Raw genomic sequence first — 252,147 nt, 5'->3', positions numbered from 1 at the left:
CTAGGCTGCTCTTGAATGCAGCTGAGTGTACACACCACACACACACACACACACACACATACACACACCACACACACGCACACACACACACACCACACACACGCGCGCACACACATGCACATACAAGACACATGGGAGGACCAGAGTTTCAACTGTGAGAATCCATGAAAAAGTCAATATGGCAGTAGAAGTCTATAACCTCATCCCTCAGGCGTGGGTGATGGGCAGCCTGGTGGAGGCCCAGCTAGTCTATCTAGCCAAATCAGTGAACTCCAGGTTAATGAGAGATCCTGTTTCAAAAAATAAAGGAGAAAGCTAAAGAAGCCAACACTCAATATCCCCTTCTGGCTTCCATACACATGTATAGATAAACATGCACATATGCATATATATGAATGAACATATACCACACATACACGTACACACACAAATACAAAATAAAACAACCAAAACTCTGCTCATCATCTCTAAAGTTATTTTCTCTGTAAGACAATAAAAGATGGGGCTGGAGAGATGGCTCAGAGGTTGAGAACACTGACTGTTCTTTCAGAGGTCCTGAGTTCAATTCCCAGCAATCACATTGTGGCTCACAACCATCTGTAATGAGATCTGGTGCCTTCTTCTGGCCTGTAAACATACATGCAGATAGACACTGTGTACATAATAAATAAATCTTCAAAAAAAATTTTAAAAAGACAATAAAAGCCAAGTGGTGGTGGAGGCAGCAGCGCATGCCCACCTTTAATCCCAGCACTCGGGAGGAAGAGGCAGGCAGATCTCTGTGAGTTCAAGGTCAGCCTGATCTACAGAGTGAGTTCCAGGACAGGCTCCAAAGCTACAGAGAAACTCTGTCTCGAAAAACCAAGAAAGAAAGAAAGAAAGAAAGAAAGAAAGAAAGAAAGAAAGAAAGAAAGAAAGAAAGAAAGAAAGATGGAATAAAATAATTGGTAAGATAATAATATCAAATTATCTCAAATTATTTCTTTTATGTAAGGATAAATCAGAGGCCAGAGGATGTGATTCAGCAGTACGACACCAGCCTAACACAAGGCTCTGGGGATGTTTGATTCCTTGCACTGGTAATCACCAACCCCCCCCTTCCCCCACAAAAAAAGCTAAAAAGATTAAAGCAGAGGCAATCCCTGAATGCACACATTGAAACTAGCCACTTGGACAATGTGACCGCTTCCTCACCTATGATAAGTTCTGAGTAGCAGGTCAGTTTGGGTCTATATTCGTTATGAGTTTTAGTCCTTGACCAACTGGATTTATGTAAGGTCAGATACATTAGTCTAGGCTTGGAGACTGACTCAGTGATTCCATTTTAATATTGAACCTCTCCATCTCTGTCCCCAACCCCTCTCATTTGAGGTAATCTTGTGATGTAGCCCAGGTTGCACTCATGGCAGTCCACCTGCCTCAGACTCTCACTCAAGTGCTTAGATTCCAAGTGTGCACAACCACACCTAGCATGATACTTAGTCTCTTGTCCACTGGAACATGTAGGGCTGAGTGCAAAAGCAACCTTCTGTAGCTTTGTTCTTTCACAGCAGAGGGAATAGAAATTTGTTAAAGAACTCAGAGTGGGAGGGTCTTCAAGCGAGGAACCCACCCTGTGATTCTAACAGTCCTGTTCTGTTGGGTCTCCTGAACTCAGCTAGTGTGAACTTGCTTCCGGAGATAGCCAGGCCTCTGCAGGGACTTTCAGCATGCAGCCGTGCCTTACCTCAGACAGGGCAGAACACACAGTGCTGCTAACTGGCAGGCAAGGCACACTGGGCTAACAGCCGCTCTCTGCTGGCTTTGTTTCTTTCCTTCTCTGGCTTATCTAACTATACAAGAATACAATTTTACTAGAAAACCTTTCCTCAAGACAGTGTTGTAAAATATAATTGATATTTGGATCATATAGTATTTTTTACAGAAACGTGATGGGAATTGGGTAAGAGCACATGTTTAGCAGGCAGGAGGCCCTGTGAAGGCCCCCGTCTTCAGCCTGAGAAAGAAAACAGAACTACAGGAGACCCTGCTGTGGGCTGTGTTTCTGTTTTAGACCCCAACAGGCCAGACTGAAAATCAAAGTAGAGCCTCCTGTAGCAAAACTCCACTCGGTGGCCCCTCAGAAACTCATGTGACCAGTGAGGAGGGAAAGACCATGGTCCCAAACCTGCCACCTTTCGTAGGTGTGATCAGGAAGCCTTCACGTAGTCTCTGCAAAGGAAGGGAGTGGAAGTAACCTGTTTCCTTGTTTTGTCTCCCTGTTCTCACCTTTCAAGGAAAATCATCCTGATTGACCCACCTGCTCTTGTTTCTGGCCCTCCTGGATTCTCTCCACAAACCAGCCCTCTGCTTTCAGAGCGAAGTGTTGCAGGACTCTACAGTCACAAATAGTCACAACCTATGACCTAGGGGCATAGGAACTCTTAGCACTAAAAAGGCTGAGACAGGGGGATCACCCCTCAAACTCACAACTCACAGAGATCCACCTGCCTCTGCCTCCCAAAAGCTGAAATTTTTGTTTAAAGATTTATTATGTATACAGTGTTCTGCCTGCATGTGTACCTGCATGCCAGATGAGGGCACCAGATCTCATTACAGATGGTTGTGAGCCACCATGTGGTTGCTGGGACTTGAACTCAGAACCTCTGGAAGAGGAGCCAGTGTTCTTAACCATTGAGCCACCTCTCCAGTCCTGTTTGTTTTTGCTGTTGTTCCTTTATTCACTTTTTCTTGAGACAGTCTCACTATGTAGCCCAGGCTGGCCTGTAATTCTACATCTTTTTGCCCATCAGACCCAGGGCTGGTATGTAATATAACACTACACTCCAGCTGATCTAATATCAAACAACAAATAGTATAAGGAAAAAATATGGTTTTGTGTATCTATAAATGATTAAAAATTGTCTATATAGTATCCCAAAACCAATCATTCAGAATGAAATACTACATTTAAAATAATACAAACTTTATAATGGACTTATATAATAGACTTAATATGGAAAGTCTATTCTATTGATTCCTCAATAGTATCCTGGAAACCCCCAGGAGCTTACAACAGCAAGAAGAGTTCAGGACAGCAACGTCAAAGTCCAAGTCCTGTGCTAAAACCAAGAATTAGAATAACCACCCCATTCCCTGTGTTTAGTTCTGTGCTTTGAAACAGGATCTCCCTGTGTAGCTCTGGCTGACCTGGAGCTCGGCATGTAGGGCAGGCTGGCAACAAACACACAGAGCCCAGTTGTCTCTGCCCCCCAGTGCTGGGATCAGAGGCAGTGAAACAGGCCATTCTCCCTTTGGAGATGATCGCTCAGGCACTGCCTCTCCAGAGATCTCCAGCAATTGCTCTTCACAGAGACAGAGCACTAACAGTGACTCCTGTACCAGCTGTCGCTAGTCACGAGATTTCAGTGATGTCCCTTGAATTATATTCCGAATCTTCTCCGCATCGTTCTGTACAACTGTGTTGGATGGGTCGATCTTAAGTGCAGCTTCATAATCTTGCAAGCCTGTATAGACATGTCAGTGAGAATCAATAAAGCAAGTATTTCATAAGTATCTGTGTTATCTAGGCACCTTTTTGTTTTTTTAAAACAGGGTCTCCTGTATGTCGCTCAGCCGACTTTGAACTTGATAGGTAACTGAAGACAACTGTGAACTTCTGATCTCCTGCCTCCACCTCCCAAGTGCTGGCATTACAGTGTGTGCCACCACACACAGTTTATATGATACCAAGGCCTTATGAATGCGAAGCTACTCTACCCCATCAATACCATCCCCCATCAATCTCTTACCTTCAACATACAATTCCAGTTGACAGAAGGCTGTACCTCGTCGGACATGTGCCTTCACTCTTGCATTGGCATTATCGGAAACAGGTGGTGTCAACAATTCTAGTGCCTTCAAACAATATATATATAAAATTAGCAGTTAGGAAGATGCTCCAGGGATAAAGTACTTGCTCTGTAAGCATGAAGACCTGTATTCTAACCCCAACATCCACAGAAAACTCCAGGCACGGTGGAGCATGCTAGTGCCAGTGCTGGGGGAAGCCGACATAGAGGATCCCTGGCGCTGGTTGGCAGGCTAGACAGCCTAACTTAATCAGCAAGGCCCTGATCCCAGGGAGAGACTGCTTCAAAAGAAAAAAAAAGTAAAAAGTAGTAATTAAAGAAAAAGAGACCATGAATATGGTGGTGGGTGGACATGGGAGGAATTGAGGGAGGAGTGGGGAAATGATCTAATTATATTTTAACTAAATTTTTTAAAAAGTCACACACACAAATGCAAGTGTGAGGCTAGGAAGATGGGTTAGAGGCTAAGAGCACTTGCTGCTCTTCCAGAGGACCTGAGTTGAGCTCCCAGCACTCATGGTAGGCACCCACTACTGTCTATAACGTCAGTTCCAGGGAATCCAGCGTTGTCCTCTAGATCCCAAGGCAACTGCATTGTGTGCTGTGAGGCCCTGTACTCCCTGTTCCTTGAGGCCAAAATACAGGATGCAAGTAATGTTTACGCTAACCAGCTAAGCTTCCTGCTAAGTTCCGTGCTTGCTTCTGCTACAGCCTGGTGCAATAGCCTGAGGGATCTATTTTACTTTAAAATGGTAATTTCTCAACCTGCCTGAAAGAAGCTCAGGCTTCAAGGTCCATCTAACCTGTCTGACATTGCCTTGCACCCTCGACCACCTGACCACCTGCCTGCGGAGAAGCTCCCACAGATGTCAGTTTCCCCAGCCCCCTCTGGGTGGGAGGAGTTTTCCTTTACTGGGGCCGAAGGTATTTAACCCTGGATCAAGTTGAATAAATTGGGCATTCTCTTCTTGAGGATGACTGGAACTCTGTATCTGTGTGTGTGCGTCTTGTGTTTTAACCCCTAGGACAATATGGAACTCGTGGGAGGTGGGTGGTGCGGAACGGCGACCCCCACAGTGTGCATACCCACATACACACACCATACACACACCATACACATGATCAAAAATAAATCCTTAATAAATAAGGTGAGCCTGAAGAACACCAAGACTGCCTCTTGCCATCACACATTCCTGCACACGCTCATCCACACACATCTATGCACCTACTGTGTATATTAGACAAAGGGAAGAGCTGGGGCAGAGGTGGCACATGCCTTTAATCCCAGCACTCCGGAGGCAGAGGCAGGTGGATCTCTGTGAGCCCAGAGACCAGCCTGGGCTACAAGAGCTAGTTTCAGGACAGGCATCAGAGCTACAGAGAAACCCTGTCTTGAAAAAACAATAAATAAATAAATAAAATAAAAGGAGGCTGAGGCTGTAAGTTCTAGGCCAGCCTGGTCTACAGAGCTCCAGGACAGGCTCCAAAGCTAGATAGAGAAACCCTGTCTCAAAAAAAAAACAAAAAACAAAAAACAAAAAAAAAAACAAAAATCCACCACCACAACAAAGGGTAGACTTAAAATTAAGTCTGTGCAAAAACAGTGAAAATTCCAAATTCTAACTTGAAAGCAGATATGAGAACGGCTTAATGGTTTGCACCTGTAATTCCTGTACCCGGAGCATTACAGAATTGGGCATGGTCACAGGCCTGTAGTCCCAGCACGTGGGAGGATCAGGAATGCAAGGCATTCTTCTCTACTGCTGTGCTCTCAGCCAGTCTAGGCTGCACGAGACTCTGACTCAAAAATAAATAAAAAAGTAAAAATACAAACAAATCAAACTGCTGGGCCTGGTGGCACAGGCTTATAATTCTAGCTATTGGGCAGGCACAGAACAGCAAATTCAAGGCCTATTCAATTTTAGCTTAGGCCTGAAATATAAGTTATACTGGTAAAGTCAATACTATTTGTGCTTATTGAGAGCTGACTCAAGCATGGTCATTTCAGGATCTTCCAAAATCCCATGTCCTTGGTTAGGTTGCCCTCTGGCTTCCTATAACAGGTAGAAAGGAAAACAGTTAAGAGCAAAGGGTGTTATTAAAAACAGGGCACCCCTGAGAAACGCTGGAAGGGGAACCATTCCCAGCAGAGGTTACTATTGCTTATCATACAGTATAAAAATGCCTGCTGTGGGAAGGAGAGGTTATTATTGCCTATCATACAGTATAAAAATGCCTGCAGTGGGAAGGAGAGGTTATTATTGCCTATCATACAGTATAAAAATGCCTGCAGTGGGAAGGAGGATCTGGAATCCCATTCGTGAAGCAAACTCTACACTGCCTGGAAACCTCTCCACAGGACCCCCCACTGTGACTACCCCAGGAGGACTTCCCCAGTCGCTGCTGCTGGATATATTGTCAGCACTGACATGGTGATGGTTCATTCACTTTCTGCTGTCCTGCTTCCTGTTTGCTACTTACTGGTTGTTTTTTCGATTTTGCTCACTATGAACTTAATCTCACTCTTGGGAAGCAGAAAGCATGGCTATTGCAGATCATCCTCCGTGGAGAACAAACACAAAGGAAAGGAATACTAGGTGCAGAACCCAACGGTAGAGCAGACTAAGGGACTTAGCATTTAACTTCTGGGAGAGGGGCTGAGTACAGAACCCAGCACCTCACACTAGCTAAGCAGATGCTCTCCTCCTACTAAACCAAGTGCTAAGTCCTAGACCAGTGGTTCTCAGCCTTCCTAACGCTGCAACCCTTTAGTACAGTTCCTCATGTTGTAGTAACCCCAACCATAAAATTAATTTGTTGCTACTTCTTAACTGTAATTTTGCTTCTGTTATGAATCATATTGTAAATATCTGATAGAAAGGATTTCTGATATGCGACCCCTGTGAGGGTCTCAACTCACGGGTTGAGGATGGCTGTCCTCGAGCATCATTTAAGTCAATAAAGAAGGGAAGGCCTAGCAGATGTCTGCAGTGCCTTCCTTACCCTCACGCCTGAATATTAAGGTCTGACCTTGAGTATGCTAGGCTCCATTTAAGGCAACAATTTTGTTTTTGCAGGCATCCATAGCTTACTGATTTAGTAGTCCAAAAGCACTCAAATGGAAACTCAAAAAGAAAAATTATAAAATACTTCATAAATTTGCAAGTCATCCTTGTACAGAGGCCATGATAATCTTCTCTGTATCGATCCAATTTTAGCATATGTGCTGCTGAATCGAGCACCGATTTGTTTAGTTTGTTTATTTTGATCTTTTAACACAGAGTCTCATTTTGTAACCTTACCTAACCTGGAACACTGGCCTCAAACTCAGTGATAGTCTTCCTTCAACCTCTTGAGGAGCCAGCACCCCTCACTCTCCAGGATAATTTTAAAGCATCATATTTTTAAATTAAGTAAGAAATATAAACACATACACACACCACACCCATCAGAAGAATATACATACCTTAGAAGAGTCCTCAATGGCCTTGTGTAAGTTTCTTAGTTTGAGATGGCAAGCAGCCCGATTCAAATACAATAATGGAATCTTACTGTTTAATCGTATAGCTAAATTATATGCATCAACCGCTGCCAAATAGTTTTCTGTTGCAAACAATTTGCTAATGAGACAAAAAGAAAAGGCCAATTTAACATCGAAGCAAACATGCCTACTTGGCAGCCAGAGAGAGGGCTTCCCACCCCCCTTATTTATTCCCAGCCTGCTGCACAAACTCCATCTCTTTACATACACCAAGTACGCACCTTGCCTAGGATGGACTCCCCCCCCCCCACCCCGCCAAAAGCAGCCATCAGTGGTTTAATGCAGCGAGTGCATGTCTATCTTTCTTGATTCAGTGATTTATTTAGGGATGGGAAAGGGGCTTAAACTGGCCTGACTGAAGCTGGTAGTTTGGGTCTCAAGTTGGAAAGTGATAGTTGATAAAACTTCTCCCCCTGCTGGATATGAATAAGGAAAGCCCCCAGAGCAAACGCTGCTCTTTATTTTTAACCACAGGAGAAACGAGTTATATCAAAGTTAGTGTGGTGAGACTAAGAAAGGAACAAGAAACAGAGGAACAGCACTTCATGACACAACGAAGCTGCCGAGCCTCACACAAGTGTCAACATATCTTCATCAAAGAGCCAGGATCAACAAGCCTGGCGGTGCAGACCTGTAATCCCAGCTCTTGACTGACTGAGGTACGGGGACTGCAAGATCAAGCTTTACTTGGCCTATGCAACAAGTTGAAGGCCAACTTGGAAACTGTCTCAAAATAAAAAGTAAAATCTGCAACCCCAACACTTGAGAGGAAGAAAGGAGGATCTGGATTTTAACGCTCTATCGAGCTACACAGCAAGTTCCCCAGACTGCATATGAGCCCCATGTCAGAACAAACCCAAAATAAATGAAATAATAAATGGAAGTGGAAAAATGAGCCGGGTGGTGGTGGTGCACGCCTTTAGTACCAGCACTCAGGAGGCAGAAGCAGGTGGATCTCTGTGAGTTCGAGGCCAGCATGGTCTACAAGCGCTAGTTCCAGGACAGTCTCTAAAACTACAGGGAAACCCTGCCTTGAAAAACAAAACAAAACAAAAAAAAGTGGAAAAATGGCTGGGGATAGGCTATAGCTCAGTATTTTAGCATTTGTCTAGACGAGTGAGGCACTTGATTCTATCCCCAATACCACAAAAATATACTGGACAGACAGAGTGCGCAAGCCAGCCAGCCAGCATCCATACATCTTAGTAAAGGGGCACAGGTTCCTTCAATTTAGCATTCAGAATGAAGAGGGGAGAAATTAGCATTCTGCATATGATGAAAAATACCATGGACATGGTGCTAAAGACCCGTAATCCCAGAAGTTGGGAGGCAGAAGCCAGGTGTATCACCACAAGTTCAAGGCCAGTTTACCCCATATAACAAGTCACATGTCAACAAGGGCAACATTAGGACTATCTTTCTCTTATAGGATCCTTTGGAGAACAAGGAACCCGTGAGGCATACAGTAAGACACATGACATTTTAGCCAATAAAGGAATGCATATGGATCCTCAAAGAGTCTATCACCCAATGATAGCATAGCACACTAAAGAATCTCGGGCTTTCAGAAACAAAAGTCTCCTAGTGCCATTGTTCTCAGACCAAGCTGGACACAGTGGTACAGATGGGTAGAAAGATGTGTACTGTGAGCAACTGGGTCAAGCAACTACGGAGGCCAAGGCGTGCTGAGCTCCATCTGCCCACAAGATACCACATATAGTTAGTTCTAGCTCAAGCCCCAAAGCCCGGGAACCGGGGGGCAGTGGGGCAATGGTTTCAGCGCGTGACAAGTGTGAAGGCTGGAGTGCCTGGAGTGCTGACTGCCAGCTGAGGAATAACAGTAAAACAAATTCCCCACAGGTATGACAGTGCATACCAGTAATTCCAGCACTTGGGATGCTGAGGCAGGAGAATCATTGTGAGTTCAAGACCAGCCTAGCCTACATGAGGAGTTCCAGGCCAGCTAGCCAGGGCTACATAGTGAGACCTTGTCAAAAAAAAAAAAAAAAAAAAAAAAAAAAAGAGGAGGAGGAGGAAGAGGAGAAGGAGGAGGAAAGAAAAGAAAAGAAACAAACAAAAAAGCAGGCGGCAGCTCTAGTTGCTGCCCAAGACTACCACTCTCAATTGATTTTCCTTTTTTCCAAGTCCTAAAAAGGGAGACTGGATTTCCTCTCCTCTGCCTTTTGTTAACACACGCCCAGTACTGCAATAGAACAGGATAAACTGTAAAACACGATCCACAGAAAGCAATTACACCTGCATCTGAGATGCCATCTTGTAATGCCAATTCCATCATCCTTCCATTGGGAGAAGCAGCATGAGGAAACTGCCTGTCTCCAGAAAACAAATTTATTTAAATGCAATATCAATTTAACAATCCTGGCCCTGTTCTGAAAGCATATAAGTACATGGATTAAAAGGCAGTTCTCAAACTAGGAGGGGTGGCTCATAACCTATGCAGAGGCCATGGAGGATCCATACTTACTGGCTTGCTTCTCATGGCTTGCTCAGACTTTCTTATCATACCCAGAACCACTCACCCAGGGGTGGTAGTGCCTACCTAGAGCTGAGCATTCCCGCATCAATCACTAAGCAAGAAAATGCACCATAAACTTGTCCATAGACAAATCTGGTGGGGGCATTTTTTCAACTGAGGTCCTCTCTTCCCAAATGACTCAAGCTTATGTCAAGTAGACCAGGAATGACCTATCACTCCCTAACAGTTTACACACACACACACACACACACACACACACACACACACACACACACACACAAATAAGGTCAATCTACGCCTAGAATGTGGTGAGAGCCTAGTGTAGAATGTAGAACTCTGACAACTCACTTCCCCTTCTCTTTCAACCAGTCTGGATTCTTCTCTTCTTCTTTCAAGTCAGAGAATTCAGGAAGATCAGTGCTCAGGGCTCTCCGGGCCTCTGCTTGTTTATGCAGCCACTACAATGAGAATGCAGTTTGGTGATGGACATCATCTACTCTGGCTTGTGCAGTCAACTTGACAGTATCAGCAATCACCTGGGTGAAGGGCCTCTAGCATGGCCGGGGTTGGGGGGATTGTCCTGATTACATGATCTGATGTGAAGAGACTCATTTTAACTGTGGGTGAGTCCACTCCTGGACTGTGTCCATGGGGAGAGCAGCAGGACAGCATTCACGTTCTCACTGAGCAGCTGCTTCAAGCGTCTACTGCCTTCCCCACCATGGTGGACTGTCCTTGCACCGTGGGTTGACGTAAACCCTTTCTCCTTTAAGTTGCCTTTGTCAGAGTGTTTTAGAACACCAAGAGGAAAAGAAACCAGCCGTGGAGATAGAACAAGGTAGATCTTCAAGTTCAAGGCTAGCCTGCTTTATCCAGCAAGCTCTAGGCTACACATGAGACCTTGTCTCAAAAGTAAATGCATAAAATAAGATGAAAAATAAACGGAAAAGAAACTGAGACACTATCTTCGTCCATTTTATATTGCTATTCAAAATATCCAAGGCTGACATTTCAGAAGGAAGGGGGGTTGCTCAGAAGGAAATGTTGCTCACTGTTTGAAGGTTGGAAATCCAAAGTTCTAGATAGCACTATCTGGGAGTTCTACTGCCCGCCTTTTGGCTGTGGGACAGCATGGCAGACAGCGTCGTGTGGCTGCAGCACATGTGAGGGTGGATGTGAGAGATGGAGAGGGTTTCTTATCAAGACAGGGTTTCTCTGTGTAACACTCCTGGCTGTGTTGGAACTCACTCTGTAGACCAGGCTAGCCTTTAACTCACAGAGATCCACCTGCCGCTGCCTCCCAAGTGCTCGAATTAAGGGCGTGCACTGCCACCACCACCATGGGACAAGATGGGAGAGATTTTATATGGTGAAGGAGAAAGTAAGAAACTGGGGGAGGGTTAGACTTGCACCTCTTCAACAGCCTGCTCTAGGGGAAAACAGCTTCTCCTCAGAACCGTACCAACACCTCCCAAGGACAGTGTCACCATGCCCCAATCAACTTCCACTAAGTTCACCCCTTGAGTTTTACTGCCTTTGAGCTAGGCCTCGTGGCACAAGGCTAAACTCCGAGCCACTTGCTGAGGCAGGACGGCACAAGTTCAAGGCCTGCCCGGGCTACAGGGAAGGAGCTACCATCTCTAAATTCCTTTACTTTTCTACACTGTGAAGCTTTGGGAGACGTTATGTCCAACTCTTCACTGCTCCCCCAGGCCATGTGTCAAGGTCCCCATCCTGTGGCACTACTATGAGATTGTGAACCCTTCAGAGGATGGAACCTGGTGAAAGAAAATCAGGTCACCAAAGGACGAGCCTGAAGAGAACATCAGGACCCTGGTCCCCTCTCTTAACCTCTTGGCCACCATGAGGTGAGTGGGTTTGCTTCTCTGGGATGCCAAGCCTAACCGCTGGTCCCAAAGCAATGGTGCTGACCAACCACAGACTAATGCCTCCAAGAGCACAAGATAAATTAAGTATCCCTCCTTGTAAGCGCCTTTCTGAGGCACTTCATCACAGCGCTGCGACACTGGCTAAAACGGGGCAAAGCAGATCCCAGCCACAGAAGATACAAAAGGCTCATGAAAAACTTTAGTTATGGGCCAGGCATGGCGGCGAATGTCTTTAATCCCAGCTCTTAGAAGCTGAGGCAAGTGAATCTCTGTGAGTTCTAAGCCAGCCTGGGCTACATCTATCTCAAACAAAACAGGACAAAACAAAATTTATTAGCATGTGTGTGTATGAGTGGGGAATATGTTCATATCACATCATACAGGCAGAGGCCAGAGGACAACATGGCAGAGTCGGTACTCCCCTTCTAAAAGGCCTTGTTTTTATTCACAGTTTTAGATTTCCCACCTTTGCCCAGAAGGCAAAAATGTCATTTGGATCAATGGGCTGAACAGTCTGTCAAATGGCAAATGTGCATGTTAAAGGCCTAACCATTGTTGTGACAGTGTCAGAGATGGGGAAGTCAGGAATGCCATGGAGTTTAGATAATGCCGTGATGACCTTAGTCTCTTCATAAAAGAAAGAAATCAAGGGGCTGAAGAGATAGTATAATGGTTAAGAGCACTGGCTGCTCTTCCAGAGGACCAGGGTTCAATTCCTAGAACCCACATGCTGGCTCACAACTGTCTTTAAGTCCATTCAACCCAACACCCTCACACAGATATACACGAAGGTAAACACTAATGTACATGAAATAAAAAATAAAAATTATTTTAAAAAATAAAGAAAGAGATCAAAGCCTGCTTTCATCACCACCATGAGGAGACAGGATGAGGGCCTCACCAAGAGCCCTTGGTAAGCCCCTGATAAGAAAACTGAGAAATGAATGTCTGTTCATTAAGCCACCTAATTTTATGTATTTTGTTTCAATGGCTGCTGTGGGACAATAGTCTTGTATCCTGTCACTTGTATTCTTTTAAGAAAACCCTGATTGGCCAGTAGCCAGGAAGGAAGTAGAGGCAGGGCAACCAGGCAGGAAGTAGAGGCAGGGTGATGAAAACAGGAGAATTCTGGGAAGAGGAAAGAGTCAATCTGCAGTTGTTATCCAGACACAGAGGAAGCAAAATGAGAATGACTTGCTGATAAAAGGTACAAAGCCAAGAGGCTAACACAGATGAGAATTATGGGCTAATATAAGTTATAATAGTTAATACAAAGCCTAAGCTAATAGGTCAACCAGTTTATAATTAATGTAGACCTCTGTGTGTTTCTTTGGGATTGAACGGCTGTGGAACTGGGCAGGACAAAAACCTCTGTCAACAGATGGCTTGATCTGATAAACCCACTACCTAATGGTTATTTTAAACTTTCAGTATTTACAAACTTTTAAACGCCTTTTTAAAGACTCCCTAGCTATTTGAGATTAAATATATAAGTGTTTCTAGTCCAAAGCTAGAGAGATCCTCAGTGGCTAAGGAGTGAGTAACCTTATTGGTCTTCTAAGGACCCAAGTTCAGACAACAGCACACACATCAGGTGGTTCACAACCACCTGGGACACCAGGTCCATATGACCTAACACCTCTAGTCTGAAACACCCACATTTGTGCCCATACCCACACACAGGTACACACATATACACACAATTTAGAAAATAATAACGTCTTTTTGAAAAACATCTAGTTCAAATTGGGAATTCAATTTGAATTGAACCATTATTGGTTGTTTTTTTGTTACTTTGTTTTGTTATTTTTAGACAGTCTTTTTTCATACTTTTTTTGTTTTTAAATTTTTCATACTTTTTTTGTTTTTAAATTTGTTTGTTATTTGTTTAATGATTTATATATTTTTATTTTATGTGCTTTGCTGTTTGCCTGTGTGACGATATCAAATCTTCTGAAGCTGGAGTTACAAACAATTGTGAGCTGTCACATGAGTGCTGAAAATTGAACCTGGGTCCTCTAGAAGGGCAGACAAGTACTTTTCCTGAGACATCTTTCCAGTCCCTATTCATTTGTTTGTTTGTTTGTTTTTGTTTTTTGAGACAGGGTTTCTCTGTGTAACAGTCTTGGCTGTCCTGGCACTCATTCCATAGACCAAACTGGCCTTAAACTAACAGAGATCCATCTATCTCTGTTCCTGCATGCTGGTATTAAAGGCATGCACCACCAGTGCCCGGCTATTTATTTTTTAAACAAATTCTCTCTATGTAGCTCTGGCTAGCCTAGAACTTTCTTTGTAGAACAGGTTGGTCTCTGAACATAAGATTAAACAAATATTACAATATATGCTTAGGTAATATTACACTTTAGACCTGGTGGCATGTGCCATGGGTTCAGTCACCAGCACAACTTAAAGCCACACAACATGTTAGTACAGACTGAAGTGAGAGATTCACAAGTTTAAGACCAACTTGGGTTAACTGTGAGTCTCAGGCCAGTCTAAACTATATAGTGAGACACTGTCTCAAACAAACAAACCACTAAAACAAAACATACAACACAAAACAAAGAAATCCAAAACCTATTTCTTTTCTTTTTTCTTTCTTTCTTTCTTTCTTTCTTTCTTTCTTTCTTCCTTCCTTCCTTCCTTCCTTCCTTCCTTCCTTCCTTCCTTCTTTCCTTCCTTCCTTCCTTCCTTCTTTCCTTCCTTCCTTCCTTCCTTCTTTCCTTCCTTCCTTCCTTCCTTTCTATTTTCTTTTTTTCCTTTCTTTTTTTGAGACAGGATATCTCAACATATCCCTGGCTATCCTGGAACTCATTATATAGACCAAGCTATAATGAATGCACAGACATCCACCTGTCTCTGCCTCCTAGTGCTGGGATTAAAGGTGTGTGCCACCACACCCAGCCCAGTGCCAATTTTAGTAGACGAAATAAAGCATTTCACCAGGGTGACACAGACTGAAGTGGTGATGGCTTAACTGAGGCTGGTTGTGCCTACCTCCTCCTCTTCTGCCACTTGGGATTCACGAAGAGCAGTTGGGAATGCTCGAGGGGTAAAGCTGATTTGAATACTGCCAGCAGATCGTGGTGCGGGAATGCTGTCTTCCTTTAACTTCTCAGAAAATATGTTTTCCCAATTTCTCCCTTCAAAAGCAATGATAGCAAATAATTTTTTTTATTTTCCATTTCATTGTTGTTATTGTTGTTTGTTTGTTTGTTTGAGACAGGGTTTCTTGGTAGCTTTGGTGCCTGTCCTGGAACTAACTCTTGTAGACCAGGTTGTCCTCGAACTCATAGAGATCTGTAATGCCCAGTCTTCCCTGTTCCTCAAGGCCTAAGCACAGGATGCAAGAAATGTTTATGCTAACCAGTTTAGCTTCCCCTGCTCGATTCTGCCAGTCAGAGGGGATTAGTTCAAAACCTTGTTTCCATCTTGATATGGTAATTTCACTTGCTAAGAAGGGTTCTCACAGGCGCCCTGAATCTCCTCTTATCTGTCTGTCAGGGTTCCCAGCTCGATACCCCCTGCCTGGCAGCTCCTGTCACTGGCGCCAGGCGCTCAACACCTTGATCTCACTCCTAGCTGGGAGGGGGCTCTCCACTTCTGGGGCAAAAGTATTTAACCCTGGATTAAGTTAAATAAAATTGGGCATTCTCCCTGAGAATGACTCGAACTCTCTGTATGTGTCGTGTGCGTCTTGTGTTCAACCCCTAGGACACTATGGAGCTCATGAAAAGTATGGGATCGCGGTCCATACCGGGTGGGTGGTGATGCAGGACCCCGTGGCGTGGAACGACTGCCACAGAGATCCACCTGCCTCTGCCTTCCGAGTGCTAGGCTTAATGGTGTTCGCTACCACCGCCTAGCTTATTTCCCATTTCTAACTAACAAACTAACTTTCAAGATAACTATACACCAAAACTAATTCTAAAATTAAAAACAGCTGGGTGGTGGTGGGGAAAGGATTTCCAGACAAGAAGACCCAGATTAATATAGATGAGAGAAAAAGAGTAAATATAAGGAAAGGTGGGGCTGGAGAGGTGGTTCAGCAGTTAAGAGCACTGGCTGTGTTTCCAAAGAACTCACGGCAGCTAACAACTGTCTGTAACTCCAGTTCCAGGGCGTCCACCATCCTGATACAGACATACATGTAGGTAAAACACCAATACTAAACTAAAAATACATAAATTGGGGCTGGAGAGATGGCTCTGCGGTTAAGAGCACTGACTGACTGCTTTTCCAGAAGTCCTGAATTCAGTTCCCAGCAACCACATGGTGGCTCACAACCATCTGTAATGGGGTCTGATGCCATCTTCTGGTCTGTAGGCATACATGCTACATATATAACAAATAAAATAAATCTTTAAAAAAAATACATAAATCATTTTTCAAAAAGGCTGTTACACAGAGAAACCCTGTCTTGAAAAACCAAACCAAAACAAACCAGAAAGAAAGAAAGAAAAGATAGGGACCTTTATAGCTATGTAAGGGATAGCTTGGACTACATAAAATGCTATCTCAATAAAAAAAAAAGTGTGTGGTGTGTATGTGTGTATGTGTGTGTGTGTGTTGGATTTAGCTCAGTGTCTAGCAGCTTGCCTAGAAAAGCACAAGGCCCTGGACTTAGTCCCCAACAGTGAGGGGAAAAATAGGTGGGCATGACCAAAATCCCAGCAATAGAGAAGTAGATGTAGGAGGGTCAGAAGTTCAAGGCCATTCTTAGCTGTGTAGCAAATTTGAGTCAAGCCTGAGCTACAGAAGATTCTGCCTCAAAACAAATAAAAGCAAAGAAGGTAAATTAGTTGTTTGTTTTCCTTGTTCTCTGATTCCATCCTTATCCTGGTCCTGAGGCTCCTTCCCTCTAACCTGTCCTTCCACATAACAAGTTCCCAGAGTCCGCTCTTAGGTTCTGTTGTTTTCAGTGTCTCTCTACACTAGGTATTTACGGAATGTAATAAATGACTACCATGTGGCCAATGATGGTGAGTGCCTACAGTCCAAACATTTGTGGTTGAGGTCAGAGTATCACACATTCCAGGATGCCCAGACCACACTGCAAAACCCCTCCGAAAAGGTCTTTCATCTTCATATTGTATTGCTTATTCTCAGTAGACCAGAGCATGACCTATGCATGCAAAAAGGTTTTTTTTTTTTTTTTGAGAGAGAGAGAGAGAGAGAGAGAGAGAGAGAGGAGGCACCTTACCTCTTTGGGGGAGGCGAGCAGCAGATGGGGCCTTCCTGGGCAAACTCGGGGTCTTCGGTGCTCCCCTCTCTTCAGCTTGTTTTCCCCTTTGGCAGTTCTCTTTCCTCGGGATGCTCTTTTGCTTTCCAGCTTGTCTTTGACTTTCTTTCCAGGCTTCCAATTCTCTAGTTGCTTTCTTCCGTTCATTTTCTTTCATATCTTCTATTTTTTTCCTCTCTTCTTCTTCAATCTGTAAACATTGTAATTAGCAAGTCCTTTAGACCGTTCAGAAAGCAACAGCTGTGCACGTGACATGTATGTGTCGCGTGTGCTTGTGCTCATGTGAGTGTCTGCACCCTGGGATAGGAGCCGAGTGCCCCCACACAGGTTTAATTGGCACAGAAAATCATGCTGTGGCTTCTGCACACCTGTGTGAGCGGCATCCTCTACTGATGAACTCAAGGGCACCAAACGGGCAGCCCCCATCTTCCCCCTCTGCTTCACTTCTCAAGAGTGTGCATGTAGGATGTCCTAGGCGGATGACACGTGCAATGGTGGGACAGTTTACAGGTCAGTAGGCAAGAAGCTGGTGACACAGCTCAGTAGCGGAGTATTCACTAGCACTTGGGACAACCTGGCTTTGGTTCACCAGCACTGAAACAGAAGATGAGTGACCAAGTGAGGTAGTTATCCTGCCTGAGTCGGTTCTAGCAGATACCTTGAGTCCGTCCTTTTTGGGGGATGGGGCAAGAATAGTGATTGACCTCAAAATCAAGATCCTTTTGCCTTAGCCTCCAGAGGCCCAGCCTCCAGAGCCTCCACCATGCCTGTTTGTCTGTTTTCTTTTCTTTCTTTCTTTATTTTTTTTTCTTTCTGTTTTTGGGCACGGTCTCAGTAGGTAGCTATGACTGGCCTGGAACTCACCATGTAGACCAGGCTGATCTTGAACTCCGAGGTCTGCCTGCCTCTGCCTCCTAGGTGCTGAGATTAAAGGTGTGGGCTATCATGTCCGGCCCTTTCATTTCAGTTGTATGTGTGTGAATGTGCTCTTGAATGTGGGCATGGGCACGGGCATGCCACTGTGCATGTGTGAAAACCAGAGGACAATTCACAGAGTTGACTTCCTCCTTCCCCCTTGTGTGTCCTAAGGACTGAACTCAGGCCATCGGGCTCGGCAGAAAACACTTTTACACCCTGAGCCCTGAGTTAGTTTTTGAGAAAGTCGGCTGTTGTAAAGCCCTAAGAGCCCCAGATCTCCCTGGCTCTGTCTTGCTCTGTGATCTGTCTTACACACTGCACCTTCATGACGGGCTGCCTCTTCTTGTACTCCCAGCCTCCAAAGCTGTAAGTTGTAAATACCTTTTCTTTAAAAAGTCGCTCAGCTTCACATATTTTTCTTGTTTCATCATTGCTGAGGACTAAATTCCTGCCTCGAGCATGCTAAGTGGGTACTCTACCACTGAACTACTCCCAGGAATGCTGCTACAGTAATGAGAAACAGACCAGTGCCTCTGCCCAAGGCTTATACACTAGGCACTAAGACAGTACTCACTGCTTGCTGAGGGCTCAGAGAGTTGTCAACTGGAGAAACCAGGCAAACTGCACAGGACAAAAAGAAAACCCTGTGTAATGGTCTGCTCTGTCCCTTTAAGAGACAAACCACGTCCTACCCGCTCCCCTTTACCCCTGTCCGAGGCAAGCTGATCTTCAGCTTCCAGCCTGAGTCCTTTCCTTTTCCATCTCCCTCTCAAAAAGGCAACTTTTGTCTCTCCCTTCTCCCACAACTCCCCTTCTCCCTTCTGTTTCTATTTCTCTCTCTTTCTCTCTCTGCTCTTCTCCCTTTCTCCACTTTTCCCTCCATAACCCACACCACTAAATAAATATACAACCTCACTTTGCATGGTTTGCCTATCCATGTCTCTGTCTCTTGCCCGCCATATGGCTCCCTGCCCAGGACCAACCACTTCCTGCGGTGTGGTCTCGTGGTGTGCCCATCTGTCTGTCTCTCCTCATGAGACTGGCTGCCCCATTGAGGTCTCTAACCCACCCTGCAGCTCCCTGCCTGGGACTCACTGCCCCCTCGTGGCCCACTGCAGCCATTTGGGGAACTACGCGCTGTCCCTGCCTGGGACTGGCTGCTCTCAGGACCTGCTGCCACTTTGGGGACCTGTGGCATGGCTTCGGGACATGCTGCCCGCTGCAGTCACTTGGAGATCCACAGCATTATACTTAAACCATAACACCCTGCACTTATGTGCCTCACAAAAGGGCACGATGAAGTCAGAGAGGACACCACAATCTGAAAGATAAGAATTTGCTCCATCTAATAACAAGTATGTGTTGCAGAATATTTGTGTACACTGTAAAGATGGGTCTCTGACTAAGGCACCTTCTGATTGGTTTATTAAAGAACTGAATGGCCAATAACTAGGCAGGAGAGGATAGGAGGAATCTAGGCACTTGGATTTCACCAGAGATTCTGAAGAAACAGGACAAACAGTACAAAACAGAGGTAACCAAGCCACATGGCAGAATGGAGATTAAAAGATGCAGGTTAATTTAAGTTAGAGAAGCGAGTTAGAAAAAGTCTAAGACTAAATCCCCAAAATTAGTAAGTCTCAGTATCATCATTTGTGAGCTGGTGGCCAAAAGGAAGTACGATCACAGGTAGCCTTCATTTCCTCTGCACACAGCGCAGAGGAGAAACGTGTGAGGAGTGGGCCAGCCTCGTCCCCAGCTGTGCCGTCGGCCCTCTCGCCACACACTCCCCGTCACAGCACTGTGTTCTTCATGGAACAGTGCTTATTTATAAAATACTTATTGGCATTTCTGGGTGTCAAAATGAGAATTACAGACAGGAAAGTATTTCCAAATTGGAAAGACTTGCTTAAACAGAGGCAGAAGATTAGCATTTACCTAGAACCAGAAGTTGGGGAGACAAGGTCTATATAGCTCCGGTTGTTTTGAAACTCACTGGCTCTGTAGACCAGGCTGGCCTTAAAGCCACAGAGATCCTCCTGCCTCTACCTCCTGAGTGCTGGAATTAAAGAGGTATGCCGCCTCAACCAGCCTCTTAACCTTCCCGCCTGTGGGTTCCAGGAATCAAACCCTGAGGCTAGGCTGGGTGGCCTGCGCCTTTGTCTTCTGAGCTATCTCACAGGCTCTATCGTCGCCAAGTTTTTTCCACTCTCTACACGTAAGTGAGTGATTCCATATGGGGTCTTAACCCGCAGTCTAAGAAGCTATGCTGTGGGGGCAGGGAACAAAAGAATCAGTGGCCCATCTAACAAAATGAGCCCTGGTGTGACCCACATGGTGACCACTGCTGCTTGACAAAGTTCCAACGTTTCAATATTGCAGACCAGCGCCTTTTTGCTTTCATTTTTAATGATTCTCAATATCAATGCTTTCCCTTTGGGAAATTTCATATGGGCTTTGATAAAGGATTAAAATGTGTACAATGGCAGCTTCACTAAACAAAATAATTCTTTGGAAAAAAAATCCCCACCACTGTAGAACCAGGAATTCCATTGTGCCCTCCTAATGACACCAAGAACAGAACGTTACAGATTTACTAGACAGACCTGACCCCAAGGATGGAATGCCTACAATTCAGATCCAGAGCCTGATTTAGGGCAAGAGTTCAGTTAATAAATACAGAAAAATCAGAATGGTGCGGTATAATGGGAAAAGAGTAAGACATCAGAACTTCCCTTTTGGGAGCATTGTGAGAGGAACAGGCCCATATAGTAAGACTAAGAAATTGTAGTGTACTGTCTGCTCCCCAGAAGAAGTCCTTTTCTCAAGGTCAGGCATTTGGATAAGGGTCTCCATTCCCTTGGGGACCTGAGGAAAGTTTATGCTTGATAAAGTAGTCATTCACATCTCTAGCAGGGGGATCCTGTGACCCTTCATTAACATTTGACTGGGGGCTGGAGAGATGGCTCAACAGTTAAGAGCACTGGCTGCTCTTCCAGAGGTCCTGAGTTCAATTCCCAGCAACCACATTGTGTCTCAAAGCCACCTGTAATGAGATATGGTGCTGTCTTCTGACCTGCGGACATACATGCATACAAAATATTGTATACATAATAAATAGGTAAATCTTAAAAAAAATAATATATGACTGGTGCTTAGTGTCAAAGTCAAGGCTAGATTCCTCCACTCCTGATCTCAAACCACACCCTAGCTCACATGCTCCTTGTCTCCAGTTTAATCCAAGACGCAACTATACAGTATAAAAGATATAATCTTTTCTCAATAAGAAACTGCTGGCAGTCATCCTGATTCACCCTCAGATTGTGTGCCCCACCCCAACCCTGCCCCCAGAGTCCATGCATCCTCTTTGGGACCTGAAACCCCAGTTGAAGCAGGTCTCCAGCAAAGTCCTACAACCAAACACCAAGAAAGGACTGAGATTGCAATTAATGTGTGTTGTGTTTGTGTGTATGTGTGTGTGGGGGATTACTGTGGATTGAGCCCAGGGCCTCAAGCCTGCTAGCCAATCCCTTTACCATTGAACTATACACCCTTTTCTTTTTCTTTCTTTTTCTTTTCTTTTCTTTCCCTTTCCTTTCCTTTCTTCCTTCCTTCCTTCTTTTGGTTTTTCGAGACAGGGTTTCTCTGAAGCTCTCTTTCTTTCTTTCCTGCCTTCCTTTTTTGTTTTGTTTTGTTTTGTTTTTTTCTCAAGACTCAATTTCTCTGTGTCTTTGGCTGTCCTGGAACTCACCCTGTAGATCAGGATTGCCTTGAACTCAGAGATCTGCTTGCCTCTGCCTCCCGATTGCTGGAATTAAAGCTGTTAAAGGCTTGAACTTCTGATCCTCCTGGTTCACCATCTGAGTAACTGGGTGGCCTGCACCCCCACACCTGGCTGAACTGATCACCTTTCCCCAGCGCATCATCATCTCCTGCAGTGAGCCCCTGGAGGTCTGCAGCTCACCTTCATCATCACGCCTAGTGCGTATCTCTGATCTTCCCGCTTGGCAGTAGCTTTTGCTTCTGTAGCCTCTTTTGCTTTCTCCTGTGCTTGAAGAATAGATTTTTCTCTTATTCTCTGCATTGTCTCTTTGTCAACTGCAACACAAGGAAAAGTATGTGTAATGGCCTGTCCTGTGCCTTTAAGAGATAAGCCATGCCCACTCCCTCCCCAGTCCAACTGAGTCCCTTCTTTCTGTTTCTCTCTCAAAGTGGCAGCTTCTGTCTCTCCCTTCTCCCCACTTCTTCCCTTCCTCCCTCTGTCTCTCTCTCTGCTCTTCCCCTTCCATAACCCACTTCTCCCCTTCCCTTCCACAACTCACTAAATAAATATCTAACTTCATTCTGCATGGCATGCCTATCCATCTTGGTCTCTCACCTGCCACACGGCTTCCTGCCTGGGACCTGGCTACCTTTGTGGCCAGCCGAGTTCTTGGGACCCGCTGCCCACTGCCTGCTGCCACTCAGGGACCTGTGGCATGGTCTCATGGCCCGCTGCCCACTGCTGCCACTTGGGGACCTGCAACATTTTACTTAAACCATTACATTGGTTCCATCGGCCTTGGTAGGCCCTTCTGTCCCTCTTCCAGGGTCGTGATCTGGAACCAGGTGTTTTTTCCCACAACAACCACCTGTTCCAGCTGCCTGAGTGCTGACCTCTATGCACACCAGCAGCTTCGGTGGTGAGTTTTCCCCTTCCAGCCCCCAACCACATCCTTCACGGCTACAGTTGAGTCCTTCACTGCTTTCCATAGCTAAAAACGTGACTGGACGATCCAGGGTCAGTCCTCCCATGTTCACACTGCACACGCTGTGTGGTAAAGTCGACTGGGGGCCTAGGGCCCCTCAGATTTTTCTTTCGTCTTTTTTCTTTTCTTTTGGACCAATAGTCAGTGGTCCCCGCTGTGAGAGATCACTCATAGCTGCTTCTAACCTCTTTGGCTTCTGAGTTGCTCGGACCAGAGCCAGTCAGCTTTAACACCCCGCCTGTAGATAGACGATGCTCATCTACAAGCCCTGTGGTGTTTGTACATCTACACACCCCGCCGATAGAGGGGAGACATCCCCCTAAAGCCTTGTGATATTGCTGTTTTCGCGGGTTCTCACGTTTTCAGCTATGGTATAAACCCTCACTCCGCCAGTCTCCGGCTCCACTGGCTCCACTTTCCCTCAAACTGTCCCTGCCATGCTACTGCTGTCAACAAGATTGGTCGGATCCACAAGGCAGCTGTTTTTAATTCCAGCCTTTGCTCCCCGCCACAGCTTGTGGCATGGTGGCTCGGGAACAGAGCGGATCACACCTCTAGGTCTCTCTTCCACACAACATCTGAGTGCTGCCATTTTGACTGAGGTCAGGTGACCTTACCACCATCTTTACTGAAGTATTATCTGCCTGGTTCCAGTTTACTTATGTTTTTGTCTCTAAATTACTATGCTGATTCTGTTGCATGTGTGTTTTGCACAGTGGCATGCCTTTGGTAGGGCCCACCAAGAGCATCCACTTCACCCAATTCCTGTTCACTCTGTGTGTGTGTGTGTGTTCATACATGTAACTTAAATGAACCCAGGTTTACTGTTAAATGTTATAATGTCTGTTCATTGTATCTCATTCCAGACTACAAAGCAGTAAGTCTCATGTTTTAAACTGGTATATACTTTTAAGTATCTTACAGAAATACTTTATATTTAATCCAACCCTGCTTTACCTGTTGAGAGCCGGTACAGCCAGGCTCGGACCCAGCTCTCCAGGCAGATTCTATAACTCATCTATACACAGGAAACAGCCCTCAACTGCTCAGAGATCTGGGGAATACGGCATCAAATATTTAATTATTAAAAACTTTTCATAACAATAAGAGACAGGTTAGCTTCTAGCAGGAGCACTCTGTTTCCTCTAAAGAAGACAGAAGACAGGGGGCTGGAGAGATGGCTCAGTGGTTAGGAGTACTGACTGTTCTTCCAGAGGACCCGGGTTCAATTCCCAGCACCCACATGGCAGCTCACAACTGCCTGAAGATCCAGTTGCAGGAGATCTGACACCTTCACACCAATGCACATAAAACAAAGTTAAATAAACCATAAAAAATATTTTTTAAAAATATTTATTTATTTATTATGTATACAATAGTCTGTCTGTGTGTATGCTGCAGGCCAGAAGAGGGCACCAGACCCCGTTACAGATGGTTGTGAGCCACCATGTGGTTGCTGGGAATTGAACTCAGGACCTTTGGAAGAGCAGGCAATGCTCTTAACCTCTGAGCCATCTCTCCAGGCCCCCCATAAAAAATATTTAAAAAAAAAGAAGACAGAAGACAAATGGGCACAAAACAATGTCCATCCGCACTTCATTTCAACTGCCAAGTGCTGACCACTGGGCAAGCTGCCTTTCATCTAAACTGAAGATCTCCAGATGTGGACAGAATCGCTGGAATCGACAGCCTAGCTGCTCAGGTCAAGGGAGGCTTGTCTTCCTACAGATTTCCTAGCCCAAAGGATCTCCTGGAGCCTGGCAGGTCCTGCGCTAAACAGCAAAAGGCAAATATGACCCTTAGTGACCATGGAGGACCCTGAGGAGTGCTCTAGGAACCAGCCAACTAAGTTCTCTGTTGTTTTTTAATCAATAACTCAAGTAAAATTTTATCCTTCTCAAATATCTTTAATGCACTTTGACAGCTGAGAGGTTTTGTTGTTTAAAAGGGCAACCTCACCAAACAAATTTCAACAAAATTTAAATACAAGTTATTAAGGTGTGTTCCTGCAAGTTATAAAGGAGTGAGGACAAATACACACTATGAAATTTCTCTCTCACACAGCATTTCATAGTCTTAAAAATACTTTTCATTATGCAAAAACATCTGTCACGATCATTCTGCTGCTGACTAAAACTTCTGTTTTCACAAACCAAAATAATTCCTGTGAGTTGCAAGGAGCAGAATTGAAGGAGTCACCTTAAACAGGTCAGATACACCCCTCTCAATTCCCTGGTCCTAAAAAATTTTTTCCTAAGCTTAACTTTGTCCAATGTTCTGCCAATACCTTAAATAGTTTTAAGAGACACCAGACATTTCCATACCACAAACACCGGACAGGAACAAAGAGACCAGCTACCCCAGGATGTGACCAGCTCCCAGCTTTCTCAGGTTCACACCCAAGACGATGCCTACAAATAAGCAGGAAGCAGTCTTGAGAATCCACTGCCCCAGTTCCTTTAACCTGTTGTGCTTGACCTCCCGCCTTTTCATTATAAAGAAGAGATGGGAATGTAATGGTCTGTTCTGTCCCTTTAAGAGACAAGCCAGGTCCACTCCCTCCCATCCACTGAGGCAAGCTGATCTTCAGCTTCCAGCCTGAATTCCTTTCTCTCTCTCTCTCTCTCTCTCTCTCTCTCTGAAGCAGCTTCTGTCTCTTCCTTCTCCCCACTTCTCCCCTCCCCCCTCTGTTTCTCTCTCTTTCTCTCTCTGCTCTTCCCCCTTCTCCCCTTCCCTTCCATAACCCACTAAATAAATATGCAACTTCACTCTGCATGGCATGCCTATCCATCTCAGTCTCTCACCCGCCATGTGGCTTCCTGCCTGGGACCCAGCTGCCTTCAAGGCCTGCTGTGGTCTTGGGACCTGCTGCCTGCCCCTGCTGGGGGACCTGCAGCATGGTCTCATGGCCCACTGCCCACTGCCACCGTTGGGGGACCTGCAGCATTTTACTTAAACCATTACAGTACGAAATCAGGATTATGATTAATTTGTTTTATTAAGGTGAAAAGCACTCATCATACTGATCCAGGATAAGATTTCTTTAGATCCAATTTATTAAGAAGGGAATGATTTTGAGACAGCATCCTTTACATGGTCCAGGGTGGTTTTAGAGTTGTGATCAACCTTGTAAGAGCTGAGAACGCAGCCGGGTGGGGCTGGCACACACCTTTAAACCCAGCACTGGGGGGTGGGGGCGTAGGCAGGTGGATCTCTGTGACTTTGAGACCAGCCTGGTCTACAGATTGAGTTCCAGGACAGGGTCCAAAGATACACAGAGAAACCTTTTCTTGAAAACAAACAAACAAGCAAACAAGAGCTAAGAGTTCAAGCATTCACCGCCCTGGCTTACCACAACGCCTAGAGTAGAAACTTTCTTTTATTTTTGAGTTAGGGTTTCATGTTGTCTAGCTTCCCCAGTGCTTGGATTACAGGGACGTACTGAGCTCTCATGAAAGACACAAGTGAACAACTTTCACTAAAAAACTTACCATCTGGCATAGAAAGGGTCTCCCACATAACTGGCTCCTTTTTATACAATGTAAAGAGAATCGTGTCATTCCCAATCTTGGCTTTGCTATTCCCATCATCTATGGGAGCAAAGAGAAACACCTCAAATAAAAACGGAGGGAAGTTGACCTGTTCAGAAGAGAGAAAGCAGGCATTAAGTTAACTACACAAACTAAAGACACTGCCATTAAAATAGGTCTGAGTTGGAGAGATGGTTCAGTGGTTAAAAGTACTTGTTCTTGAGAAAACCTGGGTTGTTTGCAGCACCCACGTGGGGACTCACATTCATCTGTAACTCCAGTTCCAGGAGATCTGACACTCTCTTCTGAATCCCAAGGGCATCAGACAAGCATATCTCTCTCTCTCTCTCTCTCTCACACACACACACACACAAAAATTTACATTTATTTATTCTGGAAAAAAATGTTAAAGTGGGGGATACAGTTCCCAGCATGGTGTCGGATGCCTGTAATCTGGATACTCAGGAGGTAGAGGCAGGAAGCTCAGACTTTCCAGGTCATCCTCAGCTACAAAGTGAGTCTGAGGCCATCCTGGGCTACGTCAGACCCTACGTAAATGTGGGTGTGGTTTTCTGAAAACCCCACTGAATTATTCCAGGGAGCACATGTTAGCAAAGCGCATGTGGGTATATGATGAAGCCATGGATGAAAGTAATCTCTGACCTGAACGTGCCTATAGATGATGCCACAAAGATTTGTCTTTCTTGTTGCTTTAATGACATTTTTGTGTGCATTGTATGTGGGTATATGAGTACCGTGGCATGCACATGGCATCAGAGAATTGTGAGGAGTTGGTTCTCCCTTTCCTGGGGACTGAAAAGAGGTTGTCATCTTCGTGGCAGTGCATTAACTCATTGACCCATCTCACGAGCCCGAGAATTATTATCTAGTTACTTATTGGTTGTTTGTTGTTGTTGCTATTGTGGGCTTGTTTTGCTTGTTTTTTTTGAAAAAGAATCTCTGTATAGCCTTGGCTGGAACTCGGTGTGAAGACCAGGCTGGCCTCAAACTCAAAAAGACCCACCTGCCTCTGCTTCCCTAGAGCTGGGATTAAAGGCGTGCATCAGCACCGGACAGCTTCTACAGAAAAAGACAGTTTTTTTGTTTTGTTTTTTCAAGACAGGGTTTCTCTGTAGCTTTGGAGCCTGTCCTGGAAACTGCTCTTGTAGACCAGGCTGGCCTTGAACTCAGAGAGATTCGCCTGCCCCTGCCTCCCAAGTGCTGGAATTAAAGGCGTGCACCACCACTGTCTAGCCAGCTTAGAGTTTTTTTAAAAAGTGAAACCCTGTCTCAACCACCCCCCCCCCCAAAAAAAGAGGACATTAAATTGAGATCTAGTCAGGGAGGTGGAGTATCCTACCAGTCCCAGCAATTGGACATCTGAGAGAGGACTGCCTAAAATCTGAGGTCAGTGTGGGCTACAGAATAAGACATGCCCCCCCCATAAGCCATTGGGGTGGGAGAGATAGCTCAGTGGTTAACAACATGCGCTGCTCTTGCATAAGAGTGGGGTTTGGTTTCCACACCCACATCGTGGCTCATAACCGGCTGTAACTCCAATTCCAAGAGATCTAACGCCCTCTTCTGGCCTTCGCGGGCACTGCACACACCTGGTGCACACATATGGATGCAAACATTCATACACATACATATATACACACAACAGCTGGAAATGTAGCTCGGTGGTGCAGCATACATGGGCGTCTGAGTTTGATCCTTCGCATCACAAAAAAAGGAGTTAAAAGTAAAAATGTAAATTAAAATTTAATAAAACATGAAAATATAGCCGGGCGGTGGCAGCACACACCTCTAATCCCAGCACTAGGGAGGCAGAGACAGAGCGCAGTGAGTTCGAGGCCAGCCTGGGCTACAGAGCGAGTTCCAGGACAGTCAGGGCTACACAGAGAGATCCTGTCTCGAAAAACAACAGCAACAAAAAAAAGTAAACTCAAAGGGCACATGCAGTGCTTCCTCAAGGCAGCCCCTGCTCCCGAGGCGCGGGGCAACCACAGCCTCCGCCCCGCCCACCTTCAGGTAACTTTCCCCGCAGAACACATCGGCGTCGCGCACGCACACGCCGCGCAGAGGCAGCGACAGGAAGACCGCGGCGGGCGTCTGCTGCCAGCTGAACTCGCTCACTCGCACCGGCATGGCGGGGCCAGGGACGCGAGAGCTACCTTGCGTCGCTAAGAAGCCGACTTGGTTGCTAGGAAAGCAGGGATCGCAGGGCTGCCATCACTTCCGGCCCTTCGGCCCTTCCACGTACTTCCGGGTCATGGGTCCAGTGGGGGCTCTCGAGGCTTCCCAGAGCTCCTCGTGCGCTCTGATCATTCCTGGGTCTGGAGCATCTGGACCCTAGCTGCCTCTTAGCCTGAGAGAATGAGGAAGAAGTAGAGCAGGACGCGTCCTTAAGACGGAGATGAGGGGCTGGAGAGGTGGCTCAGCGGTGTTCCCAGCAACTACATGATGGATCACAGCCATCTGTAAAGAGATCTGGTGCCCTCTTCTGGCCTGCAGGCACATGTGCAGACAGAATACTGAACTACACTGAACTACATAATCAATCAATCAATCAATCAATCTTTAAAAAAAAGACGGAGATGAGATGGCTCGGAGATTAAGAGAGGGTCCGAGTTCGATTCCTGGCTCAAAAAGCACCTTTAGCTTCAGTCGGATGCCCTCTTCTGGCTTGCGAGGGCACTGCACTCACACTCAAAACATTTTAATTAAAGAAGAATAATTTCGAAGTGAATTTTTGTTAAAGGAGAAAAGAAGCTGTGGTGTGGCTCCCTGGGAGAGACTGGGCTTGCCTTGGGATTCCTGGCACTGGAAAGGAAAACGCTTGGGGCTTTAGAATGCAGAGGGATTTGGGTCAACAGAGCTGGGATGTGTACATTGTGACACTCATGCACTTTTAGACTCAGGACCTTTGGTTTGACTTCATCATTTGCTGGGCATTATTAGTGCGGTGGCCCGTAATCTCAGCTCTTAGGAAGGCCGAGGCAGGAGACTCCACGCTGGCCTTGAACTCAGACATTCACCTGCCTCTGCTGAGGCAGAGAGTGCTGGTGTTAAAGGTGTGCGCCACCACACCCCAACCTGGCTTAAACTGATGTTATCTAAGAAAGACTCTAACTCTCTGCAGCCCAGGCTTCTCTGAGACAAAGCATAAGATCCTTATGTGAAAAATGTTTTCATGAAGGGCTGGAGAGACCGTTAGGAGCACTTTCTGCTCTGCAGACCCATGCTCAGTTCTCAGCATCCACAAGGCAGCTCACGACTGTCTGTAACTCCAGTTCCTGGAGCGCTGACGCCCTCTTCTGGCCTCTAAGGGCACTGCATGCAAATGCACAGACATACACACATAAAATAGACAAATCTAAAATTTTAAACCTGGAAAGCATCCAAATGTTTCTCAAGTATATATACACCACAGAATATTATATAGCGATAGAAAAAAGTAAACTATCGCTATACACTAAATGGATGATTGAAAAAAGAAAGTCAAAAAATTCTTAGGGGCCCAGGTAAAGGAGCTCGCTGCCAAGTCTGACAACCTGAGTTCAAGACCCAGGGCCCATGGTAGAAGGAAAGAACTAACTTTGGCAAATTGTTCTCTGTCCTCTACACATATAACAGATAAAATATATAAAAGAAAGATTCTTTTTTAAAAAAATATTTATTTACCTATTATGTATACAATATTCTGTCTGCAGACCAGAAGAGGGCACCAGATCTCATTACAGATGGTTTTGAGCCACCATGTGGTTGCCGGGAATTGAACTCAGGACCTTTGGAAGAGCAGGCAATGCTCTTAACCACTGAGCCATCTCTCCAGCCCTAAAAGAAAGATTCTTAAAGAAAAATACTATTTATTCATTCATTTTGAAGACAAGGTATCACCACGTAGCTCAGGCTGACCTAGAATGTGCTATATAGCACAGGCTACTGATCTGTTGAGATGCCTCTCTTTCCCTACCCCCTTCTCTCATTATGTAGCTCAGGCTGGCCTTCAACTCAGTCCTCCAGTCTCAACTTCTCACCCTTCCTAGTGCTGGGATTATACTTATGTGACCCCACATCCTACTCACCAATGCCAAATTTTAAAATTTTTTAAATGAAAGATATGACATCTGTTTGTAGCCCTGGACCAGGATGGCCTTGAACTCACAGAGATCTGCTTTCAAGTTCTAGGATTAAAAGTGTATGTCACCATGCCCACCAAGTAGTTTCTTTTAAAACGTATGTATTTTATGTGTTTGGGTGTTTTGCCTGTATGTCTATATACCATGTTCCCGCAGTGCCCAGAGAGGCCAGAAAAGGGCATCAGATCCTCTGGAACTGGAGAAGGTGGTATGTTGCTTTATGGGTGCTGGGACTTGAACTCCAACCTTTGGAAGAGCAGTCAGTGCCCCCCTCTCACTCTCTAGCTCCTCCCCAACCCACCACCATACCCCCACCCCAAACCATTTTCTTTCTTTTCTTTTTTTTTTTTTTTTTTTTGACAGGCTTTCTCTGTAGCTTTGGAGCCTGGAACCAGCTCTTGTAGACCAGACTGGCTTTGAACTCACAGAGATCTGTCTGCCTCTGCCTCCCAAGTGCTGAAATTAAAGGTGTGCGCTACCATTGCCCAGCCCAAACCATTTTCTCGATCATGGTGCCTTTCCCTACAAGGTGAGTATTTAGTTGTATCTTTATGCACTGCTTACGATGTTAAAGTTACACAAATTTTGTTTGTTTGTTTATTTGTTTCTGTTTTTTTGAGACAGTGTCTTTCTGTGTCCTGGAACTCGCTCTCTAGACCAGGTTGGTCTCGAACTCACAGAGATCTGCCTGCCTCTGCCTCTCGAGTGCTGGGATTAAAAGTGTGCACTACCACCACTCCGCATAAAGTTGCACAGATTTATTAACCTTCGACCCCACATCTGTTCTTTGGGGATGTGTGTGTGTGTATACGGACCTGACCAGAAGGATTTGTTCCATCAGCATAAACACTCCTGGCTAATTCCAGGCCAGAGTTTCGCTTAACCTTCTGTTGGCTCTGTTTCACCCAAAGCCAATGCAATCACATCTACCCCTCCGAATGAGAGATCAAGTTCAAACACTTAAAATAATCAGGCCTTCTCCTTAAAAACTAGCTTTATTTAAAAGAATCTGAAGTAGAATGACATCATAGGAGACAAACTTACAAGTTATTCAAGAAAGCCTGCGTACATCATTTTCACGAATGGAATCTCCAGACTGACAGTCCTTACACAGCGCACGGACAACACACTGAGCATGGTGGTGACAGGAATATGGACAGACAGGGAAATAGAATCTCTGCTTGTCGTACGACCTCAGCATAAAACACTAATGTGTGGAAGACATGCTCAATGCTCAATGCCAGCACAGTGTGTGGAGCAGAAGGGAGGAAACGGACAGGCTTATTATCTCTGCGGAGGGATGTTTATAACTGAGAATGGAATAGACTTAACACTTGGAAGCCTTTTAAAAACTATCCACATTTGACCAAACTCAACCGGCTACCATGCTAGTTTCAATTTCTTTGAAAAGTGTAACCTGTGTGTAAACCACGCAGAGATAATAATTTGGGATGATCTACTAGTTACTTTGTTATTTTGTTGTTATTACTATTATATTGTTATTTTGAGTCTGGGTCTCACCTTGCATCCTTGGCTGGCCTCTAACTCACTGTGAAGACCAGGCTGGCCTCAGATTTGCTGAGATCTGCCTGCCTGTTCCCCATTGCCAAGAGAAAAGGTGTGTGCCACCACACCTGGCCCTGCACACTTTATTAATTCATAGTACTGCCTTAAAACTCTATGATTTAAACAGAAATATACTGAACTCTAAAAAATTTAGACTATTTGTCAAATATTAGACAAAAATATACTCTTAAGATGTGGTACTAAACTTTTTAACACACACACACACACACACACACACACACACAGGCCTATGAAGGTATGGCCATTCACATCAAACAGAATGGACTCATGACACCATGTGGAGTCTTTAAGACTGGATGAGAGTTCTTGCTCTACCATCCTATAAGCAGTAAAGCACACGATATGCCGTGATCTGCATACTGAGCTCCGCTGCAGCCTCAGAAACATGAGCATCCATACCCACTCACTTGGAAAAATAGTCACTGGGTCAGGAAATCCTTTCAACTCAAGCAGTGCTGACAGATAAAGTCTAAACTGGAATATTTTAGAAAGATATACAACTTAAGAACACATCAGCATTTGTTTTTACTTTACGCATATCATTTCAAAAATGCAACTTTGCAATGCCCAAATATTTTTTATTTACTACAACCTCTTTGGGTACTAATTTTAATGATAAAGACTTACTTAAAAATATGGATTTGTTTACATTATGTGCCTTTGTATGTGTGTGCAGATGTCTGCAGAGGCCAGAAGAGGGTTTCGGATCCCCTGGAACTGGAGCCACAGGAGGTTAAGAGCTTCCTGACTTCAGTCCTTGGAACTGACCTGGAGTCCCCTGGAAGAGCAGCATTCTCAAGACAAGTCATCTCTCCAGTCCCAACAAAGAATGTTTCTAAACTAGTGTTCTTAAATGAGTACTTTGAAAGTAAAAAATGGAAATGTGCTTCCATGCCTCAGTATTGAAGACATGATTATGACTTTCATTATTAAATCAGATAGTTACAACTAAATAACACCCATGTTCTGTTCATGGTCACAAAAGTCAAGCAAATTAGAGGGTTTGGTTTTGTTTTTTTCAGTTTTTCGAGGCAGGGTTTCTCTGTGAAACAGTCCTGGCTGTCCTGGAACTCACTCTGTAGACCAGACTGGCCTCGAACTCATAGAGATCTGTTCATCCTCTGTGCCCACCGGGTACTGGGATTAAAGGTATGTGCCACCACCGCCTGGCTGAGAGTTTTATTATTTTAATAATTGTCTTGATTACCACAGTAAATTGGTTTTTTTTAAGATTTTTTAATTTATTATCTATACAGGGTTCTTCCTGCATGTATCCTGCAGTACAGAAGAGGACACCAGATCTTATTACAGATGGTTGTGAGCCACCATGTGGTTGCTGGGAATTGAACTCAGGACCTCTTTACCTCTGAGCCATCTCTCTAGCCCCCTACAGTAAATTCTTAATAAAGATTGGTGACTGGTACCATATTTCGGTTATGGTGCAGTGAATATTGCTGTTAGCTGTGAGCCATCAGCGGATGTCCGCCAAGAGAATGCCTCAGAAATCATCCCTGCAGGCAGATGAACTCTCTCCTCTCCAGACAGTCTTGCTACATAGCCAAGGGTAGTATCCAACTCCAGAGTCTCCAGTCTCAGGTTCTGAACACTAGGATTAGAAATTTACGCTACCACGCTGAACAGGTTAATACTTTGAGATGTATTTATTGTATTATGGATGCCACAGGCTGCTAACACATTTTACTCCTCCCACGCCTCAAAGGCTTCAGAGCCTTTACTAACTAACCCATAAACACTGATGCTTCTTTTACTTCATAGAGTAGATTAAAACATACCAGCATATGAAATAATTAGAATTACATAGTAATTTCCTTTGCCATAGGAATAAAGGTTGGACAAAGTCTGGAAACCTTTTATTTTTCCAATTTGAATTACAGTCATGTTGCCACAGACCACAGCACTGGTGTATGTATGACTTACGACACACACTAAGAACAAAAGGACAACCTACTGCAAAATACATGTCACCAATGTGGAACACACTTGAGTATGTATAAAGGTACTGAGCTGATATCCCAAAAAGAGGCATATGTCAACAGTACACAGGGAAGATAGTTTTAATATGAAACAGTTGTTCAAGTCGCATACATCATGATAAGAAGCAGGACTCTTTTATAAAAGATAACATGTAACTAACAAGCAATACCACTTACCACAGAACAAGAGGTACATACATGTACTTAGAGACATGTTGATAATAACTGCAAGTCACGTGTTAGTGGGAAAACAGGACACAGGCGAGGTCTCCCACAGTTTTTACTCACAGGCAAGTGTCCCATGTCTTGAGGCTTTGGCTTAAACATGGCCACCTTCTTCTGTCTCCCTTTGACCATCTGCCCTGGGATATGTGAGGGCTCTCTCTGGCCTCAGTGCTCCAGCGCCTCTGAACTCCCATCCAAGAATTTTCCAAGAATCGGTAAACACGGTTAGGTTTTTACACTGTTCTCCTGAGGAAGTGGAGAAAGCAGGAAGAGGAAGTTGTTGAAATCTGGGGATGAGAAGGGAACCTCTGGGCTCAGGAAAGCTGTGAAGGTCCAGACTTTTCTGGAGGAAGTAGTCCAAACACAGGGGCAGCTGATTTGTGAAAAATATGCCCGGGACTGGGCCAGTCTGAAATGTTAGATGTTATGTTCTGAAGACTCTTCGCAAAAGGAAATGTAACGTCACATTTTCCACATCTCAGGAGGAAATGCTCTTCTCTTAAAATCTAGCCACCCAACACCACACGATGAAGTAATTTCTTTCGAGATAGTCTTATATACCCCAGGCTAGCCTCAAACTGGCTATACGTAGCTGAGGGTGACTTTGAGTTTCTACTCCTCCTGCCTCCACCTCCCAAGTGCTGGGATTTCAGGTGGGTACCACCGCGTCCTGTTTTTGTGTGGTTCTGGGGATGGGACCTGGATTTCATGAATGCTAGGCAGGTGCTCTACTAATGGAGCCACATCCCCAACTCACAAAGCAACTTCTGATCAGAGCAAAGGCGGAGAAGTTGGAACATCATAGAGGGAAAAAGACAAACCTGCTTCTACAGCAGATGCTAAGAGGGCAACTCAGAATCAGCCACGCCAGTAAACACAGCCTTCCCTAACCACAGAGGAAGAACGGAAGATCACAGTTTCTCTCACACAGACGTGAATATGAGCCTTCATGAGGTCCCTAGGAATCTATCTCATATCGACTTTCCAACTATTATTTACAAATGAGCTGTGAGTCTGGTTGATTTTCAACTTTTTGAATTAGAAAAGCCTAAGACAGCACAAATGTACATGCACACAAAATCTCTCTACGTTACAAAAAAGAAGTTCTACACACTTTAGAAGACCCCTTTAAAACTGCCGCTTGCTCATCGGCTTCATGTTCTACCTGCCTGAGGACGGGAGAAATACTGGCGTGCTAATTTGTTCAAGTACGTTTGAAAGACTATTAGACAAGGATGCTTGGTACTTTTTTTTTAGGATGATGTCAATCAGATTGCATGGTGACCAGTATTGCTAAGAGTTCTTCCTATCATTAGACAGAGTTGGATGTCTGAAAAACAAAAGAAAGCAAAACTCAAAACCTGACTGTCATCTAAAGTATATGCTGATTACTTACAAAGAATAAACACCAGAGAAGGAAAACCTCATTTCCTGTATGTATGCAACCTTCCAATTGGGGTAACAAGGACCACAGAAGCGGTATTGTTTAACCCCAGAGGAAGACACTGATCACAAATTTATTCTGAGCACTCTATTTGAAGACAGGTTTATTCTCTTTGATAAGCTAAGTTGCTTCAGTATTTGCATATTCTGGGATCTCTGGTGTATGTGGACCAGAAATCCTCTAGTGAACAAGCAAGCCAACCTCCCCGAAAAACAGCAAATGCTTTTTTTTAAAGGTTTATCATTATTATTTCTATGTATGTGCTCCATGTTTCAAAATTCACACACAGGGCTGGAGTGGTGGCTCAGGGGTTAAGACTACTGGCTGGTTTTCCAGAGGACCCAGTTTCAAACCCCAGAATCCATATAGAGGCTCAAAAGTCACACACATGCACTACCCTCGGTGGTCAGAAGGGGGTGTCAGATCCCCTGTGCCTGGCTGGAGTAACAGAGGCTTGAGAGCTAAGGAGGGTGCTGGGAGCAGAAGTGGGGTCCTCTAGAGCAGCAAATGCTCTTAAGCACTGAGCCATCCAGCCCCAGAACTGATGGTTTAAAGACTCATCAGTAACCTGGCCTTGTTGCGTGAGCCATGGTGTTAACGGTGAGCTTAAAGAAGTAGAGTAAGGGGTGGGGGCAGGATAAGGAGGCCTTTCAGGGAAGCAAAGGGTTATACCAGAAAACACACCTCCACCCTCACTTCTTCATCTCTGGCATAGCTTTAAAGTTGGGAGCTCTTCATCCTAAGAAAATCCATGTAAATTTGTGTAGCAGGTATCTCTGGGTAAATGAGACAAAATCTCTGAGCCATGCTCATAATTCATCACTTTTTTCTCTCTTTCTTTTTTCCTTTCTTTTGTTGGCTTTTCGAGACAGGGTTTCTCTGTGTAGCACTGACTTCCTGGAACTCGCGCTCTAGACCAGAGTGGCCTTGAATTCTCAGAGATCTGCCTGCATCTGCCTCTTGAGTGCTGGTTAAAGGTGTGTGCCACCACTGCTGGGCCAAATACATCACCAAAAGCATCTATATACATTTTATAAATTTTGACTTAGAATTTTGTAGAGACAGATATGGAACTAGTATGAAAATTAATTCAAACCTGTGAAGATATTCATCAGCTATGATTACAGCTTGTCCATGACTCACGGCTGAAACAAATGTGGGGTTTTTCTTTCCTTTCCTTTTTCTCCTTTCTTTTTTATTTATTTATTTCTTAAGATAGGATCTCACTACATAGGTCTGGTTGTCCTGGAACTCACAGAGATCCTCCTGTCTCTGTCTCCAGTGGTTTTTCTTTTCTTTCTTGTTTTTATCTTTGTCTTTTTGTTTTTCTGACAGGTTTCTCTGTGTAGCCTTGGCTATCCTGGAACTCACTGTTTAGACCAGGCTGGCCTCAAACTTAGAGATCCTCCTGCCTGTGCCTCCCGAGTGTTGGAAGTAAAGGTATGCACCAACTGGTTTTTCTCATATTCTTACTGTGGTGTTTGGTAAATGTAAAACACTTGAAATTCATCTGTATTTCTTAAAACAACAGCTTAAAAATAAAGTGAAATAATCACCTTATACATCACATCCCTAGACTTCATTTAGAGAGGTCATTTCATCTCCACAAAGACAGCTAACCATTAAAACCATCAGCAATGAAGGGCTTACAGAGCCGCATAATCCATTTTAAACAATAACCAAATCAATAACTACCACAATGAAGTGTAAGTCCTGAGGGCACTGGCCATCGTGCCCCATTCAGTCATAGTCAGGACCTAATGCCAGGGATGAACACATAACATGAAGTATATAATTTCTCAAAAGTCAGGACTCAAGGGGCCAGAGACGGCTCAGAGATTACGCATGCGTACTGCTCTTGCAGGGACCAGAGTTTGGCTTCCAGTAGCCACCACAGGCTGCCCACAACTGCCTGTCACTCCAGAAGGGGAACTGATGCCCTCCTCTGGCCTCCATGGGTGCTACATGTATGTGCACATACCCATACACAGATAGAATTAAAAACAAAATAAATCTTCAAAAAGTCAGCACTCAAAAGAATTTCAAGAAAAACAAAACCAGATCTTTAAACACTGAGAAACTTAACTCTAATAAAAATAACAGCCTGAGAATACGGGGCACATTGTCCTGGACACCAGCACATGGTGGGCAGCCCCCACCCTGTACCTAGCCTTCCACAACTGCTCAAGAGACATTAGTTACGGGGGCTGGAGAGATGGCTCAGCGGTTAAGAGCATTGCCTGCCCTTCCAAAGGTCTTGAGTTCAAGTCCCAGCAACCACATGGTGGCTTACAACCATCTGTAATGAGGTCTGGTGCCCTCTTCTGGTCTGCAGACAGAGTATTGTATACATAATAAGTAAATAAATAAATATTTTTTTAAAAAGAGACATTAGTTACAAAACTCAATGTCATTTCATTTCCTAAAACTGTGAATGTATGTATTATAGAATCGCCCAAGGGTAGATGGAGAAAACCTTGCATTATCTTGTACAAAATTGTCTTGTATGTCAAAATTCAGAACATTGGATGTTTTTATATATCTTTTTTATTTTCCCCTCACCCCAAAGCACTATATTTTTTTTAAAAAAAGTTTAAGTCAGTGATAATCTACACCAGAACCACTGTTTTCTACAACAGGATATTAAATATCTAATATTCACAAAATCCATAATTTTGTCATCTACATAAATTATTCAAATTCTATAGTTACTACTACTTAACTGGGGAATTGTTTCTTAGAAAACGGGCCAGACGATGAAAAGCTAGCCTTCCATTCAATAATGGTCTAGGGATCTGGACAGGCGACGAAGTTCACAGGGAAGCCAGTTAACTGTGCCTCGGTGCTTCGAGACACGTGAGGTACAGTCCACCTGCGTCAAAGTATGGTTTCTATTCATTAACAAAAAGACTTTTTTTAAGTCAAAATATCTTTTGAATTTATTTACTCTTCTATGTGTGGGTGTTTTGCCTGCATGTGTGTCTGTGTTATCACATGCGTGCCTGGCGTGGAGGTCAGAAAAGGGTATGGGATCCTCTGGAACTAACTGGAATTATAGATGGTTGGGAGCTGCCACATGGGTGCTGGGATCAACTGAGGTCCTTCAGAAAATCAGCTAAGAGTTAAGAGAACTCTCTCAACTGCTGAGCCATCTCTTCAGCCCTACATCAAAAATCTCTGCACACTTTTAAGTTTCTCGATGATGTATAGCTGCTGCCATTGTTTTCCCTCCCGTGGAGCTGACTGTAGTAATTGTCTCCTTAGATTATTGCCATGGCATTCAGAGTTTTGCATTTTTAAATGTTTTCATTGTGTTTTCAAGGTGCTTTTATTTTACATGTATTTGTGCATGCCTGAGTTATGTATGGGCACCTTGTGTGTGCAGTGCCCACAAGGGCCAGAAGAGGGCATCAGATCCCCTGGAACTGGAGATACATGCAGTTGTGAGCTGACCAATCTGGGTTCTGGGAATTGAGCCTAGGTCCTCTGCAAGAACAGCAAGAGTTCTTGTCTACATAGCCAGGCTACCGGTCCCACATTCAGAACTTTTTATGGTCACGCTGATAATGAATGAATGGCAAAGCATTATTGGAGATGGTTATCAATAACCCACCACTGTCCAAGTTGCTACCTACTGTCATATAGACCATTTGTTTATTCTGGTCACAGGTTATGATCTGCTTCTAAAATACATGTGTGTCCTTTTGGATCTTAGAGCATCCCTCCAGAGGGAAAGTCCTCTCTGGTGCATTCTCTCACTGTCCCCAGTTACAGCAGAAACTACTAAGCCTGAAGCACAGCCCAAGTAACTCTGACTTTGACTCTACCCTGGCCTTCACTTAAAATGGACTTTGAACTTCACTTAGGCTCCTTTTGCAAGCTCAGATCTCCAGAACACCCCCCAAACCACCACTGCTTGGTTCTCAAAACAGCAGAGCACAGAGCACGCTAAAATCACACTGATGCTTCTGTTTTTCTCTGTGCAATCATGTTCCAGTTAAAAAGCATGTAGAAGAAAGAGCTCACAATTCTAAAGCTACTACATTATCATATGGGAGACATTAACAACAACAGCAACAATAAAAAAAAACCCAATAAGTTAAAAACTGAGAGTGTAATGCTAGCCTAATTCTAACCGTTACACTTGGAAGCATACCCTATGCTAACGTTACTAAAACCAGTGAGCTGAGATTAGCAATTTCATGAGGCACAGCCCACCAGTTAATTAGCAACTCCTACTGGTAATAGACTCTATGCCATGACCCATGTCTGTCTGTCCTACACAGATATCCTGCAAAGACTGATTCGAATAATGAAACTTGCAGATTTCAAAGACCCTCACAGAGGAAGGATCGGGTGTCAAATTCTAATATTAAAATAAAAAAATTAAAACCCATTAAACATACACCTCTCCATATTATCACGACACAGATTGTATTCAGATAACACGTTAAATCAGTCTACTCTTGAACTAAATGTGTACTGTCATATGGTCAAAATTTAGCAGTGAAATAGACATTTTTAATGACTAACTTGTGAAAGTTAAAACGTGCCTACCTTTGTCATATACTAATTTGAAGCTTTAAGAGGCTTTTATGTTTATGATAAATAACAATGAACATTTATTTATAGGTGTCTCTAGAGCACCCCCACACACATTAATCTCATTTAAGACAACAAACAACAATAAAATAAAGCACAACGTTAGTAAGAACTAAGATGTAGTATTTTTGTGTGTGCCATTTCAAAAAATGTCAAACATTAAAATCCCATGTCACCAAATCTCCGATCTACACAGAAAAAGGAACCCACGGTAGGCAGCAGCCGTGGTTAGGCATCGCCACCCACAGCAGGCGGACCAAAGGTTTCTCTAGTGCGCATGAGCTGGACATCCTTGTCGGCCATGCACGTATCGCAGCCCCACACTGCCGAGGCCTCAGCCGTCAGGAGCCCGTAGGCTGTCTCCGTCATTCCAGTGCAGATGCGATGAAACCATTTCTGACAAGAGGCTTCACACAGGATGGCGTCCTGATCGTCATTCACTTCATTCGTACAAATTCCACATGGGTACACCGGGTCGGAAGACGAATGGCCATGACGACTGGGGTGCAGGGAGAACTTGCGGCTTTTGTCGGTGGTGCACAGATCGGCTGAGCCCCTGGGCTGCCGAGGCTTGTTCTGGGTCCCATTGGCGTGACTGTTGGTGGCCTCTGCACTACCCGAACGGCTGTTCTCTTGGACAGCATTGTTTCTGTTGACATTTTTTAATTCAGTGTTACTCTGATTGACTGTATCCTCCATATTTAAGTGAGGTGGGTGAGCGGAGGAATTTTGATTCGTGGATTTGTTTGCTCCTTGGGGAAAGTCTTGTTTGGGAGGTGGTGCTTTCGCTTGACCAAACGCGTTTGGAGGTGGAATGAAAGAATGATTAGGTTCTAACGGAGAGGTAAAATTTGAATTATTTCCAGGGACAAAATTAGATGCCAGGTCAGGGTTAGATACTTGGCCAGGATTCTGTGGGGGAATCTGACTGAAGTTCTCGGCAGGGCTCTGTCTAAAATGCTGACCCGGCATGTTCATGTCCTGAGTCAGCACATTATTGTAAGGTGGGTTTCCGAAACTCGGATTATCATGTGGCCCGAAGTTAAAAGCATGCGGCCGGTTAAAGCCCATGCCCAAGGGATTCTGAGGAAATGGATGTGGTTGATTCCTGAGTGAGTAAGGACCACAGTAGGGGGAAGACATTCTTGGGGGTACGTGGGGTGGCATTCTGAATGTGCTGTAGCCTCCAAAGCCAGGATAACCGGGGTTAAGGTAGGGATTGGACGAAGGCAGTGGTTTATAGGAAATGGTGTTATAGTTGTCATCGAAGGGGTTGGCAGCCACTAGATGGTCGGAGTTTGGATTGGGTGGTGGTGCATACTCAGACAATGGAGGAAAGGAAGGTCCCTGGAAAGAGAATACAAAGGAAAAATAGTCTTGATGCAAGAGGTCAGGTTAACAGTTGCTCTCAGCACTCAGAACCTGGCTTTCTCTTACAGCACTAAGAAAATTTAGTATTTTCAACTGCCCTTCCCAATGTTTATACTTAATTACATGTGATTAAAAAAAATATATGGGACTGGAGAGATGACTGAGTAGTTAAGAGCACTTGCTGCTCTTCTAGAGGACCCAAATTTGTTGTCCAGCATGTGGCTCACAACTATCTATAAGCCCAGCTTCAGGGGATCTGACACCCTCTTCAGGCCTCTACCAGCATGCACACCCACAATATCACACACAGATACAAAGAATCGAAAATCAAGTTAAATCAGTTTAAAAATACATGTTTAGGAATGGAAATGAGGCATGATTTTCTAGCTCAAACCCATTCTATTTCAAATTCCATTTAACTCTCAAAAAAGCCTATCATTGGCTGGAGAGATGGCTTATCTGTTAAGAGCACTGGCTGCTCTTCCAGAAGACCCCAGTTTCATTCCCAGCACTCAGGTGGTGGCTCACAACTACCTATAACTCCAGATCCAGGGGAGCTGATGTCTCTCCTGGTCTCGGAGGCACCAGACATGCATGTGGTACACAGACATATATGTAAACCATCACTCATACACATGAAATAAAAACATTTTTTTAAAATTTTTATTTTATGTGCATCGATGTAAAGGTGTCAGATCCTGAGTTACAGAGCGTTGTGAGCTGCCATGTGGGTGCTGGGAATTGAACCTGTGTCCAAAAACATCATTTTAAAAAAGCCTACCACAGCTTTCATGTATCGCTTGTCTAAAGCTAAATTGTCTCTTAAAAAAAAATCAAGGGAGCCATAATTAAAGCATTCTCAAAGCTCTAATCTCTATCTCTCTTAATAGAAAAATAATTGTTACGGCTTTAGAAATAACAGACAGTGATCAAAAAGGAAACAAAATAGAACAGATTCAAAGTAACTCCTATTCATTATCACCAGACCAGTACTTCAGTTGATAGCAACTGAAACCATAAAGTCCAGACCAGTACTTCAGTTGATAGCAACTGAAACCATAAAGTAGAGCCGGAGAGAGGGCTCTGGCTCCATGCTGCCTGGGCAGAGGACTGGGATTTAGCTCCAAACACCCACATGGCACTCACAACCATGTGTAAATCAGTTCCAGGTCATTCAGTGCCCTCTGTTGGCTTTCCAAGGGCACTGCACACACACGGTACACAGACATACATGCAAATACTCATACGCATATAAATAAAACCATGAACAAGCAAATAAATTGAAAAGCATAAAGGGCTACATGTATAATTTTTTATTACAACCACAAGTTACAACAAAGGAGACTTTCTCTATGATTAATTACTTCATGATAGCCACACAATATTGATTACTACAATAACAGAGCAATTACTTTAAGTTAAAATTATTTAAAAATCTTTACATAGAAGTACAGGATAGGCTGACAAGCAGCACACGGAGTGCAGAACCCTTCACTAGGCTCTGAAACAGACAGGAAGCAAAGGACCTGGTCAAATGCAAAAATTCACTTATCCGTCTGACCAGACCAACAAGTGAGAACTTGGATCCGGAGAGATGACTCGGTGGTTAAGAGCATTCATTGCTCTTCCAGAGGACCCAAGTTCAGTTTCCAGCACACATTTCAGCTGGCTCGGAACTGCCTGTGACTTAGATAGGACGCCCTCTTCTGGTCTCCCTGGGTACCGCCCTCACATGCACAAAGACACACAATTACAAACAAACAAAAAAACAGGCTTAAAAAAAAAGAAATAAGCAAATAATCTTAAGAAAAAAATGTCAATTTACCTGCGCACTGCCCTTGCGTTTTTTCTTATCTGGGCTTCCTAGTTGTATATTTGGTCCTCCTAACCCATCCAGTCCACTGTCACCACCTACAAAAAAAAAAAAAAAAATCTTGATAATATTCCCACTTGGAAGTGAAACTGTTTCATATATCTCATGGCAATTTTTTTTTCAAGATAGGGTTTCTCTGTGTCACAGCCCTGACTCTCCCGGAATTTGCTTTGTAGATCAGGCTAGCTTCAAACTCACAGATATCTGCCTGCCTCTGCCTCCCAAGTGGTGGGATTATAGGCATGTTCCACCGCTGCCCAGCACGTCTCAGTAATATTATTAAGGCTGGATACAAAGATAGAAAATTATGGGACAGGGAAGGAGCCCTGCCCAGTCATCAGCTGCTGCAGGCAGGTCTTCCTTCCAAGCTCTCAACCGTTTGCTGCTCTATTGGCTCCTGGTTTCCCGTCATCAGAGTATAATTTCACAAACGACATCTCTGGAACAGCCTATAATTTCACTCACAAAAGATAAAGAAGAAAGGATGAACAAAAGGATTGTAGTCAACCTTCTGAGATATAACGAGAGCCACTAAAATGCTTTATGTAACTAAGGCAAAGATAATTGATTGTACTCTCCCTTGAGGAGCCCATGCCTACCCTTGGGAGAGTCAGCAGTTTTTTATGAGCTCCTCTTTTCTCCTAACTTTCACACTTCACATCTACATTAAAATAGCTTTAATAAAAATCTCCAACTTTAGCCAGCCATGGTAGTGCACGCCTTTAGTCCCAGACTCCTGAAGACAGAGGCAGGTGGATCTCTGTGAGTTTGAGGCCAGCCTGGTCTACAGAACAAGTTCCAAGACAGTCATGTCTACACAGAGAAACCCTGTTTCAAGAATCAACAACAACAAAAAGTTCCACTCTACTTCATGCTGGCTAACCCTGAATTTCTTTTTAGCACCAAAGCCACCAAACCCAGTTTGGCCGAAGCTGAGATCCCTAAGAGATTAAAGAAAAAGAATAATCCCTAGACTATTTTACTTATTTATCTATTTTATTTATCACTTTTGTTTTGTTCTTATTACTGATGGGAAACCTTGTTAGTCAATCATCTTTTAGAGGTAGGTTTTAGTTAAGGTGTGGCCTCTCTGGGACCCAGGTAAAACATGTGCACCTCCAGGTGTGCTTTCTCTCTGCGCCTTTTCCAGCGGAACATTGCTGTGCTTGGGTTTCTTGTTTCCTGTTCCGTGAGTTTTCCCCTTATAATAAATAAAATATAATTGTTTTATCCTTAGCTAACCTGGTTATTTCAACACTTGGCGCCCAACGATTGGATAGAATTCCTGGCCCTGAGTGCCTGTGCATCTTCCATCACATTCGGCCCACACTGCCTCTCTCAGCCCACCTTAGTCACGGCTTGTGCACACAGTCAGTAGTTTATCTGGGCATAGAATTCTCATGCAAACGCCTCAGAGGAGGCCAGGGTGCCTGAGGACTTGGAGCCGTTCTGACTCCCGTTTTTCTGCGCCATGGAAACTCAGGTGAGTCGCAGGCTTCCCCGGTCTGAGCCAGCTGTTTCGCAGCTTCTAACAATTTGTCTGCATTTGCTATTCTACTGCTCGGCCGACTGCTGACCAATCAGGGACCACTGCGGAGCACACAGTCTGTGATTTACACTAAATAACTGTTTTTAATCTGAGCATATCTTTCAGCATTTAACTGTAAAATCAGATTCAGGCCAGTCACACGGCTCCAACTGCACCGCGACACCTACTGGCAGGTAACGGTTAGTGCATCTACTCCAGCTAACTAAACCTAAGGTAAGATTTAATATCAAAAATATGAATTGCAAATTTATAATTTAAAAGGGCAATATTGCAGATAATCTAACCATCCAGGGTTTCAATAACCTTTTCACTCATACCATGTACAAGGTCATACGAGACTTATATGATTTCCCTCCTACATCATATTTGATTCTGGGGATTAGTTTTGTCCTCCATATTTTCTCCTTAAAAACATGGTTTGATAATAGGGCCAAGAATGAGGCACTTTTAGAAATAATTCAGTCTTTACACACTGACACTACTCAATTAAAAGGAAAATTCAACACTCTGGAGAAGGATACAAATGATTTGACTAACAAGACCCAGTCAAATGAGGAACTTTTAGAAATGGTATAATCTAATAGTAATTTATTAAAAGGAAAATTCAACATGCTGGAGAAGGGTACAGCCAATTTGTCAAACAAAGCTCAGTCTATGACGGAGAGTGCTGAGACATTGTCTGAGAGAATTTGTACTGTTGAATGTTGAATGTATTAATTGGACTCTGTCGAAAAGTTATGATAGATTGACTGATAGAATGTCTCTCCAGGAAGGTAATATACATACTATGAATATTATATCCAAGGATGAGACATTATCTCTACTGGACAAACTTCACACCTTGCAATTCTCAATGAGGGCATTAGAACAGAACACTGGACAGGTGATCTAGACTTTAGAAAAGGCAGTGGTTTAAAAAATTGAAAAAAAAATTTAAAAATTTATCAAATTTGATGACCAAGGACAAAGAGTACAAAGACAAAATTTAGCCTCATCAGTAAGTACCAAACTCCGGGATCGTTTACCCAGAGTTCTACCTGCCTTTCTGGTGGTATCATCAGAAAGACCTTCTGGAACAAAATACCCTAAGGCAGTTATATATATGGGAGCCCATACGTATGACTGATCTAAAAGAAATTAAACAAGCAATTGTATCTTATGGAATATATTCATCCTTTGTCAGGGAAATGGTCAAAAATAAGTGGGCTTCCAGTAACAAAGCAATGCCACAAGACTGGACCCAGTTAATCTCAGCGGTCCCAGAAAGTGGACTGAAGCTGCTTTGGCGCTGCTATTTTAGGGAAGAGGCTAAAATTTTAGAGCAACAGGGAAAAACAAAAGAACTTGAGATTTCCCTAGATCAAATTCTGGGCGAGAGTCTTTACTCTGATCACCAGGATCAAGCTCTTTACGATGAACACACCTGTCCCTATGTAGCACAGCAGATTTAAATGCTTGGGACAGGATTCAGAGACAGGAAAGAGAGTTGAACCATATCTTACGGTTAAACAGGGTCAGAGAGAACCTTTTAGTGACTTTTTATAAAGATTAACTAAATCTGTACAAATAGGGGTAACTGCCCCAGAAGCTAGACATATAATAATAGAATCTTTAGCTTATGAGAATGCCAACTTAAAATGCAAAAGGATGCTTGGGTCTTTAAAGATCAGATCAGCACTCATGGATAAATGGGTCTTGCATACACAATAAATGTTGAGACACTTGACTATGGTACTGAAGCTTGGGTAGGAGAAGCAATTTCCAACGGTAAGAGGAGACATCAAAATACCAAATGTTTTAATTGTGGTAGAATGGGACCTCTGAGAAGGGATTGTAGACAATGAATTCCTAGGAATAATGTCTTCTCTGGGAATAGCAAGAGTATGAGGACTGAGCCTTCAGTTATATGTAGAAGGTGTGGCAAGGGCCAACACTGGACTAATGAATGTAGGTCAACTAAAGATAGACAAGGCAACCCAATACCATCATGGAGGGCTTTTTGCAGGCCCCCATAACAAACATGGTCCAGTCATTCCCAGTTACTGTGGAGAATGTGTCTCACCAAAAAAACATTAAAAAAATCCACTGCCTACTGTAAAAAACAATACTGGTCTGAATGACGAAATAAATGTGGAGGATGAGTCAAAAACTCAAGGAGGACATAGTAAACATATATTCTGGCAGACTTCGATAAATGATCGAAGATCAAAGCTAAGAGTATGTATAAATGGCATTTTTATTGAAGCCTACTAGACATGGGTGAGGATGTAAGTATCATTACTCCAGAATCTTGGCATCCAAATTGGCCTCTTCAACCTTTAAGGTAGATGTTCAGTTCCTAGGAACTGGAGCCCTATCTTAAAGCATGAGATGGGTAGACTGCATTTTGTGGACTCTTGATGACTTTCAAAGATTATTGGGAAACATTTCCAGTCTTCGATCAGCTGTTGGGATAACAGCTGACCTGATAGTTCATTTAAATAAAACCTTAGATAGTGATAAAGACTTAAATAGTCCCAGAAAATTAACAGCTGAAGCAGAAAAGGAATTGACAATTGTTGAGGAGAAATTACAGGAGGCACATGTGGATAGGGTGAATCCAAATCTTAATTGTATTCTAGACATATTGCCTTCTAGAATTTCTCCTTCAGGAATTCTAAAGCAGAGGGATGATATTATCTTAGAATGGATCTTTTTACCACACAAACCAAGTAAAAAACTAAAAAGTTATGTGGAAAAAGTCTCTGAATTAATTATAAAATGTAAATTAAGACTTCATCAATTAGCAGGTATAGACCCAGCAGGGATTATAGTGCCTTTCACTACTGATGAAATAAAAAAAAAAAGTTATGGGAAGACAATGAACCATGGCAAAGAGCTTGTGTTAATTTTTTGGGAGAAATTAATAGCAATTATCCCAAAAGTGATAGACTTAACCTCATAAAGAGAACTTCCTGGATTCTTTCCTGGATTGTACATGATGCACCAATAACTGGAGCCCATACATTCTACACTGATGCAAATCAATCAGGGAAGGCAGGTTACAAATCAGAAGAATTAAGTGATGGTATGTCTATTTGTTGTTTTTATTGGTTATTGAATAAAGAACTGGCATAGCCTATAGCATGGGAGAAGGAAGGCAGAGTCAGAGAGAAGCCATGGTGCTGCCAGGGACAGACACTGGGAACTTAACTCGGTCAGCCACAGCCACGTGGCAATACACAGATTAATAAAAATGGGTTAAATTAATATGTAAGAGTTAGCCAATAAGAAGCTAGAGATAATGGGCCAAGCAGTTTCTTTGTGGTTATTTCAGGTCTAAGATAGCCAGGCGGCTGAAAACCTACAAGCAGTTCTCCTCCAACAAAGTAAGGTAGAACAAAGACCTTATAATTCTGTCTAGAAGGCAGAATTATATGCTTTTCTTACGATACTCAGGGATTTTAAAGAGCCTCTCAATATTGTTACTGATTCACAATATGCACATATTGAAACTGCTAGATTTAGACCAGATGATACAGAATTGACTTCATTATTCATTCAGGTGCAAAACATAATCAGGACTAGGCTTTGCCCTATATACATAACACACAACCGATTCCATACCGGTCTACCAGGTCCTCTAGCACAAGGTAATACAGAAATTGATCAATTATTGATTTAAATGATATTGCAGGCCTCAGAATTTCATAAAAAACATCATGTCAATAGCAAAGGTTTAAGGAAAGAGTTTCCTATTACATGCCAACAAGCTAAGGAGATTGTAAAGAAATGCCCTACTTGCTCTTTCTATAACCACACACCATTGCCTACAGGGAGTAAACCCAAAGGGTACTCAAAGGAATGAAATCTGGCAGATGGATGTGTTTCACTTTGCAGAATTTGGTAAATTAAAATATGTGCACCACACCATAGACACGTATTCAGGTTTTCAATGGGCAACTGCCCTGAGCTCAGAAAAGCCTGATTTAGTAATCATGCATTTATTAGAAATTATGGACATCATGGGCATTTCTTCACAAATAAAGACAGACAATGGTCCAGCTTGTGTATCTAAAAAAATGAAATTTTTTTTGCCTATTATAATATAAAGTACATTACAGGTATACCAAATAATCCTAAAGATCAGGCAATTATAGTAAGATCAATCAAACTATAAGGGATATGCTAAACAAACAGAAAGATGGAATATATCCCCAAAATAGATTGCATAATGCTTTATTAACCTTGAATTTTCTTAATGCTAATGAGAAAGTAACAACAGCAGCAGAGAGGCATTGGATAATGGAAAAACTTATAAATTGAATCAACCAGTGTATTTCAAGGATATGTTGACCTCACAATGTGGTTTCCTCACAATGGAAACCAGGAGATATGCTACATTGTGGAAGGGGTTTCGCTCATATATATATATATATATATATGCTCAATATATATATTGAGATGGTTCTGGAGTTGAATAATGGCTCTGTACTTCTCTAAATCCAAGCATGTTGTTAAAAGGAACATTCAGAGTTTCTGTCTCATATCGGGAGCCATCTGATATGGGACAGAAGGAAGACTTTAGAAAAAATTTCACTTTCTCCATGTCTATTTTGTCTATATCATATTCTTTATTGAATGTATGTATCTATGAATAATGTTTAAGTTTTCCACGATAAACAAGAGCTTTTCCTACAGATCCTTTTCCTGCAGTAATCTCTGAAGTTTCCAGGAAGAAGATGGGGCCCCACAGCAACAACTCCACCTGGCTGAGATGACATCGTGATGCTGATAGCGCTACTATAAGACCAGTTTTGGGTACCAGATGCTGAAATGGTGCACCTTCTCATGACGTCTGGCCAGAACTCCAATTAAGAACTTTGGAAAAAACCACACCAACTGCTTGGAAATTGTTTGCAACCATACTAGACAGTAATCTTGAAACTTAACCATCACTTTACTTTTGTAGGATCCCATAAAGAAAACATCGCCCCCATGACAGTGGGAAGCAATTCTAGAGGACAATGCTCCCTCTCCCAAAATAGTTTGTCCTGGGCTGGAAACACCATTTAGGGGTTTTTGATTGTTACAGGTAGAGGGTTGAGGTGGAAACTCTGTTTATTCAGGAAAAAAGAGATAATTATAGTGGGTAATAGAGTAAATACTTGTGAACTATTATTTATGGATTATTTACATTGGTATAGTTTTTATATATTGATACAAGTTCAAATTATATTTATTATTTCTGTTTACAATATTTGTACACCTATGCAAAGCTATTCTGTCAGATTGTATACAAGCCTCTGTTTAGGACATTTTGTATATTGATACAACTTCTAGGATATAGTTTTGTATTGCATTATATATTATTCTTACCTCTGAATAAGATACTTATACATTATTTACATTTTGAGGTCATTGTTCTCATTTGCTGCACATTTGTTTACAGATTATTTAAGATTCTGACATGAAGTCTTAGCCTTTAAGTTATACAGGTCTTAAATATTATAGGTCAATAGTTGTTCATGTTTGTTATACATATGTCAGATTAATTAGGATCTTTAGATACATAGAGATTGTATTCTGCCTAGATAGGTAATCTTCAACCACTTCAAATAAAATAATTTAAATAACCTAGGGTTCTGCTGACATGAGACATGATTGCTCCTGATAGCACCAATCTATTCCTGAGAGAATGTTGAGCACCAAAGACACTCCACTTGGAGTTTGTTTTCTTCTTGGCACAATTGGCCTTTGGGCAAGTAACTGCCCATGCCTCAATCACTGACAAAGTACATGGTATCTGAAAATGGATACACAGGACACAAGGAAAAAGAGTGTCAAATCTTGCCAAGACAGGGTAAGACAGTTCTGAAAAATTTCCTGCCTCTGAAAATAGTCTGTCGGTTACTCTAGGCCTTAGCCAAAGTTGGTTGCTTCAATGTTGCAAATGAGATTTTGGGTGATTGCTCAGGTAGCTAATTGTCTCTGTCATATTCTGCTCATTTTGGAAGCTGCTTGATTGCACTTCCTGTCTACTCAAGTAATATTATTTCCTTTCTCAGACTTTCGAGAGGGTTGAAGATTAGATAGTCATAGTTACCGTCCTCTTATGATTTATCCAAGCTTATTTCTGCTGCAAGATTTAGACTCCTTAAAATAAAATGTTTATTAAAACATTTGTCATGTGTTCCTTGCTTAATATTGCTTATGTTGTTTGTAATTTCATACTTGATATCTGTTCCTATTGTATATAGTTTGATATTGGGTTTGGATCACTCTTGTTCAGACAAAAGAGGGAGATGATGGGGAACCTTGTCAGCCAACCATCTTTAAGAGGTGGGTCTTAGTTATGCATGGCTTCGATGGGACCAGCGTAAAATGTGTGCACCTCCAGGTTCTCTCTCTCTCTCTCTCTCTCTCTCTCTCTCTCTCTCTCTCTCTCTCTGTGCCTTTTCCCATGGGACTGCTATGCTTGGATTTCTCGTTTCCTGTTTCATGAGTTTTCCCCTTATAATAAATAAAATACAATTGTTTTATCCTTTGCCAGCCTGGTTATTTCAACATATTACTATTTTATGTGTGTACACGATATATTTATATTTGGAGAGGTCTGAAGGCATACCACAGGGAGTGTGTGGAGGTCAAAGGGCAACTTGGGAGCTGTTCTCTCCACTGCGGAATCAGGGGCTCAAACTCAGGTTGCGAGACTATGGGGAGTGCCTTTGCACCACAGCCAGGATCTATACCTTTAACCTGCTGTGTCATTCCCTCTGTGAGAAAGGGCTAGCTAGAACAGAGAGGCGAGGCTGACTATTCAGCTCGGTTTCAGAGGCTCAGTCACAGCTGCTTGGCCCAGGTACTCTGTCACCATGGTGGCGGGATGAAGAAAATGCTATACCTCCAGTTAAACGTGATGCCGAGAGCAATTAAGAAACAGAGGCTGGGATACTGCTTTCAAAGGTGCGGTCCCTCTAGACCCCACCCCAAGCAGCACTCCCCCCTGGAACCAAGAGTTCAACTCATGAGCCTAGCCATGTAGCTCTAAACCTCAGGGTCTCTGAGGGTTCAACTCTACAAGGGTGGCTCCAGCAACCCGCTAGATTCCAGTGGCCTTGGCTTCGCTCGTTTTGTTCACTAAATCCTAAGTGTGAAAGTGTTTGCTGCAGGTGTCTCTATCGTCTCCAGGGTTTCCTTTTTGGTTAGCACCTCTTTCTGTCTGCCTTTTTTAATTTTTGTTTTTAATGTCTCAGACCACCCTTGAACTTACAATCCTAAACCTTCCATGTGCCATCACACCTGCAGCTTCAGATGAACATTCCTTTAGTAAATTCCTTACACAAAATTATACTGTAAGTTAAACTATAGTTCAGGAAGATGGTTCAACAGGTAAAGGATTCCCGGGACCTACATTAGGAAAACATTATGAAACAAGAGAATCAGCTCTCTTGTAAGTTGTCCCCTGATCTCTACATAGGTGCCATTATTCACACACACCCAATACACCACACACACCACACACATCACACACACACACACACACACACACACACACACACACACACAAATGCAATGAACTGAATTATATGTCTGATGAATGTTTCCCTGCCTGGAAGGTGTGAGGTACCCAGATTTCACAGTCTGCTTTTGTTTCCTGTAAACTGGAAGACAAGGTGCTTCTTCATATTAAATTCCTGCTTTTACAAGTTTGTCAAACACATTGTGACTTATTCTTCCACCAGTAGGGCAAGGTATTTCTTTTTTTTTTTTTTGGCAAGGTATTTCTATTGGCTTTTTTAAACATGTGTGAGCACAAGTACACACATGTCACAGCTCATGTGTGGTGGTCAGATGACAACCCTCAAGTTGGTTCCCTACTGCTGCCTTAGGGGAGCTTGGGACCAAACTTGGGTCCTTAGCCCTGTTCATAAGCACCTGAATCTGCTGGGCCACTTCACTGGCCTTGGATGTTTTCCTTTATGTTCCCTATAATTTTATACAGTGCAAATGATCATGTTTGACTATTTAAAACAATGACCACTTAGCACATGCAACACATTGACTTAGATCATGATGAATCCCTTTTAAATGGGGAGAATACGTCCTGACTCATTCCATTAGGCTGAGATTGCCTTGATACCAAAACCAGAAAAAAGTAACAAGAAAAAAGCAAAGCAAACAAAAATCTACATACCCAAGCTAGCTAACAATAAGCCTGAGCCATTGATAAAGCATTTATAAGTAATATTAAGCCTCTGCGTGGCTATTCAGGAACTGGCAAGTGGGATAAAAACCCATGACTCAATTTTATTTTATTGTGTATGAGTGTTTTGCTTGTATAAATGTCTATCAAACATATGTGTTGCCCACATGGCCAGAAGAGAGAGCTGGATCTCCTAAAACTCAGTTACAGACGGTTGTTAGTCATGTGGGTTTTAGGAATCGAACCCAGGTCTCCTGGAAGAGCAGCTCTTAACTCTTGACCCATCTCTCTAGCCCTGCTGTTTTAAAAACGGGGTCTCACTCCATAGCCCTGGCATATCTCCAACTCATGGCAACCATGAGCGGCTTTAGCCTCCGGAATGTTCTAAGGGCTGCACCGCCACACAGGCTCTTATTACCAGTCTCTGAGCTGTTCACCACTATTTCCCCTTCCTTGAAATGTGTGAGTTTGATGGCAATGGCCCCTGTAGGCTCACAGGGAGTGGCACTAAGAGGTGTGGCCTTGGAGTGGGTGTGGCGTTGGAGGAAGTAGTCACTGAGGCGAGCTTTGAGGTTTCAGATGCTCAGGGCAAACCCAGCATTAATCTCTCTTACTGTTGCCTGTGGGTCCAGATGTAGAAGTCTCTGCTTCCTCTCCAGCACCTTGTCTGCCTGCCTGCCTGTTGCCAAGCTTCCAGCCATGCTAATAGACCAAACCTCTGAACCTGTAACCCAGCCCCAGTTACATATTTTCTTTCGTAAGAGTTGCTGTGGTACCGGGCGGTGGTGGCACGTGCCTTTAATCCCAACACTTGGGAGGCAGAGGTTGGCGGGTCTCTGTAAATTCAAGGCCAGCCTAGCCTGGTCTTAGTGTTTCCAGGACTGGCTTCACAGCTACTGGAAAACCCTGTCTCTTGTGTGGGGGAAGGATTGCTCTGGCCGCGGTATCTCTTCACAACGATAAGATAAAAACAGGGTTGCTGTGGTCATGGTATCTCTTCACCGCCGATAAGATAAATGCTTTCCTGTTTTATGACTCATTTAGTTCTATCTTCTGTCACATTAATTTTAGCAACATGATCTAATATTAAGAATTATTGGGGAGTGCTAGAGGGATGACTCAGTAATTAAGAGTGTTTGTTACTCTTGTAGAGGACCTAAGTTTAGTTCCCAACACCCACACTGGGAAACTCACAGCCATATATAACTCAGTTCCGGAGATCCGAGGCCCTCTACTGGTCTCGTCAGACTCCTGTACATACACAGAAATAAAATAAAATAAAATAAATAAAATAAAAATAAAAATCTGCAAAAAAAAAATAATAATTATAGGGGCCAGAAAGATGGCTCAATGGGCAAAGGTGCTCACTTTCAAACCTGGATATCTGAGCTCCATCTCCCAAACCTACATAGTAGACGAGGAGAACCAAATCCCAAAAGTTGTCCTCTGCCCTCCACACGTGTCCTGGCAACCTTCCCCTCTGCCCCAGTAAAAAAACATTTTTAAAAAAATCTCAGAGAGTTAGGGCTGCAGTGCTCAGCACCCAGGGCCTTGCACCTGGATTTAACCCTCAGAACGTCAACCCTCTCCTCCAAGCAGAGACATAAGTATTCCCTATGCAGTAACCCCTTTCTCAGAAATCTGTTACACTCCACATGCTTCCTGCTTGGAGTGCACACAGTTTAGCAAGTCCAGCTTCTTTTGTTTTGAAAGCCTCAGGGACTTTTTCCTATAGTTGCCACCTCCAAGAAAACTTTAATATCCTACTGCGGTCACTTCCATTTGCCACTTGCTAATGACTTGGTTTAATCATGTGGTTTCTGTCTCCAGATCAGATACCGACTGAAAAGCCTCTCAAGTCCCACCAGGCAGATACAGCCTTGAAGTTTACTCACTTGAGATGTCTGGCTTGCTGTCAGAGGATCTCCTTCCCCCCTGGTAACAGATGAACACACAGTGGCACTTATACAATCGAGACACTATTATTTAACCTTTCTTTATTCTTTGGTTTTTTAGGGTTTTTTTATTTTTTGTTTTTGTTTTTGTTTTTTGTTTTTTTTGAGACAGGATTTCTCTGTGTAGCTTTGTAGCCTGTCCTGGCACTCACTCTGTAGACCAGGCTGGCCTCAAACTCACAGAGATCCTCCTGCCTCTGCTTCCCAAGGGCTGGGATTAAAGGCATGCGACACCACGGCCCGGCCCAATGTACATAAAAAACATGTTTTCTTGTGTATAGGTCTTTTGCTCACATGTATGTCTGCACCGCATGCATGCACTGCACACAGAGGACAGAAGAGGCATCAGATCCTCCGCAACTGGAGTCACAGGCAGTTGGAAGCCCTCATGTGGGTGCTGGGAATCCAACCTGGTCCTGTGGAAGAGCAGCCAGTGCTCTGAACTCCTGAGCCATCTCCCCAGCCTCACAGGCACTGTATTTGAAGTAACAGCATTAACATTGGAAATTCACTAGCATGTCACAGAACTCAAAGCAAACTGAAGAGTACTATTTTCTTCATTAAGGGGAATTTTTTCTTTTTCCCCTTTATGTTTTGCTTTCCTGTTCTTTCTTTTTGGAACATGGTTTTGTGTAGCACAGGTTGGCTATAAACTCACCATCTAAATGAGGATGACCTTGAACTTCTGATCTTCCAGCCTTCACCTCTCAGTGCTGGGATTATGGGCACGTATCACTACTCTGAAACATACAACCCTGGGAATAGAATGCAGGACCTCCCCATGCTGAGCAAACACTCTGTTAACTGAGCCAGAGTACAGCACAAGATTGTTTCTAAAAGGTCCTCTAGGGCTTGAGAAAAGACACTTTGAAAACATTAAGTTGGAAAAGTTATATTTTGTTCTTATATTTTACTTATTTCTATTTATTTAAGTGGTGCTGGGATTGAACTCAGGGCCTTTCACAGGTGAGGCAAATCCTCTACTTCTGGGTTATTCCCAGAGTTTTCTTTCATTTTTAGATACATTCAGTGACTCTCTGCTTTGGAAGGTGAGGATATGATTTCATAGCTCCTCCTACTTTTGTCTGTCTTTTTTGTTTTCATTACATTTATTTATGTACTGTGTGTGTGTGTGTGTGTGAAAGAGAGAGAGAGAGAGAGAAAGAGAGAGAGAGAGAGAGAGAGAGAGAGAGAGAGAGAAAGTGCACTCACACAAGTGCATATACTTGTGCTCTATGGTGGAGGCAGGCAGACCGCTGTGAGTTCGAGATCAGCCTGGTCTACACAGTGAGTTCCAGGCTAATCAGGACTACGCAGTGAGAACCTGACTTAAAAGAGGGTGTGGGGTGGGGCTGGAGAGACGGCTCAGTGGTTAAAAGCATTGCCTGTTCTTTCAAAGGTCCTGAGTTCAATTCCTGGCAACCACATGGTGGCTCACAACCATCTGTAATGAGGTGCCTTCTTCTGGCCTGCAGAATATTGTATACATAATAAATAAATATTTTTTTTAAAAAAGAGGGTGTGGGCTGCAGAGCTGGCTATGGTTTCGAACACTTGTTTTTCCAGCAAACACAGATTCAATTACTAGCACCCACACTCTGGGTCACACGCATTTGTAATCCAAGGGATTCGATGCTGCCTTATGTTTCTGTGGACACTGGACATCCATGTAGCATACATACACCCAGGAAAAACATTCACGCACATAAAATTCTTTAAAAATCCCAATCAGCAATCTGCCTACTTTGTCCTGAGTATATTAAGAGACACTCGAGCCAGGTGCCATGCCAGGCACACAGGAGAAGCCCAAACAGTATTCCGTGAGACTAAATTACACCAGAAGCTCATCCCATTTTAGATTGTATCTATAACCTCAACCAAGAAGTAAAACACAAAACATTCAACGTGTTAAGGACGCAGTTGTGGGCTGGAGAGATGGCTCCACAGTTGGAAGCAGTAGCTACTATCAGCACAGGAGGTTTGCCCAGTTTTCACAATAGGGGCTAGAAATGCCGGTAACTCAACCTCCAAGGAGCCCCTGTGGGCTCCTGCGTGCATACACACGCCACACACAGGGTGGGGGTGGGTAAGGGTAGAGGGGTGGGGATACACACACAGAGAGACAGAAAGAAATAAAATAAATCTTTTTAAAAAATACTCCAGCTGGGCAAGATGGCACACACCTTGAATCGCAACACTCCAGAAGGTGGGAGGCAGATCTCTGTGAGTTCCAAGGCAGTCTGATCTACATAGTGGATTCCAGGCTAGTCAAGGTTATATGGTAAAACTCTACTAGCTGGGGTTCACGGCGCTCACCTTTATCCTAGCACTCGGAAGGGAGAGACAGGAGGATCTGTGGGGTTCAAGGCTAGCCTGGTGTACAGAGCTAGTTTCAGGACAGCCAGGACTACACAATGAAACCCTGTCTTGAAAAACCAACAATAACAAAACCACACAGGGGGCTGGAAAGATGGCTCAGTAGTTAAGAGCACTGGCTACACTGTGTGGCAGTGGTGCATGCTTTTAATCTCAGCACTCAGGAGGCAGAGGCAGAAGGATCTCTGTGAGTTCGAGGTCAGCCTGGTCTACAGAGTGAGTTCCAGGACAGCCAGGACTTCAAAGAGAAACCCTGTCTCAAAAAACAAAACAAAACAAAACCAAGAACACTGGCTGCTCTTCCAGAGCGCTGGGTTTCAGTTCTCAGCACCCACATGGTGCCTCACAGCTGCCTGTAACCCCAGTGCCAGGGGACCAATGCCTTCTTCTTGCCTCTGCAGCTTTCTACATGCATTTGGTGCACATACATTCATTCAGGTATGCACACTTGCACATAATAATGAATCAAATTAAAGCACCCAAATACCCCCACATATCCCTCATAAATCCACCCTTCTTTTTACGCATGTGACATGCTCTCCTTCTCTGGCAGCCCTCTCCCTCTGCCTTTCTGAGCCTTCTCCATCTGTCTCCCAAATGTTAGTGTTTTCCACATTCGTGACCTCAAGGCTCTTCTCACTGTTTGTTCTCCCGGGGAAGCCTGTGTGTTCCCAAGACATTAATTAGTAGTCACCTGTTTACCTCCAACTTCCAGAATTCTATTTCTGGCTTCAGTCACAAACCATGACAGGCACATTCAGAGCACACGCTGGAATACCCTGGGGGTGGGGGGAGTGAGGTGGGGTTGGGGACGGAGTCGACAGACTTAGAGCCAAGCTCAGATCCCCGATGATTTACTGTGCTGTACACAGTCCAACGTTCTACACGGAAACCTTTACCTCCCCTGTTCTTCCACTGGCGCTTCTGGCACTTCTGCCCCACTTCTCTACCCTCAACCCTAACCCTCCATGCCCATCCTAGTGGGGCATTTCCTAGACACTGTCTATTAGTGATGTCAGCGGTTAGTATATTTATGGCATTTCTCTTTATTTTATTATCTCTTTAACATCACCCTTGTCCCTCATGTTACTTCTAAATGTGAAAGCTCACAATTTCTTCTTCACTTCTGATTTCCTGTTTCTTTTCTTATATTCTTTCAGGGATATCCCCCCAGATGAATCCTCCATAGGAATTGGGTTTTTTTTTTTTTTAATGTTCTTGTCTCTGTAGAGACAGTGTCTCGGGTACTACAGGCGGATACCTAACTCACTATGTAGCCATGAATGACTTTGAACTTGGCCCCACCATGTTTTTTTGCTGTTGTTTCGTTCTTTTATTTCTAGTTTGCTTTGTTTTGTTGAGACAGGCTCTCTCTATTAATAGCCCTGGCTCCTGGAACTCACTTTGTAGACCAGGCTGTCCTCAAACTCACAGAGATCCACCTGCCTCTGCCTCCCAAGTGCTGAAGTTAAAGACATGTGCCTTCTCATCCAGTTTATCTGGACCTGGGATCAAATACAGGGCTTCCGAAATGCTAGACAAACATTTGCATCTCTGACTTCTCCATAAGCATTTTGTTGTTGTTGTTATTGTTTTAGGTAGAGTTGGTTTTGCTATATATACTAACATACATATTTTTGTATGTATGTATATATATTTAAATCTTCCTTCTACCTACTTGTGGGTTCCATGAACCCAGCTCAGGTCACCAGGCTTTACATAGCAAATGTCTTCACCTGATGAGTCATCTTGAGTTTTTGTAAGATTTACTTTTATTTTAAATTACGTCTATATGTGTATGTGTGTGATTAGGTGTGAGGACAGGTGCCCTTGGGAAGAAAAAAGCATTGGTTCCCCTGGAACTTAAATTTCAGGCCCTTGTAAGCTATCCTTGTAAGCGCCTGTGCACTGGGAATTCAGCTTGGGTCCTCTTCAAGAGCAGTGAGCACTTGTAACTACCGAGTCACCTCTCCAGTCCCTATATTCCAGTCTCTACATTCCCATATTCTATATTGCTTTCTTTTTTGGGACAGACTCATTTACAGATGAAGTTAATCTTTGTAATAAAATAAAATAAAAATAAAAAGGAACAGAGAAGGCTTCTTTCAAAACCAAGGGTCTTTCTGCAGAACCCTGGCTGTTCTGGAACTCACTATGTAGTCCAGGCTGGCCTCAAACTCACAGAGATCCACCTACTCCGCCTCCTGAGTGATGGGATTAAAGGTGTGCTCCACAATATCCAGTTTTATATTACTTTCTTAACAATTCATTTAAGGTTCTGGAGCAATAGTTCAGCGGTTAGAGTACATGCTGCTCTCGCAGAGGACAAGAGTTCGGTTCCTGTCACCCATATAAGGGTGCTCACGAGTGTAACTCCAGCTCCAGGGCATCACATGCCCTCTGCTTTCAAGATCACTGGTACTCATGTGCACACATACCACCATCATACATAAACTGAAATAAATCTCTTTAAAAAACAATTTGTTTCCATTGAAATATATGTACATATATATATATGACAGCTATATACATATATGTATGTAAATCTTTTCCTAAACCAGGAATTTAATGAAATTTTTGTAACATACATGAAGTAAACACATAACCATTACGAGGGTCTGCCAGTAAAGAACAAGTAGTTGGGACACTCTGAAAAGCTCTACTCAAGGGTCTATGCCCTATAAAAGCCATAGCTTGCAGTCTCAAAAAACTATATAGTTACAACAACAACCCAGAGCAGCTAATTTCAATAGAACTGTGCTTCACACAAGCTCAGATAGTAGCTGCATGTGCTCATGCGTGCCTGCAGTCCTCACACTCAGGAGACTGAGGCAGGGGGACTGCCTGAAGTTTGAACCAGCTTGGACCACATAACACGAACCTTTTTTAAAAAACAAACAAACAAACAAAAAACAAGAACAGCAAAGGAACACAAACCTTTATGGACTACAAACCAGTCCCAAGATGTCTGTTAAAACTGATGTATTTGAAAATAAGTTATTATAAAAATACTAACTACGAAGTAAAAATATTGATTGTGTGTTTTTAAAAGTGATTCTTGTAGTTTGGGATTCAACTCTTAGACTCTTCTTGAGCTGAGAATTGAGCCCGTTCCCAAACGCTGATGTGGGACTTAATGCTGCTGCAAGAGCAACAAGTAGATACTGCAACAATGCAAAGGATCACCTGTGTTCTTGCCCACACGATGGGATACTGACGGATTCTGCTTAGCCTTACATTTGGTTGGGACTGACAGCTAAGATCACAGGCATAAACCTGAGAGCTCGTTCCTTTCCTTTAATCCCAAGGCAATTTATAGTAATAGACAAAATTGTATTGCAAAAATCTCAGGGGGAAAGTGCATCTCAGAAAAGCCAAAGCCTTAAAGGCTGCGGCGCCTCATAAACACAAACAAAACAGGGCTATGGTATTTCTCCAATCGGGGCAATAGGGCACACACCTTTAATCCCAGAGCTCCCTGAAAAGGCAGGTGGATGTCTGTGAGTTCCAATCACCCTGACCTACACAGATAGTCAGTTCCAGGAGAGCCAGGGCTACATAGTAAGACACTGTCTCAAAAACAAAACAAAACACAAACAAACAAAAACCCCACCACCACCACCACAAAACTGACCAAATGGAAGGCTGTCTGGACATCAAGCCTTTAAAAGCAATGCTCTGCTATAAGTTAAAACTACTGCTCAAACAACCGAAAAGTCCATTTCTCTTTTTCTGCATGTCTCTGTGCACGTGGAGGTCAGGGGCTGATCCCTCCACCCCACCGGTTTTTTGAGACAGGGTTTTTCTGGGTAACAGCCCTGGCTGTCTTGGGACTGTTTCGTAGACCAGGCTGGCCTCGAACTCACTGAGATCTGCCTGCCTCTGCCTCCCAAGTGCTGGAATCAAGTGTGTGCCACCACTGCCTGGCCAAGAACTGATTCTTGATTGTTTACCAACTTATGTATCTTGGCAGGGTTTCTCACCTGAAACCCAAAGCTCCCTGAGTCAGCTTGTCTAGCCTGCTCTGGGGATCTCCTGTTTCCCCTTCCACCTGCCTGAATGACAGGAAAGTTGCCATACTCGCCTGGCTTCTACCTAGGTGCTGGGGACCTCACACCTGTTAGGCAAGTGCTTTGTCCCCAAGCTGCAGAAAGGGGAATTCTACCTAAAATGCAGAGAAAACATCTTTTGGATCCCACAGCGCTGGCATCGTGAGGCGGTTCAGTTATGTGGCCTCCAACCACACTAACCAAAAAACATCAATGGATGCCTACGTCAGTTAAGTCAAGTGGGAATTTATCTTACTAGTTACTGATGTGTGGGCACCTTCCCTTTGTTTGGGTGGAAGGACTGCTGCAGTAGGCTCCCTGCTTCAGCCCCTTCTCCCCAGTCTTACTTTCTATAGAACACTCAGATAAACCCTATTAGAAACTCGGTCACTGCTGTGTTCGCAAAACTGTTCAGTCCTTTCTCAGACACTCAGAGAAAAAGCATCTTTCTCTTGGACAGGGTCTCAGTCTGCAGCCCTAGTTGGCCTGGAACTCACTTCTGTAGACCAGGCTAGCCTCAAATTCACAGTGATCCACATGCCTCTGCCTCTGGAGTGTTGGAACTAAAGGCCTACCAACCACACCTGGCAAAAGCCAAAGTCTTAATGACTCTCAAGACACACTCCCCTAACCTTAGCCCACCAGACCTGGAAGTTCTGGCTGTCCTAGCTCACCTTGCCACAGTTACCACAGCTTCCTTTCCAGTGTTTGGACACACAGGCTAACCAGGCTTTGGTTCCTTTTGCCTGGAGTGCCCTTCCTTCCCCCAGGTATGACTGGGATTGTGCGATCTTCCTCTCAGCCATCTTCCAGGTGAACCTTTCATCACCCTGCCTCCCCTCCCACTGGTCTTTTCTACCCCCATTTCATGGTTTCATAGTTCGCACAGTACCTGACCATGTATGTTGTTTACTGAGTGTGTGCACTCCTGCGTGAAGAACATCTATCTACATTCTTTATTCAGTGTTTTACCCTGTGCCAAGAGCAGTACCTAGCACATAGTACATGTTCAACAAATATTTGCACAATGAACAAACTTGGAGACTCTCAGAAACCCATCCGGAGCCGGGAATAAGAGCTGGCGGGTAGCCACACATTCCCAGATGGTATTTGGTGGTGGTATGTGTGTTTTAAACTTACATGCAGTACCTTTTGTTCAGTACATCCTTCTCTCTGATTTTTTTTTTGAGACAGCATGAGACATTCAAATTCCTTACTAGTTTGCAAGGAAGAAAACCAATGATGCAGAAAGCTGATTTCTGGATGATTCGATTCTTAATCTTATTGGTTAATAAAGAAAACACCTTCTGAATGTATCTAGTTTCTCTCTCTAAACTAAAGAAAAATATAGCGAATATGTGTTGCCTTTTGGAGGGAGGTGCTTCCTCAAAGCGCCTCAACTCTCTAGCAGTACAACTTAGTTTTCTGGGGGGTGGGGGTGGGTATTGTTCGCGGGTGTCTCTTTTTCGCCCCGAGGTGTCTATTGTGCTGTGTGGTGGGAAGCAGGAGAGGAGTCTGGTAGGAAGGGATGCTGAGCGCCGCACGTCTGCACACAAAGTGGGGACCCCGCGCGCCTAGGGCCGCGCACTTAGGCCCGGGCCGCCCCGGTGGCCTCCCCGTGGGCCCGCACTCCCCCGGTCCTCCCGACCCTGCTAGGTTACCTCGAACTCTCTTTAGCGCGATGGGCTCCTTGTCCTGTTCCGCTGACATTACCGACCGCCGCGCATGGCTCGCCCCCGGGCCGCGGGAAGCCGGCGTCTTTGATGCGGTGGCCCCTCCTCCTCCGGGTCCTCCTTCTGGTCCTCCGGGTCCTCCTCCTGGTCCCCGGGGTCCTCCCGGCCGAGCTCGGAGCCCAGGTCGGCGGGGCCGCGGACCGACTTTGAAAAGTTTGGGAGGCGGCCGAGGCCTCGGGGCTCCGCACACACGCGGGGCTCAGCCGGGCTCAGGGCCGCGGCCTGGGGGCGGCGCCCGCGCCCGGCCCGCAGAATACGCGCGCCCTGGGCCGCGTTGCGCTGCGCTCCGCCCGCGCGCGGGGGAGACGCGGCCTCCGCGGACACAAAAGCCCCCGGCCTGCAGTGGCCGCTCGGGGGACGTGGCGCGGTCCCGCGGCCTCCCCGCCCCGCCTGTGCTCCACAACCCAGCACGGGGCCGGGCCTCGGGGGCGGGGACCCAGGGCGCGCAGAGCCCCGCACCCTCACCCGCACGGAGCTCCGGGGCCGCGGCCTCGCTTGCGGGCGGCGCTGCGCTCCGGGGCCGTGCGCGCCAGGCCCTGTGTTAACCCCGCACCCCTATGCGCCGGGGTCCCTGCGCCCTCCAAGGCCCAGTACCCCCAGCTCTGCGTCTCCCGTCCGCGCCCCGCAGCTCGGGCTCCACGCTCTCCACTGCCCTCCAAGGCCCAAGACTCCCTGGTTCCGCGCACCCCGTGCAGGGCGCAAGGGCGCAACGTCCTGCTCTGCGCTCCCCGTCGCCCTCCAAGGCCCCAAACCCTCCAATTCTGCGTTCAGCTCCTCTGCGTCCCGGGCTGCTCTCTGCCCTCCAGTCCCCAAGATCCCCGGCTCCACGCCTCTCTGCACGCCCAACTGCAGCCTCCCCAAGGAAACTGCAACTCCCAACTTCATCCCAGCCCCAGCAGGCATCTTGGCCTCGCAGTCGGATATCAAGAAAACTTTGTCAGAGAAAGCATAGTTCTTAGGTGGGTGTGTGGACGCCCCACATTCCCCGTGCCCGTGGTTCGAACTCGTGTTTCTGCAACGCCCCCTGCCTTGGAGATGTAATAACTGGGCTCTTCAAAACAAGGCGCGCGCGCGCGCGCGCGCGCGCGCGTGTGTGTGTGTGTGTGTGTGTGTAATTAACAGTAGAAAAGCACTGGGAAAGGGGACCTTACATGGGCAAGTTGTAGGGAGAGTTCCCCCACGCCAACCCAAGGAGACCGTAAATTAGACTGGTAGTCCACATCTTTCCCTTGGGCTATGTGACCTGGGACAAATGAGGGACGCACTATTGATGTTCAGTTTCTGATTTATCAAGTGAGTGGTGCTTCATCTCTAAGGTGTCTTCTAACTGTGACATTCTTTGATGAACTTTTATGAGGTTTCCTGGTTTGTTGTTAGGTGGTTTTTCTAGTTACTGTACTAAGAGAAACTAGGTTCAGACTACTCTTCCGTCAGGTAAAACACGGTTTGTTTCTACATCTAACCATAGACAAGTACTCCTTAAGCACAGGGGGACCTATAGCCAAATGGGAGTTTCAGCTTTCTATAGACAAGACTTACAGAACTTACAGACAAGGCATTCAAGTGACCAGGCAATGCCCAAGGTAAAACCCTACATTAGTGGAAGCTGCTTTAGAAAAAGAATAGCCTAGCCCTAGCCGGTGGTGGTGCACTCTGGAGGCAGAGGCAGATAGATATCTGTGCTCCAAGCCAGCCAAAGCTCCATACTGAAACCTTGTTCAAAGAGCAGAATACTGAAGAGTGCCTGCCAGAGAAGCACGAGGACCTGAGTTAGGATCCTCGGCACTCACATAAAATCCGGGTATTGGTTTGTGTCTATAATCCCAGGACTGGGAAGATGGAGAAGGATGGGTCCCTGGAGGTTACTGGTTAGACAGTCTACCCAAAGCAATAACAAGGCTCACTTAGGGACCCTGTCAAAAAACAAGGCATGGACTGGAGAGAGGGATCGTCCGTTAAGAGCTTGCTAGCTGAGCAGTTGTGCACACCTCAGGAGGCTGAGGTAGGTGGATCTATGAGTTCGAAGCCAGTCTGGTCTACAGAGTGAGTTCCAGGACAGCCAGCGCTACACAGAGAAACCCTGTTTCAAAAAACAACAACAAAAGGAGCCTGTTCCCAGGACTCACATGTGGCTCACAATCGTCCATTACTCCAGTTCCAGGGGTTCCAATGTTCTCTTCTGGCACCTGGTGCCTGAGATGGTTTACATACATACATACATACATGCAAACATTCATACATCTAAAAATAAGTAAAAACCTGGGCATGGTAGCCCAAGTCTTTATTCCCACCACTCAGTAGGAAATCTCTGTGAATTCAAGACCAGCCTGACCTACATAGTGAGTTAGTTCCAGGCCAGCCTGAATCATACTGCAAGACCCTGTTTCAAAAAAAAAAAAAAAAAAAAAAAAAAAAAAAACTAAACTAAAATGGAAAAAGAGCTAAGCACTAGGAAGCATCCATGACTGTCTCCTGATCGTGACTAGGATGTGACCGGCTGCTTCAGGCTCCTGCTGCTCCGAGCTCCCCACCGTGGTGGGCTGTGCCTTGACCTGTGAGCCGGAGCTAACCTTCCTTTCCTAAGTCGCCTTTGCCGGGGCACCCGATCACAGCAGCTAAGACAGCACCTTGTTGGGGTTGTGCAGGAGGCATCCTTACGGTCTGATGACCTCTTAAAGGTCTCCTAAGGCTATCATGACAGCACCTGAATCATGAAGGAGACACGTTCTAAACAATACCCATTCTGAAATGATATCCAAGGGAGGGAGTGAGGGCCGCATCCAATGAGATGGGATGAAGGAGTTCGAGGAATTGGACAGACTGACAACTACACCAGTCATGAGCTTGTGCTGGCCTTGTCTTTGGGAGACTGCACACGGGCAGAGAACACTGTGAAGGTGACAGGGGCTGAAGGTGAGCTCAGTTTGGGATGGCCTGCGTCTGAGGTTGGATGACAGCGAGATAAACTTACTGAATTCACGTTACCTCAGGTCATATGTGTACCAGGATTTAGCAGTCACATCTACATTGACGGCATTTGTAAGTTAATTGTGTATCAGCGCTGTGGAGCCCAAACTCGGTGGTTTAAATTATCATTTAGTTCTTTTTTCCTCCTCCCCCCTTTTATTTTTTGAGACAGGGTTTCTCTGTAGCTTTGGAGCCTGTTCTGGAACTTACTCTGTAGACCGGTTGGCCTCAAACTCACAGAGCTCTACCAGCCTCTGTCTCCCGAGTACTGGGATTAAAGGTGTCCACCCAGCATCCTTTAATTCTTTATAATTCTGTGGACAGGCCATCTGTGGTGGACACCGATAGAATGGGCTTTGGTAGTACCACAAAGTGATTCAGGAATTTGTGGTCAGTTGGTGGCCAGAGCCCTTCCTTCCTGGTAAGTCGATGTCTTTGTGCAGGAGCGATGAGCAAGCATCCTAACTGGGTGCGGGGTAGCCCAGCCTGCCAGTCTGCCCTCCTCTTGATGATAATGCTTACATGATTTGCAAGAGTACCAAGGGAAGGTAAACCCTAGTATGTGAGCATTTTCCAAGTCTTGGCTTGTGTCTCAGTGGTTAAAGAGATTTATTTGGTCAATCCTAGAACCACTACAGGAGTGGATTACTACACGGACACCAAAGGGCAGAGCAAACTGGGACTCTCACTTAGGGCATACCTGTGTCCTTATCCTTGAGGCTCGTGGGGACAGGAAAGGGAGTGGGAAGACAGATATACACATACTCTTCACACTCTCTTGTCTGTCATGGTCTTCTACTCCTGTCGCCCCTGGGAGATGCCAGATGCTTATGAAGAGTCGTTACTTGGCCTCAACACACTGATCAAGCATCGTGAAGCATTTGCTTGAAGTGGCAAAGGAGAAAGCTGACCTAGCACCATATTGACACAATCATGCAGACATGGAGAAAACTGTCAGTTTGTCATGATCTAGGATCAGGTAGGCGACCAGCGTCAGGGCACGCTTGTGAGCCATGTGTTAGATTATGTTAACTAAGGCAGAAGACCTTAGTCATGGGCGGCACCATCCTACTTTCCCGGGTCTTGGATTGAATAAAGAGAAAGGGAGCTGATCTTTCTGCTTCCTGACTGGGGATGTGATGTGATTAGGCACTTCATGCTTCAGCCTTGTGACACCCATCTCTATAGATCTCTGTGACCCACAAGCCCCACCTTTCTTATGCCGCTTTGGTTAGGAATTTTGCTACAGCATAGACAAGTCACTAATACACACTTTTCCCACCCAACTCTCCTCATATCCCCAGTACGATATAATTCCTCTCAAAAACGTCCCTTCGCCTTGCTGTAGTCAAATCCATGAGACTTGGCTATGAGTTTGAGTTGATCTTCACTGTACCTCTCATTCAGAGATGTGCCAAAAGCAACCAGGCTCCGCTGTTCAGAGTGACGGTCTCAGTGCTTGGACAGACCCAGGCTTCAGATACAAAAGAAGAGTCACCCAGAACCAATGGGGACAGTCAAGAATAGAATTGAGGCCAACATGCATCTCCAAGGTTAGATGGAGCTAGAGGATGGAAGTGAAGGGAAAATGGAAGATTGCAAAGCAGATGGTTCAGGGCATCCAGTAAAGGAGACGTCTTTCCTCGTATGACCACACTCCAGGACAGGCCCATGCTCGGGGTCACTGACAACATGGATGTCACGGTTTTTTGTGTGCTTTCTGTTGTTGCTGCTGTCGTTATAGTTTAATGCTTTGTCTTCCTTCCTTTCTCTAGTTCATTCTTTTGGAAAGAGAGAGAGGGGGGAAAAACATGAAGTTGGGTGGCTGGGGAGATTTGCGAGGTCCTGGGAGGACTTGGGGGAGGAGAAAGAATATAATCAAAATATAATACATGAAACAATGTAAAAAATTAAAAAGAAAGAGAAAACACACCCTGTATGTGACCACTGATGACATCAATGTGGCAGTCAAGTAGGGTTCTTGCATTGTTCTGCTCTGAGTTTTACAGCAATAGGAAAAGGCAGTGTTTTTGTTTGTTTGTTTGTTTTCAGGGCACAAATACTGCCAGCATTGAAGCTTGAGACAATGTTTTAAGAACAAGTCAGCAAGATGTATGTGTATTTGTGAATGAAGCACAGCAAGGTGGAACTAGGTAAGAAACTTGGTAAGGTCAAGCCTTAATGTAAAAAGGAAATACTCTAAATATGGAGTGGTAGGCATTTTATGAAATCTTTTTGTTTGAGAAAGGGTTTCTTCGTGTAGCCCTGGTTGTCCTGGAACTGGCTTTGCAGACCAGGCTGGCCTCAAATTCATAAGATCCTCTTGCCTCTGCCTCCCAAGTGCTGGGATTAAAGGTGTACGCCACCATCACCAGCTTATGAGATCTCTTATAAAAAAAAAAAGATTTATTTATTAATCATGTGTACAGTGCTCTGCATGTATCCCTGCAGGCCAGAAGAGGGCACCATATCTCATTACAGATGGTTGTGAGCCACCATGTGGTTGCTGGGAATTGAACACAGGTCCTCTGGGAGAGCAGCCAGAGCCCTTAACCGCCAAGCCACCTCTCCAGCCCATGAAATTTCTTTTAAGAGACAGGAAATATGCCAAGTTTAAGCCTTGAAAAGCCTGTTTTCATGATTCATCAATGTTGTATTCTTTTTTTAAAAATTTATTTATTTATTTATTTATTATGTATACAATATTCTTTCTGCATGTGTGCCTGCAGGCCAGAAGAGGGCACCAGACCTCATCACAGATGGTTGTGAGCCGCCATGTGGTTGCCGGGAATTGAACTCAGGACCTTTGGAAGAGCAGGCAATGCTCTTAACCACTGAGCCATCTCTCCAGCCCCCCAATGTTGTATTCTTATGCAGCCCTCTTGGAGCCAACACAATTCATACACCAAGTCAATGCAGAAAAGAAAAATGTATTGAAATCAAGCCACTCCTGATGATCAGGGCCACAGAACAGACCTGGGAGCTCACCTGTGACCTGGGCCAGAATGTCACGGAGCTTTTTTTTTTTTTAATTGATATTTATTGAGCTCTACATTTTCTCTGCTCCCCTCTCTGCCTCTCCCCTCTCCTCTTCAGCCCTTCCCTAAGGTCCCCATGCTCCCAATTTACTCAGGAGCTCTTGTCTTTTTCTACTTTCTACTTCCCATGTAGATTAGATCTATGTAAGTCTCTCTTAGTGTTCTCATTGTTGTCTAAGTTCTCTGGGTTGTGGTTTGTAGGCTGGCTTTCTTTGCTTTATGTTTAAAAACCACTGTCACAGAGCTTTTAAGCTTGAAAATCACAAACATCTGTGTCAAGTGACAGTTCCACTTTTCACCAATCAGTTTTCAAAGATTAGGGACTTTTCGAGGAACGTCTCTTGTTCTTATTGGTTGGGTTACTCAAGTGTGGAGAGTTCTTGTCTCATCTCGCCAACCAGGATGTCAGTGATATCAGTTACCTGGGGACATCTTAGGAACTTTATTTGACCCTTATTCAAAATGGAAGTTGTATCCAAAATGGCTATTTTGTTCCTTCTTACGTACATGTATCAACATTTCATTTCTTTGGAGGCTGAGTAATATCCCATTGGATATACAGACCAATACATTTGACTTTATTTATTTAGAGACAGATTTTCATGTAGTCCAAGCTGTCCTTGAACTTGCTATGTAGCCCAGGATGACCCTGAACTCCTGAATCTCCACCTCCCTAGTGCTGGGATTACAGGTGTCAGAGTGCCAATTGGTACTCCAACCTTTTTTCTTTGATGCTTACTTCATTGATTTTCTAGCTTCTTTCTAAAACATTTTTGTATATTTATTTTGTGTATGTGTGGGCAATGCACACATATGGGGAAGCCAGAGGACAAATTTCAGAAGTCAGTTCTCTCCTTCCACTGTGTGGTTCTGGAGATTGAACTCAGGTCATTAGGATGGCAGCAATTACCTTTCCCATCAAGCCATCTCTCCAGGCCCTGTATGGCTTCCTAATATAAGTGTTTAAGTTGTATGCCCAGGTACTATTGTGCTGTACCAATGAGTTCTTGTTCCTTCTTTTTTTTTTTTTTGTCCATTCTCAGTCACTGCTCTGCCAATGTAGCCCCTGGTGCTTCAGTTCCATTCAATTCTATTTTACTCTCATCGTGATGTTTAGGTTCATACATTATTTAGAAGTGCTTTAAAAATTTCAAAATGTCTAGCATTTTTCTTTTCATAATGAACTTTTCATCTCATTACCTTGGGGTTAAAAAACATGGCCTGTAGGATTTATACTCAATAATTGTTCAGACTTCTAGGAAGGGCAATCCTGTGTACTCAAAAGTATTCATGCTGGAGAGATGACTCCATGGTTGAGGGTGTATACTATCCTTACAGAGGACCGCTTTCGTTCCCAGCACCTACACTGTGCAGCCCACAACGACTTAAAACTTTAACTCTAGGGGATCCAACATCTCTGACCTACATTGACATCTGCACATAAGAGCATGTACATGTACACACACACTCACTTAAAAATAATAAAAACCGTTTGTCATAGCCAGAACCTGGAAACAACCTAAATGCCCCTCAATCAAAGAATGGATAAGAAAAATGTGGTACATTTACACAATGGAGTACTACACAGCAGAAAAAAATTAACGACAGCTTGAATTTTGCAGGAAAAATGGATGGAACTAGAAAACATTATTTTGAGTGAGGTAACCCAGACACAGAAAGACAATTATCACATGTACTCACTCATAGGTGGTTTTTAAACATAAAGCAAAGAAAACCAGCCTACAAACTACAATCCCAGAGAACTTAGACAACAATGCGGACACTAAGAGAGACTTACATAGTACATGGGAAGTAGAAAGTAGAAAAAGACAAGATTTCCTGAGTAAATGGGGACCTTGGGAGAAGGTTGAAGAGGGGAGGGGAGAGACAGGGAGGGGAGCAGAGAAAAATGTAGAGCTCAATAAATATCAATAAAATTTTAAAAAATAATAAAACCGGGGCTGGAGTGATTGCTCAGTAGTTAAGAGCACTTGCTGCTCTTGCAGGGGACCAAGCACCCACATGGTAGCTAACAACTAACTGTAACTCGTTACAGTGGATCCGACTCCCTCTTCTGATCTCAGTGAATACTAGGCACATACATGCAGCAAAATACTCATACATATAAAATAAAATATGTATTCTTAAAAATAAAAATAATAAAGGGTATACTTTCCCTTTTCTCAGGGCTTTATGTTTATTAATTCAAGCTTGTTAGAATTTCTATATACTTAAATTTTAAAAAAAAATCAAAATTTTGGTTGGTAGTTGGTGGTACACACCTTTAAATCCCAGTGCTTGGGAGGCAAAGGCAGGGTGGATCTCTGAGTTCAAGGCCAGCCTGGTCTACAGAGTGAGTTCCAAGACAGCCAGGACTACAAAGAGAAACCCTGTCTTGAAATACAAAAAACAAAAAATTATTGCTACTACTGAGTGTTTAAGATGTGTGTGAGTACAGTGCCAGCACACACGTGGCGGCCAGAGCACAATCTCATCCAGTCACCATTCCTCTTTCACCTTAACACGGGTCCCAGCATTAAACTCCGGTCATCTGACTTGACCCCTTTTAACCAGAGGCACCTCTCCAGCTCCAACTCTAGCTGCTGTTAAAGAGAAGGTTTCCAGGCTCCTCTTGTCATCCCAAACCCTCATTCTAGCATCTTCTTCATGGAGTCAATGCCTTGTGGACCTGAACGTGCCCACAGCCTCTGGGTCACCTCATGTTTGCTTCCTGAACGTGCGTCAATCCGCAGGAATGGGAAAGGTGTACATTCTTGCCAGTATGCAGTACACACCACATGGCTACAATTCTTAAAGGGAGCCGGCCGCAGGAGCACCCAGCGAATAAGTCATCCCCTCCCACTGTTCTGAGGTCCACTCTCTAGTCTCCGAAGAAGGAAAACGAGTGCCATTTGCTTTTCAACTAAGGAAAAGTTTTATTTAAACTGTGCAATCAATCAGTATGTAGACAGCAGTTTTCATAAACATTTTGGCATTTAAACTTTGATTCACTTTTTGGCATGACCTGTAGGGTAGAATACGAACCACCCGGGGTAGTGTCCGGATACTAGGAAATACTTGCTATCATGTTAGGAACAGAAAACAAACCCACATCATTAAACAACATATGCTTTAAGAAGACATTTTAAAAAATACATTCAAAAATCAAGAGAAACAGTCACCCTCTTCATGCAATGGAGTCTGCGGAGCTGGTCCCCTGAGTCAAGTAGAAATCGAATGTAGCTCAGCTCCACAGTCCACGCTGAAGCTGGCAAATGTTGCCCTTACAAGGAAGCAGAGTGTGGCAGGACCCAGAACACCCACCACAGAAAATAACTTAACTGGCTCCCACACTTCATTAAATTCACATCTTTGAAATAGAAAAAAAAATCCTACACGTACAGACATCAACTTTTGTTCAGTGACAGTAACAGACAGATTTTCTTAACACCTGCCCTACACTCTCCCGAGCGGCTAAGGCAATGTCTGTGTTCAGGCTTACCACCAGGAAAGGGTTTTAGTTCAGGAACGGAACAAGATAACACAGAATGTGGCAAATAAGAAACTCTATGACAGCAGGAAGAGTAGCTTTGTTTTTGTTTTGTTTTTAAGAGAGTTCAATAGGAAAAGTAACATTCTTTCTAAAGGTTTAAGTCAAGAATGTATCAGAAACTTGAGGAAATCTGTAAAACTTTGCAGGTCATCCAAGAAGGGAAGCTGGCTGATGCAAACAAGGAAAGAGTGCATTTGTTAAAAAATGAAAGATGAGGTTGTGGGGTGGTACACCTTTAATCTCGGCGCTCAGAGTCTGTGCTCAAGACCGTTAGCTTTTCTGCATTGAGCATCTCCTCCTGGCTAGCATCCTGTGAATGGAAACAGCTTTGTCTCTCTGCTAAAGAAATAATGAATATCAGTCAGGGTAGAATTCAAAGTCATCCTTCAAAACTGAAAGGAGGCCAGCTTGAGATAATCAGAAGTTAGAACGAACTAGAGCTTTGGGGGTCTAAAACATCCAGGAAAAGAACAACTAGAAGATGGAGCAGGTGGAAAAGTTCAGCACATCCTAGCAGCTACATGTGCTTACGGAGTGAGGACATGTGCTGACGGCGTGAGGAGGGGCAAGGACCACGGGAAGCTTCAGAGCTGACCGATTAGAAGGTGGAACATCCGTCACTATTTAAGTGAGGGCAGAAATTAGGCTGCAAGGCTGTACATACCAGTGTGTTTTGGAAAGAAAGCAAAGGATGACTCTGCCCTGTCTTGCTCTTCTATCCAGGATCCCTTATGTGTTGAATCCTTTCCTCACTCAGCCCTGCTCACTCAGCCCTGCTCCAGCAACATGACCATTTGAAGAGAGAAAAAGGGTTTCCAAAACTTTCTGACGAATCCAACATAGTTGGAGGCAAATATTTAAGAGATTTTTTCCTTCTATGAAACCATAGATAAGACTGGAGTGGAGTTAGGAGCCAGGCAATGGTGGTGTACGCCTTTTATCCCAGCATTTGGGAGGTAGAGGCAGGTGGAACTCTGAGTTCAGGCCAGCCTGGTCTACAGAGTGAGTACCAGGGCAACCAGGGCTACACAGAGAAACCCTGTCTCAAATCCTCCACTTAAAAAAAAAAAAAAAAAAAAAAAAAAAAGGAAAGAAAAAAGTTGAAGGTCTTAGAACAAACTACAGGGCCTATTTTTACCGGTCTTCGACATTTTAAAGGTCTTCCAGGGGCAAGGGAACAGATTTGCTATATCTTGAAAACCTAGTACCATGCTACTGAGAGGAATTCCACAAAATTGACGGATCTGTAGTAGGAAAACAATGACCACTCAGAGAAGTGTACAGAGGACCCTCAGAACCTGTGAGAATCCTACAATACACGACAGAGGAAACTAAGGACATCATCTCGGACGATGAAGGCCAGAATAATCTAACCAAATGAATACTCAGAACCGAAGAACCTTTTTTTCTTGGGGTCAGAAAAAGAGGAGGAGAGGGGCTATGTTGCTGGTTTTGAAGAAAAATGAGTTCACAGCCTTTAAAAGTTGAAGAAGACAAGGGACCGGCTTCTTCTCTCAGCTCTCAGGGGGAATGCAGCCATATAGCTGGGGTGCTGGCCCACACCCATCATCTCGGGAGTATGAGGCAGGAGGAGCGTCACCAGTTCAAAGCCAGTTTGGTTTCCATAGCAAGTTCCAGGATGGCAAAATTTCAAAGCAAAAAAAAAAAAAAAAAAAAAAAAAATTCCTCAGAAAGAAAAAGAGTTCTGACCTGCAGAGTTGTAAGATAATTTAGGTGCTGCTGCTTACAGACACTAAATTAGTGATGGTTTGCCAGAAAAGCGGCACAGAACCCACCTGGTAGAAAAGCACGTAACACACACATTGCATTAGTCTGAGAACTCACATCCTGAGCATAAGCAACCCGGCACAGAACCTACGGTTGCCTTCTAAACATCAATAAATCCACAATTAGATGAACGGCTGTGCATGGCAGTCTCCAGAACCCGCCGCTCCGTGCTCACAGATCGCAGGGGTGATTTTTGACTTCAACCAAAGCAATTTTATCAGAGACACACGTAGTAAATGTTCAGGCAGAAAATATGCAAAACGCATGGTTGGCCTCGGAAAAAATGACAGCTTTTGACAATACAGTTCAAACGTTCGTCCCCTCACATCTGGTATCCGAAACGGACACCTGCTATGCAAGTGTGCAGAAGCGGATCGGTCACAACAGTCACCGATCGACCCATGGGTGGTCACGTTTCCTGGAACGGCACCCCTCGCCTTGTTTCGCTATGCACGGCAGGTAGGGCTGGACCTCAGCTATCTGCCCACTGTGATTGGTCAAAGGAGGGCACCATGCTACCACGCTCGCTTTTGAGGACACAGAGATTCCAATGTATCTTCCTAAGGACTTCAATGGTGCTCCTGAGTCGTCGGCCATGAGCCATTTCAAAAATTATTGTTTTTTAATTTTTTTTTTCTTTTCAGAAGCCCTCCGGAAAGCATAGACATGAAGCACACACAATCACTGCCGCATTGCTGGTGTGGCTTGTGTATGCGGTAACGGCAAGAAAGCTTGTAACATGTCATCAGCCTCTAAACTCTTGGTACTTAAAAACATCATTTAACAGATAAACATCATTTATGTCTTTCATAAATCTCTAGATTCTACATTAAAAAAAAAGTCACCCTCTTCACCCAGGTTTCCATTTGAGATTAAAGCTCAGCTCCTTTGATGCAATGAAAACCTTACAATTTAGGAACCCCATTTTAACTCAAAGCACCGCCCACCCAAACAGTGGCTCATTTCATTTGCCTTCCTCCAGCTGCCTGAATGACCAGAGAATGACTTTATGTTGGAATGCAGATTATATAGGCGGATTTAGGGGCTCCCACAGTACCCAGGGACAGAGGAGCCTGAGTTCTCTCTGGTGACCGTCACACTCACGGGGCCTTACAGAAGAAGTACAGCACCATTTAGCAAAAATATCCCCGTGGCTGAACCAGTGGATTTCACTGAAAATCTGGACACAGAGGAGAGGTTCTGGAGAGATGATTCATTAACATAAAAAACAACAAATAACAGTTCAATGTACAGCTAAATTTCCCTATATTCGGAGGTAACCTTAAATATCTTTGGTTTTAATTTCTTTTTAATTTGCTGATATAAAGTACTCGAATAAAAACACTGATAAATACCAATATAACTGTATTGCCTTTAACTATGTAAACTTAGTTTTTCATCTTTTTTTTTTTTGCCACTAAAGCTAGATTCCCTATCTGCTTCTAAATAAATTTATTTTAAATCTGCTCATCTTTACTTACAGGCTAAATTATATATTTTAATGGTCTTTGGTATGAAAATACTGATGAGCAGTATATTGTAATATCTGACATTAAAAATGACAGGCAGGTTATCAGTACTTCTAGCAAATGTCTTTAGAAAATGAAAAGTTACCAATTTGCATGCCAGCTTATCTGGAGTTGAAATATGATGAAGTAATGGTATCATAAGAAAGAAATGATAACCTTAATATTTTAGTTAGAATTTTGTACTTCAGACTTCAAAGAAGCTTGCTTTTGCCAAGCCAAAAGCCTCTGTTGAACATTAAATACCTTATTCCATGAGACAAAAATATTTATTTTTAGTGATAAGATTTGTTTTTTTCCTCTCCAACAAGCAATTTCAAAAATTTGAAAATACATTAATACTATAGAGTTAAAGATTTCTTCACTTGCTGAAGGGAAAAAAAAGCTACAGTTGAAATACTTTGTAACCATCTGTTGGCAAGGAAATTACAAATTATTTTAAACACTCTGGAGACAGTAAGGTAGTTAATATCACTAGTCTAATTATATGTAACTATCAATATAAACCCTACAGTTTAGGATTAGAAATTACTTGAAATTATTTATAGCTGTTTCTAGTGAATTTGATTTAGGGTAATTATAATAGAAATTTCATTTTTCTACTGGAAATTCTTTGGTAACAGGACTGTGACAGAAAAGTCTGCATAACAATAGAATGAAAAGGCTAAAAGATGAACTAGCAAACAGCTATAAGCTAAAAGTCTACTGTAACTAAGGGCCGATTCATCAAAACAGAGGGCACGTTCTTCTGGGACAGCATCCCCTCGGACCCTTTCAGAGGACCCAGGCAGGGAACACAGTTCAAATGCACATGGCCCTAAACCTGAGGTGTCACCATTACATTCTGTTTTGCTTTTGAAGACTGAAAACAACCGATCCCATTATACCTCTTCATTTTAGATACTGTTAGAAGTTGGCCCACACACTTAACTACGAACCAAACAACACCATACCCTGTCAGTGCGCCCGCCCATGCGTCATGAGCTCAAGAGGAACAAAAACAAAACAAAACAAAAACAATTCCCTGAGTACAGGAAAGAACAATAACACTCGAACAACTTTAAAGAGAGGTAGTATAAACAGGAGTGCGAAGGCAGGGAGGCCCTTTTCCAGCCTCCCATCATTTCCCTAGAGCTCTGCTTTTTCTTTTCTTTCTCTTTTTTTCTTTCCCCCCCATTTTGCCGAAAAGCCCACAGTGACAGGGACAGAACTGCGTTCAGAAGTGGCAGCCGTGGGTCAGGTTCTAAGCATGTCCAATTTGGCCCAAACCTTAAAATCACACGGTAGGGTCGTCAAGGGAGACGAGAGCATGGTGATTACCCAGCAGTTCCCTTGACTCTAGGGCTCCCTTTGGCAGGACCTGTCCACCTGTGCAGGGAGGCTTTCAAGGGGGAAAACCCACAGAGGGGCCTTCTTTTAAAATGCAACTCAAAATCCATTCCCAAAAACTTGAGGGAGGGTAAACCCCATGATTCTAAAAGGCTAAGGACACGCCTCTCTTTCAGGGATCTCTCTCTTTTTTTTTTTTGTCCCTCCCATGTGGCTCAGCACAGGAGTTATTGCCTCGTGGCTGAGAAGGCCTGCTCTAAGGGCTTGCTGACTTCAAACCAGGCAGAGGATGAACTCACTCCTGGAGTTAGTGGGACAATAAGCCAAGAGGTCAGCCTCTGGGTTGGTGGGGTACAACATCCCCAGGGTCAACCTGCGCTTCCAAAGGAGAACAACGCTAACAAGGTGCCAGATAACGTTAGAGCTATCAGTGAGAGCCAAGCTTTGTTAAGGCAAATTTTTGGTACCCTTTTTCCTAAACATCTTCATGAATATTAAAAAGGTATAAGGCAAAATTTTTCATAAAATATCCTGGAAGGCACTGCTATTACAAAAACCTCAAGTTCATCTTATTTTCTACTGCTTCATGATTCTTCATTCTCAATACTTCATGACATTTTTTTGCCCCATTTGAAGCCAGACTGGGACTTTGTTGTTGTTGTTGGTATTTTTTTTTTTTTGAGACAGGGTTTCTCTGTAGCTTTTGGAGCCTAACCTGGAACTAGCTCTTGTAGACCAGGTTGGCCTCGAACTCACAGAGATCCGCCTACCTCTGCCTCCCGAGTGCTGGGATTAAAGGCGTGCGCCACCACCGCCCGGCTGAACCATTCCAAAAAAAAAAAAAAAAAAAAAATCCACTTTTCTACATTGTGTTTTGCAGCTAGCTCGGAAACTCTTCAGTTGTCCTGCAAAACAGACAGCGCAGCCCTTGACCGACTGTGGAGCCAAAGAGAAGATGGCTGAAGGCAGGCTGGTGTGGGCTGGAGCGAAAGGTTCCTGCTCTGGCGCTCCAACACCAACAGCCTGGCAAGGATATGATCCCTATGTGCTACGGAATAGTTTGCTTCTCCAAAGAGAAATCTTTGTTTCATTCATTCAAATAAATATGGTCCCGTATTTTCTCCTCACAGCCAGAGGTCACAACATTATCCAAATCATGAAGGCGTTACAGCTCTAAAGAAAAAAAAAGAAAATAAAAACAAAAAACAGAGCTTCAAGATCAACATTCTTCCTCGTCTTGCCATCGGACTCCTCAGTCACACACATCACACACACAACGGACACACGGCGGCGTCACCAGGAAGTCCTGCTGGCTACGCCGCTGAGAGAAGCCAGCACCGGAGGAGGCAGCACAGTCCTTCAGAGTCCGCCAAAGCAAACTGAGGTAGCTATTCAGCAGAGGGCTCGGGCAGTCTTCCCTCCGCTCCAGTGATACATCTTAGGACCCAGTCAAGCATCCTGACTGCCCTTTTTCACATTGTTGACAACTGAAACATTCAAAATTCGTGCGCTTAAAAATAATTAGAAAAATATTTTTAAAAGAGGAAAAAAAACCCCCAATAAACAGTAAGACATCAAGATTTTCACAAAAGGCTTTGGCTCCCTGTTCATTGTCCTTCGAACAGATGCTTGTTGTGAATCCCTGAGCATGGCTGTCTAGATGGGAAACCCCTCGGCTGCAAAGCACGGCCCCGTGGACTCTGGTGGCTGTGGGGCCAAGGAGGAGGTCTGCTCCGCTGGCAAGGGCTCTGCAGGGTCTCCGTGCTTCTTCACTGCACCATCTCCATCAGAATCGCCACCGGCGAGAGAATTCGAGGTGGGGGGTGTGCCACTGATGACCGAGGACAGGTGGATCTCATCATTGGACTCGTGGGAGAACCTTCCAGAATCCCCCGTCTCGTGGCTGCCTTCACTGTTCGCCGAATGCTCAACATCAAGGGCAGCCCCAAAGGGTCTTGGGAAGCTGGCGGTCTGGCCTGGGGAGCTGGGGGAGTCTTCCTCGCTGATCAGCACAGTGGTGCCTGGCTGGTAAAAGCACACGGGCTGGGTGAATCTTCTTGGAGTCTAGGCAAAAACAGATGAGGGAGCAATGAGGCCGCAGCTAGTTCACGTGTACGGATAAAGACGTTGCCATTGTGAACGACTGTTTGCGTCCTGGTTCCCACTGACAGCTGGGAGCATTTCTGAACTACAATATCAACTGAAATGCTACAACCTTTCTTGGTGGAGCTGGAGAAATGGCTCAGTGGTTAAGCCCACGTCCTGCTCTGGCAGAAGACCCGAGTGTAGTGCCTGGCACCCAACATCAGGTGATTGACATGCCTGTAGCTCCAACTCCAGGTGATCCAACACCCTCTTCTGGCCTATGAACGCATGTGCACATCTCTACTTAGCTATACACACACACAATTAAAAATAAAAAATAAAAATTTAAAACAAACAATCCAAAACCCTGGTAATTTTGATATAAGCTCATGTCCCTCTCTTTTCTTATGGTCCTCACACCCCGCTGAATACCACATCTCTGATTACAATCTCAACTGTCCTTTTGGCTGGCACTCAACACAGCTCTTCACTGTCAGAACTGAACCACGTCGGTCAAAGATTATTGACTTTCACGTTCCCATTTCCCTCTTACTTCTAATTATCATTTTTATGTCATGGACACTAAATGATTCTCACATGGGTGAGTTACCTGCTCAACTTTCATTTTCTTAGTGTCTTGGAAAAAAAGCCACTTTTTCTTGGTGTTATTTTTAACTATAGGACCATAGCTATTGATGATCAGGTCAGTTCCTCCCTGAGGAAACACAAAGAGAAAATACCTCAGAATTAGAGATTTGATTTCATTGCAGGAAGCACACAGAGATTTTAAATGTTGAAAGGAAACAAAGGTCACATATGGCACCTCTTGTACACAAAAGCAAACATATTCAGGACATTTGTTTGCCATCAAAATCACATCAAGACTGGAGAGATGGTTCAGGGGCTAAGAGAACTGGCTGTTCTTCAGAGGACCCAGGTTTAATTCCTAGCAACCACATGGTGGCTCACAACCATCCGTAACTCCAGCTTCAGGGGGTCCTATGCCCTCTTTTGGCTTACATACACACACACACACACACACACACACACACACACACACACACACACACCAGGTACCTTTTAACCCTTTCTCTGACATGTTTTTGTTATAGCAAGCAAAAGTATGGAATTATGACAAGATACCAATGATCATTTGTGCATTTGTTCATTATATTCTCCATTCAACATTTTTTGCATGACTGACATAGTTTAAAAGCAGTCAAGAGGAACAATATCCTGGATTCAATATTCACCCAAAAGTAAGGTGTCATCTGCAGGCCAACCAAGGGGACTGGCCAGGCCTCCAGCTGCTCTTCGCTTCTTTGACTTTAGGTTCTGCCTCTCTTTCTCCCCATTTTCTCCTTCATTTTGTTTCTCCCCTAATCTGCTGCCAAGCTGATAATAACAGAACCACAGTATATACTAGTAGTTTCCGATCTTAGACTCTATAGCTGAGGACAAAGTCCAGTTGTACAGTGCGTGGCTGGTGTGAGGGAAGCCCTGGCTTTGATCCCCAAGAGATAGAAGCTGAGGAATCAGTTCAAGGCTAGCTTTGTCTACATAGTAAGTTGCAGTCAGTATGGGTTACATGCCTTGAGAAAACACATGCATGTGCGTCCACACACACACAGAACCTTTTAGATTTTATGGCCTATAATAATTTGAAATAAGTTGAATAGGGCTTGATTTTTTACTTATAAAGTAAGAGCTAAAAGAGGCTGCAAACAACACAAATGCAACAGCAAAAATCAAATACCTTTTAAATGACTATGTAAAATTAACAGAAACGTGTGGGCAGGAGAAATGACTCAGCAGGAGAAAGGCACCCGCCACAGGTCTGATGACCTGAATTCAAGTCCCAAATGCCACCCAGTAGGAAAGAACTGACTCCCACAATCCTCTGACCTCCACGTGAGCACCATGACATACAAATGCCCACATACATCAGAAACACAAAATAAAGAAATGCAAGAATTAATATCCATGCTCCTAAAATTTGAAAGTGTTTTCATCATTGTAGACTTCAGGAAAGGGTCTGTGAAGGAAGGCTGATCACAGGGAGAAACCTCTTCCACATGGGGTTGGCTCTGCAGGACACGGGTGTGTGTGTGTGTGTGTGTGTGTGTGTGTGTGTGTCTGCAGTTAATGGTGACCGACACATGTCACCTTAGTTATGGAGCAGCTATGCGAAGAATGTGACGAGGTGACACAGAGCCACGGTGTGGCGTACACCTTTTACCTTAGCACTGAGGAGACAGAGGCAGGGATCTCTATGAGTTTGAGGCAATTTGGTCTACAGGGAGAGTTCCAGGACAGCTGGAGCTAGAAATTCTGTCTCCAGAAAAAACAAAACAAACAACAAACAAACAAAAAACCAAAGCGAAAGTTCTAGCTGGTGTCCATAGTGCTTTAACAAGCCTTGATAAGGATCAACAACACATCCAACATATGCTCCTGTTAAGATAACTTCACACAAGCAGAGAAGCATTATGCAGTGTACCTTCGCATCAATGAAGCTGCTCGGCATCATGGGTACCAGGGACTCTTCATTCTCTGAAGCTCTCTCCATGTTCTTCCCCATATCACTCCCCGCAGCTACAGAAGCGCTGGCTCGGGATAAGGGTTGGGTTCCACTCTGTGTTGTCTTGGAGGCAGATGACTTCCTGAAATATTAGTAAGGAAAGAGAGCCTTCTCATCTAATGGAAGATATGGGCAAGTGTACCAAATGTGGCATTTAATAACAACCTTACTTTATCTTCTTTTATTTGAGACAGTGACTTGTGTATCCCAGACCGGCCTCAAACTTGTAGAAGAGAATGACTTTGAATTTAATGTTTTTGTTTTTAAAGATTTTTACATTTATTGCCAGGCGGTAGTGGTGCATGCCTTTAATCCCAGCATTTGGGAGGCAGAGGCAGATGGACTTCTGTGGGCTCAAGGCCAGCCTTGAACAAAGACAGGTTCCAAAGCTACACAGAAAAACCCTGTCTTGGAAAAAAATTTTACATTTATTTATTTACTGTGTGTGTGCGTGCGCGCGCATATACAAGCATAGGAACATGTGAAGGTAAGGGAACAACTTTCAAGACTCAGTTCACTCCTACCATGTGGGACTGAACTCCGGTAGTTTGTGAGCAAGCACCTGTATCCACTGAGCCATCCTGAACCTTCCTGAAAGCCTCTTGACCTTAATCTTTCTGCTTCTGCCTCCTGCACACTACCACAAGAGCTACCACTGACTTTCTTCAGTGCTGGGAAAGAGCCCAGAACTGCACGATTCGAGCTGAGCCCTTTGCTAACTGAGCTGGCTCCTCAGCCTACAGGTTTGGAAAAAAGGGGCTTCTTCAATGCCTACGTCTCAGATATCCTTGGAATCTACATTCTAGATCTTTAGCAATACTTCTGTCGTGTTTGTGATTCGCAGGATAGCTGATGGCTAACATACCTCTATTTACTGCATTAGCCTGCGATTCCGGTCGCTTGTTCTGTGCCTCCTTAGTAACTAACGCATGTCTGTGGCCACTTGAACATGAGATCATGAGGAATCCTCTGGGGAAGGCATGTGTCGGAACAAGTGTGCCATTAAAATAGACACAAAAGCAAAAACCCACGGCTTAAGGAGACTTCTCATTTTCTCAAAATGATTCAGAAATGCAGAAACCAAGCACTCATTTAGGGATTTTTATTGGCACAGCAGTTTTTTGTCCAAATGGCAGGAAAATGATCTCAGTGTAAATTCAGCACATTCCGAGCTATAAAAACCCCATAACATTACACTCCTTTTAAGGAGGAAAATAACCCAGTTGATTCTACAAGGCCTTGATTTCAATGCATTTCCTGCAGCTGCTGACATTTAAATGTCTTTAACCATTATAGCATCTCTTTCTTTGCATACACGTGTGGTGTGTGTGTGGCATGCACGCGTATTCACATATGTATGCATGTGGAGAGCTGAGGTTGACCCAGCTGTAAATCACTTCCCCACCTTACATTTGTGGCTGAACCTGGAGCTCACCATTTCCACCAGACTGGCTGTTGAGCCGCAACCATTTTCCTGCCTTTGCCTCTTGAAAGCTGAGATGATAGGAAGGCACCACTCCCGGCTGGCATTTGTGGGTTCTGGGATCTTTGGCTCTCACAACTTGGCATTTTACCTGTGAGCCTACATCAGCAGGGTTTCTCTGTGTTGCTTTGGAGCCTGTCCTGGAACTAGGTCTTGTAGACCAGGCTGGCCTTGAACTCACAGACATTAGCCTGCCTCTGCCTCCCGAGTGCTGGGAGGCCTGCGCCATCACTGCCTGGCTTACATCAGCATTTTTACAAGGGAAACACACCTGGCTTTGCTTCGGCATATCAAGATGAGAACGCAGATGAGGATGCAGGTCAAGGCTATGCCAACGCCTACTGCGATACCCGTCATTGACTTCTGGTCCAGATGGTAATAACCTGCATAAACTGGAAACACGGCATGTTTACTCAATCAGAAGATGTTGTGGGAGGCCACTTGTTTGCTCCTGGCTGCTCAGCCCCAAAATAACCACACAGAAACTGTATTAATTAGACCACTGCTTGGTCTATTAGCTCTAGTTTCTTATTGGCTAGCTCTTACATCTTAATTTAACCCATTTCTATTAATCTGTGTATTGCCATGTGGCTGTGGCTTACTGGCAAGGTTCTGTCCAGTGTCTGTCCCTGGCAGGGCTGCAGGGCTTCACCCTGACTCTGCCTTCTTTCTCCCAGCATTCAGTTTAGTTTTCCCTGCCTAGCTTTGTTCTGTCCTGCTATAGGCTCAAAGTACTTTCTTTATTCATTAACCAATAAAAACAACACCTATACAGAAGAACTTTCCACATCAAGAAGAAACAACCACATTTCACATATATGGTTGCTTTTCTATAATTTGTCTTTATCTCACAGGGAAAGTTTGGCACTTCAACTAAACAGAAAAGTCATGAACTGATTTTTGCCAGTGATTACAGAAGTCAATTTATTTTCTAGTACTGAAGATCAAGACCATATTTAGACAGCATACTATTATATCAAACAATGAACACCAATCTAGAATTTTATTTATTTATTTATTTGGTTTTTCTCGAGATAGGGTTTCTCTGTGTAGCAGCCCTGGCTGTTCAGGAACTAGATTCATAGACCAGGCTGGCCTCAAACTCAGAGAGATCTGCCCTGCCTCTGCCTTCTGAGTGCTGGGATTAAAGGTGTGTATCACCACTGCACAGCAAATTTATTTATTTTTAAATATTCTTTATATTTTTTAATTTACGTATGTGTCTGTGTGTATGTACACACATGTTCAGTGCTCACAGAGAGCAGAATGCAATCTCAGATCTTCCAGAAGCTGGGACCCAAACTCTGATTTGGTTCAACCAAAATAGCTACCTCCTTCCTGTTCTTTTTTTAATTTTTGTTTTGTATTGTTTCTTGAGACAGGGTTTCTCTGTGTAGACCTGGCTGTCCTAGAACTCACTGTGTAGACCAGCTTACATAGATCCGCCTGCCTCTGCTTCTGGAGTGCTGGGACTAAAGGTGTGTCACCACACCTGACCCCTTTTTCTTCTTAATTCTGACTGTCTGCTCTTCCTGCTTTCTTCCACACCAGCCACTGAGTGAGTGCTCTGTGGGTCCAGAGTCCCTAACCTGTGTTCAGCTGGCAGCCTCTCTCCTTAAAGCTGCCCTCTATTTCTCCATAGGAAAGTATCCAGTCTGGACCCCAGGGGGCACTGGCTCCCTTTAGACTGAGTACACATTAAGAGTCCTGAGTGAGGGTGGCTGCTTAGTCATATTTCCCTCTTCCCAACTGTTTTTCTGGGTTAAAAACAACCTTCTGTCTGGGAGAGTTGTTTTTCTTAATAAAAGCCAGGTTCCTCCCAGCCTTGGAACCACAACCACCTCTGCTGTTGGTTTCCTCAGAACCTCCCAGGATGCTCACGCCTACCACTGTGCGGCTCATCCAGTCCTGTGGCTACACAGCTGGGAGCACAGAAGTCTGGAAGCACAGTGGTCTGGGAGCACAGTGGTCTGGGAGCACAGTGGTCTGGGAGCACAGAAATCTGGGAGCACAGAGGTCTGGGAGCACAGTGATCTGGGAGCATAGTGATCTGGGAGCACAGTGGTTTGGGAGCACAGTGCTCTGGGAGCACAATGGTCTGGGAGCACAGTGGTCTGGGAGCTCAGTGGTCTGGGAGCACAGAGGTCTGGGAGCACAGTGATCTGGGAGCACAGAGGTCTGGGAGCTCAGTGATCTGGGACCTGAAAGTTCATTCGGAGGTGATTTCCCCTCTGCCTTCCAGGACCACAGAAAAAAGCCATCCAACCCAGAAACCCCAGAACCCTACCAGCAACAATTCAGCCAACCAAGTGCAGGCTAAGGGGTGCAGCCGCTGTGGGAGCTGAAGTCAAGGGTTAGGGAATGAAAATAAAGCGACAGTGGCAGCATCCAGACCTTTGGCATCAGAAGAATCCAAACGCTTGGGCCTCTGGTTCGATGCTGAAGTGTCCTTGGGAAGGACAACCAGCTCCACGGAATTCGAGAAGGGCCCTTCTCCCACCTCATTGGATGCAGATATCTTGACAATGTACACGTTCCCTGCCACCAGGTTTTCCAGGAGAGCCATGGTTATTGCTCCTACAAACATACAAATTAAGTAAACTTTTAAAGTCACACAAACATGGACCAACATTTAAGAAGTATTTTTCTGAGGACACATTTTAAAAATATATATGTTTTTTCTCTTGGGGGTCTGGAGAGATGATGGCTCAGCCATTAAGAGTCTTCACTGACCTTTCAGAAGACCCGAGTTCAATTCCCAGCACCCACATCGTACAGCTGGCAAACCACCTGTAACTCCAGCTCCAAGGGCTGTAATGCCCTCTTCTGGATTCCACAGGCACCCACACGCATGTGGCATGCACACAAACATAAATAAAAATAGAAATAAATCTTTTGTAAAAAGTCTTTTTCTGAACTGGAGAGATGACTCAGCAGTTAAGAGCACTGACTGTTCTTCCGGAGGTCCTGAGTTCAATTCCCAGCAACCATGTAGTGGCTCACAACCACCTATAAGGAGATCTAGTGCCCTCTTCTGGCCTACAGGCAGGATACTGTATAAATAAATAAATAAATAAATCTTTTTTTTAAAAAAATCTTTTTCCTATGGAACAGTGGTGACACATGCCTTTAATCCCAGCTCTCAAGAGGCAGAGGCAGGCGGATCTCTGTAAGTATGAGATCAACCTGGTCTACAAAGAGCTAGTTCCAGGACAGGCTCCAAAGCTACAGAGAAACCCAGTCTCGAAAAACAAACAAAAACCAAAAAACAAAGAAAAAAAAATTTTTCCTGATTATAAGAGTGACTTTCTATTATGGGTCATTTGGAAAACACATTTAAATACAGAAACACTGATAATTCCATTTGCTGACATTTTAATTATTTGCATGTGTGTACAAATGTATGAACACAGATTTTTCTGTCTGTTTGCTTTTTCATAAACAATTTGTTTGGTTTGGTAAGGGGCTAGGATTGAACCCAGGTACTTGTGCATGCTATGCACGCACTCCACTATGGAGCTACATCCACACCATATTCACCTTGAGCACTTTCTTAATGTCTTCACTTAACACTGTGCTGTGCATATATAGACATGCCATAAAGACCTCTAAACGGTATTTTAGGTGAAGGTTTTTGTTTGGTTGTTTTTTTAAAGATTTGTTTTAGTTTTAATGATTGTATAAGTGTATGGGGGTGGAGTAAGCACATGTGAGTGCAGTGCCCACAGATGCCACAAGGGGCATCAGAATACGCCCCCCCCCCCCCCCCCCCCCCAGAGTTGGAGTTATAGGCAGGTTACGAGCAGCCCTGATTCAGGTTCAGGACACTGAACTTGGGTCGTCTGAAGAGCAGTTTATTTTCATAGCCACTGAGCCATCTCTCTAATCCCTTAGAAGGAATTCTTTAAACACCACATATAGTTTGGTTTCACTTTAATGAGTACTTAAAATGTAAGTTTATTTTATACTGTTTGTTTATATTGTGTATGCCTATATAATGCTTTACTCCTTATATACACATGACATGTAGAACATTTAATTATGGCCATTTCAACACATAAAGAAAGAAAAGCACATGTAATGAGCCTGGATCAACAGTTATAATTAGACTTGAAAAACCCAGTGTAAGAAAAATGTTCCAGTGTAAGACCCATCTTTCTTTCCTAATTATAATTGTTTAAACTACTTAGGGACACATCTGTTTTAGATGATCCTATTCTTCCTTCTTAAACAAGAGCAGGGGCTGGAGAAAGGGTTCAGCAGTTAAGAGTAGGTATTGTTCAAGCATAACACTTAAATCGCCAGCACCCACGGGAAGCGGCTCATGACTGCTTACAACACCAGTTCCAGGGGATCAGGGCCTCTGGTCTCTGCAGGCACCTGCACTCACAAGTGCATATCCCCACAAAGGCACACATACATGTACATAAATAAAAATAATTTTAGCCGGGAATAGTGGCGCAGGTCTTTAGTTCCAGAACTCTGGAGGCAGAGGCAGAGGCAGGCAGATCTATGTGAGTTTGGGGCCAGCCTGGTCTATATAATGCCAGTTTCAAGACAGTCAGGGGGGGGCTGGAGAGATGGCTCAGTGGTTAAGATCATTGCCTGCTCTTCCAAAGGTCCTGAGTTCAATTCCCAGCAACCACATTGTGGCTCATAACCTTCTGTAATGAGGTCTGGTGCCCTCTTCTGGCCTGCAGACATACACACTGACAGAATATTGTATACATAATAAATAAAGAAATATTAAAAAAAAAAGAAAAGAAACCTTGCTTAAAAAAAAAAAAAGACAGTCAGGGGTACACAGAGAAACCCTGTCTCAAAATGAACAAACAAACAAATAAACAAACAATTTTAAAAATGTGGCTGGAGATATAGCTCAGTGGTTAAGAGCACTGGCTGCTCTGCCAGAGGATTTGGGCTCAATTCCCAGCACCCACACGGCGGCTCACAACTCTCTGTAAGTCCAGTTCCAGGGGCTCCAATGACCTCCTTGGCTTCCGCAGACAGGCACCAGGCATACAAATGATATACAGATATATGTGCAGGCAAAACATCCAAACACATAAAAATAAAAGTAAAAAAAATTAACTAATAAAAAATAAATATTTAAGTGCAAAAGAACACAAATGTTTTCCAAATGTTGAAGGACCATGTTTCTAAAACAAAACACAGGTTTCCATGGGAACCACAGAGGCTGACGACCCCTCACAGGTTAACCCTTCTTAAAACATTTTGTCACATTTCTGTTGCCTATGTGGCTGTGTGTGCAATGGCATATATGTGGAGTTCAGCGGGGAGCATGCAACTGTCAGTTCTCCCACCAGGTGGGTCCCAGGGACTGAACTCGGGGCTTTGAATTGCTGACAAGGGCTTTACCCACTGAGCGATGCTGATCTGCCTGAGAGGGCTTCTCTCCAAAGGTCTTCATCGTCGGAATTCCCAGAGGGTTCACTAAGGGTTCCTGTGTGAACCTTGTTATTTATTTCTGCATTTAAAGTATTTCTCTTTAAGAAAGCCAACCACAAAGCTGTCCCGACACTGCCCAGTACAGGGACACCTGGCTTTGCTGGAGTGGGGTGGGAGCGTTCTCCTCTTCCCCTGATGCACAGGGACCTACAACAGCTTCAGGAGACTTACAAGGGCTCACTTCAGTCAACCGTAAAGCCAGGGCTGGCTTTTCTGGAACGCTTACAAGGGTGTACCTCATAAGCAAGGGAAGTGTGGGCAATCTTATAGCTGAAGCCCTGATACCCAGGTCACACACAGTGAAGAGCCCGGCCACTGGTGGCAGTGCCAGGAGCCCAGTGGGGCTTGTTTTTATGGTCTCAGGTTTCAACTTGGCCTGAAGAGAGTGTGAGTTACCTGAATAACCCAACTGCGAAATAAACACACGAAGCCCTATTTAGAAGCAGGAAGACACTGTACTGTGTACCTTGGTTGCAGGCAGAGGCGTTACAAAACAAAGATGGACCATGACAAGTTAAAACTTGCCGGAGGACCCAAGTAGAAATGAAAATCATGCTCCCATTCTATCATTAAATACACTTAATTTTTCAAAATGCTTGGCAAAAACTTAACACTATCAAAAGCAAAGTTTTCATTTAACTTCTAAAAAAAAGTTTGCTCGGGCGGTGGTGGCACACGCCTTTAATCCCAGCACCTAGTAGGCAGAGACAGATGAATTTCTGTGAGTTCTAGGCCAGCCTGTGTCTACAGAGCTAGTTTTAGGACAGCCAGGGATACACACAGAGAAATCCTGTCTCAGGAAAAAAGATTTTTTTGTTGTTTTATAATAAGAACTCTCATGTACCCCAGGTTAGTCTCAAACTACCTATGTAGGCAAGGATGACCCTGAGTTCCTGATTCCCCGTGCCTCCACATCCCAAGTACTGTGTTACAGGCATGTACTACCATGACCAGTTTTAGCCAGTGCTGGGGAATAAATCTAGGACTTCATGCAAGCTAGGCAAGCATCCTACCAGCTGAGCTACAACCCCAGCCCAAGTAATTTAAATTTTGTAAGGGAATCAGCAGTATATGTAAAAAGATTCTTTCCACCCATCGAAAACAATTTCAGTTACTACACACACACACACACACACACACACACACACACACATAATGCTGTAAAGTTCTGTTTCCCCATGAGCACATGAGGCTTGTATGTGGAGGTCAGAGGTCAATTTATAGGCGTCTGCTTTCTCCTTCCACCATGTGGGTTCCAGACATCAAACCCAGGAGATCATTCTTAAAGGCAAGCATCTTCATCTGATGGTCCATCTTGCCAGCCCATTACCACAATTATTTTGATTCGGGAAAAAAATTAAATTTTTGATCTATTTGGTATATGAACATACATTATGTATAAATCTACACGTATGAAAGATTGTCAGCCAGGCAGCAGTGACGGATGCCAATCTCAACATTGGGGTTGAGGGGGTGGGGAGGGGCAGAGACAGGCAACTCTGCAATTTCAAGGCCTGTTTTGTCTACAGAGTGACTTCCAGGACAGTCAGGGCTACACAGAGAAACCCTGTTTCAAAAAATGGAAAAAAAAATCAGATATGACAAAATCCTTATTTCCCCATTGTTTCCTATGCTCTTATCTTTCTAAGACTGCTGTGTTCAGACACAAAAGACAGTTTTTCCATTTCAAGGCTTTCTTTATTCCAAGCTGTGTCCCTTGCTTTTTAAGTAATAGTAGGTTGACTCCTTTGTATTTTCTCTTTCAAAACCAGGCCTCAATTGCTTTTCTTATATTATTTACTTGTTCTTTCTGAGTCACAGCATTAACGCTAAAGAAAGCTCTCTACATGTAATGAACAACAAAAGCTTTTCACAAGAACGTTCCTGGAAATCTCACCAAGCGGCCAGTGGATCATGTTTTCCTGCACACAATTATGTAGTTAGGAAGGTTTGCAGAGATGCAAAAGCCTGCAATTACTGTCCGCGTCTCCATGGAGCCAGAAATGAGGTAGGATATTCATTTCTGAGCTCTTTCTCAAACTCCCGAATGGGTCAATTTGAAAACAGGCAGTGGAAAATATTGTCTCCTTTTAAAAAGGCAAGAACGAAGAATTCAAAGCTACGTGCTCAAGCGGCTCCTTATTAATATTTATGTCACCTCATTAAATCAGGTCTGTCATTTGGTCAAGTGTTTTGTCAATAAACCATCTTGCAAACGACAGACTGAAACTGAACTGCCATAGGGGGCGGAGTAATGGCGTTGTAGGGGGTGGAGCAAAGGCGCACTGGGGGGCGGAGTGATAGCATTGTAGGGGGTGGAGGAAGGCGCACTGGGGAGGCGGAGCAATGGCGTAGTAGGGGGTGGAGCGAGGGCTCATAGGTTGAAAATGTTGCTCTTCTAGAGGACCCAAGTTTGATTCCCAAGGCTCCACATAGTGGAGAGAAGCAACCCCTCCATGCTGTCCTCTGACCTCTCTACCCCTGCTGCCACCACCCCGTGTTTATTTTCATTTTTAAAGAACATAAGCTTGACTGATATTAAAGGGCCCTCAGTGGGTTTCCACCCATTCACACCCCTGAGCAGCCCGTGTAATTTACCGTACCTAACGGGACAGCAACCAGTAAATGTGACACTGCCAAGGTTGGTGACACTTTGTTTCCAAAGGTTCATCTTTCCTTACAGACTCCAACCCCCCTCCCCCACTGTTCCTAGACTCCTTACCCCTATCAGAATCTAGTAATCGAGATTCATGGAATCAATAAGACAATGTAACGGCTGCTTGAAGCTCTAGAGGGGTCTGTGAAATCGCAAGAGACACTGATAACATAAAGACACCTAACTGTCCCATCTTTAGTACCTTCAAGTCTCCTCAGAAACCAGTTACTACTTAGTGGGGCCTGTGAGAACAGAAAATACGGACCTGCAAGCACTGAGACTTCAGCGTACAGGGCTGGAGAGAAGGTCCCGCGGTTAAGGACACTAGCTGCCTTCACAAGGGACCCACATGGTAGCTCCAAGTGCCTAGTCTAAGAAATCTGATGCCCTCTTGTGACCTATGTGAGGAACTGCATTCATATGAACAAACCCGCAGTCACACCTAATTAAAAATAAATTTTAAATGTTTTTAAAAAAGAAAATTTGCCAGCTGGTGGTGGTGCGCACCTTTAACCCCAAGACTCAGGAGGCAGAGGCAGGTGGATCTCTGTTTTTTCTTTGTTTGCTTGCTTGATTGTTTTTGTTTTCTTGGTTTTTGGAGACAGGGTTTCTCTTTGTAGCTTTGGAGCCTGTCCTGGAACTCACACTTATAGACCAGGCTGGCCTCGAACTCACAGAGATCCACCTGCCTCTGTCTCCCAAGTGCTGGGATTAAAGGCGTGCACCACCACTGCCTGGCTGATCTCTGGGAATTCGAAGCCAGTCTGGTTTACAGAGCGAGTTCCAGTTCAGCAGGACTATCTTGAAAAAAATTAATATTTTTTTGTTTGTTTTTCTTCCATGAGATAGGCTTGGGCTGGCCTAAGATTAGAATTTCTTTTTTCATCTCAAAAGTACCAGGATTACAGATCACCACTTCTTCCTTCTTAAACTTTTAATTGCTTGGCAAACCCTCCTTTCCTCTGCACGTGTGAGTGGAGGGCATGCCAGAATAACACTTAGATTCCTTACTAAACTCTGCCATACGGAACATGTCCAAATGGGAGATTTTAAAAAGAACGTAATGTTAAAAGCATGCCGTGAGAATATTAAGGATTTGGCAATTTATCCTCAGCTAAAAACAGACTAATGTTTAAAAAAAAATCTTAAGCAGTGTTCTTAAGTCCTAATCAGGTTTTCTCTGTACTTAAAAAAAACTGGGGCCAGCAAGATGGCTCAGAAGGCAAAGGGCTTGCCGAGCAACCCCGCCAAGCCAAACTTGATTCCTGGAGCCTATGCCAAAGGCTGGATATTGCTGTGTGTCTGTAATCCCAGCACTCCTACGGGGAGGTGGGAGTGTAAGATTTTAGACAATTCTGAAGCCATTTCTGACAATTCCAAACCCTCTCAGCTTCTGTGCCTCAGTGCTTCCCCTCCTCCCCTGGGAGCCAAGGACCTAACAGCTACACATGCACGTACTCAGTTCCTGAACAATTACCCGTACACGTATGTTTTGACTCAGTCCCCTGGGAAACGGGGTCAAAATGACCTCTTACCTCATCTGATCTGACAATAGTTCTCCAGTCAATTATTGGTATTAGCCCTTTTCGAATAAGCCAATCATAATGGTCAAGGAACAACCCCTCTTGTCTCTATGGGGCCTTCTCCTTTAAAAGTAGACTGTACCAGCTATTCGAGGTCTCTCGGCTTCCCAAATGCTGAGGGACCCTGTCATGACAGAATTAATAAAATCCTCATGTTTTTGCATCGGCTGTGGTATGTGAGGTGGTCTCTGGGGGCGATTCCTTCTCGGTTTGGACACTAGAGTCCAACAGGAGGTGGAAAGAGAACCGACCTGTCCTGAAGCGAACGAGATCCTGTCTGGTCCTCCGACCACCATATGTGCACTGAGACACACGCGTGCCTGCTCTCACGCACAATTCATTGATTGACTGTTTGATTGATTAACAGCATTGACAGGTGGCTTGCCAATGCTCTTTGAACAAAACCAAAACCTTTAGTAATTTGTTACTTTCTACAGAAGAATGTAAATCCAACGCGGGCTCTGTATCACCTCCCTTGGTCTCCCCGTGATGTTGATAACTTGCTGTCATTGTCCTTGATAATCTGGTCACACTCACCTTCTCGGTGCAGGACCTGCCACTCGCCCGCAATCCAGGCCTTCCTGGAAGCATACAAGATGGTGTAGCGTGTCACAACTGTCTCGGGGCCGTCTGGGGGTTTCCAGGAAACAAGGGCCGTGTCATCTTCTATTAGTGTCACTTTCACCCCCACTGGGGGGCCCGTGGGTGCTGTGGGGACATGAGAAAGGGTTACAGTCACCCCAATGCTGGCTGACAAACAGAACCATGGATGAGCCTGCACAACCGGAAACTATTGTAAACCAGGCGGTGGTGGTGCACACCTTTAATCCCAGCACTGGGTAAAACCGCGGGCTTCTCGCACCCTAGGCAATCACCCAGCACTCTAGCTACTGAGTTATGTCCCCAGTATTAATTTTACTTTCAGGTTGAAACATTTTTTAAAAACCATAAAGAAGAGGGTAGGGCTGGAGAGATGGCTCAGCAGTTAAGAGCACCAGCTGCTCTTCCAGAGGTCCTGAGTTCAATTCCCGGCAACCACACGGTGGCTCACAGTCATCTATAATGAGATCTGGTGCCCTCTTCTGGTGTGCAGGCAGAACACTGTATACATAGTAAATAAATAAATCTTGTATAGAAAGCTCCCACTGGTACCGACGCTACGTTGTAGTTCTTACTAAAATGTTTAGAATAGCCTGATCCAAAAAGCTTGAGGCAAATGCTCCTGAGACTAAAGCATTTAGCTATTTCCCAAGTCACAGGGAATCAATGTGTTTACAGAACAGACTCAAATAATGACTTCTGTGTGAACACCAGTGAAGCCCTGAAGCATCAACTGACTCCATGTGTTAATGACAGCTCCCAGTGTGAAGAGAGGGGCTTTGGTGTTGTGTTCTTACGGGACATCATCAAAACCACAGCAGTGTTGGGGGTATGAAACACTATATATAACCTGAACCACAGACACCAGCCAGGTATTCACCCAGCACTGGGCGCAGCACCAGGCTGCCACTCACAGGAGAATGGGGTCTGAGCTGGGCTCCCAAGAGCATTAATTAGCTGTTTTTAGTGAGCTGAGAACTAAGGTCTGAACATCATGACTGACTGGGAAAAAAGATTAAAAAGGGACAGAAATTAAAGCTCCTTGGCCTGGAATTTTTTCCCAGAAGAAAAAAAAAAAGCCTTAACTATAACAGAGAAAAAATTCAAAAGGTAAGGCGATGAAGAAGCACATATCAGCTGGTACGTGTCGGGGCAGGGCTCTCTCAAAGTGGCATAGAAACTTCCATTTTTCTTCTTCTGATCTCAGCTTGCCCTTGAACCCACGACGTACATGAGAATACCCATCAATGTCTAAGCCGTCTGACCACCTCCACAAGTGGCGGTGCTTGTCTTTAATCCCAGCACATAAACCCCAGGAGAAGCAGAAGCAGGTAGACCTCTGGAACTTTGAGGCCAGCCTGTTCTACAGAGTGAGTCCCAGGCCAGCCAAGACTACACAGAGAAGTCCTATCTAAAAATAAAATTTTAAAAAAAGGTCCTTAAAATTTTTTTTTTGGTTTTGTTTTTTTTTTAAATAAAGAGAGGTGTGGTGGCACACACCTTTAATCCTAGCACTCAGGAGGCAGAGGCAGGTGGATCTCTGTGAGTGTGAGGTCATTCTGGTCTACCAACTGAGTTCTATGATAGCCAGGGCTAGACAGTGAGACCCTGTCTCAAAATAAACAAACAAACAACAAAAACCAGCTTAAAAAATTTGTCAGAAGCAGGCAGATTTCTGTGAGTTCGAGGCCAGCCTGGCCTACACAGCAAATTTCAGGACAGTCAGGATTGTTACACAGAGAAACCTTGTCTTGAAAAACAAAAAACAAACTACGTAAAGTCCATAATGGAACTGGGGAGATGGCTCAGTGGGTTAGCAAGCCAGCCGCTATTCTAGGGAACCAGAGTTCAAGTCCCAGCACATTTATGGTAGCTAACAGCCATCTGTAACTCCATCTTTGCCCTCTTCTAGCTTTTGTAGACACTAAGCATGTGCTACACAGACATAATGTAGCCAAAACACCCATTCACATAACGAATAAAAGAATGAACACCTGCATAAATAAAGTTTAAGAGACGAACTCCACTGGAAAGCTGCAGCTCCTACCTTCTGGGAGTGTGGAATGGTAGACCACGGGGCTCCAGGGGCTAGAGCGCTGATCCACATGCAGCCGGACAGCAAACTCATACTTGGTGTTTGGTTCCAGTCCCTGAACCAGCATGTGGGTCTCTGATCTGTGTTAAAGAGTTAAGGGGGTCGTTAGCGCCAGTGACAGTTTCTGAGAGTCAGCGTATCAATTCATGTCAAGGAAGCATAGTTTCCAGAACTAAATGAACAATGGGAACCGAAACTTCCAGACGTTTGAGATCATCGGCTCTGAAATGAGTGCTCCCAGATGAAGCCCAAGCTGAGCCCGAGTCAGTAAGAAACGTGAGCAGCCAGGCATGTCAAGGAGAAAACTGCGAAGACAAGCTACATACGTTTGCAGGTAGAGAACCAGAGAGGCGTTCTGCAGGCCAACAGGGTTGCAGCGGATGGTGTAGTTAATGACTTGGGCCGTGGTGAAGGCAGGCCTTCTCCAGTGCAGGAAGATGGAAGAAGAGGTGTTAGCCTTCGCATAGAGATGGTGGGGTGGCGGCGGAGGAGGGACCATGCGGTCGCGAACAGCTATTGAGAAAGGCAACACGGATTTACTGCAAGGGCTGGCGTTGTACAAGGGGAAATGAGAAGACCCCCGTGTCGGTGGATCTGAGGCCTTTCTCCCACCAATCTCGTAGTGGTCTATCCCTGACTTGCTCAAGCTAATAGACTCTTCTGTGAGTTCGACACGCAGTCAATTGCTTAGCTGACGGAAAAACAATAGCTCCAGACACTCTTAGTGTGCATGTCTTTAACCCCAGCATTCAGAGGACTGCAGATCTGAGATTGAGGCCAGTCTGGTCTACATAGTGGAGGGAAAAAAAAAAAGTCAGAGCTACATAGTGAGATCCTGTCTTGGAAAGAAACAAACAAACAAACAATGCCCCCCTCAAAAAAAAAAAAAAAAAAAAAAAAAAAGGAAAGAAAAAAAAAACCTCCAGTGTGGTAGCAGATGTCTTTAATCTTAGGAGACAGAGACAGATCTCTGAGTTCAAGCCAGCCTGGTCTATATAGCAAGTTCCAAGACAGTTAGGGCTATACAGTGTGACCCTGTCTCAAAAAAGCCCCCACAAACAAAAATCCCCAATAACAACAAAAAACTAGATGGAAAAGTGAGGTACTGGTCAAAGGCAGAGAAAGTCAGAGCTAGAAGAACACACAGAAGCAATCAGAGAAATAACTGGCCTCCAGGAAAAAGCAGACAGAAAGGAATTTAGTTTGCAGGGAACCAATGCCCTTTCCCCAGTTAATTCCTAGCAGTCTTCTGCTTGCAAAATTAAAACAGGGGCACTTAGAATTTAAACACCCCACTTTTGATGAGTACCCACTCATTCAAGATGTGCCCAGCAACGGGAAGATGTAAAGAAATTACCCCCCACCCTCACCCAGTCCACAAGTAGTAGCGGAAACTGAATTTCCAACAAGGGTAGGGCCAGGGGAGTGTCTGAGACACAACGTCTGGCTGTGTGGCTGTCACTCACACACGCATCCGGGAGTGCTGACGGTCTGGTCAGCCTGGTAGCCATCTTCCATGTTGTTGTAAGCCAGCAGCCTCACGTGGTATTTTCTTCTGGGATCTAGAAAGGAAATGAGCGGCACCCATTCAGACCAACCCTCCGACTTTGGCCAGAAGCCCCGACAGAGGCGCAGGTTTGGCGTGAGCACTTTCCAAACAGGGCAGTTCTATCTAAGACAATAACCCTTCCCCCCTTCCCCCATCCAGACTCTGTCACAATCAGCTGTGACACCACCACGGGACTGGTTATTCTTAAAGTTAATGTGTTTAACCCAATTTCAAACCACACAAACACTCCTCTTCACATGGACAAATTTTCACTGAAACTTTTTATCTTTATTTTTATTATAAATTATATTTTATTCCTTTATTTTGCGCGTCCGTGTGTGCATGACACCATACACAGGCGGAGGTAAGAGGACAACTTTGAGTCAGTTTTTCTCTTTCCCTTCTGGAAATCACCTTCACCTGCCTTAGTTATTCATGCTTTTAAGGATAGGGTCTTACCCAGGCTGTCTTCAGATTCACTATGTACCCCAGGCTAGGCTTACATCTCCCACATAGTCCAGGCTGGCTTGGAATTCTATCCCCTCCCGTCTCAGTCTCCACTCCATGATAGGTCCCCAAAATTTATTTTATACAGATGTGTTTTGCTGTGGCAATTACATTCAAGAGTAGTGTTTTCTCCCTCAGAGTTAAGGAGAATTAGGACAAGCACCCTTCAGTAGAACCTCTGAAAGTGGGTCTCTTTCAAGAAACCGCCATTTTCAAGCTCATACATAATTCAAGACAGGTGCGCTGGAGCGCCCTCTACTGAACAGGCGCAATGGAGCGCCCGCTACTGGAAAGGTGCTGGAGCGCCCTCTACTGGTGCCTGTTAACTATCACAACACTAAATGGAATCCATTCCATACAGTTTTTTCAATGTACATGAATATTTATTTAAACCATTTTTCCTTAAGCAAATAAAACACATTGTTATTCACAACACAGTTGAGGAATTCATAGTTGTCTTAAGGGTACAACACATACACATAAAAAAACCTCTTAAAAATAACTCCACAGTGAATTTAAATATATAAAGCTTGAAAAATAAACACATTTGTGAAATTCTCCAAAGTAATTTTTAAGATTTTACATATACTTTAGAAATTGATATTGGTACTTTATTTAATATTTATTTATTTATTTAATAATCATCAAATATATTATTAAAATATATTTAAGAAGATGTCCTGGGTAGGCAAGAAGGCCTAGTGGGTAAAAGTGCCCACTGCAAAACCTGACCACCTGACTTCAGTCCCCAGGATCCACATAGTAGGACAGAAAACACTGTCTCAAAATAACAAAACACCTCTGTGAGTTCGAGGCCAGCCTGGTCCACATAGGGAGTTCCAGGGCAGCCAGAATTACATTGGCCGTGTCTCAAGAAAGGAGAAAACAAACAGAACCACAAACAGAAAAATACTCAACCAACCAACCAAAAGATGCAGAAAGATTTTCCCCACCTAAAGAAACCCCTTTTATAAGCTATGCACAAGGTGGTAAGAGAGAGGCTCAGGGCCACGTAGAGCTGAACCGAGAACTGGGAACTTATGAATAGATACTTATGTTCTCCTCTGTCCCCGGTGGAGGCGGCCACATTAAGAAGCTCAGGCTGGCCTTGAACTCACAATTCTCCTGCCTCAGCCCCCACGTGCAGTGTTTAAAGGCAGGCACTACCGCTCTCAGTGTGGACTGTGACTCTATGACAAAGCACAGGGCCTCTAAGTTTGCACAAATACACGTTTCTACATCAGAAAAGTGATGTCTGGGGCTGGAGAGATGGCTCAGAGGTTAAGAGCACTGTTTGTTCTTCCAGAGGCCCCGAGTTCAATTCCCAGCAACCACATGGTGGCTCACAACCATCTAAAATGAGATCTGGTGCCATCTGCTGGCCTGCAGACATACATGCAGACAGAACACTGTATACATAATTAATAAATAAATAGATCTTTAAAAAGTAATGTCTGTTATAGACAATTTCAAAATAGAACACACAGAGAACTGAGAGCTATCAGACAAATGTTTTTAATAATTTATTTATTTTTATTTCATGTGTATTCATGTTTTGCATGCTTGCATGTCTGTGTGAATGTGTTAAATCCCCTGAAACTGGAATTACAGGTAGTTAATGAGCTGTCACGTGGGTTCTGGGAATTGAACCTGGGTCCTTTAGGGAGAGTAGCCAGTGTTCTCTCAACCACTGAGCCATCTTTCCAGCACCAGGCAAAACAAAGAACACCTGGATTTCACAACCCAAATAATTTCCAGCATTCAGCACCAAAATTCCAAAGGTTTTCCTTCAGATTAACGACAATTCAAATCCGAATCTATTTTCTTTTGTCTTTCTTTGCAACCCATCTACTGAATCTGTCAATCGACTGAAACCCAGGTTCTACCCTGCAGATATTCTGTGTGTTACTAGAGGAATGCCGTGCTAGATCCCCATGAATTCAGAGTGCAGCGTTGGCAAATCTTTCTGTACTCAGAAAGAGGTCAGGTCTTTGGGAACGTCTGCTGATGGAAGAATGCCACACCAGGGATGGGTAGACCCAGAAAAGGGAAGATGAGACCAGCTTGCCTCAGAGCCCAACATGGTACAGCCATTCTCACAGAACACTCGCGGAAGGAAGAGGGCTGTTTGAATGAGTGGGGAGCTCGTTTCTGTGCTCTCTGGGATGGTTTCTGTGTGTGTGTGTGTGTGTGTGTGTGTGTGTGTGTATACATGCATTCAAGTGTGCAGGCGATGTGCTCAAATATGTGTCCTCATGTGGCCAGAGGTTGACACTGGGTGTCTGTCTTCCTGAGTTACTTCTCCATGTTATTTTTTGAGGCAGGGTCTCTCACAGAACCTAGAGCTTACTGATTCAGCTAGAATAGCTGGTCAGTGAGCTCCAGGGATCCACTTGAATTGGTCCACTCCTGGCTTCTACGTGGGTGCTGGGGTGCTAACTCAGGTCATCATGTTGGCATGGTAAACATTTTACCAACTGAGCCTAGCCGCACATTCCTGCAATCCCAGCACTGGGAAGGCAGAGACAGGATTCCTGAGCTCACTGGGCAGCCAGTCTATCCATTCAGTGAATTCCAGGTTCAGCAAGAGACCTTGTTTCAAAAGACAAAGTGGAAAGCAATCAAGGAAGACAGCCTTTGGCTCCACATACATATGCATGTGTATGGGCAAACACACACACACACACACACACACACCCCTGAGAGTTACCAGGCAATGAGATTTATCAGCTAAAGAAGAAAACAGAAAGCTACCTCATTAATGGAAGGAAGGGTACAGACTAATAAATTAAGCATGGGGGAACTAACATTCAAAACAAGAGGCAAAAACAGAGACTTAAAATGGACAAAACAGTGCAAGTTCTAAACCCGAGTTCTGCAGACTTCCCCCTTGAGGGACAAAACAGAGAACAGAGTCCACGCTAGGATGCTGCTTGGAAACAGGTCCTCAGGTTGCCACAGCCCTGCTGCATTTACGTATTGCCATACACACAGCGCTTGGTCTCACGACACTGGGCAAGCTGAGGTGGAGTGAGGAGGGCAGCCACAAAGGATACCGTAGGCTTTCTAAGGAAGGGAAGAAGGGAGGAAGCAGGACAGAAAGAAATAATGCCAATTCCTGGGACTCAATACAAGGGGCAGAAACTCACCACTCAGGTCTATTGCTTTAACTTTATGTTGAGATGGGGTCTCCCTATGTGGCTCAGGCTGGCCTTGAACTCGCCATCTTTATTCAGTCTCCTAAGCAGTCGGAATCACAGCCATGAGTCACCGTAATGGTGCAAAGAGGTAGCATTTGATCTCTGGCTTAAATTTGCTTTAAAGGGGTCTGGAGAGAGGGCTCAATGGTTAAGCATGCTTCCTGCTCTTGCAGAGAAGTTCAGTTCCTAATACCCACACTAGGTGGCTCACACCGACCTTTCTATAACTTCAGTTCTACTGGGCACGATGGTGCCCACCTTTAATCCCAGCACTCAGGAAGCAGAAGCAGGTGGATCTCTGAGTTCGAGGACAGTTTGGTCTACAGAGCGAGTTCCAGGACAGGCTCCAAAGCTACACAGAGAAACCCTGTCTCGAAAAAACCAAAGCCAAACCAAACCAAAACAAAAAAGGATCTGACACCCTCTTCTGGCCTCTATTGGTAATTGCACACATTCACATAATGTTGTGCCCAGACTCTTGCCCCCCAAAGAGAGACCACCAGGAAACGGGGACTTGAATGCAAAAAGCAAGGTTTATTCCAAAGTGCAGTGTGAGCCTAAGCAAGGAACTCATCCATCCAGCACCCTCAACGCAGTGAGGGCAGGAGGAGCTCCCTTCCAGAGATTACAGGACTTTTTATAGACAATCTTGCAGAACCACCAATTCTCACCTAATTTGCATACCTGGACCCAATTGAGGGCAGCAAATGATTACAAAAGGGAGGGAAGTTCAATAAGCATGATATCATTATGCAAATTAAGTATGGACATAAGTATGTTCTCAGTTGGCCCGTTCCTACCTGTCCTTGGGTATGTAGATGAAGCATACTATGGACATATTTTTAATTGGTCAGTTCTTGGCTGTCCTTGAGGCAATGTTCTCCCAGGTGTTACCAGCTCCTGGCCCTTGTCACGTATGAAATGTTTTAGCCTAGCCTAAACAGCATGGTTCAGGTGGAAAGCAATTAGGTCACTCTGACGGGTTTTTCATTTCTTTTGTTAGCATACACTCAGACACATACAAATAAAAATAAAATCAAATACTCTTTAAAAATGCTTTAAAAGTTGGAAATGTATAAAAATATTGGATCAAAGGAGAAAAGCTCAAATCATTCAATTTAATCCTAAATGTTTTTAATTAAAAAAAAATAGTGTGTGTGCCCCAGCATTCTCACGTATGCACATGCACATGTGTGCCACAAAACGCGTGCGGAGGCCAGAGGGCAGTTTTGTGGGATTAGTGCAATCCACTTCTGCAGGGATTCTGGAGTTCAAACTCTGATCTCCAGATTAGGACGGTGGGCACCTTTATGCTTTGAGCCAGGTTACTGGCCCCCTAAATGTTTCAGTTAATAACAATTTCTCACGGGGGCACAGCTTGTATGAAGGTCTCCAGTCAAACGGATGTGCCTCATCTTCTCCACGGAGTCAACTTCTAGTCAGAAAGGGTCCTGGCACGCTGCTGAGGTAGAGCCGGTGTCTTTCCTCCGCTGGCTCGGGGCTCGCCTTCCTTCCTGACTCACTGTCTCCCACCAGCTCATCTACAAGGACTACTCGTAGCATGAGGTGCTGAGGACCAGAAGCCCGGCTGGCTGATCGAGAAAAGGCTCCTGGTGGCAGGTGAACATTTACCGAGTGTCTACCCAAAGTCAGGGGTTGTCTGAGACTCGAGGACTAAAAAAGACACAACTCTTGCTTTTACTTTGATTTTTTAAGATTTTTTTTTTATCGTGTGTACATGTGCATCTCTCTGTGTGTATGCCAGGTGCCCTTGGAGGCCCAAAGGGGGCATCAGTTCCCCCAGAACTGGAGTTACAGGCATTTGTGAGCCTCCTGATGTGGGTGTTGGGAATCAAACTTGAGTTCTCTGGAAGAACAGTGAGCACTTCTTAACCCCTAGGTCATGTTTCCAGCCCTTGCTTTTCCTTAGAACATTTGCATTACATTTTACTTTTTATTTTGTGTGCATGTGATGGGGAACCTCCTTCAGCCAATGACCTTTGAGAGGCTGGACCAGGTGGTGTCGCGTTCCCCTCCATCTGACTCGTGTGTACCTGTGCGGGGGGCACACGTGCCATGGTGAGCGTGTGGAGATCAGGGAACAGAGAGCACCTAGTCTCCTCTCCCACGTGTGTTCCAGGGACCTAACACAGACATCAGTTTTCACATCTTTAACCACTGAGCCATCTTGCCAGCCTCTGCTTTTACTCTGATACACCACAGGAGACACGAATAAAAACACTCTGCTGGGTGTGGTGGCGCACACCTTCAATGCCAGCAGAGGTGGGCAGATCCCTGTGAGCTCGAGAGCCTGGTCTACACAGCACATTCCAGGCCAGCCAGGGCCATATAGTGAGAACTTGTCTCAAAACAAAACAAAATATCCACAAAGAAACATCCTATATGTGTGTGTCACTTCCTAACTATCTAGATCCAAGCAAGTTCCTCTTCTTCGCAGCCTTGGCTGCACTTGGAAGGCGGAGACATAAGGGGACCTTGTCGGTAGAGATTTTGAGTGGTAAGTGAAATTAGCTAATTAAGCACTCTGTACTGTCCCAGGATTGGCAAAAACACAAAAGCCTGCCGTTGCTGCCAGCTGGGTGAAGCTGCCTGAATGAGAAAAGGCGGTCCCTGAACTCTTAAACTGGACAGAGAGGGCAAAAACCTTGACTGGGTTTAATAAAGTCACAAATCATCTTGTGGGATGTTTGTCAACGAAAGGCATCTCTACTTACACAAAGCAGGTCTAGCGACCAGGATGCCAGGAAATTAGTAACCAGCAAATACCCAAGCTGGGCTCAATTCACTGTCCTCATTAATATGTCCTGGCAAGCAAGGCAGGTGAGGGTTCCCAGGCCGATGTCTGACATGCATATAAGACTGAAGGCTCAACAGGGAAGCTGCTCGCCTTCCCAACTGTGGCTGGCATTTAATCCTTTCAGGAGCAAATCCACCATCACCCATGCCTCCCATATAAATCTTGAAAGCTCTCATCTAACAGCCCTAAACACAATAAGTTTTGAAAAACAAGTCAATAACTGTCTAAGACTAAAAAGCAGCAAAGTGTTTATTGAACGAAATATGGAAGCGTTTGAGGGCTAGCACTAGGAACAGCAAGCAGACAGACCCCAAGATTAATCCAATCTGCTAGCGGTATCCGGTTTTGAGAATTAGTTACAACCCTCAATAGCTTCAAGCCAGAACAAGAAAAGCAGGGGCCAAGAAAGTGAGTCTGCAATGCCAAAAATCTGCATAAAACAAACTCAGCGGAAATCATCCCAATTCCACCGTCACGGTACATGGCTTAACAATAACGGAGTGCCAACAACATCTCTTTTTCTTTAATTTTATTTTATTTTTATTTATGTGTCTAAATATAAATAAAACAAATATAACTAAAATCCTGGCCTAGCCCCAGTTTTATGAGAAAAACCTGCGTTTTCTCTTTTCACCACTAGGTGGCATCTGTGTGTGAGTCAGCTAGGAGCGTGATGCTCCCATACTGGGACGGGAGAGACTCAGACACCAGCTGATGAAGGAAGAAAAGGAAGGTCCAAATGGAACTCAGCTACTGAGTAAGGTCCATCAAACCACAGTCAGGATTAACTCTCAAGCAGTTAAATAAAAAAGAGGGCCAGAGAGATGGCTCAGGGATTAAGAGTGCTTGCTGCTCTTTCAGAGAACCTGAGTTTTGTACCCAACACCCACATTGATGCTCACAATCACCTGTAATTCCAGCTCCAGGGGATTCAATCCTTTGTTGTCGTTGTTTCTGTATGCAACTGTGCATTCCCGTGCGCGCACACACACACACACACACACGAGTACAGTAAACTCACAGATACGTCTATTTAAGTTTGTATTATGGCTCCTCACCTATAAGTAAGGTAAGGATTAAAGGAGTTTCTATTTGTAAACATTTACTGCTGAACAACAAACACACAGTTTGGACACTGGGGGATTCAGGTTCCAGGCTTAACGGCTTTGTGGCTGTGAAAGTCAGAGTTTCCTCATCCGAACTGTCTGTGAGATTAGAAAGCTGAATGGTTATTGGTCTCAAATTGGTTTAGACACCAGATATTAAGGCACTGTGAGGACAGTATAAAGAGGTACACAAGATAGGAGTAACTCATGTAAAGTAATTCGTGAAAGCCCTAACAGTATTCACAAGTGGGAACAATTAGCTCTAACTCAGCATGCAGCGGCATCAGTGAGGCAGCATTTGAGAAGCTGCCCCTTCGGAAGCCAGGGGAAGCTGAGATGCAGGCCAGGAGATGAGTGCAGGCAGGAGAACCAGAGGTGCAGGAGCCCAGGTTTGCAGCAGTGAAGTTACATAGGGTGGTCACAGGCAACAGTCGGGCTGGGGACAGATTTGGGAGAGCGGAGAGCAGCCAGCCTCCGCTCCGCAAACCGTACTGGAAATACAGTAAAGCGGCTGGCTAAATGGGGTTGAGAAGAGGCATCGAGAAGCAGCAAGGACAAACGGAAGAGGACCCATGTGGCAAAGGGCTGCTGACCTTCAACTTTTATACTTTGACATAAAACCCAGTGACGAATGGCGCTGCTCGTGTCTGAAAAGTCGGACAGTGACATGATTGACAGTGCGCGGGAAGGAGAGCACAGGAGTCCCGGGAACGCTTTCTTACATCCCGAGTGGCTGCAGGGTGGAACTTTTCTCCTTCCTCATTTCAGATGAGGTTCTCTCTAAAAAGCGTCACGGGCCCTGCATAAGTGAGATTAGTGTGCTCCTTTAGGACAATCAAAAATGTATCAGAAAAGCAACAGAAGTCAGAAACTGAAATAAAGTCCTAGCCTGCTTTCTGCTGTGACGAAACAGCTTGGGAAGGAAAGGCTTTATTCCAGCTAACAGTTTATAGTCTGTCCTGAAGGGAAGTCAAAGCAGAGACCACGGATGGGTGCTGCTTACCGGCTTGCTCCCCATGACTTGCTGGGTTTGCTTCTTTATACCATCTAGGACCACCTGCCCAGGGGAAGCATTGCCCACAGTGGGTTGTGCCCTCCCATATCTGAAAAGCTTTTGCACCCCGTAAGAGTCTCCACCAATGCAATAATCCAAATCAGACCAAATCAAACCAAATTAGAAAAAGGCCAATGCTCCCAGATGGCTTTCCAGCCCCCCAGAGAGGAACCGGGAAAGGAAGACTGGAAAACCAAGTGTGTGTTCTCTAGGGTGCTGTTTAAATACCCTGTGGGAGTGGTCTTGAGCATCTCTGGGGAGAGGTCATCATTTGGTGGGCTTTCTTGAGGGTGGAGTCTGGACTGAGGCAACTCCCAGGGGAGGGGCTTGGGATGGAACGTCCACCCAAACATTCCATACTTTGTGGGTATATGGATGCCAGGGGCTGTGTTGTGGCCTTAACCCAAACATTCCAGACTCTTTGGGTATATGGATGTCAGGGGTTGGGGTGACACTTCCAACCAAACAATATCAATCATCAATTAAAAAAAAAAAGTGCCCCATAGCCTTGCCTACACACAGGCCAATCTGATGGGGGCACCTTCTCAATTGAGGTTTTCTTTTCCTAGATGAGTCTAGTTAAAAAACAAACAAACCAACCCCCAAAAAAACTAACTAGCACAAATAGTAAGGCATAAATTACTTTAAAGAGAAAACATTTGAGCCAGGCATGCATGAGCCTCTATTTCCAGCACTTAGGAGGTAGAGGCAAGAGATGGTGGTTCCAGCCCACTCTGGATATACAACTGATTGATACCTTATTTCAAGAGTCAAAAAACAAACAAACAAATAAAAAACAAAAACAAAATCAAATAAACAGTTTTTTTTAAATTCCAGCTCTACAGCATTCTGATCATTATTCTATTTTTACACTTTATTTAAACCTACAAAACACAACATGTAAAAGATTCACTTAGTAGGAAGTTTCGTACTTTACTCACAAATACCATCAAATGCTCCTTAGGGATGAACTACGGCCGGAACACGGATGGGCCTGAGTTCAAACCACATGAACAGTGTATGACAGCATTCCTTTGGCTCGAGTCCTGGCAATCCCACACCAGAAAACAATTATTTACAAAGCATGGGCTGTGGACCAAAGGTCCAGATAAGGCAGGGTTATGAAGACCAGCCTTTGTTTCCCACTGTTGCTGCTTGTTCATGGGGCCCCGGCATCCCGCAGAAGAGCCGGGCCAGAGCCAGAGGTCAGGATTTGATAAAATTAGGAGAAAACCTCAGGTCAAGACCATGAGAAAACTTCACAGGAACAGAGTAATCCACCCTTCCAGCCATTTCTCAAATTCAAACCTAAGGTGCAGAGAGCTTTAATTGCCTATTTTTCTATGGAAAGCTCCCAGGTGGTGGGGAAAGTAATCCTCTCGCATCAAAGGAACAGGAAGTAATCTACTGGACGGCAGCCTCTGCCTCCACTCCAACTGCCGAACCGGAGCACGCCGGAGTGGCCTGGTGAAACACCCTCAAGAAAACACCGTTGAGCGGTATTTTTAAAAAAATCACTAGGTACTACTGCTGTAAGTTACTTAGCTCTACCTCTGTCGTGGAGTTTTTGTTTCTGGTGGTGGACAAGTGTACACAAATGTATTTGATAGTGAACGTGTAAAATCCAATGTGAAGCTCCACAGTTTTAGAATGGTTATTTTAACCAAACAGAAGTCCACTGAAATATATATAGTTTTGGGGTCTGATCAATTCAATGTGTGGCTTTTCTTTTTTTTTTTTTAAAAAAAAAAAAGGGTTGATTTTTTTTTTTACTTTAAATAGTGTGTGTGTGTGTGTGTGTGTGTGTGTAAGGGCTTTTAAAAAGAAAATAGTGTTGTCCTAAAAATCACTATGTATTGCTTTACATTATTTACTCAAAGGGCGGCCAGAAAAAGCTTTGCTGATAGCAGCCACAATATGCCTCAATTAAGACAGCTTCAAAGTCTAAAAGAAACAAGCCGGAATATGTTTTCAAAGGTAAAGGGCACTCTCTAACTTTGCTGGCCTGAGGTCAGCGCATGTGAAGATACTTAAGGAGGACACGGGAATGAGTCAGGAAGGTGAGAGGCGCCGCGGGGTGAGCCCAGCACCCCACCGAATGTCCACTTTTAATTTAATCTTTTGTGTGGTCAGGTTTTGTGCGAGCCTGCTCAGGCCCATTGTTCCCCAGGAACCCCAACCAGAGCTCTCCGTGGTCTGCCTAGCCAGGGTGACTGCACTGCCCTGGAGCCTGTCCGTTCCGAACAATACCACCCATATAATTATTCAGAGAGAAGGCCGGCAGTAGGGGCTGCTGTGACACCTGGGTCGTGGCCTCTGACACCGAATCTGGGGCCAGCCCAAGTCTGGTCCAGCCGGCAGAGACAGGAAAACTGGTAAGGGGGATGGGTGGGAAAGGCAGGCAGAGCAGCTCTGGGCTGTAAGGCACCACACTTCAGTACAGCGCAGAGAGCCCAAATCGCATTGCAACTGTGGGTTGGCGTCAAGTTTCCCAAATGACTACAGTTTCTCCACTATTGAGACATTATTGGAGGAGTGGGTCCCCCCCTTTTTTTTAAAAAAAAATAAATCTTTCTAGTGGGCATGCAAATATAATGGGTTTCATTATTTTTACACACACCTGTGTCCCGGTTCTAAGTTTCCACCCACATCAGCACATAACAGCTCTTTTCAGGACCCATTCTTATACGGTCAACACACTTACTATAGAACGGGGTAGAGAAAACTCGATCTCAAATGTTTTCCTCAAACGTGTTAGTTAGTGTGCAGAATTAAACTCAAGTTTTAGCTAAGAATGTCAATTTTGCTTTAAGCTGAGATTAGAAATTCATCCCGTCTTATTTACAAGTTGACCTTCTGCATGCCTGTTTCTCACGAATGTTTCTCACGGCTTATGTTACAAACTAACTTCACATGTACTCCAACAACTGTGCCCAAAGGTTACAAAACTGTTCTGTAAGTGAAGCGCGTAAGTTGCCCCCGCAGCTTTCCTGAAAGCCAAAGGGAGGGTATGCGTCCAAACCTGAAAAGGTTGGAGTTCTTCCCTTCCCCGCCAGTGACAGCATCCCCTTTCCACGTGACATTTTAGAATCAATTTCCTATCAAAATAAGGATACACTACTGGCAGTCTCTGTCAGAAAAACCTCTCTATTACAGTTGGAACTGTTCGAGACCCAGACAGAGGCAAAAGGCTTTCCCCAACTGTGCTGGGTATGCAATAGTTTGATCATGTTCTTTCTTTTAGGATCATGTATTTTTAGTTTTATAGGGCAGATGCCAAGACATCTTCTTTTTTAAATAGTTATTTTCAGAAGACATGGTTTCCCGCAGCATGATTACGCAAACACTGCCAGAGGAGAACCCCACTACCAGCACACTGAACACCTAACCTCAGAGTGACATAACCCTGCCTCCACTGCTGCCACCGCAGGGGTCAGGTCTTACTCTCTTGTCTAGGGAGATGCTTTTCTCTGTGAGCCGGCACGGAAGGAAAGCGGCCCAGCAGCCCTGTTTTCTAAGTTTAGTCTCCCACCACACTGCCGTCAAACGGAGAGACCCCATGGACAGTTATTTCCTGTGGGCAAGGAGGGAAAAAAGAAGATTCCAAAAGGACAGCAGTTGAGGAGCTGGTGAGATGGCTCAGCAACTAAGAGACCTGGCTGTTCTTCCAGAGGACCTGGGTTTGATTCCCAGCACAAACGTGGCAGCTCAACTCCACTGTCTGGCCTCCAGGTACCAGGCACACACATGGTCACAGACATACATGCAGGCAAAGCACTCATACACAGAAGATAAAATAAAATGACAGAACAGTTTAGCTGTCCCCAAATTCACGACAGTGGCACAGGAGTAGTGTTACGGAGGCTGTGTTCATGTACAAGCTCCCACATAACTTAAGAGGGAAATGGGACAGTCCTTCAATCACAGCTAGGCAGATCTCCCTGAGTCTGAGGTCAGCCTGTTTTCCACAGTGGGTTCTAGAGAAGTCAGCATTGCATAGTGAGACCCTGCCTAAAAACCAAACAAGTAAAATGAATGGATGGCTTATTATAAATAAGTTTCAGTTCTAACAAGATAAAGAGCATTGGCATATCTCATAGGACAATTAGAGGCTATCAAATTTACAAGTGAGGCTTACTTAAAATTGTTACATGAGAAATAAAGTCTTTTCTTTAGTCGTGTTGGTATTTTCACCACGAGCAGAGCTTGCCTGGAAGCCCCCAGAGGAGGCCGGGAGCCGCACACACTACTGTACCTACCTCACATTTGTTTAAGTAGCTCCTCTGTCCGCCCCACATACATCAGTGCCTCACAAACAATATTTTTATAGACTGGCAAGGGAAGCCTATTCATGACAGCCCAACTTCCCCTGAAGCCATGAAATAAATTTCCTTCCAGGACCAACACTTCTCCACCTCCCAGTCACGGACTCGCCATGGCATTTTGACCCTTTTGTGAGGCAATGTGAAAATATCATCCATCATTCTCGGAGCCACAGGGACTTGGGCAGAGGGGCACAGATGCATTGCGAAAACATCTGTAGTTTGGTAACCATCCTGGAACATGCAACCCTTGGTAGTTCAAAGCATGCTTACAGGATGGGAGAGACGTCGGAAGACGGTCTGAGACCACTCTTGAATTGCTTCCCAAGCGGGAAGCCCACTGGAGAAATAGCAGCCTCATCAATCACGGTATAAACCCCTCACTGCTTATTTATGCCCCTCAGAAGTTACGAGGCTCACCGTTACAACTTACTTAACCGCGCTGAGCACATCATTGGGAAGTCTATTTTAATGTTAGCGCCTAACAGGAGAATTCTTGAGGCAAGCAAACATTTTAATTGGTTACTAAGTAGCATATGCAAATCCTTATCAAATCATCAATCTGTCAGATACCTAATGACAACAAAGCCCTTTGGGATAGTGGAAAGTTTTCTCTGTGTGTGTGTGTGCGTGTACTTTAATTTTCAAATTTATTTCTTCATTTTTGTGAGTACGTGTATCGGGGGAACATGCCATCATGGGTGTGGAGGACAGAGAACAGCTCTTAGGAGTCAGTTCTTTTACCACATGGGTCCCAGGGATCACACTCAGGCCTTCAGGCTGGGATGGCAAGGACCTTTACGTACTAAGCCATCTCCGCTGTCTTGGGTCATTTTTTATTTAAGATGAAAATGCAGGGGCCTAAGAAATGGCTTAGTGTGTGTGAGGGCACTTGTCTGAGGACCTGCATGTGGATCCCACATAAAAAGCATGGCCATGTGCTCCTGTGAACCCAGAGCTGTGGGAAGTGGAAACAAGAGGTCACTGCGGTGCTAACTCCAGGTTCAGAGAGAGATCCTGTCTCAGGTCTCAAAGGAGTGTGGTGGAGAATGGCAGAAGCGGATGACTGACCTCCTCTGACACGTGTGTTCACATGCACATATACTCCACATACCCCGTGTGAACTACAGTCACCTGACATCTTGACATGTGTGTGGACATGCACGCATACCCCACGTGAACTATACTCACCTTGACATCCTCTGGCACATGTGTATACACGCACACATAAACTACATTCACCTGACATCCTGACACGTGTGTACAGATGCACACATACCCCACATGAACTATCCTCACCTGACATCCTGTCACATGTGTACACATGCACACACCCCCCACATGAATTACACTCACACAGGCTCACACATCCACACACATTTGCACTATACACATCTCATTCACACACACTAATTCTTATTGAGTCTCAATGAAGACCAGTGTGTTAAATGCAGACAGACAGCAACACAGGAACCAAGTGCCGAGCCAAACAGGTGAGTGACAGGGTCAATCCATGGCAGAGCGAACGAGGCGAAAGCAAGCTCCACAATGTGCAGAGTCTCTCTTCTTCCTAGCAGTTCTCAAGTCTGAATGCAATCTCTGCAGTTGTCTCAGGTCAGTCTGGAAGCCCACATGCCATGATTTGTCTTCTTAGACCAAAGGGCACTTTCTGAAGCAGGAGGACATAACTATTGGACAGAAGGAGGCAAGCTAAAGACCACCCTGCCTGCCCATGGAGAATGTGAACATCAAAAACAATTTATTTGAGAACTGGAGAGGTGGCTCAGCAGGTGCGCACTGACTGCTCTTCCAGGGGACCTGGGTTTTGTTGCACCCACATGGAGGCTCACAATCGTCTGTAACTTCAGCCCTGCGGGATCTGATGCTCTCTTCTGGCCTCTGGAGGCACCAGGCACACACATGCTGCACATACATACATGCAGGCAAAGCATCCACACACATAAAATAATCTTTATAAAAAGAAAAGTGGTTTTGATCATTTCATGTGATTATCTCTGGGTCACCCAAATTCTTGCACCCAGTTGGATAACCCTGGAGACCTGTCATTATCAAGTATCGGGTAGAGAGGCCACAGATGTGAGAGATCTCCAGAAATCTCCCAGACATTGTATTTTAATAATTTAATCTACCATGGCCTTTTCCTAATAATTAGAATATCCCATATCTCCTGGCTAGCATGCTTGTAGATCCGGCTACAGAGAACTCTGAAACTCACTTTCTGACCCCTGCACAGTGCCTTTCAGTAACAACAAAAGCGCCAGATCCAGGTTTCAGTAGCTTCCCACCCTCCGTTTATCTTTGCCTCAATTTCTTCATCTAGACACAGTCAATTAAAAAGTAATTTATAGGCTAGTGAGATGTCCCAGTGGGTAAAGACACTTCCGCCAAGGCTGATGACCTACCTGGGTCTGACCCCTGGAATCCACCTGGTAGAAAAGGAGACCCAGCCTACTAAAGTTGTTAAAGTTGTACACACACACACACACACACACACACACACACACACACACACACTGTAGCCCATCTCCCCCCCATACAAACACTCTCACACACATACACACACAAATAGATTTCATAAATTAGAAATGTAACTGAAAGATTTGTTTTCATGTTTATTTATGTGTAAGAGTGTATCCATGCGTGTGCATGTACACAGGTGCCCTCGGAGGTCAGAATGGAGGGTTGGATCCCCTGGAGCTGGAGTTACAGGTGGATATGAGATGCCTGATATGGGTGCTAGGAACCGAGCCCAGGCCTCTAGAAGATTAGAGAGCACTCTTAACCATCTCCTCTGGCCCCGATATTTATGTTTAAAAACTTGAAACATTTTAATTATTATTTTCTTTTAGTTTTTATGGGTGTGAGCTTGTGTGTTTATGCGCACCACATGTGGACATACGGAGACAAGAAGCAGGCGTTGGATCCCCTGCAACTGAAGTTACAGACAGTAGTGAACAGCCATGTAGGTGCTGGGCATGGAACCCGGGCCCTCTGCATGAGCAAATGCTCTTAACGCCTGGGCCATCTCTCCAACTCCTTAAAACCAGATTTTGTGGGCCTGGTAGTGCAGTTCTGGGGAGAGCACTTGCCCAGAGGACACAAGGCCCTGAGTTTGTCCCTAGGACCTCCCACTTCCCAACAAATTAGGTATTTTTTTCCTTATGATCAAATGAAAGTTTATTATATAATTTCTATAAAATTTGTATAAACAAAGAAAAGATAATTTTGATACCAGCATCTAAAGCCAAAGCAGCTATTTCATTCCATTTATTAGCCACGTGTACTCTATTTAGGGGTTTTTTATATAATTTATTTAACTTTATGTGGGTTGTTGTGAAGGTGTCAGATCCCCTGGAACTGGAGTTAGAGATATGGGTGCTGGGAATTGAACCCAGGTCCTCTGGAAAAGCAGCTGTTGCTCTTAACCACTGAGCCATCTCTCCAGCCCCTATATTCAGGTTTTTAAAAATTACGTTTTATAATCTTCTTTTGGTACTCACTAAATACTGTCAATTAGCAGGGCTATTAAATCTTATTGTTTTATTTTTAAAGATTTTAAAAAATTTTTATGTGTAGGGGAGGTGGGGGGAGGGAGTGGAGTGAGAGGAGGGAGGGGAGGTTGAGGTTGGGATATAAAATTAATTAATTAATAGATTTTCAAATAATTTTTCTATATGTATGCGTGTTTTGTCTACAGATCTGTTTGTGCACCACTCAGCGTCCACAGACAGAAGAGGGCATGGGATCCCCAGGAACTGGACTCGCAGGCAGTTGTGGAGCCTGTGAGCTGCCATGTGGGTGCTGGGAACTGAACCCAGGACCTCTGGAAGAGCAGCCAGTGCTCTGTACACATACATACCCATTAGATAATTTTCTAAAACATTCCTCTCGGTGTCCATACTTTCTCAAGTTGTCTGATATACTATAGTTTACCTTTTGACGCCGTTTTGATCACATCTGCTTATCCACAAGTGTGTATATACACCATGATCAGATGACAACCCGAGAGAGTTGGTTCTCTTCTTCAGCCATCTGAGTCCCAGGCTTGGCCGCGAGTGCCTTCACCCACTGAGCCGGGCCACTAGCCTGACTAATTGATTTGGGGGTCGACTTCAGCTTTGCACAATTATAAACACCCCTGAACAACACAGTGGATATTTGCACATAGTTCCAGTTTCCAATAATGGTCCCTACTAACGGAAGGTCTGTGCAAAACTAAGCAAATAATGCGCCCCTCCCTTTTGTGTCACCCAACTGGTCCCTAAAAAAAAAAGCTGTGCATGGGGCTGGAGAGATGGCTCAGCGGTTAAGAGCACTGGCTACTCATCCACAGGTCCTGAGTTCAATTCCCAGCAACCACATGGTGGCTCACAACCATCTATGAGATCTGGTGCCCTCTTCTGGCAGGCAGGCATACATGCAGACAGAACATTGTATACACAATAAATAAATTTTTTAAAAAAAGCTGTGCATTCATTTTCTACCCCCATCTTTACTATTGAGTGTCTACAATGTTTACCAATTCCTGGGCCTCATCTCACCTATTTGCCTTTTATTTTATTGTATTTTGTATTTCTACGGTGAGCCATTTCAATTTTTCTTTTTTCTTTTTTCTTTTTTCTTTTTTTTACAGGAAAGAAGAACGAGGGACTGGGAAGATGCCCCCCAAGTCAGCCTGAGGGCCTGAGCTTGGATACTCAACACCCAGGTGCAAGGTGGTGGTGTCTGGAACCAGTGGGAGGCAGAGGCAGGAGCAGAGGCAAGAGGACCCCTGAAGCTTGTTGGCCAGTCAGCCCAGACTAACCCAGGAGCTCCAAATTTTGGGGGAGACCTTGTCTTAAAAAATAAGGTGGAAAGTGAGAGAGAAAGGGACCTATGTCAACTTCTGGGCCGCGTGTACACACACACACACATGCACACGCACACTCTGACACAGGTTGAGGGTGGCAGTGTGACTGATAGAAAACTGTGAAATAATGAACATGGTAAGACGCATCTGCACACCCTGCCTACGCGGCTGGACAGCCCATGATAACTGTGAAATGATGAACATGGTAAGACGCATTTGCACACCCTGCCTACGCGGCTGGACAGCCCGTGATAACTGGGTGGGATATGCTGCCTACGTTTTGCATAGCTACAAATGTTTTCACCATCCAAGCTTGCTGAGAAAGCAACCTGCCACCACCAAGTTCAGCCAAGGGACCTCCCTACCCCCACAGCACAGGAACCAAAAGGCTCCAGCCAAGCACCTCCTGGGCCCTCGGTCTCTGCAAAGTCTTTGAAGACACTACACCTCTGAAATGAAATTGAAAAACGTATTTCAACAAGCCACGACGGAAGGACAGTGGAGAATTCTGAAAAGTATAGGTGTTTATTCACGTCAACTGAGAGGTTAAGCTGCCCAGGCAAGGTGGCACAGGCCAGTGATCCCAGCACTCAGGAGGTTGAAGGAGGAGGATGGGAAGGTGGAATTGGGCCTGGGCTCCACAGTGAGATCTCATCTCAAACCGACCTTCTCCCCACCCTCAAATCTCATATGTTTTAGACAGGAGCCTGCACTGGGGTTAGCAGACTGTCCATTGCCCATTATTACACAAGTCCTCGCCTCTTTGCTCCCTCCCAATACAATACTCACTACAGTTACAGCTTATGGGGCAGTAGTTTGAATTAGTGTGTGTGTGCAGGTACGTGTGCATATACATGCATGCATGCCCATTGGTCCTCAGGTGTCATCCACCTTGTTATTTGAGACAGGGTTTCTTGTTGGCCTCAGGCTCACACATCAGACTAAACTAGATGATCCTCGAGCCCCAGAGATCCTTAGGCCTTGGCTTCCAGCATGGGGGGCCCAAGTGCACACCAGCACGGGGCGCACGGGGAGCCCGAGGGTACACCAACACATGCAGCCTTTTACATGGGCCCTGGACACAGAACTCAGGTCTTCGTGTTTCCACAGCAAGCATTTTACAAATGAACTATCTTCCCAGTTGCAGTAATTTTATTTTTATTTTTTCCCAACAGTTTTTTTCCTTCTGTAGTACTGAGGAGAGAACCAGACCCTCGCACTAAGTGTCTACCACTTGGCTGCACCCTAGCCCCAGCAATAGTTTTACTACCATTTGTGCTTATTACATAGGCTTTCGTTTACGTAGATGTGTGACACATTTTATTTCATTAAAAAAATAAACACACATAACTCTCTTTAAAGGCTAAGACAAAAACATTCACCTACTAAGGGACTCACAGTGTTTCCCCTAATTCACAACATCCCCCTCATGGTGTCCCTCCTCACAATGTCTCCTCACCACAGTGCTCCCCCTCCTCACTCAGTGTTTCCCCCCTCACTTATAGAAAGGATAATTAGAACAAAGCTTAAAATTAATTTGCATTAAGTTTTTTTTTTTTGGAGTGTGGAGTTTGAGATAAAGGGAATGGAAAGGGAAGAGAATGGGAGGGAGGGAGGGAAGGAGGGAGGGAGGGAGGGAGGGAGGGAGGGAGGAAGAGAGAGAGGGAGGGAGAAGAAGAAGAAGCAGGAAAAGTCCTGCCTATCCCTTCAGTGGAACAGTGGGAAAGAGAGGACATTTTAAAGTTTTAAAGGATGAAGTTCAAGACAAAACCAAAATAAAATCCACAAGGGTAATTACTGCTCTACAGCAAACTTCTTCTTTCCTGTCCACTCAGAAGTTTCTTTCATGTGTCAATGGTGACATTAAAAAAAAAATCTCCTCTTCTTTAACTTAGCTCTTTAAGGACCTCACATATCTAAGAATTCACCAGAACCTTCCAGAGTGGTCTGCAGGTCAACACTGGGACAGCATTAATTTAATTTCCTACAAGGCCTCTTTCTTCTTTAAGAGATGGCAAGCACTTGCTGTGATTACAGACTTAAAACATGGGAGACAGCGAAGTTTAGCAAAGACCTTCACTCCTAAGAATAATGACTGGAAACTGGGGCCCATGAATCAGTGAGGAGCCTTCAGTCCCACCCAGCAGCCTGTGGAAGGAGCCTTTCATTTCGATACACGGAAAAGGGGAGCAGGAAGTAAAATTATAAATTCAGCTTTAATGCACTTCAAAACACAAGCACTGTGGACAATTGTGGGGTATTTGAGAAGAGGGATTAAGAAATTAAAGAGTCTATGAAGTTATTCGTTAAGTAATATTAAACAGATCGAATATCATCAGATGGAAAACATGGCAGTTTTTAAAAAGTATCTTGACTTGAAGCTTCCCACGCAATAAAACTGGGAAGAAGCAGGGGAAACCATGTATTTTGTTTTTTATGTGACTTCTAGTCTCCTTTATCTTTCTTTCAATTATGTCCATTTTCTGAAAATGTTTCCTGTTGCTTTATTTTCTCTTAAACAAATAAGCAAAGAAAACAAAAACCGAGCGAACTAAGGATGTATTTCGGTGGCAGGTTTTTGCCAAGCATGGGCAAGGGCCTGGCTGAGACAGACAATGAAACTATCCAGGTATTGCAAACAGGAATTTAACTTGGTGACGCTGGCAAGGTGAGGGGGATGTGTTGGGAGCCAGGCAGTAGATGATGTAACCATGGCCCCCACCCCATGATATCAGACCCTAAAGTTAATTGGCACTAGAGTCGATTTAGAAGCCCATCGCAATTGGTAGCCACTCTGCAGACAGGAGGAAAACCAAACAAAACATCACAGTTATTTAAAAGAATGGGACTTCCTTAGCCAGCTTATGTTCTCCACAGGGGCCTGGCTTTCCTCAGGGGTTCCTTTCAGACCAGTGTGTGAGGTGACTACTGTAAATCTTTGCCCAGCACCAAAGGTCAAAGGGCTATCTCTCTGCAGTTACCTGTGCTGTGGGCTGTTCAGGGCGCGCACTGGGTTCTTCATTTTTCCCTTCCTTTTCTTCCCTAAGCGCCAAGGCAAGCTTGTGAATCGCACCAAGCTAATTTAGATCCTAAAAAGAGCTTCGAGACTACGGGCAGACAGACTGCTTTTCTGAGAAAAAGGAAGAAACATCAACTTCTCAGTCCTCCACAAAGGGCCCAGATCCAGCCGGGCACCTCCCACCACACAGCTGCTAAAACAGTAAAACTTCAAAACCACAAAAGGTCGGGCCACTTAGGCAAACGCACCAATTTCAGCCCAGGGAGGAGGGGGCCTTTGCTCTACTGTTTTTTGTTTTTTTTGTTTTAAGTAGCTTCTGCTTACACGGGGGCAGCTCATTTAATTAACTAGACAGATGTTTTTCAGAGAGCTCTGCGCCTACTCCAGAATTTCAAAGGGCGGGGACTGTTCAAGACAGGACTTCAAAGTTGGGGGAGGGGTGGACAACAGCAAAGTCTAGTCTCAAAGATTTTTGTTGAGTTTGACAATTTTGGGAAAATTAACTTTATTTTTAAATCTGGGGTAACAACTCACTCTAAGAAACATCGGGAGTGCGCTATTTCTTTTCTCTCTCCAAAATATTTTTTTTAAAGATGAAATAAAGCCATGTACGCCACCCCACTGCCATGAACTCGTTCTCATACCCCATGATGTACAGCACCATGGGACACTTCCTCCCACGGTGCTGCGGTTGCTCACCTTGGCAACCCCCTGCCTGAAAGAGGAGCATAGCCAAGAACCCACGCTGCATTGCAAGAGAAGCTACAGGAACCGCTTCCCAACTTGCAGTCATCTTCGGCGACTAGCTAGGAAATCGAACTTCAGACAGTCTGGCATTTCTGCTGGCATAGGGCTGAGTCCAAACACCTTTATTCTTACTTTTTCCTTCCCAATAAGTTAAAAATGTTCATAGATGTATACAATATGTCTCAATCATATTCACCCTTCACTCTTACCTCCAACCCCCTCCAGGACCCTCTCCCTCCAACTTCATGTCCTCCCTATGTACATACGTATATGTATGTACCTATGTAAGTATGCATGTATCTTTAACTCGAGTCCAATTAGAGCTGCCCACAGGTGCTTAGAAAGAGTCATCCACTGGGGTGTGGGGAATCTACCAGTAATCATAACCTCAGAGAAAAGTGCTTTGCCCTCCCCCAGCAGCCACAAATGGACACCCTGGACTTCCTATATAAAGTTCCTATATCTTTAGTGGCAATAGAGATTCAGCGTTTAGGATCACATCACACTGCCTCATCTACACAGAATTTCCCGTTCACAGGGACTCCACTGGAAGGTGCTTAAGTCAGGAAAGGACAACATCTGAAGGGTCACCTACCAATCACACAGGAAGGGAAACTTCAGTGAGGCTGGTCCAAAGTGTCCTCCCACCCCATGACTAAACTTTCTTTTTTAAAAAGCCTACTGATGGGTCTCTTCTCTGCAAGCCTTTGCTATTTTCTCTCAAGACAGTCCGGCCAGAAATACTGGGTCCCAGGTGTGCGACTTTAATCCCAGCACTCAGGAAGCAGAAGTAAGTGGATTTCTGAGTTCAAGGCCAACCTGGTCCATAGAGTGAGTTCCAGGACAGCCAGGGCTACACAGAGAAATGGTGCAAGCCAGAATAAATCCTTCTTCCAGTAAATGTCTTCTGGTCGGGTATTTGTAGCAATCAGAGAAATAACTAATCTAGCCACAGAATACTAAACCCATGGGGATACTTCCACTGAGGTGTCACAGTTATAAACAAACTCAATATTTTTTTCCTCTGGAACCTGGCTGTTCTGGAAGACCTCCTCAAAACACAACGGTACCACTCAGCTCGTGTGAGCATTGCTCTGCTATCTTTCTGGAGCCCCAAAATGTGGTGCACTCCCTTTTCCTCCCCACATTTAAGCTCTGTCCCATTTTTTCAGTCCTTGTCAGTCCAGTCTCAAACACAATAAGCAAAGAGATAACCATCAGACAGCAAATAAAAACCACAGGAAGGAAAGAAACAGTGAGGCCTCAGAAATTCAGTTAGAGGTCCCACCTATAACCCTAGCACTCAGGAGGCAGAGGCAGGCTCATCTGTGAGTTCGAGGCCAGTCTGGTCTACAGAGCAAGTTCCAAGACAGCCAGGACTGTTACACAGAGAAACCCTGTCTAGAAAAACAAAACAAAACAAAACAAAACAAAATTTAGGTATTCCAATAGATATGCAGTTGCCTTTTGTTTAAAAATTTAAAAATAATTTTACTGATTCAGCATTGTATGTGCACACACTGCGGGGGGGTCAGCTCTCTCTTTCAACATTGACATAGGTTCCTGGGATTGAATGTAGGCTATTAGATTGTATTGTTGGGCAGCCTCTACCCACTGAGCCATTTCACCAGCCCCTGTTTATGTTTTTTAAGCTGTATTACCATAGACCCTTCAGCTATAAGCTGGTCTCCCAAGGCCTCTCCTGGGTTGTGCCTTTGGGCTTCTTATGGGTTAAGCCCTAGAACTCATCCGCCATCTTCCCAATGAGCTACTGTCTCAGCTCGCATGCTGCGTCAGTTTTAATTATTATACCAAGACCTTATTATGGTCCATCTCCAGTAGCCCTATTCTCACTCATCCTAAAGCTGCACCATTATCGGTTATCTCTTCAGAATAAGACCACGGCAGCAGAATGGTGATGCTTGCGGACACAGAATCCATGTAATGTGGGTCCAGGTTGATGCTAAAGTCTTTACCCTCGGCAGTTTGTTCCCACGCAACCACATTTCAGCCACAGCATACCAAAGGGGCTGCCTGTTGAGTCTTGATTTTCTCTCTGATCAGAGTGAATTTCCTCCATACCACTGCAAAAGAGTCTGTTTTATGGGGTAAAAATTAGTCATTTGTTCTCTGAGCTTCTAGAACACTTGGCCTATGTGGCAATTTTATCTACTGGCAGCACATCTTCTGGGAAACACTGCTAGGTCCCCCACGCCCAACTGGAAATTCTTGGAATTTGGCAAGCCATCTTATGTCCATACGCAGTGTGCCAACGAACACATGCCTGATACACAGTACCCATGTTCAATAAATATGCGAGATTGAAAACCAAAAAAATTAAGAAACTGCAAACAAATGATAGTTAAAATGCATGATTTGGGATAATAAAAAAACTTGACTAGAATTTTATAAAAGGAAATGATAAATTTGCATAGAAAGCAATCATAAATACACCTAAGTGCTCAGAAAAAAAAATATGCTTTACATCCATCTTAAAATTAGAAATTTTGCTTTTTTGGAATCCAGAGATGGTTCCAGGATTGAGCGTCCTGACCTCGCAGAGAATTGGAGTCTGGCTCCCAGCGCTCTCATTAGAGGGCCTGCAACCTGCCTGTGCCTCCAGGTTCTTCAGACACCAGTACTCACACATGCACATACATACATATACATACACCTACATACACACGCACATACACACACATACACACATACACACACATGCATACACATGCACACACATACATACATACACATACCGTTTTTAAAAATCCTTTAAAAATGAAAAGAAATTTTGGTTGTCTAGTGATCTCTGTCTCCGAGGCAGTGTCTTCACAAAGGGGCCAAGCAAAGAACCACAGGGGCCAAAATTTCACTTTGTGGGGTCAGTTTTGGTTCTAGGGTTCACTGTCAGCGGTTACTGAAGGTCATTATCAGAAATTTTTAGATTTAGGTCACATTTTCTGATTTGCAAGACCAAGAAGGCCAGCAGCAGCCAACTGAGAGCCACTGGCCCCTGCCCTCCAGGCCTACTGCGCTTCACTGAACGCTGTGCCCACGGTGCTCCACAGAGCTATGGAGGGCTTAGAAACAGGACCGTAGTGCCAAGAGCCCATCACATGGCTCAGTGGGCTGAAAAATACTCTCTTTTTGAAGGACTACTAAAGGCTCCTGGGGTTCACCTAGAAGTTAAAAAACACATTGTTTACGTCGTGAATTAATTAAATCCGTAGCGATTTATTTATTCCCTTGTTCATATTCTACAACATAAAATCAAACTACTCTGACAGTGTCCTAACTTCCCAATATGAGTCGCACCAAGCCTAGAGTAACTAAATCTTCCTCAGGGGACAGAATGTGCTTTTAGACTCGGCATTGGGAACCTCTTGGAGCAAACTCAAGGGAGTGATAAATTAAAATGCTGGGACACAGTCATAGACTTGACTGAAAAGCTGATACACCAAAGTGTCAATGCTTTACCCTCACACATGAAAGTCACAGGTTTGGAGGAGCCCGAAGCTTAGCGTTCCAGTAAACTTCCAGGCATACTGTTGGTCTTGGGAGGGAACTTTGAAAAGAAACTATATATAAAGCCTGCCCTTGAAACTGACGAAGTATAACAACACGGCCAGATGCCTGTGGCCCTGCCTAAGAACTAATATGGTTCATCAGGTAGGCCCATCTTTCAACATTGTGATGTGAGGTTTTCCTTTGCAAATGGTCAGGTTTCACTCAGAGCTGTGCAGGGGCACATCTGGCCTTTGAGTCACGCCTTGGACATGTCTGGATACAGTTGGTTGGAAAATAATTTTAGAAAGAACACTATCTGGGGCTGGGTGTGGTTGTGCACACCTATAATCTTAGCATTTGGGAGACTAAGCCAGGAAGATCATAAGTTCAAGTCCAGTCTGGGCTACACAGTGAGGTCATAACCAGCCTGAGCTACAAAATAAGAGATTATAAAATAATAATAATAGGAAGTGGGGACCTGGGGGTGCAGCTCGGTGGCAGAGCACTTACCTGGCATGTGCAAAACCCCAGACTCGATTCTTAGGACAAAAAAACAAAACCAAAAGTGGCATGTCAAAATTACATCATTCTTCACTCGGTATCCACAAATGAAGTGGTATTGGAAGACAATCACAAATGAATCTGTGGGGTTTGGTTCTTGGTTTTGTTTTCCGAGGCACCGTCTTGTACTGTGCCTCCATCCAGGCTCAACCCAGTGATGTTCCCACTCAGTCTCCTGAGTGCTGGGAAGACAGATTTGTCTTTTTTCTTTTCCTTTCCTTTCCTTTCCTTTCCTTTCCTTCCTCCCTCCCTCCCTCCCTTCTTTCTTCCTTCCTTCTCTCTCTCTTTCTTTTTTCTTGCTTTTTGTTTTCGAGACATGGTTTCTCTGTGTTAGAGAAGCCAGGATAGCCCTGGCTATCCTGGAGCTCACTCTGTAGACCAAGTTGGCCTCAGACTCGCTGAGATCCAACTGCCTCTGCCTTCCGAGAGCTGGGATTAAAGGCGTGCGCCAGAGGATCTGAGTTCAGTTCCTCAGCACCCACTCTGGACAGCTGCTAACCACCTACACCTCTTCTAGGGAATCTAACACCTCTGGCTTCTGCCAACGCTTGCACTCAACGCGTATCCCCTCCCCATCTACACACACGCAACGAAAATAAAATCTTTAAACAAATGAAAAACCTAGATGGCTTCCACAGTGGGCTCTGCAGCCCAGACTGGGCTCAAATTCTCCACTACCCTGCCTTCACCCCACGGGGCTCAGATTACAGGTGTGTGCCAGCTCTGTCAGAAAGTCCTGTTAATTGATTGTTTTTCTTTCTCCATGTCAGATTTTCTTTTGGGCACCCAGCTCACAAAGAACAACACAGAGACTTACCAATTATGAAAGTTTAGGCTTATCTTCAACTAGGTCTTATATTTTAAATTAAACCATTTCTATTAATCTGTGTTCTGTCACGCATCTCCCACCCTGCTTCCTTCGCATCTGAGTCTCTCTCAAACGCCTAGATACCTCTTCCTACTTCCCCTCTCGGCCTGCAAGTCCCACCCATACCCCCTGCCTAGCTATTGGCTGTTTGACTTTACACCATCATAGCAGCATATCCTTCACACAATGTACACACATCCCACAATATCTTTCCTTAAGATTTAAATTGTTTTTGGGAGGCAGAGGCAGGTGGATCTCTGTGAGTTTGAGGCCAGCCTGATCTACAAGAGCTAGTTCTAGGACAGGCTCCAAAGCTATAGAAAAACCCTGCCTTGAAAAAACAAAACAAAAACAAACAAACAAAAAATATAAAAAAAGATTTTAATTGTTTTTATTTTATGTGTATGGGTGTTTTGTCTGCCTGACATGCATGTCTGGTGTCCAAGGGGTCCAAAAGAAAGTATCAGATCCTCTGGATTTAAAAGTTACATACAGTTTTGAGTTGCTATTTGGGTGCTAGTAACTGATACCAGGTCTTCAGAAAGAACATCCAGTGCTCACAACCACTGAGCAATTTCTCCAGCCCCAAGACAATTTCTTGATGAGTTCCATGCCAAGTATAACACTGTTGTTTGAATGCCAAGTCTATTTCATTGTAATTTTTGAAAAGAACAAAGCCAACTGTGTAATAAGTCAGGTCTATAACCAGGAAAGGGAATATGGGAATCCAAGAGACGCAGAAACTCTTATATAGCTGCAAGAAATGTAAGTCAAAATGTAACTCTGTTCACTGAGAGAAACCAAAGACTATGAGAAATCTGGAATTTATGGGGGGGGGGCAGGGAAGGGAGAATGGGAAATTCCCAGTCTGTCTGTCCTCCCCATCCCCCACCCCCACTCCTCTTTTGAGAGCTGCATGAGACTAAACCACCTTAGGCTCTGGTGGCTGCATATCTGGGCTCTTTATTTCATGATTGAATCTTTTCTTTCTAGATACTTAACGAGCCTTCCTATTTTCTAATTATTTTGTAATACATGCCTTCCCTTCTTTCTTTGGGAAAATAAAAAGCAGATTAGGACCCCATCCTCAGGACCTCACTGAACCCTCACCGGGCTCTCATAGGTCCTGTTTCTAAACACAGCACATTAGGGCTTAGGGCTTCAACACAGGGGTTCTGTGAAGACAAAAGACTTCAGACCATAACACACACAAAAGCAAGAGCATTTGCTTTCCACCTTATTAGGAGAAATTTTCTCTGACCCTCAGCTTAGACTGTCTATTCTCAAAAGAAGGAAGAAATGAAAGAACTTTAGGCTGCAACTAAACTCACCAAATAAAATCTGTGGCTTAACAAGATCTATGGTTAATTTACACACACACTTACACACACACACACACACACACACACACACACACACCACATCCGCACATGTATGCAAACACATTATGTCCCAAGAAAGATTTGTGCCCAAATTTAATAATCACGATATAATTTGACTTGAGGAAAGCTGGTTTGAGGTGGCACATACCTGTAACTCTAGCACATGTGAGGCGGAAGCAGGAGGACCAGGAGTTTAAGGCCAGCCTTGGACAAATTCCAGATCAACTATGTCTCAGAAAACCCAAGTATACATCATCACTACCAACAACAAAACTCGGGAAAAACTTTTTAAAATACAGGCTCCACCCTGGGAAATTGATTCTTTTTCTCAGGGCTGGAATCCATCCCAGGGCTTGATTTGTGCTATGCAAGCGCTCTGCCGCCGCTAAGCTGCGCTCTGGGGGAAGAGTTTTACAAACAGGAACAGCTGGCATCTCTTGTGGGGTTTGGACGCCGTTTGCAGGGTGCGGCACCAACCTCCGTCTGCATCATTTCACCCCATTCTCCTGTGTCCTTAAACAGACACTGTTCATACTGTCTCCAGCTAAAGGATTAAGCAAAGAGTCAGGGTTGGCCATCAAGCTGCAGAATTTGAAGTCAATCCTACGCAAGTGAGGCAATGCTTACAGCTGGTACTTTTGTCTGATCTGCAAGAATGCTGGAAATGACAGACTGTGGGGGAGGGAGTGGTGACGGGCACGTTGGGATTCCCAAGCCAACCACAGGAAGACCTGACAGGGCAGGATTGTTTCCAAACTGAAAGAGTAAAGATAGACCTCTCGCTGCAATTGACTTGTGGAAACAGCTCTACTGTGGTCAGACACACTATTGTCAGAATTTTTTTTTTTTTTTGAGACAGGCTATCTCTGTGTAACTGCCCTGGCTGCTCTGGAACTCACTTTGTAGATCAGGCTGGACTCAAACTCACAGCAATCCAACTGTCTCTGCCTCCTGAGTGCTGGGATTAAACACCACCTAGGCACTAGAGTCAGGATTTAAAGTCTCTCTCCTCTCTCTTGGCTGATGAGATGGCTTAGCAGGTAAAGGCATTTGCTGCCAAGACTGACAAGCTAAGTTTGATTCCCAGAGCCCACATGGCGCAAGAAAAAAACTGACTTTGTCCTCTGGTTTCCACATCCACTGTGACACACGCATACCCACACACATATTCAAAATAAGAACAAATAACAGTAAATTTTATTTTTTTAAATAAATAAGAGGAATGTTTTTTTCAATTTACTATATCAGGACACATAGATGTCTTATTATTTTTTGTCTATTGTGTGATAAATGCTGCAAACATTTATCTTGTCACTCAGATGAACACACAAAGAGGCAAGGAAACATTTATGAGTAAATCCTGAAGGGTCGTGAGCACAACACTCAGAACAGGTCCCAAAAGTGACCCAGTCACAAGTCCGATGCTTCCTTCTGTCTCCCCTGACAAAGCAAGCCAGATCCCAGGAAAGCAAACTGCATTTCAGAGTCAAACCAGAACAAACCAGAAACACTCAAATATTTCCTCTGCTCTATGAAAATTCATATCACACTTTATTACTAAATGCTGGGGACTGGACACCAGGTCTTGTACATATAAAGCTATTACATATTATATTAAACTATCATATAGTATGTCATTATACATTATGTTTTACATATTATATTACTATAACATATATGTACTATTATATAATTGACTATGAAATTATATAAGAATTTAAGACATGACATTTCTTCAACCCACAAAGGAGTCCACATCTAAAGGACCCCAGCTTTGAAGCATTAGAGTAAAATGATGTAAAATGCCTCCCACTAATAACACCAATTAAATTTAGTTAACCGGGTACGTGGAGGAACACTGGGCAAGCCAGCCAATTAAATATCATTTGGCTTCGTCCTTCCTGTTTTAAGCGGAAACTGGACCCCCTTGCAGCTTTTCATCATTTTTTTTTTAATTTTAAACACTTAAATTAGCTTAAAGATATAAATGCATTCATTTTCCTGTCTTCTAGAACAAAGAATTGTGCATATTTCCAGGGAGATCATGCCCTAATAACATACTTTCTAAAGAGAAAACTTAATTACCAGAAATGAAAGCAGCAATGAAGTGAGGGGGGAGCTCAGAGGGGGTTGGTGTGAAAATGTAATTCTGAGAAAGCAGTTTGTTATACAAAACTGACACTCGATCAGTAAGCAGAAGCGTGTGAATCCATTTCCAAGCCCACTTAGGAGAGCCGGCTCCACTCTGAGCATCCTTCCCTAGCAAGGGTTCTGTGAAAGCCTGCATTCACCAGGCAAGGCACAAACAGGGTTCCCTTAACCTACTGCCCTCTGGACACATCACTCTCTGTTAAACAGGCAGCCACTGCCAGATGCTCTGGCTAAAAATGGTCCCAGATGGTCAGCTGTCCCCCTTCACGGAGCACCCTGCCCTTCCCACATCTTAACACTTGCCTGCCAAAACTCAGCCAGGCTTTGATGGGAACTTAATCAAACAGACTAGAATCAGGGCTCTCAGGTTAGAAGGCATCTTGAAGAAAGTCTCTGCTCTACAGTTGAACAGTACTTGAGCCCCCACAGCCGCATCCCTGCCATCCACTCGGGGAGCTACTAGCAGATGCAGGGGTCCCGAACCTGCTGCCTGGTTAGGAAGCACCTCCAACCACAGAGGCCTTGTTACCTTGAACTCAAGCAATCCAGTCACTCAGACTAATTCTACAGTCAGGAAACATGCAGCTTCTTAAATTGACACAGCATGTCCGCTCTCCCAAAATAATGTTCTAGTTGACACATTTAAAGTGACTTCACAGGCCTGGAGAGATGGCGAGAAACATACTTGCCTCCCAAGCATGACGGTCTCTGTTTAGATCCTACAGCACATACATAAAAACACAACCTATGGAATCCCAGCACAGGGAAGGCAGAGACAGGAGGCCCCTGGGGCTTGCTGCTCAGTTTATCTAACCAACTGGTGAGCTCCACGTTCAGTGAGGGGGAACTTGTCTCCAAAATGTAAGGTGGAGAGCGGAAGAGAGACAACGGACTTCAACCTCCGGCTTCCATACGTGTTGTGTGTGTGTGTGTGTGTGTGTGTGTGTGTGTGTGTGTTTATACACATACATAAGTACATGAGTAAATACGTGCACTTCCCCACACAAAAGTGATTTTAGATGGAGCTACTTCAAATGGCACACATGGCAGATGTTACAGCAAAGCCAGTACATATGTATGATCAGCATTTTAAACCCGTGCCTGTGTCTGTGTACTCACACATCCATGTGTGTGGATGCAGATGCACACACGCCATGGCGTATGTGTGAGGGTCAGAGGATAGCCTCGGGTGTCAGTACTCCCTACTCCCGCCTTGTCTGGGACAGAATCTATTATCCCACCTTCCTATCCCCTACCCCCACGGCCTGGCACACCAGGCTAGCTGTCCCTGAGCTTCCGAGAGTCTCCTGTCTCCCATCTCCTCCCCGTGTCCTCATAGGCACACTAGGATTACAGTCACGTGACACCACGCCCAGCTTTACACGAGTTCTGGGCATCCAAATTCAGGTCCTCAAGTGATTTAACGTCAAACCATTTTCCCAGCCCCATAAAACTGATTTTTAAAACGTAAGAGGAAACAAGAGTTTATAGTTTTGAAAGCTATTATTTGGAACGCATAAGAGTTTAAAAAAAAAAAACAACAAAAAACAGTGGGCCTATCTCCCTTCCTCTACCTCTCTCCAAATGAATGAATTAAGGAACACTTCTGGATATATGTATCTTTTCTTATTTACTCCATTCACAGAGGCATGTATGTACATGCAGCTCCAGAAAACTTTCAAATGTTAACTAATCGGGGCTGGAGACGTGACTCTGCAGCTAAGAGCACACATTGCTTTTCTAGAGGATCTGAGCTCTTGCTACCCACTTCCAGGAGGTAAGACACTCCCTTCAAGCCTCTGACGGCACCTGCAGTCCCGTGCACACACCCCACACAAATACACATGGTAGAAAATAATAATAAAAATGAATCTTAACGAGACGTTAAAAGAATAGATTTTGATTACTGGTGATTTTTGTTTGTTTTAATTTCTGAGACAGGCTGCCCTTGACTTTGATACACAGCTGAAGATGACCTCCAAGTCCACACCCCCACCACCACCCTCTCCAGAGTGCTGGGATTACAACTGTGCACCACCCCGCTCGCTGGCAAAGTCTCGAGGCAACATTTCTGAGTTTCTTGCAAGAGCAGAGCTTATTTTATTTTCTAACCAATCGTCCGACTTTTTAAGATAAACTAGCTGGGAATGCACGCCCAAGAATCATGGTGAAGAATATGTTTCTGTGTCTCCTACATTTTCACCTTCCTGAACAGTGAGAAAAATTGAAGTACTGAGTTTGAGCTATAATTTTTTTCTTGTATATTTTTTGAGCATGTATTCATTTTATACATAGGAGTGTTTTGCCTGCATACGTATCTGCATGTGTGCTTATGTGTGTACCTGATGTCCTTGGAGGCCAGAGGGGGTTGTCAGATCCCCTGGGACTGGAGTTACAGGTGGCTATGAGCTGCCACGTGAATGCTTGTGTCCGCTGGAACAGCAGCAAGTGCTCTAATCGCTGAGCCATCCCTCCAGCCCCTAAAAGTTAATCTGATTCATGTGTCTGCAGGAGCATCCACCTGCGAGTGCAGATGGTCTCCTGGGAGTGACAGGTGGGTGTGCGCTGCCATCCAGATGCAGGGAACCAGACTCTGGTCCTCTGCAATGGTAGTATATGCTCCTAACCACTGGACCGTCCCCAGCCTTGATCTACAGCGCTTCACCAACTGTCTCACAGCCTGTTTTCCTACTGGATACAACCAACAAGTCCCCTCTCAGCAACCACGTGCTCATGGAATGAGAGGGCACTGAGAAGCCACAGGGAGACACAAGCATGGAAGGCTCGGGCCCTAGAGGCTGGGCTAACATCATCGTAAGCAGTGGATTAAGGAGGAAGCTCGACCTGGACCATATGTCACAGCTCATCATTTATAAGCTTCATGACAGAGATCGACAGTAAATTTATTTAACTGAATGCAGATTAAATTAAAAACCAAATAATAAGATTACAAGCAAAACACCATCTGGAAAACCATGGCAAGGAACCATGGGGTGGATTTCTGTGCTCCTGCATCCGGGGACAGGTTCACAGTGTGTCCTATTGACCCAGGGATGGAAATGGTGATGCCCCACACTAGGGCCTCTCCCCTGACATCATCTCCAAAGGGCAATCTGAAAGGAAAAGCCACAGGGGATCATAAACTCCCACTGTGTGCTTTAGACGCCACAACAGTCCAGGGGGTCTCTTTGGTCTCCCGCTGTGTCTGTCTCTGTCTCAGTGCTCCTGTTCCCCTCCTTCCCTCTCTTTCCCTCTCACTGCAGAGCTGGGGATTAAACCTGGGGATTAAACCTTCATGCGTGTTAGGCAAGCTCCCCACCACTGAGTCATCTCCCCAGCCCCAACCTCATAATTTGTTAAACATGATTACATCATGGAGTTCTTTTTCCCCTATAAAGAAAATAAAATAAGGACAAGCCAGCGTCTCTGAGAACACAGACGACGCCAACACGAGGGGTGTGTGTTTTATCTCCAGTGTGTCTGAGACCATGGAGTAAATATTTACAGCCATGCGGGGCCAAGGTAAGGGTATTATTACACACTGTTTATGTAAATTGTTTTATACCAATATAGCAATCAAGCAAATTCTAAGTTAAACGTACTTACTTTGCAAAATCTTCACTCTACAATTTTATTCTTTGTTTTATGTGTGTGTGTGAACAGACATGCACTACATGAGCACAGGCATCCACAAGTCAGCATGCATGTGGAGGACAAAGGGTAATTCTCAGGGGTCAGTTCCCCCTTCCACACTGACATGGAGGGACTGAGCTCAGGTCACCAGGCTCACACAGTAAGTGTTTTGCCCACGGCGCCATCTCGCCTACAATCCTCTTCTACCTCCATCGGATACCCATAATAACGGATCAAGATCTCGCTGTATCAAAAGTGATCATTCAAAAAAGAAACAGACTCCCAGAGTGGGAAGAAGGGAGACCTGTGTAAGGTCACAGAGACATGGGTTCTTCGTATTCAGCCAGTCTCTTCTATCCAATAACCCTTCCCCCATGGGTCGCAGCAGGAGGATAAAGGATCCGCACCATGCAGGCACACTTACCCAAGCCGCTGAGCGTATAGTGCAGGTCACTGGCGTCCAGGAAAATAGGTCCGTTCTCCTGCTGCCCTTCTTCTTTATAAAAGAGCTTGTAGCCCTGAATGGCGGCTGGGTCCTCGGTGTCTCGCAGCCACCTCACGGAGATGGTAGTGCAGTTCAGGGGTTCCAAATGCAGCTCAGGAGACTTAGGGGCTAGAAGAGACAGCGCCGTGTCAACCACCCAGTGCACAGGAAGCCAGAGCGCAGCACACAACTCTCAGCTTCGAGCCAGCGCCACAGAGTTCAACCATCACACGCTGACCTAACGTTCAAAATTTCACAGGGACGCCCAGCAGGATGGCTCAGTGGGGAAAGAAGCTTGTTGCCAAATCTGATGAACTGAGTTTGATTACCAGGTCCAACAAACTGGGAAAAGAGACCAACTCCCACAAGTTCTCTGCTTTCCACTCATGTGACTTCACATCACACACGCACACACACACACATGATGTTTACCAATTTCACAATGATGTTTAGTTTAGAACTAGGACTTAAAATATACTTACCTAAAAGACTAAAACACATAAGTAACAAGTTAGTATCTATATATTTGTATATGCAATTTTTTTTTAAAAGAGTGAACTGTGTATTTTTTTTTTCTGAAGAGTATTTCCAGTCAGTTGACAACAGCCCAGTCATGTCAGACTCCACATGAGTAGCCTACGTTTCGACCTGTATTTGAACTCACGACTTAGGAGCAAACAGCACCATTCAGTAGGGCTCAGTTACTACACTCCCTCTGGTATGCAGTCTGACTGGGACTCATCAGCTCTACCCTCAAATGGACAAACGGAAAAGTTTAATCAAAGCCTTAGTTTATTTTTGAACCCAGGACCTCGTACGCACAAGTGCCCTCCTAACCACACGGCAGCCCACTCCTCTTTCTGTTCTCGGATAGGTTTTCCTATCCCACGCTGGCTTCAAACTCAGTAACCACAGTCAGCGATGACCTTCCCATCCCTCGCCTCTACTTCTCTCTAGAGCTGGCATGATGGGACAGCAGGTTTGAAGCTCTAGACCTGGTTAAGGCGATCCTAGGTGCTGAACTCAGGGCTTTGAGCATATTAGGAAAAGACCCTGCCAAATGAGCTATGGCGCCAGTCCCAAGGAAAGGTTTAAGTTTTTCAATTACGTTCATAATTTGTGTAATATTTGCAAACATGAAACAAAAACTTAAAATATGGGATGGAAGAAAAATGGGAAGGAGAGGTGACTCAACAGTTAAGAGCACGGGCTGTCCTTCCAGAGGACCCCGGTTTAATTTCCAGCATCCACATGGCAGCTCACAACCACCTGCTACTCAGTCCCAGGGACTTGACGCCTTCTTTTGGCCTCTGCACACAAGTGGTGGGCAGATATGCAAGCAGGCAAGACACCTATACACACAAAATAGAAAATAAGACTTTAAAAAATAAGATACAGATATGTTACATGTAACTAAGAGTAGAAAATTCTAATTCCAAAGTAAAACACTTCTCTTCCTGAAAGGTCCTTGGGAGGTGTTACCTTTTACACTCGTGGCTTTGGGCGTCCTGTGTGAGGTCCACACGGATGACTCTCCCAGCCCTACGCGGGTGGCAGCAGTGATCCGGACCAGATAGACACTGTCAGGCTTCAGGCCTTCCAGGGGGTACTCGTGCACAGTCCCCGGGAGTTCCACAACTTGGATGGCACTCTCGGAGCTCAGGCGGAAGGACAGCCGATACAGCACCACTTGGCCACGCCGGTACTTGGCAGGGATTGGCAGCCAGGAGACGAGAATGTCGGTGGGACTTCGGCTCGTCAAACTAATTTCGGGAGGTCTTAGGGGCACTGGTGAAATGAGAAAATACATTGTTCATAAAGATTTACAATCAAGCTGCTACTCAGCACAGTCATATTTATGGGATCCTCTCAATGGCAACGCATAACATGGTTACTATGGAGATGCTCCAGGCTGGAGGAGAGGTTATCAGTGAAGCTGACTTCCAGTCAGAAAAAAAGGAAACACAATGAGGGGGGCATCTAAGTATGGCCGTCAGTTTGCTGTGATTGTTAGGGTTACCTGAGATGAATATGGGCTAATTATATAATATGAGACAAATTCACACATAAGTCTACCAAAATACCTTCGAAGCAAGGGAGAGTGTGTCACGCAAGAGGACGGAAGCCCAGGAGCCAGAATTGCAACTGAGAAATTTTTGATGGGTAAGAGACTCATAAACACTTTCAGTAATGTAGCAGGATACAAGATTAACTCAAAAAAATCAGTAGCCCTCCTGTACACAGATGATAAATGGGCTGAGAAAGAAACCAGAGAAACATCACCCTTCACAACAGCTACACATAGCATAAAATATCTCGGAGTAACTCCAAACAAGTAGAAGACCTGTATGACATGAACATTAAATCTTTGAAGAAAGAAATTGAAGAGGACACCAGAAAATTGAATGATCTCCCACGTTCTTGGGTAGGTAGAATTAACATAGTAAACACGGCAATCTTACCAAAATCAATCTACAGATTCAATGCAATGCTCATCAAAATTCCAGCAAAATTCTTCACAGACCTCAAAAGAACAGTACTCAACCTCAAATGGAAAAGCAAATATCCAGGATAGCCAAAACAGTCCTGTACAATAAAGAAACTTCTGGAGGCTTCACAATCCCTGACTTCAAACTCTACTACAGAGCTACAGTATTGAAAATAGCCTGGCATTAGCATAAAAACAGACAGGAGGAAAAATGGAACCAAATCAAAAACCCAGATATTAATCCACACACCTACGAACACCTGATTTTTGACAAAGAAGCAAAAAATATAAAATAGAAAAAAGAAAGCACATTCAACAAATGGTGCTGGCATAACCGTATATCAACATATAAAGAATGAAAATAGACCTATATCTATCACTATGCACAGAACTCAAGTCTAAATAGATCAAAGACCTCAACATAAAGCCAGCCACACTGAACCTCATAGGAGAGAAAATGGGAAGCATACTTGAACGCATTCGCAAAGGAGACCACTTCCTAAATACAACCCCAGTAGCACAGACACTGAGAGAAACAATAAATGGGACCTCCTGAAACTGAAAAGCTTCTGTAAAGCAAAGGACATGGTCAACAAGACAAAACAGCAGCCTACAGAATGGGAAAAGATCTTCACCAACCCCACATCAGACTGAGGGCTGATCTCCAATATATACAAAGAACTAAAGAAATTGGTCATCAAAAGAACAAATAATCCAATAAAAAAAATGGGGGTACAAACCTAAACAGAAAACTCTCAACAGAGGAATCTAAAATGGCTGAAAGACACTTAAGGAAATGTTCAACATCCTTAGCTATCAGAGAAATGCAAATCAAAACAACTCTGAGGTACCATCTTACACCTGTCAGAATGGCCAAGATCAAAACCACTGATGACAACTTATGCTGGAGAGGCTGTGGGAGAAAGGGAACACTTCTGCATTGCTGGTGGGAATGCAAACAGCCCCTTTGGATGTCAGTGTGGCGATTTCTCAGAAAATTAGGAAACAACCTTCCTCAAGACCCAGCAATACCACTTTTGGGTATATACCAAAGGATGTTCAATCGTACCACAAGGACATGTGCTCAGCTATGATCATAGCAGCTTTGTTTGTCATAGCCAGATTCTGGACACAACCTAAATGCCCCTTGACTGAAGAATGAATAAGGAAAAAGTGGTACATTTACACAATGGAGTACTACACAGCAGAAAAAAATGACATCTTGAGATTTGCAGCAAATGGATGGATCTAGAAAATATCATTTTGAGTGAGATAACCCAGACTCAGAAAGACGATAATCATATGCACTCACTCATAAGTGGCTTTTAGACAAAAAGCAAAGAAAAACAGCCTACAATTCATGATCCCAGAGAACCTAGACAACAATGAGGACCCTAAGAGAGACAGACATAGATCTAATCTACATGGGAAGTAGAAAAAGACAAGATCTGAGTAAATTAGGAGCATGGGGACCATGGGAGAGGGTAGGAGGGGCGGGAAAAGAAGGAGGGAAGGCAGAGAAAAACGTAGAGCTCGATAAAACAAAAAAAGTCTCATATTAAAAATGAACGTGAATTTTATTATTTTCTAATTATCATATTTATTTACGTGTTTGTGTGTGAGCCTGAGCATGCCCTGATGTTGAATGGCATAGTCCTCTGAACTGAAGTGAGACTCATGAGACTCACGGGGTCTGCCAAGTGCCAAGTGTAGAAAACCTAAGCTTGGAAGATTCTTGAAGGCCCCTTTACAAAAGAAGCAAACTGCCGGGGAAGGAGACACTGGCCAGCCTGCGCAGAGGAGGATTTTTGACTATAATTACTCATCTCATTTTTAAAAAAAACATCTACTACCTTCTTAAATGCGTTATTATATGAATGTTTGCCGGTGCGTAAATTTGTGTACTATACGCATGCAGTGCCCAGAGTCAGAAGAGGGCTTCAGATCCCCTGGAACTGAAGTTACAGACAATTTTGAAAAATAAAATCTTTTTTTTTTAAGTGTCCTTTATCATGTTATGACCAAAAGCAAGGGTGAGATACGAGATAGCACCTGGCCGGTGGCTTTAACGTTTCCATTTAACCAAACAGACTTCCTCACCGCGAGTGACCAAATCTACAAACGTTCACGCTTGATAACCCGGAGCTGTGTTTTCTTACCATCTTCTAGAGTGTTCTGGGTCACGTGGTCCGACATCTGGCTGGCTCCCATTGGCATGTACGCCACAATGTAGAAAGTGTAGTTGCTGGCAGGTTCTAAGTCATCGATGATGTAATGAGTTGTGTCATTCCCAAGGACCACCTGATACTCCTCGTTATTTAACCCTAGACCAAAGGAGCCATGTTTAAAATGACAAATATTCAGCCAGGCATGGTGGCACAGACCTTTAGTCCCAACACTTGGGAGGCAGAGGCAGGCGGATCTCTGTGAGTAAGAGAGCAGGCTGGTCTGTAAAGTAAGTTTCAGCACAGCCAGAGCCACAGAAAATCCCTGTTTCAAAAAAACCAAACTAACCAAACAAACAAAAAAGACAAATATTGAAAATAAATCGAGATTGGCGATTTCCCCTCATGGTTACCTACCTTTGTTACTTTCTATGAGCCTGCACACCAAACCCTTCAGGACACAGAAAGGTCTTTACTGCCTAAAAGTAACCAAGTTCTTTGTCTAAAGATTACTGGTTGGAACATTTGCCGAAAAGAATCCACCTTCTCTAAGGTCGTTTACCATCTAGTCAAAGCAGGAGGACTGTAGGGAGGAGGGAGGAAGGAGAGCACAGCACAACAGAATACTGGACCACAGCAAGCAAATGGCCTGGCTTCAAGTCAGGCTTTCTGTGGAGTAAAAACAGAGGGAGGGTGGGGAACGCACAGAGTCTGCCTTTTACAAAAACAAACCCAATGCAAGGCTGGCCTGCAAGAATCTCACTCTACCCTGAGAACATACTACATGGGTCAACACAGAGAACGTACTACATCGGTCAACGCAGGTCTTTCTTTTTTTAACACTAAAAGTGAAAAGGAAGAGTGTCCCATGGTGAGCGTCTGGTTTTTTAAAAAGGGAAACATATTCTCAGGGATTCTTAGTAAGATAGGCAAGGTGAGGGACAGAAGGGCTCTGTCTGTGTGGGCTCAATTCCTGCGGCGCAGACCCAGAGAAGGGAGGCGCAGCGCCGCCAGCCACCGTGCGCACAACAGTCCACAGGCAGCGCTTGTCAACTCGATCAAACCGTTCCCAGCACCGGCCCCTTCTCCCTGCCCTGGATTTATAAACAAAACAGAAGGCACATTCCAGCACCGAGTTTTCCCACATTTCTGAATTAACTTCATAGCATTTTAATTAGACAAGATTAGAGGCGTTTCACAACACACTGGCTAATGGCTGGTTAATTAGGAGCCGCACAGTACAATTTCTGACCTACTAAACAAGGTCCTTGAGTTCAGATTAAAAAGCCTTGTTCTGCCCCTGAATAGAACACTGGGCTGCACGCAGGGGCTCTAATGAAGCCCGCACAATGGTGCGCTAGAGTGGGCCCTGCCAAAGCCAGCATTCCTTTCACCTTCCCAAGTCAGCGGAGAGAATGAACACACTCCAGCATGCTCGTACCAGAACATTCTTCTTGCTGCCAGGGCCCTTGATTTACATTCAAAATATCCCTTTTCAAAACACTGCTTCGAAGTGTAAAACCCAAACAGCAAACCACCTGTCTCCACAGACAGCGTTAGCCCAGCACCATTCTTTCAGTGCTCCCGCTGGTCCACAGGGCTCGCTGCTTAAAAGTCAGACTGCTCCTGTATACAGCCAGCAGGTATAAGCCTGCGTCAATGGATTTGTAAACAGCCTTTCTGCTTCTGCAACTATTTTGTCTAAGAGTAAGATAAAAAGGATTTTATTCTTAACACCCCCACAATCACTAATTCTAAAACAAGAATTATAAGAGATTTGCTATTTAACTTTTTCAGACTTAAGTGTACACAAGTGTGTATGTGTATTTGTGTATATGACTGCCTACATTTTTGTATGTGCACTACATATGTGCCCATGCCAAAGGATGCCAGAAGACAGAGTTGGATCCCCAAGAGCTAGAGTTACAGTCAATAGGAAACACGTGATGTGGGTTCTGAGAGGAAAGAGGGAAGAGGAAGAGGAAGAGGAAGAGGAAGAAGAGGAGGAGGAGGAGGAGTCATCTTTTTTGCATGGCTGCTTTGGGGATTATTCATGCTTCTGTCGGTAACTCTCTAAGTCATCCCAATAACCTCACTGGTGGGACAGATCTTTGATTTGCCATCAGGACCTTAGAAGGAGACAGGAGTTGATGTTATATAGTTCCCTTGGTGAAAATTCTCTCGACAATTGTGTAAGCTGTTACTCATTCTGAAGACAAATACTTTGTTTTGGTTTGGCTAAGACACAAGTTCATATAGCCCAGGTCGGCCTCAAATTGGCTATGAGTTGAGGATGACCTTGAACTTCTGATTTGCCTGACTCTACCTCCCAAGTGTTTGGATCACAGGCATGAGCCACCACATTGGGTTTCGGTAGTTCTGGGGATCAAAGTCGGGGCCTCATGCATGCCAGGCAAGCGCTTTACCAGCTGAGCAATGTCCATGCTAGCAAATGGTGTTGAGAAAAGGCTCCCGCGCCACCTACCTTCGGCCTTCATGTAGTGCACAGAGTAGGCAATGACTTTGTCTGAGTTGTACAGTGGCCTCTCCCAAGCTAGAAGGATGGCGGAGCTCGACATGGTTTCAGCATGGACATTGTACGGAGCGCTGGGTCTATCTTCCGACATGACCACGGTCAGTCTGGCTCGAGACAGAGCAGATCCTTGGCTGTTTTCGGCCATGCACTGATAAAAAGCATCATCTTCTGGGATAATCTGGTTAATTACCAATTTGCTGAGGAAAGAAAAAAGTATTTATATCCATAAAAAAATTCTAAGAAAGACATTGAAGGGCTATTGTTAAATGTACTCTTGTCTTACAGGAAAACACACTGAGAGCAACCAGTTCTAATTAGAAATAATCTACATTAATCATTCAAAATTATTCTGATTTGTATTCTCAGTCTTCATCAGTATTTATGGCAGCCAAATTCTCTTTGCTTTAATCACTTTTTTTGTTAAATGGTGTTTAGTAAGAAAGCATATTACTCTATTCTAATGTCAATACTCAACTCATATCGCAATGCACACATAAAGTTCAGACCAACAAAAAAAAGTTTTGTTCAACTAGATGAGAGTGTTATAAGAATAAAAATCATGTGTGTGTGTGTGTGTGTATGTGTGTGTGTGTTTGTGTGTGTGTATGTGTGTTTGTGTGTGTGTGTGTGTGTGTGTTGTGGGATATTTGTATACTGTGTGAAGATGCGTTGCTGTGATTGGTGTAATAAAAAGCTGACCGATCAATAGCTAGGCAGGACTTCCAGACAGAGAGAGAACTCTGGAAAGAAGAAAGGCAGAGTTGTCAGCCAGATGCAGAGGAAGGAGGATAGGCAGTAGGGAGAAGAGGTAACGAGCCACGTGAAAGAATGTAGATTAAAAACTATATGTAAATTTAAGGTATATGAACTAGCTAGGAACAAGCCTAAGCTAAGGCCAAGCTTTCCTACTTAATAAGTCTCCATGTCACTATTTGTGGCTGGCGGACCCGATGAGAAAGTACTACTACACATAAATTTAAAAAAAAAAAAAAAAGATGGGGGCTGAAGAAATGGCTCAGTGGTTAAGAGCACTGACTGCTCTTCCAGAGGACCCAGGTTCAATTCCCAGCACCCACATGGCAGCTCACAACTGTCTGAAAATCCAGTTCCAGGGGACCTGACACCTTCACATCAATGCACATAAAATAAAAGACAAATAAATCATAAAATTTTAAAGAAAAAAAGAAAGAAAATGGTTCTCACTATGTAGCCCTGGCTATCCTGTAATTCTCTATGTAGACCAGGCTGGCCTCAAATTCACAGAGCTCTGCTTGCCTCTGTCTCTGAAGTGCTGGGACTAAAGGAATGCACCACCATGACCAGACAAGTTTCATTCTTAAAGTCATTAAGTTTGAATTGTAGAGGGATTATTAAAAGGAACTTACTTCATTCTTATTTTTTTTTTTCACTTGATGGGGGAAGGAACAAAGACACTAGAGTCTGTGTTTGCTGTAGTCACTTAGCTGGTGACGTACCAGGGCTAGAGCAGCCGTCTGGGGGACTGCCTGGCATATGCTCCGTTATAACACATCACTTTGGACCCAGGCATAAAACAAAAATGATAGATGGCACAGCAATGCCATAAACTTTAATTTCGTACAGTTAGTGTGAGCTGACAAGATTATGTGGTGATCAGATGTTATGATCGCCATTTCATGTAAAAACTAACAAAGACATTATTTTATTTAAAAGTAGCATAGCTTACCTGTTGTACATTTTAATTCTGCCGTTAGAATGTATCCGTCTCCCATTTTTCAACCAGGACATTTTGGGTGATGGCGTCCCCTCTGCCTGACACACAAACCGTGCTGTGCCGGCTCGCGGTCTTGTTAAACTTTCAGGCCATTCAACAAATGAGGGAGGCGCTATTTTAAAAGGAAAAAAACAGACACATATTCCACAGCTTCCACAGGAACAACAAGAAAGAATGAAAGAAGACTACAAAAACGAGACGCACCCCACGTGGGAACATGTCTGAGAGTCTGAAGCTGCTACACCTAGCTAGGTATCTACGACGGTAGCTTTCCCTGTCAACTTGATACAACCCAGAATCACCCTGGAACCGAGTCTCGGGGAAGGACTGTTTACATTGGCCTGTGGGTGTGGCTTTAGAGGACTATCTTACTGGTATGGGAAGAACAGTCCACTGTAGGCGGCACCATTCCCTAGGCAGGGAATCCTGACCCCTATGGGGTCAGGAAATCAGGCTGAAGACAAGCGAGAGAGCATGCAAACATTTCACTCTCCTCCTGAATGTGGATGTGACGTGAACAGCCAAGCTCCTTTGACTTCACTTCCCCACAGGGATGGGCTGTAATATGGAAGGACTGCAAGCTAAAATTTACCCTTTCGCCTCTAAATGGTTCTTGTAGGGTAGGGGTGTCCAGCAATAGAAACATTTCTAGGACAGTGCTACTCTCTAATATTTGACACCTACTTTCCTCCATTGAGACCACCCGTGAATACACTGACACTACCTACAACCCATCTTAACTAAGCCCAATGAGGGGACACTTGTGCACACAGGCACCAGGAGCTTGAGTTTAGAGGGTTAAGTGTGTGCAGATGTGGATGGATGAGAAGGCGTAGGGAGGCCTAAATAAGGAGCATGAAGCTACGCACATACACATGGTGGCTTCACAACATGATTCTAGAGCTATATTTTAACACAGAAATTTAATTTTTCCCCCTAAAATTCACCGTTGGCTTTTACAACACTTATCATCAACCTTCCTATCACTGCTGCCAAACTTGGAGTTAAAAGAAAGCTATGCAAGTTTGGAGGAAGCCTCAGTGGTTAAGAGCAGTTGCTGCTCTTACAGAGAACCCGAGTTCAGTCCCCAGCACCCACAGTGGGCAGCTCACAACCTCCTGTAACTCCAGCTCCAGAGAATATGGTGCCCTCTTCTGACATTTTTGGGCACTGCACTCATATGCATATACCTATACACAGACATCCACATAAGTAAAAACAAAACCTTATAAAAGAACACCATGAAAGAAATTAAAATGGCAAATATTAAAGCATAAGCTTCTCCTGATTATAGAAAGAATGCATACCTAATACAGTTAAAGTTGCCATAGCAACTGTGAAGTTGCGCGTGCCAGGGGTGGTGGCCCGGCAAACATACACTCCAGTGTGCTGCTGCTTGACATCAGATATTATGAGGTTGCCATTTCCAAGGACCCGAGTGTTAAAGACATCAATGGACTTGTGATCTGTTTCAAAGAGAACACGGAATAAAGTTCAAGAGAAGCACTCCCTTGCCTTCCCCTGCTCCACCCATGAGGAGGACAACTTACCGAGCCGGCTCCAGGAAATAATGGGTTTAGGATATCCTGTGGCCATACACTCTAGAACGGCTGTCTGATGTAACGACACAGTCACATTCTGCGGTCCGGCTACAATGGTCGGCATGTAGAAGGTTCTCGATTCATTAGCTTTGGGCAGGAAAACACAGAATACATAAATGGTTAAGAAACATTAAAAAGCCCATTCTTACTCATTTTTTTAAATTTTTTTTCTTTTTTTCTTTTTTCTTTTCTTTCTCTTTTTTTTTTTTTTTGTTTGTTTGTTTTGAGACAGCCTCCAATTCCCTATGCACTGAAGGGTAACCTTCGACTCCTGCTCTCTACCCGGTGAATGTTGAGATTACAGGTGAGTGCCGCCCAACCCAGCATACCTTTGCCTCCTATTTATTTCCTCCACCTCTCAGTGCCTTCCTGTCTTCCTTCCTTTGTGCATGGTGTGTGTGTGTGTGTGTGTGTGTGTGCATGTCTGTGTTTGTGCGTGGTGTATGTATGTGTGTGTGTATATGTGTGTGTGTGTGTGTACAGGTATGGAGGCCAGAGGAGAACGTTGGTTGCCCCGTTTGGTCAACTCTCACCTTTATTTCTGTGAAGCAGAGTCTCTCTATGAACCTAGTGTTAGGCTGGCAGCCAGCAGGCTACCATAATCTTCCTGTCTCTAGGCTGGCAACACTGGGGTTATGGGCACACAGCTTTTATGTGGGTGCTGGGACAGGAACTCAGGGTCTCACAGTTATAGAACAAATGTTCTTATGAACCCATCTCCTCAGCCCCTCACTTTTTCTTCCTTTCTTTCTCTCTCTTTTTTTAAAATAATTTATTTAACTTTATTTCATATGCGTTGGTGTAAAGGTGTCAGATTCCCCGGGACTGGAGTCTCAGACAGTTGTGAGCTGCCATGTGGGTGCTGGGAATTGAACCCGGATCCTCTGAAAGAGGAGCCAGTGCTTTTAACCTCTGAGCCATCTCTCCAGCCCCTCCTTTCTTTTTCTTAAATAAGATTTTTTTTTTAAAGTGCTATTGAGGTCTAACTCTTAGGGTACACAATTCACCCATCTGATGTCTAACTCAATGGTTTTCAGACTGTTCAGCAAAGTAACTATTACAATTAATTCTAGAATGTGTTCATTATCTCCCCCACCCCCGTTGTGTGGTAATTTCCTCACAGATTGAAACATTCCATCCATCCTGCAGGGAAGTTCATTACCACAGAATGTCAGTCAAGAAGTCCCTGAAACTGAGCAGAATCACTACATCCCCTCAGACCCCAAGAGTACAGAGAAGGCTGCTGAGAGTCACTCTCAGAGGAACCAAGGTACAAAGCAGACAAGTCTGGTAGAAGCAGAGATAGTGGGCTGCCTGGAAGACACACAAACCAAGGAGGCGATTGGAAAGGCCACTCTCCAGCCTGCTGATCTGTTTGCAGGCTCAGTGTGCTCCAGGTTCCCAGTTCTGTGAGCTGTCACCCATGCTGGGGTAGGCTTCAGTGATGCAGCCGTCTTTGAATCATTTCTGCTCCTATAAGTAACCCCTCACCCATAATCCTGTAAGTAATCCCAATAAAACACATTGGTTTAGTAAGTGGGACTTTGGTGGTATCTGTACTTTGGTCTGTAGTGGGATCCCTAACTAGGGTGCATGTGTCTCCCCAGGAAAAGTCTGTCACATGACACCCCAAAATGAATACCCATTAGCAGTTACTGCTTAAGCTGAAGAATATCAATATTAGAAACAAACATCTTTGTTGGCAATGGATATTCTCTTTTTGCCCTGTCTGTATTTTATGCTTCTAAAAACAAAAGTGAAAAATGTATAAAGTAACCATTCAGTGTTTCTCAAGGAGGTTGACACAGAAGACACATATACCTGGGAAAGGTGTACTTAGTAAAACACTATGTTCTAAACAGATTACAATCCAGGCATGGTGGCACACACCTGTAATCCCAGCCCTGGGGGAGGCAGAAGTAGAAGGGTTACAAGTTCAAGGCTAGGATGGGGCACAAAGAAAGTCTCTATCTGAAATCATCAAACCCAAACCAACTCTATTACAAGCATTTAAACGCCATCAAAATTCTGATGGACAGAATGTCATTACAGCCAAGAGGAAAACAGATGGGGCAAACAAAAATCCCAAAGGATGGGAAAAAAACAAACAAAAACCACGGTACCTGGAATTATGGTTAGAGAGGCCTCCATGCTTTTACGTTTATGAGCTATAGTCGCGGCAACACAGCGGTAATTCCCAGCATCCTCCGGGCCAGCATCATAGATCTGCAATACTCCTGACGGCAGGGCAGTCACCCTGTTGAGACAAGAAGTGGAACTGAACTTTCTGTAGATCTTCATTTTTACTAAACATATCTGCTGGCAGAATTAACAATTCAACCTTTTAATCTTGGTAGAAACCACACTGCAAAGATCTTTTAACATATTAGCCTCGGCTGGGGTGTGACAGAGACTCGGTCTGGCACCCAGGAGGCCCTGGATATGATTCCCAAGGTGAAAACCAACACCGGTAAAGAACATTAGCTTGACTCTATTATTTCATCTGGGTCATGACAGGTCTCTGAGATGTAACTAATTCTTCAGGACAGTCTGTAAAATCCAGCACTCCCGTTTTTTACAAAGAGGGCCTGCTAACATTCTTATGTTGATTTAGCTGATAATGGCTCAGACCTTAGTATGATTTATTTTCAAAATCCTGATCTTAAAAACAAAACAAAACAAAACAACAACAACAACAAAAACCACAACAGCTATTTATTCTGCACAACCAAGTTTCTAAAACAGGGTCACAACGCCATATAAAAATCACAAAAATTGAATGTGGCAATGGTAAAAGGTATTGATATGTGCAACAATAAAAATCAATTCAATATGAAATATGCAAATAATCTGAGCTGTTTCTGGTGAGCTGGCCCATGCTGCAGCATGTCACCTCACTGCTGAACACAGTCCATTGGCACTGCACACAGTGAACGCTGCTGCACCACACAGCACCAATGAATGCCATCTGAAACAGCCAGGCTCAGACTGAAGGCTGCTATGTGCCAGGAAATGCAAGGTTTTTACTGAATATAAAAGGTTTTCTGCCCTTAATGAAACATAATGGCCTAATTATGGAAAACGAATACTTTTAGTAATTTCACAGCATGTAAGTATCAAATTAGTATATCTGGATTGCACAGGGTTAGGTTTGGGTGCTTAATCTTAAAATTAGTGCTATTTGACTTAATCACTTAAGTTCAATAAGACACAATGTTTTTTCAATCCATCAGTTTTTTAAAAATATTTTATGTGTATTAGTGTTTTTGCTTGCCTGTATATCTGTGCACCACTTGTGTGCAGTACCAGCAGAAGCCAGAGGGGGCGCCATCCCCTGGAACTGAAGCTACAGACAGTCGTGGGACACCATGTGGGTGTCAGAACTTGACCCATGACCCTCTGGAAGAGCAGCCAGTGCTCTTAACCACAGACCCATCTCTCTAGCCCCACTATATTTCTCAATACCAAGAACACTGCCTCAAATAAATAGACTGCAAAACAGCAGAAGTATGTTCAGGGCCAACTCAAATTGTTAGAATTCTATCTTAATCCAAAGCCAAAATACATTTTAGCATTTGTTGTTGTTATTATTTATTTGTTTGAGACAGAGTTTCTCTGTGTAACAGTTCGGGCTGTCCTGAAACTCATCCTATAGACCAGGCTGGCCTTGAACTCACAGCAATTCACCTGTCTGCCTCTTAAGTGCTAGGATTAAAAGTGTGCAGGCCAGTCTGGGCTATACAAAGAAACCCTGTCTCAAAAAAAAATCTCTAAAAACAAAAACAAACAAAAATAGTTTTAAGATAGTCTTTTATTTGTTGGTCAGTTTGGGTTTATTTATTTGTTTTTTGAGACAGGGTTTCCCTGTGTAGCCCTGGCTGTCCTAGAACTCAATCTGTAGACCAGACTGGCCTTAAACTCAGAGATCCATCTCCCTCTGTCTGAGTGGTGGGATTAAAGGCGTGGGCTGCCGCCACCAACATCCGGTCTAAGATATTCTTGAATCAGAGTTTTTTCTCTTCCTTCAATAAAACACCTCACAACTTTCCCCCATTCCAGTATTCTGTCATTTTAGCAAATGATTTTTGTATACTTTGGAGCAGACATATGTTCACACACCACATGCCTGCGCCGCTCGGAAGGGAGCAGAAGTACTGACTCTCCTAGAACTAGACTTACACTCCAGTGTGAGTGCTGGGAACCAAACCTCTGCAAGAGCAGCGAGTGCTTTTAGCCACCGATCTAGCTCTCCAGTCCCGATGATGGGATTCTTAATCTGGGTTTGAGAATGTCTACGGAAATCCATTATTGCCAACCCCTAAAACGAAAAGGAACTCCACCACATTCCCCCTCGGAAGCTTCGTGTAAAATCTTCATCATGTATGTGCACATCCAAATGAACATGCTATATTTACCTGTCCATGGTTATAGGCAGGGCTGTCCTATTAAACTCCCACGTAATGACTGCAGGGGGGTTTGATGAAATCTTGCAAGAAAATCTAGCAACTCCCCCTTCGTAGACTTCTGTAGAAACTGGATGGACTTCAAACGCAGAAATAGCTGTGACAAAATTGGACAAAGTTAGAATAAGCACACAGCGGCACATTCAGAAAAAGCATTATGCAGCGCATTTTATCAGATCTGAACTCCTGCTTCGGTCAATGTAATTTACATAGTACAAAGACGATTTCAGGAATCATTTGAAAAGGAAGGAGGTCACAACTTGGTGAGCCTTTCTTTCCTAAAGTTTAAAATTCTTAAACATCATCTATTAAAGAAAAGGAAAAATAATTATTCAAAATAGTTATGTAATTATATATCCAACAGTAGAGTACAAGCCAAATTCTACTGGAGAGCAAAGGAAAGGGGAAATAAGAACAAACTAAGGTTGGAGAGATGGCTCAGAAGTTAAGAGCAAGTATTACTCTTGCAGAGGACTTGAGTTCAATTCTCAGGACCCACACCAGTAAACTTACAGTTGCTTGCGACTCTAGTTCTAGCGTAAGTGCATGTGTGTATGAGCGTGCACAGACACACACACTTAATAATAGTTTTTCAACTGTAATAAAGACAAAATATGCAGGTAAAAAACAACTTCTGTGAATTGACTTTCGAAGAATCCATTGGATTCCAAAGAAAGTGCAGAATATATGATTTGAGGCAAGAGAGGCAACATAACACAAGCACAGAGGGAAAGAATGGTAGCCTGTGTTCACAGGACGTGAGGAAACAGGAAGAATATTATAGGACATTTCAGACTAAGCTGCAATACCTCAGGATGAACTGAAAAGGAGTCTCAACAGAGGACCCTCCACTGGGCTTTAAAGAGGAAAGGAGAACCCAAAGACTCCAGGGCACCACACAACAGACCCGCTCCTTGGGTTTGCTCGGGTGAAGGCAGGACAGATAACTGTGTGGGAACACAAGGCCTCAGAGAAGCACAAACGCTGTTTACAGGCTCATGCATTTCCAAAGGGGAGATAAATCTTGAAGTGTTGATGTTTCCAGAGTCGATTCTTCTTCCCTCTACTAAGCAGGCTGCCACGGAGCCATCCCCAGTGTCCACAGTCCTGCATGCTGAAGGAGTCCAGACATCAGGGAGAACGAAGTGCCCCTTCCCTCAGCTAAGCCTTCCAAGGCACAAAGACAGGGAGCCGAGGAGATGGTCTAACTTCTTTCCTGCGACTCCAGTTAAAAATGCCGTCACAGAGACAGAAATTAGAAAGAAAATTATGAAAAAGCGGGGGTCAGATTGATTCTCCATTAGATCAGAAAGGGCAAAAGGTTGCAGAAAGTTGCCAGCTTTGGTTTTCTGTAGACAGTTTACTGGCCTTTAGAGGTTCAGAGCTATAGAAATTACTCTCAAAAGGGTTTACTTTCAGAACACTGGGAGGAGGCACAGCCACACTTGGTTTCTGTCAGTCACAAGGATTTCCACTCCCGTGGACAGCAGCATTCAGACTGCGGATGGCAGTACATCCTCAGAGTAGTAATCACTTTCAAAATAATCACCATTTGCCATTTTAATTTTCTCTTCTCTTGAGTGTATAGTTTTCTGAAAGCTACAAACTGGTAAGTATTGCCAATCACTGCAGAAGCAATGAACCTCTATACATGCTCCTGCTAAGCAAAGTAAAGGGATTTATACAACTATAAAATAATGCCAGGGCTGGAAAGATGGCTCAGCAGTTAAGAGCACTGGTTGCTCTTGCAGAGGACCTGGGCTGAGCTCCCAGTATCCACATCGAGCTGCTCACGACTCTCTGTAACTCTAGTTCAAGGAGACACGACACTTCTGGAGACTTCAGGTCTCCAAAGGGCACTGCACACACATGGAGCACAGACATACATGTGGGCAAACACACACAAACACAGAAATAAAAGTTCTGCAAAAACAAAACTAATAACAATATTCATTTAACTGACTTCTACCTTTAGAAAATAATTATATTATTGTACTATTTACATTAATAAGCAATGAACCAATATTTCTTTTTTTAATTTATTATTTTATATGCATTGGTGTTTTGCCTGTATATATGTCTGTGTGAGGGTGTCAGACCCCTGGAACTAGAATCACAGACAAGTGTGAGCTGCCATGTAGGTGCTGAGAACCAAACCAGGGTCCTCTGAAAGAGCAATCAGAGCTCTTAACTGCTGAGCCATCTTGTCAGCCCCCCAATATTTTCATTTTTAAAGTAAATGAAGGTCTAGTAATTAAACCCATCAGCTTCCTTATTAATAGCAATTAGCAATAGATTTAAGTACTGGGCATGGTTTCACAATGCCTTTAAACCCAGCACTCAGGAGGCAGAAGCAGGTGGATCTTTGTGAGTTCAAGGCCAGCCTTGTCTACACAGTGAGTTTTAGGCCCACCAGGGCTATAAATGCAAGACAGATAAAACAATAAAACTTAAAAAACAAAACAAACGAATAGAAAAATGTGGTGATTTGAAATTTTTCTCCATAACTAAGGAAAGCTGCTTAGGTCAGGTATGTGTCAGAGGCGTCCCCGAATGGAAGACTAGAGAGGCCATTTCGTGAAGCTGTGAAGTTGAAGGCTGGAGATGCCAGAGTTGTAGGATACCTGCTGAGGAAAGTTGCTCACAGGGAATGGAACCAGCCAAAGAGAAAGTGTGGGGCCCAGGGTGGCTTGGTTATACTGGTGTCATGACAGGCTCAATAAAAGCCAGTCAAAGAATAGGCCTATGTTTCAGTTTACCCTAAGGCAAAGACCACAGAGACCACCCAGGTACCACCCAGGAACGGACCAATCAGTATCCAAGGGGAAAATGCTCAACGTTCCAAAGGAAATACCTAATGTTCTAACCTTTGTAGATAGGATCACCAGATGTTCCTTGGCCTAGTAACACCCACCATCTTTTACCAAAACACCCCTAGACAAATGTCAGCAAGTCAAGGGTCCTGAACCTTAGAAATACTCTCACCCCAACCTCTGATATGATAAAAATCCTTCCCCAGCTGGGCTCAGGGCTTTCAATCACAGCACTGTGTTGGACACATGGAGGGTCCAAGCTCAAGCCTTTAGGCTCTTGCTTTTGCATAGGAGTTCAGACTCTGTGGTGGGTTTTGGGGGACCCTGCAATTTAGGCATAACAAAAGAAGTGTGTTGCAGTCAACAAAGCTGAAAGGAGTTGGATATCTGAAGAGCGCTTTAAAAAAAAATATTTCTCAGAGCAACACCAGTTCCAAGAGCATCAACATTTTCCTGAAGAGAATTTTGACATCAGTCATAGAGGTGCAGAGTCTGGAGTTTGCATGGCTGCTTTTTGGCCTTGTTTTGGTCCAGGACTTCCTCACTACTGTCCCTTCCCTACATTTTGGAACAGTAATGTATATCCTGTGTCATTATATATTGGAAGTATGTGATCTGGTTTTTTAAATTTTGATTTTATAGGGGATTACAATTAAGAGATTGCATGAATCTCAAGAGACTTTGGACTTTAAGTTTGAGACTGTTATAGACTATGGGGACTTTTGAAGTTGGACTGAATGCATTTTTTTTACATTATGATGTGTCTAAAAGCCTCTGGGGGGGGTCAGTGAGTGGGATGTGGTTGTTTGAGGAAAAATGGTCCCCAAAGGGAGTGGCATTTAGAAGGTATGGCCTTAGGAGTGATATTGATGGAGGAAGTGTGCCACTGTGGAGGTGGGGCTTTGAGGTCTCATATATGCTCAAACCACACCCAGTGTCTCTGACCACTTCCTGTTGCCTGTTTGGTTAGAAGCATCACCCCAGCTCCCTAACACCCCTTTATACAAAAAGTCTGGATTGTTTGCCTGAGGGCTTCATCCCAGCTCCTGGCATAAGACCCTTCCCCAGGGAGAGTCAAGAAGCCCACCAAACGGTAACCCCTCCCCAGGGAAGGTCAAGACCACTCCCACAGGCTATTTAAACTGCCCCCTGAGAATGAACAGGTAGACTCTGGGTTTTGTGTGGTTTCCCCTTCCCTCTCTCTCTTGCCCTCTCCATGCTTTCCCGGGGCAACCCGGGAGCACTGCATTAAACATGGGCAGTCTAATTGGAATTATTTGCGTCGCAGGGAGGCTTGTCTAAGAGAAATACCTAACGTTGCCTGCAAGCCAAGACGGAGGACACTCAACTACTTCTCCAGAACTATGCTTGCATGCAAGCCACCATGTCACACCGCAATAATGGACTAAACCTCTGAAAAAACACAACCTACCCCCATTAAATGTTTTTCCTTTGTAAGAGTTGCCACGGTCATGGCGTCTCATCACAGCAATAGAAACCCTAAAACAGGAGTCATGTGACATAAAAGCTTTTGGGGACTTTAAGAGCAAAAGGAGTAAAGCTAAAAACCCTAGAGCATCCAAGAACATCAAACTCTAAATATCAATACAAAAATTTTCTTTAAAAAAAAAAACAAAACAACTCATTTCATTTATTTTGTGTGTACTGGCGGAGGGCGCGCACACATGTAGCACAACACGAATATGATGATCACAGGGAAACTAGAGGGAGGTGGTTTTCTCCTTCTACTGTGTGGGTCGCAGGGGTCAAACTGAGGTCCTAAGGCTCGGCAGCAAGCACCTTTGTCCACCAGACTATCTCACTGGCCCCAAATGTTCATTTTAATGGTTTCTGCGGTTACTTCCTAGAACATTTCTCTGCAAAGACACTAATTCTAGGCTGACCTGAGACCACCACTGCTATTCACTACCGAAGACCGACAAGACTTCTTTCTTGGGAAAGAAGGCGGGGAGACAGCTGGTAAAGAGTTTGCTGTAAACTTGAGGAGTTGATCCCTAGAAAGCACATTAAAAGCCAGGTTCAGCAGCTCAGCTTACAACCCCAGCCTAGGCAGGTGGGAACAGGATCATCCCTGGGGTCCCAGCAAGCAAGAGAGGTGAGCCCCAGCACCGGCTTCTCCCTATTTCTCGTCGACTGCAGAAGCCATGTGACCAGCTGCCTCACGTTCCTGCGCCCCTGACTTCCAGCATCAGGGACTGTACCCACAACCTTAAATCAAAATAAACCCTTGCTTCAAGTTGCCTTTGTCAGGTATTTCATTGTGGCAGCAGGGAAAGTAACTAATAAATTCCTTTAAAAAACATCCTTCTACATTTCTGCCAATGTCTGATGCACACAGCAGCACCTCCCTGGCTTTCATCTGTTAACTTATGGGCCTCCAGCTTTTAAACTATGGGCTGGAGAGACAGCTCAGTGGTTTCTGCATGCACACACCTGTGAAGACACACACCCACACATCTGTGTGCACACACTCTCGCGCACGTGCGCACACACCCACACTTAAAAAATAGATCCTGCCTTTAATTCCAGTACTGGGGAGGCAGAAGCAAGCAGATCTCTGTGAGTTCAAGGTTACCCTGGTCTACATAGTGAGTTCCAGGCCAGCCAGGGCTACCTAGTGAGACCCTGTCTCAGAGCAAAAAAAAAATAAGTAAGTATGGGCCTGAGAGATAGCTCAGCTGTTAAAAGTAGTGGCTGCCCTTCCGGAGGACCTGAATTCAATTCCCAGCATCCACATGGTAGCTCACTGCTGTATGTAACCCCTGTTTCAGGGGATCCAACACCTTCACACATGGATGCAAAACACCAATGCACATAAAATAACAATTAAAAATTATTTCAAAAATAAATAAATAAGGATAAATATTTAAGCCAAATCTTTAAATTGGTTAGCTTAATTACTGGACAGATAGAATGCATGCATCCTTGGTAAAGTAGAGGGAAGGATGGAATGGCTAATGCCAAAGATCTATATTTACGTCTTCTTGACTGGGTACCATCAACAGGTTAGCTCTGGGGAGCTGGGAAAAGCAATTTGGCACCAACTACTTCAAAACCAAACCCTATTGAAGCAGTCACTTTTAAATTATATGAAGGTATGTTTAGCAGCTCTGGGCACCGAAGTCAGGGTCTCACGCACTGAGAAGGTCACCACTGAGTCGTGAGCCAGCCTACAAAGCTTCCCATAAATTGCTATGGTTTTGGATATAAAATGACCCTTTCCCCCCACCAATAAAAAATGTATCTCTGCTCTTAAAAGCTATTCTGTGAAATTAGGATGCAAAGGAGCCGATTTCCATGAATCACGCATTCACATCAACCCTGCTTTCACACGCTTCATGACTCATCTATCCAGGGCCGAGACATGTGGACCGGCTCTGAACTATACAACAGCAGGCTGGATTAACCGACTCCTAACTGGAAAAATATTTTAATCCTATTCATTTCAGAACATTTTTAGACAAAAGTGATCCCTCCTAAATTTAACGATTCATTCAATAAATATTTATCTGGTGTCTGGGGCACTCTAGGTGGCCGTAACCCAGTGAAGGACAAAGACAGGAGGGTTACGTTCAGGAATCTAAGAGTAGAAAGAGACATTGAACTAACTGCTGTGTATGTTGGTCGCTCAAACTGCAATAGATGCTGGGAAGGTAAAGTTTTGAACATTACAACACAGGTTTCGAGCCGTTTATGACATAATAGCTCGGCATACATTTTGTTGCTAGGTCCCGTGTTGTGAGTAGTACATATTCTAGCTTATGTCATTCTCGAGGCTGTCATCGAAATGTCCAGCTGAAGAAACTGAGGTACAGAGAAATGAAGCATCTCACTCACAGGTTTACAGCTCATTAAGTGATCGGTCGGCACTGATATCTGAAGCCTGGTAGGAACCACGACTTTGAATTCTCTTGCAAGCCCGAGACACTGGCTTTTAGGGAAGATGAGACCAGGAGACTCTCTACACCGCAGACTAGCTCTGCTCAGGACAAGCCAAACTGCTCTGGCTTTCTAGCCGGCTCAGAATGTGTGACAAATCCCCGAGTTTCTGACCAGAGAGATACCTTTAATAGTTTGCTTACAGCTGATGATGTAGCTCAGTGGTACATAAGGCTTGCAGTCCCCGGCTCCATGGCAAAAACGAAACAAATAAAACCATGTGCTTACTGACATTTACTGAGGCTATTATTTCATTTCTGTATAGGAAAGTATGTAAATCATCTCAGTTTAAAGTTTATTTAATGAGCCATATAGCTTTAAAAAAAAAATCTAGGCCAGGTGGTGGTGGCACATGCTTTTAATCCAAGCACTTGGGAGGCAGAGGCAGGCGTATCTCTGTGAGTTCGAGGCCAACCTGGTCTACAAGAGCTAGTTCCAGGACAGGAACTAAAGCTACAGAGAAACCCTGTCTTAAACCCCCACCTCTCCCAAAAAAATCTGGTCAGGTACCATAGCACACGCTCCAGACTGTGGATGGAGGATTACAAACTTGAAGCCAGCCTGGTTCCAGGGCATGGCTTCTATTATGATTATTCTTTTTCCATTTTTCTTGTGTGTATGGTGTATACATGTGTGTGTGCATATTTCTCATGTATATAGACACACATATAGGCACAAACAGGCTGGAGCCTGATGCTTAGGGTCACTCTCATGCTCCCCCCCTTAGTCCCTGAGGCAGGGTCTCTCAGAGAGAACCAGAGCTCGAGAATTTGGCTAGTCTCCCTAGCCACTGGGAATCCCATTTCCTCCTCTGAGGGTTGGGATTCCAGGAAGGTTGCTGCGCCTACCCTGCAATGACTTGGGTTTCTGAGAATCTGAACTCTGGTCCTCATGCCTGCATGGTAAGCACTTTAGCCATGAGATAGCTGAGCCGCCCCCCAAGTCCTGATCGCTCTTTTTTTAATGGGTATTAAGCTGAGAAAGTGACCGCTGGGGTGAGTTCTGGGGCCTCCTCAGACTCGGTTGTGCAGTCTTTTCATTGTCCACATTTTCTGCTCTTTCTTTAAGTGACAAATTTAAGTATCCCCTCAAAAATCTCAGCTCACTTCCTGAAGTGGACTTTGTTTCTTCAAGGGAAGGTACGCCTTTACAAGCCTACAGCCTCCTCGTGAAACCTGACCTCCCTCCGGAGTCGGAGCTAAACAAGCCAAGAGCGGCAGAAGGAGCCCTTCAAGTAGTGGTGTTAAGAGGCCAGAGCTCTATAAAACAGCCCGGACACTAGGTCCCCCCAAAACATGCGCTGTCCTCAAAAACAACCTTGCAAACACAATAAATGTAAGTGCCTATTTGATTCTTCCTCTGCCCACTTAATCATTTTCTACGATTTATAGCCGGGGCTATAAACACTTGCTGCTCAGATAAAAATGGTCTCCAAACTTTTACCGAACCAGAAAGCAACATGTAAGTGATTCTATAGCAGAAGCGATGTACCACTAATTAAGTGGATGTACCAATATTAGCTTGCATACTAAGTCAGTAGAACATTTTTGTATCTTAAAAGCTAGGCATGGTGGTGCATTCTTGTAATCCCAGCTCTCAAGAGGCAGAGGCAGGTGGGTGGATTCTCTGTGAATCAGAGGCCAGTCGAGGATACAGAAGGAGACTCTGTCTCAAAAAACAAACAAACAAGCAAACAAATAAAGTCAGAATAAATAAAATACTTCATATATTGCTTTTTAAAAAAATAAAAAAGTATAGATATGTTATTTGTAAAGACAGCTCATTTGGTAACTTAAAACAACTTGTTGGGATCTTCTCTGTGTATGAAGATGTTACTTCCAAAAGCTGCCAATAAAAATGTGTATACAAAGGGTTCTTACGCGAACATCAGTCGAAATGTTGATCTGTGGTTTAAATAGCCGGTCCCAGCACTGTAGGGCAGCACTGAGTTCCAGGTCCTGGTACTGCAGGTCAGCACTGAGCTCCAGGTCCCGGCACTGCAGGTCAGCACTGAGCTCCAGGTCCAGCACCACCGCAGGTCGGCGCTGAGGCTGGCGAGGGCTGCACTGATTGCCCCTACCCCACTCTTCCAGGAGGATCTCAAATGGCAGGAGAACACAGCCAGCAATCAGGTCACTTCCCAGAGCTTCCAGCTTCCACCATCTGTAAGCCACCAATCAGCAGCTTTGAGGGAATCTGTAAGCAGCTCCTCCAGAGCACAGATTTCTAGCCCTGACTCTCAAACCATCACAGCATCAGAGATTTGCTACTGAGTTTTATACTTATTAACTTAAAATTTAGTTCTGTGTCACTGGTGTTTAAAGTCAACCATGCAGGCTTTATTAACCATAAACACAGTAATAGCTGTGCTTCATCAGATCTCACTTCCTGCCAAGACCCTGTACCCAGAGACAGCTGTCAGCCAAGATATCTGTTCATTGTTTAATTATAGCGTAATGGTATCTGTAGGTGTAAACCAACCAAGGAATAAGACTGGCCAAGATGGGTAAGGAAGATGGCTCAGTGGTTAAGAGCACATACTGCCCTTGCAGAGGACCTGAGTTTGATTCCCAGCACACAGACAGGGCAGCTCACAACCATCTGTAACTCCAGCTCTGGGAGATCCTACAGGAAAGGCCTTAGGACCTCCAGAGGAACCAGTCCTCAGGTACACATACCCACACACAGATCACACACACACACACACACACACACTGTAATTAAAATAATTTTAAAAAAGAAATTTTTTTAAGCTTACTTAGGTCCTGGTCTCATCTCTGTAGTTCAGATAATGTATCTTCTTTGTTTATCTGTTGCCAGGAATAAGCAGAGCATCCAACAAAGGCTTAACGCACTGCACCACATCACCACCACCCTGAACCTCAGGGAATTCTCCCCTCTTCCCCCTGAGAACAATTCAGCTTGAACACATAGGCCCACAACACTGAAAAGTCACTCTGTCCTATAAAGTCAGGTTTATAAGGGGTGATAACGTGGTATCACAGAATACAATATTTACTTCACAGAGATTACTGTACTACTGAGATTGAGATACAGCTATTGTACAGAGATACCGCTATTGTTTTTTTTTAAGATTTTATTTATTATGTATACAATATTCTGTCTGTGTGTATGCCTGCAGGCCAGAAGAGGGCGCCAAATCTCATTACAGATGGTTGTGAGCCACCAGGTGGTTGCCGGGGATTGAACTCAGGACCTTTGGAAGAGCAGGCAATGCTCTTAACCGCTGAGCCATCTCTCCAGATACCGCTATTGTAGCCATTAAAAAAAAAAACAGGCCGGGCGATGGTGGTGCACACCTTTAATCCTAACACTCAGGAGGCAGAGGCAGGCAGATCTCTTTGAGTTTGAGGCCAGCCTCGTCTACAAAGTGAGTTTCAGGACAGCCAGTTACAATGGGAAGTAGAAAAAGACAAGATCTCCTGAGTAAATTGGGAGCATGGGGACCATGGGAGAGGGTTGACGGGGAGGAGAGAGGAAGGGATGGGAGCAGAGAAAAATGTATAGCTCAATAAAATCAATAAAAAATAAAATAATAAAAAAATCGTATAATAAATAAATAAATAAAAGAAACACTGTCTCAAAAAAAAAAAACCTAAACAAACTAACAAATAAAAACAGAAACAAGCTGGAGAAATGACTCACTGGACAAAGGTGCTTGTTACCAAACCTGATGCCCTGCACTGGATCTCTGGAGCTCACACAGCTAAGGAGAGTATCCCCACAGGCTATCCTCCAACCTCCACACACACAGCAGGTCACACACGTGCTTCCCCAACACACAAAAGAAATGTTAAAAGAAATGTAAACGTCCTCTTAAACCTCCAGCATATCCTAAATACAGAAGGGCACAGAAGGAATGGATGTGGCAGGGCTCTCTGAGGCCTCTGCTGGCATGTCCCCTGCCTTCCCACCTCCTGGCACCCTTCCAACACATACGCCACAAAAGAACAAGTGTCATTGTTCCAACATCTGTCTCCTAAGGCTGCACAGAGCCCAAGAACAAGGCACGGGGAGTGATTTCAATGGGGCTAGAGTCAGAGCGCTTTACATACAACAACTGTCCACCGTCCAGAGTCTGCTTGGAGGAGTTAGCTCACAATTCATGATGACAGCCGGGGTGCTTGGCGGGCGTGAGAAGAGATGACTTAGAGTCAGTGCAAACTTTTACACACTGAGTACTTTCAGCACTGTTCCGTCGCACGTGGAAGCTCCGGCACAGGCATCCGGCACAGGCAGAGGCAGAGAAATGCTAGGATCTGTACAAAATAAACTCATGTACAGCAGAATACACCGGGACGGCAGACGGGACACCTGAGAGAACGGGTGCAGAACGTGACTTGGTTACCAGTCTGAAGGACTTTGGACCAACACGGAGCAAAGGACTCTCTCTCAGGTGACCAGCATGAAGAAAGTACACAGGTATGTGGAGAGGACTCACCGGGCCCCGCCCCTCCCTGCTGGACTGAAGGATTGGTGGGGGGGGGAGGCAGTCATTGTCTTCAGTTGTGAGCCCTGTAGGCTCCAAGGTTAGCTCCAAACCCATTAAACTCAATGGATCACAGAACAAAACAAAATGACATGGATGTGGGAAGACTTCTGGGGAAGGGTTGACAGGAGTGGGGAAGGGGGAGACAGGACAGGTGAGCAGGAGAAGAACCAAATGTAGTACACACATATGAAACCAAAGGAAAAACAAGAACGCAATCAATGAAAGGTATAAAAAATATTTGGTAGCTGTAAAAAAAACTGGGGAGAGGGTGCTGGGAAAACGATTCAGTGGGTAAAGTATTTGCTGGACAAGTATTCAGGCCTGAGTTAGGATCCCCAGCACCCCGGTAAAATGCTAGGCAAGGTTACCTGCACAGACCTGTACCCCTAACACTGGGAGGTGAAGGCAGAAGGTTCTGGAGGCCTGCTGGACAGCCAGACTACACAAAATAGCCAGTTCTAGGTTCAGTGTGAGACCCTCTCTCAACAAATAAAGTAGAGACTCATAAAGAAGACATCTGGAGTTAATCTCTGGCCTCTAAACACACTGGCATCTGCACACGCACACACTCACACATGCGTGCACACACAAAGCAAGGAAGGGTAGAGAGCAATAGAGGAAGCCACTCAATATTGCCCTCTGGAGTCCATACACATGTACACACACATACATGCCACGTACCCACACGCACACATACATGCCACGTACACACACAATAAACATGTACTTATACCACATACACCAAAGACTGTATATTAACTGAAAGCAAATCTCAAAAAGGCTCATGTCCTTTTCATGAAAAAGATTTTTGTTTAATTTTTTTAAGACACTTTAACGTTTTTTGAGGTTTTACTTATTTTTATGTGTATGAGTGTTTGCCTGAATGCGTGTCTGTGTACTGTGTGTGTATAGTACCTGCCGAGGTCAAGAGAGGACACTGGATCCCCTGGGACTGGAGTTAACAGACAACTGTAAGCTGCCCTGTGGAACTGAACCCAGATCGCCCGGAAGAGCAGCCAGTGCTCTAAACCCCTGCAGCACCCTCCAACCCCTCAGTGCAGTTTCTAAGGACAAAAGTCATGTAGTAGGTGGGACAACAGCACACAGGTTTTATTCTGGTCTTGTTTTAAGACAAGGGCTCACTCTGTAGCCCTGGTTGGCCTGTGATTTGCTCCGTAGACCAGGATGGTCTTGAACTCAGAGATCCACCTACATCCCCCCCCCCAAATTCTAGAATCAAAGGTGTGTACCACCACACCCAGCACACACAGAGTTTAAAAGCTGACTCCTGGGTCAGCAAGGTAATTCAGTGGGTAAAGGTGCTTGTGTTCCAGACTAACAACAACACAACTATTGACAGCACTGTAAAGACACACGACAGACACACAAAACACAGTTGTGTTCACCCCTATATACTCATCTACTGATCAGTCAATAGATCTAGTCACCCATCTATCCTATATCTTTAGATATGTAGATATAGAAAAAAATCGACATAAGGATCTATCTGCAGATTACATACAAGCAGCATAATGGACACATAATAATTATCTCGAGGAGTAGAAGAGGCTTAAATGAAAACTGTCTCTGTAACAGCACACACAAATACACTCATTAAACAAAATTTATCTTGCCTGCTAGAAATGCATTCACGCTCTTGAGGAAGTCCGAATTTCAGCCCTTACTTGTGGAAACACTGAAGGAGCAGCCACCACCGCTGAGAAGCCAGGAGCTGCATCACACACGGTTTGTCAGTACACCTGAAGACGCAACCCTCCAGAGCCACCCACAAGGACACACTGCGGTGGGGGGGAGGGGGGGGTTATGGTGAAGCCACTTGTAGAGGCTGCTAACCAGAGCTTCTTGCAGACTGAAGTCAGCGCTGGAATTCTAAGCCAACCTCCGGTCTCCCATACTCACTCTGACTCAGGTTCCACCAGGCCAGGCTTAACACTGTTGAAAACCTGGCTCACCAGAGAGGCTGGCTGGCCACCATCAAGCCCCAGAGATCCACCTTCCCTCCTTCCTGGCACTGGGATTGCAAGAGTATGCCGCAACATCCATAGCTTTTTATGTGGGTTCTAGGGGACCATTGCCCCAGCCTAAGACACGGACCTGAACAACTCAGCTACAGGCTTTGGAATTTGTGTTTGACCAAGACTGCTGAGCATTCCCAGCAGTCCCTCCTGAGCAGAAGTATTGTCTCTTTAGGGGGCACTTGCTGACTTCACCCTAAAGAGATCACTAGAAATTAGGGAGCAGTGGGAAGCAGGGCACCTTCTCAAACCATGAGGAGGCAGAGTTGGATATCTGACTCTCCGTGAGGAAGTTTATCTTAATTAAAATTTAAGGAATGATTTGAGGACAAGACAAGCCACACAACTCAGTAAAATGAGGAAAAAGGCAGAAGAGCAAAGGGCGGGGCCATAGGACGACGCAGTGTGCAGAAATCACTTGCTCATTTCCATCCCTGGAATGCACGTAAACGGGGGAGGAGAAAGCGCCACAAAGCTGTCCTCTGATTGTCATGAACACGCCCTAGCATATGCGTGTCGCGCACACGCATGCACACATGCATATACACCCACACCATATACGCACAGTATAGAAGTATGGGCCAGGGTGATGGTTCAGTAGATAAAGTGCTCTGATCAATTCTGAGGAGCAAAGTTTCAAAGCCTAGAATCCACATCAACGCCCGGCGGGCACAGGGGTCCACCTGTTTAGTACACATGAGTACTTCCCGTGCTCAGAGGCAGACATGGAGTCCCCAGAGCAGACTGGGTCTTACCAGTGAACTCTAGGTTCAATTCAGAGAGCCTGCCTCAATGAGTAAGGCAGACCAGCAGTAGAACAAAGACCCTGACACCAGCCTTGGGCTTCTAGACTCACCCACAGCCACACATGTGCTCACACACACGCACCATGTCAACAAACATACACGGGGTGCACACATAACACACACATAAGCATTTTCAATGAAAATGACAGGTAGATAAGTCTTCTATAATCATAAAATTGTCATAATATGATCATTGGTGTGGCAGTTTCCTTCCCTAGAGCTGGTGACTAGAACAGTTCTAGGAAAGTTTCCTTCCCTAGAACTGTTCACTTCGCCTTCCATTTTTCCCAACCACTCTTTATTCCTGAGGGAAAAAAAAAAAAAAAACACCTCACATAATCAGTCTCCATATGGCACTCCCATAATCCAGACAGAATCCTGTTAGTTTGGCAGTAAAATCTGATCTCTCTTTGAAAGGCATCCCCAAGTGGGATTTTCTTCTTCTCAGATTATCTGTCTCCCAGCAGCAGTGTGTGGCCACAGAGCGTAGGGCACATGCTAACGCATTTATCAAGTGATTATTCCTGGCCCCTCTGCTGGCAAAAACAAGCAGGAAACCGTACAGAAAACGATATGCACAGTAAGCCACAGTAACCGGCTTCAAAGCTGTTCGACTTGTGTGGCTCCCGTGAATTCCAGGGGAAGAGGAAAAAGTCCCCTGGCTTTGTCTTTCCCAGACCACTGCCCGGCAGCAGTTTGCCAAGCGACTGCCTTCTACTGCCCGATCCGAGAGATGCCTTTCTTAGGCCTTGTTGCTACTCCATAAAGAATTAGTTCTGCTTAATAGCTCAGCTGTGCAGGAAGAGCGTTCCACACAGTTTCACACAGTGCACTAGTCACAGACGGAGGACTCGAGAATGCATTAGAGCACGGCCTTTGTAACCAAGCCTGTGTCACTTAGCAACTTCGTCCATGTGGAAATTCTAAATAAGAAAAAAAAATTGCAAATTCACAACAGAAGTATTTCTGGTTTGGACTGTTTCTGCTTTCAGAGATGGTTATTCTCGATGACTTTAAACACCCACTCGGGAGCTGCAGTCCATTAGGTCCCTTCTTCATAGATTTCATAGTGTTGTTCTGTATTGTTTAGATAGATAGATAGATAGATAGACAGACAGACAGACAGATAGACAGACAGACAGACAAAGGAAAGATGGATGACTGATGGGTGGATGGGTGAGTAGATGGATGGAAAAATGAATGGATAGGTAATGGGTGGGTAAGAACAGATGATAGATGGACAGATGGATGAATGGGTGGAGGATGAATGGGTAGATAGTAAATGGATGGGTAGGTAGTTGATAACTAATAAGGGATAGATGGCTGGATAGATGGGTAGATGGATGGATGGTAGATGGATAATGGACGATGAATGGATGGATAGATGGGAGAATGGTTGGATGGATGAATACTGATAGGTTGCTGAATGGATGATGGACTGATAAATGGTTGGATGAGAGATTATAGTTGGTGGATGGATGGATGGACAGACAGGTGGATATGTGATAGATGAACAGAATCCTGCCATTTCACATTATATAACACAGTTTCCTCAGGATATAAAAGAACTGGTTTTATTTTCTCTTCCATAAAACTAGATATCTGTTCTACAATATAACTTTAAAGTATATTACATAAATTAAAAAGTTGAGACCAGGCATGATGGTGCACACCTTTAATTCCAGTGTGCTGAAGGCAGAAGCATATTTCTGTGAGTTACTTAATGAGACCCTGTTTGTGTGTGTGTATATATGTGTGTGTGTGTGTGTGTGTGTGTGTGTGTATGACATATATATATGACAAATACACAAATGATTAAAAGTCAGGTCGAGCTCTTCTTCCTGGCACCTCCTAGGTGATAGACTGCATCAAGATGAAGCTGAATGTTTCCCTCCCAGCCACTGACTGTCAGAAACTCATTGAAATGGATGAACACAAACCCCACACTTTCCACGAGAAGCACATGGCCACAGAAGTAGCTGTTGATGCTCTGGGTGCAGAGGTGTGATCCAAATCCACAGTGAGAACACAACAAGGTTTTCCCATAAAGCAAACTGTCTTGAGCCACACACAGCAGACTACGCCTGCTGTGGAGAAGGGGCATTCCTGCTACAGGCCAAGGAGAACTAGAGAGAATAAGTCAGATCTGTTCAGGCTGCATCTTAGATGCCAATCTGAGAGCTCTCACCTTGGGGTTTGTTAAAAACAAAACAACAGAGAAATAGAGACACAGAGAGAAAACGACATCCCTGGACTGGCAGATACTACTGTGCCTCCACAGCTGGGAAACAAAAGAGCCAGCAGAATCTGCAGACTTTTCAGTCTCTCTAAAGATGATGTCCACTAATATGTGGTAGAGCTTTGGCTGCTCTTCCAGAGGACCTGGGTTCAATTCCCAGAACCACACGGCAGCTCGCAACTGTCTGTAACTCCAGTTCCAGGGGATCTGACACCGTCACAGACATCCATGCAGGCAAAACACCAATGCACATAAAGTAAAAATAAATAGATTATTAAAGAAAGAAAACTCTTAAACAAGACGGTAAGAACCAGGACCAAAGCACCCGAGATCAAGGGAATTGTCAGTCCATATGTCCTGCAACACAGAAGCCAGCGCACTGCTCTGAAGAAACAGCACAGTAAGACATACAAGAAGAAAACTGCAAAACATGACAAACTGTTGGCCAAGGAAGGAAACCAAAGACAAACCCCAAGAGTGGCCACTTGGCCATAGGCTGGCCTCAGCTCAGCCCCTGCATCTCTCTGTCCCCAGGGCCAACGTGGTCATTGTGGACAACTCTGGCCGACAGATACCTGTAAGGGGAAGAGCTGGGGACAATGTTCTTCACCTGGCCCAGCACCAGGAGTGGACCTGGAAGGGGCCTGTGAAGCCTCCCTGGCATGTTCCACCTGCCACGTGTATGTGAATGAGACCCACGTGGATCTCCTGCCTCCTCCCGAGCAGAGGGAGGATGATATGATGCCGGACATGGCCCCACTGCTCCAGGAGAACTCAAGACTGGGCTGCCAGACTGTGCTGACCCCTCCACTGGAAGGAGTCGAGTTTGCTCTTCCCAGGGTCACGAGGAGCTTCTACGTGAATGGCCACATCCCCAAGCCCCACTGAGAGAAGGCCACTGGACCAACCAGGGACACTGAACTGAAAAGAAAAGCCCCAGTGCACAGATTGGTCGGGAAAGAGAAGCTGAAACACAGTGTGAGACCAGAGCCACTGCTGGGGACAGTCCATGTCTGGGCCCTGAAGAGGATGGGTCTCCATCTTGGGTGTGTCAGTTCACCAGGGAGAATCGAACTATAAATTAGGGATGGACTCAAACCAGAGCTGCAATTAAAAAAAGAAAGAAAGAAAGAAAGAAAGTAAAAGAAGAAAAACAGAAAAAAAAAAAACCATTAGCAAATCACCAAGCTCTCAGCGAAACATAGGCTGCCCTCATGGCCTTGCCTTCGTTAGGGTTTCTACTGCACTGCTCCTATAAAACACCACGGAGGAAGGGGTTTACTTCAGTTTACACTTCCAGGTATCTGTCCATCACCGTGGGAAGTCAGGGCAGGAACCTAGAGGCAGCAACCTGGAGGCAGGAACTGAAGCAGAAGCCATGAAGGAGCGCTGCTTACTGGACTATCACGGCTTGCCCAGCCTGTTCTCTTACAGCACCCACGACCACGAGCCCAGGGGTGGCGGCACCCACGGTGGGCTGGGCCTTCCCACATCAACCGTTATTCGTCAAGAAAATGTCCCACGGACTAGGTTTGTAGTCCAGTCCCATGGAGGCATTTTCGTGACCAAGATTCTTTCTTTCCAGATGATCCTGGCTTGTGTCAAGTTGACATAAAAACTAGTCAACGAGGAGCTTCTACTACTGAGTCCAATCAAAAATAAGTCTTTAAGAGTAACAAATAAGTTGTCAGACCTTAAAAAATAGTAACCAGGTTTATATATCTAGTCTCTTTCTCTTTTTTAAACCTACAAACAGCTGTTGAGGAATAAGCCAGTGTATGCGTGTATGCATGCTACTAGCGTGCACTAGGACCACTTAAGCTGTACTTTTATTCTGAAACAGGGTCTTGATAAATTATCTAGTCTGTGACCTCCTTCCGTCACACTCCTGTAGCTGGGATTACAGACATGAGCTATCTAGACGCAAGACAATTTAATTTACTTGAACAGAAAAAAAAAAGTTAAATACATATAAATATACAAAGAGACAGATATATAGATATAGATATATAGATATATAACCATATGCGCGCGTGTGTGTGTGTATGCCAGACGACCTGTTAAAAAAAGAATTGACTTTGACTTCTGAACAACTTGTCACAACAGGACAAATTTATTTAATATCATAGCTCCCTTTGTGAAAACGTGTGTTTGTGTGTGTGTGTGTGTGTGTGTGTGTGTGTGTGTGTTATTTGAATATGTGCAGGAGCACCTGCTCATATATGCACATATGTGGAGGTTCAAGGTTCACACCGGGCATATCCTGTATGGCTTTCCACCTGCTGAACCTGGAGCTTACTGTTTCTGCAAGTTTGCTAGTCAGGGCTGCTCAAAAGACCCCATCTGCATCTCCTGCATGCTTGCACTACAGGCAGGCCTCTGTGCTTACCCAGCACTTTACCTGGGTCCTGGGAATTGAACTCAGCTCCTCAGGCTTGCACAGTGAGCTGTTTATCAACCGGGTCATCTCTCCAGCCCTCCTTTTTAGAATTTTCTTTGCTAAAGGCAATGCTTTTGCTCAGAAACCTTAAAGCAGAGGACCGTAGGCCACAAGCACACAGAAAATACCAAGATGTGTTTAATACCTCCAACAGTGGAGTTAAAGAAATGCAAAGCTCCTATTTCACCTGCCACCGAGGGTCACATTCACCTGTGCGGCGGAAGGTTAACTGGTCGGGTTTTCATGGTACTGTCAGCAGTAGAGAGAGCCAAACAGCTTGACTATTTCTTTGATGGCTTATAATTAACACTATACAAAAGATTTCATAGTCAATGAAAGACGGAAGCTAAAGAGACCATAAAACCGACTTCTCTGATCAATATCAAAACTATCACATTGTACACAGATACGTGTATCTTTATCAATATCATCCAAATTATGATAATTATACCCAGGTTCAGTCCTTACAGCCCCAGGACTGGTATCTAAATGATTATGATGTTGATACAGCTAAAGTGGCATCCAGGACCAGCTGTGTATATCTAGCTGGGCTACCCAGCTTGGAGTCATGCACTTTCCATAGCTTCATGCAAATTGTCCATATGGTTTAATGAGACCTCATCTTCTGCCAAGCAAATGATCAACAACGGGACCTGGCCATTTGGAGACATCTGGAAGTATACCAACACTTTGGAGTCAGCTATAACAGCAGTTTCTCCAGTGTTCTGTGATGGGCACTAAGTTAGAGGGCAGAGGACTGGGATGCAGAATTTCCCATGGCTGCATGCCAGTGGTAGTAGGTTTATACTCTTGGGAGAGCATGGAGTGTGCTGCTCACGAGAACAGAGGCAGAAGAATCATAAGAACAGGCGCTGACGACATGCTCAGTCGGCAAAATGCTCACTGCACAAACACGAGGACCTAAGTTCAGATCCCCAGCGCCCAAGGAAAAGTCAGGCAAGGCGATGTCCCAGAGCTAAGAAAGTGGACACAGGAAGGCCCCCAGGGCTCACTAGCCAGCCCATCTAGCTGAGTTAGGGAACTCCAGGGTCAGTGAGAGACCTGGACGCAAAAGATAATGCGGACCTCCGGCTTTATCTCTCTGTAGCCTTCACACACAGACACGTGCACAACCCCACACACATGCACACAAAACCCTTCCCTGAAATAAAAATAAAAAGTGTTAAGAGCAGATGAAAATTCTCAATGAATGATATCCAGAAGGGAATCCAAAGAAAGAAGAGAGTACAATGTAGTGATATGGTTTTTAAAGGTCACAAAGACGGGCGACAGACAGAATCAAATTTTCACCTAGAGATCTCGGCGTTGACCCTTAGTTTGCATTCTGCTTGATGAATTAGTGCCTTACCATGACTGGTGTAAACCCCAAAGAAAGGCAATCTGAATTTCCAGGTTAATCGGGTTATTCTGCATTTGCCTTCAAAGACAAGAACATTTCCCTGAGATAATCCCACTGTGAGTTGATTGATTCACCGACTATATAAACAGAGGCATTAAACGCCCAGGAACTCTGTTCATGGAAAGTTGCTCGCCCCCTTTCCTAAAAGCAAGAGTTCTGAGACGACAGGGAACCAGAGGGCATCTCAAGCCTTTATAAGTGACCTCAGGCCCACACCAGGCCCCACACAGGCCCTTCAGTGTTTGAAAAGGCAACAGGAAGTTCTTAATCCCCCTTCCCTTAGGAGGAGATAAAGGCCTTTGATTTGGGATCACAACATCCAGGGTCCAAAGGAGGATAGAGGATCCATCGCACAACCCTGAGCATGGAAGGTCAGTGGGGAACAAACAGAACATCAGCTCCAGCATGCAAGGGCTAACCCTTAAGCCAAAAGATCAGGGAGAGGTTCGGCCAGGAATGCAGGGGCTCCTCCCTGCTTTGCTGCTGATGGCTAATTCCCAGTGCAGGAGAGCTAAAAGGGAGCCTTTGTGATGAGACAGGCAGATAACCACTCATACACACACACACACACACACACACACACACACACACACACCGCCGCCAGAAAAAGATACAAAAGCTATCATGTAGATAGACTATGCTATAGCATTTTCTTTGGAACTCAGTTACCATACATAACTCAGTACTGAAAAAAAATCAACAGATTCTCCAGATAAAATTGTATATTAATTGGGACTGGAAAGATGGTTCAGCAGTGAAGAGACTGTATTGTTTTTGTAGAGGACCTGAGTTCAGTTCACAGCATTTATTTTTTTTTAAAATATTTATTTATTTATTATGTGTACAATATTCTGTCTGTGTGTATGTCTGCACGCCAGAAGAGGGCACCAGATGTCATTACAGACAGTTGTGAGCCACCATGTGGTTGCTGGGAATTGAACTCAGGACCTTTGGAAGAGCAGGCAATGCTCTTAACCACTGAGCCAACTCTCCAGCCCCCAAGTTCACAGCATTTAATATTGGGTACCTCGCAATTGCCTGTAACTCCAGCTTCAGGAGATCTGACGCCCTCTTCTGGACTCTGTGGGGACCTGCACTCACACATGCACATACCTATACATATAGAGATACACATAACTAAAAAATAAAAGTCTTGGCGGTGGTAGGGCACATTTTTAATCCCAGCGCTTGGGAGGTAGAGGCAGGCAGAGTTCTGTGAGCTGAAGGCCAGTCTGGACTACAGAGTGAGTTCCAGACAGCCAGAGTGGCTACACGGAGAAACTCCGTACTGTAGAATAATCCTTTTGTACAATGTAAGGATTTGTCACTCAAATTAGTTTAATAAAAATCTGATTGGCTGATAGCTAGGATTTTCAAAGCAAAGAGGATGATGGAAAGAAGGGCAGAGTCAGGGGATGCCAGCCAGATGCCCAGGAAGCAGGATGTGTAGAAAACAAGGTAACAAGTCATGAGCAACATGGCAGAGGGTAGATAAGAAATATGGGTTAATTTAAATGTAAGAGTTAGCTAGTAACAAGCCTGAGCTATCAGCCAAGCATTTACAGTTAATATTAAGTCTCTGTGTTGATTATTTGCGAAGCAGCTTACTGGACAGAAGCTTCTGCCTACAAACCCTGCCTGAAAAATGAAACAAAAACAAACAAGCAAATAAATAAATAAATCTAAAAATTTAATTAATCATAATATCCCAATTTTTTGTTAATCAAAACTAGCTTTTCTGCAATACACCATTTAAGTCCTTAAGAACAGCAGAGCAGTTCCTCTACCAGGTATAGAACTATTTCCTTATCCACCTAACCCCTAAGCCTCCAAAGGAAGTTACCCTTTAGCCGGTTTGGGGGGAGGAGAGGGAGGAAACTACAGAGGTTTCAAAGCACAAAGAGGACTTTAACAGGATTTTGTAGTAACTTCACAGCATGGAAGCTATCTTAGAGTCAGGTTCTGAGAAGCTCTGACCTCCAATAATACAATTCAATCTTTCATATTTTTTTTTCTCTAAATAATCTACATGGAGCTTGGGCAGGTGGTAAGCACTGTTAAAATCTGTTAAAAAAAAAATCACTGCTAGTGTCAGCCACGACTGCTTCAAACAGTTCATATAAGATTTTTTGCTATCATAAGCACTAGTGAACTCTAGATGACCTTGCAAATATTTCTGCCCAGGTCAGAGAGAAAACTCATCCCCTAGTGACTAGCCCAATAGAGAGAATGCTGTGACTGGTACACAGGGGACAATGCTGTAAACACAAACCCTCATTTGCATAAGAGATTTGCTATGACTGGCACAAACCCCCTCCATTTGGCTGCACAAGCAGGATATTTGGCTCTCTTGGTAAGGTAGCTGCCTCTCTGGTGTTGCGACATTAGGCTCAATAAAAGGCCTCTCTCAGCTGGTCTCATGGGCTGAGCTAGAGTGTGAAGGAAACAGTGGTAGTGGCAGAGGCAGTGGGCAGCTAGAAATGGCTGCTGCAGGCGGCTGCCACACAGGCAGGGCTGCGGAGTGCTGCCAGGGTGCTGGGAGGCAGGAGTAGGGGAGTTCAGTCACCAAAACCTTGACAAGTGGCAGAGTCAGCGCTCGGTTGTAGAAGATGGAGGGAGAGCCACAGACTGCCAGTCAGTAGCAACAGAAGGAAAATTCTGCTTCCTAGGCCTACACAAGAGCTGAAACGTTTGCAGAATTAAGGGCCTTGGGAGGAAGGAAAGACCATGAAGGAACAAGGAAGGGAGAAGAGGATAGAAAGAGGAAGGAACAGGAAAGAAAAGAGAAGAAGGGGAAGAAGGAAGGAGGAGGAAGAGAAAGGGAGGAAGAAGGAAGGTAGAAGAACAAAGAAGGAGAAGAAAGCGGAAAAAGTCCAATGAGCCAAGCTTGGTTCAGAGGAGGCTGGCAATGTTGGCTACAGGCCTTCGCCTTTCTTTTCTATGCATATTAAGTTTTTAGACAGCTCTCACCATGCTGACCACTGTGGTCCTGAATTCACGACCTCCTCAGTGCTTGGATTCCAGGTGCTCACACTAGACCAGCTAGCAGTCACATCTTAGTTATGAAAAATCCTTACATGTCACCACGGAGTACAGAGGCGTCATTTTACAGAAAGATACGTAACAGAAGTATACACACGTATGTACAAATGAGAGCCATGAACACAGACCTGTTGCCACAACACTCAAAGGCAACTAAAACTCAGGTGCCATCAGGAAATTTAAAGGTTTTCTCACATATGTGCGCGACACACACACACACACACACACACACACACACACACACGGCAAACACAACAGCTCACTCTATGATGGACTTTCCTGCCTGACATCATTAGATACAAACTGGTATAGTGGCTGTGGTAAAAACTCAACCAAACTAAAACCAATGGCTGTAGATATTGGATAGCCAATATTTTGAAGATCAGAAACTTAGGGTGGTGGGGGGTACAGGAGATGGTGTTGGCAAGTAAGGGGAGTTGCCACCACACTGAGTAACCTCAGGTCTCCAGAACTCACATGGGGGAAGCAGAGACCTGAGTCCTCAAAGGTGTCCCCTGTCTTCCACACACCCACTGTGACACACACCACACACACACACACACACACACAAATTTTTTAATCCTTTTTTAAAAGTAGAAAACCCAGTCACTGAAACAACATAAATTACATGATATGCAGATCAACGTCCAGCTTCCTACCCCTTTCCCATTCCGGCCCATGTCACAGATATTTGGCTTTTAAAGAAAAGTAGAAAAATAAACGTGTATGTCTAACACAGGTTACATGTTCTAATTCATTCTAAGCAGACTGCTTTAAATAAAATATGATAATACAGATAAAAATCACATTTGACACAGGCTAGCCCATTCTAATGGATCATTTCCCATTCAAAGTTTTTTGTTGTTGTTTTTTTCAAACTCCAAGAAAAGCGTAGCATTATCTCTTCCTGGGTTCTGCTGGTCCTCAACCATTCTGAGACGCCTTAGAAGAAAAAGGCTCTCTCCTGCTGATTTATGAGATGTTTCTTTCAACCCTCACTCCTCAGCAATTCTATGCAAGACGGAAGAGGCAAAAGGTCCAGGGCGCAGTTGCCGGGATCAGCAACTGAAAGCTCTCATTCTCCCAAAGAAAGAAAGTTACGACCTCTGACATCCTGCTAAGGTGTCAAAGCAACTGCTCATAAATGTGCGTCAAGAACGAAGCAGAAACCAATCATTCCATTTAATCTCATCAATTACTATGGAGTGAGACACAATGCACCTCCACAGCCACACAGGCTTCAGTCGCTTAGTGGCACCCAGGCAGTTTGTTAAGTTTGTTTTCCTTGTGTTACTCCCTCCCCCACCCCCACCAAAACAGGGTTTCTCTGTGTAGCCCTGGCTGTCCTGCGACTCATTTTGTAGACCCGGCTGGCCTCGAACTCACAGAGATCCGCCTGCCTCTGCCTCCCAAGTGCTGGGATTAAAGGCATGGGCCACCACCCCTCAAGTGTATTACTTTTTTTTTAAAAGGCAAAATTTCACCATCAACGATGAAAAGCATCCAACCATTTAAAGTTAAAGCATTTTCCATTATCTTCTCTCTGAAATAAAACTTGGAAAAAATTATGCAAATTTTTAATAAACTGTTTTCACTGGATCTTTTTACATATAACGGGGCAACTATAACGATACGTCTCTCCTGACGAAACTTCTCATACACAATTTCACAAACAGGAAACTGGATTTATAGACAAACACCTTCACACTGAAATCTTTGGGGTAGACACTTTTTTTTTTTTCAAAATTTTATTATTTCATGTATTATGTGCACTTTGCAGGCAGGGATGTCTGTACTCACAGAAGCCAGAAGTGGGTGTTGGATCGCCTGGAACTGGATTTACAGATTGGTGTGAACTGCCATGTTGGTGCTAGGAACACATCTTTGGAAGGAGTAGCCAGTACTCTTAACACAGCCATCTCTCCAGCCCTTGGGTAGAGTCTGCATCAATGGTCTCTTGGATTTGGACAAACTCCCTCCCACGGTTACAGGTTGGCTCCGCCTCTGCTGCTTATTGAAACAAAGTAACTGAATGGCTCAAAGAAATCACAGTACCCAAACCAGGAATTAAGAGATCCTTTCACTGTGCACTTTGATTTTACTGAAGGATTTCAAATGTTTCGGTGTAAAGGAGAAACTGTTGCGGCTGTTGCACAAGAAGACCCTTGGGGGGGGGGGGGGCTGGAGAGATGGCTCAGCGGTTAAGAGCACCGCCTGATTTTCCAAAGGTCCTGAGTTCAATTCCCAGCAACCACATGGCGGCTCACAACCATCTATATTGAGATCTGGTGCCCTGCAGGCATACATGCAAACAGAACACTGTATACAAAATAAACAAATAAATAATTTTTTTTAAAAAAGAGCACCCTTCGGAGGCCCTTCCCAGTACACAAAAGGAAGACTGGGCTTGAAACTTAAAGGTCCAGTATTTGCCTAGCATGGATGCCACCCTGGGTTCCCCCAGTACAAGAAAAGTAAGACGATGGCCGACTGGTGGCGGCGCATGCCTTTATTCCCAGCACTTGGGAGGCAGAGGCATTAATTTTAAATAGCATGTTCCTCCAGGCAGAACTGTATAGCAGTCATGCATATAAAATATAATGGCAGTCTAACCATGCACATGACATAAACTAAGTTTCTGATAATTATTCTGACACTGTAGGAATGGTCAAGAAGCATCAAAAGTGGGGCAATACTGTGGTTACTGCCCAGCCCGCAGCTCCCATTATGGATAGCCCATAAAGCATTTGTCTAAAAAACTCTTAAGATACTATTTTACTAAATCACAACTTACTGATTTGACTTTAAAAACAGTACCAAGACAGGGCTGGGGCATTGCTTGCCACACCAGCATAGAGACTGGAGTTCAAATCCTCAGGACCCATGAAAAAGCCCGCTGTGGCCATAGGCACCTATAATTTCAGGACCCAAGTGCACACATCTCGTTTGACTCCCAGACACTTTCAGGACAACCCACTCAAGACACCTGAAACTACCATTTCATGACCTTGCCGCTGTATTCTCTGTCTCAGCTGACGGAACAGCACTTACCAGGTCACACAGATCATAAACAGCAGCACTGGGGCCAGGTCCTAGTTTGCTTTCTGCTATTCTGATAAAACACTGACAAAAGCCAACTTGAACCAGGCAGGGGTAGCGCTTACCTTTACTGCCAGTGCTCAGGAGTCAGAGGCAGGAGGATCTCTGAGTTCTAGGCCAGCCTGGTCTACAGAGCGAGTTTTAGGACAGCCAGCGCTACAGTAAGAAACTCTGCCTCAAAAAACAAAACAACAGCAACAGCAAAAAAAAAAAAAAAAAAAAAAAAAACAGAATAAATACATACACACATACATACATACATACACACACACATAAATAAATAAATAGACAGACAGACAGACAGACAGATAAATAAATAAGCTTGAGGAGGAAAAGGTTTATTTCATCTTCCGACTCTCAGGTCTCTATCACAGAGGGAAGCCAGGGAAGGAACTCAAGGTAGGAACCAAAGCAGAGGCCATGGAGGCGTACGGCTGATTTGCTTGCTCCTCCTGGTTTGCTCAGCCTAATTGCTTACTAAACTCAGGACCACCTGCCTAGGGATGGCAGCTCTCTGAGTCCTACCACATCAATCATTAATCAAGAATATGTCCGAAGGAGCCAAACCCTCTACTGAGGTTCCCTCTTTCCAGGTAACTCTAAATCGACGAAAATGTGTCATCTGCACACTGTGCGGGAGCAAGATCTAGAGTTCAGATCCCCAGCACCGCAAAAATGTTGGGCAAGGGTGGCTGTCTACCTGAAGCCCCGGTGCTTGGGAGGCAGAAACAGGGCATCCCCCATGCAAACTGGCTAGCTACAGCACCTGAGCCACAAGCTCTGGCTTCAGTGAGAGACCCTGCCTCAAATAAAATGAAGATCAATGAAGAAAAACACTCAAGACCTTTTTGTTGTTGTTACTTATCGTGGTTTGTTTTTTCCAGATAGATAAACTAAAGCCAAGGAAGCCTGTCCCTGGGGTTCTACAGAAAACGCCACAGGTGTCTGACAGACTGAAAAGGAAGGACAAAGAACAGCTCTCGAGCACATAAGCGTCACCTATTTCTCACTTAAGGTTTATTTTGTTCTTATTTATGTGAACATATGTGTCTGTGTACATGTATGCACAACTGTGTGGGACTTGGCAGAGGTCAGATGAGGGTGTCAAACACTCTGGAGCTGGAGTTACAGGTCTTTGTGAGCCACCTGATGCCAAGGCTGGGAACAAAACTGGGGTCCTCTGGAAGAACAGGAGGGGCTAACCACTGTACCATCTCTCCGGCCCATCAGTTTTCATCTACACCTCTGGGTTTAATCCTACTTACTGTAAATGATTATTTTATTACTTTATTTAGGATGTGTGTGCAAGCTCAGATGGGAGACCCTGCCTTGATTTATAAGTTGGAGAATGATCAAAAGTATCTGATACAAACTCTGGCCTCCATATACGCGCACACACCACAAATACATACAAAATGAAAGAGAGATCGTTAATTTCAGGGTCAATTTTGTTACATTCACTTTTCTATAGTGTAGATTTGATAATAACTATTTGAATATGAAAAGACCTATTTCCACACAAGAAGACAAAACATTTGTACATATAAGATAAAAATTAAAAATCAAAGCCACGCAGTGGTGGCACAAACCTTTAATTCCAGTACTTGGGAGACAGAAGCAAGCAGATCTCTGTGAGTTCGAGGCCAGCCTGGTCTACAAAGCGAGTTTCGGGACAGGCAGAGCTAGATAGTGAAACCCTGTCCTGAAAAACAAACAAAAATATTTAAGAACTCACTCCCTGTCACTGACGCTATTCAGATAGCTTCAAAAACACCTTTGGCAATCACACAGCTAGTCAAAGTAGTCTCTGAACTAAAATTCTGTTAAAGACATTATGACTAACTGGGTTGATGAGATGGCACAGAGGGTAAGGATACTTGGTGAGTTCAACCCCAGGGCCCACAGGGTGAAACAAGAGGACCAACTCCTGCCAATCACATGAGGCTTCCACCATGACATACTCACATGACATGACATGTGAGTACATGCCGTAACTCACAAACACAAGCAATAAAGAATGTCAGCAAAAGTTTTGTTTTGTTTTGCTTTGTTTTTTAATTGCTAAGTTAGAACATGAATGTGAATTTCTGGGAACATAGAAAACTCAGTGGGTAAATGCACCTGCTGCCCAGCCCAGCAACCTGAGTTGTGGCTGGGGCCCACATGGTGGAAGGAGAGAACTGAACTGACTGCCACAACTAGTCACAGAGTGTGGTCCTCTGTCTGACCTCCACAGGTGCACTGTGGGACACTCGTGCACACGCGTGCGCACACGCGCGCACACACACACACGTACACATACACGCACACACGCACAATTTTGTCTGTTGGTTTGTTTTAGTTTTTGGAGACAGGGTTTCTCTGTAGTCCTAGCTGTCCTGGAACTCGCTCTGTAGACCAGGCTGGCCTTGAACGCAGAGATCCACCTGCCTCTGCCTCACGAGAGCTAGGATGAAAGGCCTGGGCTAACAAATGTTTACCATTCTATTTATTCAGAAAACAGTAACTGGTAAAAATCTCTTAAGAAAAGCTGTGTGCCCACCCCCTGTTCGGTTTTTCTGAGATAAGCTTTCTCCGTGTAACAGTGCCAGCTGTCGCTTTGTAGACCAGGCTGCCTCTGCCTCCTGAGTGCTGGGATTGAATGCATGTACCACCACACCCGGCATTTTTTTTAATGCTGACATCAAAGCATTTTTTTCCTATTCCAAATCCACTTAGTGGTCAGCATTTTAATCTGAATTACTTAAAACCTAATCAAGGAGACTCATACTAATTCAGACTGAAAGCTGGGGGAAATTAAACCTTACCACATTAATAGACGCTGAGGGCAGCAGGGTCATCTGTTCTACACAAAGGTGTTAGTAAAGCTCTCAAGAGAAAATCTTAACTATATTTTTAAAATGCTAAGTTGATATACATCATAATTTACCTTTAGTATTTATAAAACTTATCTCATATGTGCAAACTTTCAAAGAAGTAAAGTCATCTAGAATTGAACAGTTCTAGAATCTTAAAAATAGGGGTGGAGAGATAACTGACTCATGGTTGAGAGCACTTGAGGACCTGGGCAATTCACAACTACCTACGACTACAGTTCCAGAGGCTCTAACACCCTCATCTGGCCACTAAGGGAACTGCATGCACATGGGACACACAGGCAAACACTCATGCACATAAAACAAAAATAAATCATAAAAAAAAACTTAGTCCTAGTCAAGCTGGGACTAACAGATGATGACAAGGTGAACTCTTGCTTTGGAAAGGGTCTAGGGTTTAATCCCTGGTACCACAAAAATAAACATAAATAAATAAAGCCCAAGTATCTAAATTATCTGTATTTGGCTTTAAGCCTCTCAGAAACAAAGTACAAAATGGTGCATTAAATACTAGCCAATACTACCAAGTAGTTTTAATTTTCTTCTCAGGGACTTAAATGGTTCTAGTATAATGGGGCTTGAACAAAACCTTATCAAGAAGCGAAGCGAAGAGAAGAGAAGCAAGACCAGGCACAAGGAATAAAGTGTCTGTTGCCCAAGTATGAGGACCCAAGCTCAGATCTCTCATCCTCACATAAAAGCCAGGTACAAGAGCATGCAGTGTAACCCCAGAACCAGGGAGACACAGAGGGTCTCTGGGGCTCACTGGCTAACTCACTACTGAGTTAATGAGCTTCAGGTTCAAGGAGTCTCCCTGTCTCTAAAAACAGGTAGGAAGAGGCTAAAGAACACACTAGTTCATTGACCTCTGGCCTCTACAAGTACACACAAACACATGTATCCATGGGCATACCCATGAACATGTATACACACACACACACACACACACACACACACTTTCTCTCTCTTTCTCTCTCTCTCTCTCTCTCTTTCTCTCTCTCTCTCTCTCTCTCTCTCTCTCTCTCTCTCTCCGCCCCCCACAAACAACATCTTGAGAGAGATGAAGACTGAAAACTACCAGATTCCTTTCCTGCCACTAATAAGTAATCTAAAACAAATATTTTAAAAACAACCACTTGAAATTTTGTCTGCAAACTTCCTTGTGTGCTACACACCAGTCAAGCCCAGTGCCTTCCCCTTTACTTGACCCTAGGACCCTGGGGTCCTCTCAAGATGCTACTATACACACCAAGCAGTGGTGGTGCATGCCTTCGGTCTCAAAACTCGGGAGGTAGAGGCAGGTGCATCTTTGAGTTTCAGGTCAGCCTATTCTACAGAGCAAGTTTCAGGACAGACAGAGCTACACAGAGAACCCTGTCTTGGGGAGGGGAGGTGCTACCCTCCTGCCATCATTATGAGCAGAAGTTAAAAGGCTTCTGCTCAAAACCAAAGGAGGGGACTACTGATTTACAAGAAGAGACTTGTGTTTACCATTCGCCCATATGCTACCACACAGCCAATATTCTGTGGCCTGTCAATGCCACAAAGTGTGAAGATCACGCCCAAGACACTCTCTTGGGTAGAAGTTTCCTTCCATCTGCAGAAGTATCAGTGGTCCTCAAACAGGAGTGACTGGGTTTTCCTGGTTGTCACAGAGGGACTGGGAGGGCCAAAAAGACCAGGGATGCTGGAACACAGCATGGGTGGCATCAGATGACACCACAGGAAGGCATTTTCTGGCCCAAATTTTGAACTACTCCAAAGCTTAGGAACTCTGAGAATGTCACCCACAACCAGAAATACCTTTATAAACAGTTTACTGAGGTCTGGGGGTGTTGGTAACACAGAAGAAATATCGCTGAGTTTTAGTACAGTCTGAGTACCACGAAAAATTACAGAACAAATGCCATCAAGATGATTCAGCAGACTAAAAGGCCTTCCAACAAGCCTGAGGACCTGAGTTCAATCCCCAGGTCCCACAGAGTGAAAGCAGAAAACTGAGGCATGCTTTCCTCTGACTCCCACCTCCATACTCATCATGTATCATATATGAGCACACATACGTGCACATACACACATACACACACATCTAAATGAAGCTACAACAATATTTAATTAAAAATTAAAAAACAGTAAGAAGGCTTATCCTTAGGAGGTCTTTTGCAAAAGAATATGACTAATCTCACGTAGTCCTTATCGGGCTGGGAAGAGAGCACAGCCAGTCAAGGGTGCACTGATCAAGTACAAGATCATGAGTTTGATCCCCAAACTTAAAAAGAAAGTTAGGCATAGAGACACACACTTGTAATCCCAACACCAAAGAGGCAGAGAGACAGATCCCTCTCTCACTAACCAGTCAGCCTAGCTTTTCGCAGCAAACTCCAGGACGACGAGAGACTCTGTCCTTAAAGGGGCAGACAACACCTGAGAAAGACACTTCTAGCCTATATGGTCATGTGAATTCACAAATATGTACGTACACACACACACACACACACACACACCATATAAAGCAGTACCATAAGAGAAAGTTTTTAAATAACTACAACGGGGCTGGAGAGATGGCCTAGTGGTTAAGAGAACTGGTTAAGAGGACCTGGGTTCAATTCCCAGCGCCCACATGGCAGCTCACAACCGCTGGTAACACCAATCCCAGAAGATCCAATGCCTTCTTCTAGACTTACAGATACCAGGCACACACATGGTACACAGAAATATATGAAGACAAAAACACTCATACACATGAAATAAATCTTTTTTAAAAAAGTGTCATACAGGGGCTGGAGAGATGGCTCAATGGCTAAGAGCACTGACTGCTCTTCTGGAGGTTTTGAGTTCAATTCCCAGCAACCCACATGGTGGCTCACAACCATCTGTAATGAGATCTGGTGCCCTCTTCTGGCCTGCAGGCATACATGGAGGCTGAATACTGTGTACATAATAAATAAATAAATCTTTAAAAAAAAAAAAGTGTCATACAGCCAGAAAACGCCTTTAATCCCAACTATCGGGTGCAGGTGGATCTCTGAGTTTGAGACCAGCCTGGGCTACAGAGGGAGTCCCAGGATAGCCAGAGCTACACAGAGGAGCCCCATTTTGAAAAATAAAATAAATAAAATAAGTGCCACTACAGTCTCCTAAATAAAGCATTAAAAAGATCATCTTTTCCACGTGCCAGGCACTAACCCAGTGTGAAACAGTGCCCACATTCCCCCAGTCTCTTCATTAATCCAACTGCTGCCAACAACGAAGCTGCCAAACATACATCTATAAACACTCTGGAAAGGGCAAGGCCTCCAGAAACTAAGGAAACAAACATTTTATTTTATTTTATTTTTTGGAAACAAACATTTTAAATTCATGCCTTCCGCTTAGTCTGTAAGAATTTGGCTTTTTAAGCATCATCAAAAGCAGTTTTTAAGAATCAGAGGTTTTTTGGTTTTTCTTGAAAAAAAAAAAAAGGAATGCAAAAGTAAACAATCTGTAAGGTTAGTGTGAGAGATCTTTGTCAGGATGTTGCCAGCCCAGCATCACAGCATTGGAGAGGCTGTGGTCCATGTTTGACCTGCTCTACACATCATCTCCATCAACTATGTCTGTGCATCTGCCAGGCTAGGGAACTGCAGGCATTATGCCAATGACGACACCACCAGCTGCTTCCTTTATTATGGACCAAGGTGTAAGCAATGAATTTAAAGACACTTTATAGCAAAGCGGACAGGCAATATAAACTAGACTTACTTGAGATGTTTTCAGAATTTATTTGTTTGTTTTCTGAGACAGGGTTTCTCTGTGTAACAGTCCTTGCTGTCCTGGAACTTGCTTTGTGACCAGGCTGGCCCTGAACTCACTGAGATCCAGTTATCAAAGTTGCTTTTATGAATTCCAGCAGAGGGGCTGGTTCAGCAGTTAAGAAATATAGGCCAGGTTTGTGCTCTCCTCCTATCTGGAGGCTTCAATTTCCACCTTTTAAGGAAAGGAAACAAACCACGAGCTTCCTGTTCAATCCTCACTGATGGCCAGACTTTTACACATCACAGAACGCATCCGCCTCCTTCTTTGCTTCCCTTATCTTAATTTAAACTTGTTGAAATATGAGACTGCTTTAAGCACACTAATGCTTTCCTATGAGACTTATCTTACACCAGCATTAAGAATGCAAGGAAGAGCAAGACGGCTCTCTGGTCATTTGGCATCCCTAAAACATTTTAATTGCAGTGTTTATACTAGGAAGACTTAGCACTCAAGTAGGTGAAATTTTGATGTACTGAAACTCAATACATTTACTTTTATAGAACCTATTTTAATTTTCTGATTATTACTGAACGCAACTAGAAAAAGGGCTTCCCATGTCCTTCCCCTCTCTTTTCTAATTACATGAAAATGTAAAAAAGGGAGGATAAAATGACCATCAATACAAAGGATTACTTTTTTTAAAAGTTATATATTACTTTAACCCTATGTTTTCCTTTTTTAAAATGGGATGCCTTAGCAAAACTAAACTAGACGCATTCTTTTGTGCTTGGGTGAACAACCGGAAAGCCAAGCCTCCAGGCCCTGGGGAAGAACCCTGCGCCGATGTGCTGGGAGATAAGGCCCCACAGTGACACTTAGGGAAGGGCCTGCTCGCTTTCGAGTTTCTGCATTCCTCAAGAACAATTCATGGTAATAAGCAACTTTGCAGAAGAGCCACATGAAAGCTGGGGCCAATGAATGAGGGTCATCTGCTCTTTATCACAGGGTAAACCTCACCCCGGCCAGTGTCTAACCTTTTAACCTTGCCGATTCCTAATTTACACATGAATAATGGAATTCTGGCCCAGAGTGCAACTTTCCGCTTCTAGCCGCTAAATTCAGAAACTAAGACTCAGGCTGTGTGTTAAAAAGCCCAAGAGTGGCGCAGATTAAAGTTTTAAATTACAGGTAGCTACTACCACCACTAAACCAAAAGCTGCATTCGCTCATAAAATCCCTAAGAAAACAAAAGGAACACACTTGTACCCTGCTGTTATCAGCAAGGGGAAGAGCCAGCTTTAAAAACACACAGAGAAACAACAGAATGCCCACTTAAGGCTCCCCTCTTCCTGCTCACTTTGGATAACATCTGCACAGGAAGGGCGATTAAAGCCCCTGTCACAAGACACGGCCTCTTAACCAACAAAACCGTGCGAATCCAGGGTCGGAGAGCCTTCTTATTTTTAAAGAAAAACCGAAATTAATCCGCTGTGCATTTTGCCTTTTAAAATTCGTCATAGTGACTGGCTGAAAGCCCCACCTAAAGCAGGAGGTGGTCCAGGCGTTCATCTGGGAAGTTTTGTTTGTTTCCGGAGCTCTGTGAGATGGTTCGAGGGTAGATAAACATCTCTAAGACAGGGTCTTGATCTACAGTTCTAACTGGCCTAGAACTCCATCCCCCTGCCTCAACCTTCCACATGATGGGGTCACAGGTCTGTGTCACACCTGACTTTTCAATCCAAAGTTTATACTTATACTATGAAAAGTAGGTCATCTGCTTCCCCACAATATTTTGTAAAGTGATCAATATGTAATTTGGTATTATTAATAAAAAAATTAAAGATATAAAAAGGTGAAGATACTCAAAATGTTGAAAGTTTTTTGAATGATTGGTTGGTTTGGTTTTTTTTTTTAAATTTGAGTTTAGGTTAGGATGTTAGAACTGAACCCTGACATTCATGTATGTCAAACACATGCTCTAACACTGTGTTACTAACCCAGCCCCCTGGTCCTAATATTTATTCATTTCAGATTTTATTTATGGAGTCAGAAAGCTGGGTGAGTGGTGGGATTCTGTCAGGCTTCTCAGGAGGTCCTGGAAGCCAGTGTGGTCCTGATAAATGTTTGTCTTTTAAGCCCTGTCCACTCCCCTCCACCACCCACTTCCCCACAAAGGCAACACAAACTACAGTTCCTTGGCATGAAAAACTTTAAAAAAAAAATTCCACAAATCTGAAAAGATGGGAATAGACGAATCCCAGAGTGACTGCCCATTACACAAGACTCAAACACTGAACAGAGCATAAGGCTAAAATGCACATTCTCCTCAAAGGGATACTGTACAGGGAAGCCTAGAGTCAATGAAAGAAAGATTTCAATGGTCAATGATCAAAGCCAATGAAGGCGGTAGGGGGTATTGGGGTGGAGTTTATCAGAAATCTTTCAGGGTTATGTTCTTTTTCGGCAGGGGTGGGGGCGGGGTGGGGCTTGGCAGTATCTCTAATTTGCTGACATAGCTCAACATAAATATATCCCTGCTTGTGGTTATTCGCCACAATTCATCATCACCACATGATCACATCAATTACCTCTCCAAGAGCGGCAGAAACATGCCCCTGAGCCATGCCCCTGAGCCTTAGTAGTTAAGACACCTGGGAAACTCAGAGCTTCCAAGCTTTCCTTGTGGAGATCTTGGATAACCCACTCCCTAAAGGTTATGTGGTTATCTCAAGAACATGCCCTTCCTGTTGCATGCTTTATGAATGGGTCAGTGTGTGTATAGTGCGAAAACCTGCCCTTCGGGGGTTAACCAGCACAGCCAGCGCCGTAAAACTCTTCCCAGCATCCCACTTTGCTGAGTGTGTCACCTGTCACCTGAAGAGGTGGTGACCTTAAGGAGTTCCCTTACCTGTCCCAGGCCCATGCCGACACCCACTACCAGATCAACCACAACCCAAGGGATCATAAGGCTGATAGTTGCTCGGACGATGTAAACACAGAGGAAATCCTTAGACAGTAGATTTTATGATAACTGCAGAAACCAAGCTGATCTGGTTTAATTCCATTTAGGCCTAAGAGAGGAACAGCCTTGGTCTCCTTCCCTCTCAGCTGGAAATGCCTCAAAATACTTCAAAGGCTTGAGAGTTACTGACCAACGCCCTCTCCTACAATCAGAATGCAACATGAGTGATCGAAGGGGCCTGAGAGGCCGGGCTGTAGGAAAGATTTAGCACTCAAGAGCCACACAGCAGAATGATTTACTTGGGATTGCTTCCATTCCGCAATTTCCAAAGACTGAAATCTTACAACAGTTTTGTGGGCACCGGCCAAACTTCTTCATGTAATCCTTACAGTGTGCAACGTCTGAAATTTAGTCAGAGTCACCTGACGTTATCAAGGCCTAATTTGGATTTAGGTCCCCACAACTCAAGTTGATGAAGTCTTTGCAGATTTCTCTGCAAGCCTCCCTTAGCTCCGGCTATTAACATCTCTGGTGAAATTCTTAACACATGTACGCTTTTAGTGCTACTCATAAGCCAATTTAAAACAAACAAACAAGCAAAAACCTTCTAGTAGTAAAAACTGATACCACCAAGAAGATGTTAAAGACTTACTTGACAATGTCAGATGAGCTTTCTGACTGAGAATGGCCCCGTATTTGTTCACAGCCAAGCACTGATAAAATCCTTCATCCGAATGCTCTCCTCGCCTGCCTTCCACCTCACGGATGTATAAAGAGCCGTTGGATAGAACCTGGATCCGTTTATTTTCAGACAGTTTTGCTCCATTTTTCAACCACGTGACCTTCACGGGACCCTCTCCATGAGCCTGGCAATCTAAAAAGACCGGGTCTTTCCTTGTGACAGTTACATCCTGTGGTTCTTTCATGAAAAACAGCTCGCTGAAGCCCCACACTCCTGCAAAGAGAAAGGGAGAGAGGGCCGTTCCCAGAATTACAGGTATAAAGTCATTTAGCACACAACTGTAAAACACATATTTGTGGTATAAGGCAGGTTCTCCAGCCATAACTTCCAAGGACCCTAACAACTGCAAACCCTTTCAACAAGTCAGAGAAGTCACCCTTTGCAATGTCTACATTCAAAACATGGGAAGACGCGGACACCTTGTATGAAGCCTAAGAATTTGGTTCTCAGGTTTCTGGCCAGAGACCCAAAGTCATCAGAACTCACTAGCACAAGTCATTGGCTACTTTTACAAGCTTGTCAAAAAGATCTTGAACAGGGTTAAGTCATAAAAGTCTAATTTTACAAGAAATCATTAGCAAAACTCCAACTCTGTGAACAAGCGAGTTGATTTCCTTGTCTCTAGCAGTGTTTTGGGGAACACCCCCCCCCACCTACTCCTTTAGAAAGTGCCTTTATCTTTGGTGACAAATCACAAGTTTGCATTTTTTCCCCCTATCTGCCCTTTTACAGCAGGGATACTATCTCCGCTCCTTAAGAGAAATCCATTTACTTCATTTCTGCCAAGCCAACTAGGTATTTAAAGGACACACAATGGACTTTGAAAAGTTGGTAACTCTGGCTGCTTGTGCACAGTGGGTGATCGGATTAGGAAACCTTTATTTCACTTTTTTCGAGCTACCAACTGTTGGAAAAAATGCGTGACTAATTGGTCCTTACTGTCTAATAGGGATAGGAGATTGCTTAATCAACCAATACACATTTTTATCAGAGCAGAGGAAATGCTTTATCCAAGCATACACAAGTCGCTGGGCTCTCAGGATAAAGCATTTGTTGCATCTTGCATTTAGAGCAAAAGCATGTTGATCCGGGCCAACACAAAGTTAGAAGTCTTGGTGGGAGATTTTTTTTTTTTAAAACACTTCTCCTGGTTAGTGGGAAGCCCTGATTACAAATGCCCAGCAATAATTTATCTGTTTGTGATCAACACAGATGCTGGAACTTCAGAGTCTGGAACTACGAACTTCCATAAGATCTGCCCAGGGCAGCTACCCCAACAACCATGCAGCGTGCAACCACTCCGGAAAGACGCCCATTGTGTTTCTGAGCCGCATCCTACTTTGATCCTTTCTCTTGCTAACTGAAACTAACTCTTCCAGGAAAAAGAAAAAGGAAAAAGAAAAGAAAGAAAAAGCAGTGCTTGTAACTTATAAATAAATAACTCAGGCCCCTGAACACCTTCTCGAATCTCCTCTTTTCCCTAACATTCACTGTACACGTTTCTGACTTTGAAGAAACCAAGGTTGAAGAAATGAAGATAAATAAATTTATGGAAGTTTGTGCAAGGCTAATCTGGCGGTTTCAGGAACCTCCAGCCGGGACTCCAAAGATCTACGTGCAGAAAGTAAGTTCTATCCAGACACCTTCCTCCCTCCCTCTCTGGGGGCACAAATGGGCCACATAACTTTCAAGCTCCTTCTCCTTGCAATTCCACCCTCCCATCTCCTTGCTCAGTTTCGAGCTGCGGAAGTGGGGGGCGCCCGGCTCCGCCACCCCGAGACTTGGGGGACCCATTGCAAACCCTGGAAACGGCAGGCAACCGCGGCGCCCCCTGCACGGCGAGGCTGCCACTCAGGAAACAATATAAATAAAACCACGTGCGGCCGCGGCCCGGGACGCAGCGCGGAACCCCCCGGCTGGCCGCAGCGCGGACAATGGCGTGAGCAGGGCGAGTGGACAGCAGCCCCGGGGAGACTCGGCCTTGGCCGAGGGGCAGCGCTCGGAGAGCGCATCCCGAGGGAACCCCGGGCCGGCCGCACCACCCGGGGCATCCCTGCCCGTCCCCCCTCCCCGCGCACTGTCGCGCACACTCGCTCGGGGAGCGCGCCCACCTGGAACCCAGCCGAGCGGCGGCAGCAGCAGCAGCAGCAGCAACAGCAGCAGGGGCGGCATCCCCGGGCGCACGGGAGGCGCCATTCAGCGGGGCTGCGCGGGCATACTCCCGGGCCGTGCGCCCGCGCCCCCTGCTCCCGCTGCTCTTCTGGACCTGCAGCTCCTGCTGCACCCGCTGCTCCGGCGTAGCGAGGCGACGCGCCGCTTGCAGGCGCACGGACCCCCGCGCGCGCGCCAGGCCGCGGGGACCACGCGCGTCGAGTCCAGCCCGGGGCGGAGGGAGGCTGCAGAGGGCGGCGTAGTGGACAGCCTGGCCGGCCGGGGACTACTTTCTACATCTGGCCCCTGGGCCCCGCACGGCGAGGTCGGCGCTGCTGGCGGAGGGACACGCTGCGTTCGCTTGGGCGACCCCGGGGACAGGGGGGGGAGGGCCCCGCCGGACAATGCACCTGGGGGTCAGGCCCCCGCCCCTCAGCCTGCGCGCCACGGCCGGCCACCGGGCCACAAAGGCCAACCCTCCTGGCCGCGGCCAACCCCCCGGGCCCTTCTCCCTCCTGCGGGCCAGTTGAGGATTCTGCACGGAGGAGGGGGGCGGGGTGGAAGGATGGTGTTGAGAGACGTGGAAAGGCCGGAGACTTCTCCCCTGATGGCCCCCTGCCCATCCCCCTACTCTGCTCACCCGCCCAGGCCCTGTTCAGGGAAGTCCAGTTCCCACTTCTGAGGCTTGTCAGCGCCCCTGGAGGCATCCTATGGCGACACCCCCCCCCCCCAAAACTACCACCCACATTTGGAGACTTCTTATCATCTCCGGTCCCATCAGATACGGCCGTGGCTTGAAAATCATCTAAGAGAGACCTAAAATTAGCAGTTACCTTTGGGGGAGAACTTTTAACTCTGCTTCAGGTTAATTAAGTTTTTAATGTGCGAGAACTAAGTGCATAAAGGCCCTTGTCCTGGGAGTAGAGGCGAGATCAAAGGGTTTCCAGAGTTTGATATGCGAGGCCAGACTTTGATAGGTTACCTGCTTAAAAGTTAGGCTGATGAAAGGAGACACCAACGATGGGAATTTGTTCACAGCTCTTGGAATTAATTAAGGATAACCAGAGGAGTCGAAACGTACATTTAAAGAGGGCGTACAGGGGGGCTGCCGGGACGGAGCCTACAGAGTCTTTACACGTGGATTAGCGTTTGCTAATCCCGATCTAAATCTTTGGCACATGACGAGGGCACAGGCTAAAAGCTAACTTTAATTAAAGTCGCTGACGGAAATCTAGCCTTTGTCACTAACTGCCTTTAGCAAGTTTCAGGAATCCTTCTGATTGTGCGGGAGAGGGTGGAAGTGGGGGGGTGGGGCTGTAAATCCATTAGGACCCCCGCACTACTTATCCTCAAACTTACTTTAAAAAAAGTCAATCTACTTTGCAATTTTATTTTAACCCCATGTAAAACAACAGTACCCTTGCGACTCGGTTGCTTCCAAACACGTCTTACAATACAGATGAGTTTGAACAATTTCTAATCCCCAGAAAATAAAATTCGTAGAAAAGGAAAAATTGTTTGGGGTAATAAAATGCAATACTGCAGAAATCTTTTAAATATCGGTCATTGAAATTTACAGAAAATGAGGTACTTAACTGTTGGCCTTTAAACTGCATTCTTGTTTGGATTGTTTTGAGACAGGGTCTCACTTTGTAGTCCAGACTAACCTGGATGTCACTTGTATATGATTCAGGCTGCAGGAACAGGCTTGAGTCAGCATTCCCAGTCTGGATAGGTTTTTCTTTATTATGTGATTATTCCTTCTCCCTCTTGACTAAGTATTCTTGGACCCAGCGACCCCAAGTGCTCCCGTTTCCTGGATAAGAACTGCTAATAAGATGTTTTCATTTAGTTACACCCAGGAACTTTATGACTTGGAACCTGGCGTTGCCTTGAGGAAGGATATTTTCACTGAATTAAAATGAAGGAGGACGATGTAATACATTAAACAGCCTGCTGAATCAAGTCTAGCATCTATTTACCTCACCACACTGGACAGGAATAGAGTACCTCTGTGTGTGTGTGTGTGTGTGTATAATGTCATGTTGTAAGATTTGTGGTCTGCTCAAAAGTTTTCATATACACTCATTGGCCTCTCATGGTAACCTAGGACATAAATATAGAGATGTTGGGAGGAAAGGGTTTATTTCACCTCACAGAGAACTGTCAATCACTGAGGGAAGCCAGGGTAGGTACCTGGAGGCAGGGTGCAGAGACTGTTGAGGGGTACTACTTCCTGACTTGTGCAGATGTGTGTGTGTGTGTGTGTGTGTGCATATATATGCATGCAATCATCCGCAACCACCAGCCTAGGGGTGTCACCACCCACAGAAAGCTGGGTCCTACCGCGTCAATCCTCAATTAACGCACCAAAGGTTTGCCCACAGCCCAATATGATGTGGGCTTTTTCTCAACTGAGTTTCCCTCTCCCGGATGACTCTGGCTTGTGCCAAATGGACATAAACTAATCATCACAGATGTGCTTATTAGTAATATTTAATTTGAAGAAATAGATTTAGCCAAGATCACCCACTGAGAAGAGATGACTAGGGGTCAGGATTCATGTTTTCTAATTTTCAAGTTTTACCTGTTCTTTTGTATAGAATCCTTTCTGCCTTTAAGCGGTTTTTCTAGTCCTAGAGTTTGAGCCTCAGGCCCCATATTTGCCAGGCAAGCACTCTACCATTGAGTCACACACTCGCAGCCCCTTGTCTTTTCTATTTTATATCATTTTTAAGACTTACTTTTTATTTTTAAGTATGCATGGGTGTCCTTGTGTGGTTATATACTCAAGAGTCCAGGCACCCTGGAGGCCAGACGAGAGTGTCCGATCCTTTAGAGCTGGATTTGCCTCCCCTCATGGGTGCTGTAAGGCAAAACTCAGGTCCTCCCAAAAAGCTGTGTGTGTTCTCAACGGTTAAGCTAGGTCTCGTTTTATTGAGAGAGGGTCCTATGTAACAGAGACTAGTCTTGAATGCCGGATCTTCGTGTGTTCCCCGCCCAAGGGCTGTGATTACAGCTATGTCCAGTTTATTCTGTGCTTGGGGATGAACCCCAGAGCCTCGTGCATGATAGACAAGTCTCTGTAACTGACTTCTATCCCCAGCCTCCCTTGTCTACTACTTAAAAACAAAACAAACCAGCCAGAAGGTGGTGTCACACACACTTAATCCCAGCATTTGGGGGGCAGAGCCAGGCGAATCTCTGTCGGTTCAAAGCCAGCCTGGTCTAAGGAGCTTGTTCCAGGGCAGCCAGGACTACAGAGAAAAACTCTGTCTCCAAAAACCAAAAAAAAAAACAAAAAAAAAAAAACAAAAAAAACCAGCAAACAAAAAAACCTATTCTGATGAGAATTTGCAGCGTATTTCTTTGAATGACACATTACATATCTCCTCAGGAATTGCTCTAACATATTGTTACTCTTGCATCATGTACTAGGTCCATGGCTTCTTAAGAGCTTACGATTCACCTCTTGCAATGACCCAGAATTTCCATCCGGAAGCATATGTTACATACATCTGACAACATTTGAGTGGTAAAGCCTGTTTTGGGCTTTCTGACCCGCAGCTTCAGATTTCAATACTGTGTGAACAGGTTACTGAAGGTCTCAAGCCTAATCTAGTTAATGGGAAGGAGGATGATAGTAGTGAGCTACAGGGATGTCCTAGCATGTATGGAAAGCCCCTGCTACCTACCTCACCCTCTAAGTAATTGTCATGTTACTATCTGATAAGAAGATAGTCCCAATAATGACAAATCTTCATCTTTTCAGGCAGGCTGTGTTGGGAGCCACCTGGAGGCACAGGTGGTCCTGCAGTTTGGAGGTAGCCACGTGGGGCTGAGCACCCTTGCCTGCACATGCTCAGAACAGCAGAATGGCATTAACCAATCAGGACAGCATTCAAGCCGCTCCACCGTTTAAAAGCAGCTGCCTCGGGGCCCAACGCTCTCTCTCTAAGCTTTCTCTCGTCCCTGCTCTATCTTCCCTTCCCCCAATTTTCCTCAAGGGAATGCTCCAAATAAAGATGTGACCAGAGAAGGAATTCTCGTTTTTGGTGGCGTTCATTCCTGCGGGACAGGATGGCCCCCCGCAAGGCTGGATTTTAAAAAGTTTATTTCTGCGAGTCAAATCTGATTGACTTGGAGATGACTTTAAAAATAAAAACTCCTTCAATGGTGCCTATGTAGTTCTGAAGGAGTTAAGATATACCTGGGTCTCCAGCCTCCTGAGGTTTCCCATTAGATAATGAAGTTTATTAAGGCAACTACTTATACCTTGTTTGACTTTCCTATTCCGAAACAATTCCATTAATTTTCAGACTGAAAGAGCAGATCATTCATTGGGCAGTGGTGGCATATGCATTTAATCCCTGTACTTAGAAGGCAGAGGCGGGCGGATCTCTACAGAGCTAGTTCCTGGACAGCCAGGGCTACACAGAGAAACCCTGTCTTGGGGGGAAGAAAAAGAAAAAAGAAAAAGAATAGGTCATATATACTGAAAGTAGAGAACTGAAGGGGCCACGGAAATGGCTCAGCTGGTAAAGTGCTGCATAACATGACCGCCTGAGTTCAGATCCCCAACATCCATGTAAGCCAAGCACAGTCAACGAGAAGGAGCAGACAGGTGGGTCCTGGGGGCTCACTGGTGAGCCAGTCTAGCCAAATCAGTGAACTCCAGATTCTGCAAGAGACCCTGTCTCCAACAAGTAAGGTAAAGGAGCTGGAGATATGACTCAGTGGTTAAGAGCACTTGCTTCTTCTTCTTTTTTTTTTTTTTTTTTTTTTTTTTTGATTTTTCGAGACAGGGTTTCTCTGTACTTTTTGGTGCCTGTCCTGGAACTAGCTCTTGTACACCAGGCTGGCCTCGAACTCACAGGGATTCGCCTGCCTCTGCCTCCCGAGTGCTGGGATTAAAGGTGTGCGCCAGCACCGCCCGGCGAGCACTTGCTTCTTACAGAGGGCCTTGTTCAGTTCCCAGCAGCCACACAGGCTCTTCACCCTCCATAACTTCAGCTTTAGGGATACAGTTACCTTTCCTGGCCTCCAGGGACACCAGGCACACATGGTGCATCCACATGCATGCAGGCAAAACACTGTTAGGCATAAAATAAAAATAAATAAATCTTTAAAAAAATTGAGGAAGATGTCCAACATCAGTCACTGACCTTCACGTGTGTGTGCACATACATGTACACATACACACACACACATAAACTAAAATCTGAAGAAAAGTTGTGGCTTTTTTTTTAATTTTTAAAATTTTTTAAAAATTTTTATTTATTTATTTATTTTTACAAAAAACAGAAACTAGTGTCATACGTTCAAATGGCCTGCTAGCATCAAGAGAATGTACTTGCAGCATCAGGCTGTGGGGTGCTCTTTAAGGCCACTGACCCCTGAGCCTTACCTGATGTGTGGATTCACATTCTCTGGAGAGGATCACATCTCACAGACAGTTAGAAAGCAGCCAACCATGAACTTCTCAAATAGCGACTGAGCTTCCCTATATAGTTAGAAGAACAGGCCCAATAAACATCCTGAGCCATGATCCTCACTTCAGAAGTCCCTCCCAGGCAAGGCCTAGCTGCTTATTTAATTTATTTATTGTGTGTGTGCATGTGTGTGCACGCCACTGCACGCAGGTAGAAGTCAGTGGACAGACAACTTTCAGAAATTGATTCTCCCTTGCCACCATGTGGGTCTCTGGGACTGAACTGAGGGTAATCAGCTTAGTGGCAGGGAGCTTTTACCCACTTGCTGTGGGACAATGGTCTTTTATCCTGTCTCTTGTATTATTTTTAATAAAACGCTGGTTGACCAGTAGCCAAGCAGGAAGTATAGGCAGGGAAACCAGGTAGGAAATAGAGGTGGGGCAATGAGAACAGGAGAATTCTGGGAAGAGGAAAGAGTCAGTCTGCAGTCGTCATTCAGACACAGAGGAAGCAAGATGTGACTGCCTCGCTGAAAAAGGTATCAAGTCACGTGGCTAACACAGACAAGAATTGTGGACTAATATAAATTATAAGAGTTAATGAAGCCTGAGCTAATAGACCAACCAGTTTATGATCAATGTAGACCCCTGTGTGTTTATTTGGGACTAACGACTATGAGACCTGGTGGGACAGAAACCTCTGACAACAAACACCCATTGAGCCATTGTGTCAGCCCCAAGCAATAATTTTTGTTTGGTTCTTGGTTGGTTTGGCTTGTTGTTTTTAGAGATAGGGTTTCTCTGTGTAACAGCCCTGGCTGTCTTGGAACTTTCTCGGTAGACAAGGCTGGCCTCGAACTCACAGAGATCCACCTGCCTCTGCCTCCTGGGTGCTGAGATTAAAAGCCTTCACGACCATGGGCACAGCCTTTCTAAAATCTTTTGGACAACAACAACAGCACATCTATTTCTGGGGTGAGGAGCCCCAGCACCTAAGCAAAAAGCCATCCACATTAGCATGCACCTGTAATTCCAGCCCTGGGGTGGCAGAGACAGAGCCCTGCCAGCCCACTAACCAGCTTTGTCTGGCCTACTTGGTGAAATTCCTGGCCAGTGAAAGATTTGTCTCAAACAGAAGGAGGAAGGCGCCTGAAGAATGATACCCAAAGTTGTCCTCGGACCGCCACACCTCACCCACACATAAGGATGCGCACACTCATATACCCCACCCCACATGACACACGCATCTCTTCTCACCCACCCCTTGTCTCCTGCAGCAGCAGCGGGGGTGCCCCGGCTTTTGGTGTCTCTCCTCTGGGTCATTATAGATTCCTCCAAAGCCTTCTGATCTTCTGTCCCAATTCATTTTAAAGTTACTACCAGGTAAGCTTTTTTCTGTAATCAGCTTTTGCTTGTCATCGAAACCCTTTCACTGCCCCCTTATTGCCTGTAAAATGCCAAAGAATTCCTTCCAAGCCACTTGATCCTAAGGGTCCCGGCTGTGGCTCTGAGCTGCCTCCTCAACTTTATGGTCAGTATTTCTCTCTTTCTCATGTTTGCCTGATGATACCTAAATAAATTATCCACCGACCTTTGTAGTGGATAATTTTCCCCTAAAGCCTAAATATTCTCCTTCCCCTTGTTTACATTCACACTCTGAGACCTTTCCTAACTTTCTTCTTCTTCTCTTTTCTTCTTTCTTTCTTTCTTTCTTTTTCTTTTTTCTTTTTTTTTTTTTTTGTTGTTGTTGTTGTTGTTCTTCAAGACAGGGTTTCTCTGTAGCTTTGGAACTCACTCTGTAGACCAGGCTGGCCTCAAACTGAACTTAAAGAGATCTATCTGCCTCTGCTTCCCAAGTGCTGGGTGCTGGGATTAAAGGTGTGCACCGCCACCACCCTGCTCCTAATCTTAACTATACTTATGGAGAAGGCACAGAGATTTTTGTCTAAAACGTTATGGCATGTTTCTGCCACACGGCTGGCTGTTCATCGTCTATCACTTAGCAACTGGCACCTCGAGGATACAAACCAAGCTCTGATCTACCTTGTCCTCTTTACAGCATGAAGGGGAACTGCCTTGCAGTCAAGAACTAAACAGATACATTTTTAAAGATGTTTGTGTTGGCCTGCATGTGTGTGTGTGTGCACCATGTGCATGCCTGGTGTCCAAGGAGACCAGAAAGAGAGCATTGGATACTCTGGAACTGGAGTTAAGGGTGGTTGTAAACCATCATATGGAAACCGAACCAGGTCCTCTAGAAGAGCAATACATGCTTTTTTTAAAAATTAAAGATTTATTTATTTATTTTGTATACAACATTCTGCCTCCACATATGCCCACATGCCAGAAGAGGGCGCCAGATCTCATTACAGATGGTTATGAGCCACCATGTGGTTGCTGGGAATTGAACCCAGGACCTCTGGAAGAGCAGCCAGTGCTCTTAACCACTAAGCCATCTCTCCAGTCACCTAGATATTTCTTCTATGAAAGGATAATGAGGTACTATAGCATAATGCTGATTAAAGAGATGGATGTGGGACTGGGGATGTAGTTCACTTGGTAGAAACTGACCCAACACACACAAAGCTCAGGGTTCTCATCCACCAAGCAAGGTGACTCATGCCTGTAAGCCCAGCACCCAGGAGGTGGAGGATCAGAAATACAAGGTCACCCTCTACTAATAGCAAGTTCCAGGACAGCCTGCAATACAGGAGGCCCTGTCTTAAAACAAACAAAGCAATTTCCAGAAAGGCCTTTGAGAGATTTCAAAGTTCCTTACTTGAATTGTCTCTGTCTAGAGGACAGTGATTATTTCTGCCTTTAGGACAGGTTATCTGAACTTAAATTTAGCATAATGAAAAATGATACAATGTATGACAGAAAGAATTTTTCCCACTGGGCCTATCAGAACAGGCTTGTGATTCCAGTTACCCTAGAAGCTGAGGCAAGGGAATTGCACATTCGGAGCCTGCTTGGGCTGCAGAGTGAGCTCAAGACCAGCTTGGGGAACTTAGGGAACTCTGTCTTGAGATTAAAAAGTAAGAAGACTGGAGTTGTCCTTTGGTGAAGCCCTTGTTTAGCACACATGAGGCCCTACATCCAATCCCCAGTACTAAAAAAGAAGAAAGATGTCATTCCCACTTCCGGTAGCTGACGAGGGTGGAAGATAAACCTAAGGGTTTGTAATGCGAGCATTTGTTACAGAATGATTTCTGAGAGAAGGGGTTTAGGAAACCAGAGCTAGAAGCAATTTGCCAGTCACCAGAACTGAAGAGGCCCCCTCCGCAGATGCTGCCGTTCCTCCTCTGCTTTGCACGGGTCAGTAAACCACCAAGACTGGCAACGCTGGAACGTGCGGTAGGTGGGAGAGGTAGACATGGTGACAGGCTGCCGGAGCTCAGCACGACATTACACTCCGTTAAGACACCGAGACACCGTTCTGATCCACTAGTCCAGCATGAGGACCTGAACACCTATCACAACGAGAACAAAGACCCAATCCATCAAAGCCCATGGTTCTGGGAAAGTCTCCGAATGTTTTAAGCTTGCCTTTTGGCTTCTGTAGTTCTGCTTCTGGTTGACTGTTCTCGTTAACTGAGCTGTGTCAACCCAGGATGTAGGTTTTGTGCTTAAAATCTCACCCTGAGAAAGACTCAGGGCTACAGTCGGGCCCAGAACACGCGGTGTGCTTCCAGTTCCCAGTAGACTTTCTATTGACTTAAACCCGTGTCCAAGTCTTCTCTGGTGGATACCTCACGACAGCATAATGTCTACTTTCTGGATAATTCAATTGCACTTGATGGATGGAAGTAAGGTTTCCATACAGGGAAATTAATGCCAGCACTTAGGAGGCAGAGGCAGGTGGATCTCTGAGTTTGAGGCCAGCCTGGTCTACAAATGGAGTTCTAGGACAGCTAGGGCCACACTGAGAAGCCCTGTCTCAAAATAAAACAAACAAAACAAAAAGACTGACTTCTCTACAGTTTGTAAGAAAAGACCCTAGCTCCATGGCTGCCATTGCAAACTCAGGCTTATCCATTGTTGCACACTGTCCGGGACAAGGACAGGGTGAGCTCACATGATCACCTTGATCATAAGTTGAGCCTCTTGTGCTTATCCCAGAACCTCACATTGTAGAAGCAAGGACAGGCCATAATGTGTGTGAAATGTTTGCAAACCAAAATAGCAGTAACATCAACACCAGCAATAGCCAATCAGAGAGATCCCAGGCTAGGAAAGGTCAGAAAACTTCTGGAAGGCCATACACAAGCAAATGAAATGTGCAATTGAAACGTGAGCGTGCCCTTTCGACGTCTCATTGATTTGGGTGTCATTGCCTCCCTACTCACGCTGAGTCTGCTGCCAGGCACCTGCTTATCTCCAACAGTGTTCATTGATCTATGGTAGGCAGGATGTGCTGCTGATTGAACTTTTTTTTTTTTTTTTGAGACGGGCCTCCTGTATTTCAGACTAGTCTCTAACCTGCTGTATAGCTGAGGATGACCTTGAACTTCTGATTCTCCTGAGTGTTGGGATTGCAGGGGCTCACCACCACAGCTCTCTCAGGAGGTGCAAGGGTTTGAACCAAGGGCCTCGTGCGTGTTAAGCAGTCATTCCAACAACTACACTCTATCTGTAGCCCTTAAATAAGCTCCTTCCTTTCCTTCTTTTCTTTTCTTCCGTCCCTACTTCTTTTTAAAATTACATTTAGGGACCATGTGGTGGTGGATCTCTGAGTTCAAGGCCACCTAGTCTACAGAGCAAGTGCCAGGACAGCTAGGACTACACGAAGAAACCCTGTCTTAGAAAAATAAAATTTCATTTTGTGGCTAGGGAGATGGCTCAGCAGTTGAGAGCACTTGTTCTTGTAAAGGACCCAGGTTTGGTTCCTAGCACCCACATGGTGGCTCACAAATATCCATAATTACAGTTCCAGGGAACCCAAGGTCTCTGACCTCTGCGGAAATCAGGTATGCACATGGGGTACACATACATACATGCAGACAAAATACTCAGACGTGAAAAATAAATCTAAAACAATTTTAACTACCATTTATTCATTCATTTATTTGTCTTTCTGCCTGCCTCTCTTTCTGTGCGTGTGTGCCACTGTACATGTGTGGGAGGTCAGAGGACAGCTTTGGGGAACTGGTTCTCTCCTACCATGTGGGTCCCAGGGATAAATAAAAGCATGTAGACTTTGTTTGTCATCTCTTAAGGGCTTTACTAGAACCCCCAAATAAAAGATCACTTGGGTTGGAAAGATGGCTCAGAATGTGCAGGTACTTACTGCCAAACCTGCAAGACCTGAGTTCAAATCCTAGGATTTATAAAAATGATCATTTACTTGTTTTCAGCAAAGATCTTTTATTTCTATTAGAGTTCTATTCCCAGTTTTGCTTGATATAATACAAGAGGTGGAAGAGGGGAAGAAGGGAAATGGGAAACCTGAAGATACTAATGGAGGGGTCATAAAGGTCTCGAAAGTCAGATTATGGGAAGAAGGGACACAACGCTAACCCCGAGAAGTAGACGTAGTAGAAGAAAATTACAGCAGCAGAGCAGCTGTGGTCTTGAGAAAGTTTCCGTGCCCCTACCTATTCTACTGCGAGTCTCCTGCCAAGAAGACTGTGCCATCTGTTGAGCTGTTGGGCAGATGAGGAAAGAGCAAGTGATAGGGAGGGGAGGGAAGGCCATGTACAGAGATACTGGCTGTGACACCTTCAGGCTCCATTAAAGGCTCTCCAGGGGACTAACGGACTCCAGCATGCTGCTCCTTTTATGACTGAACTCCGAGAGTGCCCCAGGCCCAACACCTTTGTGTAGCACCTAGCTAAGTGCTCTGCACACAGTGACGGAGGGAGGTCCCAGATTTTATAGAGGAGGGATGCCATGCCTTTAAATTCCTTCTTGCTGAGTAGGAGGGCTGCTTGAGGGTTGGGACGGGTCTGTGGGCATAAAGTGGAGAACAAAAGAGAAGCTGCTTCCCAGACAGAGGCCTTTAAACTGTGCCCATGCCCTCACCTGGGCAGCATGTAAGCTCAAGCTTCAAGGAACAGAATTCTTTCTGAGCTCCCTGCCTTACCGAACCCCAACTTTGAGAGAGAGATTTGTGGTGACTTCCAGCTGGGATTCTCTGAAGTAGGTTTCCTGAAACAATCATTTCTTGATCAACTCATCAAAGATTTGTCCAGGGAGTTAGGCAGTGCTGGTGCATGCCTTTAATTCCAGCACTGGGTAGGCAAAGGCAGGTGGATCTCTGTGAGTTCAAAGCTAGCTTGGTCTACAAGAACTAGTTCTAGGACAGGCTCCAAAGCAACAGAGAATCCTGTTTTGGGAAAACAAACAAACAAAATGAATGGATGAATGAATGAATAAACGAATAAATAAAAATAAAAAAGATTTGTCCAGGGCTGGGGCTGTAGCTCAGCTGATAGGCTGATCTGTGGCTGGAGAGATGGAAGTTCCACTGGGAGAGCATTTGTTTTACACACATGAGGACCTGTCTCTTGTAACCCTAGCACCGAGGAGGCCAAACAGAAGGGGAGAGCCCTAGGGCTTGCCGGCCAGCCAGCATGTCATTTTTATCCAGCTCCAAACCAGTGAGAAAAACTGTAACACAGAGAGAAGGAAGAGGAAGAAGAGGAGGAGGAAGATCAGGAGGAGGAAGAGGAGGGAAGGGACTGGGGTGATATCTTAGAAGTAGCCTCCCAAGTGTGAGGCTGGAGTTCAGATTCCAGAAACCACATAGAATGTTCTGGCAGGTGGGACAGTCACCTGTCATCCCAGTGCATGGGAGGCAGAGAAAGTGGATCTTGGAAGCAAGTTGGCTAGTCCAACCAGGCAAAATGGTGAGTTCTTCAATTAGGGTCCCCGGAGCCTCTACATGCACATGCAAGCATGCGATCCCCAGAGACTCCACATGCACACACAAGCATGCAGTCCCCAGAGCCTCCACATTCACATGCAAGCATGTGATCCCCAGAGACTCCACATGCGCACACAAGCATGCAGTCCCCAGAGCCTCCACATGCAAACATGGAGTCCCCAGAGACTCCACATGCAAACATGCAATCCCCAGAGACTCCACATGCACACATAAACATGCATATTCCTGTGTGCCACACAAAAGGAGGTGAAAACAGAAGTGAAAGTTCAAGTCATTCTTAATTAAGTGAGTTTGAGGGTAGTCTGGACAACACAAGCCCATGGACTGTGTCTCAGAGAGAAAAGGAAGCTGTGTGTAACTGATATTTACCCCCATTAGGGGCTAGAGAGATGGTTCAGCAGTTAAGGGATGGAACGCAGGTTGTCAAGCTTGACACCAGGACCCTTACTTGAGAACCATCTCATCAGTCCTAGTTTTATGACTTTTAAAAATAAATACTTAGGGGGCAGGAGAGATGGCTCAGTGGTTAAGAGCATTGCCTGCTCTTCCAAAGGTCTTGAGTTCAATTCCCAGCAACCATATGGTGGCTCACAACCATCTGTAATGAGATCTGGTGCCCTCTCTGGCCTGCAGGCACACATGTAGGCATATATTGCATGCATAATAAATGAATAAATATTTTGAAAAAAAGAATACTTAACATTTTCTTTTTTCTATTTCTGAAACAATTGCTGCTTTCTTTGTGGTTTCCCTGTGTGGGAGATTAGCTTGTCAATGTCTTTCCTGTAGATAAATCTAAAAAGCATGGCAGTCAAAAGGGCTGTCTAGTGAAGAATGGGGAGGGTGACCTGGGAAAGATGGAGGTGGGGATGGAAAAGACAAGGAAGAAAACTGGGGCTGTCGCTGAGATGCTGGGTGCTCCTCAGGCACACATGAAGCCCAGGGTTGGAACCTGGCGGTGGTGACACATGCCTTTAATCCCAGCACAGGTGATCCAGTTCAGAAAGTTCTTTCCTGTGCCAAGAAGTTCAAGTACCTTCCCTTCCTACTACCAGATCCAGCTTTATCAGGCTTTCTACTGAGATCTTCGATCCAGCTGGAGTTGAGTTTTGTGTAGTAAGAGATATTTCATTGATTAATGGGCCTGTTTTTATGCCAGTACCATGCTGTTTTAGTATGGTAGCTCTGTAGTATGACTTGAAATCTGAGATGTGATTGGCTTCAATAGCTTTTTTATTGTTCAGAATTATTATGGCCCTCCTGGGTTCTTAGCACACCATATGAGTATTTTTTTAAATGTTTATTTTAGTTTTTATGTATGGGTATTTTGTGTTCATACCACATGTGTGCCTTCCAGAAGAGGGTGTCAAAGTCCCTGGAACCAGATGATTGTGGGCCATCCTGAGGGTGCTGGGAACTGAACCTGGATCCTCTGCAAGATCAACAAATATTCTTAACCCCTGAGTCATTTCTCCAGTTACTCCATATGAAATTTAAAACATTTTTTTTCAATTTTTACAAATAATTTTATTGGCATTTTGTTAGGGTTTGTATTGAATCTGTAAACTGCTCTTAGTAGACTGGCCATTTCCACAATATTAATCTTACCAGTCTCTTAACATGGGAGTCTTTCTATTCTGGCTTCTTCTTCAGTGTCTTCCTTCCTTCCTTCCTTCCTTCCTTCCTTCCTTCCTTCCTTCCTTCCTTCCTTCCTCTCTCTCTCTCTCTCTCTCTCTCTCTCTCTCTCTTTCTTTCTTTCTTTCTTTTCAGTGTCTTAAAGTTTTCATTGTAGGACTGGAGAGATGGCTCAGTGATTAAGAGCACTGGCTGCTCTTCCAGAGGACCAGGTTCAATTCCCAGCACCCACATGGCAGCTCACAACTGTTTGTAACTCCAAGATCTGACACCCTCACACAGACATACATGCAGGTAAAACACCAATGCACAGAAAATAAAAATAAATTATTTTTTAAAAGTTTTCACTATATAAGTCTTTGACTTCCTCGAATAGATTTATTCAAAAATTTTTTTTAAAGATTTGTTTATTTTAGGCTGGAAAAGTTAGTTTTAACTTCTTGCCATCTTGACAGCTCTGATAAATACACGAGACTGTTGTAAATGATTTTGTTTCCCTTGATTTTTTTCTTGATGTATTTATCATTTGTATATACAAAGGCTGCTGTTTTGTGTGTTAATTTTGTATTCTGCTATTTAGCTGACTGTGTTTATCTGTTGTAGGAGCTTTCTGGTAGAGTCTTTAGGGTCTTTTATATATAGAATCATATCATCTACAAATAAGGATACTTTGACTTCTCCCTTTCTTATTTGTGCTTCCTTGGTCTCCTTAAGTTGTCTATTGCTTCAGTAGCTACTGTTTTAGCTAAGACCACATTGAACAGGATCAGGCGAGTAGACTTGTCTTATTCTAGATGTTAGTGGAAATGCTTTTCATTTTTCTCTGTTTAGCAAGGTGCTGTTTGGGAATTTGCTGTGTGTTGCCTTTATTATGTTAAGAGATATGTAATATCTCTTATCCATTATGTTATGGATATGTCTTCCATATCCATAGTATCTCCAATACTTTTATTATGAAGGGGTGTTGGAGTTTGTCAATGGCCTTTGCTGTATCTAATAAGATGATCATGTGGTTTCTGTCTTTGAGCTTCTGTGGTGGATTACCTTAAATGATTTATGTGTACTGAACCATCCTTGCATCTCTAGAAGGAAGCCTATTGGATCATGGTGGATAATCTTCTTAATGTGTTCTAAATTCATTTTGCAATTATTTTAATGAGAATTTTTGTGGCTATGTTCATCAGAGATATTGGCCTGTAATTTTCTTTTTGGTTATTGGATTCTTTGTCTGGTTTTGGTATTGGGATTTGTAATAAGAACTTGGAAATTGTCCTTCATTTTCAATTGTATGTAATAATTTGAGAAGTATTTCTGTTAGTTCTTCGGAAACCTGATGGAATTCTGTGCCGAATTCATCTAACCCTGGACTCTTTAGCTGGGAGACTTTAAATTCATGCCTCTATCTCATTGGATAGAAGATCTCTTTAATTTACTTATTTTATCTTAACTTAGCTCCAATCAGCCACACATAGCTAGAGACTTATCCATTTCTTTTAGATTTTCTAGTTTGTTGAAATACAGATTTTTAAATATGTGCCTATGATTTTCTAAATTTCTTCAATGTCTGTTACAATATCTTCTATGGTAGTTTGAATGAGAACAACCCTATGAACTATCTATGAACACAGGCTAATAGATTTGAACGCGTGGTCACCAGGCAGTAGCACTATTTGAAAGGATTAGAAGGATCTGGAGGTGTGGCCTTGTTGAAGGAAGTATGTCACTGGGGTGGGCTTTGAGTCTCTTCCTGCTGCCTGAAGACCAGGATATAGAACTCTCAGCTCCTTTTCCAGCACCTTGTCTGTCTGCAAACCGCTAAACTCCCCACCATGGCACTAAGGGACTAAGCCTCTGACACTGTAAGCAAGCTCCAGTTAAATGCTTTCTTTTGTAAGAGTTGCCATGGTCATGGTATCTCTTCACAAGAACAGAACACTAAGACATCTACCTTTCCATATTTAATTTTATAAATTTAAATTCTTTTTCTTTTTGGTGAATTTGGCTAAGGGTTTATCACTTTTATCAGTCTTTTTAAGGACTAACCTTTTGTTTCATTTGATTCTTTACCCCTTGTCCCCCTTTTTATTTTGTTGATTTTGTCCTGATTGTGATTGTCTTTTCCCACCTGTTCTTTGTGGGTGTTGTCTGTATTTGTTTTTCTAAGACTTTCAGGAGCATCATACATTATTAATTTGAGATATCTCGGTGTTTTTGATGTAGGCACACATTTTCCTCTTAGGACTGCTTTTACTGTTTTTCATACATTTCAGTATGTTATGTTTTCAATTTCATTCAGTTGTAGAAATTTTTAAATTTCTTTCTTGATTTCTTCCTTGACTCAATTATAATTTATAGTGTATTGTTTAGTGGGAAGAAGTTTGTGCACTTCCTATTGTTGTTACTATCCAGTTTTATTACATTATGGTCAGGTAGAATGTAAGACACTAGCTCAATTTTCCTATATTTGTTGTGACTTGTATTCTATTATGTCATTTATCCTGGAGAAGGTTCCATGGGCTGCTGATAAGAATGTGTATTCCTTGGTGTTTGAGTGGAATTGAGCCGGTCCTGGAACTAGTTCTTGTCGACCAGGCTGGCCTCAAACTCAGAGATCCGCCTGCCTCTGCCTCCCAAGTGCTGGGATAAAAGGCGTGCGCCACCACCGCCCGGCTAGGCCCATACTTCTTTTGGTTGCTTTCTTGCTTTGGATGAAGTCAGAATTTTGCTCATCATGCTGAATGTCTGCAAAACTTTTGGGTTTTTTTTTTTTCAAGACATAGTGTTGTGTACTCAGGCTGGTGCTGGACTTGCTATATAGTAGGTGGTGACCTTGAACCTCAGCTCCTCCAACCTGTATCTCTCAAGTGAGTGTCTGTGTCCTCATGCCAGGGTTTGTGCAGAACTGGGGTGGTCGTTCTTGACCCAACACTTGACTGTCTACTGATAGATGCTGTTTCCCTTATTAGGTCTTCTTGCTCTCTGTACCTTCCTGTACCCCAGAGAAACAGCGGATGATTACTCCCAAAACAGGATTATTTGGATCCCTGGAACTCGAGTTTCTACTTCTTCCACGTCCTCTTTTTTTGTGTAGCAACGGAAGGACACCTGGGGCAAATGTGTTTGCTGTACAGGTAACTGTATAAAATATCCTCAGTTTCCCAGGCTTAGATTTTTCTTTCCTCCTCCTCCTTCTCCTCCTCCTCCTCCTTCTCCTTCTTTTTCTTTTTTTCTTTCCTTCTTTTCTCTTTTGGTGGTGGGATTAAACCCAGTGGGGCAAACACCCTGCGACCGTGCCACACCCCCAGGCCCCAGGATTCGCTTAGCCTCTCTACACTCTGTATGAGGCCACCTTGTACTTGTGAAGATGGTTTCAAATTAGGTAGCTCGAATTTCTTCGTTGAAACGGAAGAGACTTTCAGGTAAGATGCGAATTGAAAGGAAAGAAACTGCCCGTTTCTGTCCCAAAGGTGACCCTTTTAAAGACATATTTGTTAGTTGTGAGTGACAGAGGTTACAGAGCCAACCGAGACGTTTCTAAAGTGTTAAGCTGACCTTTGGTAACAAGGTCACGAGGTCGGTGGGGGTCAGGATTGGTGCAGGGGAACCCTCTGCCTTTTGTGGGGAGCTTTTTAAAAGGCTTCAGCTTTCTGTTCCTCCCTCTCTTCTTGCTGGTCTTGCCCTGCCTGGCTGTTTTTAAAAACCACCAGGATTTGAAATCTGACTCAGGGGCTGACCTCCCTAGCCTAAGGGCACAAGGACAGCCAGATGCTGTGGCCAGAGCCCCTTCCCGTTTGGCAGAATGGCAGGAGCCAGGCGCCTGGCAGGAAGGATCTCTCACCCGCCCCCCGCCCCACACCTCCCACCCCTCACCCCGCAAGTGTCTTTAACGCTGTCCCCGGAACTCCCCTTCTTCTGCTTCAGTTTTCTATGCCTCTGATGACCTCGGGTCAGTCATTCACGCTTCCTGAAACTCTTCTATTCTTTCTCATTGGCAAAATAAGAAATTTGGACGGCATGACGTATCCTTATCTTGCATGTTTGGCTCGATAAAACACCTGAACCTTTTTGTTTTTGTTGTTCCTGGTTAATAAAATGAAAAACAGGTCACATTTTATTTTCTGTAATACCTGGATCTCTTTAGGAATGAAGCTGCTGGGTTAGTTTCGCTCTGTATAGAACTAAGGGCACTGTACATGGGGCGGTAAGGCTGCCCCCCCCCATGTACAGCGCAAGTCCTTCGCATTCAGTATGAGTGGGGCTAGTGAGATGTCTCACTGGGTAAAGGTATCGGCCGCCGAATCAGATAACTTCAGTTTGTTCCTAGGGTCTACACAGTGGGAGGAAAGAACTGAATCCCACATGTGGTCCTTTTACTTTCACATGTACACCATAGCTGTGCTTGTGAATACACAAACACACATGCACAAAAATTAAAATGTGGACTGGAGAGACGGCTCAGCATTTAAGAGCACTGACTGCTCTTCCAGAGGACCAGGGTTCAATTCCCAGCACCCACATGGCAGGCTAACAACTGTCTATAACTCTAAGATCTGACACCTTCACACAGACATACATACAAGCAAAATACCAATGCAATTAAAATAAATAAATAATTTTTTAAAAAAATAAATAAAAATAAAATGCTATTTTTAAAAGCTAAAGAAAGGCATTTGGTATGAGCATCTAAGTTCTCACACATCATGTATGTTCAATGCATGGTTCTGTTTTCTGGAGCACATATGACGTGGCGCTCAGATGATCCTGGCACCTCACCTCAGTGCTGTGCTCTAGGGTTTCTTATAGGGACAAACTATGCTAAACGTTCTCTTCTGAGCACGTAAGGAGCATCCTGACACACACCCTTTGAGCAGAGAGGTCCAGCACCCTGCCCACCAATCTTCGAACTGACTCAGGGACATTCCTTCCTCATAAATCCCCCTCCACCCCTTTGAAAAAGAAGTCTCAGCAAGATGACACCATGAATTCCGTCTGCTTCTCTCTCTCCGCTGTGGAAAGACTGCTGGAATTTCCACTGAAATGTTTTCCAGGCTTCCAGATAGACATCTCAGCCCCCTAAAACCGCAGCTGTTTCCGTGTCTGCTGCCCTACAGAAGGCTACGGTGGTGCAGAGTAGCCTCCATCCCCTCAACCCTTGCAGGCTGAGGACTCTCAAGACTGACAGAAGGTAGTTCTTCATGCCAGATGCTCGGCTGGTTCTTTTTTTTTTTTTTTTTAAATATTTATTTATTTATTGTGTATACACTATTCTGTCTACATGTATGCATGCAGAAGAGGGCGCCATTACAGATGGTTGTGAGTCACCATGTGGTTGCTGGGAATTGAACTCAGGACCTTTGGAAGAGCAGGCAATTTTCTTAACCACTGAGCCACCTCTCCAGCCCCTCGGCTGGTTCTTTTCACCTCCATTTGAACAGACAACAGCAAGAGGAGAAGAGGACTCGAGTATGTTGATGATCCTGCCCCCACAGACATCTAGTAGCTATGCTGGACAAACAGAACGAGATGGAAACTAAGGACCCTGAGTAGGAATTTTAGTATTGTTTCCATATGATTCAATTCAACAAATACTTCCATGAGTAAAACTCTTATTTATTTTTTTATATGTTTGCTTGGTTTTGGCTCTTGCTGATCTGAAACTCAATATATAGACCAGGCTGATCTCGAGCTCACAGAGATCCACCTGCCTCTGCATTTCCGGAGCTGGAATTAAAAGTGTGTGCCATTACACTCAGGCTTCCACAGTAAAATTTTGTCCTATGAGCAACAGAGATGTAAAAAACACTCAAGAGATGTAAGCAACAGGTTCATCTTCAAATAGAAGAGGAAGAAAACTCATGTAGATCTTACACTAGATACAAAAGTAACAGAGGGTGTCGACGGAGGGGAGATAGTCATTGGAAAGGAGAGCTCCCAGCGGGCTTCTGGGGGGAACGTAGCATTTTAACTCAGTCTTGAAAATGGGTTCGATTTCGTGGACAGATCTTACTGGGGGCAGCGGCCATGGGGAATGATCCAGAAGAGGGGAGAGAAAGTAGTTTGAATAAAATTCTAAAGGAGGGGGAAAATGGCTGAGGAGGGAAGCTAAGACTCAATAAGGTCCTGAGCAATTAGCATTGCCTTGAAAATCAAGGAAGGAAGCCAGGGGGTGCTTTAATCCCAGCACTCAGGAGGCCAATCTCCGAAGGCAGCCTTAAGTACAGAACGAGTTACAAGACAGCCAGTGAAACTCTGTCCCCAAAAACAAGACAAACAAACAAACAAAAATCAAGAAAGGGAAGTGTGACATTGAGAAGAAAGTAGTTAAAGGCAAGACTAAGAATTTAGTGTACAGTGTGTTTTGTTAAGGGCTAAGGTAGTGTGTGCTTCTAGCATGTGTAAGGCCTTAGTTCAATTCCTAGTACAGACATAGATGGATGATAGATAGATAGATAGATAGATAGATAGATAGATAGATAGATAGATAGATAGATAGATAGATAGATTATGGATGGAGAGATTGATGATGGATGGATGGATGGATGAATAGGGATGGATAGATAGATGTATAGGTAGATAGGTGATAGATTGATGGAGAAAGGGGGAGAGAAAAAGGGGAAAGGGAGAGTTGGGGAGAGATTGTTAGAATAAGAAAACCTGTCATTATATACAGCACAGAATGTCTTGGAAAATCTTGGTAATTACTTAGGCATTGTTTAGATTAGCATAAAATGTTGGAAAAATGAAAAAAATCTAAATGTTTATATGTGTAAGAAAGTAGGTATGTATCAGAGAAAGGCCAGAGAATAATCTCAGTTGTCACCAGAAAGTTCTAGGAACTCATCCACCTCCTCTATCTATCTGTCTGCCTATCTATCTATCTATCTATCATCTATCTATCTATCTATCTATCTATCTATCTATCTATCTATCTATCTATCCATCCGTCCATTCCCCCACCCGTCTGTCTGTCTGTCTATCTGTCTGTCTGTCTATCTATCTATCTATCTAATCTATCTATCATCTATCTAACTATCATCTATCAATTATCTATCTATCCATCATTTATCATCTATCATCTATCTATCTATCTATCATCTATCTATCTATCTGTCATCTATCTATCTATTATTAGTAGAGAACAGTTTAATTTTAATTTTTATTTTATTTTTTTATTGATTTTATTGAACTTTAAATTTTTCTCTGCTCCCCCCTCTTCCCTCTCTCCTCCCCTCCAGCCATATCCCATGGTCCCCATGCTCCCAATTTACTCAGGGGATCTTGTCTTTTTCTACTTCCCATGTAGATTATATCTATGTAAGTCTCTCTTAGGGTCCTCATTGTTGTCTAGGTTCTCTGGGATTGTGAATTATAGGCTGGTTTTTTTTGCTTTGTGTCTAAAAATTACTTATGAGTGAGTACATATATTTGTCTTTATGGGTCTGGGTTACCTCACTCAATATGCTCTTTTTTAGATCCATCCATTTGCCTGCAAATCTTAAGATGTCGTTATTTTTTTCTGCTGTGTAAATGTACAACATTTTCCTTATCTATTCTTTGGTGAAGGGGCATTTAGGTTGTGTCCAGGTTCCGGCTATGACAAACAATGTTGCTATGAACACAGTTGAGCACATGTCCTTGTGGCACAATTGAGCATCCTTTGGATATATACCCAAAAGTGGTATTGCTGGGTCTTGAGGAAGGTTGTTTCTTAATTTTCCGAGAAATCGTCATACTGATACCCAAAGGGGTTGTACAAGTTTGCACTCCCACCCACAATGCAGGAGTGTTCCCTTTACCCCACAACCTCTCCAGCATAAGTTGTCATCAGTGTTTTTGATCTTGGTCATTCTGACAGGTATAAGATGGAATATCAGAGTTGTTTTGATTTGCATTTCTCTGATGTCTAAGGATGTTGAGTATTTCCTTAAATGTTTTTTAGCCATTTTAGATTCCTCTGTGGAGAGTTCTCTGTTTAGGTCTGTACTTGATTTTTTATTGGATTATTTGTTCTTTTAATGACCAATTTCTTGAGTTTTTTATATATTTTGAAGATCAAACCTCTGTCTGATGTGGGGTTAGTGAAGATTTTTTTCCCATTATGTAGACTGTCATTTTATTGACTGTGTCTTTTGCTTTACAGAATCAGAAGGTCCCATTTATTAATTGTTTTTCTCAGTGTCTGTGCTACTGGGGTTATATTTAGGAAGTGGTCTCCTGTGCCAATGCGTTCAAGTGTACTTTCCACTTTCTCTTCTATGAGGTTCATTGTGGTTGGTTTTATGTTGAGGTCTTTGATTCATTTGGATTTGAGTTTTGTGTATGGTGATAGACATGGCTATATTTTCATTCTTCTACATGTTGATATCCAGTTATGCCAGCACCATTTGTTAAATATGCTTTCTTTTTTCCATTTCATATATTTTGCTTCTTTGTCAAAAAATCAGGCATTTGTAAGTGTGTGAATTAATATCTGGATCTTTGATTCGGTTCTATTGGTCCTCCTGTCTATTTTTATACCAATACCAGACTGTTTTCAGTACTGTAGCTCTGTAGTAAAGTTTGAAGTCAGGGATTGTGAAGCCTCCAGAAGTTCCTTTATTGTACAGGACTGTTTTGGTTATCCTGGGTTTTTTGCTTTTCCATATGAAGTTGAATACTCTTTCGAGGTCTGTGAAGACTTTTGCTGGGATTTTGATGAGCATTGCGTTGAATCTGTAGATTGCTTTTGATAAGATTGCCATTTTTACTATGTTAATTCTTCCTACCCAAGAGCATGGGAGATCTCTCCATTTTCTGGTGTCATCTTCAATTTTTTTCTTCAAAAATTTAAAGTTCTTGTCATATAAATCTTCCACTTGTTTGGTCAGAGTTACTCTGAGATATCTTATGCTATTTGTGGCCACTGTGAAGGGTGATGTTTCTCTTATTTCTTTCTCAGCCCATTTATCATCTGTGTACAGGAGGGCTACTGATTTTTTTTTTTTAGTTAATCTTGTATCCTGCTATATTGCTGAAAGTGTTTATGTGTTGTAGAAGTTCCTTGGTAGAATTTTTGGGGTCACTTATGTAAACTATCATATCATCAGCATATAGTGAAAGTTTGACTTCTTCTTTTCTGATTTGTATCCCCTTGATCTCCTTTTGTTGTCTTACTGTTCTAGCTAGGACCTCAAGAACTATATTGAATAGATATGGAGAGAGTGGCCAACCTTGTCTTGTTCCTGATTTCAGTGAAATCGCTGGGAGTTTCTCTCCATTTAGTTTGATGTTGGCTGTTGGCTTGCTATATATTGCCTTTTTTATGTTTAGGTATGTTCCTTGCATCCCTGCTCTCTCCAAGACCTTTGTCATGAAGGGATATGGTATTTTGTCGAAAGCTTTTTCAGCATCTAATGAAATGATCATATGGTTTTTATTTTTCAGTTTGTTTATATGGTGGCCTACGTGGACAGATTTTCATATGTTGAACCATCCCTGCATCTCTGGGATGAAGCCAACTTGATCATGGTGGATGATGGTTCTGATGTGTTCTTGGATTCAATTTGCCAGAATTTTATTGAGTATTTTTTGCATCAGTGTTCATGAGTGAGATTGGTCTGTAATTCTCTTTCTTAGTAATGTCTTTATGTGGTTTGGGTATCAGGGTAATTGTAGCCTCATCAAAAGAGTTTGGCAGTGTTCCTTCTATTTCTATTGTTCATCCACCTCCTTTAAGTCAAGGTCCCTCATTGGTCTAGAGCTCACCAATTAGACCAGACGGACTGTCTAGCAAGCCCCAGGGATGTCCCTGTTTTGGCCTTCCCAACACTGGGATTGTAAATGCAGCTACTACACCTGGCATTTTAATGGGTTCATCCGAAGCAGATCTGCATGCTCCTGAGGTGAGCCCTCTCCTGAGTCATTCTCCAGCCTGTATATAACAGTTCTGTGTGCTGAGTCACTAAGGATAAAGGAACTCTTGAGCTGAAAGGCTCAAGAGTCTGCCAGCTTTTTGCTGGTTGCTGATAGTATTATTTTAAAACTTTTAATGACATTTATTGCAATTTTTCTAGTTATATAAAATTAAAGTCCTCAAAAAGCAAGAATTGCAAAGTGCTTGCCTATGAAATGAGGTGGCTGGAACTATTAGGTTTCAATCCTGGGACAAATGGCTGAGGTGCCTACTTGACATATCAAAGCGAACCCTGGCCACAAGGTTCTCCCTGCACCCCTCAGTCCCTACCAGTTACAGGGCCTCCTGACTAGGAGTGAATGAAATTCATATTCCTACCTTAGCAACTTAAAGAACAACTGTGACTTGGAAAAGTGTCTTGAGTCCTAGAGTCAAGGCTCATGCCCTGCCCGCTACCCTGAAGTCTCCCTTCCCTATATAATCCAACCATTTTGGTTACTGACTCTCTTTATCCCTTTGGGTCTCCTGGCTGCCTCACCTGCTTTCCCTCTCTCTCCTTTCTCTTCCCTACCCCCTCTCCTCACATAGCACAGCTCAGTCTGGTCATGTTCCTTCTGGACTCTCCCAGATGTCCCCCACCTATGGCTATGTTCTCCCACACATCTACAATCAACCTTCTCTCCACCATACCAAGGAGCAGTCACATTTCCTTTTTCCTTTTTGTTTCTTTTCACATCCAGAACCAACAAAGTTTGAGTCCTGGATTGGAGATTGGAGGCACTAGAACATAAAGTCAGACTGTGATGTGGGATCCTCTGGCCCCATCAGACCTTGCCCTCCAGCCTTATATTCTAAACCCAGCCAACTTCCTAAATAGCTAGAAGCTACATCTTGCCATGGGATAATGTTCTTGTACCCTGTAAAGATTTGTCACTCATATTGGTTTAATAAAATGTTGATTGGCCAGTAGCCAGGCAGGAAGTATAGGCAGGTGACCAGACTAGGAGAGTTCTGGGAAGAGGAAGGAAGAGAGTCAGTCACCAGCTAGACACAGAGGAAGAAAGATGAGAATGCCTTACTGAGAAAAGGTACCAAGCCACGTGGCTAAACATAGATAAGAATTATGGGTTAATTTAAGTTGTAAGAGTTAGTTAGTAATAAGCCTGAGCAATAGGCTAAATAATTTATAATTAATAAAAGCCTCTGTGTGTTTATTTGGGACTGAATGGCTGCTAGACCAGGCAGGACAGAAACTTCTGTCTACAACTTCTATTTCCTACTAACCTCCTACCCATTTCTCCAAACCCAGGCCAGATGCCACTTTCCTAAGACATGTTCTTCCCATTGTCTGCATGAACAAGTGTTCTGTGTGTTCAGAATTCTGAGCATACATGTATCTGTGGGTCTGTTTCACTCACTGCACTCTTCTGGGTGTCTTGCACTTATAGGCTTCCAAGAAATAATGATGGGATACAGCAATATTGAGTTTCAAAGGTTGCTATACTTACATCTGTAAAAAAAAAGTTTTTAATTTATGTATTTGGATGTTTTATCTGCATGTATGTGTGCATACCATGTGTATCAGTGCTCAGGGAGCCCAAAAGAGGCCATAGAATCCCCTGGAAGTGTAGTTACAGATGATCGTGAGCCACAATGCAGATGCTGGGAATTGAACCCAAGTCCTCTGCAAGAGCAGTCAATGCTCTTAACTGTTGAGCCATCTCAACACCTCCCCCCCATCCTGCTTTTTGTTTTGTTTTGTTGTGTGTACTTTTGTTTTTTTGAGACAAGGTCTCACCCTATAGCTCTGGCCTGTCTGGAACTTAATATTTAGAGCAGGTTGACCTTGAACTCGTAGAGCTCTGTCTATTTTTGCCTTTGGAGTGCTGTGATTAAAGGTGTACACTACCACTTACATTTTAAATGTAGGTGTTGAAGGAGTAGCCCCCAAACCTAGATATTTAAAAAACAATCTCTTTCTCCCTTTTTCTCTCGTCCTTCCTTTTCTTTCTTTTTTTTGAGAGAGGGCTTTGTCTTGTAGCCCAGGTGGCTTCAGTCCTACCACCCTTACCACTGAAATTAGAGGCATGTGACATAATTTAAACTCTATTCTTTTCTGTGAAGGTGAGAGAAAATGGTTTCTAGTGTTTTGTTTTGTTTTGTTTTGTTTTTCCCTTTCCACTGTGACATGCAAGGACCAGAAGGCTGTTCTGTCAATGCCTGGTACTCTAGCCTCAATCCACTCAACTGAACTGTTTCTTGTTCCTTGTGGGGTTCCTGAACTCCTCAATTTGAAGTCTCATTCCGGTGCCCTGGTACTATGTGTGCCCTGCGGCTCAAATGCTTGTGTAGTTGTCCCCATTCTGCTCTGTGTCATCTCTGGGGTCTCCTCTGTTTCCTGTCAGGGTCCACCCTTTACAAAAACACCTCTTTCCAGGGTAAGGGCGTGGAGATTTAGAAATATTAGTAAAGAATACAAAGACCTAAAAAGTAATAAAACAGAAAAACAAAGACTAGTACCAGGAGGGCATTCCAATGAACACTGAAATCACCTGCGTTTGATTTCCAATTTCTTAAAATACACTGACCCTAAGAGGTATGTAGTAGGAATGGCGGGCCACTTCCCGCCACCCGCCTGGCTAGCTTTACCCAAAATAATTACATGGAAACTGTATTCTTTTAAACACTGTCTGGCCTATTAGTTCCAATCTCTTATTGGCTAGATTTTACATCTTGATTAACCCATTTCTAATAATCTGTGTAGCACCACGAGGTCGTGGCTTACAGGGAAAGATTCAGCATTTCTGACCTGGTGACTGGCTGCATGGCATCTGCCTCATTGCCTTCTTCCCAGCATTCTGTTCTGTCTACTCCACCCACCTATGTTCTGACCTATCAGGCCAAGCAGTTTCTTTATTAATTAACCAATGAAAGCAACACATAGAAAGAAGGCCCACCTACATCAGAGGTAGGAGTAAGATAAAAATCTCCATTAACATAATACAAAGAAATGAACAGACAAGCTGAAAGTCACAGGCTACATCCATAGTTAAATATTCTGTTGCTAGGACAAAACAAGTCACACTCACACCCTAGACCAAAACACTCTGTAGACAAACCACTCCCTGGGTGGAATCCGATGTTATCTCCTTAAGGGAACTGGAACCTTAGTTGGATCCTTAGACTTTTCTTTGAGGTAGAAACACATCTAAGTCTCTATTCCTGAAATACAAGATATTAGCCTTAGCTGTTGAAATAACCTTGAGAGAGCAGAACTCCCTGACCTGAACCTAGGTGGGACCTTTGTTTGAGGAAGAAACACAGTAGCCTTGCAGGAATAGATGTAAGTTCCAACTCTCTGACTCTTGGTCAAGGTGGAAACAGGCTCACATATTTGGGCCTCCACACCCACTTCTACCCTAGATCCAAGACACAGAGCACAGCCCTTGGCCAGCAACTCACCTGCTAATGGTTCCAATCACTGCACCTTTTCTAGCCCGGGGCTTCCCCTAAAGCCTTTATTTTGGCCCAGGAGTTGGCACTTGTCCTGAGGACACATCAGGTCTCTTTCTGTGTCCCAAGAAGCCCACCAAAGCCCGCAGGTGATCATTACTTTTATCGTCAATTTGACAGTCTAAAATCGCCTGTGAGGCAGGTCTCTGACCACATCCTGATTGCATTAACTGAAGAGGGAGGACCGCCCACTGTGGGCGGCATCATTCCCTGAGCAGGGAATTCTGGGAGAAAAAGAGCTAAGCAGTAGCACATGAGCATCGATTCCCTGAGCACTAGCACATGCACATCGATTCCCTGGGCACTAGAACATGCACGTTGATTCCCTGAGCACTAGCGTGTGTACATTGGTTCCCTGCTCTGCTTTCTACCGTAGTAGATATGATGTGATTGCTCCTTCAATCTCCTGCCACCTGGCTTTCTCACAATGATGAACTCTACTGGAGAGCCAAGTAAACCCTTTCCCCCTAAGTTCCTTCTGTCAGGGTATTTTACCCCAGCAACAGGAATTAAGACACTGTGCTTCCCCCATTTGAAGACTTGGAACGTCCTTTGTCCCTCAAGGGAAGAATGGACAGGGTGAGCAGAGTCTTCATTATTTCAGTTGCGATAGGCACTTGGTGAAGTGGACCTTTTGGTACAAAAAGAGAGAATTGGAATATAAATTTGGGCATCAAATATATGTGGGGTTTGAGCCACGAGAATATTCTTTGTCTACACACATGTCAAAGGGGAGGCAAAAAAAAAAATCAATCCAGTAAAATTTTTTAATTAAGCATTGTGCTAATTACCCCTAGGGAATAGACAGGAAGTTTGCAATTAGGTTTAAGAGTCTTTTGCAGGCTGCTCACAGGCTCCCTCTGTAGCCTTGTGTCCCCCCACCCAAAGCCTTCCTAGACTACATACATGCTCTTTAATGCTAAGCCTTTGCTGGCTTCTTCCCTCAGGCAAAATGCCTGCAAGGCTCTCCCCCTTCTTCAACCTCAGCTGACAAAGTCATCCTTAAAGAAGATCAAATGTCTGTGGAAAGCTTCCTGCCGGCTGCAGTGCTGTGGTGGCTCCTTCTCCCAGCCTGTCCTACGGCAGCCACTGCTGATCTGTGAACCACTGAGGGCAGGAGCTGAATCCATCCCACAACACACCTTAGGCTTAGGTGCATGGGAGACACTCAGTGCGTGTCTGTAGACTGAATGAAGTGTGTGTGTGTGTGTGTGTGTGTGTGTGTTATAAATCTGTATGTGAAGGAACAATGACAGCTGAGCAATCAATTATAGTAATAAATGTATTGAGGGTTACTGTTGAAAGAGGAGCGGCGGGCCGTTTCCCACAGCCCGGCTCGCGGTTGCTGTCTAGGACTGCGTGCATTTTCTCATTTACTCTTCTCCGTAGACAAAGCTTAGCTTTTCATTTCCATTTACAGATGAAAATACTGAGGCTGTTACCTGTGTAGGCTTCCTTTCCTGCCATAGCAACAATTAAATAACAACTGCGCCTTGGGAAGGTGTCTCGATTCCTAGGGTCAAGACTCATGATTCTCCCCTTGGAAAACTTCTGACAAGATGGGGTGTTGTTAAAACATCCCGTGTACAGACGGAGGAGGGAGCTCGGGGCTCGGAGAGGGGCAGGCGTCTGGAGGCAGAGACTGAAGTAAAAACATCGTGGCTGCAGTTGAAATCCTGGGCTAGAATGATGACTCAGTTGGGAAAGCACTTTGCTTGGAAGCACAAGGATTTGAGGTTGATCCTCAGCAACCACCTACAAAAGACCAACTGCTATGTCACGTGCTTGCTAATATTCCAGCACAGGACCATCCGAAACTCAGAAACAGGTGGATCCAGCCAGTCTAGATGCAAACCAGTGAGAGACCTTGTCTCAAACAAATAACTAAATAACAAAAAAAGATAAAGAAAAATAGATCACATTTAAAGAACATCACAGGGGTGTCCTCTCTCTCTCTCTCTCTCTATCTCTCTCTCTCTCTCTCTCTCTCCCTGTAGGTGATGGGTAAAAATTCCAGTGCTAGGGTGGGCTACCTGTGAGTTGTTGGTCAGGGAGTCTCCTCCCCCTCCCCATACAGGCTGCCAATTGCATGCTACAGTGGGGTGGTTAGGTCCCTGTTGCGGAAGGCATTGTATCCTTTGGTTGTAGGACAGTGAGAAATTAGGCTGGGTTGAGTTAGAAGCCCCTGCCCACTGGCTGCCATTCATAGTGCTAGAGGGCACAATACAGCTGCTGGAGAACTGCTTTCATTGGTCCTACCAAGCTGTGAGCCTGTGTATTGAGACTAGCAGCATGCAGGTGAGCTGTACACACCGATGCAACAGGGCTCAGTTATTATGGGTACAGGTAACTCCTTAATGCCTGATCCACAGAAGAGTACCTGTGTTTTGTATATAAGTGGAAGCAAAAACCCGTGGCCAGAGGTTCTGGTGGGGAATGGATTTATGTGCTGTAAAAAACAAGCAAGCAAGCAAGCAAACAAACAAAAAACCCTCCCCCCCAAAACAAAAACAAAACAAAACAAAAAAGCCAATATATTACTGCTACTGTCAGCCTTGGTCAGGGAAACTTTTTGCAGTGAATGGTGGTTGCTATGGAGACTCATCACTAGTCAAAGTCCTGGGAATAAATGCTGTGGCACACGGCACAGCACTCAGCCCTAAACTGAAGAAGTATCGTACACCTATGTCACCCACTGTAAGCTTAGAGAACACGGGGACAGGAAGAAGGTAAAAGTCAAAAGAAGGAAGAGTGTTATGTAGCATTTCCTTTGGATAGGACATGATTTTTATCCCTCTTTTTTGTTGTTGTTGATGTTTGTTTTTGAAATAATACAATTCATGTGATGTGCATTATATTAATTTTTTCAAAGGTTTATTTATTTATTATGTATACAACATTCTGCCTCCATGTATGCCCGCATGCCAGAGGAGGGCGCCAGATCGCTTTACAGATGGTTGTGAGCCACTATGTGGTTGCTGGGAATTGAACTCAGGACCTCTGGAAGGACAGCCACTGCTCTTAACCACTGAGCCATCTCTCCAGCCCTATACTAATTTTTTAGATTTATTTTTAATTATGTGTCTGTATGTGGGTATGTGCACATGTGTGCAGGAGCTCATGGATGCCAGAAGAGAGTATAAGATCCCTAGGAACCGAAGTTACAGGTGGTTGAGAGCCAGCCTTATACGGTACTGGGAACTGAAGCCTCCCAAACAGCGGCAAGCACTCTTCACTCCTGAGCTATCTCTCTAGTCCTGAGTAAGGTCCTCTTAAGTTGAATTCCTGTGATCGTTAGCATGAGGGCTCTCATGAAATGGGGCCTACTGACATTCCCTCTTGGGGTTGTTGGAGACTCATGAGCCCCCTCTTTCCTCAAGGACGTATAAACAGTTAGGGTTGGGAAGAGAACTTTAGGTGTGATAGCTGCTCCTAGATTGCCTAACCCCTTTCTTGTGCTCACATATAATCCAAATAAACTAATTGGTTCTCTAAACCAGGCTTGAGTGGAATCCTTTGTGTGGTCTGTGACTGCCCCCTCTCGCTGGTGTGGATAGAAACAGACCCTCCCGGGAAGGTCACACATGAGCAGTTTGCCTTGTAAGCTTGTCCTTTGATGGCTTCACGTGGAGTTACTGACTTTTGGGTTGTTCAGTATTTGTTGTTATTGTTTATGTGTTTGTTTGTTTGTTTGGTTAGTTGGTTAGTTAGTTAGCTGGTTGTTTTTTGTTCAGTTTTTTTTGTTGTTGTTTATTTGTTTGTTTGGTTCGTTAGCTGGTTGGGTTTTTGTTTGTTTGTTTGTTTGCTTGTTTCATTTATTTTATTTGGTTTGGTTTGGTTTGGTTTTAGTTTTTTGAGACAGGATTTCTCTGTAGCTTCGGAGCCTGTCCTGGAATTTGCTATGGAGACCATGCTGGCCTCAAACTCATAGAGATCTGCCTGCCTCTCCTCCCAAATGCTGAGATTAAAGGCATTCATCACCACTGCCTGGCCTTTTTTTCCCCTCTTATTGAGATGGATGTGAAGGCCTCCCAAGCAAAAGCATAAGTCTCTAGATAGTCAATTTTGGAATAGAAAGAAGTAGATGTCCCAGAGGAAGGGAGTAAAGAAGCAAGCAGTCATAGGTCCTGTGCTGTATGAGATTCTCTTATCTGTGAGACTCTGACCCTGGTGGGGTTTAGCAACAAGCCCTAAACTCCTTATCTGTGTCCTCCATATCTTACCTTCTAGGGAGGGCCCAAAGAGGAATTAGTTATCCCTGGATCCATTAGCTGTGGCTGAGGTCCTAAGATCACACAGTGAGTATGACTAGAACCCACCCCTGTGACTTGGGAAGAAGCCTTTGCAAGATGAACAGACCCACAGGAAATACCTCACTGCTAGATGTCCTTGTGAGAAGTGCTTATGAGAAGAAGGGAGTGAAAAAAAAATCAACATTTAGAGAAGTTGCTGGATAAAAAGTGCTGTTACAGGGCTGGAGAGATGGCTCAGTGGTTAAGAGCACTGACTGCTCTTCCAGAGGTCCTGCGTTCAATTCCCAGTAACCACATGGTGGCTCACAACCACTTGTAAAGAGATCTGGCACCCTCTTCTGGCGTGCTGACAGACATGGAGGCAGAATGTTGTATACATAACAAATAAATCTTTTTTTAAATATTTATTTATTATGTATACAATATTCTGTCTGTGTGTATGCCTGCAGGCCAGAAGAGGGCACCAGACCTCATTACAGATGGTTGTGAGCCACCATGTGGTTGCTGGGAATTGAACTCACGACCTTTGGAAGAGCAGGCAATGCTCTTAACCGCTGAGCCATCTCTCCAGCCCCAAATAAATCTTTTTTTAAAAAAGTGCCATTACTGTCCAATCTCAAGAAGATGGAGAATGGGGGGGGGAGCTAGTTTTATTTAATTATTTGATTAACTTCTGGGGACAAAGTGTATCGTGTCCCAGGCTGAGATGTAATTGCTATGAGGCAGAGGATGGCCTTGAACTTCTGGCCCTCCTTCCCAGTGCTGCAATTACAGGTACGCACCACCAGACGTGGTTCCTGCTGTGCTAAGTAAGGGACTGAACCTAAGGCTTCATGGATGCTAGGTGAGAAGTCTACCAAATATCGCATTTATTTTTGTGGTTCTGGAGTCCAGACTCAACATCTTACACAGGCTGGGCAAGGGCTCCATCACTGAGCAACACCCACAGCCTCAAATATGTTCAGTTACTAAAGACTGAAGGGAAAGCAGCTGGAGGAAGCCAAAAAGGAAAAAAAAGTTTATGGAATAAGGACGCTGGAGAGATGGCTCTGTAGTTTTTCCAGAGGACCAGAGTTGGGTTAGACCCTCAGCTCCAGAGAAACTGATGCCCTTTTCTGGATTCCATGGACACTATATGCATGTGCACACATATACACCATTAAAAATAAAATTGTTTCCTGATTCTTGCCTCTTGTGGTAAGGAAACATAAGGGGGAATCACCAACAGATCAGTTTTGTCTGGCTTTATGAAAAGAGCCAAAAGGGGGAGCCAGGAAAACAGGAAAATACCAAAGTTGTTTAGCCTCCGGCTAAAATTCTCCTAGTCAACTGTTTCATAGGCTAACTTTCCTTCGTGAGATCCAATGTCGACGACTAAGTTCAGGAATATATTCTTTGGGGTGCTTGCCCTGGTTTTAGAAACTAGACAATTTTGAGATCCTGTGATGTTTACTAAGACATTTCAATAAAATCCTGCTGACTACTTTGTTTCATAATTTGTATCATCATTTTGGAATCATTTGCTTTTTTTTTTTTTAATTTGTGATTTATTTATCTTTTATTTTATGTGCATTGGTGTGAACGTGTCAGGTCCCCTGGAACTGGATTTTCAGACAGTTGTGAGCTGCCATGTGGTTGCTGGGAATTGAACTCAGGACCTCCGGAAGAGTAGTCAGTGTTCTTAACCTCTGAGCCATCTCTCCAGCCCGAATCATTTGCTTTTTGAGGAACTGACCTGTTAATGAAGTCACTGAAAATATTTGTTACCATGTTATTAATACCCGATTTGCCAAGCTAAAGGAAAGCCAGAAGTTAATTAAATGTACTCTTCACCAAAAACAACAACAACAAAAAAACATTGTTTTCGAAAGTGCATGCAAGGGGGGGCAGGCAGAGAGATAGTTCAATGGTTAAGAACACTTGTTGCTCTTGTAGAGGATCTAGGCCCTCCTCCCCGACCTACGTGGTGACTGACAACTATCCATAGCTCCAGTTCCAGGGGATCTATCTGATGCCCTCTTCTGAATGCTACAGACGTTACACGTGCGTGTGGTATATACACATACAAGCAGGCAAAATAGTCATGCACATAAAATAAAATAAACCAAAAAATAGCATATGAAGCAAAACAAAATCTTAAATTCTTGGCTAATTTGGACCACCCATTGAAGATGTCAGTGGAGAGAGAAAATTGGGTGACTGTTGGTAGAGATTCAGAATTGGCTTTCTGGATGCAGGGACGAAAACCAGAGGGTGTGACTGAGGCTGGATCAGTAGGGGACAGGGTGGGAGGAAGGGAGGAGAGTGGACTTCGCTGGAGACTAGGACATTGTTTTGGCAGCTGAGGTACCTTCTGCAAACAGACTGGCAACTAACAGGTTATGAATGGGTAAAGAGATCAGATACCAGGGACAGTGTTTGGGATGCTGTTTCTCTGTTTTCTAATGCTGCCAGGCAGCTTGGACCACAGGAATTCACTGTCTCCATCCTAGAAACTAAGATTAAGGTGTTACTCGGTGTCTGAGTTAGGGGATCCAGTGTTTTTATTGCTGTGTTAAAACGACATGTCAACTTGGGAAGAAAGGGGCTTATTTCATATTATATCACTGAGGGAAGTCAGGGCAGGAGCCTGGAGGCAGGAGTTGCAGAGGCCATGAAGGGGTGCTGCTTACTGGCTTGCTCCTCATGGTTTGCTCAGACTGCTTTCTTATACCACCCAGGACCACTTGTTCAGCAGCGACACCACCCATAGTGAGCTGGATTCATTACATCAATTACTAATTAAGAAAATAGCCCAAGAACTTGTCCCCAGGCCAGTTTGGTGAGGACAATTTCTCAATTGAGGTTTCCTTCTCCCAGGTGACTCTAGTTTGTGTCAAATTGACCTAAAGCTAAGCAATGCACCTGGGTTTTGAACTACCTGGAGTGATTCCATCTTGTCTTAGCTTTGGTTAACCATCTCCTACTTCACCCCAGCTGCTCCCCAGCCTCAGCTAACCACATCCTGCTGAGCAGAGCCTTCTCACGCAGCTTACTTTGGGAAGTCCATTGTTTTACAACATAAAACAAACCGTTTTAATCAACCTAATGAAACTTTTGAAACTTCTGCCCCTGGCCTGTCTCTGGTATGATGTAATTGTGGGTTTTGGCTTCATAAATCCTGCCCTTCCTTTCTCTGGGGTCAAGAGTTCTTTCTGGCATGAGACTGCTCTGGACCACTGGCAAATAAAGGACTTTTAACTTGATTTTTGTTGAATGGCATTTTCCTGCATCTCAAGTGGGTACATCAGGTTGGTTCCTTCTGAGGCTGTGGAAGAGGACCTGCCCACGCCTATCTTTGGCCCTTCAGGTCTTTGCCTTCATCTGTACAGAGAACTTCCCCTGTGCCTTCACTTGGCCTTCTCATGAAGACAATAAGGAGTCATGATAGTCTAGTGCAATCTCATCTTTGTGAATTCTACCATAGAGATTCCATTTCCAAAGAGGGACTCATCTGAGTTCCTGGGGGCTGTGCTTTCATGATATCTTCTGTTAGTGTAGTGAACCAGCAAGGTCACTGGGGTCACTTGCAGGACATGGGTGTATCCTCTGTGCTTCCTGCGCTCCCTGGTGTCAATGCATTTCCTATTGAGAGGACACAAGTCAAGATACAGCAGCTCCCACTTTATACATGAGCAGACCAAGAACCAGAGAGGGCAGATGAATTGCCTGATGTCATTCTGTTTGAATCTGGGACTTTCTGACCTCAAGACCAAGAAGCTTTCTTCTCTGGGATCTGAAGGCTGGTGCAGAACAAATGGGGAGGAGGGAGCGCTCAGGAGAGCTCATCAGCAACGCGCTGAGCACGGAGACCAAATTAACAGGTCTCTGGAGCAAGTGGCCACACTCAGAACCCTTCTGCTAAGGCCAGAGAGGAATCCTAAGGGTTAAGAGGACGTGTTTCTCTGGCAGAGGGCTCCACATCTCCTCCCTTCCTTCTTCCTGTCAGCCTCGGTCACACCCTCAGGCTGCCATCTCTGTCATCAGAAAGCCAGTCCTGAATCCCTTCCAACAGTTGCCCCTTTCTCTTTCTCTGTTGACTGCTCATCCTTTGCTACAGAACCTACATGAGCAGAGGGTTTAAGATTAGTCTTTGTTCTCTAGAGTAAGAAAAAAAATGATGTATTCCATTCTTTTTAAACTGTGTGTGTGTGTGTGTGTGTGTGTGTGTGTGTGTGTGTGTAAGTTCAGGGTCCACAGAGGTCAAAAGAAGCCATCAGATCATCCCAGTTTGGTTCCCTGCACCCTTGCTAGAGAGCTCACAACCACCTGCAGCTCTACATCCAAAGGATTTAGTAGCCTCTTGTTTCTGTCATCACACACATACACACACACACACGCACGCACGCACGCACGGAAAAATAAGGGCCGGACTGATGGCTCAGTGGTTAAGAGCGTTGGCTGTTCTTCCGAAGGACCTGGGTTTGATTCTCAGCACCCACATGATGACTCACAACGATCCATAACTCTAGGGACCCAGTGCCTTTTTCAGGACACCAAAGGTACCAGGCACCTTTGTGGCACACTGAAATACGTACAGACAAAATATCTATATACATAAAAATAAAATCAAATTAAGAGGCTAAGCACTAGGTGGCTCCGCAGTCAAGAGCACTGGCTGCTCTTGCAGAGGTACTGAGCTCAATTCCCAGCAACCACATGGCCGCTCACAACCATCTGTAATGGGATCTGATGCCTGTTCTGGCATGTAGGTATACATGAAGACAGAGTATTCATATACATAAATAAATAAATCTCCAAAAAATTTGAAGTCGGGTAATGGTGACACATGCCTTTAATTCCAGAACTCAAGAGGCAGAGGTAGGCGGATCTCTGTGAGTTCGAGGTCAGACCCATCTACAAGAGCTAGTTCCAGGACAGGCTCCAAAGCCACAGTAACATCCTGTCTCAAAAAAATAAATAAATAAAAACCAAATAAATAAAACGAAAATAAGGAGGGTGGTAGTGGCACCTTTAATCCCAGCACCTGAGAATCAGAGGCAGGTGGATCTCTGGTCGACAGGACAACCAGGGTCATACAGAAAAAACCCTGTCTCAAAACAAACAAACAAACAAACAAACAAACAAGCCAAAAAAAAGCAAAAAAAAGAACGAAAAAAGAAATCTCAAGAAATCCTTGTTATTTCTGCACAAATGTATGCATATCATTGTATTTATATTACATACATAATATGTAATATATAATATACATACATATTTATAATTTTTATTCCTCTTCTTCTTCTGTGTGTGTGTGTGAACACATGTTTGTGTAAGCTTATGTGTGTAGACAAGCACAGAGGCCAGAAGAGGACACTGATCCCCTGAAGGTGGAGTTACAGATGGTTCTGAGCCACCATGTGGGTTTTGGGAACTGAACTCAAGTCCTTAAAGAGCAACAAGTACTCTTAACCACTGAGCCATTTCTCCAGCCCCTTGAAATGTTTTCTAACGTCAATTCAGAGCTATGTGTTACCTCTGCAGATTGCATGTGTTGGAAGTTGTTTATATCTGCTTTTTGGAACATGTAATTACCTCTTAGAATAATTATTTGGGGATTTTATTTTTGTTGCTGTTGCTTTTGATAAAAAAATATTTTTTATCAGCTGAAAAGATGATTAGTTGATAAAACAGATCCACAGCACCCATGTGAAAGACAGGTATGGTGGTGCGTACCTGTCATGTTAGTTGGAGAAGTAGCAACAGGAGGATTCCCCAGAGCTCACTGGCCAGGCAGTCTAAATCATTGAGTTCCAGGTTCAGTGAGAGAAACTGTCTCAGACAATAAGGTAGTGAGCTGGGCATGGTGGTGTGTTCAGTGGTGGTTTGGGTAAGGTGGCATATACCTTTAATCCCAGTACTCGGAGACAAAGACTGTGAGTTTGAGGTCAGCCTGATGTACACCTAGACCTAGGATCTATACCATCCAAGGTTACATAGTAAAACCCTGTTGTAAACAGAGACTACTCATTCATTTTCTGGCTGCCCAGACCCAAATAATCACACCGAGACTATATTAATTACAACACTGTTGGACCTATTAGCTCAGGCTTCTTATTAGCTAACTCTTATATCTTAAATTAACCTATTTCTATTAATCTATGTATCACCATGAGACTGTGGCCTACTGGTAAGGTTCCGGTGGTTACACAGTGACTCCTTGACTCTGCCTACTCTATCTGTATATCTCTTCCAGCCTGGCTATACTCTGCCTTGCCATAGGTCAAAGCAGTTTTTTTATTAACCAATGGTAATAAAACATAGTCATAGCATACAGAGGGGAATCCAACATCACCCAGTTGAAGAAAGAAAGAAGAAAAGAAAAAATTGGAGTGACAGAGGAAACACCTGGCATTGACCTCTGACCTCTACATACATGTGGGCACCCATACATGAACACACACATACCACACATGAATTAAAATTTTTTTTTATTTATTACGTATACAATATTCTTTCTGCGTGTATGCCTGAAGGCCGGAAGAGGGCACCAGACCTCATTACAGGTGGTTGTGAGCCACCATGTGGTTGCTGGGAATTGAACTCAGGACCTTTGGAAGAACAGGCAATGCTCTTAACTACTGAGCCATCTCTCCAGCCCATGAATTAAAATTTTTAAAATTAGCCAGGCAATGGTGGCACATGCCTTTAGTTCCAGCACTTGGAAGGCGGAGGCAGGCAGATTTCTATGAGTTTGAGGCCAGCCTGGTCTGCAGAGTTTCAGTACACCAGGGCTATGCAGAGAAACCCTGTCTCAATAAAAACAATTTAAATGAAATAAACAATGGTGGTAACAATAAGGACACTTTTATAGTATACTTTCATTTCTGCAGGATGCTTAAGTGTTTTATGCTGCTTGAGGGTGAGCTTGGCCCTGTTCAGTATCTACTGCCATCCTTAGATTACTGACCATGAAAGCAAGGCTTAGCAAACTCAGTGAATCGTCTAGAACCTTCAGCTGGCACAGGAAGCAATGTCTAATACCCCGGTCCATTCTCCACCCTCTGTTCACCGCACTCAGGTGTTTATCAAGGATCGGCTGGAGCAGCGAGAAATCGATGAGAGTCCAAGAGCATCCAAGAGAAACCAAGAGAGTCCAGGGAGAGAAGGAAGTGGCTAAGGTCCCTCGGGGAGAAGATCATAGTGGAAACACCTAAGTCCACACTGGGCAGGATCATGGAATCAGAGGGAAGGAGAGGCCATGGGTGGGTCAAACGCTTGAGTAATGTCAAGAAAAATGAAGATGGAGAAATAATGCCACTGCTTGGAAGCCCGTGGTCTAGTCTGTCTGTGACCTCTTAAAGGTTTCAAGAGAGCAGAGGAGGAAACAGGCTTTCAGGGGGTGGGGGAGGGAGGGTGGGGGAGGGAGGGTGGGGGCGGGGCTGAGGAAATGGGAGAGTGAGTGGATCCATTTTTCATTCAGAAAGTTTGGCAAGGCAAAGGAAGAGAGCACAGGATGGTAGCTGGAGGGCACAGCAGGACCCAGCAAAGGTTTTTCCAAGGGAGGGGGAAGGGGGAGAGCGGTGCGTGTCTGGAATACATCGGATTTCAAGGCTAGCCTCTGTTTCCAGATGTGCAGTGGTCAGTGATGAATACAACATCTCCATCTGTCAGCGCAGCCAGAGTCTCTCTCACAAGACCTCCGTGTTTATCAACATATGTTACTAATTCTGTTTGCATTGTCTTGGGCAGTGTATTGCCCGACACTTGTCAGAGAAGCCCCTAGCTACATTTAAATGCATCCTACCACATGACAACATTGATTTCCCAGGGACTAAGCTCAGATTTGAAGGCAGAAGGACCAAGTGGAAACCTCTGACCAGTTAAGATGCTGTAACTTCACTTTCCTCATCAGAATTCAGGATGGGAGGGGCAATGCCTACTACAACCTATTGCCAGTGGGGGGAAACTAAGCCAGCCCAATGCCTGGCACACTCAAATGCTCGGTACACTGCATCACGAGTTGCTGCGGTCCAGGGTGCGGCTGTGAGAACGATGCATCTACTGTTCTGCCCTTAAAGGATACGTGGAGCCTTGTCTGATTTCTCAGGCTTCTTCTCCATGTGGAGAGTGTGCAGTCTCTCCCTATTAGAATTTTCTTTAGATCAGAGACCCCTGGTGCAGAATGCGCTGCATCCCATCCCAGAGTAGACCCCTCCCCCACTCATTCCTCCACTATCAGGTCAGTCTGTGTGTGGGAAAAAAAGATCTGAGCTCTTTGCAAACAGATCTGGGATGGGGGTTGGGGAGGAAGAGGAGGGAAGGACAGACACCAAATGAAACTCTTTGATCTAAAAAAAATGTTCCTCAACACACACACACACACACACACACACACACACACAATTTGGTTTCTCTCTGGTATGAGCCTTCCTTTTTGAGGCCTAAGAGACAAAGACAAGAACACTGTTAAGAAGTTTTGCTTTTATAGATAATCAAAATGGTGAAATTGTATAGAATCATCTCAGCTCTTTCCTCGGTTCACAAAAGTATACTGGATAAGGGCCTGGATCACCGGAATTTTATATATACATATGTATGTAGATCCCTTACATATACATTCTTCACACGCACACGTGCACACACAGGCATGCATACTTGAGCACACACGCATATTTCTTAGGATTTCGAGAAGCTGAGGTGGAAGCAGGACTGGAGAAAAGGCAGACTGCCTCAGGAACCCGACAGATATAAACAAATAACCAGGCCCACTGTGATTTTCTCTCAAGTTTTCTCAGCTCTTCACAAATACCCGGTCCCCTTTGATCAGTTTCTTCTGAAGACTGGGGGGGAACCGATGGAAGCGGCTTCCCGCTGCTGTCTCCCACTTTATCTCATTAGACCCTCTGCTCACCAGGAGAAGGCCACTTGGCCAGGGGAACCCGTATCTCCCTCCTGGAATGTGCTCCTACAGTACTGCTGTCACGGAAGACTGATGGCCTCTCTGGAGTGTGAAGATAAACAGGTTTCTCCTGTCTACAGGGCTTGTTCCCAGTGCCACCCATCCACTCCTGCTCTGGAAGGACCCTCCCTGCATTAAAAATACCCCCCCCCCGAATATGATAATCCTGCAGAGAGATTTCCTCTAGGGCGCCATATAATTGGCATTCCAGCACTCCTGAACCAATGGATACAAAGCAGGATCTTAAGAGGACACACCATGACAAGACAAGATGACTCCACAAACGGGGAGCAAACACAGAGAGCACACGGACATTCTCTGAGGATCCAATGGTCACAGAAGTCTGGATCTGCCACCACATCTGCAGGCACACACACAGACACACAGACACACACACACACAGACACACACACACACAAACCTACGCACACTCAGAGACACAGACAGAAATACACAGACCTACCCAGATACACACACACATCTTCTTTGAAAAACACTCATGCTCACAAACACAGACACCCAGAGACACACACTCTTCTTGCCAAACATCCCTGGCAATATCTGTTTCCAGGCTCTTGCTCTGGGCCCTCCAATCCTCGTCCTCGCTCACAGAGGGGCGTCTTCTGGATTTATTTGCTCCTGTGATCCAGAAGTGGTTCTGGGGAGGGTAGAGAGTGATGACCCGGAAGGGGCTTAAAGGATCCTAACTGCGCTGTCCTTACAGTTCAGACACAGTTGTGAGAGGTGGCAGTGGCCCTGACCTCAAAGCCTCTTCTTTTCGGGACAGAATTGATGCTGTTTTAGGATGATGACAGTTTCCCACTAGTGTGATGTGAGGCCTCGATTTGGCTTTGCAAAATGAGGGTCCTCACATAAACAGAAGAAAAAAATCTCAAGCCTGGAGGCTTGATGCGGAGCAGAGCCCAGCCTTCAGGCCAGGTAGGAATTTTAAACTGATTTTAAGTTTTAAACCTCAAAATAGCCAGTTGGGTTGATAATCCCCCTGGCGACAGGTGACAAAGGCTGCTTGATGCCTTTCAGACCGGGCTCCCTCCTGGTGTCTCCACGCTCCTGCTCTAGAAAAACCTCCTAGGCTCTGTGGGTTCTCTTCTGGCGCCAACAATCTCAGGCCAGCGGGGGGTGGAGGTGGGGGTAAGGGGTGGGAGGGTCTAGGAGGTCAAGGAAGGGCTTGCTTCTTCCCGAGCACAGGAAAGCACTCACTCTGTAGGCAGAAGGAAGGAGAGGCCAGAGAGAGGGCAGCTTCTGATTCCGTCCCTGGTTTCAGAGCAAACCCGATAATGCTAAAGAAGGCAAAGAAGGGTTGGTCCTCCCAGCTCGCCCGCCCCGGGAGGGCTGGCATCCGCTTTCTTGAGCCCTCTAGAAAGGGACTGATTTCCAACTGAGCCCCAACAAGGGAGGAGAGGTGTGAACTTCACCCATCTTCAAAAGTCAGAGGAGGGGGAAGCGCACTCACACCCCTTGCTGCCTTCCTCCAGCGCTTGACTGCTTTGACTCCCGTGGTCCTCATGCCCCAGCTTCAGCTGGAATTCCTCAGGCTCCCTGTCCCCCCCTCCCCATTTTCTTCCGTGATTTCCAACTAAGCTTTGCGATTTGTCTGTTTCCTTGTCTCCCTCCGACCTTAGGACTCTTGAGGTGCAGGTGATGTGGTGTCTGAACTGTTTGGTACCTACCAGGAATGCAGAGTGGATAATCACGATAAATAAATGATATAATGAATAGCAATGCTGAATGGGTGGACCACTCCCTGGACCTCTCTCCAGAGCATCCTGCATTGTTCTATACTCTAGAATGCTTCCATCCTTTCCAGTTAACATTAGATGGGAGATACCAAGAGGTCTTTTTAAAAAGGACCTTTTGTGTGTGCATGCGTGTAGGCAGACATATGTGCACACAAGTGTCATGGTGCATATATGGAGGTCAGAGGACAACTCCCTCAACTTCATCTTGTTTCAGACAGGTTCTTGTTTGCTGCTGCACACAGCAGGCTAGCTGTCTGGTGAACCGCCATGGATTCTCCCCTCTCTGCCTCCATGCTGGGAATACAGCTATGTCCTGCTGGATCTGGCTTTACTCAGTTTCTGGGGATCTGAACGCGGTTCTTCACACTTGTAGGGCTAGCAGTTTACCCATTGAGCCATCACCCCAGCCCCAACATGGGACGGTCATAAGGTACTGGTCTGGTAGAGAACAGGAGAATGAAAGCAACACTCAGCATATGCTGACTGTACGCCTGAACCATCCTCAGTACCTCCCACATCTCGTTTTGGTCTTTGGGTTTGAAATAGGGTGGCCTGTGAGCCCAGACTGGCCTAGAATTCACTATGTAGTCCAGAAGAAGGCATAAAGCCCTCTGGAGCTTGAGTAACAGGTGGTTGTGAGTTACCCAAGATGGGTGCTGAGAACTGAACTCAGGTCCTCTTCAGTCCCATGATGTCCCTTTTTTTGAGAGAGAGAGAGAGAGAGAGAAGCTGGGGAAATTGAGTCCTTGCTTTGTAGACACCTGGTATTTGGCTTTGTAGAAATGAATCTCGGTGTCTAATTGTGTCAGGGCCCCCTTGCGAAATGCTGGGAGTAAGCACCCTGCTCCCTGGCTACCCACAGGCCCAGTCAAGTTAGGCGTGACAAAATCACACAGTGGCTGATTCGGGCATCCACTGTGGCTGCAGAGAAGAGACGTCTCACATGTGGAGACACACGTCACTGAGGTGACAGCACCGAGAGAAAGTGAACTGGGCCGGAACAACAGGGCCGCCGTGGCATCATCAGTGCCAGGTTCAGGAACCATCGCTGGGCCGAGCGCTTGGTTTCTCATTTTCCTTGTTCTTCAGGCTGCAGGCAGGCGATGAGCGCCTCTGCTTACGCCTCTGCTGCGTGTCCCCCACACATGACAGGCCCCTGCAGACAGACGCTGCACAGTGGCCAAGAAATTGATTCACAGTTTCTCTTCAGTAGTGCTGAGATTTAGGTTTAGAGGAACTTGTCACAGTCAGAACCAGTCAGGACTCAAAAACCAGGTCTTGTTGATGTGGCCAGCGTCTGCTCTTAGTCATACCTGCTTGGCCCCGCCTAGATTTTAAAAAGGGCAGCATCCACGGTTTGCAGGGTGTAGGCTAGATGCTAGGCTGTGTCTGCAGGAAATGCCGCAAACTAGAGAGACACATCCAAACAACCCAGAAGGTCTCCTTCCCTCCCCCGCCCCATCTCCTGTCCTCTTTCCTGCCCTTCTTACCTTCCTTTTCTTGTTAACAAGGTCTGACTGTATAACCCAGACTGGCCTCAGACAGTCCTGCCCCAGCCTCCAACATGCTGAGATTACAGGTGTAGGCAATCATGCCCTGCTATTAACTATTTATTTAAAAAAAAAAATCTTTATTTTATATGAATGGGTGTTTTGCCGGCATGCATAGTTGTACGCCACATGCATGCAGTGCACACACAGGCCAGAAGAGGGCATCATATCCCCTAGGACTGGAGTTACAAATGCCATGTAGGTGCTGGTGTTTAAACTCGGGTCCCACAAATAAGAGGCTAATGCTCTTACCTGCAAAGCCATCCTTCCAGCCCCTCCGACATGCTTCCCGAAGTCACCTCTCATCACTGCAACCTCGGGGTTTGTCCTTGGCCCCTCACAGTTCTAGAATACACAGCTGCTATTCAATGAGTACTATTTCACTAGGTGTTTGCTCTTTGTATGTTGCATGAGGTGGTTTTATTTCTGAATTGTTTTGTTCCTTCTGTCTTTGAATGACGAACGTTTCTGCGTGTGTTATCTGACTGTCCCAGAAAGATTGTAAGCAAGGTCTCTGTAACCAGGGTTACCCACTGTCCTAACCTCCCTGCGGTACCCAGGCTGGCACACTGTAGGGCTTCTCTAAGCATACTGGGAATGAAAAAGCCTGTCCTAAAACTCTCAATAGCAGGGTCTCCATGGTTACCCAGGCCACCCCCTCTTCCAGCATTAGCTCCTGCAGCTGGTCCACTATGTGCTAGAGCCTGAGGGCAGACGGGCGGATGAGCAAAGAAAGCCTGGCTTTTGCCCTCAGAGGGTGGTCAGTAGCACAGACACGGGTATAAATTATCCTAACTCAAAATAGGAAGAAGTCGCTCCTTTGGAGAATCAGAGACAAGACTAGCAAACACATCAGAGGAGGAGGATTACTTCCAGCTGCTGAGACTAGGCAGGCCTCCGGGACACTTCTGTCTTCTGCTACTCACCCCCATCGAGGAGGAGTGACCTCCCAACACTTCAAAGGACCCCGGAACTAAGCAGATAACAGACACTGGAGAGTCCCTCCCTGTCTGTGCTCCTTGGAATACTTCAGCATTGACTGTGTGTAGGGAATAGGGTCTCATTCTCTCACTCCCTCTGTGTGTGTGTGTCTGTCTGTCTGTCTGTGTGACTCTCTCTGTCTGCCTGTCTCTGTCTCTGTCTCTCTCTCTCTCTCTCTCTGTGTGTGTGTGTGTGCGTGTGTGTGTGCGCGCGCACTACTGATAAAGTGGTCACGTTGGCACTATGAATTCTGCCAACCCCTGAGCACGGGAGGTCTTTCCATCTTGGGTCTCTTCAATTCCTTTCTTCATCATTTTCAAATTTTTATTGTAGGGGTCTTTCAGCTCCTTGGTTAGTTTTCTTTCTTCCTGTTTGTTTGTTTTTGTTCTTGTTTTTCAAGGCAGGGCTGTCCTGGAACTCAGTCTTCAGAGCAGGCTGGCCTGGAACTCCCAAAGATCCACCTGCCTCTGCCTTCCAAGGCCTGGGATCAAAGGTGTGAGCCCCCACCAACCAGATGTTTTATTTCTTATGTATTCATTTTTTTTGTTTGAGGTATTGTGAATGGTTTATTTTGTTTGTCTGAGGCATGGTCTCACTGTGAACCCATGAGTGGCCTGGAACTCACTATAGAGACCAGGCTGGCCAATTGCCTCTGCCTCCTGAATGTTGAGATTAAAGGTGTGCACCTGTCTTCCTGATTTTTTTCTCAACAAGTTTACTACTGACACAAAGGAAATCTACCTGTTTTCGTATGTTGGTTTTGTACTCACTGCTTTGCTGAATGTATTGATCAGGTTTGTGAGATTTCTGGTGGAGTTTAAGAATCATGTCACCTATACATCTGGATCATTTGATATTTTCCTTTCCTGTTTTATTCCCTTTGTTGCTTCAAACACTATAGTAAGTGTGGATAAGAAAAATAAAAATGAATAAGAATGGAGTGGGCATCCTTGTCTTGATCCTGATTTTAGAGACGATGCTTTCAAAGTTTCATCATTTTCTACAAAAATGTTGGCTATGAGTTTGTCATATATAATTATTAGTATGTTGAGATATGCTCCTCTGTTCTAAAAATATTTTTATTCTTTGAAAACTTCATACATCTATATATGTTTGGTCATATCCATCTGCCACTACCTTCCTTCAACATGGCCTGGAGCCCCAGCCCTATCCCGCTCCCAGCTTTCTGTCCTCTTCTGTCACTAATGCCTGGGAGTCCAGTGCTGCCGCATGCACAAAGATGTAGAGCCATTCACTGGGGCACAAGCACCCAGCAGCGGCTACATCTCCAGTAGTTACTCAGCTAGGGTCAGGGTCTCAGGAATCCCTCCCCACTCCATGTTGAAAGTTTTTGTTTGTTTGTTTTGTTTTTTGAGACGGGCTTTCTCTGTGAAACAGTCCTGGCTATCCTGGAACTCGCTTTATAGATCAGGTCGCCCTCAAACATACAGAGATTCACCTGCCTCTGCCTCCCGAGTACTGGGATTAAAGGTGTGTGCCACCGTACCCGGCTTCCATGCTGGAATTTCTAACCGGCTCGATCTCATGCAGGTAACCACAGCTGCTATGAATTCATGTGTGCGACAGCCTCATCACGTCCAGAAATCAGGGGTTCACAGCACTCCCTCCTCCACCCGCCAGCTCTTACATTCTCTCTGCCTCCTTTCCCACAGTTCCCTGAGCCACGTGTAGGTGGCGGCAGGTTGACTCAAGTGATCCACAGTTGAGCACTCAGCTTGCTCCTCCTATTCCTACTTCAAAGTTTCTTTTTGTTTTTTGGTTTTTTTGGTTAATATTTATTTATTTATTATGTATACAATATTCTTTCTGTGTGTATGTCTACAGGCCAGAAGAGGGCACCAGACCTCATTACAGATGGTTGTGAGCCACCATGTGGTTGCTGGGAATTGAACTCACGACCTTTGGAAGAGCAGGCAATGCTCTTAACCTCTGAGCCATCTCTCCAGCCCCCCACCCCCCGTACTTCAAAGTTTTTATCGTTCACTTTGTAGCTGCTAAGATGATCACATGATTTTCATTTTTTTTTTGTTTTTGTTTTTTTAGTAAGAGATGCCTTAGTGACCTCTGCATCGCTATGGCAACTGAAGGAGGAAAGGCTTACTTTGGCTCGTAGTTTCAGAGGGGTGGTCCACCCTGGTGGGAAAGGAGCATGAGCTAGACTCCTGACTTCATGGTTGTCCAGGAGGGGAAGGGAGAGGAAGGTATAATCATCCAAAGTCCATCTATAAAATCCTACCCCCATCACCGAGACCCATCTTCTGAAGGCTCCACTGGTTTCACAGCAGCACCACCAGCTAAGCAGTCAGCGTGATCCCCTTTAGCGCGTTTCAGATTCAAACCGTAATGCAAGATAAGGGGACTGGTGGGTAGAGAGAGGGAGGGCTTAAAAAACGGCAGGGGACCAGGGCTGGGGAGTAGGTTCAGCAGTTAAGAGCATTTGCCAGGTGTGGTGGTACACACGATTAATCCCAGCGCTCAGGAGGCAGAGGCAGGAGGATCTCTGTGAGTTCAAGGCCAGCCTGGTCTAAAGAGAGAGTTCTAGGACAGCCAAAGCTACACAGAGAAATCCTGATCATCAACAACAAGGATCACTTGCTGCTCTTGCAGGTGACCTAGCGCCCTCAATTGGCAGCTTACAATCAAACATAACTCTATTTCCAAAGGAACCAGTGCCCTCTTCTGATCTCTATGGGTACCTGATATACATGTACGTAACACACACAAACTCATGCAGATTCACACACACACACACACACACACACACAAACATACACACCACACACAAAATAAAACATGGATCTTGTAAAATGTCAGGGAGAACAAGTCAATCCAAGGACAGGAGAGATGGCTCAGTGTTAAGAGCCCTGGCTGCTCTTCCAGGGGTCTTGAGTTCAATTCCCTGCAACACATGGTGCATAGCCATCTGTAATGAGATCTGATGCCTTCTTCTGGCACCATGAAGACAGAACCCTGTGTACATAATCAACAAAATAAATGTTTTTAAAAAGGTGTAAAATCCAAACGTGTAGACTGCTCAAGCCACACCAGCCGTAGGCTAGACACACATTTTCAACAACCTTACACTCTCTTTACAAAACCTGAATACAACAGTTCTTGTTAGTGGTGAGGACACGGAGAAGCAAGGTCCCACGGCAACTAGGAAGAAACAGATGTGATGTGTAGACCTGAAATGGAAGCTACACTCTTGAGCACTATACTGTGTGAAGGGAACGTGGCCAGAAGACATTCAGCAACCTCTCAGAGTTGGTATCAGGTGGTGGTGTACAGTTCGGGAGGGCACCCATCTTCCCCAGAGATGCCCTGAGTCCATCAGCAGCAATGTTCTGATGTAGATCTGAGGGACCAACCCTGCTAGCTGCTTGGAATTACAGATGGTCGTGAGCCACCAGAGGTGGGCGCTAGGAACTGAATTCTGGGCCCTCTCCAACTTGCTCAGATAGATTCCAATAAAACAATTCTAGTTCCCCAGGCCAGGAGTAGCCTCTTGGCTCCTCCTCCAATTCTTTTGGGAAGTCTTAAACAACCCCTTCCACTTGTTCAGAGACCCAACAAGGAAGAGTCACTTTACATCATTTAACTAACTGACAGCTACACGGTCGTCGACACAACCGCACAGCGTCAGATGGGGTTTCTCCAGCAACCTGGAATAAATGTGCCAGCTCTGACCCATGGGGCCAGGGCGGAACCGCTCTGCCTACTCTATTTCCTTCACCACGAATGGAATCAACAAGCCTTTCTCTGACTTTTTCCCGGTGATTAAAGAAACTTGCAATGGGTTAGAGAGATGACTCAGACATTAAGAGCCCTGACTGTTCTTCCAGAGGTTTTGAGTTCAAGTCCTGGCAACCACATGTTGGCTTACAACCATCTAGAGTGGGATCTGACGCTCCTTCTTGGGATCTGATGCCCCTTCTGGCATAAAGCCTTACATGCAGATAGAGCACTCATATACATAAAATAAATAAATAAATAAATCTTAAAAAAGAAACTATTGCGTGTGTGTGTACAAGTGCACTCACACAAACACATATAGAGGCTGGTATCTTTTTCTATTGCTCTTTACCTTAGTTTTTGAGACAGGGTTTCTCACTGAACTTGGAAGGAGCTGTTTGACTACACTAAGTGGCCACTAAACCCCAAGCTAACCTGTCAGGAAGCCCCCAGGATCTTCCTGTCTCTTTTTCCCAGTCCAGCTTTGCCATGGGTGATGGGGCACTTTGATCACAGGTCCTTCTGGCCACAAGGAGTCACTTTATCCACTGAGTCATACCAGTTCCCAAACAGATACACTGTAAAGGTTTTGCTGAGGCCGCTCCTAGAGAACAAAGTTTTGACAACCAAACATCCACAAGGTCACAACCTGTCCACCGGAATCTGATTTCCCAGCCTGACAACCAGGAAGTGCCCGTGCTTGCATACACCGCGGCAGTACTCTTGAAGCAAAGGTCCAATGACACCTTTGCATTTTCTATTTGAATCTTAAAATTATTTGCTTTTTATGAAAGAAAAGCCAGATGATGTATATGAATCGGAACGATTTCACAAATCCACATTTCACTCCCCATCTCGTTCTTTCTTCCCTTCCGTCTTGGCCTTCTTCTCTCCCTTCCCCTCCCTTTCTCTTTCCCGCAGGGGTCACTTGGGTAGGTTTGTCTACAGAAACCAGAAGACAGCCTTAGGAGTGTTTCTCAGGAGTCGTCCACCTTGTGTTTGGGGACAGGGTCCCTCAGGGAGCTGGAACTCACCAAGTAGGCTGTTTGGGTGGCTAGTGAGCCTCAGGGACCCCTCTGTCCCTACCTCCCCAGCGGCATGAGTAGGAGAGCCACCATGTCCGGCTGGGGATTGAACTCAGGTCCCTTACAGCTGTTACCCGCCCACCCCTGCCACACACTTCTCCTTCCATGCTTTCTTCCTTCTCCCTCCGCATTCTTTTGTTTTTTTAACATGTGAGAAAAAAAAAATTAAAGCTTAGGATACTGTTGGGGAATTTTTACTTCAAATTCACTTTATATTTTCTGGTAGCAGCAAGGACATGGCCCTAAGGCCTTTTTTCCTGTCCTTATCCCTGCTCACAATACTGACCCGGCTCACAGTAACCTGAGCCGACGAGAAAACCACATTTTCTGGGCCTCTCTGGCTTAGCTGCTGTCAGAGATCTGAAGTTGCAAAATTGTATCTGTGCTCCCCCGGCAGCAATTAGGCAACTGCCAAGCGCAGGGGCCATTTGTACCTTCTGAACAGCGTGCAAATGGCTGAGAGCCGGTGCATCAATAGCACATGCGTAAGCCCCAGCTCCTCCGTTAGCGCTTTCCAGAAGCCAGATGACCGTTCAAAGGAAGACCACGCTGATGTGCTTGAAATAAGCAAGGGGACAGACAGTGCGGTCACACCCTGGAAGCATGAGCACTATTGTTTTGAAGATTAATCTGTTGGCAGCTGGTGGGTAGGTGAGACTCCTGCGACCTTTGAAAACAGAGGGGCTTCACGAACGGCCTGCGCACAGTTCTGTTGGAAACGTGGGTCAGTGGCGCCACCTTCTGGCAGAAATGACCTCAAGCGGAACCGAGGTACACATAACAGTCATTTTGTTGGGGGCTCTAGAAGATTCTGAGCTGGGAGAAATCACAGGACTGGTTTTTGATCTGCTCCACTCTTCTCATGTCACGGGAAAGCAGATGGGAGCCTGGAGCAGGGGGTTGACAGGAATCACCGTAGAGGAACTCCGTGAGCGGATTCCTACCGGTTAACTCTTTCTTTAGGGCTGAGCAAGGACAAGCACCGTCCATGTGAAGAGTGAGATCAGAGTGGCTTAGTGATGGCTAATTGCATGTCCCAGTGGCTTCTCATACACACAACGTCACGTGCAACAGACACTCCACCTAGGCTCCAGAGTGTCTGGGGAAATGCTGCTTTACTCGGCTGGCCTCCAGAGCTCCTGAGGGGACACAGGCCCTGGTCTTTGGCTAGAGGCGTGGAGGGGGCCTCCGGGAAGCAGTGGTGTGGCATCCTAAGAAGGCAAGGGGCTCCTGAGAAGTCAGTCAGTAAATTACACTCACCAGACACCTTGCTCTCCGTGAGACTTCACAAACCAAACGCCAGATGTGTCTTTTTTGTTTTTTGTCTGTTTTTGTTTTTCAAGACAGGTTTTCTCTGTGTAGCCCTAGCTGTCCTGAAACTCACTCTGTAGACCAGGCTGGCCTTGCGCTCACAGAGATCTGCCTGCTTCTGCCTTCCATGTGCTGGAATTAAAGGCATGTGCCACCATCTCCCAGACAGACCAGTGTCTTGTTAGAAAAAGAATAGTCCCTATGTTGTATGCACAGTGGGAACTCAGGAGACACATTAGTTATAATAGATTAGGCCAGTGAGACAGCTCAGTTGGTAAGGGTGCTCGGCTCCAAGAGGGGTGACCTGAATTCGATCCTTGTGAACCGCATGAGAGAACAGACTCCTGAAAGCTGTCCTCCAACTCCTACATACATGCGTGCACACAGAGAGAAAATTAATAAAATACATACACACACATATCAAATTATCCACAGAAGGGGGTGTGGGCATCGTTTCTAGACTCATTTCCCTCTTGCTTACACACACACACACACGCCCACCCCTGCATACATTAGCTCCCCAATTCCTAATTCAGTTGGACTAGCTCGAGAAATCTCTCTTGTCTCCGAGATTGCCTATCTTTAAAATGTTCCTATAATTAAAGTTACGCCTTTGTTGGCTCAGTTGTTCAGACAACAGCAGTCCCTGGTCCTAACGGTTACTTGTTAAGGCCTGTTTGCTACAGTGAGGTGGCCATGTCCTCCTACGCTCTTCCCCTTAACTTGCCTTGGTTTCTTCCACAGCCCCTTCCTGGGGCTTCTCTTCCCACCATGCAGTGCCTGCCTGTCCCTGGTCCCAGGTGCAACCTTCTGAGCGGGTCAGCTAGGGAGTGTGCTCTCTTGCATAGCCAGGCCCTGCCAGGCTCAGCCCTGCCTCCACCAGACGGCAGACCTGCAAAGAGGTCTTGTACCTGACCGTGGCTTATACTAGACTGCTCCTAATGGGCACAGGGACCTGGTTTTACCTATTCTTCAGGGCATACTGCAATGTCTGCCATTCTTGGGCAACTCTTTGTTGGCTGTGCCCTGCTGTCTAACATTCATGAAACGAGGGATTACTTTACTTCACTGTTTACTGCAGCGCCCTTTGAGTCTCTGCTGCAAGCCCTCTTGGCCTCAGCACAGTGGTTCTGAGCACCTACACTGCCCTCTCTGGGGAGAACAGAGGCACTTCTCAGGCACATCTGTGCCTCATCTGCATGCTAATCTTTTCCTTCCTAGAAATTTCATAATGACTACAGATTACTACTTGGCAAAATCTTTTCTGCCTGAGTTGAAGAATCATTGATATATCTCCGCCTCCCCTCCTCCCCGCCCCAGCTTTCCTCAGGGCTCTCAGTGCAGCCTGAGGCCTTCTTAGGCTCTGTGTGGCCATTTGTGGTAGGGACAGACATGCCTGGCCTGCACTATGACAGCTCTGACATGTCACAACCGGGATTTCACTTACATGTGTGTGCAGGTGTGCTCTTGAGTGTTGAGGATGGCATAGGAGCATGGGAACCTCGGTTGCTGTTTCTCAGGCGACCGCCATCTTTGAGATAAGGCTTCTGGAACTTGCAAACAGGCTGGACTGTGTGGCCGGCGAGGCCCCAGTATCCATCCATCTCTTCCTCCCCAGCCCTGGTTTACAAGTGTTTACATGGTGTGCTTTCCGCGTGGGTTCTGGGGATTGCACTCAGACCCTTGTAAGACCCCCGCCATTGAAGGTCTTACACCGAAGAGGATGCTGTGCACATCCGGACCAATGTCAAGATGACGGCAGTCGCTCTTCCCGTATCATGATTACTTTCACGGCCAGCATTAACGTATTATTGCTCAGTACAATCCAGCGTCAGACTGTGGGAGACTCTGCTTTTCTCTGCACACTCCCAAGAGGCAGAACACACATTATTTGAGCAAACACTTCCTTTATCACCAGGTGGGATGCACAGAATTTTCGAGCATAAAATTCTTTCCCCCCCTGCAAAAAAGCATTTATCTTCCTGACGGGGAAGATATTCCCCAGTGAAGTCAGTAACGGCCGCCTGCTGTGTGCTCAGACCACACTTTTCCTGACCTTTCTTCTCAGCCCGTAAAGCCTGAGAAGCTGTGACTCCAACTGGAGTCTAGGCTGGTGTGTCCGGATGCTGCCCCTGGAGTCCTCTGTCCCTGCTGCAGGGACAGCGAGCGCTTGGCTGTGGCCACCACAGGGGAATAATCATCATAAGAGAGAAGAGACAAAAATATTTTAATTGCCTCGTAACTCTCCTTAGCTGTGAAATGAGGAGGCCTTTACAGCTGCCCCCCAGAGAGACTAAACACTGGCCAGGCCTATTTTGAATGGAGAGCCATAAAGTGCCAGCAGTTAACAAGAGGCAAATCTGTAATCAGGGCTATTTATAGCGCCGGCCCCACAGGCGCAAGGCCCAGAGCTCCTGGAACAGAGCAGCCGCTGCAGCTTGAGCTGAAGGCCAGCAGCCAGCAGAAGCTTGGGTTGGAGGAGGCCTCGGTTGTGGGACTACAGTCACACACACAGGTGTCCCAGAGGCTGAGGCTGGAGGACAGGCCAGAGTCTCCCCTCAGCTAGACTGTGAGGAAGGAAGCTGGGCGGATATGTTGATCCACCATCCTTTCTCCTTTCTTACCCACAAAAGCTTGGAAACTAATGTCTATACCATTGGAAAAATTTAAGCACTTAATTTTTCTTCTTTCTTCTTCTTCTTCTTTTTTTTTTTAAGCTTTCCCCTACCAAAATTAAGCCTCTGTAGAAATAGTATTGCCCGGGATGACTGTGCCTAGCAGATCTACATGCCACTCCCCCCACCACTCCCTGCTTCTGTCCCCCTCTCTCTTTCCCTCTACATCCTTCCCCTCCTTCCCTTTTCCTTCTGCTGTTCTGAGACAGGGTCTCACCCTGCAACCCTAACTAGCCTGGGACTCACTATGGAGAGCAGGCAGGTCTCACACCCTTGCCTATCTTCCTGACTTGGTGCTCGGGTTACAAGTGTGTACCACCTCGCTACACCTCGTCCTATAATTACAGACAGTAATCTAGGCAGCACCCACAGAATAGCTAGAGTGAATGAACTCATCCCAGGGGAAAATAAAATTAAATCAGGGAATGGGAGACTTAAAATGAGAGTCCATAAATATCGTCAGAAGGTAGGTATTGTATCCACAAAACAAGACAGGATACTATAAAATAGAGCTGTCCAGGGGCTGGAGAGATGGCTCAGAGGTTAAGAACACTGACTGCTCTTCTAGAGGTCCTGAGTTCAGAGGTCCTGAGTTCAATTCCCAGCAACCACATGGTGGCTCACAGCCATCTATAAGGAGATCTGGCACCCTCTTCTGGCATGCAAGCATACATGGAAGGAATGCTGTAATAATAAATAAATACATCTTAAAAAAAAAATAGAGCTGTCCAGATGGCGCAGGTAGGTAAAGGAGCTTCTCACTACTCCGACAATCTGAGTTTAGTCCTTGGGATCCACAAAGTGGAGCGGGAAAACCAACTTCCACAGGTTTTACTCTGATCTCCACAGGGATGCCTTGGGCTGTACATGTGAGCACACGTATGTGCCCGCAAACATACACACAACACGAATAAATCTTTGTAAGAGCATAAAAATAAAAATAAGAACAAAAAATGCTGAGCGGTGGCGGCACACACCTTTAATTCCAGCCCTCAGGAGGCAGAGGCAGGCATATCTCCGTGAGTTTGAGGCCAACCTGGTCTATAGAGTGATTTCCCGGACGGCTACACAGAGACTCCCTGTCTGGAAAAAAAAAAAAAAACAGCAATAAAGATTGCTGAAAGAGAAATTCAATCAAAGAAAAAGGAAAACTCCCAAATGGTAAATTAAGACACATGGAAACAGGGCTGGTGGTGCACACCTTTAATCTCTGTATTCTTCAGGGCAGGCAGAGGGTCTTTGTGAGTTTGAAGCCAGTTCAGTCTATAAAACAAGTTCCAGGACAGCCAAGACGAAAGACCCGGTCTCAAAAAATCCAAAGTAAAATACATAAATAAAGAACACAAAAACAGAGAGATAGGGGACCAATTAAGTCCAAGGATAGAATGTCAAGTTCCAGATAGAGCCACAAATAGGCAGGAGAGAAAACTGTGAAAGGAAAACCAATTCTAAAGTTGAATTGCATTACAGTAACAAATGACATAATAGTTCCCAGGACCCACTAGTGCTAAGGCTGTCATTTCCTTGTCTAGCTTCTGAGAGGCTCCAGAGTCAAACCCCAGCAATTCGCACTTGCACACAGAATGCCTTGCACAATAAATCTAGAAAATGGACCAGGTGTGGTGGCCATGCCTTCAATCGCAGCACCCAGGAGGCAAAACAGGCGGATCAATGTGAGTTTGAGGCCAGCCAGTCTCTACCTAGTGAGTTCCAGGTCATCCAGGGTAAGAACCTACCTCTAAATGAGTAGATTCATGCATGCATATATAATGAACCCTCCCAAAACTGAACATGAAGGTCGTAAGTGGTTAAAGGGAGAATAAAGCTGCATACCTAAACAGATGTGCTTTCGGGTGCTGGTCACAACCATGAATGGCAGAATACGATGGGACAAATGCCAAAGACTATGAATATAAATGATTGTTAGCTAGAAATCTGTACTCAATGCAACAATCACCTGAACATGAGGGCAAAGCTAAGATTCTCTCAAGACTTAATAAACTATATGCAGTCTGTGTTTTAGGAATTTACCCTGAGACATGTCGGAAGCAGACTGGAGAGATGTTCATCCAGAGGACCTGAGCTCAATTCGCAGCAACCACATAGCGGCTCACAACAATCTACAAGGGGATCTGATTCCCTCTTCTGTCAAGCTGGCACACATGCAAATAGAGCACTTATATACATAAACAAATCTTTTTTAAAAAGGAAAAGAAAAATAACGAAAACCAAGAAATCAAATTGCAAAAGGACCCATGACTGAGCCCAGTGTAGAAGAGTCTTAGGATGCAGCGGGGCTAGGAGACAGATCGACAGGGAACATAACCACTTCAATGGACATGTAGTTACAAAGAGTTTGAAAATAAATGGAAACGTGGTAAAGGCAACTGTGGATTAAATACACAAGAAAGCTATTAAGGATTCCAGGAGAGGGCTTACAGAGAGATTCTCAGCCGTGAACATGCAGGTCGCCCAAGCCTGGCGACTGAGTTTGATTTTCGGGTCCTGCGGTGGAAGGAGAGACTGACTCCGGGAAGTTGTCTTCTGACTTCCACATGATTTGAGGCGGAAGTAAATCATGCATTTTCCAAATGTATTTATTTTGTGCTTATATCTGATGTCCTGGATCAGGCGTTACCGATGGCCCTGAGCCACCAGAGGGTGTGAGCGCTGGGAGTGTGAGCGCTCTGCAGAAGCAGGTGTGAGCATGCTCTGGTGTGAGTGTGGAGGTCAGGGAACAATCCTCAGGCGTTCAGTTCTCTCCTGCTATGTGTGTTCCAAGGGTTGAATTCATCCATGGGACTCGGTGGCGGGGGGCTTTACCCACTGAACCACCTTGCTGGCCATCATAATGCTGATTTTCAGGCACTGGATTTAGTCAGCAAGCAATGTAAGAAAAACCACATTCCATTTTGGAACCCAAATGCTAGCACCTTGAATTCTGAAAACACAAAAGGAAAAGTTAGATGAACAGTTAGGAAGAGAAGAGAGAACAGCTGGAAGATAAAATATGGGGGTTGCTAAAAATTCAATAAAAGGAATGCCACCCACGGCACGTGGTGGGGGTGAAAGTATTATTTAAACATTTTCAGCTTTAGTGTGTGTGTGTGTGTGTGTTAGCCTGCTTGTCTGTAGTGTACCATGGGCATGCAGTGCCTGCTAGGGTCAGAAGAGGGTCAGACCCTGGAACTGTGGTTAGAGATGACTGTGGGCCTCCTGAGGCTGTGGTGCTGGGATGGGAACTTCACTCCTCCTATGCACACTCTTGTTTTGTTTCGTTTTTGTTTTCTGAGGTAGGGTTTCTCTGTGTAGCCCTAGCTGTCATGGATTTGCTCTGTAGGCCAGGCTGGCCTCGAACTTAGAGATCTAGCTGCCTCTGCCTCCTGAGTGCTAGAATTAAAAAACGTGTGCCACCACCAACCAGCAACAGTATGCACTCTTACCCATTCTTCAGTCTCAATAGCAGCATTCCTTAAAGGGCCAGTCTTTGCTCTATGATTTGAGACATCACTTTTTAAAATTGATGAACTTTTTCCCTATGTATTCAGTCATTTTCTGACTTTCCTTTGCTTTTCACTAGTGTTTGGGTGTTACACCATCATGTCTTTAATAATAGAGTAGCACTGCATTTTGATGTGGGATTGGCCTAGTCACATCTAGTAGGATTTTTTTTCAGTGTTTTCCTAGCTTTCTCCAAATTTCTGCCTCTTGTATGTGAACGTTAGTATCAATTTGTCTTTTTAAAGGTTGCTAGTATCACACTAGATTTTTAGAAATATTTATTAATTTTTAAATTTGTGTTTTGTGTCTGCACAAGTGAGTGCAGGTGTGTGTGGAGGCCAGAAGAGGGCGTCAGATCCCCTGGATCTGGAGCTACAATGATTTTGTAATGTTGAACCATTCCCTGCAAGAATGGGGGTATCTTCCATTTGTTCGAGTACTCCTGAGTTCTCCAGGAGTGTCGAATTACATTTCAAAATATAATTGTTTTCAACTCATTTCAAGGCTGTGTTGAGTGAGGTTTTAGGAATGTGATAGTCAACAAGAGGGAGACAACATATGTTCCATTCCATTCTCCGTGGAGAAAAAGATCTGCATCTTAAATAAGATTCTGCCTTACACACTAAGTGATGTTTTCAGAGCCCACAGCGAGGCCGACCGATTCCTTTGATGAGCTTTTTATCAATGTCAGCTGCAGAGGGAGGCCGTGGGCAACCAGGAAATGCCAGGGACACAGGATTGCTTTCTTTCTTGGGTCTGCCTCTCAGTGCTCTGCAGGAAGCCAGATCTTGCCACCTACACCATAAAATTTCTTGAGAAACATAAACAGCTTCCCTCTTCTTGAGGAGAGAAGGCTGATGTAACCCACAGCCCATAATCTGAGACAGACCCTTTCAGGATAGAGTGCAGGGGGAAAGAGCGTAGGGATGAGCGGCCTGGCCACGACTTGTAATAACCAGGCACCAGCTGTGCTGCAGAGAACTGTGGATAGATGTGCACAGACGGGCATGAACATACAGAACACATGCACACGTGTGTATATACACATATATGTGTGTGCAGACACAATGTATGGACCTATGCATACACATAGTGCGCACGCACACACACATACACACATATATATGCAAACATGCACATACTTGTGTACTATACAAAGTGCATGGAGAAACGTGCTCACACATGAATGTATGTGTGCATGTGTGTGCATGCATGCATGTACACACACGGACTGAAGGAGAGATGGCAGAAAAACTTGATCTGGGCACAAAGAATAAAGAACCAAGGGGACAGAGGGAGGTCCCTCCCTTAGTAGCCTGCATTAGAGAATCATTAGCAAATTATGAATCACATTTGGTGACCCACGGCCACAGCACCCCAACACACTAGGTTTCTGATGAGTCATGTTTACTTGGGGTGTATGTTATAGTTTTAGGACTCACTAAGACTATATAAAATGCAAATCCAGTAAGGTCTAGCTGTCCTTAGTTTATCTGTGCCCTTCCCATGTGGCGGAGAGGAAGACCTGACTGAGACTCCAGATGGAAGGGTGGTCTCCGGCCTCACCTACAGGTCAAGCCTGGGAGATTAAGGTGCACGCATTAGGCCTCCGCAGAGGTGGAATCTGTCTAAAGCCTGAGTCCGGAGACCACCCAAAGAGACTGACCTCACTTCTAGACCTGCTTCTCATTTACTCAGTGGGTGAGCAACCGCGAGCCCTGACGGCGCCTAGCTTACCTTTAACTCCCAGATGAGAATGAGGGTGTGCGCTTTTACCAACTTCCTTGGCACTCAGTGGAATGAGACAATAAAAGGCAAAACGTGTTAAAGAGAATTAAAAGCACCCTCTAAATGGCAGAGTGACCCTTGAGCTGCAGGCCAGCGCTCTTCGGGGCCGCTCTCCAGGAAGAAATGGCCCACAGTTAGGGCTCTCACAAATGATTGTCCCCGGGGTTTGAAGCTATCCACTCTCTTAGGGGCCGAGTCACCCTTTCAATCCAAGTACATAGGAGGGTCATTGTGCGCATGTACGCGGTCAATTTAAAGTGCGAACGAACCTGGATCCCACCAGTCAAAAACACTTCCAAGCCCCATAACCTGGCAAACAGGCTTCCGAATGAGGCTGCCCCACACAGCTGGCAGGGCACACTGAAGCTGAGTCAAAGGAAAATGGTTTTGTCACCCTGGCAGGGATTCTATAGCCTCCAAGAGACAACATTTCTTTTATTCAATTAGGTAACCACCATCGTTTCGAACCTCACATTTGCGGCTGCCCCTTACGGTGCCAGCGCATTCGCTCGCTGCACCCGTGCCCGCGAACACTAAGCATCTTTGGGGTAATTCAATATTCAGGAGCGTTTTGTGGTGCTGAATTGTGAAATACTTCTCCCACTCAGAAGCCCTAGGGGAGAGCTCAGGCAGATGGCACAGTCAGCTTGCCTGTGCTGTGTGGAGAACACACTGCTCGCCTGAACCTCTGTCCTGGCTGTCCTTCCCGGCCCAAGACGGGCTTCAGGAGCCAAGACAGGGTGGCTGGGGTAGAGTATGACTCCCACAGGCCGTGGGGGCTCTTTTCCAACTTAGGGGAAGTGTCTCTCTTCTAAGTCACCAACTCTGGAACAATAGTTGACTATGGGTACTTTTGGGGTCAGGAAATCTGTTTTCCTTTGGCTTCTAATTTCTTTCCTTTTGCTCTCTGACAGGGTCTCACGTAGTTCAAACAGATATGAATTCAACAGGCAGACAAAGACGACCTTGAACTCCTGACACCCCCCCCCCCACCAGAATGCTGTAGTAAGAGGTGCGTATTGTCACACCCAGTTTACGTAGTGCTGGGGATGAAAACCAGGGAGGACCTGGTACATACTAGGTGGGCTCTCTACCAGCTGAGCCGCATCCTCAGTCAGCCCTGGCGCATAATTTCAGTGTGGAATTGAAAGACCTTTTCTATCCAGGTCAGCTAGCAGGAAATAGGTGGGAAATAGGTGGGAGTGTATACCCTAGCTCTAAGATCTCACCCTTCTGAGGCCTTTGCGTTTGTACGGTTACCATAACTCATTTCTGGGCTCAGCTTCTCTTCTGCAAGACTTCCTAAAGGCTCTGAGAGCATCTCATTGGTGGCTGCCTGAGCCACCTGGCCTGGTTGATTTCTCTGTCTGCCCAGTCACTGCATGGAGGTAACATGGCTGTGTCTGTGTGCGCTCCCCAAGTCCTCTGAAGGTGCCGTGTCCACGGACCCTCCCCAAGTCCTCTGCAGGTACAGGCTGGGCTCCCCACAGCAGCGACCTCCTAGCCTTAGACGCTAAACAAGACTGTCTGTATCTGGGATGCTCAGGCCCAGAGGTTGGGGGGTGATGGGCTCAGGTCTGGGTAGGGAGCTCAGACACCCTTAGAGGGTGCACAGGAGCACAGGACACAGGAGACTATGAACACTGGCAGTCAGTGGACATCAGGCTGCCCAGGTGTTAACGTGTGTGCACAGAGGACGTCTTACCGACCTAGCAGGAAATTCTGACTTTGTACCTGCTGCCCTTAGGTAATGGCAGAGTCACCTAAGAGGTGAATAAGTTGCCCACACACTAGCTCTCACCGGGGGCCGTCGCCCATGGGACACTGATCGGCTGTTTCCATAATCGTCTGTTTCCAGTTTTCCACCCCAAGACAATCTCTGCTCTTCCTCCGCTGGGAGGAGCTCATAATTATCTGTGAGGAGCCCCTCGCCTTACTTCACAGGCCACACGCGCCGCTAAAAATGACTGAGCTGTTCCAGTTCAAAGCCTCCAGCTGGACCCAGCTCCCAGCCAGCGCTCCATCTGCACTCCATTAGCCCTCCTGGGCTGGTCGCATCTTGTTATTATCCTCAGACTCAAAAAAACAAACAGATGTCTCTCCCACAGCCTCTGCCTTCGCCTGCATGTCAGAGGTTTGCTCCCGGGTGACCCCTGCCACCCCAGTCCCCAGGAGCTCAGGCCTCAAACAGTTGCTTTCTCCAGGCATTCCGTTACTGCTCTCTGTCTCTTGCTCCTACATACAAACCATCTCATTCCTGGTCACCTCCCAGTTGTGCTGTGCATGGCCTCTTTCTCTCAGGCCTGTTTCTACCCACCATGTCCACTGCCCTAAGCATGGCTACTGAGGACAACCGCAGCTCAGCATCTCTCTCTCTCTCTCTCTCTCTGAATCGACAGAGACACACTTGCTATATAGTCAGGGATGATCTTCAACCTTGGATGTTCCTGTGTCTGCCTCTCGAGTGTCAGGATGGTGGCAGCGGTGCCCACCACACCCAGTTGGCACTGAGGAGCAAACCCAGGGTTCCTTGTGTGATAGGTAAGCACCCCATCAACTGAGCCGCACCCTCAGCCCTAGAAGGGTTTCTCCCCACGCCCCTATTCCTTTCCAGAATGCACTCTGGCAGATATTGGCATGAGTTGAAGGTTCAAACTCTTCCCCTGTGGTGGTTTGAATAAGGATGGCCCCTCTAGTCTCATATATTTGGAGGCGTAGTTAACCAGGGATTGGAATCATTTGGAAAGAATAGAAAGACAAGAAGGTGTGGCCCTGTTGGAGGAAGTGTGTCACTAGGGTGGGCTTTGAGGCTTCAGAAGCCCATGCCAGGTCCACTCTCAGTCTCTCCCTCTCGGCCTCCCTCTCTGCTCACAGATCAGGCTGTGCTTCTCCAGCGCCACAGCTGCCTGCTGCCATGCTCTCTGCCATGTTGATAATGGACTAAGCCCCTGGAACTATAAGCAAGCCCCCAAATTAAATGTTTTTCGTCATGGTGTCTCTTCACAGCCATGGAACAGTGACTGAGATGCCCTCATACCCTGCATTAGTCTCTCACTCAAGTTGCTATTTGTAAACACAGGTATCAGTGAAGCGGAAACTGCTTCTGGGGAAACACAAACCCCTTCTAACCAGATAGCCATACTGAGCCCTTGAAGTGTAAATGCTGAAACTGCAGAAAGTGACAATCGGTAGAGCTGGGCTTAGTTCTCAGCATTTGGTTTTCCTGGGGCCTAAGGGAGAAAGTGGGTCCGGCATATCAGCTTCTCGTTGTGTCTCCCTTACACAGTTCCGCCTTCTTCATCAGCGCCATGGCTGTTTGAGCCACAGCATCAAGCACACGTGGCTATTTGGAACGTGGCCAGTCTGAACTGAGATGTGGTATGGTGTGAGGCAATACTGAATTTTGAAGACCTAGTACCTCAAGATGAAAAACCAGCTAGCTCACTACCAACTGTATATGGATTACATATTGAAACGGTGTATTGTATACAGTGGCTTCAATAAACACTGCAAGTGACTTCCCATTCTATTTTTCACTTGCTTGAATGTGGCTATTAGGAAATTTAAAATTATACATCGCATATACACCCATTGATTAGGGCTGCAGTTTGGGACCCTCACAAAGGTCTCAGTAAAGCTTCCCAAGTCTGTGTTATTTCTTTTCTCGCTAAGGTCCCCTACCTTGGCAATGCCTACATGACTAATCACAGGCCTTTTTATATTGGTTTTGAGACAGGGTCTTATGTAGTTCAGGCTGCCTTAGAAATCCCTATCAATTCAAGGTGAGCTTGAACTCCCGATCTTCCAGCATCCACCTCCCCAGTGCCGGGATTACATATGTGCACCCACATGCCTGCTTTCTGACTAGAGGTTTTGACACTAACCCCCACATTCCTTTCCTCACCGTCCCCAGAGAGCAATGCAGCAAGCAAGCAGAGCTGGGTAACAACAGACGATCCTAGAACCCTGGTAGTGACTGTCTTCCTAGACCTTTTTTTTTTCTCTTCTCACAATTCTTTTGAAGAGGTAGATGAAGTGAAAATGTCTCTGAATCCTCCTGGCTCTAAAAGCCACATATCAGCAACACCAAATCGCAAGCACTTACAAGCAACAGCAACACTAAGGAAGCAAACGCAGCGGGTGGTTAGCCATTCATCACCAAGAATGTGGTTATCCCATCAGAGGCTAAACATAAGATATCACACTGTCATTAGCCGGGAAGAATATTTATGCTGCTCTTGGACTGGTGCCCAGGGACAGAGTATTAACAAAATCCTTCAACTGGGCTGTGCTTTTAAGTCTAACATCAGTGAAAACCCTGTTTGTTTAAACGAAGATTAGCTGTTGTTTGCTGTGCTTACTGCCCTTAGTAGTTTGAGTGACTATTCTTGACTTTCTCCTGTGTAAAATGTACTTGTTTGGGGACTGGAGGGATGGCTCAGTAGTTAAGAGCACTGACTGCTCTTGAAGAGAACCCAGGTTTGGCTCTCAGAACCCATATAATGTAGCTCATAGACATCCGTAACTTCAGTTCCAGGAGGTCTGATGCCCTCTTCTGGCCTCTGTGGGCACTGCACACAGGTGGTGCACATACACAGACTCTAGAGACACACACACACACACACACATTTAAAAATATTCTTGTTAAAAAGAAACTGTTCAGAAACACAGATGACTTACCTTGATAATTATTTTCCACTGAACTTAAGGGACTGGGTGGTGCTGCTGTACCTACAGCCATGTATTTAGTCTCTGGCTAAGTGGACTAGGAGGAAGATGTCTGCTCCACTTGTCTGCAAGGATGGTCCAGCCATGCCAGGGTTGGAAGCCCAACACTGCCCTTCTCCCTCACGCTTTCCTCCCTTCTGGACTCTCGTTTTGACTGGGACCCACCAACCAATCCTGCACAGAATACCAACCTCCAAATAAAAAGGGGACATCTCCGGCCTTTCCTTTCTCTACATAACAAGAAAACACACAAGAGTTAAGTTGAACCTCAGGTCAATCTGCCCTCTGTGGTAATGAGATTAAGCATCAGGGGCTTCCTTGGGAGGAGTGAGTTGAGTGTGCTGTGTTGAGTCCCATTTGTTGCTGTTCCAGTCAGTTTATGCAGCCTTGAGTTGACAGCAGATGGGATGCCCTGGTTAGGGTTTCTTTTGCTGGGACAAAACACTATAATCAAAGGTAACTTGGGGAGAAAGGGTTGATCTGGCTCACTCTTTCTCATCAATGTTCATCATCAAAGGAAGTCAGGGCAGAAACTGAAGCAGGGCAGGGACCTGGAGGTGGGGCTGATGGACGGGTGCTGCTTACTGGCTTGTTCAGTTTACTTTCTTACAGACCCCAGGATCACAAGTCAAGGGTTTCCCCACCTATAATGGACTGAGCCCATACCTATTACTCACTAATTAAGAAAATGCTCTACAGTCTTGTCTACAGCCTGATTTTTTTTTTTGTTTGTTTGGTTTGGTTTTGTTTTTTTCAAGACAAGTTTCTCTGTAGCTTTAGAGCCTGTCTTGGAACTCACTCTGTAGATCAGGCTGTTCTTGAACTTGCAGAGATCCACCTGCCTCTGCTCCCAAGCGCTGGGATTAAAGGCGTGCACCATCACCTGGTTTACAGCTGGATCTTATAGAGGCATTTTCTCAGTTGAGGCTCCCTCCTCTCCAATGACTGTAGCTTGTGTCAAGTTGACATAAAACTAGCTAGCATATTGCATATTACAGAATTAACCACTTCAGCATTTTTATATTTTGGATTGTGAGCCTAGCTAATGGCTGACCCATCATCTTTCCAGTCCGATCTCTGTATTTCTAAAGGAAAATCTTCAATCCTTCCCTTCCCTTCCTTGTTTTTGTTTTTTAAATTGTGGGGAGGCAGATTTTCCTAAGAACAGTCTAGAAGTGTCCCTGTCAGGCATACCCTGACAGGTTTGCGATGAAGGGTCTTACTTCCGACCATGCTATGCAGATGGCTTGGTTAGTCTGCAAATGGAAAGTGCCCAGCCAGGTGGACCACATCTGGTCAAGCCCTGACGGAGGGGACTTTCCCCACTTGTGGCAGAGAACAGAGACTAGAAGCTTGAGATGCATCCTCTTCTCCAACAGAGATGGCCCAGTGACGAGCGATGCAGGTGAGGGTCCCTCCCCCAGCTAATTGCGACCACAAAAGAAGGAATCCAGACCCAAAGCCATTAAGAACTGGACTCTGGCAGCCCCTAGAGGGACCCTGGAGAAGGTAAAGCCTGAACTTGACACCTGGGTTTTGATGCCAGCAGAATCCATGGAGACTTCTGAGCTACAGAGGTGTGATCAGGGCAGGTCTGGTTTTTGATGCTAAGTTTGCAGCAGCTTGTGTAAAGGAAGCGCAGCACACCTGGGTCACCCATTCAGTTGTTTCTGTTTTTTCTTTCAACTGTTTACCTCTATGAAGAGTATTTGTGTTAGGGTGTCTTCACAAATGCAGTTATTTCATTACCAATGGTAATGTGTTCTTTAGTCATCAATGCCAGGTTCATCACCAGGTACAGCTGACAGGAAAAAATTCCCGCCTGGTTCTTGGGAAGACAAAAATGCAATAGGTTGTGATAACAGATTTCAACTATCACTGACCAATTTATCTGAAAGAATCAGGGAATGGAAAGATGGCTCTGTGGTTAAGAGCACTGCCTGCATTTCCAGAGGGCACGAGTTTTCTTCCCAGCACTTAAACAGTAACCACAACCATCTGTAACTCCCACTCCATTTCGGAACAGCTGACCTGAGCTTGTGGGAGCTCATGGATTCTGGACCAACAGTTAGGGAGCCTCCCTGGTACCAACCTAGGCCCTCTGCATGTGTGTCACAGTCGTGTAGCTTGGTCTCTCTGTTCAGGCTCCTAATGTGTCACAGTTGTGTGGCTTAGTCAGTGCAGCTCCCAGCAGTGAGGTCAGGACCTGTCCCAGGCGTTTAGTTGGATTTTGGGAACCTGTTGCCCATGCTGGTTCAGCCTGAACTTGATGCCCCGTGCTTTGCTCAAGCCCACGGGAGACCTGCCCCTTTCTGAGTGGAAATAGAAGAGTGGAAGGAGAGGAGGGAGGGGAAACTGCGGTCTTATGTAAAATAAATGAAAAAAGTGTTATTTAAATAAAAAACTAGTACAACCAAAATAATATTGAATAAAACCTAGCTGTGGTTTTCCTTTTTAAAATAAAATATACATTTAAAAAATTTTTAAAAATTGACTTCAACAGAGTAGCTTTTTCGTGGAGACGGGAGGTTATTTCCTGGAGCATGGTCACCATATCCGTGCCTACAGCACCTCCTCCCCAGCAGGAACTATCAAGAACACTTGCAGAGGACTGGATTAAGTTCTCAGCACTCACACCTGGCAGTTTCCAGCTGTCTGTAACTCTGGGGCCAGGGGATTTGATGGCACCTTCTGGTCTCTGAGGGCACCTGCTCTCAGGTGTGTTATACATAAATAAAAACAAATCTTTTTTTTAAGGAAAAGATGCATGAAAACCTTCGTTT

General features: G+C 44.7%; 3 protein-coding genes and 1 non-coding gene across 6 annotated transcripts; all 4 read right to left on the bottom strand.

Moving 5' to 3' along the window:
• Positions 1–2,944: 2,944 nt before the first annotated feature.
• Dnaaf4 (dynein axonemal assembly factor 4) lies at positions 2,945–28,711 on the bottom strand. 3 transcript variants are annotated; one of them, XM_087905369.1, is made up of 9 exons: positions 28,397–28,711; positions 26,181–26,328; positions 21,906–22,039; positions 16,985–17,213; positions 14,779–14,924; positions 10,238–10,347; positions 7,318–7,471; positions 3,792–3,897; positions 2,945–3,506 (listed from the first exon to the last, which is right to left on the bottom strand). In XM_087905369.1, exons 2-9 carry the CDS (start codon positions 26,206–26,208, stop codon positions 3,391–3,393), a joined length of 1,023 nt encoding a protein of 340 aa, XP_087761495.1. In that variant the 5' UTR covers positions 26,209–26,328; positions 28,397–28,711; the 3' UTR covers positions 2,945–3,390. The 3 variants fall into 3 exon arrangements, with proteins under 3 accessions (XP_087761495.1, XP_087761494.1, XP_087761496.1); XM_087905368.1 differs by lacking the exon at positions 28,397–28,711 and adding an exon at positions 28,248–28,390; XM_087905370.1 differs by lacking the exons at positions 3,792–3,897; positions 28,397–28,711 and adding an exon at positions 28,248–28,390.
• LOC125393795 (U6 spliceosomal RNA) lies at positions 6,987–7,093 on the bottom strand. The gene has a single exon (XR_007229953.2). It is a non-coding gene; the product is annotated as a U6 spliceosomal RNA (small nuclear RNA).
• Positions 28,712–33,794: 5,083 nt separating the features above from the next.
• On the bottom strand, positions 33,795–64,148 carry Pygo1 (pygopus family PHD finger 1). Its single transcript, XM_048424078.3, has 3 exons — positions 63,236–64,148; positions 43,413–43,498; positions 33,795–41,563 (listed from the first exon to the last, which is right to left on the bottom strand). The coding sequence occupies exons 1-3, from the start codon at positions 63,282–63,284 to the stop codon at positions 40,445–40,447; spliced, it is 1,254 nt and encodes a 417-aa protein (XP_048280035.2). The 5' UTR covers positions 63,285–64,148; the 3' UTR covers positions 33,795–40,444.
• Positions 64,149–78,452: 14,304 nt separating this feature from the next.
• Positions 78,453–185,894, bottom strand: Prtg (protogenin). Its single transcript, XM_085689371.2, has 20 exons — positions 185,639–185,894; positions 183,438–183,740; positions 146,797–146,941; positions 144,505–144,638; positions 142,331–142,468; positions 142,088–142,246; positions 140,733–140,892; positions 138,977–139,224; positions 136,486–136,650; positions 133,321–133,626; positions 131,779–131,967; positions 97,527–97,622; positions 96,387–96,573; positions 96,013–96,140; positions 93,903–94,073; positions 86,052–86,234; positions 83,929–84,049; positions 82,094–82,256; positions 80,204–80,308; positions 78,453–79,572 (listed from the first exon to the last, which is right to left on the bottom strand). The coding sequence occupies exons 1-20, from the start codon at positions 185,721–185,723 to the stop codon at positions 79,165–79,167; spliced, it is 3,594 nt and encodes a 1,197-aa protein (XP_085545497.2). The 5' UTR covers positions 185,724–185,894; the 3' UTR covers positions 78,453–79,164.
• Between the last annotated feature and the right edge of the window lie 66,253 nt (positions 185,895–252,147).

The sequence above is a fragment of the Myodes glareolus genome, chromosome 4, assembly GCF_982192425.1.
Source record: "Myodes glareolus chromosome 4, mMyoGla1.1, whole genome shotgun sequence".
Classification (NCBI taxonomy): Eukaryota; Metazoa; Chordata; class Mammalia; order Rodentia; family Cricetidae; genus Myodes; species Myodes glareolus.
Note: the sequence above shows the minus strand (reverse complement) of the source record. Positions and strands in the feature narration are given on the sequence as shown.

Bases quoted from the DNA above. Each gene is read 5' to 3' on its own strand.
- Dnaaf4 (XM_087905368.1), bottom strand. From the start codon at position 28,370: ATGCCGGTGCGAGTGAGCGAGTTCAGCTGGCAGCAGACGCCCGCCGCG. The intron at 10,348-14,778 runs GTAGGCACAACC...TTCTCATTGTAG, and splicing joins AAGTGGCAGAAGAGGAGGAG to TGGCTGCATAAACAAGCAGA. The intron at 7,472-10,237 runs GTGAGTTGTCAG...TTGTCTCATTAG, and splicing joins TGGTTGAAAGAGAAGGGGAA to CAAATTGTTTGCAACAGAAA.
- Pygo1 (XM_048424078.3), bottom strand. From the start codon at position 63,284: ATGTCAGCGGAACAGGACAAGGAGCCCATCGCGCTAAAGAGAGTTCGA. The intron at 43,499-63,235 runs GTAACCTAGCAG...TTTTTTTTGTAG, and splicing joins CGCGCTAAAGAGAGTTCGAG to GTGGTGACAGTGGACTGGAT. The intron at 41,564-43,412 runs GTAAATTGACAT...TTCTCTTTCCAG, and splicing joins AACGCAAGGGCAGTGCGCAG to GGACCTTCCTTTCCTCCATT.
- Prtg (XM_085689371.2), bottom strand. From the start codon at position 185,723: ATGGCGCCTCCCGTGCGCCCGGGGATGCCGCCCCTGCTGCTGTTGCTG. The intron at 136,651-138,976 runs GTAGGTGGCGCG...CCTTTGGTCTAG, and splicing joins GCACTACATGAAGGCCGAAG to GGTTAAATAACGAGGAGTAT. The intron at 84,050-86,051 runs GTCTGGATGCTG...CCGTGTTTCCAG, and splicing joins GGATTCTTCTGATGCCAAAG to TTTATGCAGGTTATTACCAT.